This window comes from Aotus nancymaae, unplaced genomic scaffold (genome assembly GCF_030222135.1).
Source record: "Aotus nancymaae isolate 86718 unplaced genomic scaffold, 86718_ANA_hifiasm-v0.15.2.pri h1tg000018l, whole genome shotgun sequence".
NCBI lineage: Eukaryota > Metazoa > Chordata > Mammalia > Primates > Aotidae > Aotus > Aotus nancymaae.
The window spans coordinates 17,992,480-18,236,272 of record NW_026988430.1 but is presented as its reverse complement, the minus strand read 5'-3'; the positions used below and the strand labels follow the sequence as shown (position 1 = coordinate 18,236,272).

General features: G+C 51.0%; 12 protein-coding genes, 16 non-coding genes and 3 pseudogenes across 46 annotated transcripts; 12 read left to right on the top strand and 19 right to left on the bottom strand.

The window, feature by feature from the left end:
* Positions 1-11,569: 11,569 nt before the first annotated feature.
* LOC135275797 (small nucleolar RNA U13) lies at positions 11,570-11,662 on the bottom strand (annotated as a pseudogene).
* A 1,047-nt stretch (positions 11,663-12,709) lies between these two features.
* On the top strand, positions 12,710-13,496 carry LOC105720822 (large ribosomal subunit protein uL23-like; annotated as a pseudogene).
* Positions 13,497-15,983: 2,487 nt separating this feature from the next.
* ALOX15B (arachidonate 15-lipoxygenase type B) lies at positions 15,984-25,718 on the top strand. 3 transcript variants are annotated; one of them, XM_012457535.2, is made up of 14 exons: positions 15,984-16,130; positions 16,214-16,436; positions 16,723-16,804; positions 19,341-19,463; positions 19,752-19,855; positions 21,813-21,985; positions 22,223-22,369; positions 22,469-22,672; positions 23,915-24,001; positions 24,154-24,323; positions 24,499-24,620; positions 24,717-24,817; positions 24,898-25,068; positions 25,539-25,718. In XM_012457535.2, the coding sequence occupies exons 1-14, from the start codon at positions 15,984-15,986 to the stop codon at positions 25,716-25,718; spliced, it is 2,034 nt and encodes a 677-aa protein (XP_012312958.2). The 3 variants fall into 3 exon arrangements, with proteins under 3 accessions (XP_012312958.2, XP_012312959.2, XP_012312960.2); XM_012457536.2 differs by lacking the exon at positions 23,915-24,001; XM_012457537.2 differs by lacking the exons at positions 23,915-24,001; positions 24,499-24,620 and having other exon boundaries at positions 24,154-24,310.
* A 12,490-nt stretch (positions 25,719-38,208) lies between these two features.
* Positions 38,209-50,956, bottom strand: ALOX12B (arachidonate 12-lipoxygenase, 12R type). Its single transcript, XM_012457540.2, has 15 exons — positions 50,537-50,956; positions 49,301-49,505; positions 46,246-46,327; positions 46,026-46,118; positions 45,800-45,922; positions 45,393-45,496; positions 44,928-45,100; positions 44,591-44,734; positions 42,577-42,780; positions 42,279-42,365; positions 41,799-41,968; positions 41,222-41,343; positions 39,286-39,386; positions 38,742-38,912; positions 38,209-38,530 (listed from the first exon to the last, which is right to left on the bottom strand). Exons 1-15 carry the CDS (start codon positions 50,681-50,683, stop codon positions 38,351-38,353), a joined length of 2,106 nt encoding a protein of 701 aa, XP_012312963.2. The 5' UTR covers positions 50,684-50,956; the 3' UTR covers positions 38,209-38,350.
* A 7,383-nt stretch (positions 50,957-58,339) lies between these two features.
* On the bottom strand, positions 58,340-85,291 carry ALOXE3 (arachidonate lipoxygenase 3). Its single transcript, XM_012457539.2, is given in 17 exon segments — positions 58,340-59,226; positions 66,715-66,885; positions 67,464-67,564; positions 74,819-74,940; positions 75,518-75,687; positions 76,250-76,336; positions 76,426-76,629; positions 76,719-76,862; positions 77,687-77,859; positions 78,406-78,509; positions 80,698-80,823; positions 81,148-81,267; positions 81,816-81,897; positions 83,265-83,469; positions 84,346-84,516; positions 84,518-84,812; positions 85,209-85,291. Coding segments are annotated over 17 exon segments (2,538 nt in total). The 3' UTR covers positions 58,340-59,046.
* Positions 85,292-85,669: 378 nt separating this feature from the next.
* TRNAK-UUU (transfer RNA lysine (anticodon UUU)) lies at positions 85,670-85,742 on the top strand. The gene has a single exon. It is a non-coding gene; the product is annotated as a tRNA-Lys (tRNA).
* Positions 85,743-86,232: 490 nt separating this feature from the next.
* TRNAQ-CUG (transfer RNA glutamine (anticodon CUG)) lies at positions 86,233-86,304 on the top strand. Its single transcript has one exon. It is a non-coding gene; the product is annotated as a tRNA-Gln (tRNA).
* Positions 86,305-86,749: 445 nt separating this feature from the next.
* On the bottom strand, positions 86,750-86,831 carry TRNAL-UAG (transfer RNA leucine (anticodon UAG)). The gene has a single exon. It is a non-coding gene; the product is annotated as a tRNA-Leu (tRNA).
* A 185-nt stretch (positions 86,832-87,016) lies between these two features.
* On the bottom strand, positions 87,017-92,988 carry HES7 (hes family bHLH transcription factor 7). 2 transcript variants are annotated; one of them, XM_012457542.2, is made up of 6 exons: positions 92,603-92,988; positions 91,338-91,475; positions 90,475-91,021; positions 89,453-89,548; positions 88,765-88,852; positions 87,017-88,446 (listed from the first exon to the last, which is right to left on the bottom strand). In XM_012457542.2, exons 3-6 carry the CDS (start codon positions 90,514-90,516, stop codon positions 87,995-87,997), a joined length of 678 nt encoding a protein of 225 aa, XP_012312965.2. In that variant the 5' UTR covers positions 90,517-91,021; positions 91,338-91,475; positions 92,603-92,988; the 3' UTR covers positions 87,017-87,994. The 2 variants fall into 2 exon arrangements, 1 of the variants encoding a protein (XP_012312965.2); XR_010343278.1 differs by lacking the exons at positions 87,017-88,446; positions 88,765-88,852 and adding an exon at positions 88,869-89,307 and having other exon boundaries at positions 89,954-91,021; positions 92,740-92,988.
* Positions 87,354-87,441, top strand: TRNAR-UCU (transfer RNA arginine (anticodon UCU)). Its single transcript is given in 2 exon segments — positions 87,354-87,390; positions 87,406-87,441. It is a non-coding gene; the product is annotated as a tRNA-Arg (tRNA).
* TRNAG-GCC (transfer RNA glycine (anticodon GCC)) lies at positions 92,174-92,244 on the top strand. Its single transcript has one exon. It is a non-coding gene; the product is annotated as a tRNA-Gly (tRNA).
* A 10,144-nt stretch (positions 92,989-103,132) lies between the features above and the next one.
* On the bottom strand, positions 103,133-103,214 carry TRNAS-CGA (transfer RNA serine (anticodon CGA)). Its single transcript has one exon. It is a non-coding gene; the product is annotated as a tRNA-Ser (tRNA).
* Positions 103,215-104,380: 1,166 nt separating this feature from the next.
* On the bottom strand, positions 104,381-119,668 carry PER1 (period circadian regulator 1). 8 transcript variants are annotated; one of them, XM_064378332.1, is made up of 24 exons: positions 119,589-119,658; positions 115,713-119,366; positions 113,827-114,240; positions 113,616-113,714; positions 113,368-113,522; positions 113,153-113,274; positions 112,860-113,061; positions 112,661-112,712; positions 112,377-112,519; positions 111,910-111,988; positions 111,727-111,833; positions 111,407-111,560; positions 111,201-111,309; positions 110,981-111,112; positions 110,658-110,763; positions 110,354-110,525; positions 110,132-110,262; positions 109,725-109,904; positions 108,589-108,831; positions 107,138-107,748; positions 106,526-106,712; positions 106,143-106,332; positions 105,684-105,834; positions 104,381-105,249 (listed from the first exon to the last, which is right to left on the bottom strand). In XM_064378332.1, exons 3-24 carry the CDS (start codon positions 114,099-114,101, stop codon positions 104,971-104,973), a joined length of 3,879 nt encoding a protein of 1,292 aa, XP_064234402.1. In that variant the 5' UTR covers positions 114,102-114,240; positions 115,713-119,366; positions 119,589-119,658; the 3' UTR covers positions 104,381-104,970. The 8 variants fall into 8 exon arrangements, with proteins under 8 accessions (XP_064234402.1, XP_064234401.1, XP_021530386.2 ...); XM_064378331.1 differs by lacking the exon at positions 115,713-119,366 and having other exon boundaries at positions 119,589-119,668; XM_021674711.2 differs by lacking the exon at positions 119,589-119,658 and having other exon boundaries at positions 115,713-119,581.
* Positions 119,669-121,570: 1,902 nt separating this feature from the next.
* On the bottom strand, positions 121,571-125,404 carry VAMP2 (vesicle associated membrane protein 2). 2 transcript variants are annotated; one of them, XM_012457548.2, is made up of 5 exons: positions 125,334-125,404; positions 124,690-124,810; positions 124,047-124,205; positions 123,914-123,965; positions 121,571-123,269 (listed from the first exon to the last, which is right to left on the bottom strand). In XM_012457548.2, coding segments are annotated over exons 1-5 (351 nt in total). In that variant the 5' UTR covers positions 125,336-125,404; the 3' UTR covers positions 121,571-123,252. The 2 variants fall into 2 exon arrangements, with proteins under 2 accessions (XP_012312971.1, XP_012312970.1); XM_012457547.3 differs by lacking the exon at positions 125,334-125,404 and adding an exon at positions 124,885-125,332.
* A 17,952-nt stretch (positions 125,405-143,356) lies between these two features.
* On the bottom strand, positions 143,357-146,252 carry TMEM107 (transmembrane protein 107). 2 transcript variants are annotated; one of them, XM_012457550.3, is made up of 5 exons: positions 146,040-146,252; positions 145,797-145,864; positions 145,596-145,696; positions 144,395-144,491; positions 143,357-144,204 (listed from the first exon to the last, which is right to left on the bottom strand). In XM_012457550.3, exons 1-5 carry the CDS (start codon positions 146,124-146,126, stop codon positions 144,105-144,107), a joined length of 453 nt encoding a protein of 150 aa, XP_012312973.2. In that variant the 5' UTR covers positions 146,127-146,252; the 3' UTR covers positions 143,357-144,104. The 2 variants fall into 2 exon arrangements, with proteins under 2 accessions (XP_012312973.2, XP_012312974.1); XM_012457551.3 differs by having other exon boundaries at positions 143,357-144,174.
* LOC135275772 (U8 small nucleolar RNA) lies at positions 143,359-143,491 on the bottom strand. The gene has a single exon (XR_010343356.1). It is a non-coding gene; the product is annotated as a U8 small nucleolar RNA (small nucleolar RNA).
* Positions 146,253-150,214: 3,962 nt separating the features above from the next.
* TRNAW-CCA (transfer RNA tryptophan (anticodon CCA)) lies at positions 150,215-150,286 on the top strand. Its single transcript has one exon. It is a non-coding gene; the product is annotated as a tRNA-Trp (tRNA).
* A 425-nt stretch (positions 150,287-150,711) lies between these two features.
* Positions 150,712-150,793, top strand: TRNAS-GCU (transfer RNA serine (anticodon GCU)). Its single transcript has one exon. It is a non-coding gene; the product is annotated as a tRNA-Ser (tRNA).
* A 218-nt stretch (positions 150,794-151,011) lies between these two features.
* On the top strand, positions 151,012-151,085 carry TRNAT-AGU (transfer RNA threonine (anticodon AGU)). Its single transcript has one exon. It is a non-coding gene; the product is annotated as a tRNA-Thr (tRNA).
* Positions 151,086-151,448: 363 nt separating this feature from the next.
* Positions 151,449-151,522, top strand: TRNAI-AAU (transfer RNA isoleucine (anticodon AAU)). Its single transcript has one exon. It is a non-coding gene; the product is annotated as a tRNA-Ile (tRNA).
* Positions 151,523-152,179: 657 nt separating this feature from the next.
* Positions 152,180-154,015, bottom strand: BORCS6 (BLOC-1 related complex subunit 6). The gene has a single exon (XM_012457552.3). It carries the CDS (start codon positions 153,973-153,975, stop codon positions 152,902-152,904), a length of 1,074 nt encoding a protein of 357 aa, XP_012312975.1. The 5' UTR covers positions 153,976-154,015; the 3' UTR covers positions 152,180-152,901.
* An 8,921-nt stretch (positions 154,016-162,936) lies between these two features.
* On the bottom strand, positions 162,937-168,578 carry AURKB (aurora kinase B). Of its 2 annotated transcripts, none has more exons than XM_012457553.3 (9): positions 168,504-168,578; positions 168,154-168,226; positions 166,303-166,405; positions 166,136-166,190; positions 165,739-165,930; positions 165,318-165,456; positions 165,072-165,220; positions 163,429-163,603; positions 162,937-163,254 (listed from the first exon to the last, which is right to left on the bottom strand). In XM_012457553.3, exons 2-9 carry the CDS (start codon positions 168,199-168,201, stop codon positions 163,081-163,083), a joined length of 1,035 nt encoding a protein of 344 aa, XP_012312976.2. In that variant the 5' UTR covers positions 168,202-168,226; positions 168,504-168,578; the 3' UTR covers positions 162,937-163,080. The 2 variants fall into 2 exon arrangements, with proteins under 2 accessions (XP_012312976.2, XP_012312978.2); XM_012457555.2 differs by having other exon boundaries at positions 163,086-163,254; positions 163,467-163,603.
* Positions 168,579-179,398: 10,820 nt separating this feature from the next.
* On the bottom strand, positions 179,399-179,470 carry TRNAW-CCA (transfer RNA tryptophan (anticodon CCA)). The gene has a single exon. It is a non-coding gene; the product is annotated as a tRNA-Trp (tRNA).
* A 1,951-nt stretch (positions 179,471-181,421) lies between these two features.
* TRNAP-CGG (transfer RNA proline (anticodon CGG)) lies at positions 181,422-181,493 on the bottom strand. Its single transcript has one exon. It is a non-coding gene; the product is annotated as a tRNA-Pro (tRNA).
* A 4,015-nt stretch (positions 181,494-185,508) lies between these two features.
* Positions 185,509-185,582, bottom strand: TRNAT-AGU (transfer RNA threonine (anticodon AGU)). Its single transcript has one exon. It is a non-coding gene; the product is annotated as a tRNA-Thr (tRNA).
* Positions 185,583-185,883: 301 nt separating this feature from the next.
* Positions 185,884-185,965, bottom strand: TRNAS-AGA (transfer RNA serine (anticodon AGA)). The gene has a single exon. It is a non-coding gene; the product is annotated as a tRNA-Ser (tRNA).
* Positions 185,966-186,243: 278 nt separating this feature from the next.
* Positions 186,244-186,317, bottom strand: TRNAI-AAU (transfer RNA isoleucine (anticodon AAU)). The gene has a single exon. It is a non-coding gene; the product is annotated as a tRNA-Ile (tRNA).
* A 27-nt stretch (positions 186,318-186,344) lies between these two features.
* On the bottom strand, positions 186,345-209,529 carry CTC1 (CST telomere replication complex component 1). Of its 5 annotated transcripts, none has more exons than XM_064378328.1 (23): positions 209,481-209,529; positions 204,461-204,624; positions 198,858-199,095; positions 198,506-198,717; positions 197,890-198,034; positions 196,234-196,518; positions 196,008-196,136; positions 195,227-195,459; positions 194,924-195,101; positions 194,630-194,830; positions 192,753-192,879; positions 192,217-192,331; positions 191,759-192,083; positions 191,582-191,671; positions 191,133-191,326; positions 190,434-190,522; positions 190,165-190,339; positions 189,767-189,844; positions 189,173-189,317; positions 189,017-189,081; positions 188,594-188,759; positions 188,372-188,498; positions 186,345-188,203 (listed from the first exon to the last, which is right to left on the bottom strand). In XM_064378328.1, the coding sequence occupies exons 1-23, from the start codon at positions 209,511-209,513 to the stop codon at positions 188,064-188,066; spliced, it is 3,654 nt and encodes a 1,217-aa protein (XP_064234398.1). In that variant the 5' UTR covers positions 209,514-209,529; the 3' UTR covers positions 186,345-188,063. The 5 variants fall into 5 exon arrangements, 4 of the variants coding, with proteins under 4 accessions (XP_064234398.1, XP_021530388.2, XP_064234399.1 ...); XM_021674713.2 differs by lacking the exon at positions 209,481-209,529 and adding an exon at positions 208,656-209,182; XM_064378329.1 differs by lacking the exons at positions 188,594-188,759; positions 189,017-189,081.
* LOC135275692 (heterogeneous nuclear ribonucleoprotein A1-like) lies at positions 199,880-201,251 on the top strand. Its single transcript, XM_064378033.1, has one exon. The coding sequence runs from the start codon at positions 199,935-199,937 to the stop codon at positions 200,895-200,897; it is 963 nt and encodes a 320-aa protein (XP_064234103.1). The 5' UTR covers positions 199,880-199,934; the 3' UTR covers positions 200,898-201,251.
* Positions 209,530-210,674: 1,145 nt separating the features above from the next.
* Positions 210,675-230,684, top strand: PFAS (phosphoribosylformylglycinamidine synthase). Of its 2 annotated transcripts, none has more exons than XM_064378326.1 (28): positions 210,675-210,760; positions 215,774-215,972; positions 216,059-216,194; positions 216,600-216,705; positions 217,398-217,587; positions 217,706-217,811; positions 218,161-218,301; positions 218,419-218,543; positions 218,729-218,857; positions 219,802-219,933; positions 220,071-220,199; positions 222,430-222,503; positions 222,619-222,775; positions 223,088-223,149; positions 223,288-223,449; positions 223,673-223,798; positions 223,932-224,063; positions 224,356-224,586; positions 224,750-224,930; positions 225,015-225,098; positions 225,312-225,467; positions 225,660-225,779; positions 226,195-226,340; positions 226,474-226,681; positions 226,818-226,909; positions 226,993-227,107; positions 228,445-228,768; positions 228,866-230,684. In XM_064378326.1, the coding sequence occupies exons 2-28, from the start codon at positions 215,831-215,833 to the stop codon at positions 229,174-229,176; spliced, it is 4,017 nt and encodes a 1,338-aa protein (XP_064234396.1). In that variant the 5' UTR covers positions 210,675-210,760; positions 215,774-215,830; the 3' UTR covers positions 229,177-230,684. The 2 variants fall into 2 exon arrangements, with proteins under 2 accessions (XP_064234396.1, XP_064234397.1); XM_064378327.1 differs by having other exon boundaries at positions 210,733-210,760; positions 215,795-215,972.
* LOC105720751 (large ribosomal subunit protein eL36-like) lies at positions 214,237-214,551 on the bottom strand (annotated as a pseudogene).
* Positions 230,685-243,793: the final 13,109 nt, after the last annotated feature.

The following is a 243,793-nucleotide window of genomic DNA, read 5'->3' as shown; positions in this document are numbered from 1 at the left end:
GAGATTATTCTAAAATCACCAGTGGGTTTTGACTGGCCCCTAGTTTTCTGGGAGCCCAGCTGTTCCTGTGTCATTCCCAGACAGGACGATCTGTAATGGACATTGACTATTCTGCCTTCCTACATCCATCCTGCTGGGCAGTGGGCAGCCATCTGTGCCCCATTCTCAGTCCCCGTGAAACTGGCTAGAACTGACTGCTGACTCCCCAGCCCAAGCATTCCGCTCCTCTGGCCTCAAGGACAGACGGATGAGCTGGGCCAGGCTGATGAAGCTTGGCGCGAGGACGTTGTTCAAAGCCATGGGGAGAAGCTGTCTTCTTGGGGGTTGCTGAGAGGATGAGCGGTCCTTGCCACCACAAAGACAGCTGAACTGGCAGATAGAGAGAGACTAAGGCCTGATGGCTGCCATTTGAGCTGGGATACCTCTCTGGGCCTAAAGCCAAGTTCAGCTGTTTAAGTAACATGGGCCAGCAAATTATTTTCTTTGCTTAAGCCAGGTTGTGCTGGGTTTTCTCCCCTCCCTCCCTTCCATCCTTCCCTCCTTCCTTCCTCCCTTCCTCCCTCCTCCCTCTGTCTCTTTCTCCCTTTCTTTCTTTCTCTTTCTATTTTGTTCGCCTTTCTCCCTTTCTTCCCCTCCCTCCCTCCTCCTCCTCCTTCTTCTCTGCCTTCTCCTTTTCCTCCTTCTTTTTCTTCTTTCTCTATCTTTCGCTCTCCTTCCTTCCTTCCTCCCTCCCCATCTGTTTCTTTCTCTTTCTTTCTTTCTTCTTTCTCTTTCTATTTTATTCTCTCTTTCTCACTTTCTTCCCCTCCCTCCTTCCTCCTTTTCTCCTCCTCCTTCTTCTTTCTTTCTCTCTCTCCTTCCTTCCTTCCTTCCTTTCTTTCTTCCTTCCTTCCTTCCTTCCTTCCTTCTTTCCTCAAAACCCTCATGATGGCCGGGCACAGTGGCTCATGCCTGTAATCCCAGCACTTTGGTGGCTGAGGCAAGAGAATCACTAGAGCCTAGGAGTTCTATACCAGCCTGGGCAGCATAGAAAAACCTTGTCTCTACAAAACAATACAAAAATTAGCCAAGCATGGTGGTGCACACCTGTAGTCCCAGCTACTCGGGAGGCTGAGGCAGGAGGATTACTTGAGCACAGGAGATCGAGGTTGCAGTGAGCTGAGATCATGCTACTGCATTCCAGAGTGAGACTGTCTCAAATAAACAAACAAATAAAAACCCTTGTGATGTTTTCATGGTAATGAATGTTGGTCCGTTTGATTACAATGTGCCCATGACTGCAAGTTCAACAGGAAGTTTCCCATCTACTTCACCTCCTTACCCAAACCACTATGCCAAGCAGACACCTGTCCATAGCCATGCACTTTATGGCCTTGCCTCAATGTCACTTCCTTTGTCATTGGGCAGCATGGCATCTCCTAGGCCTCTCTCTCAGCCCTGATCACCCTCTCTGGAGCTGCATGCCACCATCGGCACATTCCTGTTAAACCATCAACATACTGTCCCACCAGGGGCCACTGAGGCCACAGGGGTTCTCCGGCATTGACTGGCTGGTCCTCGACCACAGTCCCTGGGGTCACCTCCCCCAGGGCTTAACCTTTATCTCATGATGGATGGGCACCCAGAGCTCCTGCCACATTCTCTTCCAGGGGTGGGTGAGGGTAGGGGAAATCGGGGCCCCAGTGGAAACAGACCCAAGGGACTGCATAGCCAGCATTGAAGGTCTGCACTGGAAGGCACCAGACTGCATCAGGCCCTGAAAGGGGGACGAGGAGGGTCCAGTGCTGAGCCCAGTGATGCCAAGAGGTGGAAGCCTTTCTGGCCCTTGGAGAAGCGCCCCAGATCCAGAAACCCATGGGGTGGCTGAAATGGATGATCTCAGATTATCTCAAGACCAGAGCTGGTCCCAGAAACAGGTCCTTCGCACAGTAAATGTTTCCTAGAGAAGGGCAGAGGACATGCCCTGTGATGCTGCAGCTCTACGAGATGCTCCTCCAGGAGTCGGAAGGGAGGCCAAACTCCGTCTTGAAGAAGGGAGTGGTTTAAGGCCATCAGCATGCTGAGCGGGGAAGCCAGTGCTGTGAGGGAGACACGGGATGGGGTGACAGGAACGAGGCTCCTGTGTCCAGTGGGGATACATCCAGGCACAGGGGAATGATTGCCTTGGATGGGAGAAAGGGAAGTCTCTGTAAGAGGATTAGAATAGGACAGCTTGGGCCTAGGAGCAGCTGCAGGTTCCAGGACTTTCCATCAAGGATTTCTGTTTTTTCAAGAAAGTGGAAGGTGAGGACCTCTGAGTGTGCGGGGGAGGGAGGAGCACTGTTGTGTTTGCTAAGTGCTAGAAACTGGGCTATGTACTTAATCTGATAAACCTCATTTGATACCATGAGACTCTCACAAGGCATATGTAGTTAGTCATTTGTATCCACAGATCCTACAGCCTCAGATTTTTTTTTTTTTTTTTTTTGAGACAGAGTCTCACTCTATCAGCAAGGCTGGAGTGCAGTGATGCAATCTCAGCTCTCTGCAACTTCCACCTCTTGGGCTCAAGCAATTCTCCTGCCTTAGCCTCCTAAGTAGCTAGGATTACAGGTGCCCACCACCACACCTGGCTATACATTCTCAGATTTAACCAACAGCAGACAGGCAATATCTAAAAAAAATAAATAAAAATAATACCATATAAGAACTATTTGCATAACATTTATATAGTTAATTAGGTCTTACAAGTAATCTAGAAATGATTTAAGGTACACAAGAGGTTGTACTTAGGTGACACGCAAATATTTCTGCACCATTTTATATCAGGAAGCTGAGCCTCCTCAGATTTTGGTATCCAAGGGGGTCCTGGAACCAATTCCCTAAGGATTCCAAGGACAGAACTGTCTATTACACTTCCATTTTATAGATGTTAATGTTGAGGCTTAGAAAGGTCATTTGGACTGCCCAAGGTCACAAAAGCTACTAAACAAGCGTCAGGACTCACTTTTCCAAGGTCTTATACTCTACACTAAATAAAGAGGCACAAACTGATGGAACCAAGTTCCTGAGGAAACAGGGTAGCTCTGGACGCAGAAGGCAAACCTCTTCCTCTGAGGCGGGAGCAGGAGTAGGAGAGATGGAGTCCACAAGTTTTGTTTGTTTGTTTGAGATGGAATCTTGCTCTGCCCCTGCCTCAGCTCACTGCAACTCCACCTCCCAGATTCAAGCAATTCTGCCTCAGCCTCTCAAGTAGCTGGGAATACAGGTGCGCTTGCACCACTGCAACTGGCTAATTTTTGTATTCTTAGTGGAGACGGGGTTTCGCCATGTTGGCCAGGCTGGTCTTGAACTCTGACCTCAGATGATCCTCCCACCTTGGCCTCCCAAAGTGTTGGGATTATAGGCATGAGCCATGGCACCCAGCATCCACCATCCATAAGTTTTTAATGGGAAGAAAAGGCTGCCATTGGGAGGCCAAGGTGGGTGGATCACCTGAAGTCAGGAGTTCAAGACCAGCCTGGCCAACATGGTGAAACCCCATTTTTATAAAAAAAAAAAAAAGAAAGAAAGAAAGAAAGAAAAGGCTGCCAAAGGGCTTCCTTTCTGGTGTCATCAGGGACAAGGATGTCTGGGTGTCTGCCATGAATTAGATAAATGGACAGGGAGTCAACTGAGAGTTTGAGGGGTCTTTGGTGAGGGTAGGGGACAGAGAGGGCACTCAGGAGGAAGGGGGCCTCTATGGAGTCACAGATCTCCCAGATCTTGAGCCTGCTGGGGCCCAGGACCCCTGAGTGTGAAGACCCTGAGGAAAGAGCCACTCTGGGGTGTCAGGTGTTCTCAGCTTCAAGGACCCAATCTGCAGCGTGAGAGGGCACTAAGAATCCAAATAGTACCACGCACAGGAGGGACATCACAGGGCTGGGGGAAGGGAGCGGATGCACGGGAATGCGAGGTGGGCCAGAGGCCTGGGTCCCATGGCAGTGCTGGAGCTCTTCAGCTATTGTCAGAAGCCAGGGTATCTTTCTGTGACCAGGGAAGAGCCTGCCACTAGCCAAAGCTGGCTGAAGTCTTGGACGCATTGGATATGCCTGTTTGGAAAATGTATAAGGGAATTGCCAGACAGCTTAAAGGGGGCAGCTATTCATCCAGGGCTGGGATCCTCACATTTGCAGAGGCCCACACTGCATGGTTCTTTTCTTTAGCATGGCTCAGCAGCCCCAGAGCAGGGTCCAGGGAGAGGAATGGGGCTTAACCAGGGGCATCTGGGACAAGACAGGGTGGCAGGAGAATTTAAGGGGTTAAGGAGAAAGTGGTGAAGTGACTCAGACACCAGTTTTAAACCTATCTCCTGCAAGAAGCCTTTCTCAAATCACATAGGGGATACTGATTGTGTTTTCTTTTCTTTTCTTTTTTTTTTTTTCTGAGACAGAGTCTTACTCTGTTGGCCAGGCTGGAGTGCAGTGATGCAATTTCATTTCAGCTCACTGCAACCTCTGTCGCCCAGGTTCAAGCAATTCTTCTGCCTCAGCCTCCTGAGTAGCTGGAATTACTGGCACCTGCCACCGCACCTGGCAATTTTTTTTTTTTTATAGTAGAGACTGGATTTCACCATCTTGGCCAGGCTGGTCTCAAACTACTGACCTCGTGATCCACTCGCCTCAGCCTCCCAATGTGCTGGGATTACAGGTGTGATCCATTCCCAGCCGTGTTTTCTATTCCCTGGAAATGGTATTCCCATTGCTTCTGAGAAATCCACATTACCCCACAGCTCATTGACATTGCCAACTTGCCTCCAGTGGGCACAGCCAGCCTGGCATCTTGTATTAACCCTCCCCAGTGGACACAGGAAATTGGACGAGGGGTGGGTTCCTGTCCCAAACTGGGTCAGTGAGAATCCTTTGCTGGGGAACTTGGAGTTGATGCAAAGACACTCCAAAACCTGTCTACCTCTTAGAGAATCCATAAACGTGATCTGTGATGGCACTCATTCTCTGCCATGTGAACTGGGAACAGAACAAACTGGAAAAGAGAGAGAGAACCGCTAAGACCAGCTTGGTCGTGGAGATCCCAACCCAGGCGGCGCCGAAGGAATTAAGAAACAGACACGAGGATAGAGTGCAAAAGTGGGATCAGAGTGGAACATCAAGGGACTCACGGCACTTCCCAGCTGAAAAGCCCAGAGCAGACGCTGACCCATGTAGTTATTCTTTGTGAACGACTGAGTAATAAGCAGGTGTTCAGTGTTTCTTCATAGAATAAAGACTACACAGGCAGCTAGTGCCTGTTCACTACTAAAATAGAAATAAGCTAGAAAGCATTCTTTGTGAGTCGGCAATGGGGACAAGGTCACGTAACCTGTGTTTTGGGAACTGGTTGTAACTAGTGCATGACCTGTGCGTGTTGCCTGCTATTCTATAACGCCCTGAGCAGTTTTCTTCCTGGAGATGGCTCAGTGTTCCTTGCCGTCGTTTCTCAGTAAACAATATACAATCCATCACACACACATCAAGACCTTTTCCCAGCATGTCCCCCTCTGTTCTTCTGCAATGCTAGGTAAGCAAGCACAGCTTTATCTTGGTGAGCTATTTCTCTGAGGATGCGGAATCTGCACCTGCAGACTACACAAAGAGAAATAAGACAAATTAGCCGGGCGCGGTGGTTCACACCTGTAATCCCAGCACTTTGGGAAGCTGAGACGGGTGGATCACGAGGTCAAGAGATCGAGACCATCCTGGTCAAGGTGAAACCCCGTCTCTACTAAAAATACAAAAATTAGCTGGGCATGGTGGCGCGTGCCTGTAGTCCCAGCTACTCGGGAGGCTGAGGCAGGAGAATTGCTTGAACCCAGGAAGCGGAGGTTGCGGTGAGCCAAGATTGCGCCATTGCACTCCAGCCTGAGTAACAAGAGCGAAACTCCGTCTCAAAAAAAAAAAAAAAAGAGAGAGAGAGAAATAAGACAAATTAAAAACACAATTATAACAGCAATCATAGATCCTCCAAGTGTTTTTACCCAGGTCACTGGATTTAGGGCTGCCCATCCATCAGCAGCTCCCTCAAGCACTTCTGTTCCTGGAATTGAAGTTCAATGTGCTTGGGAAGTCTGAAAAACTTGCTCTTTTAATTTAGCTATATCAAAAGATAAGTTTCCAGCATACCCTTCCAGGTGACGCTTTATTTTTTTCCCAATTTTGCTCAGCTTCGTTATAAGGATGAGGAGTAATACAATAATCAGAAGTATTCCAATCACACTGTAATTGAATTCTGTATTCTAAACTGACTCCCTGCTGCAGCAGGGAAAACAGTAAAAGGTGCTATGGATGCAACCAGCAGGGGATCAGAGATGGAGAAGTGCAACAGGTGGATCTTCTAAGTTATTATGGATAAAAGTGGAAGATTTAACACAAACGCTGACTTTGTCTCCCTCCACAATCCCATTCAAATGGTAGTGAAAGAAATTTTTTTTGAGACAGAGTTTCGCTCTTGTTGCCCAGGCTGGAGTGCAATGGGTCATCTCAGCTCACCCACAACCTCTGCCTCCCAGGTTCAAACGATTCTCCTGCCTCGGCCTCCCAAGTAGCTGGGATTACAGGCATACGCCACCACGCCAGGCTAATTTTTTGTATTTTCAGTAGAGACAGGGTTTCTCCATGTTGGTCAGGCTGGTCTCAAACTCAAACTCAGGTGATCTGCCCACCTCAGCTTCCCAAAGTGCTGGGATTACAGGTGTGAGCCACCGCACCCAGCAGATAATTTTTTTTTTAATGGTGTTGTGGGCCAGGTGTTGTGGCTCATGCTTGTAATCCTAGCACTTTGGGAAGCTGGGGCAAGAAGATTACTTGAGCCTAGGAGTTCAAGACCAGCCTGGGCTACTTAGGGACACCAGCCTGGGCAATGTAAGGAGACCCCAGTCTCTACCAAAAAATTTTAAAAATTAGCTAGGCATGGTAGCACGCACCTGTGGTCTCAGCTACTTGAAAGGCTGTGATGGGAGGACTGCTTGAGCCTGGGAGGTTGAGGCTGCAGTGAGCCATGATTATGCCACTGTACTCCAGCCTGGGTGACAGAGGAGACCCTGTCTCAAACACAAAAAAATGATGTGTTAGATTAAACATATACACTGATTCTTTCCTCCTCCTTCTATCAAGAGGTTGAGTCTATTCCCCTCCCATATGGACTCTAGGCTGGTCTGTGACTTGCTTTGACCCATGGGATGCATCAAAAGTGACACTGCACCAGCTCCTGGTCTGGGCTGCAACAGACCTTCGGGATCTGTGTACCATGTAGTGAAGCTCAGGCAGGATGATTGACTGATTGAAAGACCCAGCCAGCCCCCAGCCATTCTGGACGTGTGAGTGGAACCATTGTTGGATATTCCACTGCCAGCCTCTCTCCCAGGTGAATGTAGTTGCACGAAAGACGCCAGCTGACACTACATGGAGCCCTGTTCAAATTGCAAGATCATCAGCAAATACATGGTTATTGGTGTTTTAGGCTACTATGGTTTACAGTAGTTTATTCTGCAGCAATAGATAATAAGTACCTACCACAAATATCAGAAACAAACAGGCCGGGCGCGGTGGCTCACGCCTGTAATCCCAGCACTTGGATCACCCAAGGTCAGGAGTTCAAGACCAGCCTGGCCAACATAGCAAAACCCTGTTTCTAGTAAGAATACAAAAATTAGTGGGCATGGTGCCTCATGCCTGTAGTCCCAGCTACTCAGGAGGCTGAGACAGGAGAATCACTTGAATCCAGGAGGCAGAGGTTGCAGTGAGCCAAAATTGCACCATTGCACTCCAGCCTGGGTGACAGAGGGAGACTCCATCTCAAAACAAAAACAAACAAACAAAAGAAACAAACAAAAATTCAAAATACCCTATCACTAACATCCTCAGAGAAACAAGATCAAATGTTGCAACCATGAAACACAACCAGATTACTAGTAAAGCAAATATACACAACCTGGCCACGGTGGCCCATGTCTATAGTCCCAGCTACTCAGGAGGCTAAGGTAAGAAGGTCCCTTGATTCTAGCAGTTCAAGGCCAGTATGGACAACATAGCAAGACCCTACCTGTGAAAAAAATATGATAGGAGGAATAATAGCTCAATGGGACTAGAAGAGAAAGTTGAGAAAATCTACTGGAAAACAGAACAAAAGGCAAAGTCATGGAAAATTGGAAATAAAATAAAATGGAGAATCAATGAAATTGAGAATGGGAACTGGAGAACCAGTTTGGGAGGCCCAACATCTAAAGAATAGGAGTTCAAAAAAGAGAAGACACTGCCGGGTGCAGTGGCTAAAGCCTGTAATCTCAGCACTTTGGGAGGCTGAGGTGGGTGGATCACCTGACGTCAGGAGTTTGAGACCAGCCTGGCCAACATGGAGAAACGCTGTCTCTACTAAAAAGACAAAAAATTAGCCGGTGTGGTGGTACATGCCTGTAATTCCGGCTACTCGGGAGGCTGAGGCAGGAGAATCACTTGAACCCGAGGTGGAGGTTGCAGTGAGCTGAGATCGTGCCATTGCACTCCAGCTTAGGCAACAAGAGTGAAACTCCGTCTCAAAAAAAAAGAGAGACACTGATAAAACAAAAAGAAGGAATAATCAATGAAATAATTCAAGACATCTTCCCAACGCTGAGGATCATGAATTTTAAGACTGAGAGAACCTACTGAGAGCACTGCACAATTAATAAAAGTAGACTACACCTTGGCACATCATTGTGAAATTATGAAAGCTGGGCCAACGAGAGAATCCTCCAAGCTTCTGAAGAGAATATCACGTCATAGGAAAAGAATCAGGAATCCAAATGGCTTCAGGTTTCTTTATAGCAACAGGAGCAGTGCTTTCAAAATCTTCTCCCTCCTCCCACGTACCCTTTCTTACTTAGCCCATGAAATAAGTCAGGAAAGAACAAAACATGAGATCCAGAGTACAAAAGCTCCAGCACAGCAGAGAGGCGAAGGAAAGTGAAGGATGACGGTGAAGTAAGAGCCCGGGAGGACCAGAAAGGAGGCCGACGGTACAGACTGGAGAGACTCCTTCACAAAGCGGAACCAACTGAGAAATGAACTTGTCCGAACTGATCCAGAGGCGCTATGAACAAGTGGTGAGGTTTTGAACTAAATTAATGAAAAATATGCAGAAAACTAGACTAATAATATACTCATTACTATCTAGAGAAACGACAAAAGGTTTTGTATGGAAGAAAAAAATAATTGCAGTATACTATAAATGTCCCCTATGAATAGCATGTCCGTAACCAGCGTCAGTTTGCTCAGTCCTGATGAAACTGTAACAGAAGGGTGGAGAGTGAGAAAGGTTTGCCAATGGGAGCAAGACTAGGTAAGAGAATGAAATCCTGTCTTCTAGAGGGGGAAGCCAATACTTGCCTAAAGCTGAAAAATCACTAAACAATGCATACAGGCTATTTTAAGTTGTAGCGGTTTAGATTATCAAGAAAAGGAGTGAAAGTTGTCTTTCATGAGAGGGAAAGAACACAAGTGGAGCAGGAGGCAGTTGTTGGTGAGAGATTTGCAGAACTATTTGACTCTTTAAATCATACGCTTCTACAGCTTTGATCAGAATATTAGAATTTAAAAGAAAAAAGAGAAGGCAGGAAAGAGAAAGGAAGAAAGGAAGAAGGAAGGAGGGAGGGAGGGAGAGAGGAAAGGAGGGAGGGAGGGAAGAAAGGAAGGAAGGCCTGGCGCAGTGCACAGTGGCTCATGCCTGTAATCCCAGCACTTTGGGAGGCCAAGACAGGTGGATCACCTGAGGTCAGGAGTTCGAAACCAGCCTGGCCAACATGGAGAAACCCCGTCTCTAAAAATACAAAAAAAGTACAAGTGGAAGGCACCTGTAATCCCAGCTACTCGGGAGGCTGAGGCAGGAGAATCACTTAAACCCAGGAAGCAGAGGCTGCAGTGAGCCGAGATTGCACCATTGCACCCCAGTCTGGGCAACAGGTTGAGACTCCATCTCAAAAAAAAAAAAAAAAAAAAGAAAGGTAGACAGGAGCCAAATCATTCAGGGGTTTAAAGCTGGGGTGCATATGACTCAGCTGACATTTTTAAACATCAAGTAAAACCCTTTCCCAGCCAGGGCTCAGATTTCTTTATCTATATCTCGAGGGGTTGGACGACAATCTGTTGAACCTCTCTGAGATCATCATGTGTAGGGGGGAGATCCCATAAGCGCTGAAGCAGGAGCAAAAGACCTCAGCCTATTTCCATAAAAATAATGAAGAAGGAAGTAATTAGTAATATAACCGTAGTAGTTATTAGTTATTCATATGTGATCTTAGTTATTCATAGGTGATCTCAATTCTTTTACTAATGCTTCTCAGGTCGGAAGTGTGAACCTGGGGTGACACTGTGAAATTAATGACACCAAGGCAAGATGTCTAAGCCCTCTGTCACGTCCGCGTAAGGGCTACTGGAGGTCGCCTTGGCTGCGCAGCAGCGTCAGTGCTGGGAAAGCGCCCGCTGTTTAGCCAGCTAGAGAAGGAGATGTCGAAAATGGCTGAGACATCTCCTTCCTGCGGAAGTTGGAGAAAACTCGGCTTCTCCAAGCTCTTGTGGTAAGGTCTGACGGCTGTCAGGGACACCCGCAGACATCCGGGGGCTTAACTGTCTCTATGTGATGCTGTGCTTCAGTGGTCACGTTCCATGTCTACCCTTATGTTCTACTTCTGCACCTGGTTCCTTTTGTCTTAGAAAAGATAATAATAGTAATATAAATCTTAATGTTTTAGTTCTTTCCTGATAAGTGTGGAAAAGGTGCTGATGCATTATGCTCCTTACCTCACTTTGGGTGCCAGAAATTCCTGAGCCCCTACCTGAATGACTTGTGATGTTCTTGACCCCATCACTGCCACACCCTATCTACCCTGCCCCCAGTCACCGACCACCAAGGCCATGCCCTACCTACCCTGCCCCCAGATTTGCAACTCAATAAAAGAAAGATCCTGGCATTCAGGGCCACTGCTGGTCTCCGAGATCTGGGTAGCAGTGGACCCCTGGGCCCAAACTCTCTTTTCTCTATCTCTGTGTCTTGTGTCTTTTATTTCTACAATTTCTTGTCTCCCCACCAGCCGGGAGCAGCTCACAGAACCCTGTAGGGCTGGACCATACATCTGGAGCCCAACGTGGCAGTGGACCCTACAATCATGAGCTGTAGGACAGAATGTAATAAAATATTTACACGATGACATTGTGAAATATCACAATGACACAGCACTCTGGGAGGGATTTCAGAGTGCTGAAAATTTCATTTCACAATGTCGTTGTAAAATGAAATCCCTCGAGATCAAGACCATCCTGGTCAACATGGTGAAACCCCGTCTCTACTAAAAATACAAAAAATTAGCTGGGCACGGTGGCGCGTGCCTGTAATCCCAGCTACTCAGGAGGCTGAGGGAAGAGAATTGCCTGAACCCAGGAGGCGGAGGTTGCGGTGAGCCGAGATCGTGCCATTGCACTCCAGCCTGGGTAACAAGAGGGAAACTCCGTCTCAAAAAAAAAAAAAAAAAAAAAAAAAATGAAATCCCTCAAGGGCAGTGGGTTTTTTTTGTTTTGACCTTTTAAGTTGGAAGGAGAATGTGTCAAGGTTTGAGAGAGGCATGTCTCACATATGAACAGGAAAACTCAATCATCATGCTTACCAAGAACAAAGGGATCAAAGGCAGTGGTTCTAAAGAAGAATCACCCTACTGTAAAATGTAGATTCCCTGGCTAAACTTCCAGGGAGTCTGCCTACTTGGTGTGAGGCAGGGCTGGGGAACTGGCTTTTTTTTTTTTTTTTTTTTTAAGACAGAATCTCACTCTGCTCACTCTGTCACTCAGGATGGAGTGTAGTGGCGTGATGTCGGCTCACTGCAACCTCTGCCTCCTGGGTTCAAGCAATTCTCCTGCCTCACCCTCCTGAGTAGCTGGGACTATGGGTACGTGCCACCATGCCCAGCTAATTTTTGTATTTTATTAGAGATGGGGTTTTGCCACGTTGGCCAGGCTGGTCTCAAACTCCTGACCTCAAGTGATCCACCCACCTCAGCTTCCCAGAGTGCTGGGATTTCAGGCATGAGCCCCTGAACCCGACCCAGAACTGGCATTTTTAACAAGCATTCAAAGACATCTGATGCTAGCCCTCTGCTTGTCGTGCCTTGAGCAATGCTACTCTAGAACAAGTCCTTGGAGGTGCAGGACGACAGGTTTAATTGAGATAAAACCACAAATCAATTCCCCTTTTCCCCCTTGTCAGGGAGAAAGTATCAATTTGGTGTTGATATGTTTTTAGCACCCCTTTAGCATTAGATAATCTTCTGGAACAGGGAGCTGGCTGCAGGCAATAGAATCTACCTGGAATTGAATACACTGTTTGGTTCGGTTTTCATTGCAATCTCCTTTATTCTTACCTTCCACTATGGGAAATGAAAGGAATTTTCCATTTACAATAGTGATACAGCTTCCTTTAAAATAGAGTCACTTAAATTTATAAGTATCCAAGGAGGTATTTTAGGATGGAGAAACAATAAAGCATTTCCGCTTTTTCCTGGACTCACTGAATTTGGGCACAGGGATACTTGCAATATTGATTTGTATTATGAGAGTGATCTATAAATATTTGACCTATTTGAAAATGGGTGGGTCTTCCCTATGATTCGCATAAGTCTAAAATTCAACCTACTGATGGATAAGAATTAAGAATGGATGGTTTGGGACCCTTTTCACAAGATGGCGCCGAAAGCGAAGAAGGAAGCTCCTGCCCCTCCTAAAGCCGAAGCCAAAGCGAAGGCTTTAAAGGCCAAGAAGGCAGTATTGAAAGGTGTCCACAGCCACAAAAAAAAGAAGATCCGCAGGTCACCCACCTTCCGGCGGCCCAAGACACTGCGACTCCGGAGGCAGCCCAAATATCCTCGGAAGAGCGCCCCAAGGAGAAACAAACTTGACCACTATGCTGTCATCAAGTTTCCGCTGACCACTGAGTCTGCCATGAAAAAGATAGAAGACAACAACACACTTGTGTTCATTGTGGATGTTAAAGCCAACAAGCACCAGATCAAACAAGCTCTATGACATTGATGTGGCCAAGGTCAACACCCTGATTCGGCCTGATGGAGAGAAGAAGGCATATGTTCAACTGGCTCCTGATTACGATGCTTTGGATGTTGCCAACAAAATTGGGATCATCTAAACTGAGTCCAGCTGGCTAATTCTAAATATATGTATATCTTTTCACCATATACATGCCTCTCGTCAATTTCTGGTTGGGTGGGAGGCCATACATGGGAACTGTTGTTGTAACTTGCCCACTGCTTGGGCAAGACTCCTGTTCTGCTTATCCTTTTGAAACTCACCCTGCCACTCACTCCTCCATCCTTGATCACTCCAGAGATCTTTGTGACTAGCATTAGTGTCCTAGGAAAACCAGAACTCAGAGCTTGCCTCCATGGTTGAGGGTTACTAAAAGCTTTACAAGAACCCCTTTCATCCCTCGAAGAGGCTGTGGGTGAAACCAGTGCCCAGAGTTTGAAGCACATTCTCATCCATTTCAGGGGACTGTGGGTTGGCTGGCTTTCGAGTAGCATTTTGTCCTCACACACCCATCTACTATGTCCAACTGGTCTGTCTGCTTCCCTCACCCCTTGCCCAATAAAGGACAAGGACTTCAAAAAAAAAAGAATGGATGGTTTGGGCAAAGGACATTAACAGACATTGCTCCAAAGGTGATATATAAATGGCCAAGAAGCATATTGAAAGATGCTTAATATTACCAATTATTAGGGAAATGCAGATTAAAACCACAATAAGATACCATTTCAGGCCCATTAAAATGGCTACTATCAAATACATAGAAAATAACAAGCATTGGTGGACAAACTGGAACTCTCCTCCAGCACTGCTGATGGGAATGTAAAATGTTGCAACCATTGTGGAAAATAGTATGGCAGTCCCTGAAAAAATTTAACATCCAGGTGGGGTGCGGTGGCTCATACCTGTAATCCCAGCACTTGGGAGGCCAAGGCGGGTGGGTCACCTGAGGTCAGACTGACCAATATGGTGAATCCCCAGCTCTACTAAAAATTAGCTGGGCATGGTGGCAGGCACCTGTAATCCCAGCTACTTAGGAGGCTGAGGCAGGAGAATCACTTAAAGCTGGGAATCGGAAGTTGCAGTGAGCTCAGATCATGCCACTGCACTCCAGCCTGGGTGACAGAGTGAGACTTGGTCTCAAAAAAAAAAAAAAAATTAAACATACAGTTACCATATAATCCAGCAATTCTACTACTAGGTATATGCACTAAAGAATTGAAAGTAGGAACTGGAACGTGCAATATTTGGTTTTCGGTCCCCGCGTTAATTTACTAAGGATAATGGCTTTCAGCTCCATCCATGTTCCGGCAAAGGACATGATCTCGTTCTTTTTTAAGGCTGCACAGCATTCCATGGTGTATAAGTACCACATGATAAGTCACTCTCACTTCAGTTGGCATTCATGAAACACTGTGACAGACTACGATGGGACAAAGTGTCAGCATCGTGGGATACAATGTCTGTCAACCTAGTTCTCCTCCCTCCTATTGGCTGATCTTTGCTGTTTCCACTCCTTTGCATGACTTCAGAGGAGGACCTTGGGGCACAGCTTGCTCCTCTTCTCTTCTCCACTTAAAGGATATTCTCTGCCCAGCGATCTCCACCAGCATGCCGTGTAGATGCACCTGTGTGCTTGTGACTCGAGGACGCACACCCTGCACCCCTGAGCTCTATGCCTGGATGTAGGGTCTCCACTTGGCTGTCTAATGGCCACCTCTAACTTAGCATTTCCAGACCAGAAATCCTAAATCTGTTATTCCCCCAAAGCCAAAATCCGTAACTTCCCCTTGACGTCTCTCCCTCACATCCCTCCCTCACTGCGCTCCTGCGTTTCCCTCCTCCAACAAGCCAAGCTTTTCCTAACTGCAGGGCCTCTGCGAGAACAGCTTCCTCTGCACGAAACTCTCTTCCCCGATAGATCCCTTCACCTCCTCTGAGCCTCTGAGGGCCTCCCTTCCCACCTCTGCTTTTCACTCCTTCACATCAGTCTGTTTCATTTCCTTCATTGCACTTATTATTATCTGAAATTATGTATTTGTTTACTTATTTTCTCTCATACTTGATCATTTATTTATTTATTTATTTATTTATTTGAGATGGTGTTTCACTCTGTTGCCCAAGCTGGAGTGCAATGGCACAATTTCAACTCACTGCAACCTCCACCTCCTGAGTTCCAGCGATTCTCCTGCCTCAGCCCCCTGAGAGCCCGCCACCACGCCTGGCTAATTTTTTGTATTTTTAGTAGAGACAGGGTTTCACTATGTTGGCCAGGCTGGTCTCAAACTCCCGACCTCAGGTGATCCGCCCACCTTAGCCTCCCAAAGTGCTGCGATTACAGGTGTGAACAACTGTGCCTGGCCTCATGCTTGACTTTTAATCTCCATGGGAGCAAACACTAGGTCTTGCCCGAGTCTTTATCCACAGCAGTGAGCATAGCACCTGGCACAGAGGTAGTTCCGAACATTAATTATTGAATGAAATAAAATAATGAATGTATGCCCAAAAAGAGTTGTGGGAAGTGGGGTAATATTCCTGCACAGACTTCTAAGGCTAAGAAGGAAAACAAACAAACATAGGTGGTGGGCACAAATCAGAGGCTGGCACCCCAACTGGGTCCCAGCTCTGGCTCTCTCTCCTGGCACCATCACTGAAAGATCCAGTTCCCCAAACCTCAGGGTGTTCTTGGAAATCCCCCATCCCCCGCCGCCCCCACCTTAGTTCCAAGTTCCAGCCTCTCTGCCCCACCCCTTCCTTCCCTGAAGCAGGCGTGCTTTTCAGAGGAGTTCCTGGGCTCTATGAATACTTGGAGTCCGTGGGAGTAACCAGTGTTGGGGCAGGGTGTGTCCCAGGAGTGAGCCCAGCTCTGTGGTCCTGTGCGGAGTAGAGAGCTAGACTTGGGCTGGCACCATGGCTGAGTTCAGGGTCAGGGTGTCCACAGGGGAGGCATTCGGGGCTGGCACATGGAATAAAGTGTCTGTCAGCATCGTGGGGACCCAGGGAGAGAGCCCCCGGCTGCCCCTGGACCATCTTGGCAAGGAGTTCAACGCTGGCGCTGTGAGTGCATGGGAGTGGGTAGGGGTGGAGGTGAAGCGGGTGAGCAGGAGGGTCTGGCCTGTTGCATACTAAACCTCCCCCAGGAGGAGGACTTCCAGGTGATGCTCCCAGAGGACGTGGGTCCAGTGCTGCTGCTGCGCGTGCACAAGATGCCCCCAGCGATGTCCTGCCTGCTCAGGCCCCTGTCCCAGGATGCCTGGTTCTGCCGCTGGTTCCAGTTGACACCGCCGCAGGGCAGCCCCTTCCTCTTCCCCTGCTACCAGTGGCTGGAGGGGGCAGGGAGCCTGGTGCTGCGGGAGGGGACAGGTGAGGCGGGGCCTGGCTGAGGCTGCAGGGGGAGCACAGGAAGGGGCAGGGGACTGGGGTTGGGGAAGGCAGGTGAAGTGGAGAGGTGAGCTGGTGGAACCACAGAGTAGGGGGCGGAGGAGGGGGGTTGGCAGGACCTTGGGAGGGGGAGGTGGCAGCCTGGTGTAGGAGAAACTGTACTTATGAAAGGAGGGGACCTGGTAGAGCATGGCAATAGTGGAGAGGACGTGGCTGGGGGTAGTGATGGGGAATTTCTCTCCCCCAACCTACTCTGCTTCTCCCACAGCCAAGGTGTCCTGGGCAGACCACCACCCCCTCCTCCAGCAACAGCGCCAGGAGGAGCTGCAGGCCCGGCAGGAGATGTACCAGTGAGGAGGGGGTTGCTGTTGGAGGAGGGGGCGCCCAAGGGATGAGGGGCAGCTGGAGTGTCCTTGTCATGACACAGACTAAAGCCCCTGCCCCCACCTCTCCTATCAAAGCTGCTCCTAGGACAAGCAGCATCTGCAGGAATGTATTAGAAATACAAATTCCTGGCCAGGCGCGGGGGCTCACGCCTGTAATCCCAACATTTTGGGAGGCCGAGGTGGGTGGATCATGAGGTCAGGAGTTCGAGACCAGCCTGACCAACATGGTGAAACTTCGTCTGTACTAAAATTACAAAAAAATTATCTGGGCGTGGTGGCACATGCCTGTAATCCCAGCTATTCAGGAGGCTGAAGCAGGAGAATTGCCTGAACCTGGGAGGTGGAGGTTGCAGTGAGCCAAGATCGTGCCACTGCACTCCAGCCTGGGCGACAGAGTGAGACTTTGTCTCAAAAAAAAAAAAAAAAAAGAAATGCAAATTCCTGAGCCACCCCCAACTTGCTACAACACTGAGGTGGAGAGCTGTAATTTTTGTTTTGACAAGCCTTCCAGATGACTCTGGTGGCCAGGAGGATCACCTGAGGTCAGAAGTTCAAGATCACCTTGGCCAACAGGGTGAAACCCTGTCTCTACTAAAAATACAAAATTAGCTGGGCGTGGTGGCGCATGCCTGTAATCCCAGCTACTTGGGACGCTGAGGCACGAGAATAGCTTGAACCTGGGGGGGCGGAGGTTGCAGTGAGCCGAGATCATGCCACTGCACTCCAGCCTGGGTGACAAAGCAAAACTTCACCTCAAAAAAAAAAAAAAGAGAAAAGAAAAGAAAAATTGCTCTAAATGCCTTACCTTTGCTGCTGTCTTCCTTGCCCTGGGACTTTTTCATGCATCAGCTTATCATATCCTCCCAGAAATCTAGGTAGAGCCAGAAACGCACCTCTCAAGCCCCAGGAAACTCATCCTCCAGGGGCTAGCGAGGGGTGAGATGGGGGCTTTTTCTGTGCTGTTGGCTCAGCATTGGAGGTCATAGGCGAGAACTGGGCCTTGGAGACTGTAGAGAAGCCAGGGCCGCTAGTGAGGATTTCCTGGCACAAAGCCAGGAACTGCACTTGGGAGTAGATTTTCAAAAGATCTTGATCTGGCCAACTTGGCTGCTGTCTAAAGTCCAGGTTGCAGGCCTTTGCCCCTGGTCTCTGAGATCAGAGCAGTCACAGGCTCATTTGGCTCCTGGGGATTCTCCATGTGTCATGAATTCCACCCCTAAGAAAGCCATGGCACCAAATTTGCCAGCAACAGCCCCAAGAGAGGGAATAGACATTGAGGTCTACTGTGTCCATGGAGACCAAGGGCAGTCTAGGCCCTGCCAAAACGAGCTGTGAGATCTTAGACCAATCATTTCATCTCTTCAATTCTTATTTTCTTCTGTAAAAGAAACTAAGAAGACCAATCTCGTTTGGGTTAGAAGGAGGAACAGATGAGAAAATGCTCAAGAATGTAGCTAGGTAGATGCCAAGCCTTGCACAAATGCGTGCTGTTGCTGTTCCTGTCTCTCAGTTAACTCTGTTCCAACTCTCTAGGCTCTTATAATACGTACAGTGAGGTCTCAGATCCATAGCAACAGCATTGCCTGGGAGCTTGTTAGAAATCAGAATCTGCATGTAGCCAACATCCCTAGGTGAGAGGGATTAAAGTCTGAGAAGCGGGGTTTGGCCACCACCTGGTGGCAGTGCACTTTAACTGCAAATTTTTCTTTGAAATTGAAAGCTCAAACCTGGAAGCAAATGTTGAATGAATCAAAGAATGAATGAGTGAGAGGAGGGCTGGCTGGGGGTCCTCAGGTTTGCAGAGATGTGATTTTACCATTTCGCCGGAAAGTCTTCGGCTGTGTTGCTTGAGAATAGAATTTAGAGATGCCGTAGGCCAGGACAGAATAAAGTACTGCGGCTCCCCCTAAGCTGTGGAGGCTGAAGTGCCTCTGTATGGGATGCCTACCAAAGACAACTGAAATCTTCTGTGCAGACCCTGTCCTAAATAGTCTCCCCTCTACAAGATGCATCTGTGTTAGGTTAGCCAGGACTTCTCTAGTTGCAAGAACAAAGCCAACTCCAACTAGCAGGCAGAATAAAAGAGTTTGTCAACCAGACACAGAGGCACTTACAGAAGCACAGGCAAGAATTGTCCACCCAGAGGAAAATGGCCATGGCTAACAGTCTCTGTGTTTACTGCTATAATCTACATAATCAGAGAGAGACCACCTCAGCCCCAGTCTCAAATTCCTTGGAAAGGACTCTGATTGGCCCAGCACTAGGCAGGCGCTCACTTCTGGACCAATCACGCTTGACCAGGGGAGCCATCTCACAGTGGGAAAATGGCAGCTCTCTTGCAGCCTCGAGGGTAGAATGGAAGGGCAGATCCCAGGAGGGCCCTCGTTGGCTGAAGGGGTCTGGCTCTGAGCAAGGCCCCCAAGGGGTCTGCATTCCATCTGCCCTAGTGAAGGGGCTCCCTGAGGCCTCTTGCTGACCCTGTTCCCTCTCTACCCACCAGGTGGAAGGCTTACAACCCAGGCTGGCCTCACTGCCTAGATGAAAAGAGTGTGAAAGACTTGGACATCAACATCAAATACTCCACAGTCAAGAATGCCAACTTTTATCTACGGAGTGGCTCTGCGTGAGGATACCCACTTTGCCCTGCCCCTGGGCCTCAGATGCCCGATGACCCTGCCTTCTGCCCTCCCCTAGTCAGTTCCCCCACCCACTGTGATATGAGTCACATATTCCTACCCAGGAAACAGCCTCCTACCCACTACCAATCCCACAGGGCAACAGCTCCCTTAGGGGCTGTGACTACCTCGGGCCTGGAGGCTGGTTCAAGATCCCAAGAGACATAAGGCTGGCTGACAGGGAAGGGTCTCCCAGGGCCTCCTGCCCACTCCCCACCCCTCACATCCTCTGGCAGGTTTGTAGAGATGAAGATCAAGGGGCTGCTGGACCGCAAGGGGCCCTGGAGGAGCCTGAATGAGATGAAAAGGATCTTCAACTTCCGGAAGACCCCAGCAGCTGGTGAGGAGCTTCCTCTTTCCTGTGACATCAACTCCTGTGGCTCTCTGGAGTCTCAGAAAACCAAGCACCAATTTCCTATGTAACCCTGAGCAGGACCTTGCTAGACCTTACTTTTCCTCACAGAGACAAAAGAGAATATGGATGGAGGGGATCCCTGACCTTCTAACGCCTTCTAATCCAACAGTCATTTGTTGACCTGCTACATATCAGACACCGGGTTAGGGGCTACACAGTTCTTCATGGGGCTCGCAGTCGAGCAGCACAGTTGGTATTAATTATTCGTTTCACTGTGAAATATGCTCATTGGATCCAGTGACTGTGTAAAGAGGGCACCTGCCCTACCCTGGAGAGGGCCCCAGGAAAGCTCTCCCACGGGGGTGAACTATGCTGAGACCTGGAAACTGAGTAGGCCTTCACAGTGCCAAGGATGGGCTGTGGGGCAGAAAGCAGTTTGGAGAACAGAGAGTGTGAAGGCCCTGAAGACAGAAGGATCAGCTACATTTGAAGGAAAGAAAACATCACTGTGGTCAAAGCAAAATGAGCAAGAGAAAGGGCATGAGAAGGAGCGGGAAGGGACATGGGGGTCACACAGGACAGTGTCAGCCACAGCAGGACTTGGGTCTTTCCTTGGCCCAGTGCTTTGACTGGTTGCTAGCAGGGGAATACTACGGTCACTATACACTGCTGGGGGTGAGTTATTAGGGGACAAGAGGCTATGAGATCTGCTATGAGGCTCTGTCTCTGGTCGCCAGAGGATGGTGGCCTCAGCAAGGCAGTGGCAATGCAGGAGAATGGATGTGTGGACTGAGAGGTAGTCAGGATGGAGAATCAATGGGATTTGATATGTGGGGGTGCTGCCAGGAGAGGTCCCCAGGCTCTGGCCTGTGATCCCAGCACTTTGGAAGGCCAAGGTAGGTGGATTACTTGAAGTCAGGAGTTTGAGACCAGGCTGGCCAACATGGCAAAACTCCGTCTCTACTAAAAATACAAAACTCAGCCAGATGTGGTGGCACATGCCTGTAGTCCCAGCTACTCAGGAGGCTGAGGCATGAAAATTGCTTAAGCCTGGGAGACAGAGGTTGCAGTTAGCTGAGTTAGCCCCACCGCACTCCAGCCTGGGCAAGAGAGTGAGACCCTGTCAGGAAGGAAAGAAGGAAGGAAGGGATGGAGGGAGGGAGGGAAGAAGGAGGGGAGGGAGGGAGGGAGGGAGGGCAGAAGGAAGAAAGGAAGAGAGAGAAGGAGAGCAGGAGGAAGCCGAGGTAGACGGATCACTTGAGCCCAGGAGTTTGACACCAGCCTGAGCAACATGACAAAACCCCATCTCTACCAAAAATACAAAAATTAGCCAGATATGCTGGTTTGTGCCTATAATCCCAGCTACTCAGGAGGCTGAGGCAAGAGGATCACTTGAACCCAGGAGGCAGAGTTTGCAGTGAGCCAAGATCGCACCACTGGACTCCAGCCTGGGCGACAGAACAAGACTCTGGAAAGAAAGAAGAAAGAAAGAAAGAAAAAAAAAGAAAGAAAGGAGGGAGGGACGGAGGGAGGGAGGGAAGGAAGGAAGGAAGGAAGGAAGGAAGGAAGGAAGGAAGGAAGGAAGGAAGGAAGGAAAGGGAGAAAAATAGAAAAGGAAAAGGGAGGTCCCCAGGCTCCTCTGTAGGCACCTGGGTGGACGGAGCTGCCTCTTCCCAAATATCCGGCAATGGGACTGACTTGAGCTGTAGGAAGGGTCTTTATTTGGTCTCAAACATGCTGCACTGGAGGCTAGTGAGTTACTCAGGGCATCTGTCCAGCAGACACTGGGATGGATGGTCTGGGACTATGGTTTGCTGTTGGATAAAGAGGCAGTGACTGAAGACAAGGGGCAGGGGCAGCAACCCTGAGAACCCACCGTGAAGGTTAGGCAGAGACCTGTGGGAGCTGGGGTGACCCAGTCTGTGTGTCCCCACCCCCGCAGAGTACACTTTTGAGCACTGGCAGGAGGATGCCTTCTTCGCCTCCCAGTTCCTGAATGGTCTCAACCCTGTCCTGATCCGCCGCTGTCACTGCCTCCCAAAAAACTTCCCCGTCACTGATGCCATGGTGGCTTCAGTGTTGGGCCCTGGGACCAGCCTGCAGGCTGAGCTGGAGGTGAGGGGTGCAGGGATCCAGGCTCTGCACTGCCCATCTCAGTGCCTTCACACCCATCCCCTACTGGAGAGGGAGGGGCCCACTCACATTTGTCAGGGACCTACTGTGTGCTGTGTGCCTAGCACACTCTCTCCTGAAACACACTCCTCTCCCAGCCCTGAATCCTGTCCCTTCTACCACCCCACCCCCTTCCTTTAGAAAACCAGGTAGTAGCCCCAGCTCTTCTTTCTTCTGCAGAAGGGCTCCCTGTTCTTGGTGGATCACGGCATCCTCTCCAACATCCACACCAATGTCATTAATGGGAGGCCTCAGTTCTCTGCGGCCCCAATGACCCTGCTATACCAGCGCCCAGGTGGTGGGCCCCTACTGCCTCTCGCCATCCAGGTCTGCAGTCAGGCAGGGGCAGGGCAGGGGCGAGGAGGGTCAGACTGAATGGTTGGCAGATGCTCATGGCTGCCTCTCTCCCCACCTGCCTCCCCCAAGCTCAGCCAGACCCCCGGCCCCAACAGCCCCATCTTCCTGCCCAGTGATGACAAGTGGGACTGGTTGCTGGCCAAGACCTGGGTGCGAAATGCCGAGTTCTCCTTCCACGAGGCCCTCACGCATCTGCTGCACTCGCACCTGCTGCCCGAGGTCTTCACCCTGGCCACCCTGCGCCAGCTGCCCCACTGCCACCCTCTCTTCAAGGTCAGTGGCTTGACAAGGTGGCCCAGACTGTGCCCATGCCCTCTGTGCCTCTTCTAAGCAGCCTTTCCTCACATGGCCCTATCCATGCAAGCGGGGATGCAGAGCCCTGTCCGCTTCAGCAGCATCTCCCGGCACAACTCCCCCGGGAGCCTGCTCTCCAGCAGACCCTGAGTAAGATGAATGTGGTACCCCAAGAGGCCTCCTTCCTTTTTTTTTGAGACAGAGTCTCACTCTGTTGCCCAGGCTGGAGTGCAACTTCTGCCTCCTGGGTTCAAGCGATTCTCCTGCCTCAGCCTCCTGAGTAGCTGCAATTACAGGCGCATGCCACCACGCCCAGCTAATTTTTGTATTTTTAGTAGAGACGGGATTTCACCACATTGGCCCGGCTGGTCTCAAACTCCTGACCTCGTGATCTACCCGCCTCAGCCTCCCAAAGTGCTGGGATTACAGACATGAGCCACTGCGCCCAGCTGAGGCTCCCTTCTTAAGGGAGATCAGACGGCATCAGCAGCCATCATAGAAGCCCAAATCTTAGGAAGGGAAGGACCCGGGGCTGGCAGGTGCCAAAGTGTGAACATGGATGTGAGAGACCAAAAGGTTTTCTACAGATAGTCCTGGGATAGGGGAGGGCTGGCTGGGAGGCCCCTGTGCTCTCGGGTGGGTTCTGTTGGTTTACTAGACCCTGCTAGCTTTCAGACAGCTCAGATTCGAGGCACCTTCTCTGTGAAGGACAGGACTTCTCCCCAACAGGGTCCACCCCCAGCCACTCAGATTCTCTGATCCTTCTAGACGTCTCCTGGGTTCTGGATGTGAACCCTGCTCTGTGCTCTTCCGTCCTGGTCTGTTCTTTCTGACTAACTGCAGCTCCCGGGGCCTGGCTCTCAGAGGTGGGCTCTGGTGGACAACTCCACATTGTCAGGCCCACAGGTCCTGGTTTTCCTAGAGCTTTGCCTGCCCAGGGGTTAGGAAATCCACAGGATGCCAGAGCCGGAAGGCACGGGGCTCAGCCACATCAGCACTGTGTTTGACAAGATAACCTGAGGCTCAGGGAGAGGAAGGAGCGCGCCTGAGCTCCCAGCACAAGCTGCTGGGGGCACCCAGCAGGAACTCCAGGGCTCAGACCCCTGTCCCAGGCTGCCTCCTCTTGTAGGCATTGCCTCTTTCCTAGTGACTTGAAGGGCTGGAAGGTCTTGGGCCAGAAAGAGCCAGGCCTCCCCCAGCTCTGCCGTTCCTGCCACACAGCTGCTGATCCCACATACCCGGTACACCCTGCACATCAACACGCTTGCTCGGGAGCTGCTCATCGTGCCGGGGCAGGTCGTGGACAAGGTGAGAGCTGTGTTGGGGAGGGAGTGAACAGGCTGCTCCTTCAGTGTGAGGAATCTGGGATCCTGGGGTGGGAGTGACCCATCTCCCCCACACCCGTGCTACCTCCTGCTTCTGGAGCAAGGTCTGTAGGACCCAAGGGTCCTGTCTCTCAGTCCACAGGCCTCGGCATTGGAGGCTTCTCTGAGTTGATACAGAGGAGCATGAAGCAGCTAAACTATTCCGCCCTGTGTCTGCCTGAGGATATCCGGACCCGAGGAGTTGAAGACATCCCAGGCTACTACTACCGTGATGATGGCCTGCAGATCTGGGGTGCAGTGGAACGGTGAGGGTCTGTGCCTGGAGAGCTGAGGGCTCGAGGATGCGGGAAGACTGGAAAGGACGCTGAGGCCCCAGGGAGGCTCACATTGCGGAGGGCCGGACATTAATGACACGAAGCAGGGGCATTCCTCAGAGTGGGTCGGGGTTGGAGGCTGGGCCTGAACCTGGGTGCATTGCAGCTTTGTCTCTGAAATCATCGGTATCTACTACCCAAGCGATGAGTCTGTCCAAGATGACAGAGAGCTCCAGGCCTGGGTCGGAGAGATCTTCTCCAAGGGCTTCCTCAACCGGGAGAGCTCAGGTATGGGGACCTCCGCCCTCAGGCCTCACCCTCAAGCCTCCGTGGCAGGGTCCTCAGGCCCCTGGAAGCTCCAGCCCAGCCCAGCTCTCCTCGCAGGTATACCCTCCTCCCTGGAGACCCGGGAAGCCCTGGTGCGGTATGTCACGATGGTGATATTCACCTGCTCAGCGAGGCACTCGGCTGTCAGTGCCGGGCAGGTGAGGAAAAGCCAGTGCCTGGGGTGGCGGGCTAGAGTTGACCCAGCTCCTTGGCCTCATTCTGCCCTCTCGGCCTTCAGTTTGACTCCTGTGCTTGGATGCCCAACCTGCCACCCAGCATGCAGCTGCCACCACCCACCTCCAAAAGCCAAGCAACACCTGAGAGCTTCATCAACACCCTCCCACCTGTCAATGCCACATGTGATGTCATCCTTACTCTCTGGTTGCTGAGCAAGGAGCCTGGAGACCCAGTGAGTGTGGGGTTGAGGGCCAGGCCGGGCTGAACTGGGGTAAGGGAGGGTGTGATGTTTACCCTCCTGGCCCAGACCCAACTCTGCCATCAGGTAGTGGATCCCTTCACCCCACTGACCCTCCAGTGGGACACATGAGCCTTGGACATCCCACGGTGAAGGTCCAACAGCAAAATGCGATGATCCAGAGCCACTATCAGTGGCAAGGGCAACGTGTCATTGTGCTCCTTGGAAATTCCGAATTGAACTTTCAATCCCTGAAAGCTTCCTGCAGACAAGCTTTACGTGGATATCTGTTTAAGAGGAGGGATATGGATCAGGCCCCGTCAAGGACTGCTCCAGGTCCCAGGGTGGGGGGCTAGGGCCAGAGCTGGTTAAGGCAAGTTGCAGCTGCTCAGAGGGTGAGGACAGGGAGTCTGGGAGGCAAGACCTCAGCAGCCCCCTCACCCAAGCTTGTGTTCGGTCCCCAGAGGCCCCTGGGCACCTACCCAGATGAGCACTTCATCGAGGAGGCCCCACGGCGGAGTATCGCCACCTTCCAGAACCGCCTGGCCCAGATCTCAAGGGACATCCAGGAGCGGAACCGGGGCCTGGCACTGCCCTACACCTACCTGGACCCTCCTATCATTGAGAACAGCGTCTCCATCTAAACCCCGGGAACACAGCCCAGATGACGTCCTTTGACCACATCACTCTAGAATAACTGGCACCCAGAGTAAAGGACTTCTTGGAAAAACAGGCCCCCATGTGCCTCTCCTGGGACAACCAGACTCTGTGTAACTCACTCCCACCATCACACACACACACACACACACACACACACACACACACACACAAAACCAGAAACAAAATCAAAACAGAGAAACAAAAAACCCACCAAGAATAGTTTCCGGACAATACCACTGAGCCTTTTGGAGGCTCCAAGCCTTGAAGTACCTGCACAGCCCTCTTTGAGGGTTTTGCTAGTTGGTTTTGTTTTGTGTTATACAGCCATGGGGGGAGGTGCATATACCTGCCCACAGACCCACTAGCCTCAGACCCACAGACCCACTGATTGGACCTTATGGTCACCTGACTCAAGAACAGTCACTAAGAAGTGGCTGCCAAAGAGGCTGGGCACCGTGGCTCATGCCTGTAATCCCAGCACTTTGGAAGACGGAGCCAGGAGAATCACTTGAGGCCAGAAGTTCAAGGCCAGCCTGGGCAAGATGTGAGACTCCACCTCTACCAAAAAATTAAAATTTAAAAACTAATTGGGCCTGGTGTTGTATGGCTGTAGTCCTACTTGAGAGGCTGAGGCGGGAGGACTGGTTGAGCCCAGGAGTTTGAGGCTGCAGTGAGCTATGATTGTGCCACAGCACTCCAGCCCTAGTAACAGAGCAAGACCCTGTCTCTATTTAAAAAATAAAATTAATTAATTAAACAAGGCTAGGCACAGTGGCTCACGCTTATAATCCCAGCACTTTGGGAGGCCAAGGCAGGCAGATCACTTGAGGTCAGGAGTTCAAGACCAGCCTGGCCAATGTGGTGAAACCCTGTCTCTATCCAAAATACAAAAACTAACTAGGCATGGTGACACACACCTATAATCTCAGCTACTCGGGAGGCTGAGACAGGAGAATCGCTTGAACCTGGGAGGCAGAGGTTGCAGTGAGTCCAGACCATGCCACCGCACTCTAGCCTAGGTGACAAAGTGAGGTTTCGTCTCAAAAAAAAAAAAAAAAAAAATGCCCAAGAGGTTGATTGTGACCTAGTGTCTCAGCTTTAAAATGAACAAAACACTGAAAAGGGGTCATTGGGAGCCAGGCAGAACAGACAGAATGAGGACACACTGCCCAGGTCGGTGCAGGCAATGCCTGTGTATACAGTCTTAAAAATGTCCCCTAAAGTTAAAGACTTGTATCCTATAAAGTAGGTTCTGTTTCTAGAGAATCAGAAAACATTATCGTATCTCTAATCATACCTTGCTACTAGATTTCATCTTCACTGATGGAATCACAACATTTCATACACATTCTTAAATTCTATTTTTCCTTTTTTCTGGCTCATATTCAGTGACCATACATTAAGGTAAAAAAGTGTCTTTTTAAAAAAAAGTAACTCCAGTGGAGACACCTGGTAGATATCACCTCAATCAAATCATTCAGATGAGTTCGGGCACAGTGGCTCCTACCTGTAATCCCAGCACTTTGGGAGGCCCAGGTAGGCAGATCGCCTGAGGCCAGGAGTTCGAGACCAGCCTGGCCAACATGGTGAAATTCCATCTCTACTAAAAATACAAAAGTTAGTCAAGCATGGTGGCAGGCGCCTGTAATCCCAGCTACTTGTGAAGCTGAGGCAGGAGAATCACTTGAACCTGGAAGACGGAGGTTGCAGTAAGCCAAGATAATGCCACTGCACTTCAGCCTGGATGACAGAGCAAGACTTCATAAAAACAAAAACAAACAAACAAAAAAAACCAGCCTGGCCAACACGGCAAAACCCCATCTCTACTAAAAGTACAAAAATTAGCCAGGCATGGTGGTCGGCACTTGTAATCCTAGCTATTCAGGAGGCTGAGGCAGGAGAATTTCTTGAACCCAGCAGCCAGAGGTTGCAGTGAGCTGAGATCATGCCGCTGCACTCCAGCCTGGGTGGCAGAGAAAGACTCTCAAAAAAAAAAAAAAAAAGATCCAGATGAACTCGCTGATACCATGTCTCTTTGTTCTAAGGTTGTGAGAAGAGCACTTCACCTCTGTGGTTTCTTCTAGAAACTCCCAACTACAGTCCCATGATGAGAAAAATACAGACAAATCCAGATTGAGGGACATTCTACAAAATACCTGACCAGCACTCTCCAAATTTTAAAATCGCCTTTGCTTTTTTGGTGTAAAAACGAGACGTGTCCTTCATAATTCATCTAATGATTTCCATCACTATTTCACATTGCAGGCACGAGTGCTTTGGTTTTTCACTTTCACCGATTTTTATGAAACAATGTGGACAAAATGCAATTTATAAACTATAACTGCATAAACACTACCTGTGGGAAGAAAGTTGCCCAGGTGCCAAGGCAAGAGACTGAAGCCACAAGCTGTCCCGTATAATCAATAACTGATTACTTAGTTTTAGCAATGATACCAAATATATTTAGAAACAATCACATCATCAATTACATAATCCGTCCTATTAAATCATGATTCTTTATTAATCTTTGCTTTAGAGCATAGAATCATTTTAGTCTTACAGTACAGACATAATCGGGTGAAATATAATTCAGAACTGAAGGGCCATAGTGAGACTGATCAGGAGGCGAGAGTGAATGCCCTGGGAAGGCGCCCGTTACTTAGCAGGCAGGGCTTGCGGTAAGGCCAGTGCCTGGGAAGGTGCCAGTTACTCAGCAGGCCACGAAGGGGAGTTTCCCTTTCGCTGGGGACGTTCAGAGAACATCTGCTCTGCCCGGCCCGTGAGGAAGGCCTGACATTAGCCAGCCCGGCCGCAGACTCCAGGGGCTTAAATGCCTCTCTGCGGTGCTGTGCTCCGACGCCACCATCCTTGTCCACTGTCATGTTCTGCTTTCCACCGGGTGCTTTTTCTAAGTTCTTAGAAGTTGTGAGAAGTAAAGAATAGAGGAATCCTAAAAGCCTTTGATCTTTCTGAGAAGTGTATAGATAGATGCTGACGTATCTGCCTCCCCTCCCTGCAGCGGCTACCTGAAAGGGAGGAGCCCCCTGTACCGTAAGCACATGATCTGCTTGACCCTATCAGTCACGTCAGATGATTCACTTTCCTTACCCCGCCCCCTGCCTTGTATACAATAAATATCGGCGCGTCCAGGCATTCGGGGCCACTGCCGGACTCCACGTTGGTAGTAGCGGTGTCCCGGGCCCAGCTGAATTCTTCTCTCATCTCTGTGCCTTGTGTCTTTCTTTCCTGCGATCTATCACCTCCGCACACAAAAGAACACCCACTAGACACTGCGAGGCTGGACTCTGCGACTACCATTGGAAAAAAAAATGGAACAGGGCCTCGAGCAGGTAGGGCTGACTGGCAAGCAGCATTTGAGCTGTTCATTCCTCAGCGGCCGTGAGAATACCAAAAGTGATTTAGAGGTATACGATCCTGTCGAACTTCTTTCAATCAATTCCTGCTAACTTAAGCAATAACGAGTTAATGGAAAAGAAATTGAGTACCTTGAGAAGTTAAAGAGCTGACTATGCAGGTCAGATGCAGGGACTCACACCTGTAATCCCGGCACTTTGGAAGTCCAACGCAGGAGGATTGTTTGAGCCCAGGAGTTCAAGACAGCTTGGACAGTACAGTGAGACCCCATCTCTGCCAAAAATTTTAAAAAGTAGCAGGGCATGGTGGCTCACGCCTATAGTTCCAGCTATTCAGGAGGCTGAAGTGGAAGGATTGCTTCAGCCAGGGAGGCAGAGTTTGCAGTGAGCCTTGATCACACCACTGCATTCCAGCATTCCAGTCTGGGCAACAGAGTGAGATCTTGTTAAAAAAAAAAAAAAAAGCCAGGCGCGTTGGCTCAGGCCTGTAGTCCCAGTGCTTTGGGAGGCTAAGGTGGGTGTATTACCAGAAGTCAAGAGTTAGAGACCAGCCTGACCAACGTGGTGAAACTCTGTTTCTACTAAAAATACAAAAATTAGGCAGTCATGGTGGCACATGCATGTAATCTCAGCTACTCAGGAGAATCGTTTGAACCTGGGAGGTGGAAGTTGAGGTGAGCCAAGATCACACCACTGCACATCAGCCTGGGCAATAAGAGTGAAACTCAATCTCAAAAAAAACAAAACCAAAAATTAGCCAGGCATGGTGGGGCATGCCTGTAATCCCAGCTACTTGGGAGACTGAGGCAGGAGAATCACTTGAATCCCCGGGAGGTAGAGGTTGCAGTGAGCCGAGATCACACCATTGCACTCCAGCTTGGGCAACAAGAGCGAAATTCCATCTCAAAAAAAAAAAAAAAAAAAAAAGTTAATCATGTGGTTTCAGGAGAGAAACTGAAACCCAGAACCTAGGAAGCTCCAGGCATCTGGGGAACAAGGGACAAGAAGTGTTGGATGCTGTCCCCAGCCACCGCCAGGAGAATAATGAAGTTCCTATACTTTTTCATCCTTGAATTATTTGCCTCCATATTCAGTTCCATGAGAGAGACGCTGTTTCACTTAACCTGGAGCGGCAGAGACCACTGGTTGCTGTAGCAGAGTTTATGCTCACCTAATACCTCATGGACTTCCCGATGTTTCCCAGCCTGCCTTTCAGTTAGGTTGGGGCCACGTGGCTAATCCTGGCCAAAAGAGATGTGTGTCCTTTCCAAGATGAGACAATTACAAGCTGGTGTGCCTCCTTGGTCCTTCTATTGCCCCATTGCCTATCACTTGGAGGAATTTCCAGGTGACCTAGCCATCCTGACCTCTATTGCTGGACTGCCAGCTCAGGAGGATAAGGTTCACAACTGCCCATCACAGCGCTGGCACACTGCAGGTGCTCGGTAAGTACGTGCTAAATGGAGAAGTTAATGCACAAATAATTCCTAAAACCCTGTGGTGCCCTTCACTTACCTGTGTGTCTCCCCAACCAGACCATGAGCTTCTGGAATGCAGCAGCTGGGTCTCACTCAACTTGATAGGCCTCGTGCCCAGCACTGCACTGGCACAGAGTGATACCCAACAGATTTGTTTAATGTTGGATGAAGTGAAAATGACTGGATGGTTGCATGTGTAGATGTGCTGGTGAGTTGGAGGGCAGCTGTATCCCAGTCAATAAACTGCTGTTTGTTTCAGTGTATATCTTTTGAGATTCACTATAATTCCTCGGAGAAACTGCAGCATCCGAGGCAGCTCAGCCACAAAAATCCAAGCAGTCAGTCCCTAACCACCCTTGGAGAAGCCACCACTACCTCCTCTGCCCAGGGCCTGTGAGCTTGTGAGCCCTGTGAAGTCCCCTGCCACACACACCACACAACTGTGCTCTCAACTGGCTGCCCTGCATTGAGAAGAGAAGGCTGTTACAGAGAACATTCACCTCTAGGGATATCCAGTTAATTCTCCAGAGTGGTGGTCTCCTTGGGCTATGATGGATAGTAGATAGATAGATAGATAGATAGATGATTGTAGATGATGAACAGATAGATAGATAGATAGATAGATAGACAGTAAATAGATAATAGACATATAGTCATGTGTTACTTAACAATGGGGATATGTTCTGAGAATTGTGTTAGGTGATTTCTTCATGTGAACATCGTGGCGTGTGCTTGCACAATTTTAATTTCTTTTTCATAGAGACAGGATTTCACCATGTTGGACAGGCTGGTCTCAAACTCCTGACCTCTGGTGATCCACCTACCTCGGCCTCCCAAAGTGCTGGGACTACAGGCGTGAGCCACCACACCTGGCCAATGCTTCCACAATTTTAAATGGAAGAGCCTACTACACACCTAGGCTATATGGTCTAGCCTGCTGCTCCTAGGCTGCAAACCGGTGCAACACATCACCATGCTGAATACTATAAAGAATTGTAACACAATGGTAAGCATCTGTGCATCTAAACATAGCTACATATTGAAAAGGTACAACTAAAATATGGTGTTAAAGGTAAAAAGTGGTAAACCTAAATAAGGCGTCTACTGAAGGGCTTGGAACCAGGGATGCCGATGGTGTAATGAATGGAGCTTATAGGACCAGAAGTTGTTGTGGGTGAGTCAGTGAGTGAGTGGCAAGTGAATGTGAGGACCTAGGACATTACTGTAACATTTATGTGACTGGCAGCACATAATTTTACTTAGACCAGCAACACCACAAACATATGAGTAATGCATTGTGCATTACATTATGACAGTTATGATGTCACTAGGCCATAGGAATTTTTCAGCTTCATTATAATTTTGGGGGACCACCGTTGTATATGTGTTGGTCCCATCGTTGATCAAAATGTCATTATGTGGTTCGTGACTATAGACAGATATATAAGGAGAAATTAGGAGAATTGGTTCACGTGATTATGGAGACTGAGACACCCCACTATGGGCCATCTGCAAGCTGGAGACCCTGGGATGCCAGTAGCAGCATGGCTCAGTCCAAGTCGGAAGCCTTGGAACCAGGGATGTCAATGGTGTCATTCTCAGTCCAAGGCCAAAGTCCCGAGAATACTTCCACTGGTTGGGGGCACCACTGGTGTAGATCCTGGAGTCCCAAAGCCAGAGAGCCTGGGTTCTCATGTCCAAGGGCAGGAGAAGGAGAGCGTCCCAGCTCCAGGAGAGAGGGAAGGGGAGGAAATCTTTTTCTCCCCTTTTTCATTTCACCAGGACCCCCAGTGATTGGATGGTGTCTGCCCCCATTGAGGGTGGAGGTTTCCCACTCAGTCCACTGACTCGCACAGCAATCTCCTCTGGAAACACCCTCACAGACACACCCAGAAATAATGTTTTACCAGTTCTCTAGGTATTCTTCAATGCAGCTAAGTTGGCACTTGACTGCCTTGATGATGAAGTGTTATATAATACAGGTGGAAAACAAGTCACACAAAGGAGAAGCACATGATCCCTTTTGTGTGTGTGTTTTTTTTAAGTATGTAAATCAGTAGAACTGGCAAGGTAAAGGTCTGGAAGGAAGGATGCACACCTATCTAGCTGTCACTTGAGAAGGAGAGAAGGAGAGTGAGATTGTAAGGCAGGGCCACAGTGAGGAGGAAAGGAATGGGAGTCTAAGAAAGACAGAGAGAGAGCAAGAGAGGTGAAACCCTGAAAAGGAGATCTATTTGATTACTTGATGTACTCACAAGGAACAGCCTTGTTAAGAAAAACTATCCAAAATTGAGAAATAGTATCAAGAGGACAATTGCCTGTCCTTTTCTGTTTTTGTTTTTGTTTTTTGAAATGGAGTTTTGCTCTGTCACCCAGGCTGGAGTGCAAAGGTATGATCTTGGCTCACTGCAACCTCAGCCTCCTGGGTTCAAGCGATTCACCTGCCTCAGCCTCCTGAGTAGCTGGGATTGCAGGTGCACACCACCACGTCCAGCTAATTTTTGCATTTTTAGTGGAGATGGGGTTTCACCATGTTGGCCAGGATGGTCTTGATCTCTTGACCTCGGGCGCGTCGGCCTCCCAAAGTGCTGGGATTACAGGTGTGCGTCCCTGCGCCCAGCCTGCCTGTCCTTTTAAGGAAGTCTTTTCTTTTCTTTTCTTTTCTTTTCTTTTCTTTGTTGTTTTTTTGTTGTTCTTGTTTTTTAAGACAGAGTCTCACTGTGTAACCCAGGCTGGAGTGAAATGGTGTGATCTTGGCTTACTCCAACTCTGCCTCCCGGATTCAAGCGATCCTCCTGCCTCAGCCTCCCAAGTAGCTGGGATTACAGGCACCTGCCACCACACCTAGCTTGGAGATGGGGTTTCACCATATTGGCCAGGCTGGCCTCGAACTCCTGATCTCAAATGACCTGCCCGCCTTGGCCTCCCAAAGTTCTGGGAAGGATGTTTCACATTCTAGAACAGCATACCATTGTTTATTAATAATAAAGGCCTCAGTTTCTGTAAAGTTCATGGAAATGACTTCTGTTCAGTGTTTTTTTTTTTTAAGCAAATAAACCAAGGATGATAGTTTATTGCTCTGTAGGATGTTGGCTGGTTTCATATCTAACTCAACAATCATATCCCAACATTCCTTTATTAAATTGCCTATAAATCCCTGTCTCCTCAATTGTTCTTGGAACCAGCATGACCATCTGGCTGAGTCAAATACAATATTTGACTTGTGAATATTCTAATTTGTACGAACCGTGTTTTTAATTTGTTTGAAATCCCTCCCAGGCTGGAGGGAGAGGCCCGGATGCCACCCCAGAACAGTGCCTAGAGCCCCAGTCCCTTCTCCATTTCACTCCAGCCTGGGCAACAGAGTTAAACTCCATCTCAAAAAATAAATAAATAAATAAAATAAACCAAACTGGAGAATTCAGGAGTGCCTCCTCTCTGATATCCTGGTCTCTGCTGGGAGCACGATGCATTTAAACTATACAGGTCAAACTCTTGGTTCAGAAACCCTAGCACCAGTGTCACGCCCCAAAGCAATGCAACCTCTTATTGAATAATCACTCTGGTTTAACAAATCATCCACACTTCCTTGTGGCGTACTTTGCAGGAGAATAGGACGGGACTGGTGAGTTTTGACAGGGAATTGAAAGGGCCTCTGTGGAGCGGAAGACCAGAAGGACAGCCTGTGCTGGTATCCATTATTCTTTAGATTTCCAATTTTCTCAAATTCAACTCATCCGGCTGGGTGCGGTGGCTCATGCCTGTAATCCCAACACTTTGGGAGGCCGAGGTGGGCAGATCACCTGAAGTCGGGAGTTTGAGACCAGCCTGACCAACCTGGAGAAACCCCGTCTCTACTAAAAATACAAAAGTAGCCAGACGTAGTGGCACATACCTGAAATCCCAGCTACTCAGAAGGCTGAGGCAGGAGAATTGCTTGAACTTGGCGGAGGTTGTGGTGAGCCGAGATGGCACTGTTGCACTCCAGCCTGGGCAACAAGAGCAAGACTCCGTCTCAAAAGAAAAAAATCAAACTCATCCTAGGTAAGGTCTTAGTGTACATCACAGAGCATGTCAGGCTTCCCCTAAAACGGTGGGGTCAAGGGAGTTCAGGTGACTCCTCAGGCAGAACCCAAACCTGCAATCCTTTGTTTTCTAAAATAAACACTTGGAAAATTCAAGTAATCCAACCCGTTGGGGTAGGAAGGAGGGGAGCCCAGCCCAGCCATCAGCATCAGGAAGTGGCTATGCTGGGAAGTTGGAGATGGGTCTGAAAGTGGGGGCAGTGCTGCAGGCAGATGGTGACCCTCCCCGCACCTGCCCTCTGTAGAGTGTGCATTTGAGACTGGAAGGAGAACAGGGATGCCTCTTTCGCCTCCTCCACCTCCCAGTTCCTGAATGGCCTCAACTTCATCCTGATCCACCGCTGTCACTGCCTCCCAAAGAATTTCCTGGTCACCAATGCAATGATGGTCGCCGAACTGGACTCTGGGACCAGTCTGCAGGCTGAGCAGGCGCCAGTGGAGGCAGGGTCGTTGTTCTGAGATAGCAAGGACGGGGCTGAGTGAGAAATAGTGTTCTCTCCTGCTATTTAGCCAGGCGCCACGCATTTCAAGGTAGGGAGGAGCCCTCCTCTCAGTGCCCACAGCTGCGGGAGGCCCGGGCTGCCTGATCTGACCTCTGACTCCAGCTCCCCTCTGCTGCACCTTCCACATCAGCATCCAGCCCATACTGGGCTCTTTGTACCAGGGAAACTCATCTACCAGGTCAAGGCCCTGGAGCCCTGGGATCTTGGGGTGAGCAGAGAGGGCAAGGGGAGGCCTGAGATTTGGTCCAGAGCCCCTGCTCGCAGCAGGAGTGGGCTCTCTGCTCATTACAGGTGACATCACTGGGACAGGTGGGCTGCCTGGAGCTGATCACCAAAGGGCTGGCAGCTGCCACCTACCACTCCCTCTACCTGTCCCACCAGCTGGCTGACCTCAAGCTCCAGGACCTCGCCCACTACTATACTCCAGACCTGGGCAGCCATAGAAAGGGGACACTCCCCTGGGGCCTGAGGGCTCCAAGCCTCTCACCCTTGTCTATACCCCTGCTGGTTTCTTCAACCTTCCTCCAGCCTCCTGCCCAAACACACTGCTGCTGCCTCCAAGCCCTTCCTGCTTATACTATTCATCTTTCCCAGCTGTGTGACCTTGGGCAAGTTATTTAACCTCTCTGTGCCTGTTTCTTCATCTGACAATGGAGGTAATAAGAGCACCTGTGGTATAGTTTATTATTCTTATTAAATGCAAAGCCCTAAGTACAAACACCAGTGCACAGAAAGTGCTCTCTGAGCATTAGCTATTAAAATTATTATTCACCCCAGAAAGTCACTGTGTCTCCAGGTTTTTCCATGGTACTCTTCCTCATAGGAGAATTCCTTGGGGTGTAGCCGTGGCCTCCATGCCAATGGCCAGATCCTCTTGACATCTGGCCTCCTGTGGGTTCCCAGCTCCCGCCACCAGCCTGCATAATGGCCTCCCTCCAGCACTGTGATTGATGACGGGGCCACTGCCCATTAGCCTCCAGTGGCTCCCAGTTGCTCACCACATGCAATTTTGTCTCCCCTGCAGCAGCTCAGCCCCTCTGGAATCTGCCCCGATTTCCATTCCTCCACCTCAGCACATCCTCGGCCTAGGGAGACAAGGCACCCTAATTTCTCCCTCTCTCACAATTCAAACTCTGCCCCTGCTTCAAGCCCAACTTATGTCCCACCTCCCCCTTGAAGTCCTCGGGGACTCCTCCTATGTGAACATCCGCAGCAGGCACTCTTCCTCAGCAGGGGGTCTGCATGCCCTCCTACAGCTGGGGGTGAAGGACTCTTTGGGAACCAGTGGAGGAAATGAACCAATCAAACGGTCCCAACACAGATGGGCCTGGTGTCTCATCCTTCCCTGTGGTTTGGAATCCAAATGCCTGCAGGCCAGTGAGCAGAGAAAAGCTAAGGAAGAAGAGTGGGCAGGGACTGTGGCCAGTGGGGACCTCATGTGTGTCTGATGGGGACAGTGGTGACCTAGCTATCACTGTGACCAGATCTTCAGATTTTTCAGCAGAAACCAGATGTCTTCTAATATTTAAATGTTGGCAAGTGATTCGACTTGAAAAACAAACAGAGAAACCTTGCCAGCTGATCAAATCACATCTGCAGATCAATCATGGCCCTCGGGCCTCGGTTTGCACACCCTGGTAAAGATCGCAGCCTCCCAGTTTGAAACTTGCCTCTGCAGTTCACTCTGTGGTCGGCCACCTTCCTTCCTTGGCCTCAGTTTCCTCTTTTGTAAGCAGCTGGTCTCAGTGGCCCCTTCCAACCCACACCCCTGTGCAGTGTTGGCTCCCAAGTGTTAGTCACCATGTGTTCCCAAATCCCCAGCTTTGGGACCGATATTGTTAACATCTACTACGCGGATGACACACGGTGAACAGGGACTCAGAGCTCCAGGCCTGGGTCACGGAGATCTTCCGGGAGGGTTTTCCAAGCCGAATGCTCTCAGGGGATGTGTCCACTGCCCCAGGGCAGCAGCCCCTTGGGTCTCAGCTCTGTTCTCTCTACCCTACTCCCATCTAAGGGTCCCCTCCACCCTGGGCCACTGTGCTGTGTTCATTGGTGTTTGACCACGATCATCTTCACCTGCTCAGCCCAACATGCTACCATCAACAGTGGCCAGGTGAGCCAGTGCCAGACCCAGGGGACAAGAAGGATCACGAGAGGAGCAGACCTAGCAGCACTGGCAGCTCTGTACCGAGTTCACGGGGTCAGTCTGAATTCAGTGCCTGGATGCCCAATATTCCTACTACCATGTGGCTTGCCCTGCCCACCGCCAAGAGCCAGACAGAACTAGCAGGCCCACTCCCTGAGGTCAATGCCACATGCCACGCCCTGGTGCTCCTCTGAGGGGGCCAGCAATGAAACCAAGGACACTATAAGCAAGGCCCAGGTGTGGGTGGCTGGGGCCTCAGCTTCTAGAAGAGTGGGTACGATGGCTACTAGGAGGGCGCACTTAGCTTAGCAGGCTGAGCTCCTAGGTGGCAGGGCTTGCAGCCACTAGGTTTGCCGGTTGGGGTGGTGTGGATTCCTAGTAGGTGGAGCTTAGAGTGGTCTGGGCTTCAGAGTGAGCTGGGCTTGGGGTGGTCTGTGTTTCTTGTGGCCCACAGTCTTTTGTCTAGGTGGGGTGGTTTATGTCTCAAGTTGGATGGTTCTGGAGTGGTCCAGGACCCCTGGGTGGGCTGGGACTGGGTGGACTAAGTCTCCAGGTAGGGAGAGTTAAAATAGAACAGAATCGCTGTGGGCTGAAAATGCAGCCGGCGGAGGTCCCAGCCTTTCCTCCCGCCGGCCTGGACACCTACCCAGAGGAGGCCCCGCGACGGAGCATCGCCGCCTTCTAGAGTCGCCTGGCCCAGATCTCTGGGGACGTTCTGGAGTGGAACCAGGGCCTGGCGCTGCCCTACTCCTACCTGGACCCCGCAACTGCGGAGAACGGGCGGTGAGAGCACGTGGCGTGCACAGCCTGCATCGCACCCTGCGGCGCCAGCCCTACCGCCAGCGCTCCAGTAACTTGCCGTGCGCACTCACAGATAGACCCAGGGAAAGGAAAGATTTTTTTGTTTTGTGGGGTTTTTTTTTGTTTTTGTTTGTTTTTTGCGGGTATTTTGGTTTTTTCGTTTTTTGTAGTTATTTTGAAAATAGGAGGGCACAGAATGGGGAGAGGCGAGACGGGAAGGGCGCTCCTAAATGGAAATACTGTTCTCAATCAGCAGCGGGTCCAGGTAGTAGTAGGGGATGGGGAGGCACTTGTTGCGCTGGCGGATGGCGTTCGAGATCTGGTTCAGACGCTGGCGGAACGCCTCTATGCTCCTCCGCGGGGCCTCCTCCACGAAGTGGATGTCCGGGAAGTGGCCCAGGGGGCGCTGCGGGCAGAGAGCTCGGCGGCTGGGACCAGAGCCGGCCAGCACCCCCTCCTCCTGCTGGTGGCCCTGGTCCCTCCACCCTTTAGCTTCAGTGGCCTCTCACTCCGTGCTCCCCTCTTGACCCCACCCCCCCCCCGCAGTTATCCTGCCCTCTCCCTCCCCAGCTCCTGGCCCTCTCCCTGTGCTCAGAGTCCCCCACCCCATCTCGCACCCTGTCATCAGGCTCCCGGCTGAGCGTCCAGAGCACCAGCAGCGTGATGCACGTGGTCTTCACGTCCGGCAACGTGTCCAGGAAGGTCTCCAGAGTGGTCAGCCCCTTCGCCTGCATCGGTGGATTCCGCATGGATGCTGGGAAGTTGGGCATCCAAGCGGTGAACTCCATCTGGAGATAGGGTAGAGGCGGGGGTCTGGGTGGAAGAGCACCCCAGGAGTTTCCTTCTGCCAGGCCCTCACCACCCGCCCTCCTGTCGCTGCCTTGGACTCCCTGCCCTTGGTGCTGAGGCTGAGCTGGGTTGGTTAGACTGGGGCTGGGGCTGGGTGTGGGGCTGGGGTTTCCTTGAGATGAGGCCAGGGGCTGGGGCTGAGAGTTGGGTCTGAGGCTCGGTTTCCGTTGGGACTGGAGTTGAAGCTGCGCCTCGGGCTGAGACAAGTTGAGACTGGACCAGGGATTATGGCTGAGGCTGGGTTTGAGATTGGGGCACGGACTAGGAGGTCGGGATCTGGGGCTGGGCCTGGGCTGGCGAGAGCACCGGTACCTGGCCTGTGTTGACAGCAGCGTGCTTGGCAGAGCAGGTGTAGATGACTATGGTGACATATCGGATCAGCTCAGGCACGGTTCGCAGGCACGTGGGGAAGCCTGACAGGCGCGGGGAAGGCCAGGCGGTGTCAGTCCTGCCCTGGCCCTGGCTGCCCGGCAGAGGGCGCCACCATGCCCCACTCTCCTCGTTTTGCAAAAGCTCCAAGCTGCGGCATTCCTACCCTCATGGTGCCTGCGTGACCCTCCTGTGGCTGCAACCCCATCGCCCCTAATCCAGATCATAAGGCTGTGGACGGAGGGTGGCAGGCCCCGGCCAGAAGTACTCCAGGGCTGCTCCTGGCCCCTGCCTAACGTGTGGCCCTCAGATCTCTCTGTTTCCCTGGGGGTACCTCTCTGGTCCGAGGTCAGGGGCTGTTGGGAGAGGCAGGAGCCTTTCTTCCGTTCCTCAGTTTCTTCGGAAGAGTCCTGCCCTGAATCAATCCAGCCCACACCATCCACTCCCTCCCATCACTGCCTTTGGGACTCTGCCCACTCCAGATGGATTTCTCCATCTCACCTCTCTTGCCTACCAAGCTGCTGGTTTCTCTTTCCTGTTGCCCCACGTGAACCTCAGGTTGCTTCTCTTTCCTATTTGTACTGTGTGTCCTGGTTGCCATGGTGATCTCAGGTTCCAAAAGTCCCACATATTCAAACCAGATCCATCATCTTCCTCCCTAACTTCTCCTTTCAGCCCCCAGCTCAACAGATGACATACATCACTTATCCAGTTGCAAAAGCCCAAAACCCAGAGTCGCCCTCGGCCCCTCCCACCCCTCACCTGCCCCTCACCGCCAAACCCAAACCGTCACCCAGTCCCATCATTTCTAGCCCTGGAATTCTCTGTGGTGTCCCCACAGTCCTCGTCCTAGTCAGGTCCCCAGTCTTCCCTCCTGGACACCACAACAGCTTCCCTAACTGTTTGCTGGCTGCCAGCGCAGCCTGATATTCTGGCATACAAGTCTGATCTTGTAAAACCCTCGATGGCTCCCTCTGGCCCTTAACCAAGCCTGGCCGCTGCTCACAGCCTCAGCCTGAGCCCACTGGGAACCTCCTCCCCTCCCACCCTAAGCTCCAGTTGCAGAGAACCTGACTGCAGTAAGCAGCTCTCAGAACTCCCTATGCTCTCCAGCTTTCTCGACTTTCCACGTGCTGCTCCCATGCAGAACTCTCCATCCCCATTCTCTGTCATCTCAAGGCTAGCCTCTCATCCTGCAGATCTTAGCTAGATGTTAGCCAAGAAGTGAGATCTCAGCTAGATCTTAGCTTGCTCCTTCTGCCCTATCTTCTCTCCACTACCCTATCCCAAGAGGGGTTAGTCACCTTCCCTGGGCTTGCCCACAACTTACTTTAGGGAAATACCTGCCACCCTAGACTGTGAACTCCTTGAGGGCAGGCATCTTCACCGCCTGTCCTGTTCCCTTTTGCCTCCTCAGTAACCGGCACAGTGTTGGGTTGTGGAGGCTCACTGGATATTTGCCGGATGTGTACCCAGGCGGCGGGACCTCACCCCTCTCCTGGAGCTGCCAGCTCCCCCCTGCCAGCTCCCTGGCCTCCCACCCTTTCCTGTTGGAGCTCACACCCCATTTCACAATCCAAAAAGATTTGTTTCTGAGGTGGAGCTGGGACCCCTCCAGGTCTCTGCAGGGATGACCCACAGCCCTTAATCTCAGACAGGGACCCATGGCCAGCCATGTTTTCTTCCCCACCCTCTCTGAGGTGCCACTGCCCCAGAGGCCAGAGAAGAGCCCTGCCAAAATCCCAGGGCAGCAATTTGGTCTCCTTTAGTCTACAGTAAAATATGTGCTGATCCAGCCCAGGAGGGCCCTAGCCAACCTGCCTGGGGGCTGCCTCTCAGCCCCAGCTCCCCCCGGTTGCCCATATGCCCAGGCCCATACCTGAGCTCTCACGCCCTAGAAGGCACTCCTTAAATATCTCCTGCACCCAGCACTGCAATTCTGGGTCACCTTCCACGGCTGCATCACACGGGTAATAATAGGTGATCATCTCCGTCACATACCTGACCAGGGGACAGGGCCTCAGTTTGGATCCTCCCCTCCCACTCCTCAGCCAGGCTTCTCCCACCTCCCCCAGGGTGCCCTGGCCTCGGTTGGCCCCAGAGCTGCCCCAGGCCTGTGGGAGGGCAAGTCCTGTAGGGCAGAAGTGGAGAGGGTGGCTTGGCAAGACCAGAACACACCCAGAGCACTCCCTTATAAGGGCTGGGCAAAGCCTACAGGCAGCTCAGATCCCAGAAGGGGTCTGGGCAGCAGAGGTGGGCTGGGGACCCAAGCAACAAAGGGGCCCGCTGGGCTGAGTGTGCAGGTGTAATGGACACACAGCTCCCAGGCCCCTTCCCCAAGGACAAGCCTATGGATGACACCAGACCCATACTCAGGTCCCCAGAAGCTCCCTACACCCTCTCCAACAACCCAGGGTGTCCACCCTGAGGGCCACCCACTGGTGTCCCGAGCTCACCTCTCCAGCGCATTCCACACTGCCAAGCTGTCATCGCGGTAGTAATATCCAGGCAGGTCCTGGACCCCACGCTCCACAAAGTCATTGGGGAGGTAGAGGCTGTCATAGGTGAGCTCCGACAGAGCTCGCACCATCACCCCAGCGAAGCCCTCCACTCCCAGAGACATGCCCTGTGAGGGAGGAGGCAGATACTGGAGCCGGACGGGCATCCCTGGCACCCCCCTCAGGTCTTCTAGGATTCCAATAAGTGCCCCGTCATCCCCAAGCCAGCCAACCCCACCTCCAGGAACTCTCCTGCTCCGGGGCAGCACCCCAGCCCTGCCCTGCTCCTTTCTAGACAGGAGAACCCACTTCATCCAGTTCCCTCCCTCCATGCCCCCTCACAATGACCCAAAGGCAAGTGAAAGGTCCTGGTTTTTGTCCATCTGCAAAGGCCAGAGGAAAGCAAGTGTCTCGTTGGGGATGGGGGCGGAGTCTTACCTTGGCAGAGAGCCCCCCCTCATTGAGGAGAACAGCCCGGCCAATGCTGTTGATCTGGACAGTGTATCGGGTATGGGGGATGAGGAGCTGTGGGAAGGGAGGATGAAGAGAGAGGGCTGCAGTGGCGCCCAAAGGAGCTGAACACCCCACTTCCGCAACATCAGACCTGCTCACTCTGGGAAGTCCCCACGCCAAGCCCTCTCTGACTAGAGTCTGACTGCTCAGTGGGCTGGGGGCCTTTCTGAGGCCAGGTGAGGGCCATGATGCCTGGGGGAGGCCCCTCCCCCCAAGCCCATACCTTGTAGAGGGGGTGGCACATGGGCAGATTCCTCAGCATGGCCAGGCAGAAGGCCTCGGCAATGAGGTGGGTCTCCAGCAGGTGGGCGATGGCCTCGTGGCTGTAGAACTCCGCATAGCGCACCCACGTCTTGGCAAGCAGCCAGTCCCACTCAGAATCGCTGGGCAGGAAGATGGGGCAATCCGGCCCAGGGGTTTGGCTGAGCTAGGGGTGGTGAAAGAGGGAGGGTTTGGTGAGGGCAGGACCCACACACAGAAAGGCCCCACTGCAGGGAGGAGGCGGAAGAGAGTCTGAGAAGGTGAAAACCCTCCCACACTCCAGTCCCACTGGTCCCCTGAGTACCCCTGGCCCTTTCTTCCCTCCCCACATTTGATCTTGCTGTTCCCTCTGCCTGACTTCAGTACCTTCCCCTTGTCCCAGTCTCTACCTGGCAGCTCCCACTTATTCTTCCAGAACCATCTCACAAGCTGCCTCCTCTGGCAAGCCTTCCTTACTCCAACCCCACCTCCACCAAACTCAGGTGTGCAGGTTGCACACTGCACAAGGGTTCCCAGCCCCTCAAGGGGCAGGCAGATCACTGAAATCAGCCTACACTCTTACGCTAAGGAACCAGGACCATCAGGCTCTGGGGCTCTGGCCCATCCACCCAGAGGGAGCCTCTTTCTAACTTGTACATGACCCTTGGGGGACACCTGGGAAGGAAGCACCTAGTTCCTTCCTCTGCCAGACCAGATGCCCAAGGCAGCAGCTAGGTCTAATTAGCTCAGTATTTCCAGTAGGGACCTGGCCCCCTTCAGGGGTTGGTTTTCCAAGTGGATGGATAGATGAAGTCAAAGAGATGGGCACACTCCACAGACACACATACATGCTCACACTCACAGATGCACACACATAGGGTATACAAGTGCAGTCAGCCCTCCATATCCATGGGCTCCACACCGTGGATTCCACCACAACAGATGGAAAATACTCTGGGGAAATAAACTGTCTCTACTGAACATGTGCAGAGTTTTCCCCCTAAACAATACAGTATGACAACTACACATAGCATTTACATTGTATTATATTGGGTACTATAAGTAATCTAGAGAGGTTTTATTTTATTTTATTTTATTGAGACAGGATCTCATTCTGTCGCTCAGGCTGAAGTGCAGTGGCATGACTTCAGCTAACTGCAACCTCGGCCTCCTGGGTTCAAACGATTCTCCTGCCTTAGCCTCCCGAATAGCTGAGACCACAGGCACTCCCCACCACCCCTGGCTAATTTTTGTAGTTTTAGTAAAGATAGGGTCTCCCCATGTTGGCCAGGTCTAGAACTCCTGACCTCAAGTAATCCGCCTACCTCAGCCTCCCAAAGTGCTGGGATTAACAGGCATGAGCCACCGCACCCAGCTTAGAGAGGATTTAAAATACACACGAGGGCCGGTGGAGGTGGCTCACGCCTGTAGTCCCAGCACTTTGGGAGGCTGAGGTGGGAGCATCGCTTGAGCCCAGGAGTGCAAGATGGAAGAAAGCGTAGCGTTCCTTGTGTACACGCAGCAGCAAGAGCTCACCCAGCTCCGCTGAGCAGAGCACCTTGTACTTCTGTACCTGAGGGGACCAAGATAGCAAGTAGGTGAGAGGCGGGAAACTGCCAAGGCGGTCCTTGCACCTTGCAAAGTACATCTACACCTAAGCCTATTCGGACACACAAACCTGAGCTGCTGCCAGCCCACACCGGGCTTTTCTATGAATTAAAAAACGGTGCCCGGGTTGGGCGCGGTGGCTCACGCCTGTAACCCCAATACACAAGAAGATGTGTGTAAGTTATATGTAAATACTGGAACATTTTATATAAGAAACTTGAGTATCTGCAGATTTTGGCATGGGTGGGTGTCCTGGAACCCATCTCTCAAGGATACCGAGAGACGGCTGAATACACACAGGTCCACACGCTCACAGAAGCGCGCGCACACTCGGAGGAACATTTGCCCACACAGAGGCTCGGCGGCAGCGCCGCCTGCGGCTCAGGCACCTGGATGGCGATGGGCATCATCTTGCTCTCGGGTCCGAAGTGCAGCAGGCAGAGGGGGGCGCAGTGGTGCTGCTTCCGGCCGCTGAGCTCGACGGTGGGGAAGCCCTCCATGATGCGGTAGTCGGCCAGGTAAATGTTCCCCTTCTGGAGGGGAGCCGCTGTGGGTGGCTAGTAGGTACCCACACGGGGCGCCCAGGGGCAGGGGTGGGACGGGAAAGCGGGGTGCGGGGTGCGGGTGTGGCTGGGACTGGCGCAGGCGCCGGAGGTGGGGAGAGACCGGGATGCCCGCGAGGGAGGCCGGGAGGCGGGCCGGGGTTTCCGCCTGAGAGGGCCTCACCTCCAGCTCCGCTTGCAAGCACGTTCCCTCGCCCAGGAACGGGGCCACCATGTCGTCTGTGACGGGGAACTTGTCTGGGATCCGCGTGCAGCGGCGGATCAGGCCTGGGTTGACGCCGTTGAGGTACTGGTACCCAAAGAAGGTGTCCTCGGCCCAGTGCTCTGCCACGTACTCTGTGGGGACGTAACGAGGGCGTCACAAGGCGGCCCGGCCCCCCTCGGGGACGGAGAGGCATGGGACAGAAGAAGAGCACGGGCACCGAGAGGACTCGGGGAGGAAAAGGAATCCCCCCAGCCTCGCGCTGAACGTCCAGAGGAGCCCGGGGCGACGTTTTCCCAGAAGCCGCCAGAGGGCGCGCGCGCCTCGCTGCCTCTTGCGTCCCACTACCCCGACGTGGGGGGCCTGCCTAGCACGCCCGAGACCACCTGGCTACCCCTGCTCGATCCGGGACGCCCCATTCCGTACCGGCGACGACAGACTTCTTGCCAGGGAAAATTTTCTTAATATCCTTCAGTCTCTTCCACGAGTGTTTGCAGTCCAACAGGCCGCGGACTTTGAAAGCCAGTGCCCTAGGAGATGGGATTCCAGGGAAAGGTTGTCACCCAAGGGCCAGCTGAGGCTAGTGGCAGGGCCGCCCCACCCACTTAGGTCTCTGGGCCTCGGGGTCTGTGCATCTTAAAGTCTCTGGGTCCCAGGTCTCAAGATCTTTGCGTCTCTAGGTCTCCGGGATCATGTCTTGGGTTTTCTGGGTCTGCATGTCAGCTCCCTCTGCCTTCCTGGCCATTCCAACCTCTGGGACTGTCTTGGAGGACACCAAAGTGGGGGGAGAGGGACAGTCCTGGCAGGAGCCCTTGTCACTCACACACACTCACATGGGCCCCAGGCGGGTGAAGAAGGAGGCTGTCTTGAGGAAGGAGTAGCGGAGATTTAAGTTTAGGAACTTGGTGGCCTTAAAGTTGATAAGAATTGGAAATCCTGGAATATAGCCATTCCACCTGTGGGGAGAAGCGCATAACAGCTGGGATCCAGGGGGCAGGGAGGAGGCAGGTGCCCAGGGAGAAGCCATGGGAGGGGCCCAGCACAGCTTCAGGTCCTTACTCTGGCCGGTTTGGGTTGCGATGCCTTCGGACTGGAGGGCGGTAACTGGGAATGTGCACATAGTTGGGCAGGCCAGGAACAAAGACCCGCCAGCTGCAAGAGAAGCCGAGATGTGCCCCTGATGCCCATGCACCACCCAGGGCAGAGGGCCAGAGCCATCACTGCCCCCTACCTCCCTGGACCCCTGCAGGGCCCCAGACTCGGCCACCCGCCCCCTCACTGGTAGAAGTCCTGCTTGGCTCTGATCTCCTCTCGTCTGTGCTCCAGGAGGATGGGGAGTGAGTCGTCTGCTGTTGTTTTTCCTGTAGGGAGACCAAGGAGGCGACTCAAGGACTGACCTCTGCCCCAAGTGAGAACATTTGGTATTTGACTTTCTGGTCTGCCTTGTTTCACTTAAGATAATGACCTCCAGTTCCAACCATGTTGCTGCAAATGACATGATTTCATTTTTTCATGATTGAATAGTATTCCATTGCATACATATGACACATTTTCTTTATCCGGTCATCCATTAGGGCACTTAGAGTGATTCCGTATTTTTGCTAGTGTGAATAGTGCCGTGATAAGTAATGCATCTTTTTGATATATTGATTTCTTTTCCTTTGGGTAGATACCACTGAAATATTAATAACTGACAGTTGTTCAGCACTTACTAGGTCCCAGGTACTTTGTAGACAGTTTACTTTTTATTAATCTAAGCCTAAGAAACACCCCTGGCACCAACAGTTTCAGCTAAAGGACTGTATCACCATGCCCATTGCATAAGGAGAAACAGTCGTATTACGTGGGAAAAAGGCTGGATTTGTCCCGCAGCAGGCTGCTCCTGACCACAAACAGTTGTTAAGCCTTTTAAAACTCCCCTCAGGCCGGGTGCAGTGGCTCATGCCTGTAATCCCAGGACTTTGGGAGACTGAGGTGGGTGGATAACGAGGTCAGGAGTTCAAGACCAGCCTGATTAACATGGTGAAACCCCATCTCTACTAAAAATACAAAAATTAGCCGGGCATGGTGGCATGTGCCTGTAATCCCAGCTACTCAGGAGGCTGAGGCAGGAGAATCACATGAATCTGGGAGGCGGAGGTTGCAGTGAGCTAAGATCGCAGCACTGCACTCCAGCCTGGGGGACAGAGCAAGCCTGTGTCTCAAAAAAAAAAAAAAAAAGAAGAAGGCCGGGCGCGGTGGCTCACACCTGTAATCCTAGCACTTTGGGAGGCCAAGGTGGGTGGATCGCCTCAGGTCAGGAGTTCAAGACCAACCTGACCATCATGGTGAAACCCCATCTTTAAAAAAAAAAAAGAAAAGAAAGGAAAAACTCTGTTCAGATGTCATCTCATTGGATTCTCATATCCACCCTATGAAGTAGGTTCTGTTGTGAGCTCCATTTTACAGATGAGGGCACCGAGGCTTAGGAGAATTTGGAAATGTGCCCAGATGTCCAGCTAGTAGGTGGAAAAACTGAGACCCACATCCAGGTCCGTCCTTCTCCAGCACCCTGGCTGGTGGTCCCCAGGCTGGCCTGTGCTGCCACTGCAGCCCATCATTTCCCATCAAGGCCCTCATCTCACCCTCCTCCACCTCTCCCTCCTCCACCTGCCTCAGCTTACGTTGTATTCTGGATGAACAGTGTTCCCTGGAGTTGTGAAACCCAGAGACCCAGCTCGTTTCAATCCCCAGGGCGGGAACCTCACTCCTTTGAGGGCTCTGTGGGTGACTCAAGTCTCCCTGTCCTCCTGTTGCATGGCAATGGCTCACCCAACCCCATTCCTGCCTGGCCACCAGCATCACCCTGCCTGTCCCCTCTTCCACGTCACCCAGACCTGTCACTGTGGGAAGATGCTCAGTGTCCCCAGCAAGCCTCTCCCCTTGGCATGCCCACTGTCTCCCAGGCTTTCCTTGGCTCTCCTTTCCCCAGCTCAGGCCCTGGTCCCCACTCCAGCACAGGGCAATGAGAACTGGAAGAGAGGTAGTCAGCTGCAGGGAGGATGGGGCTTCTGGCCCTGGGTGTCCTCAGCTCTGCTTTCCCTCCCATCTGCCTCAAAGGAAGCCAACAGACACTCAAATGGTAGAATGGAGGGATAACAGAGGACAGGCCTCCAAGCCCCATGCAGTACTACAAATTAGGAAGCCGACCCCAGCCCCCCAACACAAGGGGCTCTGGCAGGGGTGGGTGCAAGGGGCTCAGCCACCCAGCTCCTGTTCTCACCAAACAACTGGAAAAACCACTGGGCAGCCTCAGCCAGCCACGACCTTGGAGAAACCCTGACAGTCTATCTGAATAATAGGGCCTCTATTGGATAGATCGTTACTGGATTAAAGGGGGTCTTTTGCTGTAACAGTGCATCCTATTAGAGAAATAAGGTGTCCTGTTTGGGATAATAGGGAACCCTTTGGAGCAACAGAACATCCCATCAGTCTAAAAAATGCTCTATTAGAAAACCAGGGCTCATGCCTGTAATCCCAGCACCTTGGGAGACCAAGGCGGGTAGATCACCTGAGGTCAGGAGTTCGAGACCAGCCTGGCTAACATGGTGAAACCTGTCTCTACTAAAAATACAAAAATTATCTGGGTGTGGTGGCACGTGCCTGTAGTCCCAGCTACTCGGGAGACTGAGGCAGGAGAATCGCTTGAACCTGGGAAGTGGAGATTGCAGTGAGCTGAGATCATGCCATTGCACTCCAGCCTGGGCAACAAGAGCGAAACTCTGTCTCAAAAAAAGAAAACCAGGGCATCATAATTATAAGACCACAGTACCATGGAGACCTGTGGAACTCAAAGGGCTTCTAAATGGGGTAGCAAGGTGCCAGTTGGAATAATGGGTCATCCTGTTATAGTAACAGAATCCTGCTGGAGTAACAGGGAGTCTTTTTGGAGTGCATATAGTTGGCATCATGAATAGGCCTCCTGTGAGAATCCTGAGCCTCTCCCTAGCATCACAGGGGTTCTTTTTAGAGTGGCTGGGGTTCTTGTAGGAGTCTGGGAGGACTGGAGAAGTAGCGGGGAGTGCACTCTGGGAATGCTGTCTGCTGCTGGATGGGGATGCTGAGGGTAGCTGCCAGGCCTCAGGCACCTCTATTCCTCCAGTGCGCAGCCTCAAGCTGAGCCCAGAGCAGCAGCACTGACTGAGGGAAATGTGTGAGCGTGGCAGGAGAGCCCAGAGTCCCTGGTGGGGCTGGCCCCCTGCTGGCTTGCTGGAAACCCAGGTGCCATGCCCAGGTAGCAGGCTGGAGTGAGGGGCCTCACGGCCATGGGATGGAGCAGGGTGATGAGGGCTTACCTGTGGCCTCCCGGAGTGACAGGGTCTCATAGCCATCCATCCACTGGTAGGCAGGGAAGTGGTAGATACGGCCGCTGGGGGCACAGATCTGCACATAGTTGCAGTACCAAGGGTCTTTGGGGAAGAAGGAGTAGCGCTCTTTGTGCAAGCGGATGACGATGAGTTCCCCCAGGTCCTGCGGGCACTGCACGGTGTACTGGTCCACCTAGGCAGGATGCAGGGCTGGCTGAGTGGGCAGGTTTCTACCTGGCTCCCAGGCTGCCCACCCCATCGGCCCCTCACCCAGGCCCTGCTCATGCTGTGCAATGCTCACCTCCCTGGACTGATGGAGAGGCAGGATATTGACCTGATTGTTGAGCTTCCTTCTGACTCCTCCAGCTTGGGGGTCTCATACTGGGTCCCTCTAACCGAGGCCGCCTGTGTAGGACTCCAGCCCCTCCCTCTCTCCATCCCCAGCTCCTGTCTTCTCCCATCCCCTCTCCAGGCACCCGAGGTTGCAGGAATCCTTCAGACCCCTGGGAACTTGGCTACCACGCTACAGTTTTTGAGTGGGGAGAGGTGGTGGTCCAGCCAGCCCCTTCTCCCATTCATCAGTGAAGATGCAGATATTCAGAATGGCCACATAGATAGAGTGATCTATTAAGGTCACATAGCAGCAGGTGGCTGGGCCTGACTCAAAATCACGTCTGAGGGCCTACAGAGCATGCCTTCCACGAGACAGGCTGGTTTGATGCCATTTTAAGTCACAGAGACTCCAATGCAAACATGAAACAGTTATGATGCAACTGAACTTAGGAAGATTGAGTAAGAATGGAAGAGAGACGGATGAGGGAGGGGGGAAAAGACAGAAGAAAGGGGAGGAGAGCGAAAACAGGTGGAAAGGATTGAGAGAAGAGGAATGAAGGATGGGCAGAGACAGGGAGAGAGGGCTGAGGGAGAGGGAGAGAGAAGAAAAGACAGGGAGGGAGGTGAGGAATGGCTGAAAGGGATAGTGAGGGAGCAGGATGGAAAAGGATGGCGCAGAGACCTGGGATGCGTGTGAGGGGCTGGGAGCCAGTTCTGGGCAAGGTGTCTAGAGCCACCCTGGGAGCCCACTGCCTTCAGAGCAGTGCCTCCGCTCTCCAGCCTCTTCTGACCAAGTTCAGCTCACCTGGTTCCCCCTGTGCACCTCCAGCCCTCTCAGGCCACACACACACACACACACACACACACACACACACACACACACGCACTTACCGCCCCAGTTGCAAAGTCTCTCCCAAAGTGGTTCAACAGCTGCTTATGGCTCTCTCCTTGGGTCCCCACAATGGTCAGTGAGATGGAGTCCAGTGTTCCTGACAGGAGGTCGGTGCCTGTGGCCACCTTGACTTTGTAGGTGGCCATGGCTGATCTTCAGGAGGCAAGAGGGACACTCAGTCCCGGACACCGTGGAGGGGCCACACAGAGACCCAAGGCAGGCAAGGGAAGCCAGGCACAGAGTGGAGTGGACAGGGCCAGCCTCCAAGGTAGAGTGGTGAGGTGGCGAGTTGGGGTGACTGGGCCTGCCGGCCAAATCCTGGAAAAGCTGCTGCCCTTGGCGGCCGGGATGCGTGCTGGGAAGGCCCGGGCGGGGCCCAGCTGGTGGCAAGTGGCAGGTTTCTGGGCTCTGAGCCCTCTGGGAGCTGGCGGGGAGGAAAAGCAGGCAGGGCACTGGGCCTGCCTCTGAAAGGGCGGATGGAAGACGCCGTGGATGAAGGCGCCTTCAGGGTGGGGGAGCCAGTCCAGCCTGAGCCAGGGCCCCAGGGAAGTTGGGGGAAGGGGTAGGGTGGGGCCCCCAGATCTTTATCAGACTAATAAGCTCTTTCCTCCTGCCAGTCCCCATTGACTGCAGTGCTGGGAACCCCTGCTAAGCAGGGCCCTGGGCAGTGTGACCTGCATTGGTTCTGAGGCTCCTGGTAGGCGGGGGAGAGAAGCGGGGAGGGGCACTAACTTGCTGCCCAGCCGGCCGCCTGCCTGGCCATTCCTCACTGGGAATGGGGCAGGTCGTGGTGGCAGTGAGAAAGCTGGCCCATCCTTCTGCCTCAGGGCCCAGAGTCCGTGACAGGAAGGGTGGGAGGTGTTGAAGCTAGGGCTCTGGGACCACATGGATGCAGAGAGACCTGGAGACACTACGGGGAGGAATGATCAGGGTAGGGGGAGGAATGATCAGGGTAGGAGGAGATTTGTTGCTTCCTGTGGGGCCAGATCCACTGGGGAGGGATTGGAGTTGGATACAAAATCAGAAGACAAAAGAAAATAAAAAATTAGAAGACAGAGTGAAATCTGGGGCATAAGAATTAAGTTAAATAGCTAGGTGCAGTGTCTCACGTCTGTAATCCCAGCACTTTGGGACCCAAGGCGGGCGGGTAACGAGGTCAAGAGATCGAGACCATCCTGACCAACATGGTGAAACCCCGTCTCTACTAAAAATACAAAAATTAGCCAGGCATGTAGTCCTAGCTACTCAGGAGGCTGAGGCAGGAGAATCACTTGAACTCAGAAGGCAGAGGTTGCAGTGAGCTGAGATTGTGCCACTCCACTCCAGCCTGGGTAAGAGAGCAAGACTCTATCTCAAAAAAAAAAAAAAAATGAAGTTAAATAATGGATCAATATGATCAATATTTTGTGGTATAATCATAAAATAGAATTCCACCCAGAAATTAAAAAAAAAAAAAAAAAGGCCGGGGACGGTGGCTCACACCTGTAATCCCAGCACTTTGGGAGGCTGAGGCGGGCGGATCACAAGGTCACGAGATCGAGACCATGGTGAAACCCCGTCTCTACTAAAAAATACAAAAATTAGCTGGGCATGGTGGCGCATACCTGTGGTCCCAGCTACTCAGGAGGCTGAGGCAGGAGAATTGCTTGAACCCGGGAGGCAGAGGTTGCAGTGAGCCAAGATTGCGCCATTGCACTCCAGCCTGGCGCCTGGCAACAGAGCAAGACTCTGTCTCAAAAAAACAAAAAAATTAACTGCAATGCAGATGAATCTCACAAAGGTTATATTGAGTGAAAAGACCTGGACATTAAAGAGGACACGTTCTGTTATTCCATTGATAGGAACTTCCAGAACCAGCAAAACTGAGCCATCCTTAGACAAGCCCCACTGGCAAGTATCTGGCAGAGAAGGAAGCCATATAGGCTGCTGGAAGTGTTCTTATCTTGATCTGAGGGGCTTATAGGGCACTTAGTTTTATAAAGTACATATCCTCACTTCCCTGCCCAAAAAAGAATGAAGCTAGGAAGAGGGCCAGAGTCCGGGCTGGGCTCCAGTGGAACTGGGTTTGCTGGGAACCAGGTCATTCATTCCTTCCCTCCCTCTCGCAGATGTGTAGTGAGCATGGTGCCCGGCGTTCTAGGCACTGCAGACACAGAGAAGAAATGAAACATACATGGAGCTTGCTGAATCGCTGGGAAAGAAGTGAAAGTAACAGTAAACGATAATTTGTTCACTGCAATTTTGGATACTAAGTGCTCTGAAGAAGATAAGCCTGGAGTCGGTGGGAGGTTGGGACTGGGAACTAGTTTCTGGTAGAATCACAGAAGCCAGAGAGCCTTGGGAAAGGGAGAAGGTTTTAGGAGTAAGACGAGGAGCAATGATGAGAGAGGGCCAGAGATATACTTTCCAAAGATAGGATTTGGGACCCGGAGAGTGAGGAGGCAGGCACGTTCCTAGTCCCTTTTTCTGGTCCTGCCCTCTTTCCTTCTGCCTCCCAGGAGCAGCTTCTGTCAACCAGGAAGCACAACCCTGGTTTCCTCCCTGGTGGCGTGCTTCCATCACCATCGAAGGAAGGTCACTCAGTGCCTGGGCCAAGTTAGGGCCAGAGGGGGCTGGGATTGTGAGGGGAAGAGAAGGTTCCAGTAGGTTCCTGATTGGATGTGGAATGGGGTTAAGACTGCAATTCAGGTTCAGCTTAGGGACATGGATGTGGCTGGAGTCGGGGATTGAAATTATCTTTTCCAGACCTAAATCTGTTCATATCACCCTCTATGCCACCTCCTCCCACCCCTGATCAAACCTGGCAGTGGCTCCTCTGCCTTTGGGACAGTGACACCATCCCCTCCCATGGCGCCCAAGGTCTGACTGATTGGCTTCGCCCCTCACATTCGCCTTTGCTCTCTTCTGTCTGGGACCACGTGCCTTGCGTTCATTCATTAGCAGACACTGGCTGATCCCCTACTGTGTGTTCAGCACTGTGTCAGGTCCTGGAAATACAACGTGACCGAAGCAAACCCCTGCACTCATGGAGCTTGCCTTCAAGTGGGGAAACAGACAATATTACCTAATAACCAAATACATTAAATAATATGTTAACTAGTGATAAGTGTTGAAGAGAAAAAAGAAAACAGGGAAGGACAAAAGAAGAGGAGTTCCCGGGCGCGGTGGCTCACGCCTGTAATCCCAGCACTTTGGGAGGCCGAGGCGGGCAGATCACCTGCGGTTGGGAGTTCGAGACTAGCCTGGCCAACTTGGAGAAACTCCATCCCTACTAAAAATACAAAATTACCTGGTGTGGTGGCGCATGCCTGTAATCCCAGCTATTTGGGAGGCTGAGGCAGGAGAATCACTTGAATCTGGGAGGCAGAGGTTTTAGTGAGCTAAGATCTCGCCACTACACTCCAGCCTGGGCAACAAGAGTGAAACTTTGTCTCAAAAACAAACAAACAAACAAAAAGAGGAGCAAATTGTAGATGCAGAGTGGCCAGGGAAGGGCTCCTGGGGAAGGGGACTTTCGAGTAAAGACCTGAAGGAAGTGAAGTCAGCTCCTTGCCACCCCAGGGCCTTGGTACATGCCGTTCCCTCTCTACCTCTCCAACCTGTCGTGTTTCCTCTTCTTCCTGACCTTAGCTCAATAATTGCTTTTTTGAGGAAGGCCAAATTTCACTATACATGGCTCTCACAGCACCGTAGCTAGCGCCTTTGACTGATGTCTGTTTTCCCTAATAAGTTAGGCCGTCCACAATTGTTTTCGGTTTTCTCCCCATCTCCTGGTGTCGTACTTGGTACCTGGGAGATGCTGGAAACATAGTTGAATGGTTTAGTGATAAGGACAAGGTCAGGGCTGGGGATTGCATCGATGATGGCTTTGGAGTTATGGTGAAGATCCGAGGAGAGCTGGCTTGGGCTAAAAGTGAGAGAAGGGGCAAGGGGTGGTGTGGGGGAGAGGAAGGGGTTGGGTGGGGAGGGAGGGAGGAGAGGAGAGAAGGCTGAGAGTTATGCCCAGCCCTGGGTGGCAGGGCTGGCTGTCCTGGGTTGCAGACAGAAGCTGTCCAGCTGGATTTCCATCCTGGGCTCTCCCTCCTCAACCACCTTGATGACTCTTGGAGGATGCTGGGAGCCTGAGGATGCAAATCTTAAGATGCAAATTCCATGCAAATTATCCCAGCCTCCTGCTTTCTAGTCTTTCCCCTTTGCCCTGTGTCCCCAGGGGGCTGCTGAGGCTTAGTGAGAAGCAGGGGAGTGGAGTGGGCAAACTGAGTCATAGCCCACTACCAAGAGGTGTCCCCTACCCAAATCCCAGGGTGACCCTGGGTTTGCTTAGAGCTCCAGTCTGGAGTGGAAATTAGGTTCCTGAGGGAGATGGAGATAAAAGCAGGGATGCTGAGGATGTGAATGTGGCTGGGGTGGGGACAGAAACGGGATGAGGCATGAGGATGTAGATGGGGCACTCCCCAGCTATAACCAAAACGTAGACGCATGACTCTTGGTAGGTGCTCATTGGGCTGAAGAACTGGTTTTCCTGGACCAGGGGAGGGACCCAGCGAGCAGGAGAGGTTCCTGGGAAGGATTCACACTTGCTGGGGTGGCTCACTAGGGTCCACCCACACAGGAAGCTGTGTTCTCACTGCTGGGGCAGCCCCCATCCCAAGCCCTGCAAGGCAAGGAGCCACTAACTCCTGGGGACCCACTCTCATAAGAGAAAAAATCAAATCAAGCTCAAGCGATTTCCTCCCCCTGCTTAAAGTTCACCAGAGCTTAAAATGATGTTGTCCTTAGAAACAAATCCAAGGGCCGGGTGTGGTGGCTCACGCCTATAATCTGAGCACTTTGGGAAGCCAAGGCCGGTGGATCACGAGGTCAGGAGTTTGAGACCAGCCTGACCAACATGGTGAAACCCCATCTCAACTAACAATACAAAAATTAGCCAGATGTGGTGGCTAATGCCTGTAACCTCAGCTGCTCAGGAGGCTGAGGCAGGAGAATCACTTGAACCCAGGAGGTGGAGATTGCAGTGAGCTGAGAGATCGCACCACTGCACTCCAGCCTGAACAGTAGAGTGAGACTCTGTCTCAAAACAAACAAACAAACAAGAAACAAATCCAAGGACTTATCATAGCTACAGGACCACGCATGCCCCAACACATTTTTCCAGCCACTCTGGCCTCCTCTTTGTACCCAGAACAAAGGTCCTTCAGGATCCTTGCATTTGCCCCTCCTGGGCATGTAACACCCTTCTCCCAAGCTGTTCAAGCTGTTTCAGGAGTGGTTTTGTTTGTTTGTTTGTTTGTTTTGAGACTGTCTCACTCTTGCCCAGGCTGCAACCTCCGCCTCTCTAGCTCAAGTGATCCTCCCACCTGGCCTTGTAACTGGGACCACAGGTGTACTCTGCCTGGCTCATTTTTTGTATCTTTTTGTAGAGATGGGATTTTACCATGTTGCTGGGGCTGGTCTCAAACTCCTGAGCTCAAGCAATTTGCCCATCTCAGCCTCCCAAACTGCTGGGATTACAGGTGCGAGCCACTGTGGCCAACCCGAAGAATGTATTGTTCATATCATCCAGCGTCACCCCCTCAGAGTCTCTCCCTGACCACCCTCGTGTTTCCCCACCCTCCGTCCTCCATCATGCTACCCTGCCATTGGTTGTATCTCCAACTGCACTTGCCACCGCCTGAAAGAATCTTTATCTGTTTATTGATGCGTGTATTGTGTCTCTCCACTACCCGTAAACTGTAAAAGAAGGGGTTGTGCCTGGGGAGCTCACAGCTGCTCCCCCAAAATCTAGAACAGCCTCTAGTTAGACAAGAGCCATGAAGCAAAGCGATCCTAGGAAGGGGCTTCTCAGGTCTTCCCACTCCTGGATCTGGCTGGGGAAGGAGGCTGGTGTGCTTCGCATTGGACCGGGTGGCCTTTCAGACTGACCAAAAAGCAGTGGAGGGCAGAGTGCAAGCTGTGGGGCACTCCCGACCTCACAGGCTCCAGCAGCTTGACGTGAGCCTCCTCCCCATGTCCTGTCACCAGAGTCAGCGCAGGACGACCTAAGCAGGTGTGTCTGCCCAATAAATCTCTCTTCAAGCTGCCTTTCTGGGAAACCAGATTCCAATGATCTGCCCTGGTCCCTCCCTCTCCGGCTCGGGGGCATTTTTTAGGATAGGTATGCCTTCTAATGCTACCTTTGTGGAGGCCCAGGGAGTGTTCATCCTCTTGGGGGACAGGGTGCCTGAGTATGCCCAGCCCCTTTTTGCTGCTGCTTCCAAGCTGGGTATCAAAGGGGCCTGCATTGCGCACCCAGCCTCAGTCTCACCCCTGGTGGCCACATGGGGGCACTGCTGGGTGTTTCTTAGTCCTTAGTCCTTAGTGCAGTGAACAAAACTCGTGATTTGGGATAATTCCTTAGGTTGCAATCTGCACATGAGATATCCCCAGACACACCTCTTTATGCGCAATGATATGAGGATCCTCTTCTCCCATGATCACAGGTGCAGAAAGTGAAAATCCAACAGCCAAAGTCAGCCTAACCCACCACACACACAAGGAGCAAAGGGAGAAGGGGTTTGGTTGAACAGGGAGAAGATTCTTGAGCTGGGATGTGGTGGGACAGTTGACTGCCCCCAAATTTCAATATACCAGGGCTTTGGGATGCCAGTTGAATTGGGGAGGAAATGCGGCTAGGTGTGGAGCTCTTTGTGCAGCTGCGGTTGTACTGCAGGCACGTGTTGTTTTCTTAGATGATGGCAGCCCCAGCCAGGGCGGCCTGTGGATCCCCACTGAGCGCAGTAACGAACACTGACCATGGTCTACACCGGGACTGAGACGCACTGCAGCCCTTCAAAGCCCCAAGCCACATGAAGCTCTGGGTGAGTCACTGGTTATGCTGACGCTAAAACCACCTGACTCCTCTGCCACTGACCCCACAGGGATGGGGGGACAGTTGCCCTGTCATTGCCCAAAGACACTGTGATCTGGCCAGAGAAAGGCTATGACCAGGATTGGGTCAGGCACAGAATTTGACTCAGGTGGCAGAGGAAGGAAGGAAGGTGGACTGGATCTGAGGTCTGGGGAAGCAGAAAACTCAAGTATTGGGTGGCTGTGGATTGAGAAGACCGGGAAGACTGATTTGAGGGCTACACAGGTCTCTATGTTTAAGGACTGTGGGGCTGAAAATCAGACACCCCAGATTACCAGCCATGTGCTCAGGATCGACTATACCACAGTAACAACCCCCAAATTCCAGTGGCTTCACCTGACAAGTTTATTTCTCGCTCAGTCCATGGCTGGCCCAGGCATGGGGGCCTCTTCTCCAGTCCCTTGGACACATGAACAAGTGCCATCACAACACGTGCTTCCGGAAGGGAGAGGCAGAGAGAAGGAAATCAGGGGTCTCTGTACCGGCCTGGAGATGACCCACATCCCTTCTGCTCCCAACTCAACCAAAATTCATGTCGTGACTCCACCCATCCACAAGAGGGCCAGAGGCTGAGCCTTCCAACTCCAGGAGGAGAGCTGGATTTCGGTGGCAACACTAACAATTACCCAGACTCTGAGGCTTTACAAAATACTTACTATTCCACTTCTCAGTTGCCTGAATCCAGACTTTCCTTCACCTCCCGATGACGCTCTCTGGGAGGTGAAGGCAGGAATATATGGCTTGACTGAATGGTGGGTTGAGCCGGGACCCTTCTGTCACCAGAGTGGATAATCCATGGATTACTGTCTCCAGAACAGATGACCCACGGATCCACTGCTGCCCCCCACTGCACCCCCCTACCCTTACCCACCCCTACACACACACACATCAAAGCAGCCAAATATTTTGGTTTTTATTGAATTCACTGGGCTCAAGGACAAAATGGAAAAAAAAAATGGAATGAAAGTGGAATAGAACAAAAGCTTGAGAGAGATTGATCCCCACAAACACCCCAGGCCAAGGAACCTGTCTCTAAGAATAGCAGTTAGAGGTCCAGGCAAGCTGCATTCCGATTCTTCCCCTCCCCTTAAAAGTGCTGGGGACAAAGGGAAGCACATGTCAGACTCATGCACACAGCCTTTCTGTGCCGTTTCATGGATTTTCCAGAGAAGGAAGCTGGGTTGACTGGCCCTAGGCTTGCAGGAAAGGGAAAGTAAAAAGGCGTGGTAGGAGAAGGAGTTTGGGGATGGGGGAGGATGAAGGAGAAAAGCTCAGAAACCCAAGCTGGGCATTCCAATAGTCTGGAACAAGAGGCTGCCCAAAGTAGAGCAAGAAGTGAAACAGTTCCTTTCGGAGGGGCTACTGTGCATTGGACTTTAGTCAGTGGCTCTTAACCCTGGACACTGCTGTCCTGGCCTCTCACAGCTCAGAGCACAGTTTGTATGATGTCAGAGCCATCTTGGCTGCAAAGGTCCCCACGTGCAGATGAGAAGGTTCAGGCGAACTGAGAACAGGGAGGATGGAAGGGTCTGGAGGACCCTAAGGAACTGTTCCTCCCCATGCTTGCACCTTTCTTTCTTCTTGGGTGGTATTTGGGGGTGGTTAGATGGAGACGCTGTTCTCGATGAGGGGAGGGTCCAGGTAGGTGTAGGGCAGCTCAAGGCCATGGTTCCGCTCCTGGATGTCCCTCGAGATCTGAGCCAGGCGGCTCTGGAAGGCGGCGATGCTTCGCCTTGGGGCCTCCTCTGTGAAGTGCTCATCCGGGTAGGTGCCCAGGGGCCTCTGGGAGGAAATCGGGCAAGAGGTCAGGATGACATTCAAGATGGGGTGGAGAATAATGAAGGACCACATGTAACAGCAAGTACCGTCAAGTTGCAGCCATTGTAAACACTTGCCCTTCAAACCAGGGCCCCAAACTACCACTTCACACATCCTGACACAAACAGCCCCCCAGGACCCAAACCCCAAACAGAGTAGGGGACACAATGTGACTTAGGAGCCAGCCAGCCCAAATTCAGTGCTGCCTCTGCTGACAAGCCTCTGCCTGTTACTTTGACTCTGAGATGCAATTCCTGCATCTGAAAATGGATGGGTTGAACTAGAAAAAATGTTTTTTGAGGCAGGGTCTCACTCTGTTGCCCAGTCTGGAGTAGTGGTGCGATCATAGCCACTACAGCCTCAAACTCCCAGGCTCAAGTGATCCTCCCACCTTGGCCTCCCAAAGCACTAGGATTACAGGTGTGAGCCACTGCGCCTGGCCTACAAAACCTTTAAAAGTCCCTTTCATACCTGATCCAGCTGCTCTGTGAACTTAAAGAATACAACCACATTTCTCATACAGCTGAGATCAACATAAACACCGTTCAGCAAATATACCAAGAATATACCTATTACCTCACAATTTCACAAAATTCAACTCCTGAAAACAACCAGCATCCTGGTTCTAAGGCATCTTCACAATCAACCATGGTGATGGAAATTTTGCCAACACAACCACCATCATCCCACACTGCCACACTTTATAGCTTGGGTAACCACAATCAAGAAATATCACAGTGAACTCCAGTCACTGCTATCCTGTGTACAGAACTGTCCCTCCCCCACGATCACATCATGCAACCAGCTCATCACAATGCAGAGGCCCAGCCTCCTAACCAGCACACACTTCCCACTTAATAGAACCTTCATATAATGTAACTGTTGCCAATACTACTGATCTTTAACAAATTCCTTTTCTTGTGTTATTGCATTGGTGAAGGTCTCTAAATCAATATTAAATAGCAGCAGTAACAGTGGGCATTATTTTCCTTTCTCTGACTTTAATGAATAGACATCTATGGTCTCACCATAAATACAATGTTTTCTGAAGTATACTTTTTTTTTTGAGATGGAGTCTCACTCCGTCACCCAGGCTGGAGTGCAATGACGTGATCTTTGCTCACTGCAACCTCTGCCTCCCAGGTTTAAGTGATTCTCCTGCTTCAGCTTCCCGAGTAGCTGGGATTATAGGCAGCTGCCACCATGCCTGGCTGCTTTTTGTATTTTTAGTAGACGGGGTTTCACCATGTTGGCCAGGCTGGTCTTGAACTCCCTCAGGTGATCCACCTGCCTTGGCCTCCCAAAGTGCTGGGATTACAGGCACGAGCCACCGTGTGCAGCCCGAAGTATACTTCTAATGAAAACTCCTTAAGGGGGTCTCATTTTATACTATTTATTAGTAATAGCTGTTCACATTCATCAAATGCTTTTACAGCATATAGTGAGATAATTATATGGTATGCCTCTTTATTGACATAATGAATTCTATTGCTAGATTTCATAAGGTTGAACCAACCTTTCATTCCTAGAATAAATTAGACTTTGTCGTGGTGTATTATTGTTTTATTATTCACTATTGGCCTTCATTGGCTGCTATATTTTTAAGATTGTTGTAGCTAACTGGAATGAGGTTACAATTTTTTTTTTTTCTTGAGACAGGGTCTCACTGTGTCACCCAGGCAGAAGTGTAGTGATGGAATCATGGCTCACAGCAGCCTTGAACTCCCAAGTTTAAGCAATCCTCCCACCTCAGCCTCCTGAGTAGCTGGGATCATAGACATATGCCATCATGCCTGGCTAGTTTTTTTTTTTTTTTTTTCATTTTCTTATTAGAGACAAGGCCTTACTATGTTACTCAGACTGGTCTTAAACTCCTGGGCTCAAGTGATCCTCTCTCCTCTGCTTCCCAAAGTGCTGGGATTACAGGCATGAGCCACCACACCCGGCCTTATAATTTCATTTTCTTAATAACAGCTAACATGTAAGCACTTTACATAAACCATTACAACCATACATCACCCCTTAAGACAGATACTCTTATCATTCTCACTTTAAAGATAAAGAAATTAGGGCTTAGAGAGGCCATTACATATCTAAAGTCATATAGGCGGTAGGTGTGGATCTGAGACTAGAACCTTCTAATGAGACACACTACCCTTCTTAAGAGTACTACCTTTGCTAGGTGCTGACTCTATAATTCAGTAGAAAGATTCAGGAAGCTTCCACCTTTTGCTGTGCTTTCAAGCAGTTTGAGTGACTTAGGAATCATTTGTCCCTTGGAGTTTAAAGGGATCAGATCTTTTAAAACTTTTTACATTTTTCTATGGTTTTTCATCTCTTCTGAAGTTTTAGGTGTCATATTTTCCTAGAAAAAGATTCATTTCATTTAGATTTTCAAATCTGTTTGCATGAAACTCTAAGCAGTATTTTATTATAATTTTATTATATTTTTTTAAATCGGCTGGGTGCAGTAGCTCACACCTGTTATCCCAACATTTTGGGAGGCTGAGGTGGGCGGATCACGAGGTCAGGAGTTTCAAAACCAGCCTGGCCAACATAGTGAAACCCCATCTGGGCATGGTGGCAGGCACTTGTAATCCCAGCTACTTGGGAGGCTGAGGCAGGAGAATCACTGGAACCCAGGAGGCGGAGGTTGCAGTGAGGTGAGACCGCACGACTGCTCTGGGTGACAAAGTGAGACTCTGGGTGACAAAGTGAGACTCTGTCTCAAAAAAAAAAAAGTAAAAAATCTTCTGTGCATTTTTGGTTATATGCCTTTCCCATTCCTAATGCTGTGTATTTATGTTCCCTTTCTCTCTCCTTTTTTTCCCCTTGATTTGAATTGTCCAGGCCAGATGCAGTGGTTCACTCCTATAATCCCAGCACTCTGGGAGGCTAAGGCAGGAGGATCACTTGACCCCAGGAGTTCAAGACCAGCCTGGGCAACATAACAAGACCCTGTCTCTACAAAAAATCAAAAAATTAGCTAGGCGTGGTGGTCTGTGCCTGTGGTCTCAGCTACATGAGAGGCTGAGGTGGGAGGATTTCTTGAGCCCAGGAGTTGAGGATGCAGTGAGCTATGATCACATCACTGCGCTCCAGCCTGAGTGACCATGTCTGGAGTTGCCCAGGCTTTTCTTGAGCCAGCCCGACCCTGTCGAAAGAAAGACAGAGAGAGAGAAAGAGAGAAAGTAAGAGAGAGAGAGAGAGGGAAAGACAGGAAAGGAAAGGAAAGACAGGGAAAGGAGAGGGGAAGGGAAGGGAGAGGAGGGGAGGGGAGAAGCTAAAAGCTAGTGCTGGAAGTGACAGTCTGCCACTTCTGGGCCTAGACTTGAAAAAATCCGAAAGCTTGTTTTCAATCTTGGAAGCCAGCCACTGTGCTATGAGGAAGTCCAGCTATCCTGCTGGAGAGAGACCTCTTAGAGATCCTGGGGGGTAAGACAGCATATGGAGAGAGAAAGAGGTCACACAGAGGAGCACTGAAGCCCCAGACATGTGAGCAAAGCCTTCTGGGAGCTTCCACCCCAGCCCAGTCACCAGCTGACTGTATGCAAGTATGCAAGTGTTTCACCCTACCCTGTAGACCGCCCAGCTTAGCCCTGACCACATTTCTGACTCAGAGAATCTTAAGAAAAAATAAATATGTCTAGAGTTTGTTTATTTTATTGTATTGTTCTTTTTCAAAGAAGAAGTTTTATGTTTTTAAAATCAGATTGACATCTAATTTCTTGTTTTCTTTTCTTACTTAAAGATGAGGTTTTGTTATGTGGCCCCGGCTGAAGTGCAGTGACTGTTCACAGGCGTGATCATAGCACACTGCATCCTTGAACTCCAGGCCTCCAGGAATCCTCTCACCGCAGCCTCCTGAGTAGCTCAGACTACAGGCCTGTGCCATTGCACCTGGCTTAATACTTGATTTCTAAAACTATGGTATAGTCATCAAGAAAAACAGAACACACACACCAAAGAAAGAAAGAGAAAACAAAACAGAACACAGAAATATTGCAGACCGGATTCAAAGCCTACTTACACCGGGCGCAGTGGCTAACGCCTGTAATCCCAACACTTTGGCAGGCTGAGGCAGGCGGATCACCTGAGGTTGGGAGTTCAAAACAAGCCTGACCAACATGGAGAAACCCCATCACTACTAAAAATACAAAATTAGCCAGATGTGGTGGTGCATGCCTGTAATCCCAGATTCTTGAGAGGCTGAGGCAGGAGAACCACTTGAACCCGGGAGGCAGAGGTTGTGGTGAGCCGAGATCATGCCATTGCACTCCAGCCTGGGCAACGGAGCAAAACTCCATCTCAAAAAAAAAAAAAAAAAAAAAAAAGCCTACTTACTAGCTCTGTTTTGTTGAGCAAATTGCTGAATCTCCCTGAACTTCAGTTTTTTTTTCCCCTGTAAAGTGGAACTACCATTTACTGAAAATAAAATGCCAGCACGGTGCCAAGCATTTTATTTTTATTTTATTATTTATTTATTTATTTTTAAATAAAAAAATAAAAAAAGGCACCCAACACGGGCTGCGAACTCACAATCCTGGGATTAAGAGTCTCATGCTCTACCGAGTGAGCTAGCTAGGCTTTTATTTATTTTGAGACAGTTCATTCTTGTTATCTAGGCTGGAGTGCAGGCAGTGGCACAATCTTGGCTCATTGCAACCCCCACCTCCTGGGTTTAAGCGATTCTCCTGCCTCAGCCTCCCGAGTAGCTGGGATTACAGGCACCCACCATCATGCCCATCTAATTTTTGTATTTTTAGTGGAGACGGGGTTTCACCATGTTGGCCAGTCTGGTCTCAAACTCCTGACCTCAGATGATCCACCCACCTCAGTCTCTCAAAGTGCTGGAATTATAGGTGTGAGCCACTGTGCCTGGCTGCCAAGCATTTTAAATAGAGCTATGTATTCATTTCATATTTTAAAATAGTATACACAAAGGATCTGATTTAATAACTGATAATGATATCTCCTCAGTGACAGCTGCCATTATTATTGTTGTTATGAGTTTCCAAGTTAAACTTTCTATGGTTTATAGGAGAGAGCCCTCCACCCTCATCCTGGTGCCTACTCTTCTGTCATCCCCCTGGGACCAGGTAGGGACTAGATCCAGAGTCCTATCATTCCCAGGAAGATCAAACAAAAGAAGATCCCAGAATCTTTCTTTTTTTATCACCCAGGCTGGGGTGCAATGGCATGAACACGGCTCACTGCATTTTTGACCTCCTTGGCTCAAGTGATCCTCCCACCTTAGCCCCCGCAAGCAGCTGGGACCACAGTCGCACACTACCACACCTGGCTAATTTTTGCATCTTGGGTAGAGACAGGGTTTCACCATGTTTCCTAGGCTGCTCTTGAATTCCTGGGCTCAAGCAATCTGCCGGCCTCAGCCTCCCAAAGTGCTGGGATTACAGGTGTGAGCCACTGCACCCAGCAACATCTGGAATCTTTCTAGCACCAAAGGGAGTCAAGCATGAGAAATAAGGATATTCACCTGTCAAAGGGCTTGTGCGCAGGATGGCTGTGTGAAAATGGAGATGATGGGCACTGGTGATAAAAGGCTACTTGCCTGGCCTAAACTGAGGTATTGCCTCCTCTCTAGCCCCCTGCTTCCAAAGTTGCCTGTTGCATCTGTTCACACAGCCACAAGAGCACCCTTGCTAAAGCAGATTAAACCACTGGGCCTCAGGCTTGATTGGCAGTCGGGCACGGCTCATGCCTGTAATCCCAGCACTTTGGGAGGCCAAAGTAGGCAGACCACAAGGTCAGGAGTTCGAGACCAGCCTGGCCAACATGTTGAAACCCAGGCTCTACTAAAAATACAAAAATTAGCTGGGTGTGATGGCAGATGCCTGTAATCCCAGCTACTCTCGAGGCTGAGGCAGGAGAATTGCTTGAACCCAGGAGGCGGAGGTTGCAGTGAGCCGAGATTGTATCATTGTACTTCAGCCTGTGTGACAGAGCAAGACTCCATCTGGGAAGGTGGGGGTGGGGGTGGGAAAGTCTTGATTGGCTCCCCTTTGCCTTCTAAATGAATACTGTGCAGACAAAGCCCTCCCTTCCTCTCCACTCTGCTATTTCCATTTGTGATCCTACAAACACGCCAGTGAATTCTCACCTTCCCTCCTTGAATTCTGTCCTTCTCCCTCCCTAAAAACACCCTGCTCCTCCTGTCTGTCCACCTCCTGCTTGTCCTGCAGGTTTCAGCTTAGATGTCACTTTCTCTAAGAAGCCTTCCTGGGTTCCCCCAGACCCAGTTAGGTTCCACAGGGCCCTGTCCTTACCTCTATCACTGCACTGTAAGCTCACAAGGATAAGGCTCACAGCTACCCCTAACAGTGTCTGGCTCACCACTGGTGCTCAGGAAGTGCATGTTGAATGGAGGAATTAATATATAAGTAATTCCTACAACACCTGGCACCCTTTTTCATTGATCAGTATGTCTCCTCAATGAGACCACAGGCTTCTTAAAGGCAGGAAGGTCTCATCCAACTTTATAGGCCTGCTGCCCAGTGCTGTGTGGACACATAGGAAGTATCCAACAAACGTTTGTTTTTTTGCTTTTAGTTTTTTGAGATGGAGTTCACTCTTGTCACCCAAGCTGGAGTGCTGTGGCGTGATTTCAGCTCACTGAAACCTCCGACTCCTGGGTTCACGTGATTTTCCTGCCTCAGCCTCCCTAGTAGGTGGTATTACAGGCACATACCACCATGCCTGGCTAATTTTGTATTTTTAGTGGAGACAGGGTTTCCCCATGTTGGTCAGGCTGGTCTCAAACTCCTGACCTCAAGTGATTAGCCCACCTTGGCCTCCCAAAGTGCTGGGATCACAGGCATCAGCCACCACGCCAAGCCTTGTTTTTTGGCTTTGTTTTGGTTTTGGTTTTGAGACAGAGTCTTGCCCTGTCACCCAGGCTGGAGCGCAGTGGCGTGATCTTGGCTCACTGTAACCTCCACCTCCCAGGTTCAAGCAATTTTCCTGCCTCTGCCTCCGGAGTAGCTAGGATTACAGGTACTCACTACCATGCCTGGCTAATTTTTTGTATTTTTATAGAGACAGCGTTTCCCCACGTTGGCCAGGCTGGTGTCGAACTCCTGACCTCAGGTGATCCACCCACCTCGGCCTCCCAAAGTGCTGGGATTGCAGGTGTGAGCCACGATGCCCAGTCCAACAAATGCTTGTTGAATGTTTGGATGAACACCTGAGTAGGTGACGGATGAACAGTCAGATAAATGGATGAATGGATACATTGGTAACTATACTGGTATTTGCTTCCATCTATGTCTTTTGGGATCAATTATCATTTTCTGAAGAAACTGAAGAACCCAAGGCAGCTCTGCAGTGAACATAAAACCCACCAGTCGGTCCTCAAGCCCCCAGACAAAGCCACCACCACCTCCACTGGTGGCCCTAAAAAACCCTACTCCCCTCAACACCCCATGTACACACCTGGTCCTTGGGCTCTTGGCTAACCAGCCAGAAGAGGAGGAGGTTGTTACAGCTGATGTTGACTTCAGGGAGGGTGTCTAGGTAAGTCTTCAGGGTGGTGGTCCCCTTGGTCTGGGGTGGGGGCTGCCTCATGGATGATGGAGCATTGGGCATCCAGGCCCCAAAGTCATGCTGTGGAGACCCCCATCCCAGTTGGGTCAGTGGGCCAGAAGGGAAGAAACAGCTACCTCTTCATCACCCCGATCCCACCTCTATCATCCAAGGGGTGATTGTTGGGAAATGAGGGGATCATGGAAAGAGAGGAAGGGGTAGGGAATGGAAAGTCTCAGAGGTGGGGCAGGAGGCCAGCCTACTCCTTGTACTCCCTACCCAGTGTTCCAGACTGGGTAGAGTGAGTCACTAGGGAAGGAGGTGGCCCCAGAGTGGAGATAATCCTAGAAAAGGGCCTTGGGCTGGCATGCCATACAGAGCAAGCTGATACTCCACCGGGCTGGGTTCTAACCATGGGAGGAGCCCCCACGTTCTACCCCCAAATTAACCTCAACTTGAGTCGCCGTTACGACCTTGAACCCAGCTCCACCCAGTTATCACTCAGTGCCAGCCCTTCACCCCACTCAGTTGCCACTCCAACCCCAAGCCTCATCATAAACCCACTGCAACCCTGACCCACCCATGCTCTCAACCCAAACACAGGCCTCAGGTCCACTGCTGACACGCGATGTCCCCAGGCCTGCCCTTTGCAGCCTCACCTGCCCACTGTTGACAGCAGTGTGCTGGGCAGAGCAATTGAAGATGATTGCAGTGAGGAACTTCACCAGCTCTCCTGGGGTGCACAGCCGGCTTGGGAAGCCTGGGTGTGGGGAGGAAGGGTAGAGGGTGTGGATGGAAGGTACTGGATTCCTAGGGCCAGCTCAGGGCTGGGGCTTACCACAGGGGGAAAGTGAGGAAGTAAGGAATTCCTAGCCATGACTGTCTTAAGACTCAGATTAGGGTTGGGCTGAAGTTAGGGATGGCCATTACTGATGGTTGGTCTCTGAAGTGGGTCAGGGTAGGAGATGGGGGCTGGGATCTGGCCAGAAAATCCTCGGCATGCAGGGCCAATGACAGAGCCAGGTTCAAGCCAAGTGCCGGGCTGCCTCTCCCTGACTTCCAAGGCACACCCACCTGCAGCCCCAGTTAGCATGCAATGATTTAATTCTACCCAATTCACCAAGATTTGTTCAAGCACCCAGTATCCAACCATCCTCTGCTGGGCTTAGCAGCAGAAACCAGTGACCACAGGGCGTGTTGCTCACAAGCTCACAGCAACAGAAGCAGAAGGAAGCTCCTAAGGCTAGAGCTTGGCTCATTGAGGAGAGAGCGGGCAGGACAGAAAGGGGCACCAGGAGCAGAGTGGTTAGTGGAGGCCCCCTGGAGGACAAGAGGGGCCTCGTGAGTTGAAAGAGGGGTCAGCCTTGAATGGAAAAAAAAAAAAGAAAAAACCAGAGAGAAGTATTTCAGCCTGGAGAGGGGAGAGCTCCAAGGCTCAGCCCTTGGTCCTCTTCACTCTGTGCCTCACTAATCTCGTCCAAGGCCATGGCTCTAACCACCTCTCACTCGCCAACTCCCAAATTCCCATCTCCGGCTGTGCCTGGCTCCTGAGCTCCAGACTCAGCCGTGGGCATTACCCTGCAGCGGCTTACCTGACGCCCCACCTGAGCATCTACATCACCTCACACTGCACAGCGGCGAGAACATACGCCCGTCAGATTATGTCACCCTTCGATAAAACCCCTGGAGGGCTTCCCATCTCACTCACCTTGCCACGGCCCTGCTGGATCTAGCCCCAGCCCCTTCTCTCACTTCTTTTCCTTCCTGGCTTTTCACTTATTCGACTCCAGCCACGCAGTCCTTCCTGATATTTCTCAAACGCACCAGCACATTCAGACCTCAGGGCCTGTACACTTACAATGTCTCTGCCCGCTACCCTTGCCCCCGTAATCCCCAGAAGTAGCACTGCATTACCTTCAGGTCTCCGCCCTGACCACCTCCCTGAAATAATCTCGCTACCTCGACACACTATATTCCGTGGTGGTCTCAGTTTTCCTCATCACATTCATAACCACCTGACATACTTGTTTGCTGATGATCTCTCTCTCTCCAAAACAATGTGAAGCTGCACTAAGGCTAGAATTTTTGTCTTTTTCACTACTAAACCTCAGCATCTAGAACAAGACTTAATCAATACCAAGAGCCTGGTAGTTACTGGCTGAATGAAGTGAATGCGTGAGAGGGTAAGAAGCCAGAGCATGGGAAGCAGAGGTGGGAAGATCGCTTGAGCCCAGGAGTTCGAGACCAGCCCGGGCAACATAGCAAGACCCTGTCTCTACAAAAAAAAAAAATTTTTTTTAATTAACTGAATGTGGTCATGTAGTGGTGTGTGCCTGGGTAGTCCCTGCTACCAAGGAGGCTGAGGTTGAGGATCACTTGAGCCTGGGAGGTCAAGGTTGCAGTGAACCATGATCATGCCACTGCACTCCAGTCTGAGTCACAGAGTAAGACCCTGTCTCCAAAAAAAAAAGCCAGAGTGGGAAGGCATGGGGCATCAGCAGGGTGAGGGAGCAGGGAGGGACCTAATTGGAGGTGGTGACGCTGCAGCGGCTTGCAGGGCCATGTGGTTTCTGGGCAGTATTCCAGAGGATTGGCAGGGTGGTGGCCCTGCAGGCTTGGCAGGCAAACAGCGAGTGGCTGGGGGAGGTTGAGAAGCAGCTGCTACAATTCAAGAGCACTGTAAGGAAGGCTACGATTAGGGCGGTGACAACAGAGATCAGCCACCTAACTGGATTTAGGAAGAGAGAGAGGGAAACATGAGTCAAAGAGAACTAAGGTTTGGAGTCAGGCGGACTGGGCAGAGGCTGATGAATAGAACAGAGAGGTTGGGAGGAAAGATCTGACATCTGCCTGGGAGTGTGTGGGAGTTTGCTGAATGCTCTGCTCTTGGATGAGTCTCTAAACTCGGAGGCTGAGAACAAAAAAACAAAGCAGGTGGACACACCTGTAGTGTCAGCTATTTGGAAGGCTGAGATGGAGGATTGATTGAACTCAGCAGTTTGAGACCAGCCTAAGCAACAGAGCAAGTCCCTGTCTCAAGAAAAAAATGAAAAGAAAAGCAAAAAAAAAAAACAACAACAACAACAAAGAAGAGGTCAGATTATCTAAGGAAATTTTTCTGTAGTTCATATTGCCTATTTTTCCCCCATTGGAATATGGAACCTGACCAACATAGTGAAAAAAAACCCATCTCTATTAAAAATACAAAAATTTTCCAGGCACGGTGGCACACGACTGTAGTCCCAGCTCCTAGGGAGGCTGAGACAGGAGAATCACTTGCACTGGGAGGTGGAGGCTAACGAGTGTGTTTTGCCTTTTGAAATGCTGTATGTGAATCTAGAATAGGTTTGTACTCGTTGGAAGAGCTGTTACCAATCTGAAGAGTGTTCTGATGCATTAAATCAGACACAAATGTAATAACGTAAGATAGAGGAGTTGAATTAACAGTAATTAGATCCCCCTTTGGGTCTTAAGTAGGAAACAAACACACCCAAATATACAACAACTGCCCAGGCCGGGCACGGTGGCTCAGGCCTGTAATCCCAGCACTTTGGGAGGCCGAGATGGGTGGATCATGAGGTCAAGAGATCGAGACCAGCCTGGTCAACATGGTGAAACCCCGTCTCTACTAAAAATACAAAAATTAGCTGGGCATGGTGGCGCACGCCTGTAGTCCCAGCTACTCAGGAGGCTGAGGCAGGAGAATTGCTTGAACCCAGGAGACGGAGGTTGCAGTGAGCCGAGATCGTGCCATTGCACTCCAGCCTGGGTAACAAGAGCGAAACTCAGTCTCAAAAAAAAAAAAAAAAACTGCCCAAGGAGGAGGAGCTGTCAGGATTAAGACTGCTCATGATTAACAGCAGGTTTGCAAAACACAGGGACGGGTCACCCTTTAAAAACTCAAAGGCCAGGTGCGGTGGCTCACGCCTATAATCCCAGCACTTTGGGAGGCCGAGGTGGGCAGATCACCTGAGGTCAGGAGTTCAAGACCAGCCTGGCCAACATGGTGAAACTGTGTCTCTACTAACAATACAAAAATTAGCCAGGTGTGGTGGCAGGTGCCTGTAATCTCAGCTACTTGGGAGACTGAGGCAACAGGATCACTTGAACCCAGGAGGCAGACGTTGCAGTGATCCAAGATCATGCTGCTGGACTCCAGCCTGGGTGACAAAGCAAGACTCTGTCTCAAAAAATAATAAGAAAAAAAAAAAAACTCCAAAAGAGTTCTGGCTGTCACCACCTTAACCCAGAAATCACTCTCAACATCACTAATAGTGAGACAACCTGACATTATATGCATCCCAATATGATGCAATGCAGAGGACACAGCATCACCTGAGAAATATTCTTGCCAGGCCGGGCGCGGTGGCTCACACCTATAATCCCAGCACTTTGGGAGGCCGAGGTGAGTGGATCACCAGGTCAAGAGATCAAGACCATCCTGGTCAACATGGTGAAACCCTGTCTCTACAAAAAAAAAAAAGAAATATTTTTGCCAAAAATATTAAACCTTCAGACATGACTTCTGTTTACAAAAAACACAGGAGACAGCCTGGCCAACATGGTGAAACCCTGTCTCTACTAAAAATACAAAAATCAGCTGGGTGTGGTGGCACACACCTGTAAATCCAGCTATTCAGGAGGTCGAGGCATGAGAATCACTTGAACCCAGGAGGTGGAGGTTGCTGTGAGCCAAGATAGCACCACTTAACTCCAGCCTGGGTGATGGAGTGAGACTCTGTCTCAAAAAAAACAAAAAACAGGAGACAGAGGAATAAGGTGAGTGACATCATGAGGAAGCAATTAGATAAATTCAGAAGGTGAAGCATTCTGCAGAACAGCTAGTCCCGGCTCTTCAATTAGTCTGTCATGTGATTTTAGGAAGCAGAGCAGGAAGAGGGGCTGTTCTAAGTTGAGAGACTCTGGAGTTGAAACCAAAACAAAACAGCATGTGGTCCTTGGTTGGCTCCTGAATCAATAGGGAACAGCTGAGAGGAAATGGGTCCAATGGGGGAATTTGTTTTTATTTATTTCTTTATTTGAGAGGGAGTCTCTCTTGCCCAGGCTGGAGTGCAGTGGGGCGATCTTGGCTCACTGCAACCTCTGCCTCCTGGGTTCAAGAGATTCTCCTGCCTCAGCCTCCCAAAAGTAGCTGAGATTACAGATGCCCAACACCATACTCGGCTAATTTTTGTATTTTTAGTAGAGACAGGCTTTCACCATGTTGGTCAGGCTGGTCTTGAACTCCTGACCTCAAATGATCTGCCCACCTCAGCATCCCAAAGTGCTGGGATTACAGATGTGAGCCACCATGCCCCGCCAAATGGGGAAATTTGAATATGGACTAGATGTGAAAGTGACATTGGAGAGTAGTGTCAATTTTGTTTCATGGGATGACAACATTGCAGTTATATAGAAAAATGTCAATTTCTGCCAGGTGTGGTAGCTCACACCTATAATCCCAGCACTTTGGGAGGCCAAGGAAGGTGGATCACCTGAGGTCAGGAGCTCAAGACCAGCCTGGCCAACATGGTAAACCCTGTCTCTACTAAAAATACAAAAGTTAGCTGGGCATGGTTGCATGAGCCTGTAATCCCAGCTACTCAGGAGGCTGAGGCATGAAAACTGCTTGAACCAGGGAGATGGAAGTTGCAGTGAGCCAAGATCACGCCACTGCACTCCAGCCTGGGTGGCAGAGTGAGACTCTGTCTAAAAAAAAAAAGAAAGAAAAAGAAAAATGTCTATTTTTAAGATGCATATTGAACAGGGGTGAAATAAGATGACTGTAACTTACTTTAAAGGGCTTCAGCAATAAACAAAAGCCACAGATTTGATATGGCAAAATGTTGGCAATTGCTGAATCTAGTGGTGGGTAAATGGGTGTTCATTACACTATACTCTGCTTTTCTGTATGTCTGAAAAAACTTTTGTTTAAAAAGAAAAGCCTCTAAGCCCATTACAGGGCTGCAATAGCTGTTCATTCTATTTGGAGGTGACTTGAGACCAATCCTTCTCTCTCGGGCTCCCCATACAGGAACTCCTCTAGGTGGCCTCTGGAAGGACTAAGTAAGCTTAAAAGCCACATTCCTGCTGAGAGAAGTCCCAGGCCAGGTCTGGAGGATGGACAACTGTGCCACTCTGAGATTTCCCTTTTCTTCCACTACCCCAACATAGACAGGCTTCTACTTTTTTTTTTTTTTTTTTTTTTTGAGACAGAGTCTCACTCTTGTCACCCAGGCTGGAGTGCAGTGGCACAATCCTGGCTCACTGCAACCTCCGCCTCCTGGGTTCAAGCAATTCTCCTGCCTCAGCCTCCTAGGTAACTGGGACTACAGTCACATGCCACTACACTCAAATTTTTAGTAGAGACGGGATTTCACCATATTTGTCAGGCTGGTCTCCAACTCCTGACACCTCAGGTGATCCACCCACCTCGGCCTCCCAAAGTGCTGGGATTACAGGCCTGAGCCACTGCATCTGGCTTCTACATTTTTGCGTGGCAGAATACAAACTGCAAAATACAGTGTCGCTAGGTAGGTAGCTACAAAAAGCAGCAATGGGCTGTGTAACCCAAGCATAGCCAGACCTCACTCTATGGAGGGGTGACCGTGCAGCTGTCATGTGCTGGGCTTAAGGGTGACAATGAGACATCAAAAAGAAAAATTCCGGCTGGGCATGATGGCTCATTCCCATAATCCTAGCACTTTGGCAGGCTGAGGCCAGAGGGTTGCTTGAAGCCAAAAGTTCAAAACCAGCCTGGGCAAAAAAGCAAGACCACCCCCGTCGTCTGTACCAAAAACAAAAGAAGAAAAGACTGACTTGGCATACTGCCTGCGAGTTAACACTGCTCCACAAGGCACAGTTTAAAAAAAAAAAATTTGGCTGGGCGCAGTGACTCATGCCTGTAATCCTAGCACTTTGGGAGGCCGAGGCGGGCAGATCACAAGGTCAGGAGTTGGAGACCAGCCTGGCCAATATGATGAAACCCTGTCTATACTAAAAATACAAAAACTAGCTGGACATGGTGGGGGCATCTATAATCCCGGCTACTCAGGAGGCTGAGGCAGGAGAATCACTTGAACCCAGGAGGCGGAGGTTACAGTGAGCTGAGATTGTGCCACTGCACTCCAGCCTGGGCGACAGAGAGAGACTCCATCACAAAAATAAATAAATAATTTTTAAAAAGTCTTTCGGAGAATGGGGAATACAGGCTTGGGAGATTTCTGAGTCTGGAAATCAGCTGCAGAGGAGAAACAGAAGAAATATTCCATGAGAGAGGGGTAGAGACGGGTAGAGAGGAGTCAGAGATTGAGGGCAAGGCAAGAGGTGGGATGGGGAGAAGCTGGGACCTGGGAAGAAGCAGGGAGTCAGAAGGACACACCCTTCCTGGAGCTAAGGGAAGACTGTAAAGAAAGGAGGGTGTGATCTGGGGTATCTGCTCCACTCAGGTTGAGGAAAATAAGGTCTAAGAGGGAGCCGCTGGTGGTGGTGGTGGGTCTGAGGCCTCTCAGGCAGTGTCAGAAGAGAAGGGAAAGTTAAGGTCTGGTGACAATCATAAATGAGGGGTCAGGCCACAGCAAGACCAACGCACTCCAAGAAGTTTGCAGCCAAAGGAATGAAGCGAGGTTGGTGGCTGGAGGGGCCATGTGGCAGGACAGGAATAGGGGTTTCAGAGAAGTTTCCCAGAATCCTCTGAAGTCAGAGATGGCTCCCACTGCATGTTCCAGCACATTGACAGAGCTCAGGAAGCGGAAATGAATGGATGGGCTTGTGAAAAGGTCATGGGACAGAGGGATACAGAGCAGTGGATGCAAGCAAGGGCTTTGGAGACAGTGGGAGTTGACTCAGAACCCGCCTTGCACGGCCTTCGTTGTGCCTCTTTCCTTATCTGCTAAGTGAGGATATTAACAGTATCTACTTCAAAGGCTGATCAATAAATGACTGATGGGAGTGGGGCGGGGCAAAGGGCTAGATCATCAGAGCCTATGCGGAAAGTGGAATAGAGAAGGGATACCTGAGCTTTCCCGGCCTAGGAACGCCTGAGCAAAAATTTCACCAACCCAGGCCTGCAGCTCCGAATCCTGCTGCACAGATGCATCACTGGGATAATAGTAGCACACGATTTCTGAGACAAAGCTGCAGGAAAGAGATAGTGCCACTGGAGTAAACATGGGCTCAGGCCTGGCCAGAAAACTGAGGCCCACAGCCACTCAGGTGGCAGAGAGGCAGAGAGCCATGGGGGTTCAGTGGGGACCCCCAGGTGCAGCTGGAATCTGAGTGGCTGGGCTTCCCTTAAGCCCCACTCACTCCTGAGTCATGGGTGCTCCACACCTCCTTCCTGCACAGGGGCCTAGGGGGTGGGCAGGGAGTGCATGGAGAGAGTCTGACTCATGCCACCACCCCCTCCCCACTCAGCACCCAGGAGGAAGACCTGCCTGCCCCGAGGCCCTAGCCCATGCTTAGCTGATGCATCAGCCCTGATACTGTGACTCCACTAGACACCCCCTCCTTCCCCTGCATCCACATATCCCCAGCCCCGCTCTGGACCGCAGCTACCTGCCATCTCAGAGGGGACCCCAAACCCCATTCATACCCTCAAGAATTCCCTATGCTGGGGTGTGAAAACACCTGGAATCCCCAGCCACCATGAGCACAGGGACCACAGTGCCCCAGGCCAGGAGACCCTGGTGGGACTCCCGGTCCTGCCCCGCACCTCTCAATGGCCGCCCAGATCTTCAAGCCGTCGTCTCGATAGTAGTAGTTGGGGATAGCCAGGACGCCCCGGGCCCGCAGGCTGTCCGGAAGGCAGAAATTGGTGTAGGTGAAGTGGGCCAGGCCCGTGCTCATGAGGTAGAGGAGGCCTTGCCTCCCGATGGAGGTGACCTGAGGACACAGCACAGCTCGGCTCCCGGGCGGTCCCAATCCCCACCCTAGTATCTGGGCACGAGATGGGGCCGGGGATTCGGCCCACAGAGGGCCTTCTTCGGTTCATCAAGCAATTTGCAACCACAGATCAATACCCACGAGGGTCTGCCTGACGCAGGCTGCGGAGCTTGAGGCTCGATTATGTGCATGAGAGGAGATCCTTAGGTATTTGGTAACTTAAAGAATGAACTGAATGCCAGGGAGCCTGGCTGGGCTCCGGATCAGCTGAAGGTAGTGCTGGGGCTCAGGATGAGGCTGCCCTGCCTGTGGACCCGTGGCCCGGAGAGGAGGGGGGACCCGTAGGGGGAGCTAGGGCCCGGGACAGGGCCTGTGAAGGGGGCAAGGAGGAGACCGGCGGAGTGGGCGGGGCTGGGGGAAGAGGAGGCAGGGGTTGTGCAGGTGTTTTCACACCCCAGGTGTCCTCACAAGGAGCTTGGGCGCCGAACAGGGCTTGGGGACGGGTAGCGGGGCAAAGCGTCCTCGGGGGCGCAGCCTCAGGGGCCCGGCGGGGAGGCCGCACCTGGTCCACGAGGCCCTCGGGATTGAGCAGCGTGGCCCTCGCGATGGTGTTCACCTGCAGCGTGTAGCGAGTGTGGGGGAGCAGGAGCTGCGAGGGGAGCGGGTCACGTGAGCCGAAGGCGGGGGACAAGGCCGCCCGGCCCCCGCCTCGTTGGGCCCCCGCCCGGGGTCGCGGACCTTGTAGATGGGGTGGCAGAGCGGCAGCTGGCGCAGCGTGGCCATGGCGAAGGCCTCGCACAGCAAATGCGTGCACAGAAAGTGCGTGTTGTTCTCGTGCACCAGGAACTCAGAGTTGCGCACCCACGTCTTGGCCAGCAGCCAGTCCCAGTCGGAGTCAGTGGGCAGGAAGATGGGGCTGTCGGGCCCGGGGGTCTGGCTGAGCTGTGTCCGAGAGGAACGAGGGATGATGGGGCTCCGGGCTGGCGGCTGGCCCCTTAGGCCCCACCCCGAGGCGGCGCCGCCGGGCTCACCTGGATGGCCAAGGGCACCAGCGCCCCCTGGGGGCTGAGCCACAGCAGGCACAGCGGGGCGGCCACGTACTGCGGGCGGTCGTTTAGGCAGTGGGTGGGGGCCTCCGCCAGGATCCAGTAGTCCGCTAGGAAGATGTTCCCCCTCTGCAGAAGGCGCGCAGAGGTTGAGTGTCCCTCCCGACCGGCGCTCCGCTTCCCTCCCGACCGGCGCTCCGCTTCCCTCCCGTTTCCCTGCCCACTTCTACCCTAGCTGAGGCCTCAGAAATTCTTGGTGGCTGAATTAATAGCCAACGTGGGGTACCCCGCCCTACCCAGAATGTCCGGAATGAAGTCCAGCTGAGTCCTTCCTTGTGCAAGCGCTAGCCTGCTGGGACAAGCCACTGTCCCCTCCTCCTCACCCATACCTAGTCCTTCCCACTCTCAACTCAGATGGAATCCCCTTCTGAGATCTGATCACTCTGTAACCAGCAACAGCTAAATCAGCAGGAGAGAACTGACCAACTACGTCTCTAGCTTTCTGGAGGAGAATGCCTGAGGGCTTAGCTGCCCCAAAGAGACTGGGTCAGCTGCTTCTCCTCTGAGCCCCTAGTTCTCTGTGATTTTCCCTGGTGTATCTGGTGGCCCTACCATTGACCTGTCCTAAAACAGCCTCCCTCGGGCCTCAGCACCTCCTCAGGAGGCCTCAAAACAAGAGCAAGTCCTCCTCTAAGCTGTCCCTGCAGCCACCCTGCCTGTTCACACCTTTTCACCAGGCCCCTTCTCAGGCCTCAAAGCCTCCCAAGCCCCATCTGACCCTCATCTGCATCTGCTCTACTTAAATTGTGCAGCATCACGGCTGCCCAGAGGATGAGGTCCACAGGTGAGATGCAGCCCGGGCCATTTCCGTACCCTACACACACATCGCTTGTCCATAATGGTCACACACCCACCTCCCGCCTATCAGGCCCACTGCCCAGGTCCTTACCCACCTCTAGCTCTGTCTGCAGGCATGTGCTCTGTCCCAGCAAGGGGGCCACCATATCATTGGTGACGGGCAGCTTGCTGGGCAAGCTGGAGATGCAGTGGAGCATGATGGGATTGACGCCATTCAGGTACTGGTACCCGAAGAAGTGATCCTTGCTCCAGTGCTCTGTGACATACTCTGGGGAGGGCAAGAGAGGGGAGCAGTTGGTCTGGATCCTTGGTCCTGCCAAGCCCTTTGCTTATCATTGTGGTTTAGGTTTTCTTCCCAAAAACTCTTATGAGGTAGGAATCATTATATCTTCAATTTAATACTAGACGCTAAGGGTCAGAGAGATGGAGTGACTTGCACAGCTGAGTGGCAGAGCAGGGATTTAAACCTAAGCCTTTCTGGACCCAAAGCCTGGAGCACTTGCTGTTTAGAGTAGGCAAAGACAGTCATGTGCCCCGATCAGGATCAAGATTCTCTAAATGACTGTCACCCTCTCCCAGGCAAGCAAAGTGTCTCTCTCTCCTGACTCCCCTATTTTTGTCCCCTCCTCAGAGGAGGTGACTTGTCCTCCAGAGGAATCTGAGAGATGCCACCAGTGAAGCCAGGAGTCCCTCCACTCAAATCCAGCAGAATCCCTGGGAGGGCTGGGAGAGGGCCCTTTCCCAGGAAGGGGAGGAAGGGGTCTGAGCCAGAGATAAGGTGAGGGCTAGACAACTCCTGCCTAGCTCTGCTCACTTGTCGTGAATGTCTTGTGGCACCAGAAGATGTTCCGCATGTCATCCAGCTTCTTCCAGGAGCCCTTGCGATCCAATAGCCCTCGAAGCTTCATTCCCAAGGACCTGATGGGAGAGGAAAAAGTGAGCGTGGGGTCTGGGGGCTGGAGTCTGCTGGGAACCACTGTGTGCCCCTCTGCCTGGAGGAACCAACAGGGTCCATCCCCAGAGTAGAGATGCCTAACAACCCACATGGAAGAAAAAGCCTAGTGCCCAGTGGAGGCTCTGTGGCCTCAGAAGACCCTGGTTCACATGCAACCATCCCTAAGACAGGGCATTGCGCGCTCACGTAAAGGTAGCACACACGGCCCTATGGTGCAGATGAGCCACCCTCGCTGGTGTCTTGGCCTGTGTTCTCCAAGCTGCCATCTTGTCATAGACCTCCACTGACTCTCTTCTGCCTACAGGACAGGCCTGACCAGCCCATGGAGATTCCCAGCAGCCAGTTTCTACAAACCTTTTTCCAGCATTTTCTCCCACCCTGGGCATTAGACAGGGCCAACCAAGACCCACTCTCCAAACATGATGAGAGACATGCTTTGTACACTGGGTGGTGGAAGTGGGGCTGGCACATGGAGGGACGCACACTCTTCACTTTGTGGATGTCTATACTGTTTGAGTTTTTACAGTGAGCGTTATTTTTTTTCCTTCTTTTTAAGATGGGGTCTCCCTGTGTTACCAACGCTGGAATGCAGTGGCTGTTCATAGACACAATCAGGCCGGGCACCATGGCTCACGCCTGTAATCCCAGCACTTTGGAAGGCCGAGGCAGGCGGATCACTAGGTCAGGAGATGGAAACCATCCTGACTGTCTCTACTAAAAGTACAAAAAATTAGCCAGGCATGGTGGCACGCGCCTATAATCCCAGCTACTCAGGATGCTGAGGCAGGAGAATCGCTTGAACCCAGGAGGTGGAGGTTGCTGTGATCCGAGATTGCACAACTACACTTCAGCGTGGGTGACAGAGCAAAACTCAGTCTCAAAAAAAAAAAAAAGAAGAAGAAAGAAAATAGGCACAATCATAGCTCACTGCAGCTTCAAACCTCTGGGTTCAAGCAATCCTCCTGTCTCAACCCCCCAAGTAGCAGGGACTACAGGTGTGCCCCATCATGCCCTGCAACATTATTTTATATTGAGGAGAAAAATGCTTGACATTCAATCAGCTTTCCCCTACTTCCAGGGCTTCATTTAAGCTGCGCCTCTGGTAGAAAGCCATCTACTACATCTCTATGATAAAAATCTATCTGTTCTGGGCACGGCTCAGAAGCAAAGTCCTTTATGGAGCATTGCCTGAACTCCCCAAAACACATGCCTTGGATCTTTCACACTCTTCAATCCTCAAATCATATTGTAAGCCCAGTGGGCATATATCATCCCATTATCCTATGAGCTCCTCAGGGCAAGGACTTGGCTGTGTCTGCCCCATCATACCCATCTCACAATAGGCACTCACTAAGTGGGCTGAATCAAAGGAAAGGGAATGGAGGCCAGGTGCGGTGGCTCACGCCTGTAATCCCAGCAGTTTGGGAGGCCAAGGTAGTCCTGAGGTCAGGCTCTACTAAAAATGCAAAAATTAGCCAGGTGTGGTGGCACATCCCTGTAATCCCAGCTACTCGGGAGGCTGAGGTGAGAGAATCGCTCGAACCCGGGAGGCAAAGACGGCAGTGAACCGAGATCGCACCACTGCACTCCAGCCTGAGTGACAGAGCAAGACTCCATCTCAAAAAAAAAAAAAAAAACCAAAAACAAAAACGGAAAGGGAATGGAACATGAAACAGGTAGGCCTTTGACAATTGGTCAATAACACAGGATGTACAAAGATGTGATGTGCCCTGAAAGTGTGGGCCCCTGGGGAAGGCAGGATGGCAAGGGGGAATTAGTGATCTGACAGGTCCAGGAACAATGTCACCTGGCTTCCTAAGCACTCATGCACTCACTGTACAAACACTTGCTGGGGGCCTGCCCAATCAACACCCAGTGGGTGGGAAAACCGTGAGGAGTTCAATCATGAAAGCAGAGGCTGAGGAGTCTGGGGGCAGGGAGAGGGGACTGGGGAGCAGAAGGGGGAGATGGGCAGGAAGGGAAGGAAAAAAGAGAAGGAAGACTGGGGGCAGGGAGAGGGAATGGGTCCTGAGAGGAGGGACTAGGGCATGGAGGAGGGATACTGGGGATAAGGAAGGGCAGTCTGGGGCAGGAGGAGGGGGATGAATGGGCAGAGATGTAAGGTGTTCATCAGAGGGGCAGTAGCCTCACGCAGGGATGGCATTGAAGAGCAGTGAGGCCATCTTGGTGGCTGAGTAGCGAATATTGGGCTCCATGTACAGCAGGGATGGGATGTCAATCTTCATGGGGAAGCCAGGCAGGTACCGATTCCCACTGCTGGGGGTCAGGGGAGTAAAAAGACAGAAACTAGTCAGTGGACCCTGCAGCCCATCCCCTTAATTCCTTCCCTCTTTCCTGCCTTCCGAGTCCCCAGGTCTCCCTTACTCCCGGCGCCACCCCTGCCCTTTCTGCTCCTGACCTAAAATAACCTCCTTACTCTCGTCCCTTCTGCCAGACCCTTTGGGGCGGTCTCCCATCCTGACACTTGAATGGAACTGCGCTATCATAGACCCTACCCCTCCTCAGGCTGTCAGGACCCTTCCTCCCAGCACACCCTCCACTTGACTTCCTTTTCCCTCCTTCCCAAGCTTTAGTCCTCACCTGTCATCCTGGTCTACACAAGTTGTTGTCTTTGTCAAGGCAAATTTCTTGTCTGTCTCCATCTCCTGAAAGCTGCTGACATCTACAATGCGGGGGAAGCCAGGGGCATAGATCTTCCAGCTTCCAAGGGAAAGAGGTCAGAGGTGGCAGGTCAGCTCGGGATAAACACAAGCCTTAGCTTTAAAGACATGACTTCAGATGAAAACTTCAGAAACCACCTGCTTTCTGGATAGGTGACAAGGAATTGGACATTTGTCCATGAAAGCACTGGGCTTCACATGAGGGTAGCATTTGAGGAAGGCATTAATGCCCACGCTGGTTTAGAGATGGGTTTGTGTTGAGATTAAAATCATGGCAGTTTAGCAGGGAGGCTGAGAAAGGACTGAGATTGGTGGGTACCTCAGATCACTTCTGCTATTGGGATCTGGGTTACATGAGGGACAGTTGAGGGCTGAGGATGGATTCATTGGTGGTGTTAGGACAATTGTTACTACTGGTGTTCTCAGTTCAGGTTCAGGGTCACTATTAAAGCAGGGTTAGGTCTAAATAAGAGTCCTGATCCAAGCTAGGCACCCAAGGTTGAGAATGAGGTTAGAGTTAGGAACAATCTGATGAAGGCTCAGGTCAGAATGAAGATGGGGAAAGAAGTCGAATTAGGCCACCCTCACCGGTAGCATTCTTGTCGGGCCCGGAGCTCCCGTGTCCTGTGATCCAGGAGGAGGGGAAGGGAGTCCTGACAAACAGTTCTTGCTGTGGAGAATGAAAATTACACTTGGCATAAGTGTCTTTTCAAACAACACCTTCCGCAAACCTTGCCTGAACCCCCTGACCCTTGGACCCAATCCAACAGCCACAGCCCTGGGAATCATGTGGCGATGCCCCCACGTCCTTTGTGTATCCATCAGTAGAAGGGATTCAAGACAGCCTCACCCCCAAATTAAAACAACCTTCTTAATCCTTGGCATGTTTATCTCCTCTCCAGACTATAAACTCCTTGAGGGCAGAAGTGGTCTTGTATTTTTTTTTCCTCTGTATTCCCAGCTTCTAGCATGGCATGTGGTACCACGTATATAACACGCATTTGGTAAATGACTGATGAACAAATATGTTTTGTGAAGCTATAGATGGATGTGCTGTGATGATGGATGGATGTGCTGAGGGCTTATTTATACTGAGGTCTATGGAAAGCTCATTATGGGCCATGGGGTAATGTTCACTTGCCTCACTTTGACCTAGAATGTCCATCCTTCATCCTGAGCCTCCTCCCAACACCCAGAGCAGCCCTACTGTTGGCTCTCCAGATCAGATAGCTCTGGAGACTGAAGAATCTCAAGCCCAGCATCGGAGGAAGGCCCCACAAATTCAAGAGGGAACCCTAACAGCACCTCACAGGGACTCATCCACACTAGAAAAGTCAGTAGTATGGGAGGGAACAGGGCCTCTCCAGTTAAACTCTCTAAGCAGTCAGGGCTTCTCTACCTGTTAAAATCAAATTACTCAGCTTGCAGTTTAGTTACTCTCTGGGCTCCAGAGGAACTGACTCTGGAGAAGAGCAGAGGGAGGCTGTGGAAAGCAAAGTGCTTCCTGTGTGTATGAGAGAAGGGCGCATGCCTACATGAGTGTGTGTGTGTGTGTGTGTGTGAGTCTCCAGAGGAGTCAATATCGTCTAGAAAGACCCCGCATTTCAGGGCTTGAAAGGCTCACTTTTTTTTTTTGAGATGGAGTTTTTGCTCTTGTTGCCCCAGGCTGGAGTGCAATGCTGTGATCTCGGCTCACTGCAGCCTCCAGCCTCCACCTCCCAGGTTCAAGCGATTATCTGGCCTCAGCCTCTCGAGTAGCTGGATTACAGGCAAACTCCACCATGCCTGGCTAATTCTGTATTTTTAGTAGAGATGGGGTTTCTCCATGTTGGTCAGGGTGGTCTCGAACTCCCGATTTCAGGTGATCCGATTTCAGGTGTTTTTTTGTTTTGTTTTGTTTTTTCAGAAAATATCTACTTGGGACCCCAGAGTTTCTGACCCCAATCTTATTCGCTTCACTCAGGGGCTCTGTGAGACCCCACTCCTAATCCCAAAAGACACCTTCTGCAGTACAGCGCAGCCCTTGTCCCTGCCCACCTGTTCCTGGCCGCAGCTCCACGGTGCAGTAGCCCTCAATCCACTGATAGCAGGGGAAATGGGACACCGTACCGTCCGGTTCGGTGACACAGATGTAGCTGCAGTACCAAGAGTCCTTGCGAAAGAAAGCGTAGCGTTCCTTGTGTACACGCAGCAGCAAGAGCTCACCCAGCTCCGCTGAGCAGCGCACCTTGTACTTCTGTACCTGAGGGGACCAAGATAGCAAGCAGGTGAGAGGCGGGAAACTGCCAAGGCGGTCCTTGCACCTTGCAAAGTGCATCTACACCTAAGCCTATTCGGACACACAAACCTGAGCTGCTGCCAGCCCACACCGGGCTTTTCTATGAATTAAAAAAAGGTGCCCGGGACATGGCACGGGTGGCTCCGCCTGTAATCCCAATACTTTGAGAGGCCGAGGCGGGAGGATCACCTGAGGTCAGGAGTTCGAGACCAGCCTGGCCGACATGATGAAACCCCATCTCTACTAAAAATACAAAAAAGTAGTCAGGCGTGGTGGGGGCACCTGAAATCCCAGCTACTCAGGAGGCGCCGGCAGAAGAACCGTTTGAACCTGAGAGGTGAAGGTTGTAGCAAGCTGAGATCACGCCACTGCACTCCAGCCTGGGCAACAAGAGGGAAACTCCATCTCAAAAAAAGAGAAAAAGGTGCCTGTGCACAATGGGTACTGCATTTCACTAGCTTCCTAGGAGGGCTGGGAACCCTTGTGACGGCCACCTGGGGCTGGCAGAGGCAGGCAGATCCCCTCCAGATAAGAGGAAATCCAGGCTCAGAGAGGAGAAGCAACTTGTCCAAAGCCCACTCTCAATTACGGGAGGAGTTTAGAAGCCAGAGAGTCTCTCTACTCTCCGCCCAACACTCCTTCCTCTCCACAGTCATTCCTGGATGGAGTTTATCATCTCCAGAAAAGACAGGGACCTCGATGGGGAAGGTCGGAAGGTCAGGGCCGATATCCCGAGTTCAGAGAATCGCACGAGTCCAGGAGGAATGCTTCTCCCGCCTCGGTTTCCCCTACGGGCCCTGCCCCTCAGAGGTCGCGCTTCCCTCTCTCCTTTGTACTCACCGATCCCGGGGCGAAGTCCCTGCCCATTCGATCTAGCCGCTGCTTGGGGCTCTCACCACACGTGCCCACCAGTGTGACAGAGATGTTGTCCAGTGTGCCGGCCTTCAGGTAGGGACCAGTGGTCACACACAGGCGGTACACTGCCATGATGGGAGGGAGGAAGTGCTGCCCCCGGCAACGCTGGCCACAGCAGCAGCCGGCCTGGAGGAGGAGAGCGGCAGGTCGGACAGGGCTGGGCTTCTGGGTGGAGGGCTAGGGGCTGCGGGGTAGGGTAGGGCTGAGAAAGGGCCCGGCTCTCTCCGGGATGTTCCTGGACTCTCTCCCTCTCTCTCCGAAACTCCCTGCTGGAGGCTCGGGCTCCCTCTCCCCGCCCACAGTCTTGCACTCTAATACTTGTTTGCTTGCCTCCGACACAGCCAGTCCTTCTGGCTGGCTCACCCAGATGGATATCAAGAGCCTGGGTTCCACTGTGGAGGGAGGACCCAGCTGCTGAGGCGGAGACAAGGAGGAGGTGACGCCTGTATAACTAGGACACTGCCCTCCGCCTGGTCAGTGGCCCGGATTGATGCCCTGGAGTGCTTGTCCGCCCACTCCCCAGTGTCCCCCAAGATCCGCTCCTCCCCTTTCCCAGGCGGAGCTGAGCACAGGGCACATGCATTCCTACCTGTGAATCATCCGTGTGAATCACTGAACAGTGGAGAGCTGCACTCGGTCATAAATCACACGCGACTACAGCCACATGCAGGTGAGTCGCACATGCATTCCAGCACATGTCAAATGGTCAGGAACAGCGTCCCTGTCACCCCATACACCGATCCCCCCCTCACTGGCCCTCTCTGTCCTCAGCCTTTGGCACGCCCGACCTCAGTCTCTGCTCTGGAGTAGGGCCAGTCAGGAAAACGAAATACAGCGCCTGCACACAGCATCTGAAGGTCCCACGTGGCATTGTTTCCGCTCCATACCGCCCTGAGCCTGCGGGACCCTGGGCAGGAGCCCGGGTGTCCGGGATCTGGGCCACAAGTGTCTAGGGATGAACCTCTAGGAGAGGGAAACCCATAGCCCGCGGCGGCCCCACGCGGCCAGTTCTGGAGCTGCACGGTTCCAGCCGCCACGATGCTCCAATCCCTGCGTCCCAGCCTCGGCCGGGGCTCTAAGGATGGGAGTCAGAGAAAGCACAATCAGCAGCAGGCGGGCTTCACTCGCTGACTCTGAATCTGTGCCAGAATATTCTGCTCAGATATACACAATCCTTTCTCAGTTCTACAAGCCTGGATTTTCATACAGAGAACTCTCTTATAAGCCAGGAGCAAACCTTAAAAGCAGAGCCCGGATAGCTCAGTCGGTAGAGCATCAGACTTTTAATCTGAGGGTCCAGGGTTCAAGTCCCTGTTCGGGCGTTTCCACTTTTGCTTTTGGATTACCGCACTTCGCATAAAACAATGGAAAACGGTAATAAAAACGGTTACTACTTTTTTAAATGAAATGAGACTGAAACTTGGTTTCCACAAAATACAGCAAATGACGGTGGAGGGTAATAAATATACTTTAAAGCTGTATTTTTGAATTTAATTTTTCTGTTAGCCACATTACAAGGAGTTAAAAGAAACAAAATTAATTTGACGGATCTATTTTACTTAATCTAATATAATCAACATTTTTAACTAATTAATGAAATTTTAAGTCTTTTTGTTCATACAAAGCCTTCCAAAGAAGATGTGTACTTAGAAACTGGCAATACATCTGAATGTATATATTTCAAATGCTAGATAACAGTGTCTATCATATCCAACAGCAGAATTTTTCTTTTCGTTTTAGGTGGAGGCTGTGGAAGACGCGCAGAATAGAAAGTCCAGTAATGTACGTAATCTTGAAAAGCCTGGGCAAAGAGGTTCCATGGTGTAATGGTTAGCACTCTGGACTCTGAATCCAGCGATCCGAGTTCAAATCTCGGTGGAACCTTAAAGTTTTTGAATACCAGTATGCTGCACGCTATTAGTTGATTTTCACACAGAAGATACGCCTATGACCCCAGAGAATTCGCGAAAAAAGAGTAAACTCGGACACTACCAATTCTTTGTGCTTTTCATACCAGGTAACTGGGCCCTATAGCACAGTGTTAGGAGAACATACAATAAAGTATTTAAATATGTTGTAAGTTGAGCTAACATTTGAAAACATGTTAAAATAGAGATGTTATGAAGAAAGGAAATGTTGCTTCAGCAGTTACTATCAGGTCTTAGCTTTAGGGATGGAAGCAGGCGTACATGTGTCTGGAAGACCAAACACGGAAGATGATGGTGAAACAATTTCCAGGGAAATTCATAAAATTACATGCTGCATGTAAATACTAGTAGAACCTAACGGGATTATATTAGGTGCTTGATCCACGAGAAAAACTCCAGCCTGGCAGCGGTGGGATTCGAACCCACGCCTCCGAAGAGACTGGAGCCTAAATCCAGCGCCTTAGACCGCTCGGCCACGCTACCTGCATGAAAGCCTAGTTTCCCCGTTGTCCTCCTAAGAGACTAGAAGTAAGGACTGGGGCAAAGTTGATACTGTCAAATTTGATCCATCTCCTTTTCCACATTTTTCAGACGGGGAACCCTCGAGACTCTGGATCGCGTAGCAGCAGATGCCAGAACAGATAAACAAGAAGAGACAGAAACACACAGAAATTTACAACAAAACTAATTTATTTGGGTGAGTCTATATTTGGGAGTGGGGTGCGCCTGAGCCGGAAGCACCCCCCAAGCGGGCAGCCGGAGCTCTACACTCGCTCGCTCACTCATTTTCGGGTGCTCTACCTCCCCATTTTTTCGACCTATATGCGCCCTCTCTCTCACCTGACTAACCTGCTTTGCGCTCGCTACCTCTACCTGGCTTGGCCTCTGAGATCCAAACCGCGCCCTCCTGGCACGTCCCACTCAAGTCCTTTACCCCCACTCCCCCACCCTGCCCCTTTCCTATTCTAGTACCCGTAAGCTACAAGACGCCGCTGCCTGCCGGGTGGCTCTGTGGCGCAATGGATAGCGCATTGGACTTCTAGTGACGAATGGAGCAATTCAAAGGTTGTGGGTTCGAATCCCACCAGAGTCGATTTTATTTCAATTTTTCCTTTTTTTCCGTTTTTTGCTCAAAGGCCCCCATCCCTTCTCCCCCTACCCTATCTGTCTCTGTTTCCACCTGGTTTCAATTTCGATCTCAGTCCCCGCCCTGCTCTCGTCTTTACTTACCTGTCTGCCCCGGGGCTTGGGCCATGGAGAGCAGGACTGAGGGTGGGAGACAGAAGGGAAGGGAAAGTGGGCGTGGACGTCGAGATAAAGGCAGGCCCCTGGCCCCGGGACACACGGGGATTTAATAACCACTTTATTCCATGCACTAGGGACTCGGGAAGGGACTGGGACTGGGCTGGGGGCAGAGAGAGTACAATCCTAGACGCAAGGGAGAAGTTGGAGCAGGGAAAAGGGACAGGAACCAGGGAAATATATATTTATATAGACACTCTAATATAGACCACATCTCACTCGCGCGCTCAGCCCGCGCGCCCCGCCGCCCTCCTGCTCTTCCGGACGCCCGGGTCCCTCTGCTGCCCTCGGGCTGGAGTCTCTACCCCACCCCTAGACCCCACCCCCACCCCCACCCCCAAGGCTCAGGGCCAAGGTCTCCAGAAAGCGGGCGGCGGGGGCGGCGGGGCCTTGGGCGCCCCGTCTTGTCTGTGAGGCGGCGGTGGCGGCGGCAGCAGTCCGGTGAGGGGCGCCGGCGCGCCAGAATCCCCGGCGCGGGGGGAGCAGAGGGATGGGGACCATGCGCAGCGCGGGCTAGGGGGGCCCTGATGCACTGGGGGGCGCTGGTGCAGCGCGGGGCCAAGGGCCGGTGCGGCGGGGTCCAGGGATGGGCGAGGCGCTGGAGGCCTCGGATCTACCGGCTCGGGCCGGGGCGGTTTGGGGCGCAGGTAGCCATGCAGCGCGGAGAAGAGCTGGGCGCGGGCTGCCGGGCTGGCGTCGTGCGCGAAGGCCGCCAAGCGAAGCAGGCATTCGCGGAAACCGGACAAGTAGCAGCTGGCGAGCGCCTCGGCGTCCTGGACTGGGGACCGGGGAACCCCTGGAGCCGCGGCGGCGGGTGCGGCCGACGGGAGCACAGGTGGGCAGGGCAGGGGCCCAGCAGGGGTGAGGGAAGGGACGGGGCGCAGAGATACCAAGGCCGGACAGGCGCACAGAGACAGGAAGCCAGATGGACCGAGAGAGGGAGAAAATGAGGGAGACAGAGACAGACACGCGCGGGTGTTATTAACCTCGCCTCGGAGCAGAACCGGCCACTCCCCAAGCCCACCATCCACCGTAGGGCCCGCCCGCTCTGCCCCGGCGCCAGCCTCCTGGCGTCCCCCCTCCCTCCCTCCGCTGCCCCACCCCCGCGCTGTACCCGGGGGCTCCACCCGGCTTCGCTCCCTCAAGTAGCCCACGGCGAACTCCAGTATCTCCGCTTTCTCCAGCTTCGGGTTCCGGAGGTTCTACAGACAGGAGGGGAGGGCGCAGAGACAGAAAGGGGTGGGGAGAAAGGGGGAAAGTGGCAGGGGGAAGAAGGGAGGGGCGGATGCAGGAGCTGGGGGGTGCCCCCGATCGCATTTGCGCACTGCCCACAGAACGCGAGGCCAAATGCGGAGTGGAGATGACCAAGGAAGGTTCTGGCCCCACCCTGAGACGAAACTGTCCAACCCGAGGGGATGGAACCAATGCCCAACGCGTGAAGAGGAAGATTTGAAACCGCAACCCAGGGAATGAAATTAACCACCCGACAGAACAGAAGCCGGCTGATCACGGGAGTGTGGGGGAAGGGGAAGCGGACATTTAGAGACCCACAGGGTGAAACTGACCGACCCCCGGAGCGAAATTTACAGAACCAGGTGTTAAACTTACAGACCCGAGGGGTGGCGAAGAAGATCGCGTTCTGAGAGCGAGTGGGGGTCTGGGATGGAATTCCAAAGGCGGGACTCGGGTGAGGATGCCTTGGGGCCAGGGTTGTCAACCAAGCATGTGTCCCCACCCCAGTGGGAAGCCCTGGGACGCGGAAACGGGAAGCTTGGGGACCCGTGGCTAGCGGAGGGACTGACCTGGTCCCGGGTCCGCTCCAGCAGCAGCAGCCTCAGCTCTTCCAGGCTGCGGTTGATGCGGTCCCGGCGCCGCTTCTCCACAAGCGGCTTCAGCATCTGGGACCAGTGGGAAAAGGAGAGCGGGCCGACCGGACCGAGACTCAGCGCAGCCGCGCCGGCGTCGGATCCCGCCGCTGGGAAAGCCCGGCTTCCACCCCACCCCAAGACCCCAGATTGCCTAGGGCCGGCTCCATTCGATCCCTCTCCGCTCCCCCTCCCAATGCCCCTAGATCAGATCAGTTTCTGTAGCTCGCCTCCCCGAGTCTTCGCATTCTCCTCTCTCAGTCTCGTCCTCCCTCCTTCCCTCTCTGTCTCTCTCCGCCTCTTTCCTCTCTACGTCTCGGTCTCGGGCAGTCTCTCTCTGTCTCAGTGGAGAACTTTGGGGACCCTCTGCGCGCAGGCACGTGGGCCGCACGATGCCGGGCTCAGAGCTGGTGGCCCTGAGTATAGAAAGGGAGATACCTAGCGCGACTGCGCCTCCTCTTCTCCCTCAAAACCGTCTAGGCCGTCATCCTTCTCGACTGGTTCTCCTAAAATCTTCCATCAGTCTGGGGCCTCTGGAACCAATGCCCTGGGGCCTTCTCTACAAGACGGCCTTGGGCCAGCCCCTCCTGGCTCACAGCCAGCGTAAAGCAAGTGCCTATCCTCTTCTCTTTTCATTCCCGCCCTCCTCCCTTGGCTCTGCCCTCTACTTGCTTTACTCCAACACCAGCCCCCTCCCACGCCCTCCAGGCCACAAGGTGCTGACCCCCATCACCGAGGCCCCTAGACCTCTGTTTCCGCCGCCCACTCAGGTCTGGCTCTGACCCCTGTCCCCTTCTTCATACTTTGCAGCTTTCTCTGCAGCTCCTGGCTCCTGGAGTCCTGGAGCACCGCTCCCCTTCCAGCCCTGCGTCCCCTGCCTCTCTCCACACCGATGGCGTCAGGGCTCCGGTCCCCTGGCCAAACCAGGGACCTCTGCTCCCTCCCCTCCCGCATCTCACCTTGGGGCCGTCCCTATTCTCAGCTCGATCCCGGGTGACCATTGCTCCTCCGGACCCTGGTGTGGACCGGGTCCCTGCTCGCCTGGAGTCTTATATTCCGCGGCGCCAGAGTAGGAGGGATAGGACCCGACCCCGCCCCCTTCGACACCCGGATTCTGCCCTTCTAGGACCCGGCACGAGGCTCCCGGAAAGAGGAGGAGTAAAGGGGGGAGGGGAAGGAGAGAAACTGGCCTGGGAGTGTGGGAAGTGAGAGGCGAATGGGGGCACTGGCTGGTTACGGACCATAAGGCTGTATAAGGAGGCGAGACCCAGCTGAAGATAGGAGGCTATTAGGGGCAGAGTTCGCTTGGGGATGATATTCAGAGTTCCTCCAGAATTGTAGCTTTCTTGGAGGCTTACTGTACCCTCACTAACCCTGAAACAGAAGTCAGTACCTGTCGGCCCCCAGGCTGAAGTTTATACATCTTCTCCGAAGTTCACTTCCTAGTCGAGACAGGGAGCAACCCGAGTGTGCTGGGTGAATCCGTCCGACTCAACCGAAGCTCTCCTGGGAGGTGGGAGAGGCGCTCTGTTCTAAGCTAGTTACATTCAAGTCCCCGTACATCTGCGCGCTCACTGTGCGGACAGGGCACTGGTCTAGGCTTGGGCGAGTCATAGTGAGTTATGCAGGAAAGACCCAGCTTATCCCTGCAGGATCCAGTGGAAAAGACCATGTGACATGAAGTAGCTATTACAGAAGCCCAGTGAAGTATGTGCTCCGGGAAAAGGTCTCCTTGAGGATGGCTGGACTAAGGGGAGAAGTTCAGGGCAGAGGGAGCAAGTCTTTGAAGCACAGGTAAGAGTAGAGAGGTCTTTCCACTTACAGTACAAGTATTTGATTCAAAACTAGTCGTAGGAGATTCAGGAGTCTGACTGATGGGACACCTCGCGCAAGTGTGCCCGCACTGCTTGCTGCTGGAGGTCCCTGGTGACTGGAGGGTAGCAGGGAGCAGGCAGTTTTACTAAAGGGAAAGCAAGAGATACAAAAAAGAGATCAACACCCACCTCAAACCAAGACATGGCCCTCCGTACTCGGGGGCTTCAGGACAAAGTGCCTGAGAAGATAAATCAGAAATTCAACAGGACAGCCAAGTTGCCAGGGACAAAGACGTGGAAAGACAGGGTTGCAGACCGAGACAGAAGATAGCCGTGCAGTCAGAGACCAGTGGGGTTTCCTCCAAGCCCTCCCAACGGCCCTCCGCACCTTGCTTTTGTCGCGGAGCCTTTCTTGCCAAAGCTCGAGCCGGGAGAGGCACAGACCTTGAGGAGGGGGCTCCCATTTGGGATCAGGGGCCCCAGCACATCCCACTTCTCCGTCCCTCAGCCAAATGGGAGCGCAAATGTGTGGCCCCAACAGCCCCCGCCGCCCCCCTCCTTGGGAACCTGGGCTCGGGCTGAATTTTTCTCACCTGCACGCGAGGCTGGGGGGCCCGGGCTGTTCACACCCGGGTGTGGGGCCGCCCCTGGCCATATGGGGCAGCTTTATGGCCCGGTGGCCGGATCCGGACGGGAGGAAGAATGACCTGGCGCTCCACCCACGTCAACCATTCGGGACCAGTTCCCTGGCCTCCGCCTCAACGGAAGCTAGGACCCTGCCTAGCCGGGTCCGCCTCAACCTCTTACAACTTTAGAAAGGTTGGTGATAAGTCTAGTTAGCCGAGCATTGGTGGTTCAGTGGTAGAATTCTCGCCTGCCACGCGGGAGGCCCGGGTTCGATTCCCGGCCAATGCAGCAATCTTATTTTCTTTCCCCTTCCCCAAAAAGGGAATAATACATTTGGTAGCATTTCTAAGAAGCATCTTCGTTTAAATATTTCTACCAAATATTACTCTTAGCCTTTTGACTATACCAGAGTTTGCAACCCCAGGCTTAGACCCTGTTTCCGCACGCCCTCATACTCCCCTCCTCCCAGCCTGGGGTTCCTGCAACCTCCACACCCCTCCCTCCGCCCCCAGCCCGCACCTCCACAGGCGTGACCCTGAGAAAGGACGCAGTGCTCGGATCCCTACCCCGGGGGTCCTCTCGGCCCCCCGCGGGGGAGGGGCCAGGTCTCCCCGCCCCCCACTCTAAATCCCTTGTTCTTAACCACCTCTCTTCCTCTGTTATTTTCCGTTCTCTCTGAAGTACGCTTCCTTTTCTTAAGTCTGTGGGTCTGGGTCTTTCTTAAGTCGCCGCCTTTCCGGGTCTCTGAGTGCCTCTTAGCCTCTCCATCTCTATATCACTCACGTTCTTTCAAGGTCTCCAGCGACTTCTGCCCTGGGTCTCTCTGGGTCTCAGTGGTCTCGTGTCTTCGCATCTCTGACTCTGTGTCTCTCCGGTCTCTTGGCGTCTGCATCTCCGCCTCTGGCTCTTTCGAGTCTCTGGTATCTCTCGTCGTCTCTCCGAGTCTCTGTCGCGTCCCGGGACTCTGCGCTCCCACGCTCCTGCCATTCCCTGGGAAGCTCGCTCACACCTCCAGGTTCCTGCCACCTCCCCTCCCCGCCCCTTCCCGGCCGCTTTGATCCCGCACGCGTCGGGCCCGAGGGCTGGTGGGCGGGCGCACCGCCACCTGCAGCGACCACTTGCGAGCGGGGCGGGGCGGGGCGGCGGGGCGGAGCGGCTCCTCGCGGGGTCCGCTCCCTTCCGGCGCGCTCCGCCTTCCTCCGCGCGCCTCCTCCTGGCTCTGTCCGCTGTCCCTGCCCGGGCCCTTGGGCTCCAGGCTCTGGTTCGCTGAGTGAATCTGGATCTCGACCTTAGTCTATCTGGGTCTCTCTGAAACTCACCCTGGAGCTGTCTCTCCCCTGTTTCTTTCAGCCTGTTTGATTTGCTCCAGGGTCTGGGTCTGTCTTCGGATTGTATCTCTTCTCAGCTCTAAGTAGTAACCGTGACCTCCAGAAGGAAACTGTAAAACAACCCGTGCATCTATCTATATGCCTGTGACCGCAGCTGCTGGATTCATTCAGTCAGCCCATATTTATGGGGTGCCTCCTGTGTGCCGAGTACTGTAAGGAATACATTGGGTCTGGGCCCTCCTGAAGCTTACATTACAGTGGGAAAGACAGTAACTACGAAAGCAGAACATAACATATGATAGCTTCAGATGATTATAAGTCTGTAAGAAAACAACAACAATAAAAGGGTCGTGGCGATGACTTGAAAGTGAAGGGCTACTTTACTCTGAGTGCCCAGAGACAGCCTCTATGAAGAGGGGATATTTGATGCCAGCACAATCAGCAGCCTTGAGTCTAGGCAAAAGGAACTGTAAGTACAGACAGACTCTGAGGCAGGAGAGCTATTTGCTGGTAGGAGCTGGAGAAAGAGGGCCAGGGAACCCTGGATGGAGAATTTGCAGAGTGGCAGAGATCAGATTGGAGAGTCAGGCATGGCCCATCCCATAGGATCTTGGAGAGCACTGAAGGAGTTTGGATTTTAGTCTAAGGGCAATTGGAAGCCAGTGGAGGATTTTCATCAGGAAAGTTGTATTATGTTTTAAAAAATCACTTTGGGCCACACATGGTGGCTCACGCCTGTAATCCCAGCACTTTGGGAGGCTGAGGCGGGAGGATCACTTAAGACCAGGAATCTGAGACCCGCCTAGCCAACATGGCGAAACCCCGTCTCTACTAAAAATACAAAAATTAGCTGGGCGTGGTGGCATGCACCTGTAGTCCCAGCTACTCTGGAGGTTGAGGCAGGAGAATCACTTGAACCTGGGAGGCGGAGGTTGCAGTGAGCCGAGATCACACCACTGCACTCCAGCCTGGGTGACAGAGCGAGACTCCATCGCTAATAATAATAACAATAATTAAAAGATCAGCTGAGAGCGATGGCTCAAGCCTGTAATCCCAGCACTTTGGGAGGCCGAGGCGAGTGGATCACCTGAGGTCAGGAGTTCGAGACCAGACTGGAAGTTCCACACCTGAGGTCAGGAGTTCCATGACCAACATGGAAAAACTCTGTCTCTACTAAAAAAAATACAAAATTAGCAGGGTGTCGTGGTGAATGCCTGCAATCCCAGCTACTCGGGAAGCTGAGGCCAGAGAATAGCTTGAACCCTGAAGGCGGAGGTTGAGGTTAGCTGAGATCGCGCCACTGCACTCCAGCCTGGGCAACAAGAGAAAAACTCCGTCTGTGGGGGGGAAAAATCACTTTAGGCCGGACACAGTGGCTCACGCCTGTAATCCCAGCACTTTGGGAGGCCGAGGTAGGCAGATCACTTGAGCCCAGGAGTTCCAGACCAGCCTGGCCAACATGGTGAAACCCAGTCTCTACAAAAAGTACAAAAGTTATCTGGGAGTGGTGGCATCCACCTGTAGTCCCAGCTACTTGGGAGGCCGAGGCAGGAGAATCACCTGGGAGGCGGACGTTGCAGTGAGCTGAGGTCTCGCCACCGCACTCCCAGCCTCGGTGACAGACCCAGACTCTGTCTCAATGAAAAAAAAAAAAAATAGCCGGGGGTGGTGGTGCGTGCCTGAGAGGTGGAGGTTGCAGTGAGCCAAGATCGTGCCACTGCACACCAGCCTGGGTGACAGAGCGAGACTCTAGATAGACAGATAGATACTGTCTAGATCGATCGATCGATCGATCAATAGGTAGATAAAATTAAAAGATCACTTTGGCTGACATTTGGAGAATGAAGACAGAGAGCACATTTTGGGGGCCGGAGCAGTTTTCTAGGCACTGACTGCCTTGAGGTGGTGGTGGGAAGCGAAAAAAACATGAAGGGGTTACTCCTAGATTATTATTGGCTTAGGTACAGTCATGCATTGCTTAACGTGTGGATATATTCAAAGAAATGCTTCGCTAGGCAATTTCATCATTCAAGCATCACAGAGCGTAGTGACGCAAACCTAGATGGTAGAGCCTTCTACACAACTAGGCTATACCATACAGCCTACTGTGCTCCTAGGCTACCAACCTGTACAGTTACAGCACGCTACTGTACTGAATACTGCAGGCAACTGTAACACAATAGTGTTTGTGTATCTAAACATAGAAAAGGTAATGGATGGCACAACAATGTTATGATAGCTATGCCATCTTTAGGTGATAGGAATTTTTCAACCCCGATATATATATATATATATATATATATTTATATATATATATATTTTATATATATATATATATATATATTTATATATATATATATTTTATATATATATATATTTATATATATATATATATATATACAGAGAGAGAGAGAGAGAGAGAGAGAGAGAGAGAGACAGAGTCTCACACTGTCACCCGGGCTGGAGTGCAATGGCCCCATCTTGGCTCACTGCAACCTCCGTGTCCTGGGTTCAAGCGATTCTCCTGTCTCAGCCTCCTGAGGAGCTGGGATTACAGGCATGTGCCACCATGCCCGGCTAATGTTTGTATTTTTAGTAGAGACCGGGTTTCACCATTTTGGTCAAGCTGGTCTCGAACTCCGAACTCCTAACCTCGTGGTCCGGCCACCTTGGCCTCCCTAAGTGTTGGGATTACAGGCGTGAGCCATCATGCCCGGCCTTTTAAAAATTCTCACTCTGTCCCAGGCTGGAATGCAGTGACGCAATCTCAGCTCACTGAAAACTCCACCTCCCCCCTCCCGGGTTCAAACAATTCTCCTGCCTCAGCTTACCGAGTAGCTGGGACTACAGGCGCACGCTGCCACCCCCGGCTAATTTTTTGTATTTTAATAGAGATGGGGTTTCACCGTGTTGCCCTGACTGGTGTCGAACTCCTAAGCTCAGGCAATCCACCCGCCTCAGTCTCCCAAAGTGCTAGGATTACAGGGGTAAGCCACTATGCCCGGCATATATATATAAATATATATATAAATATATATATATATATATATATATATATATGGAGTCTTGCTCTGTCGCCCAGGCTGGTGTGCAGTGATGAGACCTTGGCTCACTACAACCTCCGCCTCCTGGGTTCAACCGATTCTCCTGCCTCAGCCTCTCTAGTAGCTGGGACTACAGGTGCACGCCACCACACCCGGCTAATTTTTTATTTTATTTTTATTTCGTTTTATTATTTTATTAGATTTTATTGTTTTTTTGAGACGGAGTCTTAGTCTGTCGCCAGATTGGAGTGCAGTGGCGCCATCTTAGCTCACTGCAACCTCTGCCTCCCGGGTTCAAGTGATTCCCCTGTCTCAGCCTCCCCAGTAGCTGGGATTACAGGCGCTCTGCCCGAGCCTGGCTTTTTAAAAAAATGTATTTTAGTAGAGACTAGATTTCTCCATTTTGGCCAGGATGGTCTTGATCTCCTGAACTCAAGTGATCTGCCCACCTTGGCCTCCCAAAGTGCTGAGATTACAGGTGTGAGCCATTGCACTCCGCCATCCCCATTACAATCTTAGCAGACCACTGTGATATATGCAGTCCCTCATTGACCAAAACGGTGTTACGCAGTGCAAGACTGTATCTAGGTAGATGGTGGTGGTGGCTTTTAACTGGGATGGGAAACTCTGTGAGGTCGGGGAGAGGTTTAAGAAGAGAAATCAAGGCTGGGTGCAGTGGCTCACGCCTGTAATCCCAGCACTTTGGGAGGCCAACGTGGGTGGATCACGAGGTCAGTAGTTTGAGACCAGCTTAACCAACATAGTGAAACCCTATCTCTACCGAAAATACAAAAATGAGCTGGGGTTGGGGCATGCGCCTGTAATCCCAGCTACTCAGGAGCCTGAGGCAGGAGAATGGCCGGGAGGCGGAGGTTGCAGTGAGCGAAGATCCTGTCATTGCACTCCAGCCTGGGCAACAGAGCCAGACTCCATCTCAAAAAAAAAAAGGGAGAGAAATCAAGCATTATACTTTAGCCATATTAGTTAAGACATCCTTGCCGGGCATGATGGCTCACGTGTAATCCCAGCACTTTGGGAGGCTGAGGCAGGTGGATCACGAGGTCAGGGGTTTGAGACCAGCCTGGCCAATATGATGAAACCCCCTCTCTACCAAAAATACAAAAATTAGCTGAGCGTGGTGGCGTGCACCTGTAGTCCCAGCTAGCTACTTGTGAGAATAGCGTGAACCCAGGAGGCAGAGGTTGCATTGAGCCTAGACTGAGCCATTGCACTCCAGCCTGGGTGACAAAACAAGACTTCATCTCAAAAAAAAAAAAAAAAAATCAGAGTGGAGGTCACACATATGCTAGGGGTATACAAGTGTGGGAATCAGAACTGGAGGCTAAATATGCTGGAGTGATTGGGAGATGGATGCTTTTTAGTGCTACAAGACTGGAACACATAGAAAGTGTGGTGAGAAAAGGCAGCCTAGGTGACAGTGTGAGACTCCATCTTAAAGAAACAAAACAAAACAAAAAAACAGGCATTTAAAGTTTTAATGCAACTGGTAAAGACCAGTCTCTTTCTACTCCGGTTGATCCTGCTGCCCCTCCATCACATCGCCACTCACCTCCAGTGTTGGAGTGACTGTGAGCATTTTAGGGGGTCTAGCTGTGGAGGTGAGTTGGATTTGTGGAATACATTTAGATGATTGACTTGTAGTCACTTCCATATAGAGTTGGTTTTTTGTTTTTGGGTTTGGTGTTTTTTTGTTTTTTGTTTGATTTTTGTTTGAGACAGGGTGTCTTGATCTGTCTATCCCCCAGGCTGAAGTGCAGTGGTGAGACTGCAGCCTCAGCCTCCAGGGCTTAAGCAATCTCCTCACATCAGCCTCCAGAGTAGCTGGAACAACAGGTGTGCACCACCAATCCCAGCTATTTTATTTTTATTTTTATTTTTTGTAGAGATTGGGGTCTTACCAAGTTTTCCAGGCTGGTCTCAAGAGATCCTCCTATCCTGGCTTCCTAAAGTGCTAGGATTACAGGCATGAGCCACAATACTCAGCCAATATTGAGTTAAGTTAGCCTCCTCATCTAGGGTGGGAATGGTTTCCAGGGATACTCCCAACCCCTGTGCCCAATCAGTCGGCTTCAGGCTGTAAGTGTGCCAGGCCAGAGGGCACATGTGATATGAATATATCTGATGACTCTTGACATTATAAGTACATCGGCGGTAGAGGAGAAACAAGATTTGAATATAGAGAGTTAACAGCCAGTCTACGGAAAATGTTATAGCGGTGTGTGGGGAGCTAACTAATACAATTTGCTGCCTGGATACAGAGGCTCATGCCTGTAATCCCAGCACTTTGAGAGGTCAAGGCAGGTGGATTGCTTTGAGACCAGCCTGGGCAACATGATGAAACCCATCTCTGCTAAAAATACAAAAAAAAAAAAAAAAAAAAAAAAAAAAAGCCAGTTATGGTGCCTGCTCCTGTTTCAGCTACTTGGAAGGCTGAGGTGATAGAATCACTGGAGCCGGCAAAGTCGGGGCTGCAGGGAGCTGTAATTGTGCCACTGCACTCCAGCCTGGGCAACAGGAGTGAGACCTTGTCTCAAAAAAAAAAAAAAGAAAGAAAGAAAGAAAAAGAAAAGCTATGTTATTTTTCTGGACTTTGTGGCATTTGTCGTTTTTTTAAATTTGTAAATTGTTGGTTGGGCGCGGTGGCTCACGTATGTAATCCCAGCACTTTGGGAGGCCAAGGCAGGTGGATCACGAGATCAAGAGATTGAGACCATCGTAGCCAACATGATGAAACCCCGTCTCTACTAAAAATATAAAAATTAGCCAGGCCTGGCAGTGCGCCTATAGTCCCAGCTACTCGGGAGGCTGAGGCAGTAGAATCGCTTGAATGGGGAGGTGGAGGTTGCAGTGAGCCAAGATCGCACCACTGCACTCCATCCTGGAGACAGAGTGAAACTCTGCCTCAAGAAAAAAAAAAAGAAAAGAAAAAATAAAAAAAAAAAGAAGATAGAAAAAAAAAAGATTCAACCTGAGAAGGTGTAAAGAAAAAAACATTGTAAGTTGTTGCAATCTCTCATTTCACTTTAATATTACTTTTTGTACCTAATTTTGTACTTTTTTTTTTTCGTTTTTGAGATGAGGGTCTCGATCTATTGCCCAGGCTGGTCTCAAACTCCTGGCCTCAAGCAATCCTCTGTCCTTGGCTTCTCAAAGCGCTGGGATTATAGGCCTGTGCCACAACACCTGGCCATATTTTTCCTTAAACACTTAAACAGTTGTTTCCCTCCCCACCTCCCCTTCTAGATTATTTAAGCTTCAGACCCCCAAACCTAGGACTGGGTCATTTTCTGGAGCTTCTTGCTCCAGTGCAGATGTGGCCTATGATGTCCCCCACCCCATCCCCAGCGTGTCCGTGTCAGAGAGTGTCCGTGGGGGTCTCCGTGTGTTTGCGCACCTCTGTGTCAGCATGGGCCTGTGTCCGTGTACATTTGTGGCTGTGTCCATGCACACCATGGCCTAATGGCCTGTGTGTGGGGATCTGAGCCTCCAGCTTCTTCCCGGCTATTCTTTCAACAGTGGGCCACACTGGGGCTTCGGGGAGGGGAGGGCGCTCGGGTCCCACAGGCGCTGGCTGGGCTTAAGGAACTCAGGGTGTGGGGAAGGAATGGAGTACAGCCAGTAGAGTGACCCAGCGTCCCTTCCCACTTTGTGAAGTCTCCCCAGTCCTGGCTTCCAAGGCTCAGCTCCTCCCTCTTCAGTTCTTCCAAAGGAAGGCTGGCTTCCTGGGACCCCCTGGGCCCTGGATAGGGAGAGTTCCTGGAGGGTTGGGTCCTGGGGGATTGGGGGTTGGGAAGTAGGAGGACCAGGACCCTGGGCCTAGGAAAGACCAGAATAGATGCTCTCCAGGCCCACAAGGCAAACTTCGGGTCCGCCCCCCTCAGCTTGCCTTGGGTGGCAAAACCAAAGAAAAAAGAAGAGGCAGCCCAGACCCAGGCAGAGAAAATGGGGCAGTGAAACCACTTAAGGAACTGTAAAGCCTCTCAGACACAAAAGGCCTGGATCCCTGAACCTCCTTCATCCTTCAGCACACATTTACAGGGTACATACTGTGGGCCTCGGTCTGTCCTAGGCCCTGGGGATATAGCCCCAAAAGAAAAGGACTATAATCTCTGCCCAAATGAAACAAACAATGATCTCTGGCCTTATGAGTCATACATTCTTTTAGGGGAAACAGTCAATGTACATTATACAAAACATACCATTTGTTAGATGGTGCCGTAGAAAACAATTAAGCATGGGCCAGGCGCGGTGGCTCACGCCTATAATCCCAGAACTTCAGGAGGCTGAGACGGACAGATCACCTGAGGGCAGGATTTCGAGACCAGCCTGGCCAACATGGTGAAACCCCATCTCTACTAAAAATACAAAAGTTAGCTGGGCGTGGTGGCGCATGCTATAATCCCAGCTATTCCGGAGGCAGAGGTGAAGCAGGAGAATCGCTGGAACCCGGGAGGCGGAGGCTGCAGTGAGCTGAGATCGTGCCACTGCACTCCAGCCTGGGAGCAAAAAGAAAAAAAGGAATAGACTATAATGGAACTAGGAACAAGAATGGAAGCTAGGAAACAACTTAAGGGATATTGCAATAATATAGGTGAGAGATGAGGGCGGCTTGGACCATGGTGTAATGGTGAAGGTCATGGCAAATAGTCTAATGCTGGACTTTTTTCTTTCTTTTTTTTCAAGACAGAGTCTCACTCTATCACCCAGAATAGAGTGCAGTAGTGTGATCACTGCTCACTGCAACCTCAACCTCCTGGGTTCAAGTGATACTCCCTCCTCAGCCTCTCAAGTAGCTAGGACTGCAAGCATGCTCAGCTAATTTTTTTTTTTTTTTTTTTTAATTTTCACCAAGACTGGGGTCTTGTTATGTTGCTCAGACTGGTCCCGAACTCCTGGACTCAAGGGATCCTCCTGCCTTGGCCATCCAGAGTGCTGGATTACAGGTGTGAGCAACCACACCTGGCCCTAACATATTTTAAATAGAAATTGCTCATTTGATGTAGAGTGGGAGAGAAAGAGAACAATCAGGGATGATCCTAAGGTTTTTAGTCTAACCAACTGAAGGAATGGAATTTCCATTTACTGAGATGAAAGGGCCACAGGTGAAGGAGGTTTGGGGGAGAAGCCTAGGAGTTTCATTTGCACATTTTAAGTTCGTGGTCTGTATTAGGTTTCCAAGTGTAGATGATATGTGGGCAATAATATATAAGCATCTGTAATTCAGGGAAGAGTTCTGGAGCTGGAGATGAAAATCTGGGCTATATTAATGTATTACCTGATATTTAAAGGCATGAAACTGAAAATGATCAAGGTAGTGAGTACAGACAGAGAAGAGGTTGGAAAATTGAGCCTTGGGAAACAGTTCAACATTTAGAGACCCAGAGGTGAGAAACCAGCAAGGACGCTGAGAAAGAGCTGCTGATGAAGTAGAAGGAATATCAGAAGGGCGCAGTGTCCTAAAAGGCAAGCCAAGAGAGTTTTTGGGTTTTTTTCTACACACACACACACACACACACACACACACACACACACACACACACACACACACACAAAGGGAGTGCTTCTAAGGGAAGAGGGAGCATCAGTATCAAGTGCAGCTAAGTAGTGGTCAATAGAATTAGCAATGTGGTGATCATTCGGCAATCTTAACGAGGGCAGTTTTGATGGGGTGGGGGACGCCTGATTGGAAAGGGTCCAAAAGAGAATGGAAAGATGGAATTGGATAACTTGCTTTGCTTGCTGTAGAAGGGAGCAGAGAAATTGAGTGGTAGCTGGACGGGCATGTGGGGTCAAAATAGTTTTTGTTGTCTGGCTTCTAAATTGGGTGAAATTAGAGTTTGCAGGCTGATGAGAAAAATCAAGTAGAAAGGGATTTTTTTTTTTTTTTTTTTTTTTGAGATTAAGTTTTGCTCTTTTGCCCAGGCTGGAGTGCAATGGTGCAATCTCGGCTTACTGCAACCTCCGTCTCTCAGATTCAAGTGATTCTCCTGCCTTAGCCTCCCAAGTGGCTGGGATTACAGGCGTGTGCCAGCCACCATGCCCCACTAATTTCATATATATATATATATGTATGTATGTATTTTTTTTTTTTTTTAGTAGAGACGGGGTTTAACTGGTCTCGACTTCCGGCCTCAAGTGATCCACCTGCCAAGCCTCCTAAAATGCTGAGATTACAGGCGTGAGCTGCTAAGGGGGAAATTTTGATGATATAGGAAAAACAGCAGTGTCTTTGAGTGGGTCAGAGGGGATGGGAAATCTCGTAAAAGCAGGGGTTGGCTTTAGGTGGAAACAGACATCTACAGTCATGAGGGAAAAGAAGAGCATATGGTCACAGACTCAATTAGGTAGACAGTAGGTAGGTAGGTAGGTAGGTGCGATGTGAATGTTGATGGGAAACTCCGGAATGCTTTATTTTCTCAGTGATTCAGGAAGTAGAAGCTGAGGGACGATGAAGAAGGGATTCATTGTTTGAGGTAACAGTAGGAATGAAACAGTCGCATAGGGGATTAGGAGAGTAAATGAACTGGGGGAAAGTAGAGATTGCCGAGTAGCACCAAGGAGCCACCTGAGTGTGGTGGCGTTAGGAATTGAAATTGGCAATAAAAAGGTTTTTGCAGGTTAATGGTAGTATGAAGCTCGCAAGAGGGCGCTCGCGGCCTGTTCCCTGATGGCCTAGTCTCAGATATCCAGAAGAACGTAGGAGATTCTCTAAGGAAAGGACCAGAAAACAAACTGCTTTTTTCTTCTCCAGAGACAGAGATACCCTATTGCCAAAACTACTAGCGCTGTGAGCAGGATTCGAACCTGCGCGGGGAGACCCCATTGGATTTCGAGTCCAACGCCTTAACCACTCGGCCATCACAGCCGCGTGCGGCCTTTTGCCTGAGCAACTATAGCTGCCTATCAACACGTCCGCCTCCAGCCGACCCCACCCCGCCGCCTTGGGACGCCTGCGCGCCTGCGCTTTGGCTCGGTGGCGCAGAGCATGCCTTCCCTCCGGCCCCGTCTGCGGCCTGTTAGAAGGGCACCTATCCTATTCTCCTTCTCCTCCCCGAGCATAGGATGGAAACAAAAGGAGTCCAAATTCGAGCCCTGGCTTCCATACCTTTGAGGGCAGACCCTGAGATGCATACTTCGTGCTACTTAATGAAAGAGAAGTGAGAACCTCTAGCTTCCAGTATACACTAAAAGTGCACGGGAAAGGAGACCCAAAGATGGATTGGCTTGTAAGAATCTTGGAAGTAGAAGAAATAAATCTTTCTTCGAAAGAACCAGACAGAAAGGCCCTTTGAAAGTGGAGAAGTACACTTGCAGCAATAATATGCCACTCTCCAGTAACTCAGGCACTACTGGGATTACGAACCCAGAATCTCCTGTTTGCTAGACAGGCGCTTTAACCAGCTAAGCCACGGCACCAGCACCAAGGAGATATGCCTTATGATAAATCAACTGTTAATGAGTGACAGTAAGTGCAAATCACTAAACAGTGACTGCAGTGGCTCCTCAGTGATTCATCCCTTCCTGAGTTGCCTCTTCCCTTTCAGGTTCTGAGCCAGAGAGTTCAATACTCTGCTCCTTCATTCTTCCACACCTTTGGGGCCAACTCAACCATGAGTGAGCATGTGACTTCATGTGTTCCTGAGCTACCTAGCCTGACCTGCTGAAGGGCCCTCTGTGTGGTGACCAAGAAGCCAAGGAAGACAAACACCCTCAACTACCTCAGGGCACCACGGGGTTAAGTGGGCTTCCTCTGCCTCCGCCACCTGTGACTCAGGCTGGAGCCCACCCAAGCCCTTGGCCACACATGCCTTTCATCTCTCCTTCCTAGGGAAACCCAGCTGAGGCCATGCTAGAGAGGACAGTGGAGCCTGAGCTGGGTGTGGACTCAATGGGCTCAGCAAGGCCCTCACCTGGACAGGATGGGGGGAGAGAGGAATGGGGCTGGTCATGGGATGCAACTGTGACCCTCACTACAAACTTCCTGGAACGTGCTCCCCTCACCCCAACCCCACACTTCATTCCACAAAGTCCTGGGCTTTTTTATCTTTTTGTATTAAAAAAGTAGTAACAGACACAAATATCAAAAACACAAATGCCATCGGCAGAGGGTACAGCTGAGAACGCCTGGGTCCCACCTGAGGGGCAGCACCAGGGACTCCATGGTCCACCAACCTCCCCCACCCCGGAGCAGCTAGGGGCTGGAACCCCTGGGTCCTGCTTGGGCCTCAGGCTCTCCTCCCATCTGGGGAGGAGGTGGGAGAGAGCTGTCTCCCCCAATAAATAAGTACAGCCCCAACCCTCAGGAATCGGACTCAGGCTCAGCTGGGATATGGAGGCCACTTCAGCAGCTTGTCAGCAACTCTGTCCAGGAGAGGGAAGGGCTCCCCTCCAAAGGTGGGAGGGGACCCTCCTCTGGGTTGGGCTTCAGAGTTCTACTCTCTGCTCCCTAAGAGGCCAGAGGCAGCCCTTGGATCCTGGGCTGGTGATGGGGATCCAGCCCCCTATGGTGGGAGAAGCTGGGGCCGTTTCCCACTGGTTGGTCCAGCCACATCTGAGTTCTGAGAATTGGGACACAGAAGGAAGCTGCTCATGGGCTCCTGGAGATGGTCCCAAAATGGAGTCTAGCTGGCGCCATTTCCTGCTGTAGGTAAGGCTGGACTGGCTGAGCTCCTGCCTTCCTCCTCCTCCTCCATGGCCAAGTCCTGAGAGCTAGAGGCCTTGGCCCCAACTTGGGCCCGGGCCTCCTCGCAGCCCTCACCCTCACCACTGCCACCACCACTGCTGCCTTGCTCGCCTCCACCCTCCTCCATGGGCTCCAGCCCCAGTCCATCCAGCTCGGAGAAGAGTGGGTCATCAGGGTGACCAGGGTCTTGGGTGCTGCTCCCACAGTCCACACAGGCCTTGGTGAGAGAAACGGATACAAGGGAGTCAGATGGGGTCCTCACACTAACCTGCCTGCCTAGCTTCCCACCCCTAGCCCAACTGTGCTTCCTGAAATACACTCCCAAGAAGCAGCAGTCCACATAGATGCACCTGCAGGCCAACAAGGTTGGGAAGTGCCTTGTGCCCTCTACCCAGATGCCATTACAGTACAGTCACAATGCATGTTAATATAGAATAGGCTCAGGAAAGTTCTGCTAAGACTCATGAGGCTTAATATTCTATAATACACAGCAAATATGGAATCAACATTCTTCAGAATTAATGATCCAAGGCCATTGAGATCAGCTCTTAGCCTGGATCCCTTGAACTTGAGCTCAATTCTTTCTTCACCTCTGTCCCAGGCTTCTCCTCCATCCCAGGCTTCTCCTCCATCCCAGGCTTCTCCTCTCACCATCACATCAAGAGCCCGAGGCAGCTGGCCCTTCCGGACCCAGGAGTGCACAGCACCCAGTTCCCGTCGCTGGTCCTCTGAAAACCGAGGCTGCTGCTTCTGCATGGCTCGGAGCCGCTCCCGATCCTGCTTCAGCACAGAGGTCATATCCCTGGCCGAGAAGGGGTTCAGAAGGCAGAGGCTGGGATCCAGCACCCAGACCACGGCCCGTGAAACTGGCATCCTTCCTCCACTGCAACTCCTCACCTCATGCTCCTCCCCTAAACCCGGGCTATGGGAGTTCAAAGCTTCCAAGACCAGGAAACCTGCTCTCCTCCTGGGAGGAACTAGTAACAGGGCTTCAAGGGGCAGGGAGAATAGGAACCTTCTATCCTACCCAGGGCAGAGCCAGCCCCCAAAAAGAAAATGCCTCCTACTACCTCTGACAGGGAGGCCAAGGAGGCCTCTGAAATGCCTCACCTGGAGGGCACCTGGTAGGTCATCATGACGCGCTGATCAGCATTGGCCATGAGCAGCCAAATGGGATCCTGGAGCACGTACTTCATCACCTGGTCCCCGGGCTCAGCCTCCGCCCGAGCAGCCCCAGCCTCCGCCTCGGAAGAGTCGACACTGCCAAAGTACTTGCTTGTGTGGCTGCTCTGGCTGCTGCCTGTGAAGTGGGGGACCGACCAGTGGAGTCAGGCTGGCCGAGAGCCCACTCCTGGGGCCTCACAAGGCCTCCCTCAAAGGCCACATGTCCAACCCAGTGGCCTTAAGAAGCTCCGCCAAGATGAGGCCTGGCCTCCCTGCTCCCCAGTCACCCCCCACCCTACCCTGGGAGGTGCTGGAGGCGGGGCACTCACGAGTGATGCTGGCTGAGGTGCTGCACCCCTCGTGGGAGCCTGAACCAGACCCAGAGCCCAAGCCGGAGCCCAAGGAGCCCGAGGCTGCGGAGCCTGTGCCAGAGCGCGAGTCCTCTTGCAGCAGCAGCTCCAGCAGGTCACTGGAGCCGGAAAGCGCGTCCTGATTGGAGGACTCTGTGACCTCCACCTGGAAGGGAGGGGGGCAGGGAGGGATGGAGGGCTCAGCACCTAGGCCTCCCTTCACCTGCTCTCACTGATCGTGGGGAGAGGCACATCCAACCCAAGTGATCTCTGCTCCCCACTTCGTGATAGTAGGGCCAGGCTGAGAGAGAAGTGAGCTGGCAAAGGTCGGGATGTGAGGCCAGACCCTTTCCAAGTGGCAGATGCTCTCTCAGAAGTTATTGAGATGTCCTCACCACCTGTCAGACAGACAGGACTGTTCCTTCAAAGAGGAGGTAGCCAATTTCTGCCTCATTCAGAAATTCAGCTGGGGTCTCCCTCCACCTCCTGGAGGCTGAGACACCAGCCTGGCAGAGGCAGGAGGCAGTGCAAGGTGGCAGAGGGTGGGGCTGGCATGGTGGCTGGTGGGTGGATGCAGGGGTCAGTGCTCACCAGTCTGGCCTCTGGCTCAGCAGCCTTCTCACTGGGAGGTGGGGGCCCAGAACTACTCCCAGGGCCCCCTGCAACGGCAGCCCCCTCAGCACGGGGGGGCTCCTCAAGCTGCAGCAGATTGAGCTGGAGTGGAGAGCTGCATCTTGAGTTGAACAGTGGAGAGTCTGGGCGACGGGGAGGGCTTGGGGGGAGGGCGGGCAAGGATGGAGAAGGGGAGTGCGAGGCAGGAGTAGGGGGCCCTTCAGCAGGGGTCTGGGGAGCCCCATAAGGATAGCTGGATGGGGTTGGGAACAGATAGTTCGGGAGAACCAAGGCCACCATTGGGGTCACCAGAGGGGCGGGGAAAGCAGCCTGGGGCACAGATGTAGGAGTGGGGGGAAGAGGCTGGGGGCCTCCTCTCGGGGAAAACACTGGGAGAGGGTAGGGCTGGACAACCGCTGGGAAGGGGGTAGTGGCTGGTGGGGGGGGCCAGGGGGTGGAGGGTGGCACAGGTGAGGGGTGTGAGACATAGCAGGGGGTTTCAGCCCGGGGGTTCTGGTGGTGGCGTGAGCGCTTGGCTTTGGATCGGCAGTGGTGTCGGCGGCTGTGGGGTGCAGGGCTGTGGTGGCAGCCTGTGGGGAGAGACTAGGGTTAGCAAGGCCCTCAACCTGGGGTTAGTGTCCCTGCTACCCACACTGCCCTGACACTCTGACCAGGGAGAGGGCAGGCTAAAGCCCCAGAGAGCACAGCTCAGCCCACACAGAATACAGGGCTCAGGAGGTGGGGCACCTGCAGGGAAGAATCACAGGAGGCAGGGACAAGGGGATTTATTGAGAAAGGAACAAGGGCAGGAGAGGTTACATGAGGGGTCAAGCTGGGGCTGTGTGGAAGATGGAGGTATGCTGGCAGATGGAGGAGGCAGGGCGGGTCCATGGACGCATGGACAGGTGGCTCTGGTCCAACCACCAAGCTCCTGCAGGCACTGCCAGCTTAGGCGTTCCTCCTGCCAGTCGAGGCCATGTTCTGCCTAGCGTGCGATGGGGTGAATGGGGGGCTGGAAGGCCCGGTCCTGAGTCCCACATCTGCCTGCAGGGTGTCTCCCTCAGGCACCTGGAGGGCTGCCTTCCATCTGCCCTTGAAGCCCAGACCCCACCCAGAGTTGGCCGTCTCTTCATCAGTGACAAAAGCAGGCAGACTTCCTGCCCCTGCCCCCAGGCCTCAAGTGGTTTACCTGGAACACAGCACCTCCGCCTGCCTGTCCCAGTGCCATCCCCCCAGGCTGCCCTCCTCTGGCTGCAGCCCAAACCCCAGCCCAGTGAGGAGAAGCTAGCGAGGAGCCAGTCCCTAGGCAGGGTCAGAAGCAGCACCAGCCTGGGTCCCTGGAGCAGAAACACCTCCCTTAAGACCCACCCCCTGACAGTCCGGTCCTAAACTGGGCAGAAGGCAGGCTCCGGGAGTCCTCGAGTGGCTACCTCGCTCACCAGGGGCGGAGGGGGCTGTGGAAGAGCTGTCGAGTCCACGCAGCCTGCCCAGGTCTCGGAAGCGGCTGAGGAAGGCTTGCTCTTCCTTCTGTGTGTGCAGGGACAGCACGGCCTTCGTCAGCCCCACTGGACGGTAGGCATCTGGGGCTGGGTCAGGGGCTACTGTGGGGCTGGGGGCTGGGCTGGGGGCTGGGCCTGGGGCTAGGCCAGGCAGGTCCTCCATCATGATGATGTCTGAGGAAGATGAGACGGGGAAAGGTCATCAGAATCACCTCGGGGTCAACACATCCACACCATACCCTCCCTGGCCCATAGCCTAGCTAACCCCTGGCCCTGTCCCATAGCCTAGCCAACCCCTGGCCCTGCCCCATAGCCAAGTGTGGTCCCCATGTACATTTCTTGGTCTCCTCTCTGCCAAGGGCTGGCCCTGGGTCCTCCCTCCTCTCCATGCAAAGCTGTCCCAGAAGGAGAGCGATACTCAGTCCCCTCCACTGGCCACTCCCTGCCAGGAACTCCACTGGGATGACCCCTTCAAAGCTCTCAATGGAAGGGAAGCCCACCCCTTGGCCTTCCCTCACACATTTTCTTTTCTTTTTTTTTTTTTTAATGGAGTCTCTTTCTCCCAGGCTGGAGTGCAGTGGTGCGATCTCGCCTCACTGGGCCCTCTACCTCCTGGGTTCAAGCGATTCTCCACCACGCCCAGCCTTTCACCATGTTGCCCAGGCTGATGTTGAGCTTCTGACCTCAGGTGATCCTCCCACCTCAGTCTCTCAAACTGCTGAGATTACAGGCCTGAGCCACCATGCCCAGCCCCTCAAACATTTTCAGGGTCAATATCCAAAGACCCCTCAGGGGCCTTCAGTTTTCCTCACCTTCAGACCCTCTGTGGTCAGCACCTCAGGGCAAACCCCCTACCCTAGACTTTGTGTTTCAACTGACAGTAACGATACAAGAAGCAGATGAGGGGAAGGGCAAAGCCAAGAAGCCTGGCGGGGAGGGGAGAGCGAGAAGCCGTAGCCCCAAGCTCCAGGTCAAGGGAGGGGCTGGAGGGTAGGGAAAAGGCAGGAGGGAGCTCTAGCTGGGAGACCGGTGGAGCCCAACACTGCCCCGCAACTCCACGCCCATACCCGACTCCGGGAGCTTCTTGTCTCCCACATGGACGATGGTGGAGCTGAAGCTACACTGACTTGTGACGGACACCACGCTCTCCGCCTTATTGGCCAGGGTGAGCGGGCTCAGGGTGCCTCCCACCACTGGCTCCTTCTGTGGGGCGGCCCCCTCCCCAGACAGCACTGCTGACGGCGGATCTGTGTGGAGAGATGGTGCCAGTTACCATCCCCACCCCCACCAGGAGGTCAGGAAAGAGGAGCCCAGGGAAAAGGGGGAGGAGGGGTTGGTGGTAGGGAAGAGGCTAGAGACGAGGAGGCTGGGGAGGAGGGCAGGGCAGAGCAAGAGCCCTAGAAGCAGAAGGGAACAGACACAGGGCCACCAGGCCAGGACAGAGCAGTGGGAGCAGCGGGTACTGGGTCTTTACCTTTCTTGGTCCCCACAGGGACTGGGCCTGTCCTCTGCTTGTCGTCATCAGAGGCTGAGGAGGTGGTGTAGGAGGAGGAGGAGGCACATTTACGCTTGGTGGTGCTGGGGATGTTGCAGCTCTCCAGGTACCTGGTGATGGATGCAGCAGAGGGCATCAGGGTAGGGCTTGGGGTGGGCAGGGGTAGGGCCCGAGTTAGGGGAGATGCCTGGCAGGCCTTACCTGAGGATGCTGTCCAGGCAGTTGATCTGTTGGTAGGAGGAGCTGGAGGCCTCTTTCCTCTCGGCCTCCTCAGGGGCCAAGGCTAGTGGGGCCTGGATGGGAGCAGGACCTGTCTCCAGCTCTGGGTCTGGGGATTGGCAGGGAAGGGCCTTGGCCTTGAATGTGCCTGTAGCTGGGGCAAAGAGAGAAAGAGGAAGATGGTCTTCTTAAGCCCACATGGGAAAAAACAGCAAATGGGTTGGGGGTAAAGGTCAGGGGACCCCCCCAGGTCTGTCTCTCCACCCACACCTCCTCACCAACTCACCAGGGAGGCGGGTCTGGGGCTGAGGCCAGGCCCGAGACTCAATAAAGAGCTGCTGCCCCTGGTGCTTCACCAGATGCACATCCTTACAGATCTGCTGGAAAGTCACCTGTGGGACATGGCCAGTGTCAGGGGCCAAGGGCACAATAAAACAAGAAGGTACCAGTGGGGAGGCACAGATGCACTGATGGGGGCAAGACAAGAAGGAAAAGGCAGGAAGGAGAGGGAAAGTGGGGATCGAGCCAGGCTCCGGGACTGGCAATGCTGATTCCAAGAAGGAGAAGGGAGAGAGTGATCAGAGAGTGAAGTGAGAGCAGGTCACTCACTGGCGCAGGAGGCCCAGGTCCCTCTGCGTCACCCCCGTTGCTATCACTGGAGGAGCCAGGGCTGTGGAGAGGGCCTGGGGATGTCACGGGGCCAACTCCAGAGAGTCCTGTGGGGCTGGGGCTGTGCACGGGCTGCAGCAGGGAGAGGGCAGGTCAGACGGCTCCATGCTGCTTCCTGCCCCCTTTCTCACCTCCCAAGCTCTCTCTCCGATACTCTCACCTGCAGCAGCAGCCGGTGGATCTGCTCTGATAGCTCCTGGATATCAGTGTCCAGGGGCGGAACTGGGCTGGGGGCTGGAGGAGTGAACACGTCCTCATTGAGGGGAGCCCTGGAGGATGGGGAAGAGTAAGTCCAGCCCTGGCCCAGTCCTGCCCCGCACTGCACTGCCCTATCCCCAACGCCAGCTCAGGGGATGGCCCACTTACGTGCGGACTTTGTGGCGGCCCAACACGAAGGCTACCTTGCGGCTCCAGGGGTGAACAAAACCAGCCCAGCTAGTGTCCATGGTGACATACTCCCCGTTGCGGGCACAGAAGCGGATAGGGGAGTGGTCAAAGGGCTGGCCCGCCAACTGCAGGACTGATGGAGTGGGAAAGGAGGAGGGGTCAAAGGGAGGGAGAGCTGAGCAAGGGGAAGCCACACCACTGGAGATCCAGGAGACCAAGGCACCAAGAAACACAACCACAAGAGGAACCGTTCAAAAGCCTGGGACAGTGGGAAGGGCGACGGGGTGAGAGGAACTCACTCTTCTTGTGGATAGCCAGCATGAGAGGTCGGTCCTCAGGATGCAGGAACAGGAGCACGGGGGCCCCCAGGAGGTCCTGCGGCAGGTAGCCCAGCAGTGGGGCAGCCCTGGAAGCCAAGGGTGTATCAGAGTGGCCATGGCCTCAGCCCTGGCGCCCTCCTCTCCTCCAGGCCCTACCCTCACCTTTCATCCACATCCTGGAAGAGGCAGCTGGGTGTGTGCCTCGTAGTGAAAATCCTCTTGTCAGGAGGTATCCGGGGAGCTGAGGCACAGAGAGTGGAGAGTGTGGTCACTGGGTTTCGCTCAGAATGGCCCAACTCCTCAGCCCTCCACTCTGCTTGGGCCCAGGCTGGCTGACGATCTGTCACACAGCTCTGCCCTGGGCACTATGGGCCCAAAGATGGTCTGGGCTATTCCTGTGCCCTGTGCCAGTAATACAATGGAGAGCAAGCAAGGCATTCTCTGCCTCCTCTAGTTCAGGGATCTTATTCAACTCTCCCTCCAAAAGGAACGCAAATCCTTGTCCTTACAATAGCTTTTCTTGTTCCAAAGTTCAAAGGGTCAGGCTTATGCCTCCCACGTTCACATCTGGCCAGGAGGAAATGTCCTTTCTCCCAACCCCCACCAGACCAGGCCCCTGACCTGCCCACCTTCGTAACCCGAGTGGATGCGTTCTGCAATAAGCAGGCAGCACGGCTGTGCAGGCGCTCCATCTGAGACCCGGATCTTGGTCACATATGGGGTAAGGCGGAATGGCTGGTACCGAGGCCCTGGGTCCCGGTCAGGACCTCCCCTAGCAAGGGAGAGAAGAGCATTAGGGACTTTCAATAGATAGCCACCCACTCCTCCAACCTCCAGGTCCCAGCATACACAGCAAAGGCACTGGGGAGGGGTTAGGAGGCGGCAGAGGTCTGCTCCCGCTCCCCTCACCTACCTAATACGGCAGAAAACAGACTTCTCCTGGGTGAAGTCCCTGAGGCCTGAACCTGGGACAGACAGGAGAGCAGTGAGCCCCCTGCCCCTTCTTTAGGCTGTGAAGAACCCACTAAGGGAAAGTTTGGGTCCCCTGGCCCCTCACAGCAAGAACTTCCAGGGACTGCTCATACCACCCCGCAAGCGCTTGGGCACCTCACCTGCAGAGGCCCCAGTGCCCCAGGTGGGCAGGCGAGATGGAGCAGTGGAACCATAGAAAATTCCCACATCCTGGGGAGCCAGGAGCTCGGAGAAGCGGGTACCCCGGAACACGTCTCGCTTGCAACGCAGCAGGATGGCTGCCTGCTCCGAAATGTACACAATTCGGCCCGTCAGGAAGGAGACAGCCACCGAGAAGGTATCCTGGCAGGAGGGGGAGAGCAAGAGCAGATGCCAGAGCTGTGGGAGAAGGGACAAGGGTGCATGGGGATGGGGAAGCCAGGCTGCAGCTGACCTGGTTACGAAGTGTGTACTCTGACGTGATGTGCTCCAGCTCCTCCAGTGTGTAGGTGGACATGTCCATGGAGCAAGGCTCACCCTCCTCCAGGCTCCACTGCTGGTAGTATTCCTGGTTGGCTGCAGGTGGAGGCAGTGCGAGATTCAGGAAGGAGACTGCCTCAGCACAGGAGCCCAGGCCCTGGCTGTTCCTTCCTGGGCCGCACCACTTACCCTGCACCTGCTTGACACAGGCCAGTGCGTACTGCAGCGTGGCCAGGGTCCCAGAGCGGCCCTTGCCCCGGCGCTCTGGCGGGAGTCGAAGCTTGAGCTCTCGAAGTGCTGTCATGAGTTCCTTCTGGGTCCTCGCCCGGGCTGACTGTTCACTGCTACAGGACCCACAGGGAAGAACAAGATAAAGACATTAGCCCCAGAGTGTGGCCTGGGCCCCCAGACCTCTTCTCCAGCCTCACTCGACGTACCTGCAGCCACTGGTGGATGGGTTGTCCTGCTCTGAGCTGGCACTCAGGAGGCTGTAGGCGATGGAACTGCTGGGTGGGGATGGGCTCTGAGAGTTTGTGCTAGGAGACAGTAACAGGCAGTTACAGGCAGGGCCAGCAGCGTGAGGCCTGTCACCCAGCACTGCCTGCTCGCAAGACCACTCCTAGACCCAACATACACATCCATACACACCTCTTGCTGCTTTCAGTGGTCTCCAGCAGGGCTGAGTCCTTGCCATTGCCTGAGGAGGAGCTGTGTGAGCTCCGCTGAGACGCACCCCTGGACTCATGCCCGTTGGACTCATTGCCGCTTGAACCATTGCTGTTGGCATCGGTGTCATCGGCCAGGCTGGGGCCTGGGCAAGGCCGGTGCTGTGGTGGCCCAGGGGATGGGACCCCTCCAGGACAAAAGGATTCTCCAGGCCTGGGGTCCCCTCCCCCATCCGCCCCTTCTAGGGGGCCACTCATGTCTAGGCCATGGGGAGAACAGAACAGGGAAGGCGGAGAGGCCACCACGGATGCAGGAGGGGGCCTGGAGGCCTAGCTGCGGGAGTGAGGTGGAAGATCTAAGTCTCTGAGGGTTGAGGAGTTGGATCACAGCCAGTACCTGGAGAGGGAGATCAGGAAGCAGGGCTTGCAAAAGCTGGTTTGTTAACTCCAGAGCACCTGCTGGCTTCACTCAGACCTGCCTGGCCTGGCCTCATGAAGGACTGATGGGAGTGGGACTCAGGCCTGGGGCTTCCAATGGGGAGTCAAGTTGTTTCCTGTACCCTTAAGAGGGCTGCAAGTGGGAAAGGGTTCTCCGGGGCCTTCCTTCACATCCCCTGCCACCCTGACCTGAGCAGTCAATGACAGCTACGGCTGTGGGCAAAAACCTGGACACTTTCCATTCCCAAGTTCCCATTAGGCCTCTACTCTGCCTGGGCCTCCAAGGCCTTGGAGCAGGGGTGAGCTGCTCGCCTCCTATATTTAGGCCTCCAGGCTAATTTTATCCGGGGGCGGTGCCACCCCCGCTGCACATGCGCGCCGACGTGCTGGGGCCCCACCACGCGCTTCCGCCGCCGCCGCGGTCGCCAGGGAAACCGACGTCAGCTGCTGAGCTCAGCGGTTGCTGAAGGGACCACTGGAGGGCGGGAGGAACGACCCCTCCCCCATTTCCCGGCGGAAGTGGGGGAACGACCCTCTCTCACACTGGTGGGCGCGGCAGGGGGTCATGCATCCCTTACCTATTCCCAGTCCCAGGATGGCTCGGGGCCATACAAGGTGGGACAGTCTATTAGGATTCCAGGGTTGGTCCTGGCTTCTCTAGGACGACGGAAACACAACGGCCACCGCCCTCGGCGCAAAAGCCCCTCAACTTGACTCTCTCCTGGATTCCAGTCATTCTGGTCAAGACAACACAGCCTTTCCTTCTTTAGCCCCTGCCCAGCTTCCCGACCACGAGGACCGAAGCCGGCAACCTGCCATCGTCAAGGACCTGAGGATCCTCTCTCAGTCCCCTACTTTTCTAGCCAGATCCTCACCCCAAACCTTGGGCAGAAGACGCGCAAGAGCCAACAGATAGTTCTTCCCCTACTCCCCCGTCCAACCACACCCCCACTAGTGAGCATTTTCTGAGCGCCAGGGGAAAAGGGAAGGTTGTGGCCAACAGCAGGAACTAGTGCTGGGAACGGGATGTTCCAGTCCAAAGCGGGCTGACATCACAGGCGGCGCAGAGCCAGGGACTGGAGAGCAGAGAAGCGGGGAGCGCCGAAAGTCTAATGGGGTCCTGGTGCTGGGGCAAACCCGGGGCCTCTCTAGTAACATGCCCGCTGAGAGTCGGCTGTGGGGCCGGGAGGGCTGGGACGGGGAGGTGGGGACAAAGCTGGAGATAAGGTGAGCGAGTCCGGAGTGCGGACTCCCAGTGAAGGATTTTGAGAAGCACTTCGGTCGCCAGGGGCAGGGAGAGGGTGGGCAGCAGTTAAGGACGACGGTGTGCCCTCTGACTGCCTGGGCCCAAAGTAGCCCATCAGATTGGAAGTGGCAGCAGTCCGGCTCAGGGAAGGAGAACGGCCCCAGGACGGCCGCGGAGATGCCTACCTGGTCGTAGGAGTGTCCTCCGCCTGCCTGCCTGCCGCCGCTCCAGCCCGCAGCCGAGTGGAAGCTCCGCTGGGCGGGGAGGCGGGTTGCATAATGCCGGGCACTGCCCCCTCATTGGCCTCTTGCCGGCGAAGCCACAAGCCCCGCCCCCGATTGGCTGGGGATCTCTTCCCGGCGCCTGATTGGCTAGTGGTCTCCACTAAGGTCAGGGCTGTGTCACACACACGGGCGCACGTGGACCTGGGTGCTGGTGCTGGGCTGAAGAGCCCCAGACACCGCCCAGCCAATGGGCGCAGGACGCTTGCACAGTGAATAATGGAAGGGAGGAAAGGGGAGGTTCGCTGCCCCTCTTTAGGGAAAACGCCCGGGCCAGTGTAGGTGCTCAAGACGTGTCTACTTCCTGAACGCACTAGCCTTGCAGAACACAACATCTTGGCATCTTCGCCTTTCCAGGGGTGCGGAAAAGGAATGGCCCTGGGAGTTAGCCAAGCTGGATGAGATGGCTGGTCCTTGAGAGGAGGGGAAGAGACAGAAACCAGGCTTGGCCTTTCCTGGGTTCCTGTCCCAACCGGTGTTCCCTCCCAACCTTCATTCTACATAATGAAGCCCTTTAACTGAAGCACTTCCCTGACACTTCAAATCCTGGGAAAGGACAGTTAAGAGTCCACGTGTGATTGGTGGGTGAGTGTGGGTGGAGGAAGAATGCAGACAATGGAAGGGGCGGCCAGAACCAATACTGGTTGTGAAGGGAAACAATGGCAGGTGCTTCTATGGCCACTCAGAGAAAAGGTCTCCTGGCAGCCTACGTGGTGTCTAGTACTTCCCTCCAGAGGACGCGGCCACCCACAGTTAGGGCTGCTCCAAAAGTGGGGGCCAGGAAGCCAGGACTACAGAGGGACAAAGGGGATGGCAGAGAGAAGAGGCCAGCTGGGGCCCTAGACAGAGAAAGGTTGGATGCCAAGGGCTTCATATTCCCACTGCTTGGAAAAGAGAAAGCCAAGCACCAGGGGCCCAGCAGGAACGTCATCTGTCTCATTCACTGTACTCTCCAGAGCCCAGGACAGGACCTGACACATGGCAAGTGATCAATAAACATGATTTAAAAAAAAAAAAAAAAAACAAGGATAGGTTGGGGAGGTGGGGAAAGAGCATCAACAGGAGAAAGGGCACTGGGAATTCTAATTATTTTAAAGAGAGGAAAAAGCAGTCCTAGAAAGAGAACAGGGACACGATTTGTCGCCACCTAAAATGCTAGTCTGGGCCCAGAAGAGCTGCAGTTACACAGCCCCTCCATCCAGGATGGTGATGAGTAGTTCCTCGCAGGGCTCCCTGGAAACGTGGGTAGTAGATGAACAGACCTCCAAGCAGCTGCTGACATAATCATTGTGGGAGCACTCCCCTCACTGTCACGTGGCCTAAGCTTTCCTGAACAATGAGGGGAGGGTGAAGGGGAGGGCTCTGTGGAAAAGCTGGGACAAGAGTGTGTTATAAATTAACCCAGAAAAATCGAAACAGGAAAACAAAAAAGATTCAGGAACCTGGATTATCAGTCTCCTCTCCCTGAAAATGATCCTTCCCACCCTAACTCATACTGTGGCCTTGTCCTTGTCTCATTTGCAGACACCTCCTCCCTGGAAACATGTTTTTTCGGCCTCCTCAGGAATTTAGGTGTGATCTCCCCTGACCCAGGCAGTCCTTGCTCTCCCGCCTCCATCTGCCTGTCTTTTGCATAGACAAAAGGATCCAGCCCTCCAGCGGCTCCTGCTTGCTCCCAAAGCCCTTGTTGTCCTGCTTGTCCGTCCCCACAGTAACCAGACCCTGCTGCCGTCAACGGAGGCGAGGGGGCGGGAGACAGGGGTGACGTCAAAGCGGAAGAAGGGGGCGGGGCGAGGCTGCCGGGGAATGTGGGGCAGGCAGGCTGGAGAGACTGGAGAGGCAGCGGTTTTGGGAGGCGGCCAGCCCGAGAGGGCGGCGGCCAGCGCACTTGGGAACATCATGTTCTCTTGGCTGGTGGCCCAGGACATGCACACAGCCTGGGCGCCTCCCCCAACCAAACGACAGCCGTCCTGTCCCAAAGCCAGAGATTCCTGGAGAGAGGATTAGGAGGAAGGGGGCCCCTTCCCCACACACTCCCTCCCGCCCCACGCCTGGCCCTCTTTTCAGGACTCCCGTCTACCCACCCTTCAGCTTGTTCCTGCAGCTCTGGCTTTTCCTCTCTCCCAAACTGTACACATCTGCTGGCATGGTACCAAAGATCCAGGGCGGAGAAGTTGGAGACCCAGACTCTGGGAGAAAACACGCACCTTTGCTCCCTTCCAGAGGCCCCCTTCAGAGTCTGAATCTCTTGTTATTACGGCAGCCGAGAGAGAGGGAGGGGGGAAAGGGAGGAGAATGGGCCTAGGATGAGAAAATCAAACTGGAACAGAGCAAGTGGCCCAGCCTGGGGCCTGGGGCCTGGATCCTGGGAGAGGGCCAGAAGGGAGGAATGAGGGAATTTGGACTGCTGCCTGAAGACGAGAAGAGCTAGGAAGAGAAATGGGGCTCCATCAAAACTTGCAGAAAAACTTGAGAATGTGAAAATAGTTCCCAGCCACAGCATTCACATAACTCTCACCATGACCCAGGCGTTGTGCTAAGCACTTTATATTATCTTATTTCATCCCCACAACAACCCTGTGAGATAGGTATTATTATCCCCATTCCAAGGGGGATAACTAAGGCACAGAAGTTACTAAATTTGTCCAGTGCCTCATAACATGGTCTCAAGCTCTTAACAAATGGAGCCCAGGGTTGAAATCTGAACTCTAATAATGGCTTGGCATTCTGGTATCTTACCCTTCAGGAACCTGTGAGGTGTTAACCAACCTGTAAGCTGCATTCCAGCACTGGCAAACCTGGCCTCTCAAATATCCATCCAATTCTAAGTTGGGTGCCAGGAACACAGACTCCATCCAACCCCTTTCTCTGCCTTGGGCCTGATCTCAAGACACTGTTCGCACTCCCCACACACTTAACATCAGAGCCCGTTTTCCCAGGCTCACAAAGTGCTTCAGATCACCCTAGCAGCCGTCCCCATGGTTTCCTATGAAGCCCACTTCCTCTCTTTTCTACCTTACCTCAGGTCACTTTACCACACGCCTGACCTGGTCGTTTGTACAGACAGATACCAGAGCACTCAGTTGGTGCGTCCCCACCTCCAGGGACTCAGAAAGACTTGAACAGCCAAAATGCACAAACCCCAACCCTATCGTTCCTCTCAGGACTCAACAGTTGCTACCCCACGTCTATTCTTAAGGATGACTCTGAGGCCTAAACCCGTCCGTTTAACATGAGAAAGACACCCGGAGCCGTAATGTGACTGGCTCTGGGTCTCACAAATTATCACACCATCCTTTCTCAAATCAGCATGTCAACCCTTTGGTACGCTTCCCCTACCAAGGCCTCCCTCCAGCCTCAGAACCTCTGCCTTTTTCAAGTGTTTAAGGCGACCACCCAAACAGCAGTCACTGAAACATCTTCTCCCATCTCTCAAGGGTCCCGTTCCGTACCTCCCTAGGAGCAGGGGCTCCTTCAGTCCCGACCTGAGAGGGAACTCCCTCAGGTTGTTGAGGGTTTTCGAGCCCTTCTCCCCGGGCAGTCAGGAGTCCAGGGACTCTAGAGGGGCGAAGGATCTGATGTCACTAACTCCCACCCCATCTCTCTAGACCTGAGTTCGCGGTCCCTATTCTCCACAACCATCAGAGCTCCCACTGCGGCTACCACGTATTTGCATGATCCCCCTCACACACTCTATTTAACATCCTTCCCGACCGACCACACCACCCCGGAAAAGCCCACATCGACCGCCACCATCTCTCCCCATCCCCGGGCACTCACCGCTCGGTGCGCACCCAGACCCCAAATTTCTTCTAGGACTTCTAGCACTGCACGGGGCTCCTCCAGACCCGCCTAGCTGCCGGGCTGCCACGCCCCCCAAGCTTATTGGCTTAGGGGCGCCGACCCATGCCCCGCGCCGCGTGCAGCTGCCGGCCCCCGCACAGCCTCTATTGGTGCCTTCGGCCGCCGTCGTCTTCTCATTGGTCAGCAGGCCAACCGTCGGGGAGGAGATACACGTGCGAGGGGGACCGCCCCTACGTGGCGATTGGAAGTCTGACAGGAAGCCACGCCCTATGCACGTCCGAGATTTTTATTGGCTGAGGAAATAACCCCGACCTGCCAAGATTGGTGACGTAAATGACAGTCCCGCTCTCCAGGCTTTCTTATAGGCTAAGAGGTCTTGGAGCTGTAGGGTACACGTGCCGGCGGTCTCACGCGGCAACTTGTTTACCCAGAAGCTGGGGATTTTCCTTGACGACACACATACCCACGGCTTCTAAATCTGCGCAGGCGCAGCGAGCGTGACCTGCACGCAGGCGCAGATGTGAGCGGTGGCCTCGCATAAGGCCCACATCGTACAGAGACCCGGGCATGAGAAGGACACCTCCGGCCCTGCGTCCCTGAGGCTCCCCGAAGCTGGAAGGTGCGAGTATTAAGGTGAAGCGGTGTTCAGATTTCAGCACGGCATATTGATGACGATGAAGACGAGAGCCTCTTCCTGATTGTTCTCTGCAGGCCAGGCCAGGCGCTTGAGGAGGCCGCTCACATACTCCCCCTGCCTCACAAATGAGATCCACGGGCCTTACATAATCTGTTCCCCTGTAACACGCTGGTCAGTAACGGGGCTAAAACTTGAACCCAAGTCCCCGACACCGTAAACCAGGCGGGTCCTAGGGTCCATGGGAACTCTTAAATCTGGAAGGGATTTGAGTTGGAAGTGCGAAATCCTGAGCACTGCCTGGAATATAGTAAGACTTCTATCAAGTTGGACCTTCTGGTAATGATAGTGTACGTAAGAATCACCCGGACCCGAAGAACCTCTGCATCAGAAACTCCAGGGGAGGGGCCTAAAAAATTTTTATTATTTATTTATTTAGGAGTCTTGCTCTGTTACCCAGGCTGGAGTGCAGTGGCGTGATCTCAGCTCACTGCAACCACCACCGCCCAGGTTCAAGTAATTCACCTGCCGCAGCCTCCTGAGTAGCTGGGACTACAGGCGTGCACCACCATTCCCGGCTAATTTTTGTATTTTTAGTAAGAGATGGGCTTTCACTATGTTGGCCAGGCTGGTCTTGAACTCCTGACTTCGTGATCTGCTCACCTAATAGTGCTGGGATTACAGGCGTGAGCCACCGCGCCCGGCGGCACTCACTGTTGAAGCTCCTGGGGACAGGGATGCTAAGTTCAATGTGGGGTCTAAAGTCACAGTCATACAACAGAGTAGAGGGGTAGTAGGTCATCTACAGGCAGCTTCACGACATCAGCTATGTCTCTGCGAGCCAATTACTTAAACCAGTATTTGCTAACCCCGTCTGGGCGCTGACACTGGGTTAGGCGCAGGGGGAAGAGATGCTTCACAGAAGTGGCCAACTACTTCATCTACTGCCGCACGGGAGCGACTGCAGCGCATCTTGGAGTTAAATCCAGGAGTATAAGGAGTCCAACAGCAGGAACCTGCCCCAGGAAAGGGAACGGAAAGCTGGGAACCCCAAACCGTAGGGCTCACCGGGCTTAGAGACACAGGAGTTGGCTATGACACTTCCCATTACCAACGCCTAGTGCCCCCCTGTGGCCACTTTGGGAATCACACTTTGCCCGGCCCAAGGTCAGGACCTCTTGCAAAATCCAGTCCTTTACCAATGCATCTTCTCCACCTTCCTGGTATACCTTCGGATCCAATATTCTTCCCATTGGTTAAGAAAAGATCTTATTCTCCCCCCACAAAAAAGATAGGGAAAACAAAGATCTTAGAACAGACAACACCTGGTTACTCATTACACATTTATTGTACATTTTCACAATCTGGATGCGCCACAGAATTGGGGGAATGGGGTGGGGGAAGAGGGGGGCAGGGGACACTGGGATAATATGGGGGGTCTAGAACACAGCACCCCCACCCCCAGCATCTCTCCTACCCTTTCACACCACAGCTTAGATATCCCTGCTCCCCCTCCACACAAAAAATCTCGAGTGTGGGGGGAAGAAAGTTTGGGGGCCCCCTCCCGTGGCAGGTTAAGGGACTGTACCCTCAGACCCTTAAAATTGTGCCAGTTAAAAAGACAATAGACCCTTCCTCTATCACTTCACCCAATGAGAGGACAGCTCTCTCTGGGTTCAACAGCCCTGGAGAGGGGCGAGGATCCTCGTTTTCCAGCAAGTCCCATACACACATTGGCAGTGACTAGTACCCCCACCCTAAATTCAGGGCAGGGGCAGTCAGAGAAGCTGGGCAGTGATGGGGGCAACACCCCCCAAATTGGGGAGGAGGGTTTTCAGTCCAACCCCCAGCAGGGGTGAGGCCAGAGATTTCAGACAGGAATTGGGGGGATTCTCTGCCCTGCCCCACTCCTCCCCAAGGCAGTGATGACCCCCCACACACTGGTAGCCACCCCTCCCAAGAGATCAATTGTGGCCAACCCCCAACTCTCCTGGTGGGAGGAGGAGGTGAATCAGGCAGATGGGAGGGAGGGAAACCCCATGGGAATGTCAGTTGAGTGCCCCACATGAAAACTGGGGAGCAGGAATGTGGGGAGAGACCCCGAGTGGCAGAATTATTGGTCCATCATAACATACTGAACTCCAAGACACTTACATACCAGCTGGGGGAGGGAGAGGGGGTACAAGAGGTTTGGAAAATGAGGGTAAGGGAGGCAAACTGGACCAGAGGGCTAGAAGGAGGCAATGCTGGGGGCCAGAGCAGCCTGGTTCCCCAAAAGCCCAGGCTCCCACCAACTGCAAGTAATGTCGTGCAAATGAAAATGTAATACAAGTACTAACGGGGACTAACTCCTCAGTAAAAAAAAGAAACACAGGTTAAGAGAAGAGTGATGGAACAAAAAGAAATGGAAAGAGACTGCAGTATGCAATGATACACTAATTAACATGCTGGACGCTCCCAAAGACCTTGGGATTCTTAGGACCAAGTGGGGCCAGTCTCAGAGCCTCCTAATGGATGCAAAGAAGATGCACCTAAGGAAGCCCGGACAGGTGCTTTTCATTTTTTTTTTTTTTTGAGGGCGGAGCACAGGGAGCATGAAGGGGAGAGGAAGGAGGAAAGGAAGGCCAGGGAGGGAGGATCAGCTAAATCTGAGGGAAGAAGGAGGAGAGGAGAGGGACTATTGCATAGCAGATGCAAATGAAGGGACTCGGGGCTAGTCAGGAAGAAAGGGAAAGGAAAGGAAGGCAAGAGAGAGGAGGTGAAGGGAACCTCAGGAAGGTTAAGGACAACCGGAAAAATCTTCTAGTAATAAAACTACAAACAGACCAAATATATATAATATTATATATGTATAAATAACAGCTGGCTATTTACAGGGGGACACACACACGGACACACACACACGGATCCAGGGGAGGGGGACTAAAAGATATGGCTGAGAGGTGGAGGAACGGCTGAGGGTGGGGGGAGAGGCCCTTCTCTAGGCAGGGCAGACTCCTCGGGGATTTAAGTGCTGAAGTAAACTGTGGAGAGAGAGGAAGAATATAAGGAAGAGGGAGAGGGGAGGGAGGGGGGGAGAGGGGAGGGAGGGGGAGGGAGGGAGGGAGGGAGGGAGGGAGAGGAGAGGGGGAGAGGGGGAGAGGGAGAGAGGGAGAGAGGGAGAGAGGGAGAGAGGGAGGGAGAGGGAGAGAGGGAGAGGGAGAGAGAGGGAGAGAGGGGGAGAGAGAGAGAGAGAGAAAGAAAGCAGTGTGTCAGGCCTGGCCCTGCTCCAATCCTCCCCACTCCCCAGCTGGTTGACACCCCTTCCCCTCCCTTGGCCTCAGTTTCTCCATCTACAAAGCAAGGGGCTAGACAGGTAGGTTCTGAGGTCCCTTCAACTCCATGGTATGGCCGCCAGGGTTCTTGGACCGGGCTCTTAGGCCCAAAGGGTCCTTAATGGATACATCAGCTTTCCTTTTTCCAAATGTTAACAAAAACTGTCCAGAACCAGGCAAACTGCAAGCTAAATAACATCAAAGTTTTTGGCTCTAGATGAATCAGAATTGCCATTAGCAGCTATGAGTGTTTTTGGCTGAAGGGTAAAACTAGGTTAATGACCTTTAAAACCCAGAATTCACTGGGGGAACCTCTCCAGGAAAAGGGCCCCGGCCATTCCCACCCTACTCACCTATGATGATGATGAGGATGATGGCGCAAATCACTCCCAAGATGATCATCATCTGGGGGTGAGAGGGGAGGATCCGTGAGACAAATCATGATACCCATTCACCCGCCAATCCCCTACCTGTCCCCACCCTTACCTTGAGGTTTTTCCACCAGTACTTGCGCTTGAGCTTGGCTGCACTTGTTTCAAACTGGGAGGCCCCCGCCTGGAGCGCGTCCGCACGGTCATCCAGCTCAGATAGCTTCTGGTCTCGCTCCAGGACCTTGTCCACGTTGACCCTCATGATGTCCACCACCTGGGAGAGGGGCCCACGAGGCAGGGGGGTGTGCCAAGGCCCACCTCAGTGAGGGCAATCCTCAAACATGTGCCCACCGTGCCATGCATGGAACATGCACCCTGATGCTGCCAGGTTAACATGCCAAGGACACACACAGAACATGCCTAGCACACCTGGGGACATGCAAGGAGCACACATCAGGGGCATGCTGCTGACACCTCAGATGTCATAGCAACACGCTCTCTCTATGGAGCCCCAGGCACTCTGTCCATCACGAGAGCACACCTGCCCAGGCTGGCACACCCCAGGCTAGCAAAGCTGATTAACACCCCTAGTGCCCTTCCAAGTGCGTGCTGACAGGGAGACAGGGATGGGGCATGGTATCTTTGTCCGCAAACCCACAGGTGTGAAGTGTCGTCACTCCCAAACCAATATGGGCCCCTACACCTATATGCCAATCCCCAGGGTCCTTCCTGCTGCCTTTGACTCACCCCACACTCACCTCATCCACCTGGGCCTGGGTCTGCTGCAGTCTCCTGTTACTAGTGAGGTTTGGAGGGGGCGCAGGGGGGCCACCCTCTCCAGCCGGGGCGGCAGGGGGTGCCGTGGCAGCAGTAGCAGACCTGAGGAGCAGGGATGGATTAAGATCCAGGGCCTGGAGCCTCCCGGCCCCACAGCCAGGGCTCCGCCCATCCACCTGTCCATCCTCGTCCCTCCAGTCCTCGTTTTCGGGAGGAAGACCACCCGAGGGAAGCCCCGGTCTCGGTCCAGCCCTGCCGCCAATAAGCTGCGTGACCTTGAGCGAGCCCTCCTTCCCCCTGGCCTCAGTTTCCCCGCCTGTCAAATGAGGGCGACCTCACAGATGCGATAGGGGTCGACCCGAAAAGACAGGCGGCCGCGGTGACAGGGGCGGGGCGGGGCAGGAAGACACCGAGTCAGCTCCTTCCCGCGGCCATCGCCCGAGCCGGCCAGCCCGGGACGTGGGGCTCCTCGGCCGCCTGCGCGCAGTCACTGGCTTGGGCCTGGCCCGGGGTCGCGGGGAACGCCGGGGACGCGGGTGAGACCCCGGGCACTCCCCGAGGCCGGGTGCCAAGGGCGGCGGCCGGCGCGGAGAAGCGCGGCGGGGGTGGCGGGCAGCCGACTCACATGGCGGGGGCAGCGGGCGGAGGACTTGGCAGCAGCAGTGATGGCAGCGGCGGCTCGCGCTGGCTCCGACTGGCGCTGGCTGCCCGGGACGGGAAGATGGCGGCCGCGCGTCACCAGCATCCGGGCACTGCAGGCGGGGGCGGGGCTCCGCGGGCGACGCATCGGGAGCAGGGGCGGGGGCGGGGCGCTGCCGTGTAGGGGTCGTGTTGGGCGGGGCCGCGGGACTGGAGCCCCAGTGCTGGGGCAGCTCCTTCAGCACTCGAGGGACCCCAAGGTGGACTGTTGCGGCTTCCCCAAACCCACCGCCACCCCGCCTGTCTGACCACAGCCTTCCACAGCCGCCCCCAAACCCTCTGCTACCTGCTCCTTGGGGCACACCGCAGCCTGACCCCACACCTAAGCCCCAGACCACCCCTGTAATCGTGATCCCAGTAAACCAGCCTGCACCCCACACAGCCCAAGGTCTCTCCCCGCGCCCAGGCTCCAGCACCGAGCGACCCACCTTCAGCACTTGGAATGGGCTGGGGTTGGGAAATCAGAGGGAGCTAGTGCAGGTGCTGGGGCAATGCCAAGGGGGGAGACCCTGCTGATAGGGTGGAGGGGAGTGAGAGAGGTTAGTCCCACCCCATCATCCCGCTGGTGGATGTCTCAGAGGAAGCCTGGGGTCCCTAGCCACTGGATAAGAGGGTAGGAAGAAAAGATGAGGCAGGCTCTTCCCGCCCAAACTAGTCCGGGGAGCGGGGGACGGTGAGTGTCTACAGTGGGTGAGGAGGGGGCTGCCCCGCCTCACGATTGAAATTCAGACTAGGGGTACTTAGCTGCTGGAGCAGGGCCGACGGAGGTGGGCTGAGGACCCCGAGGAGGAGGAAACAAGGCTGCCGGGGATGGTGGGTTCGTGGGGGCTGCTTCGCGTGGTAGGCTGCTGGCTGGCCAAGACCTAGCTTTGTCCCAGGCTTGGGTCAGCGACCCCGACTGCAGGGAAGGGCTCAGGCTTTGGTCCCAGGCACGGGGCCTGGGCCAAACAAAAACAATAAAAAGCCTTTTTCTCATTTTCTCTCATTTTTTTATTTAGTAGTAGGCACAGGGGGAACAGGTTACAGGGTGCTGCTTTACATGCGTATTTACCTCGCAGGTGTGACCTTGGACAGTTGCCCTCCTCTCTCTGGACCCCAAATACATTGCACATGTAGGTACTAAATCCCTATTTGTTAAATGGCTTGATGTGGATAACATGGCAGGAGATTACCTACCGCTGGTCCATCTGGGGCTGGTCTCCATTAGGCCCTCTAAGCGCACCCAGCAGCTGTACACGCTCCCACCAGCTTGTCCGAGAAGATGAGACCAGGGAAGCTGTCGCTCTGGTAGTGTGCAGGGTGTCAAAAGCAAGCCTCAAGGGGGCAGGAGGCATTTTAGGAGAGGCCCTTTGGCCCTGGGGTGGGGGTGCTTACTACATCCCTGGAAGGGGCAGGGAGGCTGGTGGCCTTGATCTCTAAGATAAATAGGAGCCAGCTTCACCCCTCCCCCACTCCAGCTTCCCAGGGCCTCTGGGTGTGAGATCTTCCCCCACTGCAGTGCCCCACCCCCTCCCCGCAGAAGCCCAGGCACTGGCTCTGTCACCAGAGGTGTCATTTCCCAGCTGTCTGGGGGAGGTGAGTGAGGAGGGAATATGTGTGCTGGGTGTGGGAACTGAGCCCAATCTCAGGAAGATACTCTTGGCTTCCTCCTCCTCAGAGGAGCAGCCGAGTCCCTGGTCCTTGTGCAATGACGGTCCTCGGTGGCTCAGCCTATGTGATGAGAAAGAGAAGAGCAGCTTCCACGGGGGTCTCAGATCATGCTACGGGATGCTGGCTCCTGCTTTTTGGTCTTGAGACAATTCTGCTTTCTAGTCAGAGAACAAAGATGCCAAATTCCAGCCTTTTAAGTTCAAAAGCCTCACTGTCTGCCTGGGTATAAATAGGGAGGATTGGAAGAGGCAGGCACAGGATGCACCCCTGCCCCAAGTTGGACATGCTGCACTTACCCGGGAGGCTAGTGCAAGGCCAGACAAGGCATTTGACCCTGGTTTTGGGGTGATGTGGAAGGGACAGAGCCCAGATACATTGTCAAGGCCAGGGGGCGTGCTACTGCTGTTGGATCATGGGGGTGGCAGTAGCAGAATAGAAACGAGGGCACGTGTGACCCATGGAGATGAGGGAGCCAGGAGGATTCATCTCAGAGAGAGGACTCTCACCGAGCAGCCCCTCCCCAGCCCACCCCACCTAGGCTGTGGTTCAGAGGAACTGCCCAAATTTAGATCAATGGTGGAGGTGGGAGAAGGAGTGGGATGACTGAATTCACCTGGAAGTGAGTGAGAGAATGTTTTCTGCAGGCAGGTAGAATGGAGACCCAAATAGAGGTAAGGTGAATGATAGGAAAATAATGTATTTGTATAACTCAGATTTGGCTTCTATATGTACCAGCTGCGGGAATGGGTCGATGAATGTCTAGGGCACACCCCCAAGACTCATTCAAAGAATGTAGGAGGGGCTCAAGGTAATTGTGATGTAGGCAAGAGACCACACTTTCATAACGGCTTTCTTTTATTTTTATTTATTTATTTATTTATTTTTGAGATGGAGTTTCACTCTTGTCACCCCGGCTGGAGTGCAATGGCATGATCTCGGGCTCACTGCAACCTTCACCTCCCGGGTTCCAGCAATTCTCCTGCCTCAGCCTCTCCAGTAGTTGGGATTACAGGCTCCCACCACCATGCCCAGTTTTGTTTGTTTAGTAGAGGTGGGATTTCACCATGTTGGTCAGGCTGGTCTTCAACTCCTGACCTCAGGTGATCTGCCCACCTTGGCCTCCCAAAGTGCTGGGATTACAGGCGTGGACTACCACGCCCGGCCTATTTTTTATATTTTAATGTTTTTTCTCTTCAGACAATTACTGGTTTAGAAGTTGGGATGGGCCAGGCACGGTGGTTCATGCCTGTAATCCCAACACTTTGGGAGGCCGAGGTGGGTGGATCACGAGGTCAAGAGATCGAGACCATCCTGGTCAACATGGTGAAACCCCATCTCTACTAAAAATACAAAAAATTAGCTGGGCATACTGGCGTGTGCCTGTAATCCCAGCTACTCAGAAGGCTGAGGCAGGAGAATTGCCTGAACCCAGGAGGCGGAGGTTGCGGTGAGCCGAGATCGCGCCATTGCACTCCAGCCTGGGTAGCAAGAGCAAAACTCCGTCTCAAAAAAAAAAAAAAAAAAAAAAAAAAAAAAGAAGTTGGGATGAAAGGAGGCTGGGTCATTCCCACACTGACTCATGAACTAGCTCCATCCACATGAGTCAAACCTGACTGAACTTATAATTAATTTCAGAGGCCTTGTGTGTCCCTCAATGCAGCTTGTGAAGTAAAGTCCTTATAATGAAGAACAGAAAGACTAGTCCCCAGTATTGCAATCAGCTGTGACGTCTGCTGAGCGCCCCCTCCCTCCCCAGGCCAGAAGGTTCTCACAGCTGCCTGTCTAGCTCTGGGCTCCTGGAAGGAGGGGACACTCCAGGGACCCACAGTGTGCCAGATGCTTGGCATGGATTGCCATGCCTGTGCTCAATTCGTTTTTCGTTTATTTTTTTTCGAGACACAGTCTCACTCTGTCGCCCAGGCTGGAGTGCAGTGGCTCAATCTTGGCTGACTGCAACCACCTTCTCCCGTGTTCAAGAGATTCTCCTGCCTCAGCCTACCGAATCCCTGGGATTACAAGCATCCGCCACCATGGCTGGCTTTTTTTTTTTTTTTTTTTTTTTTTTTTTTTGAGACGGAGTTTCGCTCTTGTTACCCGGGCTGGAGTGCAATGGCGCGATCTCGGCTCACCGCAACCTCCGCCTCCTGGGTTCAGGCAATTCTCCTGCCTCAGCCTCCTGAGTAGCTGGGATTACAGGCACGCGCCACCATGCCCAGCTAATTTTTTGTATTTTTTAGTAGAGACGGGGTTTCACTATGTTGACCAGGATGGTCTCGATCTCTTGACCTCGTGATCCACCCACCTCGGCCTCCCAAAGTGCTGGGATTACAGGCGTGAGCCACCTGCCCGGCCGGCTTTTTTGTTTGTTTGTTTTTTGTTGTCCCACTTCCACACACCCCCCCCCCCCTTTTTTTTTGAGACGGAGTCTTGGCATGGTCTCAGCTCACTGCCACCTCTGCCTCCTGGGTTCAAGCGATTCTCCTGCCTCAGCTGGGATTACAGGCACCCGCCACCATGCCCAGCTAATTTTTTAATTTTTAGTAGAGACGGGGTTTCACCATGTTGGCCAGGTTGGTCTGGAACTCCTGACCTTGTGATCCACTCGCCTCGACCTCCCAAAGTGCTGGGATTACAGGTGTGAGCCACCACGTTCTTCTAGCTGGCTAATTTTGGTATGTTTAGTAGACACAGGGTTTCACCATGTTGGCCAGGCTGGTCTCCTGACCTCAGGTGATCTGCCCACCCTGGCCTCCCAAAGTCCTGGGGTTACAGGCCACCCCCTCACCCAGCCTTTTAATTATTTTTTTGAGATAGTCTCCCTCTGTCACCCAAGCTGGAATGCAGTGGAATGAGCTTGACTCCCTGCAGGCTCTGCCTTCTGGATTCCAGTGATTCTCATGACTCAGCCTACCAACTAGCTGGGATTACAGGCATGAGCCACCATGCCTGGCTAATTTTTGTATTTTTAGGGTTTCACTATGTTGGCCCATCTGGTCTCAAACTCCGGACCTCAGGTGATCCACTGGTTTTGGCATCCCAAAGTGCTGAGATTACAAGTGTGAGCCACTGCACCCAGCCTCAATTCATTTTTTTTTTTAATTTTTAATTTTTAATTTTTATTTTTTTTAAAGACGGGGGTTTCACCATATTGGTCAGGGTGGTCTTGAACTCCTGACCTCAGGTGATCCGCCTGCCTCAGCCTCCCAAAGTGCTAGGATTACAGGCATGAGCCACCTCGCCCGGCTCAATTCGTTTCTTAATCATGTAAACCTGGCTGCATGCTCCTCATAAAATGTTAAAACATTAAACATAGAGGCCAGGCACAGTGGCTCACTCCTGTAATCCCAGTACTTTGGAAGGCCAAAGCAGCAGATCACCTGAGGTCAGGAGTTTGGGACCAGCCTGGCCAACATGGAGAAACCCTGTCTCTATTAAAAATATAAAAATTAGCCGGGCTTGGTGGTGGGCACCTGTAATCCCAGTTACTCAGGAGGCTGAGGCATGAGAATCACTTGAACCCGGGAGATGGAGGTTGCAGTGAGCCGAGCCACTGCACTCCAGCCTGGGTGACAGAGCAAGACTCCATCTAAAAAAAAATAAACGAATAAAAATAAATAAGGTCAGGCAGGCCAGATGCGGTGGCTCACGCCTATAATCCCAGCACTTTGGGAGGCTGAGACAGGAGAATCACTTGAACCCAGGAGGTAGAGGTTGCAGTGAGCCAAGATCGCACCACTGCACTCCAGCCTGGCAAAAGAGTGAGACTCCGTCTCAAAAAAAAATAATGATAAATATAAGTAAATAAATAATAAAACATTAAATATAAAGCTAAAGTTCCTTTGACCACCTTTCAACTCATTTGTCTTTTTTTGTTTTGCCTGTTTTACTTTCCGGAAGGTTTCAAGTGCCCTCCTTTTTTAGGGGGGAAAAAGAGCTTTTTGTTATATTTATTTTGTTTTCAATCCAGAATGCAATATCTTCTCCATATATCTGAGAGTAATAATTATTAAAAATAGGTAATATTCATATTGAAAAATTCAAAAGGTATGAAAGAAGGGTCAGTGAGCCCTTGTTCTGAACTATCTAGTACCTCCACCTGTCATAGCTCCTGTCTCTAGTCTTGTAAATTCTCCAGACATAGTTGGTGCATACACAAACATATACATAGAGACTTCTTATTTTATTTATTTATTTATTTTGAGATGTAGTCTCGCTCTGGCCCAGGCTGGAGTGTGGTGGCGTGATCTCGGCTCACTGCATCCTCTGCCTCCCAGGTTCAAGCGATTCTCCTGCCTCAGCCTTGCAAGTAGCTGGGATTACAGGTGCATGCCACCATACCTGGCTAATTTTGTTGTTGTTATGGAATGTTGGTCTGTTGCCCAGGCTGGAGTGCAGTGGCATGATTTCGGCTCACTGCAACCTCTGCCTTCCAGAGTCAAGCGATTCTCCTGCCTCAACCTCCCGAGTAGCTGGGACTACAGGTGTGCACCACCACACACAGCTAATTTTTGCATTTTTAGTAGAGATGAAGTCTCACCATGTTGGCCAGGCTGTTTGTAAGCTCCTGACCTCAAGTGATCTGCCTGTCTAGGCTCCCAAAGTGCTGAGATTACAGGCATGAGCCAGTGTACCCAGCCAAGAATGTGTCTCTTTTTGTATTAAAGCATAATATAAACACGTAAAACACATAAAGTGGTATCTTTTTAATATGTGCAGTTCTCTCTGAAAAAGTACCAAGCACAGTGCCAGCAACAAGGCAGGCAAATGAATAATGAAGGAGGCAGATAGACTGCTAATGGGAAGGATGGGTTTGGGCAGGGCCTATGTGCCCAGTGTTCTGTAAGGACAGTCCTAGTTGCGCTGGTGAAGCACTGATCACTTGTTACTGGTTTGACCAGGGAACCAGCTCCTGTCACAGCAACAGAGCAGGCCCAGGCCCTGGCCACTGGAAAGCAGGGCAGTATGGGTGGTGGGGGTACCACATGACAGAGCCCTATATGGGTGGGAGAAGACAGGCAGATTAGAGTCTCCTGGGATTGGATGCCTGGAAGGACTCCTGGTTCCAGTCCCTCACTCTCCAACCCTCATTCATTAGAGATTCACTGTGTTTAACAAGCTCCTTTTGGCCGGGCGTGGTGGCTCATGCCTGTAATCCCAATACTTTGGGAGGCCAAGGTGGGCGGATCACCAGAGGTCGGGAATTCTAGACCACCCTGACCAAGACAGAGAAACCCAACCTCTACTAAAAATACAAAATTAGCCGGGCATGGTGGCACATGCCTGTAACCCCAGTTCCTCAGGAGGCTGAGGCAGGAGAATCACTTGAACTCGAGAGGCGGAGGTTGCAGTGAGCCGAGATTGTGCCATTGCAGTCCAGCCTGGGCAACAAGAGTGAAACTCTGTCTCAAAGAAATAAAAAACAAGCTCCTTTTGTTTTGAAAGGGGGAGGAATGCCCCTCCAGATAGACAGGTTGTCAAGAAGCCACATCTTCCTTTTTTTTTTTTTAGGACTGAGTCTCACTCTGGTGGGAGTGCAGTGGTGCAATCTCAGCTCACTGCAACTTCTACCTCCGAGTTCAAGCGATTCTCTTGCCTCAGCCTCCTGAGTAGCTGGGATTATGGGTGCCTGCCATTAAGCCCAGCTAATTTTTGTATTTTTAGTAGAGATGGGGTTTCACCATGTTGGCCAGGCTGGTATCAAACTCCTGGCCTCAGGTGATCCGCCCACCTCAGCCTCCCAAAGTGCCGGGATTACAGGTACTGCACCCACCTGACATCTTCCTTATTACCTTCCATATTACTTGCCAAGCCTAGAACCTGGCTCTGGTGTTCAATAAACATTTGTTAAACTGAGTCAACTGATTTGGCCTAACAGCCAGGAGACTTGGGTTCAAATCTAAGTCTGGTCAAGTCCAGAGCTCTCCCACTCTGCATGGTATCCTGGAGCAAATGCCTTTCTCCTGGGGCCTCATTTTTCTCATTTGTTAAGTGAGGGCTCTTTCATTCTACAATGCCAGGCATTGTGCCTATATCAGAAGCTACAATAATAAACACAAAAGGGATTGTTGAAACAGCATGATCTTTGCTGTGATGGACTTAATGACCAAGAGACTTGCCAACCCTCCTCAAACAGATTAAACCAAAAGGAAGAATCTTGTAACTAGAACATAGCTAGAATCAGCAGGATCTAGGTACTCAAAAGACGTCACCGGGAATCTGTTTCTCTATTCTTCAACTATGCTTGCCTCTGGCATAGCTTCATTTCCACACAAGCAACCGAAGCAGCTACAGGCTCACATTTGTTTAAAATGTTAGAGTTTTATATATATTTATATATATTTTATAGAGATGAGAGTCTCACCATGTTTCCCAGACTGTTCCCAAACTCCTGGCCTCAAGTGCTGGGATTACAGGTGTGAGCCACCATGTCTGGCCCCAAAAATGTTATAGTTTTTTTTTTTTTTTTTGAGACGGAGTTTCGCTCTCGTTACCCAGGCTGGAGTGCAATGGCGCGATCTCGGCTCACCGCAACCTCCGCCTCCTGGGTTCAGGCAATTCTCCTGCCTCAGCTTCCTGAGTAGCTGGGATTACAGGCATGCGCCACCATGCCCAGCTAATTTTTTGTATTTTTAGTAGAGACGGGGTTTCACCATGTTGACCAGGATGGTCTCGATCTCTTGACCTCGTGATCCACCCGCCTCGGCCTCCCAAAGTGCTGGGATTACAGGCTTGAGCCACCGCGCCCGGCCTTATAGTTTTAAAATTTTTATTTATTTTTCAGAGACATGGTCTCACTATGTCACCCAGGAGGGAGTGCAGTGGCACAATCAAAGCTCACTGCAGCCTTGAATTCCTGGGCTCAAGTGATCCTCCCACCTCAGCTTCTCAAGTAGCTGGAACCACAGGCACACACCACCAAATCCACATCCGGCTAATCTTTAAAATTTTATTGTAGAGATGGGGGTCTCACTATGTTGCCTAGGCTGGTCTCACACTCCTGGGCTCAAACAATCCTCCTGCCTTGGCTTCCCAAAGTTCTGGGATTATAAGTGTGAGCCACTACATCCAACCTTGTATATTTAAAAACACACATACACACTACTTATGTTCAAAATTTCAAAAGTTCAAAAGAGCATATGGAGAAAGTTTCTCCCCTACCCTGTAACCCAGCCACTCAGTCTGCTTTCTCACAACAGCCAATACTCCTGGTTGTCTATGCCCCCTTTCAGAGATGGTCCATGCATATGTAAGCAATCATCTGTGTAGTTACACCAATAGAAGCAAACTACATGCACTTTTTTGCACCTTGCTTTTGTCATTTAATGTATCTTGTACATTGTTCCATTATAATGCATAGAATCCACTTTCTTCTGGCTGCATAGTATTCCACAATATGGATGTATCATGATGTAACCAGTCCCCTACTGACAGACATTCAGGTTGTTTCTAGCCTTTTGCCAGTACAAGCAAAGCTGCAAAAAATAACCCACACATTCCCCTTTCACCTGTGTGCAAAAATATGTAGCGCTAATTCTTAGACAGGAAAATACTCTCCAGGTGTGGTGGCTCACACCTGTATTCCCAGCTACTTGGGAGGCTGAGGTGGGATGGTCATTTGAGCCCAGGATTTCTAAGGCTTCAGTGAGCCATGATTGTGTCACTGCACTCCAACCTGGGCGACAGAGTGAGACCCTGTCTCAAAAACAATAGAAATAACAAAAATAAATCCCAGGTCTAAGGAATAAGTGTTGCCGGGCGCAGTGGCTCACGCCTGTAATCCCAGCACTTTGGTAGGGCGAGACGGGTGGATCACGAGGTCAAGAGATCGAGACCATCCTGGTCAACATGGTGAAACCCCATCTCTACTAAAAATACAAAAAATTAGCTGGGCACGGTGGTGCGTGCCTGTAATCCCAGCTACTCAGGAGGCTGAGGCAGGAGAGTTGCCTGAACCCAGGAGGCGGAGGTTGCGGTGAGCCGAGATCGCGCCATTGCACTCCAGCCTGGGTAACAAGAGTGAAGCTCCATCTCAAAAAAAAATTAGCCCTTTCTCTGCTATATGAATTAAAAATATTTCCCCTTAGATTATCATCTATTGTTTGACATTTGCTTATGATTTTTAAACTATGAATAGTTTTTTTTTTTTTTTTTTTTTTTTTTTTTTTTTTTTTTGAGACGGAGTTTCGCTCTTGATACCCAGGCTGGAGTGCAATGGCGCGATCTCGGCTCACCGCAACCTCCGCCTCCTGGGTTCAGGCAATTCTCCTGCCTCAGCCTCCTGGGTAGCTGGGATTACAGGCACGAGCCACCATGCCCAGCTAATTTTTGGTATTAGTAGAGACGGGGTTTCACCATGTTGACCAGGATGGTCTCGATCCCTTGACCTCGTGATCCACCCGCCTCGGCCTCCCAAAGTGCTGGGATTACAGGCTTGAGCCACCGCGCCCGGCCACTATGAATAGTTTTAACATTTTAATATATATTTAAGTGTGTGAGTGTTTTCATTTATGCCTTCAGTGTTTTATTACCATACTCTGAGAATTTGAGACAAGTCTGAGTAACAAAGTGAGACCTTGTCTCTACAAAAAAGTTAAAAAATTAGCAGGGCATGTTTTCACCCGCCTGTGGTCCCAGCTACTCTGGAGGCAGAGGTGGGAGGATTGCTTCAGCCCAGGGTCAAGGCTGCAGTGAGCTGTGATGGCGACACTGCACTCCAACCTGGGTGACAGAGTAAGATCTTGCCTCAAAACAAAACAAAACAAATCAGGCCAGGCATGATGGCTCACGCCCATAATCCCACCACTTTGGGAGGCTAGGGCAGGCAGATCATGAGGTCAAGAGATCGAGACCATCCTGGCCAACCTGATAAAACCCTGTCTCTACTAAAAATACAAAAATTAGCTGGGTGTGGTGGCACGGGCCTGTAGTCCCAGCTACTCGGGAGGCTGAGGCAGGAGAATCACTTGATTAAACCCAGGAGGCGGAGGTTGCAGTCAGCTGAGATCACGTCAATGCACTCCAGCCTGGCAACAGAGCAAGACTCCATCTCAACAACAACAACAACAACAAAAAGCCATCAAAATTTAGCAGGTAGTTGTGGTGTATGCCTGTAGTCCCAGCTACTAGGGAGGCTGAGGTGGGAGGATTGCTTGAATCTGGGGCAGTTGAGGCTGCAGTGAACTATAATCATGAGTGATGGAGCAAGACACTGTCTCAAAAATAATAATAGGGCTAAGAAAGGTGGCTCACATTTGAAATCCCAGCACTTTGGGCGACTGAGGTGGGCAGATCATGTGAGGTCAGAAGTTCGAGACCAACCTGGCCAACATGGTGAAACCCCATCTCTTCTACAAATATAAAAATTAGCCAGGTATGGTAGTGTCTATCTAAAAAATAAATAAAACAAACAAATAAATAAATACATATAAAAATAATAAAAACTTTGAAAAAGTTTTTAAAAAGTATCTTCCCTATTCTAAATTTATTTATTTATTTATGTGTGTGTGTGTGTGTGTGTGTAATAGAGTTTCACTCTGTCACCAGGCTGGAGTGCAGTGGCACGATCTCAGCTCACTGCAACCTCCACCTCCTGGGTTCAAGGGATTCTCGTGCCTCAGCCTCTCAAGTAGCTGGGATTATAGGTGCCCACCATCACACCTGGCTAATGTCTGTATTTTTAGTACAGACAGAGTTTCACCATGTTGGCCAGGATGGTCTCGAATTCCTGATCTCATGATCCGCCTGCCTCGGACTCCCTAAGTGCTGGGATTACAAGTGGGAGCCCACTGCACCCAGCCCCAAATTTATTTTTAAAAGTTCCCCAAGAGGGCATATTACTTCTGTGGCATTCTTGGCAAAAATGCATAACTTCAATGTAATCATGAGAAAACACTGAACAAATAATCCAAATTGAAGGAAATTCTGCAAAATAACTCAATAATCCTCTTCAAGTGTGTCCAGATCACAAAAGGAAAAAAAAGACTGAGAAACTGTCTCAGATTGGAGAAGCCTAAGGAGATATGCCAACTAAAATGTGACAGGAGATCCCAGAGCAGATCCTAATCCAGAAAAAGGGCATTAGCAGGAAAATTGATAAAATCCAAATAAGAGATGTGGATTAGTAAATAGCATGGTATCAGTGCTAATTTCCTGGTTTCTATAATTATATCCTGGTTATGCAAGATGTTAACATTTTTGAAAGCTGTGTAAAGGGCAGGAACTTTCCACTATCCTTGCAACATTTTTGTAGGTCTAAAGTTATTCAAAGGCCAGGTGAAGTGGCTCACGCCTGTAATCCCACTACTTTGAGAGGCCAAGATGGGCAGATCACCTGAAGTCAAGATTTCAAGACCAGCCTGGCCAACATGGTGAAACCCTGTCTCTACTAAAAGTACAAGTATCAGCCGGGCACGGCAGTGTGTGTCTGTAGTCCCAGCTACTAGAGAGGCTGAGGCAGGGGAATCGCTGGAACCCGGGAGGAAGAGGTTGCAGTGTGCTGAGATCGAGCTACTGCACTCCAGTCTGGGTGACAAAAGCGAGATTTTGTTTTAAGAGAAGAAAGAAAAGAAAAAAAAATAAGTTGTTCAAAATATAATGTAAAGGTTAAAAGTTCCAAGATTTGTTTAAGTACTTTTATGCTTTCTTTTTTTTAATTTGAGACAGAGTCTCCCTCTGTCACCCAGGCTAAAGTGCAGTGGCATAATCTTGGCTCACTGCAACCTCCACCTCCTGAGTTCAAGTGATTCTCCTGCCTCAGCCTTCTGAGTAGCTGGGATCATAGCCACGCGCCACCACACCTGGCTAATTTTTATATTTTTAGTAGAGTCGGGGTTTCACCATGCTGACTAGGCTGGTGTTGAACTCCTGACCTCAGCTGATTTGCCGACTTGGGCCTCCCAAAGTGCTGAGATGACAGGTGTGAGCCACCATGACTAGCCTATTTTTTTTTTTTTTTTTTTTTTTGAGACAGAGTTTCACTCTTGTTTCTCAGGCTGGAGTGCAATGGTGCCTTTGTATTTTTTTTTAGTAGAGATAGGGTTTCTCCTTGTTGGTCAGGCTGGTCTCAAACTCTCAACCTCAGGTGTCACCCGGCCAATAATTTTATTTTATAGCATGCTTTTATTTCTAGGAAGAGTCCAGGCTTCTCTTTTCCTAAAAGTTCCAGCAATAGTCCTATGTTGTCAAGGTTTATGCTTCAATAAATCACTTTCCCCAGGAAAACAGTATGAGCCCAGAGAGGAACGGTAGGGAGGGAGTGGCTATTAGCCTCTTTCTCACCACATGGACTAAGTACAGGGAGGTGCCCGGGCTCACACCTGTAATCTCAGCACATTGGGAGGCCAAGGCAGGCAGATCATAAGGTCAGCAGTTTGAGACCATCCTAGCCAACATAGTGAAACTCTGTCTCTACTAAAAAAATACAAAAAATTAGCTGGGTGTGGTGTTGGGCGCCTGTAATCCCAGCCACTTGGGAGGCTGAGGCGGAGAATTGCTTGTACCCAGGAGGCAGAGGTTGCAGTAAGCTGAAATCATGCCACTGTACTCTAGCCCGTGCGACAGTGTGAGACTCCATCTCAAAAAAAAAAAAAAAGAACAAAAGAAAAATGGTGGTGCTATTAGCATAAAAGAAAAATGGCCGGGCATAGTGGCTCAAGCCTGTAATCCCAGCGCTTTGGGAGGCCGAGGCGGGTGGATCACGAGGTCAAGAGATCGAGACCATCCTGGTCAACATGGTGAAACCCCATCTCTACTAATACAAAAAAATTAGCTGGGCATGGTGGCGCGTGCCTGTAATCCCAGCTACTCAGGAGGCTGAGGCAGGAGAATTGCCTGAACCCAGGAGGTGGAGGTTGCGGTGAGCCGAGATCGCACCATTGCACTCCAGCCTGGGTAACGAGAGCGAAACTCCGTCTCAAAAAAAAAAAAAAAAAAAAAAAGTGAATGTGGCCAGATGCGGTGGATCATGCCTGTAATCCTAGCACTTTGGGAGGCCGATGGGGGTGAATCACAAGACCAGCCTGGCCAAGATGGTGAAACTCCATCTCTACTAAAAATACAAAAATTAGCAAGGCACAGTGGCAGGTGCCTGTAATCCCAGCTACTCGGTAGGATGAGGCAGGAGAATTGCTTGAACCTGGGAGGTGCAGTTTGCAGATCATGCCACTGCACTCCAGCCTCCATCTCTTGCTCCAGATGAGCAAGACTCCACCTCCAAAAAAAAAAAAGAGATCCAAGATGGCTGATCACTAGCAGCTCGGGATTGTAGCACCCAGTGAAAGCGTGGAGAACGAGAGGACACCACACTTTCAGACGAATTTTTGTTGCTCACGGACCAGGAGATTCCCAGAGGGGAGCCCCACAAGTTGCCAGCACGACTCTTGTGGCCGGCGCGGCAGTTCTTGGTGCAGAGTAAGTGGGACTGGGTCCCCTTTTGGCTGACATTTGCTCCGGGAAGGCAGAGTCACCTATTCAGCTGATTGAAGGATGGACTCAAGAAGGGAGCCAGACCGGAGATTCCCGGGCAGAAAAGCACCATCAATCTTAACACTGCTGTTTTGGCCGGCACAGTGAATTGCTTGGATTTCGGCGCTGGGAATCAACAAGTTGGATGTCCACTCAGAGACCTAACTAGAAAGTCGGTAATTACAAAGATGACAGATAAATGAAGGGAAGAAACCAGCCTAAAAAGGCAGAGAATACCCAAAATCAGAACGCCTCTCCCTCTACGGGGGATTACAGTTCCTCATCAGCAACGGAACAAGGCCTGATGGAGAACGAGTGCATTCCATTAACAGAAGTAGGCTTCAGAAGGTGGATGATAAGAAACTTCTGTGAATTAAAAGAACTTGTTCTAACCCAATGCAAAGAAACTAAGAACTTTGAAAAAAGGTTTGACAAAATGCTGACAAGAATAGACAATTTAGAGAGGAATATAAGGGAATTAATGGAGCTGAAAAACAACACGAGAACTTTGCGAAGTGTGCACAAGTTTTAACAGTCGAATTGATCAAGCAGAAGAAAGGATATCAGAGGTCGAAGACTAAATGAAATAAAACGAGAAGACAAGATTAGAGAAAAAAGGATAAAAAAGAATGAGCGAAGTCTCCAAGAAATATGGGACTATGTGAAAAGACCTAATCTACGTTTGATAGGTGTACCTGAATGTGACGAAGAGAATGAATCCAAGTTGGCAAATATTCTTTAGGATATTATTCAAGAAAACTTTCCCAACCTAGTAAGGCAGGACAATATTCAACTCCAGGTAATACAGAGAACACCACAAAGATATTCCTCAAGAAGACTAACCCCAAGGCACATAATCGTCAGATTCATTAGGGTTGAAACGAAGGAGAAAATACTAAGGGCAGCCAGAGAGAAAGGTCAGGTTACCCACAAAGGGAAGCCTATCAGACTTACAGCAGATCTCTCAGCAGAAACCCTACAAGCCAGAAGAGTGGGGGCCAATATTCAACATCCTTAAAGAAAAGAACTTTCAACCCAGAATTTCATATCCAGCCAAATTAAGCTTCAAAAGCGAAGGAAAAATAAATTTTTTTGTGAACAAGCAAGTACTTAGAGATTTCACCACCACCAGGCCTGCTTTACAAGAGCTTCTGAAAGAAGCACTACACATATAAAGGAACAACCAGAATCAGCTTTTCCAAAAATATACCAAAAAGTAAAGAGCATCAACATAATGAAGAATTTACATCAATTAATGGGCAAAACAGCCAGCTAGCATCAAATGGCAGTATTAAACTCACATATATTATTATTAATCCTAAATTTAAATCGACTACATCCCCCAATCAAAAGATACAGACAGGCAAATTGGATAATAAGCAAACCCATCGGTATGCTGCATCCAGACCCATCTCACATGCAATGATACACAAAGACTCAAAACAAAGGGATGGAGGAAGATTTACCAACCAAACGGAGAGCAAAAATAAATAAATAAATAAAAAGCAGGAGTTGCAATTCTTGCCTCTGATAAAATAGACTTTAAAGCAACAAAGATCAAAAGAGGCAAAGAAGGACATTACATAATGGTAAAAGGATCAATGCAACAAGAAGAGCTAACGATCCTAAATATATACACACCCGATACAGGAGCACCCAGATACATAAGACAAGTTCTTAATGACTTATAAAGAGACTTAGACTCCCACACAATAATAGTGGGAGACTGTAACATCACATTGTCAATATTAGACAGATCAACGAGACAGAAAATTAACAAGGATATCCAGGACTTGAACTCAGACCCAGAATAAGTAGTCTTAATAAACATTTATAGAACACTCCATTTCAAATACACAAAACATACATTCTTATCAGTACCACATCACACCTATTCCAAAAGTGACTACATAATTGGAAGTAAATCACTCCTCAGTAATTGCATAGCATTTCATAGGTTTGAGAAATATTGGTTGGCTGCTTGTTTGTTATTTTCTTCCCTTATTCCTTCCTGTCTCCATTGTTAAGCACAATTATTGGCATAAAAGAGGTTTTCAATACCCATTTTTAGACTGCATTCTAGCCTGGGCAATAAAGCAATACTCCTGTTCTCTCTCTCTCTTTCTCTTCCTTTTTCTTCCTCTCCTTCATTCTTTTTTTTTTCTTTTTTCCTTTTAAAAAAAAAAGTGTCTGCTCCCACCGGTAGCATCAATATGAAGAGAATGCTTCTTAGAAATGCTAGATCTCAGGTTCCAACCCAATCTACTGAATCAGCACTTACATTTTAGCAAGGTTTTAAAAAAAAGTGTGAGTGTGGATGAGAGAACTGAGGCAGAGAGAGGGAAAGTGACCTCCTGCCCATCACACAACCAAGAACAGAAAAAAACCGCACTTGGACCCGGCAGGCTGTCTGGCTGCAGAGCTTGTTCCTGTAGTCCTTGCCCTGAGCTAGGGCTCAAATGAGCCAGCTGGAGTCTGGAAACCAGCAGCATCTAGTTGATGTCTGAAAACAAGAGGTGGATGAAGTCACCCGAGGAGTAGTGATCACCGGCACTTATGGGGCAAGCAGAGGAGACAACCCAGTATTATGTCCCCAGTAACTGACATACTGCAGGTACTAAGTATTTATTGAAGGGAGTGGGCCAGGCGCAGTGGCTCATGCCTGTAATCCTAGCACTTTGGGAGGCCTAGCAGGGAGGATGGCTTGAGCCCAGGAGTTTGGGATCAGCCTGGGCAACACAGTGAGAACCTGTCTCTACAGAAAATTTTAGAACTTAACTGGTCGTGGTGGTGCTCACCTGTCATCCCAGCTACTTGGGAGGCTAAGGCAGGAAGATCATCTGAGCCTGGGAGTTCAAGGCTGCAGTGAACCATAATCCCACCACTGCACTCTATCCTGGGTAACAGAGTGGGAATGTCTAAAAAAAAAAAAAAAGGGAGGGCGGTCAACGTACCATATGCTGGAGAGGTCAAGCTCAAGTCTGAGAAGTGAGTGCGGATTTGGAAATGAGAAGTCACTGGTGACAAACAGTTCCTTGGGGGTGTACTGGTAGATATTTAACAACCGACTCTCCAAAAACAAATATATCTATGTATATACATAACTGTATGATAAATTGTACTGTTATAAAGTATGGATAGCAAAAAATTTACAAATAAAAAGGCCAGAAGCAGTGGCTCATGCCTGTAATCCCAGCACTTTGGGAGGCTGGGAGGGGCAGATCACCTGAGATCGGGAGTTCATGACCAGCCAGCCTGGCCAACGTGGTGAAACCCTGTCTCTACTAAAAACAAAAAATAAAAAAAATAGCCGGGCATCATGGCACCTGCCTGTAATCCAAGCTACCTGGGAGGCCGAGGCAGGCAAACCTGTTGAATTCGGGAGGCTGAGGTTTCATTGAGCGGTGCACTGCAGCCTTCACGGCAGAGCGAGACTCTGCCTCAGAAGCGGGGTGGAGAAGAGGAAAGTAAGCAAGTAAGGAAGCGAAACACAGTTCCTATTGAATGAGTATCGCTTTTGCACACCCTAAGGGGAACCACCCGTGTATGCACAACATTACAGTTACCGATGTGCAGTCTTTCCTGAGACGAGGTAAGTAAGCGTCAAAGGATAAAGAAAATTAAAAGTCCATTTTATATTGCTATAACTCCTTAATTCCGGGAAGGAAATTCCTAATAACAGAAAGCCAAATCACAATTTTCAAGCACAGATAAACCTCAACACCACCATGCAACTGAGAAACTTCTAGCTAGAACACAAAACAGGCTTGACAACCATCTATTACTAAGGTTCTAACATTCAACACAAAACGAGGAAAAGAAACTGATCGCCAGGAGAAATCAGATAGGAGCAATCAGGGTGTTGCAAGTCCTGATTACGCAGAGACGTTAATCACGTTTCATGCATCTCCAATCATCATGTTTTATCTGTCCTCCAAAGGAGGAACAGGTAAGGATTATCCCACCTGACGATAATACAAATACAAAGGACATTCCGCACTCGGTGAAAGAGATTTCGTTATAAGCTAGGGTGAGTATAAAACGCGTCGGTACGAGCAACCTTGTTATTTAGCATCCTTCCAATTGTATTGCTATATTTGCTTGTACCTCTTTTAAAATAATTTTTTTCATTCAGCTGCAGAAAAGGAATAAATTATTTCTTCCCAGAATGCTCCAATCACTTACGTGCTGGACGTTCTAACTGTACGCACTTTTATTTACATATCCCCGCCCACTCCCTGCCGTAAGACGTCTACCGTAATAACCAAAGTAGAAGCGATATCAAGTATCTTACGGTCTGCAGGACTAGAAAACGGCGTACGTAGTTTTGTTGTTTTTTTCTTCAATAGTTAAACCATCCCAATTGTCCCCTGAAAACTGTATACAACTCTTGATCTTACTACAAAACATATTTTATTACAAAACACTAAATACAATGCTGATAATCCCATACTCGGGAGGTAATTATTCCAACACATATCCTCCAGCAGAAGCAGTTTCCGAGGGGAAGACTGAAGCCTATGCCTTCCTTCTTCCAGGAATACGAAGCGGCCTCCCCTGTAGCCTTCGACCGTCAGGAAGGTGATCAGAAAGGTTTCTTTTTCAGCCCAAAGATGGCGATGAATAAAGCCATTTCAGTGACAGCTGGAAGGGCACTACCGAGGCAGATGGTAGATTCAGAAATCCTTTCAATATAAATACGCAAATCTCCAAACCAGAGACCCCACCCCTGAAAGTGTAGGGCAGGTGGTATGGGGATGGGGGATGAAAAAGACTACAGGATCTCAGCATGGAGGAAGGGGCCGGGTGGGGGAAAACTTCCAGATTTAGGGTAAACCTTCCTCCCTCATCCCCAAATATTGGGTGCTACCATACCTGCAGAAGACAAAAATGTACCAATACGTAGTGCACTCCCAACGCTCAAATATGAAGAAGGACAGGGCCACGGATGCACTACAGTGAGCCCCAATGGCTTGGGAAGGCACCAGAGTTAAGGAAAGTCTTTGGATCGACAGATAGTGATGGGTCAGAAAAGGTCAGTGGTGGGGTTGGCATCTGCACTCAGGTTCATCGCTTGCTCCCTCACCATATTGCAAGGGCTAGAGTCAGCAGCCCTGACTTCTGAATTGTAGGATGGTCATATGAGGAGAGACCAGAAGTAACTGCATAGATGGGACCTCAGGCTAGCCTACTCCACATCTAGAGGCCAGCCTGGACCCTTCAGATGAGAGGTAAGAGTAGGCTCTCCTACCATGCCACACAGGAGTGCTGACAGCGAATTGATATGCTCTGCTGGAATCAGCCTCCAGTGTCCTAGTACTCCTGGTCCACAGTTCTCTGACCCACGTGCCTCAATTCCTTTGCCATTTCTGAGTTCCCATTGTGCTTTCTACCTTTTTGTTTTTTGACGGAGTCTCACTCTGTTGCCCAGGCTGGAGTGCAGTGGCGCGATCTCGGCTCACTGCAACCTCTGCCTCCCAGGTTCAAGCAATTTTCCTGCCTCAGCCTCCCGAGTAGCTGGGGTTACAGGCGTGGGCCACCACGCACGGCTAATTTTTGTATTTTTAGTAGAGATGGGGTTTCACCATGTTGGTCAGTCTTGTCTCAAATTCCTGACTTCAAATGATCCACTTGTCTCGGCCTCCCAAAGTTGCTTGAAGTAAAGGCGTCAGCTACCGCGCCCACCCCTCTTTACACACTCCTATAGCACCGTGCTTATCACACTGAATTACAGATATGTGTCTGCCTCCTCCTCAGAGTAAAAAAAACAACGGTGGAGTTTTTATTATTACTATTATTTTTGTAGACATAAGGTCTCACTATGTTGCCTCAAGCTATCCTCCTGCCTGGGCCTCCCACACTGCTGGGAATACAGACATGAGCCAACGTGCCTGGCCGAAAACTTTTACTCTCATTTTGGGATTTTAAGTGCCTAGTAAACAGCAGGATTTAGCACATGTTTGAAGATCTCTGAACTGGAGAGATTGGTTACAGCAGACACTATGGTGTCAGGTGGCTGAAGGGAGTCCTGATGGAAATGGGTCGTGTGGGAAAGGTGGGCAGGCAGAAAGGATACAGATGAGGCTCTGGGTGCTGTTGAACATGGAGACTCCTAGAAGGAAACCAGCCAGCTCCACTGCAAAGAGGCCCAGAGTGACAGAGAGCGCGGCCACCAGCCTGCAGAAAGGAATTGGACAGCCTCAGGCCCTTGGACTTCTAAGAACCCTCCACTCCCACCACCTCTTCGTTCTGACCAGCCCATTCCGAGAGAGCTCACTGAATGTCTTGCTTCTCATACTCCTCGGGGGTGAACCTGAGAGGCAGGCAGGCCTGGATGTTGCTGTCCTGGGAGCAGGGCAGAGAGGAAGAGAAGTGAAAAAGGGGCGGGCGGCGAGGCAGGCCTGGAGGCGGCGGGGAACGAGAAGCCTTAAGTGGGTAAGACACTGGGAGGGGGCAAAGTGGGGCTGGGACCACTCCGAGATGGGAATAGGGGCGGACAGATGGCAGCCGTGGGTCTTACCCGGGACCAGAATAAGGTGATGACGACCACCAGATGCGCCAGGAGCGTCAGGAAGCGAGAAGGTACGAGCCCTGAGACCCGGCCCATGGCCCTCGGGGACAGGGGCGGCGGTCTCAGAGGCTGGAAGTTCAAAGAGATCGATTTCTGAAGTCTCCCTGCAAGCGGACAAAATCTAGACGAACGTCTCCTTCCCGCCCGCTCAGGCACCGCCCAGTTACCTTGGTAACCGCGTACGCGGGCGCGGCGCCGCGATCTCGGAAAACCTCGCGAGAGCAGTACATTCTCTAGCTGCTGCTGGCCTTTTCCAGCTTGCGCAGGTCGGGGGTTCCCCGAAGGCGATTCTAACCCAACTGATGGGTACCCGATCTGCCTGCGCAGGACCGACGAACGGAAACCGACCCTGGGTAGCCTGGGGGAACCTCGGCTTCCGCGGTTGCCCAAGCCGGGAGCGGCCCCCAGCCCCCGCTACACTGACAATTGTGGATCTCCTGAGGCCGCCGCCACCGCCATGCTGAGCTGAGGTCCCGGTCCCCGCCATGCCGAAGACTCAGACACGCTCCCCTTCCCCTGCTCCGCATGCCTTTAGCTTCCCACCAAGCTGGGCCTCAGAAACAAGGGTCCCGAACGTGGAGAGGCGGTGTCCCTAGACTGCTCAGCAGTCACAGATTGTCACGGAGCCCCTGGATGTCTGAGGACCCCAGGCCTGAACTTTCCTTGAGGAAGACTGATTTCTCTCAGACTAACTTTGCTCAGTTTGGTGAGGGATTTGCAGAGTGCAAAAAATGGCAGAGCAAGGGGGCCGGAAAGGGTGGGAGTGGATGAAGGGAATGGACAGTCCCTGCATCCCTGGGAGGCTTGGAGCTGACTGGAACGGAAACTCAAATCAGATTTTTTTATCTCTTGGAGGTGCTGGGCCTCCGACATTACCCAGCTACAGTCCAAGAAGCTCTTATCATCGGCGACTTCATGACCTTTGGGCCTCAGCTCAGGTCCCCGCTGATCCGAAAGCTCTTTCTTCTCGAAATACTCAGTAAAGTCCCATCCTCAAGGGTCCTCCCGGCCCATTTCCCAGGAGAACAATCGCTTCCTCTTCCTCACTCCCCATCTCAGTGCCTTTAGGCAGTCTAAACTATAAATAAGCCCGAGGCATTTCTCATTTCTTCAACAAATATTTTTTGTGTTTACTGATTACCTAGTAGGTGGATTCTAGTCAGGAAGATCAATAACAGACATGCAAACAAATCCGCAAGATACTACATGCTATGAAAAGGGAAACGCTACAATTGTAATTCTATAAAAATAATGGGGCATTTGTTCTTAAACTTTATTTTAGAAAATTTAGCGCGGTAGCTCATGCCCATAATCCCAGCACTTTGGGAGGCCAAGGCGGGCAGATCACCTGAGGTCAGGAGTTCTAGACCAGCCTGATCAACGTGGTGAAAACCCGTCTCTACTAAAAATATAAAAATTAGCTGGGCATGATGGCGAGCACCTGTAATTCCAGCTACTCGGGAGGCTGAGGCAGGAGAATCTCTTGAATCCTGGAGGCAGAGGTTGCAGTGAGGCGAGATCGCGCCACTGCACTCCAGCCTGGGCCACAGAGCGAGACTCCTTCTCAAAACAAAACAATAACAAAAAGAACAGGCCGGGTGCAGTGGCTCACGCCTGTAATCCCAGCACTGTGGAAGGTCAAGTCGGGAGGATCACGAGATCTGGAATTCGAGACCAGCGTGGGCAACATGGTGAATACTCGTCTCTACTAAAGATACAACGGGGAAAAAAATAGCCTGGTGTGGTGGTGGCGCGCCTGTAGTCCCAGCTACTCATGAGGCCGAGGCAGGAGAATCGCTTGAGCCCGGAAGGCAGAGGTTGCAGTGAGCCGAGATCAGGCCACTGCACCCCAACCTGGGTGACAAAACGAAACTCCGTCCCAAAAAAAAAAAAAAAAAAAAAAATGGTGATTCTCTGGCTATTACAGACCCAGGGAGATTAGAGAGGAGTCTGCTACAACAATCCAGCAAAAGAGGCTAAGGGGTTGTCAGTGGGATGGGGAAGGAGGGTCGGTCGACAAGGGGATTATTATTGAGAAAATAGAATTGACAGGATGTGGTGACTGGAAGTAAGACAGTAGGGGGAGGGAAGAGTCAAGGATGCATCTCCCAGTCTGGGCCTGGCCACTCTCTGGGAGTGCAGAAAGGCTGGAAGAAGTATGGCAGGGACAAGTGAAGGTATCAGCAGGCACTAGAAATCTGAGTCAAGAGGTGGGAGCCAGATTCAGGAGCCCTCATCACGCAGGAAATAGCTGAGTCCCTAGAACATGTGTAGCCTGAGGAGAGAAAATCTTACCAGAGGAAACACAGGATTTACAGGGAGAACCGAAAAAGAGACTGGAGCTGGGCGTGGTGGCTCACGCCTGTAATCCCAGCACTTTGAGAGTCTGAGGCAGGTGGATCACCTGAGGTCAGGTGTTCCAGACTAGCCTGTCCAACATGGTGAAACCCCGACTCTACTAAAAAAAAAAAAAAAAAAAAAAAAATTACCCAGGCGTGGTGGTGCACATCTTTAATCCCAGCTACTTGGGAGGTTGAGGCAAGAGAATCTCTTGAATCCAGGAGGCAGAGGTTGCAGTCATCCAAGAACGGGCCACTGCACTCCAGCCTAGGGAAGAGTGAGACTCTGTCACAAAAGAAAAAAAAGAAAGGGAGGGAGGAAAGGAAGGAAGGAAGGAAGGAAAAGAAAAAGAGACAGGAGAGAGGAGCCACTTGGGAAGGGCCAGCAGACTAGTGTCAAGGCAACCATGGGAAATGAAGGCTCTTGGAGAAGATGTTGCCTGAAGTTGGTTAAGGCCAGGCCTGAGAATGTCTGTGGCCTTTGACACCTCTGTAGTCCCTGATAACTTTCCAGAGAGCCACTGTGTACAAATTTGGCTTGGATGGGAAGGAATGAGATACAGCCATGATCTCTTGTGCCATCTCGGCCTGTTGAACTCCTTTCATTTTTCAAGAAACAAACGAGGCATCTTCCAGCTCCAGGCGTTTCCCTTCAGCAGTTCCCAATTTTGTCTCACCCAGGGACCTTTAAAAAATACCGATGTTTATGGTGGTCAAAATTAGAATAGAGGCCCGGTGCAGTGCCTCATGTCTGTCTGTAATACCAACAATTTGTGAGGTAGAGGCGGGCAGATCACGAGGTCAGGAGTTCGAGACCAGCCTGACCAACATGCTGAACACCACCACCAACACCCCACCACCCCCGTGTCCACTAAAAATACAAAAATTAGCCGGATGTGGTGGTGCGGGCTTGTAGTCCCAGCTATTCAGAGGACTGAAGCAGAAGAATAGCTTGAACCCAGGAGGCAGAGTTTGCAGTGAGCTGAGATCCCGCCACTGCACTGCAGCCTGGGTGACAGCAAGACTCCGACTCACAAAAACAGAAAAAATTAGAACAGAGATTGCTTCTGGGAAAGGAGGAGTGGGGATCCGTAGAGAAGGGACATGCAAGAACGTTGAGTGATGGAAATGTCATATATTTTTAAAGAATTGTGAGTTGTACAGGTTTATGTATTTATCAAAACTCATCAAAATATATACAAGATTTATGTGCTCTCAAACAGTTGAAATACCGATTTTTTCAAAATTTTACATACCGATGTCAGAGCTCTTCTTTGGACCGTTTAAATCGGAGTCGCTGAACCCGGGGGTTGTGCATGCGTACATTCGAAGGCTCCGCAGGCGATTGTAAAAGTGCAACCGGTGAGGAGACCTGCTGCTGAGGGAGCGAATCTCTCACCCCTTCAGGTGCTCTAGACTCTGACACTGCTCCATCACGTTCCGTCTGGTTCCTACCCTTCCATCCGTTTCTAGGCAGGTCCGTTACCGCTGGGCTGTGAGCTTTGGATTCCCCTGGTGATCAGTTCGGGACCCTCTTTCTGGGCGTTGGCAGAACACTGGGGGCCGGGCGGGACAGACCCCTGAGCCAGGATCCCATAGTCACTGCCCTGGGGTGCCACCCGCCCGACTCATCCTACAGGGCCGCTCGGCGAAAGCAGATACGACCCCGCAGGTGTTCAGAGGGGTAAAAATTCCCTAGGTGCCCATCCATGCCTCGATCACCAAACCCTGGTCTCCTGGCTGTACAGTGGTCATGAGGAGAACTGAGCAACGTTGTGGCTGACCGACCTCGTGGCGCAACGGTAGCGCGTCTGACTCCAGATCAGAAGGTTGCGTGTTCAAATCACGTCGGGGTCAGTGGGGAGTCTTTTCCTTCTCTTATTAACTTCCTTTATTTTAAACTACAGTCGACCTTCGGCGTTCAAGTCAGAGAAGGCGCAATCTCTTTGGTGCCTGAAGCGGAGGGGCTTCTGGCACGACTTTTCGAGACAGCCCCGACTGGGCAGCACAACCGTCTCGCGGAGATTTTTGCGATGGATCCAGGTACCTTAATTCTGGACGGATACCGTGGCTCCTGAGAACAGGAAGAGTTCCAGACCGCTCAGTAGAGGGAGGAGGGTCGGGCAATCACGCAGGGGAGAAGATCCGTCTCCGATTTGCGAGTCTTCTTTCCAGTGCTGAACGAGTTCCCCTAAAATGTACAGACTTCACGAGAGGCGAGCCCCACAGGCAGGAATAAGAGTTCAGGTCCCAGAGATGAGAGACCCAAGTGTCTGCCTGCAGACGAGGTGGCCGAGTGGTTAAGGCGATGGACTGCTAATCCATTGTGCTCTGCACGCGTGGGTTCGAATCCCATCCTCGTCGGCGGGAAATGCTGTGGTTTGAATTCAGTTTTGTAGCATAAAAACTAGGATTTCTCTTGTTACTCCCAGTGACTCCATTCAGTTTCCGTGTCTTTCCCAACTGCATCCGTGCATTCCGCTTTTCCCAATGCATCCGAGTGTTACGTGACACTTTTGTATTCATTCGCTGCAATTGAGCTGACCTGGCCAAGGAAATAAGATGCCACCTTCTCTTCCGGCGGCGCCGTGGCTTAGTTGGTTAAAGCGCCTGTCTAGTAAACAGGAGATCCTGGGTTCGAATCCCAGCGGTGCCTCTGTGTTTCTCCACGCTTTTGCCAACACTAAACTCTGCGAGGAGAGTTGCAGAGCCTCATAGCTTCCAGCCTATAAGATTTACTCACGTGACCACCTATCCTCTCTCGGTGCAGCTGCCGCATGCTGTTAGGTTTTTTGCCCTTCGTGCACATCGTACTTGAGCCTCGATCTGCAATTACACCAGTCGCATCATTTGTACTTGCCAGTACTATGGGTTGTCTGTTACTCTTCTAGGTGCTCAGCTAGTCAGTTTTCGTATTCTGTTTTCATTTATCGTAAAGCAGTCCTACAACTAAAGGTTTTTCCCTAGAGGACTGAACAAGAAGTTTTCATAGCTTCATTTTAAAACCTGCTTCTCAACTGGCCGGTTAGCTCAGTTGGTTAGAGCGTGGTGCTAATAACGCCAAGGTCGCGGGTTCGATCCCCGTACGGGCCAGGCTTCTGAAACTTTTCAGAAGTCTGAATCCTATCTCCCTTTTAGAGCCAGATAACGTTACTGGGTAACACTAGCGAAACATTTCCAATCCCAGAACAGGAAGCGTATTGGAGCTTATTCCAAAATGGGCGTGTCTCCAGAGGAAGGTATTTAGAGAAACGAGTTACTTCGTGATCTCTGCTTCTACATCTTATGGCCATAGTATGTGGCTCCTGAACTTACTGTGTGAATTGTAAACAAAAGGATGCTAGGGTTGGGACAAATCTATCTCAAAGCACGTGGCACTGATCTGCAGAGTGGGAATGATCAGGAATGGAGCTAACTAGTGTTCCCAGTCTTCCTCCGGAGCTAAGATGTTCAATCCATCCAGCCCCTGCCTATTCATCAGGATCTGAGAAGATAATTTTTTCCCCTCCTCTTCTAGAGCACCTTGCTTAGGTTTCTGTGGTTAGTGGATCTCTGGGCCCCTGTGAATGATCATCTGTCTTCACATTTCCCCTCAGACCAGATGCTTAAGAGCGGCAACCATATCCTTCCCAACCGAGCCCGAGACACCCCCACATCCACCCCAGTCCCAGCCCCAAGGGAGCTGCGTGAACAACACCGACCCTCATTCCCATTCCTTTGTCTTATTAATCATTGCAACCCCACACAGACTCAGCCTTCGCAGCAGCAGCACTTTAATTCCACAAAAACCCAGAAAGCCAAAACTGATTAGAACACTCCACAATAGGTGGGATTCAAAACCAGCAACATTCTACCTGAACCCTGAGCGCAGTGAGACGCCTCCCACCTCAACCCCTTGGAACACATTCCTCCTAGTTGCACCCCGGTTCTGGCTGAGCAAGTGGTATGGTAGATGGCCAGAGGGCAGAAGCAGAAGGCTACCCAAGCGCAGGGGTGCATCCGTGCCTGCGGGGGGTTTCGCCAAGGACGACTCAAGCTCCCACAGCCCTTGGCACCTGAGATGTGGCCACTGGAGTCAGGACAGCCACAGTGGAGGCTGGGGCTTCTTCTGTCCCTTTCCCCTGATTACATGTGGGAGTCACGTCCTCACCTTCAAGCAGACCTAAAGCCCTGTGTTCCCAGGGCTGGTGCTCTAGCTAGGGAGGAGAGTTGGGAAGAACAGGGTAGCTACAGATGACCAACCGAATAAAAGCAGAGCAACATCCCTTCCCACCAGGAGAGCTGTTATAACTTCCCCATGTACACCAGCCTAAGGCCCAGCGAGTGGGCGCCGGCCAGCTGAACGCATCTGGAAGAGCCTCCAAAACACAGGCCTCCCTTCAGCGAGCACTTCCCACCAGGACTCCTTGAAGAGTCCTTAGGGTCCTGCTGGGCCCTGCCCTGGCCAGGCCCGGCCTCTCCTGTCCTCCTGGTCACTTGCACAGGGCCTCCAACACCTCCAGAGTACGTCGGATATCCCGGACTTGGCGTGCCAGCCCCTGAACTGGCTGCAGAGCCCGCTCCAGCTCCTCGCAGCGCGCCAGCAGGGTGTACATGCCCTTGATGCTCATGTCCACGGCTTCACCTAAGGAGTCCACAGCGTCGCGGTAGGTCTGGATGCAGCCCACACTCAGTGCCGTCAGCTCCTGCACCGCGCCACCCAGTCCGCGAAGTAGACGGTCCACCCGGCTGCCCAGCTCACGACTCAACCGCTCTAGATCCCGCAGCACGTCAGGGTCGATGGGGGGGATGGCCGGTGTGGGTGTGGCTGCAGCAGCTGGGCAGGGCCGCGCAGGGGTAGAAGGCGGGGGTGGAGGGGCGCCGCTTAGACGGATCTTGAGTTGCAGGTTGTTGGCGACAAAGTGGGTGAGGTCGCCGTGGCGGCTCACTGTGCCCTCGAGCTCCAGGGGACTGGAGATGGTGGCGCGACGTCCGCCGCCCGCGCCGGACTCAGCACTCCCTAAGGACCCGGCGCCACCGCACGCCTCGCTGAGCCCGTCCAGGCTGCGGCTGTCCTGAAGGCGGCTGGAGAACGAGCGGCCGCCTCTGCCGCCCGCGGCCGCCTCTTCGTCGTTGTCTTCCTCCTCCTGCTGCTCAACATCCATCCCGCCGCCTGGTCCCCCTCGACGGCAGTCCCTCCCGGAGGCAGGCTTGCCCTCCGGCGGCGCCGGGTCCTTGTGCCGGGAGGACAGGGGCGGTTCGTGCTCGGCACCAGGAGCCCCTCTGCGGCTCCCGGCCCCAGACGGCGTCCCTTGAGGGCCGGGCTCCTTCTTCGGAGCCTCTCGTTCCGGCCGGTGGACGACGCTGCAGCTTGACGTCTTCGGGGCCGTCCTGGGGTGGCGGTTCGCGCCCCCAACGTTCTCGGCCTCTTCCTCCCCGGACACCCGGAGGCCTGAGGGCGACTCAGAGGACGTTCGGTCCGGCCTGCCGCCGAAGATTGCGGCCTGCTGTTCCGCTACAGCCAGAAGGTCCGACTCCGGCCCGGGCCGCCCCCGAGACGACTCCATACTGCAGGTGGGGGCCGCAACCGAGGAATTGGTTCGCCCCGGCTCCGGAGGCGGTGGCTGCGCCTTTAAGGGGCGTTGGTAGAGGCGCGCCGATTGGCAGCGGCTGACAATGGTAAGGACAGGAAGAGCAATTTGATTGGTCGCGGCGACCAAAAAGTCCCGGAAGAAGAGCTGTTACTGCACAGCGGAACACACGTGAACGCCGGCCGGGTGGAGAGAAGGAGGTGATAGCTGCTCCCGTCGCCCCGCCCTTTCTGAAAGCTGATGGGGCAGATCTTAAAGACCAAGGTCCTCAAATTCCGGAGTCTCGCGGGGCGGGGCGCAGACTCTTTCGGTGTAGAATTGTCCCGCCCACGATGTGCTTAACACACCTAGTGGAGATCCCTCTTGGGGTTCCTAGAGAGGTTCTTGGGATGGGAATGGCATATCCTGTTTGGACCATCGGGACTGAACCTAGTTGACTAAGAAGGAGGAAATCAGAAGCCCAGCATGAGCATGAATAGTCTGCTATGTCTTCCTGGGTTAACAGACCTAGCCGTTGAACTGCTCAGAGCGACCCATTCTGGTCAGCGCAGCGGGCCTTTGGGCTTTCCTATGCGTTTGCCACTCTTCTTCTGTGTCTCTTGCCCCTTCCACATTGAGAGCCGCTCCCCTTAGAGGATGGTGTGTGATTTTGCCACAAGGTAAAATATTAAACAAATGAGATTATCACAAATTTTGATATGTGCTATACAGGAAATAAAGTATTATGATTGAGAATATAAATAAGCGGGCATTAATTTAGATAAGGGTCAGGAAAAACCTCTTTAGTGAGACTTTTAACTAAAAAGAACCAAAAAGATCCAGCCACTCTCCAGGCAGAGGGAAGAAAACTTGAGCTACCTCTCAGAGCCAAAGAAGTCTTGACATAGTCAAGAAACTGAGGTGGGGGTGGGCAGGAGACATTGGAACCAAAACACAATCTGCAAGGGGTAAAATTTCGAGTCAAGGGGCTGAACAGGCAGGCAGGGGCCACCTCATACAGGGGGCCTTGTAGTTCCTGTTAGGGAATGGAAATTTCTTTTTCTTTTTTTTTTTTTTGAGATGTAGTCTCCCTCCGTCGCCCAGGCTGGAGTGCAATGCTGTCATCTCGGCTCACTGCAACCTCTGCCTCCCAGTTTCAAGCAATTCTCTTGCCTCAGGCTCCCGAGTAACTGGGATTACAGTACAGACAGTTTCACCATGTTGGCCAGGCTGGTCTCAAACTCCAGATCTCAGGTGATTCGCCCGCCTCAGCCTCCCAAAGTGCTGGGATTACAGGCGTGAGCCACTGCACCCGGCCCAGAGATTTCTTCTAAATACAGTGGTGCAGCAAACATTGGAAAGGCTGTAAATTGCAACACATAGCCAAAGCCATGAGACATTAGTATTTTTATTTATTTATTTAAAGACGGAGGCTTACTCTGTCACCCAGGCTGGAGTGCAGTGGCACAATCTCGGCTCACTGCAACCTCCGCCCCCTGGGTTCAAGCGATTCTCCTGCCTGAGCCTCCCAAGTACGTGGGATTACAAGCACCCGCCAACATACCTGTTGGGTACCAGCCCCAACCCCGTACGTGGGTGCCCTTAGTCCCGGCGGTGACTAGCAATTGAAAAAAGGAAATAAAGACAGAGACACAAGAGTAGAAGTTACAGCATGGGTCCAGGGGACCAACACAAGCCTAGGAAATGCATTGGCCCCGAGCTCTGGGCTCCAAACACTTATTATGTGCAAAATCTCTTTGATCTTATGATCACGGAAGGGGAGGGTGAAGGGGTAGGTAAGATGGGGGTAGAGAGAGAGCACGTGAGATCCTTCTAAGACATGCTGAACTAGTACTCTGAGTTTATCAACAGTGGTTACCAAGGTGCAAGTCTGACCACTCCCAGTGCATCAATGGGCTTTTATCTCCCAAGCATTGAGGACATAGAGCAATTAAAAATCACTCCTTATTCCGAGAACCTAAGCAGAGCCTGAGGCGTTCAGTGATCTCTGCCCTGCAAGGCTTTTCTCTTGCTTGCCAGCTCCCATCTGCAAAGACCCTCCTGGATTTTGTGAGCAGAGGTTGCCTCAGAGATCTTTGCATAAGCCCTCTTTACGAGGCCCTCATGCAATCCCCATGTTGAAAGGGCATTCGTGTAACCAGAGCAGTATTGCCTGCTCTGCAACCACCCCAAGGTGTTCCCTGGTGTTACTGCACTCTCGATGGTCTTTACCTTAGGCCTCCTGTTGCCGCTTGATTTCTAATTAACTGCACCAATAACATAGTTTAGTTCGGCGTATAAACTTCAATGTACTCTGAGCCAAGCAAGGCTTATAATTATTTAGCTAGAATTAACATAAGTCTCCCCCCGGCCATCTTGACCCACATATGCCCAGCTAATTTTGGTATTTTTAGTAGAGAAGGGGTTTCACCAGTTGGCCAGGCTGGTCTTGAACTCCTGACCACAAGTGATCCACCTGCCACAGTCCCCCCAAAGTGCTGGGATTACAGCACACCACCGTGCCTGGCCAGACACAGTATTTAATAAAAACAATTTGCTAACTCTCCTTAGCTGACAAAGGGTGTGGCTGTTTTTTCCATTTGGATAGAGAGATGACTTGAGGCAGTGTCATGCCAGCATTCAGAAGTGCAGCTCCCCGGAACGTGCCAGCACCACTATCCCTAGGTGCCTACCAGGGTCCTTCATCCTTCTGAAGGCAGATTGGCTCAGGGAAAAGCCAACCCTAATGATAGTAGCTCACTCACCACAGCTGAGAAGTCCACAATTGTCAGCTGTCTGTATCTTACAGTCACCTGCAGCTTGACAAAACCTGTCATTCCTTTGCTGTGGGGGGTGGGGGGAACTAAAAAGGCCGGGTGCAGTGGCTCATGCCTGTGATCCCAGCGCTTTGGGAGGCCGAGGCAGGCGGATCACTACATCAGGAGTTTGAGACCAGCCTGGCCAATATGGTGAAATCCTGTCTCTACTAAAAATACAAAAATTAGCCGGGTGTGGTGGCATGTGCCTGTAGTCCCAGCTACTTAGGAGGCTGAGGCAGAAGAATCGCTTGAACCTAGGCGGCAGAGGTTGCAGTGAACCGAGGTCGTGCCACTGCACTCCAGCCTGGGTAACAGATCGAGACTAAAACAACAACAACAACAACAAAAACATCATATATATTTGGGCTGGGTAGATATTCCTTAGAAGATAGGAAGACTTCCCTTGAGAATGGGAAGCTGAGCTCAGGAGAGTGATGTAATGGGATTCATGTTTAGGGATTACTGGCTGTTGTGGAAAATGTTTGCAAGGGAGACCATGGACCAGTGAGGAGGCGGTCCCAAGTACCAGGTGATAGTAGCTCAGCCTAGCACGATGTGGGTGAATGCATTCTAGATGTATCTTGAAGGTTTTATTGGAAAAATGGGCTACCCAACGTCTCTCTGTGGAGGGGAACCTCCTCACTCCCCAACTCCCCATTCCCTGGGGTGTTGGTGCAATGACAGCCAGGAACAGCACGTGACCCAAACCTGGCCAATTAGAGTACTTCATCCTTCTGATTGCAGATTGGCTCAGGGAAAAGCACATGACCCAAGGTATGACCAGTAAAAATCCTCCACAAGTGTTGTTTGTTTCTAGTTTTGTGGAGAGTGCGACTTGACTTTCTGTTCTCTTGAGAACTCAAGCTGGGTGTCAGCTTGTCCATCTTTCATGTCCAGGAGATCACTGTCTATAGAAGGAAAGAATGAGGCTGATAAAGAAGAGAACCAGAGACAGAAGATGAAGAGGCATGAGTTCTGAGAGCGTTTGAATTCCTGTGCCAGCCTGAAGATAGCCCCACCTTTATCTAACTTCGTGTGACTTGGTTCCTGCCCCACCCGCATCGCATCACCTCCCCCGCAAAACCTTGTTTCCTCCTACGGTAACTTCTGTCTCAGTAAATGGCAACTCCATCTTCCCAGCGGCTGAGGCCAAAAACCCTGGAGTTGTTCTTGACTCCTCTTTTTGTCATAATCCATGGCCAGTCCTTTAGGAAATCTTGTTGGTTCTCGAAAACACATCCAGAATCTGACCACTTCTCATCCTTACCATTGCTTCTGCCCTGTTCCAAGCCACCATCATTTTTTGCCTGGATAAATGAAGTTGCTTCCCAAATGGCCTCACTTCTACCCTCACCTCTCTACAGTCTATTCTCAATAGACAACCAGAATGATCCTTTAAAAATATGAATTAGTGGCTGGGAGGGGTGGCTCATGCCTGTAATCCCAGCACTTTGGGAGGCCGAAGCGGGAGGATCACGAGGTCAGGAAATAGAGACCATCCTGGCCAACGTGGTGAAACCTTGTCTTTACTTAAAAAAAAAAAAAAAAGGCCGGGCGTGGTGACTCACGTCTGTAATCCGAGCCCTTTGGAGGCCAAGGCGGGTGGATCACCTGAGTTTGGGAGTTTAAGACCAGTCTGACCAACATGGTGAAACCTTGTCTTTATTTAAAAAAAAAAAAAAAAAAGCCAGGCACAGTGGCGCGTGCCTGTAGTCCCAGCTGCTTGGGAGGTTGAGGCTGGAGGATCACTTGAGTCCAGGAGTTCTGGGCTGTAGTGAGCTATGCCGATGGGGTGTCGCACTAAGTTCAGCATCAATATGGTGACCTCCCGGGAGCGGTGGATCACCAGTTGCTTAAAGAGGAGTGAACCGGCCCAAGTCTGAAACGGAGCAGGTCAAAGCTCCGTGCTGATCATTAGTGGGATTGCGCCTGTGAATAGCCACTGCACTCCAGCCTGGGCTACATAGCGAGACCCCATCTCTTAAAAAGAAAAAAAATTTTTTAAATACAAAAAATTAGTTGGGTGTGGTGGCCCACAACTGTAATCCCAGCTACTTGGGAGGCTGAAGCAGAAGAATCGCTTGAACCCGAGATCGTGCTATTGCACTTAAGCCTGGGCAAAAAGAGTGAAACTCTGTCTCAAAAAAAAAAAAGTACCATGAGGCCAGTGGTCTGCTTGACGCTTCTTCCTCTCTCTCTCTCTGGGGCTGACATCTCGCTTGTCTTCCTTTCACCCCTCAGCAGGTGGATGTTTATCATATATAGCTCTGTAGCAAGTGACAGAAAACAAAACTTGAAACGACGAAAACAACAAGGAGAACTTACTATGTCATGCAGTAATGGTCTCAAGACAAAGTGAGCTTCAGAGAAGCCTGGATTCAGTAATCTAAGGCAATTTCAAGGACCTGGTTACTATCTGTGGGGGCAGCTTCATCCCGAGTGCGTTTCTTCATGGTGGTTAAAATGGTTATGTCATTTGTCATTCTTTTTGGCCTCCTATGATATGAATCCCAGTGTTTGAGCACTCTTCCACCTCATGAGGCAGAGCCCATCTCCCATTACAAAAGCTCAAATGCCTAATAGTCCTATTTGTTTGTTGGAGACAGAGTTTCGCTCTTGTTGCCCAGGCTGGAATGCAGTGGTGCAATCTTGGCTCACTGCAACCTCTGCCTCTCGGGTTCAAACAGTTCTCCTGCCTCACCTCTCAAGTAGCTGGGGTTAGAGGCATGTGCCACCACGCCTGGCTAATTTTGTATTTTTAGTAGAGACGGGGGTTTCACCATGTTGGTCAGGCTGGTCTTGAACTCCTGAGGTCAGGTAATCCACCAGCCTCACCCTCCTAAAGTGCTAGGATTAAAGGCATGAGCCACCCCAACCGGCTGTTTTTATATGTTTAAATGGTTGAAAAATAATCTAAAGAATATGAAAGTTGGCTGGGCACGGTGGCTCACGCCTGTAATCCCAGCACTTTGGGAGAAGGAGGCGGTTGGATCACTTGAGGCCAGGAGTTCAAGATCAGCCTGTCCAACATGGCAAAAACCCCATCTCTACAAAAAGTACAAAAATTAGCCGGGCATGGTGGTGTGTGCCTGTAGTCTCAGCTACTCGGGAGGCTGAGGCAGGGGAATCGCTTGAACCCGGGAGGTGGAGGAAATTTCGGTAAGCCGAGATTGCACCATTGCACTCCAGCCTCGGCAACAAGAGCAAAACTTCGTCTCAAAAAAAAACCTGTAGAGTCTATAAATTTTCCGTGTTTGAGACGACACACCCAGCTAATTTTGTATTTTTAGTAGACACGGTGTTTCTCCATTTTGGGCAGGCTGGTCTCGAACTCATTACTGGCGTGAGCCACCGCGCCCGGCCCCCGAGAAGTTTTTAAACAAGCGCAGTGAAAGGGCAAGATGGCTGAATTTGATCGGTATATGACCTTCCTGGCGGGTCGCTGGACCAGGAAGGGCGAATTGCCCCTAATGAGCATGCGCTGGACTTTGGTAGACACACTGCGCATGCAGTCCCTCCCAAACGCTGGCGGGTCACTGCGTCTGCGTTAATCTGAGCTTCAGCCGGCTCAGGAGAGAAATAAAGGGAAGAGGCAGCCGGGAAAGAGGTAGGGGGGTATTAAAAACTCTAAACAAAGCGGAGGGAGCGCTTGATTTTTCAAGTCGCCTGCTTGGTCCTTTTCTAAGTGTTCTGTCTTTTGTAATAAACTCTCACTTTGCTTAAAATCAGTTCTCCCTTCTGCCTGAAACCTTGTCTTTTTCTTATTTGAATTACTGCCTTCGAGAAAACAGGAGCTAGGTTGCTGCAGAGTTGCCACTCTGCAGCAGTTTCCCGGATAGCTGCAGACTTACCCGCAGGTAACAAGGAGTAGGAGTCAGCGTTAAGGGTGTGGGAAAATGGATGTCCTTCATTATTGCCTGTGGGAGTGTAAACCGTCCGCCACTTATAAGGGCATTTTTGGTGATATCTATACACCGTTTACCTGCGTGTACCCAGCATTAACCATCTTTCTCTAGATGCTTGTACCCAGCATTGCCATGTCTTTCTCTAGATGTCCCCTAGAGGACAACTAGAGACCATCACAAAGGTGCACAGAAGGCACGCAAAAGACACTGGCCACAGTGCAAAGCATTGCAAATAATCTGCATGTCCATCGAATAGAAGGGCTTAAAAAAAAACCCTAGGGATATCCATATTAAGGATTATAGGCCAGGCCTGGTGGCTCACGCCTGTAATCCCAACACTTTGGGAGGCCGAGATGGGCTGATCACTTGGGGTCAGGAGTTTAAGACCAGCCTGGCCAACATGATGAAGCCTAGTCTCTACTAAATATAAAAAAATTAGCCGGGCATGGTTGTGTTCGCCTGTAATCCCAGCTGCTTGGGAGACTAAGGCAGGAGAATTGCTTCAACCCAGGAGATGGAGGTCGCAGTGAGCTGAGATCACACCACTGCACTCCAGCTTGAGTGACAGAGCAAAACTCTGTCTCAAAAAATAAAAAAATACATTTAAAAGCACTCTGCCCATTTCTTTCTCCCTAGAGATAGCCAGTTTCAGGGCTTTTCACTGTTTTGGTTTTTTTGGGTATTTACATTTTAAAATCACATGCTTCTGTTGCTGCTTCTTACATTTCAATTTTAAGCATGACCTGTTTTTTTTCCTGCTATAAAATTTAAGGATTTCACTCTTCCACCCCACTGCCACCGTAATTTTGGTTAGAGTTATTCATTTGACAGTAGACAGTAGTTACTGAGTGTCCTGTACATTCCAGGCAGTGTTCTAGGGGCTTGGTGTAAAGCAATGAATTTAAAACAACAACAAAAAAAAACTATCTGGTTGGGCAAAGTGGCTCATGCCTGTAATCCCAGTACTTGAGGAGGCTGAGGTGGGCATCGCTTGAGGTCCGAAGTTCGAGACCATCCTGGCCAACATTGTGAAACCCCTACCGTCTCCACTTAAAAATACTAAAATTAGCCAGGCGTGGTGATGCACCACATAGTTGGTGGTGTAGTTAGTCTGTAACCCCAACTACTGGGGAGGCTGAGGTAAGAGAATCGCTTAAGCCCAGGAGGCAGAGGCTGCAGTGAGCTGAGATCATGCCACTGCACTCCAGGCTGGGTGACATCCGTCTCAAAAACAAAAAACAAACAAAAACAACTTGGCTGGGCGCAGTGGCTCACGCCTGTAATCCCAGCACTTTGGCAGACTGAGGCAAGTGGATAACCTGAGGTCAGGAGTTTGAGACCAGCCTGGCCCACATGGTGAAACCCCATCCCTACTAAAAATACAAAAATTACCCTGATGTGGTGGCGTGTGCCTGTAATCTTAGCTACTTGGGAGGCTGAGGCACGAGAATTGCTTGAATCCGAGAGGCAGAGGTTGCAGTGAGCCACTGCACTCTAGCCTGAGCAATAGAGCAAGACTCAGTCTCAAAAAGAAAAAAAAAAACTTTTTTTTTGCCAGGCACAGTGGCTCATGCCTGTAATTCCAGCACTTTGGGAGGCCGAGGTGGGCGGACCACCTGAGGTCAGAAGTTCGAGACCAGCCTGGCCAACATGGAGAAACCCCATCTCTTTAACAAAAAAAAAACCTTTTTTCTTTTCATACTCTTAGTAAACTAGTCCTAGAATAGGCCTTCTTTAACCTGATAAAGGATATCTATGAAAAACCTACAGCAAGCTTCATACGTAACAGTGAAACCTTGTGTCAGGAACAAGACCGAATCACTACTGCTTCTTTTGCTCCTGTACCAGAGCAGTAAAAGAAACAAGCAAAGACAACTTCTAGGGTACAGCATTGTTCAGTCGCTCCTACAATGGCAAAGGGGCAGAGGATGAACCAGAAAAAGAAAAACTAGAAGTCAGACAACCAAGGGAGAGGTGAAAGAAGGTGACCAGAGATGGCTGGTGTGCCAGGGTCCAGCGCCTCCAGGCTCTGGGAGAGAATAGACAGTGAGGGTAGAGGTGGAAGTGGGGGTGGGGTTGGCTGGGAGCTGACCAGCTGAGAGTCAGAGCTGAGAGGGTAGGGTGTTACCAGGGATAGCAAAGTAATGTTCATCCCAGCTCCTCAGGGTGGGCCAGCTCTCCTTCTAAGGAACAGCTTCCTCCACAGCAAAGCCTCCACCTAGAAACATCTACACTCATCAGTATACAAGAAGCTTCAGCCTTTATTAAACAAAGGAGGAGGTAGAAGACAGACAAGGGAACAGGTTAGGACCCCTTCTTTCCCCTGTACCTACACGGACATACAAACATAGACACACCCGAGTGAATGACAGGGACCATCAGGCAACAGATTGAAGGGCAGAGGGAGGCAGCACCCTCCGAGAGTTGGCCCGGACCCAAGGGTGGGCTGAGACCTGGGCCAGGGGCAGCCGTTCTGAGGGGTTATGCCTGAGCAGCTTGGAGATAAGGTCCTGGGCTCCCGTGGGCACAGAAGCGGGAAACTTTAGGTCCACCTGCAGATATGAAGAGATGGAAAGGCTGCATTAGTTTCATCCTGGCTACATCTTCCTTGACTACCCATTCTGTTTGGAGTTACTTAGGGCCATGCAAATACACTCTGCCCACACACCCTCAGCCCCCGAGCCCCGGCCTCTGCATCTGGCATGAAGCCCAGGCCACCCTCCCACCTTGACGATGCGCCGATAGGTCTCACTGTGTGACGCACTCTCAAAGGGTGGGTTCCCCACCAGCAGCTCGTAGCAAAGTACTCCAATGCACCACAGATCCACCTTCTCGTTGTGCGTGCGCCCCTCAATCATCTCAGGGGGCAGGTAGTCCAGGGTACCACACATTGTCTTCCTCCTGGGAGGGATAAGCGGTGTGGGCAGGGGTCCCAGTGACATACAATCTCTCCTTTCCCCGCTGCCTGACAGCAGCAAGCCAAAAGACCACAGGATGTACCACGGGAGAGGTCCAGCCAGGCAGGGTTACTGGGGTGGGGGTGGGATGATGATATATCCCAAAGCCCCAGAGGTGAGCCTGCACATCATAGCCCCAGCAACTCTACACTGAAGGATATATCTTTTTTTTTTTTTTTTTTCGAGACAGAGTTTCGCTCTTGTTACCCAGGCTGGAGTGCAATGGCGCGATCTCGGCTCACCGCAACCTCCGCCTCCTGGGTTCAGGCAATTCTCCTGCCTCAGCCTCCTGAGTAGCTGGGATTACAGGCACGCGCCACCATGCCCAGCTAATTCTTTGTATTTTTAGTAGAGACGGGGTTTCACCATGTTGACCAGGATGGTCTCAATCTCTTGACCTCGTGATCCGCCCTCCTCGGCCTCCCAAAGTGCTGGGATTACAGGCGTGAGCCACCGCGCTTGGCCCTGAAGGATATATTTTAACATAATCCGAGGCCAGGTGCGGTGGCTCACGCCTGTAATCCCAACATTTTGGGAGGCCAAGGCGGGCGGATCACGAGGTCAGGAGATGGAGACCATCCTGACTAACACAGTGAAACTCTCTACTAAAAATACAAAAAAAGCCAGATGATGTGTTGACACACGCCTGTAGTCCCAGCTACTCGAGAGGCTGAAGCAGGAGAGTCGCTTGAACCTGGGAGGCTGAGATTGCAGTGAGCCAAGATTATGCCACTGCACTCCAGCCTGGATGACAGAGCGAGACTCCATATCTTTCTGTTTTTGTTTTTTTGACTCCATCTCAAAAAAAAAACAAGATAATTTGATATGTGGGCAATGTTCATTTTGGAGTTAAAGGAAGAATTGGAGACATCTCTAATGCCCATCAGGCATGTTCTGCTTAAATAAATCAGGTTATATCTCTACCATGTGATACTATGAAACCATGAAAAAAAAGGTGTGGAAGAAAAAAAGGCCACTGCTCCTGGGCTTTTTTGAGACAAAGTCCAGACTGGAGTGCAGTGGAGCGATCTTGACTCACTAAAACCTGTACCTCCCGGGTTCAAGTGATTCTCATGTGCCAGCCTCCTGAACAGCTGGGATTACAAGTGTGCACCACCATGTCTATTTTTAGTAGAGAGGGGTTTTTGCCATGTTGGCCAGGTGGGTCCGCTGGTCTTGAACTTCTGGCCTCAAGTGATCCAACCGCCTTGGCTTCCCAAAGTGCTGGGATTACAGGCATGAGTCACTGTGCCTGGCCAAAGTTTTACCACTGGCCTGTACAGATACCAAACCTGCGGCCTTGGCATTATTAGCACCACACTCTAACCAACTGAGCTAACCTGAAACTTGTTCCTGGAGAGGTTTTAACAGCCCAGCCTCACACCTAGGGCTGGCCTCCCAGGCCACCATACCTCAGGGAGGGCGCGTGCACGGACCAGCCGAAGTCAGCAATCTTCAGCTCTCCCTTGAGCCCTAAAAGCAGATTCTCTGGCTTTATGTCTCTGTGAATCACCTTCTTCCCATGGCAGTACATTAGAGCATCTGCCAACTCCTCCATGATCTGGGAGGGCCAACGACAGGCAATCAGGCAAGGATGGACCTCCAGCTATAAGCAGCACAAGCCCCTACCGGCGCCCCAGGTGCCCATCCTCCCAGACCGTGGCTGTTCGCTGCTCGTCAAATGTGCGGTTCTTCTGCAGCTCCTTGTAGAGCTCCCCACGGGGAGCATACTCTAGAATCAAGTAGATCCTCCTCCGGTCATAAAAGTAGTTGTAGAGCCGCAGGATGTTGGGATGCCTGGGTGAAGAAACGAGGAGGACTCAGGCCAAAGGCATAAAAGAGCTGGGAAAGACGATAGGAGCAAACTGGGGTCAGATGTGGCCAGTGACACCAGGGCTGGAAGTGATAAGGGGAAACTGGAGGCAGATTTCTGGATTCAAGGCTCTGGCCGGGACTAAGAGCTACATGGGGCTCACTGGCCATAGTTACAGAGAGAGTAATCTGGATGAGGTGGGGCTGAATGAGGAGCTGGGGGTGAGGGAGCAGAGGGGCTTCGGCTCAGGGGGCATCAAGCCATACTGCAGGTGGGCCTGGATTTCGATCTCTCTGCGCAGCTGATGCTCCACGCCCTCCTTCTCTATCTGGGACTTGAAGAGGACCTTGAGTGCCACGATGAAATGGCTTTTCTTCTCCCGAGCCAAGTACACGTTTCCGAACTTGCCTTTGCCCAGAGGACGCCCAATCTCAAAGTCATCAATTGTGAAGGACCGCCTGCTTAGAAAGTAGGGGAAGGCAGCTCAGAACCAATTTTGGTTATCTAAGATGTTTGCTTTTTCCCTGCTTCCTCATCCCATCCTGTCCTCAGCCCCATTTTTCTTCATTCCTACTCCTCCTGCCCTTAGATTTTACCTCCCCGACTTCCTGCATGTTCACTGCCCTCCTCATCCCTGTCCACCCCAAGGCTTGGGGCACTTACATTAAGATGTTGGGTGTCCCACTGCTATTCTCCACCACCTTCTGGCCAGGGGCAGCTAAGGAGAGAACAGGTCAGTTGAATGAGAACAGGGATGACATTCTCCTCCCTACACCCTCCCATAGACTCTTATCTCCCCAAGTCAGTCCTCTCCCCCTTGCCCCAGTTACCTGTGGGCTGGACATTGGAGCGGCTCATGAGGACAAGTGCAGATGGGGTGGCAGGCTCTTTCCGGAGAACTCGCTGGGGCAGGGTGCTCAGGCCAGATGGAGTCTGAGAAGGAGCAGGGGGTAGCTCTGAGGGTGCCTTTGTCTGATGACCGGGGTGGAATGTGCTGCAAGCAGCATTTCAGCCCTCTGCTAAAAAGCCACCCACCTGCCCACCCCCAATTCAAATAGAAACATTGACATAACAGTTTTGCTTCCCAGGCTCTGTTCATAGTCCCATATTAAAATATATTATTAATAAACAACCTAAGTAGGCCTAAGATAAGGGGCAAAGGACTCACCCCAACACCTAACATTTCACCTCTTTGGCCCTGGCCCACACCACCTTCACAGGCATGTAGGTGTCCAATCTGTTTGAGTCCTGTCCATAACACCACAGTCATTCATCCAGCCCCTCACTCACAGCATAGTAGAGGGCTGGGTCAATAAACACCTATAATTCAAGGGGGTTAGCACAGAGGTATTCTCCAAGTTTCCTAAAAGTTTAGTTTATTAAGGCTTAGATAAGATCCTTGAGGCCTTGAATGTTATAGCAACAACCAGGATTTACAACTTTGCAAGAACAGGCTTTAGGGACACTAAGAGCTACTCTGATGGGCCTAGACCACTTCTCACTTTCAACTTCTTTTTTTTTTTTTTTTTTGAGACAGAGTCTCATTCTATTGCCCAGGCTGGAGTGCAGTGGTGCAATCTAAGCTCACTGCAACCTCCGCCTCCCAGGTTCAAGCAATTCTCCCACCTTAATCTTCCGAGTAGCTGGGACTACAGGTGCCCACTACCACGCCCAGCTAATTTTTGTATTTTTAGTAGAGACAGGGTTTCACCATGTTAGCCAGGATGGTCTCGATCTCTTGTTCTCGTGATCTGCCTGCCTTAGCCTCCCAAAGTGCTGGGATTACAGGCGTGAGCCACTGTGCCCAGCTTCAGTTTCAACTCTCAAAGTAATAGATGCACTTTCTTTTAGGAGTGACCAAGGTAAAAGTGACAATGGTTTCTCATCCAGACTCCATTCCTGACAGCCTCATTCAGTGCTCCATGAGGGAGGGAGCTGATGCACAAGGAAACAGATAGACTCTCCAGGAAGCCCGAGCTCCACAAACAGGGAGCAAAGCCTGTGCAGGGCCCCTTCCTTCTTCTTCAGCCAAGAGAAGAAAGCCCCAGTGCCCCTAAAAACCTGTTTCCCAAAGTGATATTGGTACCAGTCTACAAATAACCAAGTTGAATAAAATACAGTCCAGAAATAGACCCACATCTATGTGGGAATTTATATATAATAAAAAATCAGGGGAGACCCTTCGATGAAATCTGTCTGGACAATTGGGAAAGAAGTCCATTTAAATACTTACCTCACCTTAGTCATTAAAACAAATTCCAAATTATTAATTTAGAATTGCCCTGGACATTTTCAACAGTAATCTTATAGCCTTTTAGAGTCCATTTCTATTTGCTGCCTAGTTTTTTTTTTCAGCACATGGGTTGTGAATCATGGCCTGAAGGCCAGGCCCTGCCTGCTCAGTCCCAGATATCATTGGTATGTGATGAGCAGGCTCAGCCCCCGAGGTCCTCACCGGTTGGGAGTCACTGGCTGGTCAGATTCAAGTTGGCAGCACCTGACAGGATGTGGCTACAAATGACCAGACTGGGTTCTGTCACCAAATTCTTGGGACCCGTACTTTGGAGCAGAACGGGGAAGAAGGTGCTTAAAGGATTGCTCACTGCAGGATCTCAAGTCTCCCAGCAGGAACTCGCCGTACAGGGACAAGGTGGGGACAGGGATGGAAGGAAGGGCCTTACCGTCTGCCGGCCGTAGGGCCAGGGGTAGGTGTTCTCCTTTTGGGCCATCCTTAGAGGGAAAGTGGGAGGAGAGCTGGGTGGAGAAGGAAAACAGCAGTGAGAAGCAGAGAAAAAGAAAGAGAGGGAGGGGTTGGAGCGATCGGGCCGAAAGCGCTAGCCTTGGCTCGTAAAAAGGACCAGGTCAGCACACTAGCCCCAGTCCAGGCGCTGGTCTCACCGCCCCCACCCTGCTATCGTCCCTACCTCCTTCCAGCCCTGCGGAGTGCGCGCGGGCCAGCCCAGCGGACCTCCGACCTGCCCGATCATCTGCCCACTCCCAGTGCAAGGCCTGCGAAAGGAGGCCAGCTCACCTGGAGCCCAAGGCACTGCTCCTCTCCCGGCCTCCCGCAAACAACTGAATCAGTCACGCCGCGCCCTGATCCAGGACCTTTCAAATCTCCCGCCCCGACCCCATTGGTGAGCTCTTCGCCCGTGCCTAGTTCCCATTGGCTAGATATCCTGTGACGTAAGTCATGGGAACCCAATGGAAGAGGCGGAATGAGAAGGTCGCACGCTCGGCTACCAGCTTAGAAAGTTTCCCCAAGTTCCCCCAGTGAATTAGCTTTTTCTTTTCTTTTCCTTTTTTTAACTTCTCTCTCTCTCTTTTTTTTTTTTTTTTTTTTTTTGAGACGGAGTTTCGCTCTTGTTACCCAGGCTGGAGTGCAATGGTGCGATCTCGGCTCACCGCAACCTCCGTCTCCTGGGTTCAGGCAATTCTCCTGCCTCAGCCTCCTGAGTAGCTGGGATTACAGGCATGAGCCACCGTGCCCAGCTAATTTTTTGTATTTTTAGTAGAGACGGGGTTTCACCATGTTGACCAGGACGGTCTCGATCTCTTGACCTCGTGATCCACCTGCCTCAGCCTCCCAAAGTGCTGGGATTACAGGCGTGAGCCACCGCGCCCGGCAAAAAAATTAAATCTTTACTGTAACTGGAATTTATTCTTATGCATGTGTGAGCTGGGGTCTAACTTTTGCCCGATGGAGAGCCAGTATGTCAACAACATTTGTTAAACAAACTGCCCCAACAGAATTTAAATGCTGCCCTTGACATATAACGTTAGCATATTTACTTGTGTCTGTTTCTAGACTTTCTATTCTGTTGTTTGTTCATTTGCCTGTGTGTTTATTCTTGTGTCATTACGAGGTCGTTCTTAAAAGTCCTGACATTCCTGGGAGAAGTCTGGTTAAATAAATACATTTTGGCCGGGCGCGGTGGCTCACGCCTGTAATCCCAGCATTTTGGGAGGACGAGGCAGGCAGATCACGAGGTCAAGAGATCGAGACCATCCTGGCCAACATGGTGAAACCCCGTCTGTACTAAAAACACAAAAATTAGCTGAGCGTGGTGGTGCGGGCCTATAGTCCCAGCTACTCGGGAGGCTAAGGCAGGAGAATCGCCAGGAGGTTGCAGTGAGCGGAGATCACACGACTGCACTCCAGTCTGGTGACGGAGTGAGATTCCATTTTATAAATAAATAAATTTTGGGGCCTTCTATGAAATAACCAATGGATATTTGTTAAGTATGTATTGTCCAGCATTCTTCTCCTTTCTTCAAACACTCTATTTTTCCTTTAGGGGACTGCCTGTCTCTCCAGTCTATGCAGTCGGTTTCTTTAGTAGTTTCCGTTGTTGACAACCCCAAATCCCTAGCTTGATGAAGACCTATTTAAATGGCCATTGTGGTTATCTAGCCAGCATCATTCTCCCAGCTATTCCCACTTCCGAAAGCACTTAGAGTTTTGAGGATCTGAGAAGGAAACTGACTCCATTCCAGGTCCTGAAATGATCCCCAATTGACTTATACTAATCAACACCTTTTATTCTAGATCATGGTCATTGGATCAGGGATAAGCATGTGACTTAAGTGGGCCAGCTAGTGGGAATCAGGATTCTTGCTCAGAATGCTAGGCAACTCAAGGAAACATTTAACATTTACTGGTTTATCATAAAGTGTATTACAAAGGATATAGATGAAAAGATCTAAAGGGCAAGGTATGGAGGAAGGGATTTCTGGAAGTGAGCAAGGAAGCATGCACCCCTCATTGCTGCTTCTAGTGCCACTGAAGGTAGCAGCCTGACATTGAAGGCTAACGTAGCAGAAGGCAGAAGAGAGGCCTGGAAAGAGCTCTAGGACTTGATGACATTGCTGAGCCTCTGCATGCCTACATCAGCACTTTTCTTACACAAACAATAGAGCTCCTTCCCAAATGCATTCTAAATGCTATTTACTGTCAAAAGCATACTGTGCAGAAAAAACAAACTATGGCTGGGCATGGCAGCTGACACCTGTAATCCCACCACTTCAGGAGGCCAAGGCAGGTGTATCACTTGAGCCCAGGAGTTTAAGATCAGACTGGGCAAACCCAATCTCTACAGAAAATACAAAAAAATTGGTCCAGTATAGTAGTATGCACCTCTAGTACAAGCTACTTAGGAGGCTGAGGCAGGACGATCACCTGAGCTTGGAGGTCAAGGCTGTGGTGAGCCATGGCTGTGCACTCCAGCCCAGCATTAAAGTGACACCCTGTTTCAATAAAAACAAAACATGGGCTGGGCGCGATGGCTCATGCCCGTAATCCTAGCACTTCAAGAGCCAGAGCAACGTGGATTGCCTCAGCTCAGGAGTTCAAGAGCATCCTGGGCAACGTGGTGAATCCCCATCTCTACTAAAATACAAAAAAAATTAGCCAGTTGTGGTGGTGGGCGCCTATAATCCCAGCTACTCAGGAGGCTGAGACACAATAATTGATTGAACCTGGGAGTGTTGCAGTGAGCTGAGATCACACCACTACACTCCAGCCTGGGCAATACAGCAAGAGTCTGTCAAAACACACACACACACACACACACACACAGAAAACAAAAAAAGACCCAATTTTTCCTCTGCCCTAACACCACAGCAATCAACACAGAAGACTTCTGTGACCACATGTATGAGGATATTACCCCACCACCAAGCAAGCAATCAGTTCTGCAGCAGACATCAGCTGGGTGTCTTTCAATTCAATTCTGACACTATCTACCTGGAGAGAGCATCAGATCCCATAGGTTGAGGGCTCAGTCCCACAAGACTGCCCCGCACTTTGGATGCCGACCACAAGCATCAGTTTGTTTTACCTGTATTCATGACCAACCGGGTATAAATTGGGGTTCCTTCAACTATGTTCAATGAATTTGCTAAAGCGGCTCACAGAACTCAGGGAAACATATTTACTGGTTTATTATAAAGGATATTACAAATGATACATATGAAGAGATGCACAGGGCAAAGCATGTGGGAGGGACTCAGAGCTTCCATACCCTTCCGAGGTGTGCCGCCCTGCAGGATCCTCCACGGGTTCAGCTATCAGGAAGTTCTCCCTACCCCATCCTCTTGAGTCTTTTATGGAGACTTCATTGAACAGGTGTGATTGAAGCATGGACGACTGTGTAGAAATGTGATTGGACAAAAAGGGTATGATCTAGTACTAATAGGCTGAATGGCGAAACCCGGCAAGGCCTGTCTAGATTCTTCTTGGCTTCTCTGTGCAGTATTCTTCCCATCTTCTAAACTAGGGTCTGATGACCTATAATCAGACAAAATTGGTCAAAGAATTTCTTTATGGCCAGCTTCAGGACAGAAAGAAAAGAGGGAAGATAAGAGTGTGTGTGTGTATATATATATATTTTTAATGTTAAAGACAGGGTTTCACCATGTTAGTCACGCTGGTCTTGAACTCTCAACTTAAGGTGATCTGCATGCCTTGGCCTCCAAAGTGCTTGGCTTACAGGCGTGAGCCACCACGCCCGGCCTATATTTTTTTTTTTTGAGACAGACTCTCACTCTATTGCCCAGGCTGGAATGCAGTGGCACAATCTCGGCTCACGGCAAACTCTGCCTCCTGGGTTCAAGCAATTCTGCCTCTGCCTCCTGAGTAGCTGGGACTACAGGCGTGTGCCGTCACATTCAGCTAATTTTTGCATTTTTAGTAGAGTCTAGTTTTTGCCATGTTGACCAGGCTGGTACTGAACTCCTGACCTCAGGTAATCCACCTGCCTAGGCCTCCCAAAGTGCTGGAATTATAGGCATGAGCTATTGTGCCTAGCTTTCTTTTTAAAATTTTTTTGAGACGAGGTCTCTTTTGTCTGTGGCACACTCACTGCACAATCACTGCTCACTGCAGCCTCAGAACAAGTTTGGACTTGGTTACACCAATTTGCTTTTTTTCTGAGACAGAGTTTTGCTCTGTTGTCCAGGCTGGAGTGTAGTGGTGCAATCTGGGCTCACACAACCTCCACCTCCCAGGTTCCAGTGATTCTTCTGCCTCAGCATCTTGAGTAGCTGGGACTACAGGTGCACGCCACCATGCCCTGTAAAAATGTTTGTATTATTAGTAGAGACCGGGTTTCACTATGTTGGCCAGCCTGGTCTCAAACTCCTGACCTTGCAATCTGCCTGCCTCGGCCTCCCAAAGTGCTGGGATTACAGGCGGGAGCCACTGTGCCCAGCCAATTTACTTCTTTAATCTATCAATTTACCTTTCAGTACCCACACATCAACATAGTGAAATATATCTCATCTATTTGCATTGTTATAGTCTCTTGGATGGAGAAGAGGGAGCAGGCAGAGATGGGTGTTTGTCAAGGGGACTTAAGCTTTGCCTTTAATGTTCTAATTTTTTAGAAAGTGATGGAGTCTGGAACTTTTTTTCAGGATTAAATATTAATAACAAATAATCTCTAAAAAGATGATGTGGCAGCAGAAGGCACAAGCTTGTGCTAGGAAGCAGTCTTTTTTTTTTTCTTTTTGAGACAGAGTTTTGCTCTTGTTGCCCAGGCTGGAGTGCAATGGCATGATTTCGGCTCACCGCAACCTCCGCCTCCCAGGTTCAAGTGATTCTCCTGCCTCAGCCTCCTGGCTAATTTTTGTATTTTTAGTTGAGGCAGGGTTTCACCATCTTGGCCAGGGTGGTCTTGAACTCCTAACCTTGTGATCCACCTGCCTTGGCCTTCCAAAGTGCTGGGATTACAGGTGTAAGCCACTGCACTGGGCCTGATTATTTTTAATGAAATAAAAGGCACACAGGTGGAGCCCCATCCAGTGTAAAATTTCAAGAATTAGGTCTATGTATATTGTTTCTCTACCATTTTCTTGTATGGTTGTTATGGATGAAATTGTGTCCCTCCAAAATCCATATGATGAAGCCATAACACCTAATGTAAATGTATTTCCAGACAGAGCCTTTAGGGAGGTAGTTAAGGTTAAATAAAGCCATTTGAGCGAAGTCCTAATCCTACAGGGCTGGTATCCTTAGAAGAAGAGGAAGAGACTCCAGAGAGCTCTCTTTCCCTGTTGGCATAGAGGAAAGGCCATGTGAGGACACAGCAAAAAGGCAGCATCTAAAAGCCAGGAAAGGAGTCTCAGCAGACACCAACCCTGATAGCGTCTTGATCTTTGTGCTTCCAGAACGGTGAGAAAATAAATGTCTGTTGTTTAAGCCATCCAGTCTGCAGTATTTTGTTATGGTGGCCTGAGCAGACTAATACAGATTTTAAGGTCAGTGGAAAACTACAAGCACCCAATTCAGGTAGGATTATTAGTGACTTAGACCCTTCAGGAACAAGGTTTGGGTCTCTCTACCAGGGAAAGAACCAGGACCAATTGAGGACCTTGCTGAAGACAAAGGGAAGACAAAATGGGTAGTAGAAGAAGCTAGTTAGGCTGGGCACGGCGGCCCATGCCTGTATTCCCAGCACTGTAGGAGGCTGAGGCGGGTAGATCACCTGAGGTTAGGAGTTCGAGACCAGCCTGGTCAACATGATGAAACCCCTGTCTCTACTAAAAATATAAAAAAATTGGCCTGGCACGGTGGCCCATGCCTGTAATCCCAGTACTTTGGGAGGCCAAGGCAGCTGGATCACCTCCTCTCTGCTACACTCCAACCTGGGTGACAGAGTGAGACTTCTTCTCAAAATAAATAAATAAATAAAATAAAATAAAAAAGAAGCTAGTTATCAGCTATCACTACGTGGCCAGTTAGAGAAACAAGGACTGTAATTGTAGTTTTTTTTTTTTTTTGGAGACGGAGTTTTGCTCTTGTTACCCAGGCTGGAGTGCAATGGCATGATCTCGGCTCACCGCAACCTCCGCCTTCTGGGTTCAGGCAATTCTCCTGCCTCAGCCTCCTGGGTAGCTGGGATTACAGGCACGCACCACCATGCCCAACTAATTTTTTTTGTATTAGTAGAGATGGGGTTTCACCATGTTGACCAGGATGGTCTCGATCTCTTGACCTCGTGATCCACCCGCCTCGGCCTCCCAAAGTGCTGGGATTACAGGTGTGAGCCACCACGCCCGGCCTTGCAATTGTAATTCTTTTCTTTTCTTTTTTGGAGACAGAGTCTTGTTCTGTTGCCCAGCTGGAGGGCACTGGCACGGTCTCAGCTCATTGCAACCTTTGCCTCCCAGGATCAACTGATTCTCCTGCCTCAGCCTCCCGAGTAGCTGGGATTACAGGTGTGCACCACCTCACCGGGCTAATTTTTAGTAGAGATGGGGTTTCAGCATGTTGACCAGGATGGTCTCGAACTCCTGACCTCATGATCTGCCTGCCTCAGCCTCCAAAATTACTGGGATTACTTTTTGTATTTTTAGTAGAGATGCAATTTCACCATGTTGGCCAGGCTGGTCTCAAACTCCTGACCTCAGATGATCTGTGCGCCTCAGCATCCCAAAGTGCTGGGATTACAGGCTGAGCCACCACGCCAGGTTGTATTTCCTCCTTATTTTGTTATGAATATATTTGTGTGTGTGTTTCAGTTTATAAATGTAGACAAATGATAGAATTAGGAAGTGATCATTTTGCATCTCCTTATGAAATAACTAATGCAGGCAAGGTGTTCTGGTTTCCAGGGCAGTGAGAAATGGTGGTGGGACTGCTGGGTAGCCAGCCTCATAGCCAGCTCCACCTTAGGTCGCCAGAGTTTCTATGCTGCTTACATAGCATACCTTGCTCACGTCATCACCTATGCTTACGTCATAACATATACCTTGCTTACATCATCAGCAGTTCTTCAAGCTCTGTTTCTGCAAGGGCTGGTCCACCATCTGCCTCTGTCTTCGACATAGTGATACAGTGACACAGTGATGGCTACAGCAGAAGGCAGGCAGGAGCAAGGAAGGGGAAGGAAGTCAGGGCACAAACCGTAACCTGGGCAATGTCTGCTGTCTGGATGGTGGTGACATGGCCCAGATTCCTCCCAAGCAGCTCAAGCTGGTCAAACTCACAAAGGCATTGTTAGTGGGGGAGAGAGAGGTGAAGGGAATACATTTCCCTTTGAAAAAGACAAGGCCTGGGGGCAGGACGTTGGCTGTGTGGGGTCCCAGCATTGGCGGCGTGCGCACTCCCTTAAAAAAAAAAATGCTGGGCACAGTGGCTCACGCCTGTAATCCAAGCACTTTAGAGGTCAAGGCGGGTGGATCACCTGAGGTCAGGAGTTCAAGACCAGCCTGACCAACATGGTGAAACCCCGTCTTTAAAAAAAAGAAAGAAAGAAAGAAAAAGACAAGGCCCATAGGGTGGCTGGCTGGCCTGGATTTCTTTGTTTGGTTTTGATTTTCAACATACTAGAATCAGCCAGAATGCACGTGGTTCTGGACTTCTAGCAACTTCTGGGAAGGCTGGAGAAAGGTAATATATGTATTTAATATCCTTGTGTTCCATGTTAAGTGAACACACATAGAACAGCAGAGATGATTAAAAACATTTAAAAAGTCCAGGTGTGGTGGCTCATGCCTGTAATCCCAGCACTTTGGGAGGCCGAGGTGGGCAGATCATGAGGTCAGGAGATGCAGAACAGCCTGGCCAATATAGTGAAACCCCATCTCTACCAAAAATGCAAAAAGTAGCCAGGCGTGGTGGCACATGCCTGTAGTCCCAGCTACTCAGGAGGCTGAGGGAGGAGAATCGCTTGAACCCAGGAGGCAGAGGTTGCAGTGAGCCGAGGTTGTGCCACTGCACTCCAGTCTGAGTAATAGAGCGAGACTCCATCTAAAATAAATAAATAAATAAATAAATAAATAAATAAATAAATAAATAAAATTGGGCCGGGCGCGGTGGCTCACGCCTATAATCCCAGCACTTTGGGAGGCCGAGGTGAGTGGATCACGAGGTCAAGAGATTGAGACCATCCTGGTCAACATGGCGAAACCCCGTCTCTACTGAAAATACAAAAAATTAGCTGGGCATGGTGGCATGTGCCTGTAATCCCAGCTACTCAGGAAGCTGAGGCAGAAGAATCACTTGAACCCAGGAGGCAGATGTTGCAGTGAGACAAGATGGCACCACTGCACTCCAGCCTGGGTGACAGAAGTCTCCATCTAAAAAAAAACACAAAAAATCACTTTTGCTTGGAAAAGTCACACAGTTGTTGGGATGGTAGTATACAGTTAGTAATACAGGTAAGGAGAACCCTTGGCCTGGAACTAAAGACTCAGGAATTTATGCCACAGACCTAACTCAGTAGAGGAGGAAAAAAAAAAGTGCACAAAGATACTTATGGCAATATGTGTTTTTTTGTTTGTTTTTGAGACAGAGTCTCACTTTGTAACCCAGGCTAATGTGCAATGGTGCAATCTCAGCTCATTGCAACCTCTGCTTCCTGGGTTCAAGCAATTCTCCTGTCTCAGTCTCCCGAGTAGCTGGATTACTTTTTGTATTTTTAATAGAGATAGGGCTTCGCCATGTTGGCCAGGCTGGTCTTGAACTCCTGACCTCAAGTGATCCTCCTGCCTCTGCCTCCCAAACTGCTGGAATTACAGGTGTGAGCAAGCCACCACTCCTGACCTCATGGCAATTTTTTTTTTTTTTTTTTTTTTGAGACAGAGTTTCGCTCTTGTTACCCAGGTTGGAGTGCAATGGCGCGATCTCGGCTCACCTCAACCTCCACCTCCTGGGTTCAGGCAATTCTCCTGCCTCAGCCTCCTGAGTAGCTGGGATTACAGGCACGCGCCACCATGCCCAGCTAGTTTTTTTTTGTATTAGTAGAGACGGGGTTTCACCATGTTGACCAGGATGGTCTCGATCTCTTGACCTCGTGATCCACCCGCCTCAGCCTCCCAAAGTGCTGGGATTACAGGCTTGAGCCACCCCGCCCGGCTTTTTTTTTTTTTTTTTTTTGAGACGGAGTTTCGCTCTTGTTACCCGGGCTGGAGTGCAATGGCGCGATCTCGGCTCACCGCAACCTCCGCCTCCTGGGTTCAAGCAATTCTCCTGCCTCAGCCTCCCGAGTAGCTGGGACTACAGGCGTGCGCCACCATGCCCAGCTAATTTTTGTATTTTTTTTTAGTAGAGACGGGGTTTCACCATGTTGACCAGGATGGTCTCAATCTCTTGACCTCGTGATCCACCCGCCTTGGCCTCCCAAAGTGCTGGGATTATGGGCGTGAGCCACCGCGCCCAGCCGGCAATATTTTAAATACTTGGAAAAAATGCACATATAATTAGCCAAAATGTACAACTTTTTTTTTTTTTTTTTGAGACAGTCTTATTCTGTTGCCCAGGCTGGAATGTAGTGGCATGATCATGGCTCACTGCAGCCTCAATCTCTCAGATTCAAGCTATCCTCCCACCTCAGCCTCCCAAGTAGCTTGGACCATAGGAGGTGCCACCATGCTTGATTAATTTTTAAAATTTTCTGTAGAGATAGAGTCTCACTTTTTTGTCCAGGCTGATCTCTAACTCCTGGGCTCAAGTGACCCTCCCGAGTAGGACTCCTAAATCATCATATCCAAGTTGGATAACCAAGTTGTATAATGATAATTATCCTAAACCATTGTTTAATGATGATTATACATGATGATTTTTTTTTTCTCGAGACGGAGTCTTGCTCTGTCACCCAGGCTGGAGTGCAGTGGCGCGATCTTGGCTTACTGCAACCTCTGCCTCCCAGGTTCAAGCTATTCTCCTCAGCCTTCGGAGTAGCTGGGATTACAGGCGTGTGTCATCACTCCCAGCTAATATTTTTTGTATTTTTAGTAGGGATGGGGTTTCACTATGTTGGCCAGGCTGGTCTGGAACTCCTGATCTTGTGATCTACCTGCCTCTGCCTCCCAAAGTGCTGAGATTACAGGAGTGAGTCACCGCCTCTGGCCTATACATGTTGATTTTTAAACTTCTATTTATTTATTTATTCATTTATTTAGAGACAGAGTCTTACTCTGTCACCCAGGTTGGAATGCAGTGGTGCAATCTCACCTCACCTTTGCCTCTTGGGTTCATGCGATTCCTGTCTCATTTAGCCTCCGGAGTAGCTGGGATTAAAGGCATGTGCCCTCAGTACCGGCTCATTTTTATATTTTTGGTAGAGACAGGGGTCTCACCTTGTTGGCCAGGCTAGTCTCCAACTACTGACCGCCTTGGCCTCCCAAAGTGCTGGGATTACATGTGTGAGCCACCGCGCCCGGCGCAACTCTCTCTTGAGAAAGCCCGCACTCCATTTTCACAAGTATGTACTTTTCACTATACAATAAATCTCCATACTTTCACTTTAATTTTATTTCTTTATTTTTAATTCTCACTCTATTACAGGCGTGAACCGTCGCGCCCGGTCACCGCTCCTGACCCGTACTTTCACTTTTAAAATTCTTTAAAATAATTTTTGCAAAACTTTTTTTTTTTTTGAGACAGTCTCACTCTGTCGCCCAGGCTGTAGTGCAGTGGCGCCATCTCGGCTCACTGCAACCTCCGCCTCCTGGGTTCCAGCAATTCTTTGCCTCAACCTACCAAGTAGCTGGGACTACAGGCACCCGCCACCACGCCTGGCTAATTTTTTGCATTTTTAGTAAAGACGGTTTCACCATCTTGGTTAGGCTGGTCTGGAACTCCTGATCTCGTGATCTACCCGCCTCGGCCTCCCAAAGTGCTGGGATTACAGGCGTGAACCACCGCGCCTGGCCTAAAACAAAAATTCTTTAAACATTTTTCATACAACGGGGATATTTTTTAATTTTTAAATCATATTTACAGACTTTGGGGGTACATGTGCCGTTTTGCCACAGGGTCATAGTATGTAGTGTTGAAAGTCTAGGCTTTTTATTGTAGCCAACTTTTGAATAATGTACATATTTGTCTCATCCCCCCTCGTATCCTTTCACGGAGAACACTATTTTTGCTATCCTGAAAAATGTCATCATAAGCCTGCTTAGGGAAAACAGCATCTGGCTTGACCCCGACGTGATTTGAACACGCAACCTTCTGATCTGGAGTCAGACGCGCTACCGTTGCGCCACGAGGCCTGCCCGGCCATTCTCTTTGAGGGGTCTCTTGAACAGATCCACTGTCAGCAACAAGCGGGGGAGTTTTCTCTTGAGGCCCCACCTTTAAGATTTGTTAGTGCTTTTCTCCGAGACACCAGCGGGCGGGATGTAGGCGCACCTATATAGGAATTAAATTTATCCTCTGGATAAATAATGAAGGGAAGCAAATTGTATTTAGGCGCATTTAGCTTAAGATCCAGTTCCTTAACTTGAAACACATTGAGTTCATCGAGCCCACTCTGCAGATGATAAGTGAATTTTATGAGTAGGACTGTTTTTTCCTGGAGATGATAAATCATCATGATGTTGCTGCACTTCTCCCCCAACCCCCAGACAGATCTCAGACCTAATCCCAGCTTTGCTGGTGACTCAGCTTCTCTGGACCTTGGTTTCCTCGTCTGTAGACTGGGCATAACCCTACAGGCTCATGTGGGGTGGATGGCCAGCGCGCGGTGAAGGTCACTCACACGTGCGTGCTGGGCAGAGGACAGCAGCCTTTACTTTGCTGATGCTGGTTCCCTGGCCCAACTCAGGTCCAACCCGACTCATCACAATCAAACTGAGGTACGAAAGCCAGGAAGAAGGCTAGCGTCCGAGCGTTGGTGGTATAGTGGTGAGCATAGCTGCCTTCCAAGCAGTTGACCCGGGTTCGATTCCCGGCCAACGCAGGAGTGGTTTTTTTCTTCTCTTTTTTTCTCTTCCTTCTTGTGTTCTCTGGCCTCCTGCATCGTTGAAGGTTTTTGTGAGATTTTCCTAAGGAACCCTCCTCTCCGAAAGGACCCGCTCTCCGCTTCACCCGCGACCCCGGCCGGCAAGTGTCGGAATCTCAGCCCGGCGTTGCCTACTGTGCCCGGACCACGGTGCGAACCTACAATAAGCAGACAGGCGAAAGGAAAGAAAAACCCAGGCTCTGCACCCCGGACGGCTGGGGGCCAAAGCTGCTCGCCCAGGTTCAAGCGGAGACTGGAAATAAGCACTTCCGTCAAGGAGGGAGCAAGCTAGGAGGCCAACTCTGAGCGCAGATTACGCCGGCTGCCTGCTTTCTGCTGTTTCCCATCTGTGTTTTCTAAGCTATCATCAGCGAACACGTCTAATGAACATACTGAGCGCAGAAAATATTGGCCACTTTAGGCATACGTTTGAAATTCAAATTGCTTGAAGTAAAGTGGAAACTTTGAATGCGAGCTCAAAAGGCAGGACAAACTTTCCTCCCCTTCTCCTTTCCCTCTGTTTTATACCTCCATCCCAGGGACCAGGACGGATTTAATAGATTTAATGCAAAATGGTTGAAGTTTCAAAAGCTGCAAAGACTCTCCCCGTCGGGGAATCGAACCCCGGTCTCCCGCGTGACAGGCGGGGATACTCACCACTATACTAACGAGGAATAAGCTGTACAGCTGTCTTGCCGAATCCTTGATCTGGGACTTTATACTGGGCATGCTGACAGTAGGCTTCCTAGGGGTTCTTTTTTCCCCACCACGGAGAACTTGTATGTGTATTTCAGGCACCAAATCGTCAGATGGAGTGACCGAAAAAGACAGAATGCCTCCAGGGCTCCAGAGAACCAAGTTCTGACAATTCCTGGGCTCTCTCGAACACACCCGAATAGATTCGACCTGGGTCATTCTACCACCTGTCATCCACAACTATAGGTTGACGGGTGTCAATCAAACCGAAACCAGGTTGTGGTGGCCGAGTTGAGGCACCAAGCAGGAAGTCAGGAAATAGAAAGAAAGCGTCCTGCCCCAGTCTGGGCGTGCCTCCTCTCTTCCTTACATGCCAAGCGAGTCTGGGGACTGAGATTCTTTTTGCTACCCCGGTGCCACAAAAGAGCTTACTGCATACTAATGACTTCCAGTCAAGCCGTCCACAGCGCTGGTTAGGTAATACACACCTCGAAGACACTCTCGTTTCAGCAAAAAGGAAAGGAGGGCTCGTCCGGGATTTGAACCCGGGACCTCTCGCACCCGAAGCGAGAATCATACCCCTAGACCAACGAGCCGACGTGCAAACAGTGCCGCGGACCGCCTTAGAGGTCGTCCCAGGCTTGGTGTAGTCCCGGGCCCATTACGCATGGTAGAACGGTCCTGGCGCGCGCTCGGTGAACAGCCGCCCCCAGGCCGAGTACTCTTAAGCCATGGGTCTGGGAATGTCTTGGCTCCGGGACTTGAGCTACGACTCCTCCCAGGAAATAGCGTCGAGGAAGTGGGGGGGAGTGGCCTCGGCCTCGCCCCCGTGCCGCCTTGCAGGGCTGCCTTTAACACTCGGGTTCCTGCTTCCTTTGGTCACTGACTCGGTGCCATTCTGTAACCTGGGATCTGGACACTTCCGCCTCTGCTTGTGGTCCTGGGACCTAGCCCTTCGTTGCAGAGCTTTGTAGAGAAGCGGTGGAGTTGCTTGCTTTCCGGACGGGCCGGAGACAGTTAATGAGCCCTGAAATCACTAAGGGGAACAGCAGTCCCTGTGTCTGTCTATCCTCCTGGGCTGACGGGCAGGGCAAATCCCGGGCCAAACCCGTCGATAGCCCACGGGCTCCCCAGACCGTGTGGCAGTACCCGGACGAGGGACAGAGGGAGTGATTTCTGGGGTACAGAAGACCCACGGAGGGCGTTATTGAGCTGAGTCACTGGAGGGGGACAAGGTTTCCAACCTGCAGTGGGGCTGGGCGCCAGGCCAGGGTACTAGTCTCAGGGCTTCCAGATTGTAAGATCTGGTTACCACTACCCTCTCGTCTAACCTCTGCCCTCCAGTCCCCTCCTAGAATGGCCTAGAAGGAGACCCTCCTGCCAGCCTCCTAAGACCCCCAGAAGGCTCTGAGGCAAGTGGCCACATGAGTGTGGTCTAAGGCCTGTAGACCCTGCTTGGGGATTTAGCAGTGTCCCTGCGGCTGCCCAGTGAGCCTCTAGGCTCTTAATACACTCACCATGCTGCTCTTACTCGGTAGCTGCTCTAAGATCTGGTGGAGTCAGTAGCAGACCAGGTGACCTGCCTTCCCTCAGCTCAGTGCCTGTTCTGGGGAGTCCTCCCAGCGGGGCTCTGGCCTGCATCGGCCCTGGACCAGCCTGGTAGCATCTCTGGAACCATTTTGTTCTACACCCCAGTTGTGCGATTTGTGGGGCCAGGCTGTTCCTAATGCTCAACCCATAGATACGTTGCTGAGGCCTTGAGTGACGGATTCAACTCCTGTCTGTCCTTTCCTAGGCGTCCCTGGACAGACAGCGGGGAAGGGCAGCAGAAATCAACCCAGCCTTCCCATTAGTGTCCCAAGTCTTTGAGATGGCTAAAGAGGTTCTCAGGGCTGATCTGGTATCTCCTCCCCCATCCCTATCCTTTTCCACTTCCTGTCTCCCTCCCCTTGGACCCTAGCTTTCTCTGCAAAATAATCCAGTCACCTCTTTCTTACCTGGTCTCAGGCACTTAATCTCTGGAGAAGGGGAGGCCTAGATCCTTTATGACCCTTGTGAAAGCTATGGCCCCTCTTCCTAGACATGTATACAATCCAGGGAGTTCACAAATACCCTGAAATCTCATCAACACACCCCACTGTTATTTTTTCCTCAAAGAAGTGGCTGCATACATAGACCTCCCCTTCTTTGAGGAGAAGTAAGACAAAAACAGCTGATCATTTTTCTTTTTATTTTTTTTGAGATGGAGTTTCATTGTCACTGCCCATACTTGAATGCAATGGCACAATCTCGGCTCACTGCAACCTTTGCCTCCCAGGTTCAAGCTATTCTGCCTCAGCCTCCTGAGTAGCTGAGATTACAGACATGTGCCACCACACCCGGCTAATTTTGTATTTTCAGTAGAGACCAGGTTTCTATTATGTTGGTCAGGCTGGTCTCGAACTCCTGACCTCAGGTGATCCATCCATCTCAGCCTCCCAAAGTGCTGGGATTACAGGTGTGAGCCACCGCGCCCAGCCACTGATCATTGTTTAAACTTTAGTGGAACTATTTTCCTTTTTTGTCTTTTGAAAACGAAGCGGTAGCCCAGGCTGGGGTGCAGTGGTGCAATCTCAGTTCACTGCAGCCTCTGCCTCTTAGAGGCCTGGCCAATTTTTGTAGAGGTGGGGTTTCACCATGTTGGCCTGGCTGGTCTTGAACTACTGACCTCAAGTGATCCTCCCACCTTGGCTGGGATTACAGGCGTCAGTGCTGGGATTACAGGCATCAGTGCTGGGATTACAGGTGTCAGCCACCATGCCCGACACTACTTTACATTTTAACAGGAGTCAAAGCTCAACAGTGAAAGATTGAGTTCTGAGGTTTAACTTTGGACACTCACACTTTGATTGAAAGGGTAAGAAGATAAACTTGGTGAATTTGAGGTGGTGGCACTCACCCTAAAGGAGAATTCTGGTATCAACCCAAATTTTTCTCTCTTCAGACTCCACATCCTATCAGTTACTGAGTCCTATTTTTTTAAAAATCCTAAACATGTCTTGATCTCTTCCTGCAATTGCCCTGGTGCAAGCCTTTGACATTTCTATAACCAGCCCCTCTCCCCAACATGTCACTTCCTTCCCTCCACCAATATAAACCCCAGTGAGGCAGAACTTTTGTTTCCTGCTGTATTCTCAGAGCCCAGAACAAGACCTGTGACATAGTAGTTGTTTTAGTGGAACATATGGCAAGTTTCTTTCTTTGTTTTTGAGATGGAGTCTCATTCTGTGGCCCAGGCTAGAGTGCAGTGGTGCAATCTTGGCTCACTGCAACCTCTGCCTTCTGGGTTCAAGCAATTCTCCTGCCTCAGCCTCCCAAGTAGCTGGGACTACAGGCGTGTGCCACCATGCATCTGGCTAATTTTTTGTATTTTTAGTAGAGACGAGGTTTCACTAAGTTGGCCAGGCTGGTCTCAAACTCCTGACCTTGTGATCCAACCACCTCAGCCTCCCAAAGTGCTGGGATTACAGGGGTGAGCCACCGCACCCGGCCATATATAGCAAGTGTCTTCATGGTGTTTCAGACTTAGCTGATCACCCTCTACCCTCAGGCCAGATGAGATTCCACTTCTCCCTGTTCTTACAGTGCTCTTAGTGCTGGGAAGGGGACTGTGTCTTGTTCATTTGGTTCTACACGGGATCCAGCCCAGTGCTTGGCACAAGCATGGTCCCAGCAGTTCTGCATCAGTGGCTTGACCTGGAGGTAGCAATTCCTTCAAGCCATTTGCTCATCTTCCAAGGTGGTTCGTGGGCCAATGGATGGTGTCTAGAGCTTCCTATCTTCCAAGGAGGTTTAAGTCCAGCCAAGACCCCACAGATCCTATTTCTTGCCTTCTCTCCTCCATTTACTTCTACCTTAACCAGCCTGGCTTCGGTGCTCCAGAAATGCGCACTGCCCTTCCACACCAGGCTCCCTGGGGACTCCTGAATGATGCTTTCCTGGACTCTGTCCATATGGCCTCAGCCCTTCTGCACCCTCCTGCAGGAAACCTGGTGCCAGGCCAGGCCAGCTGGATCCTTGCTTACTCCTTACCCTAACATCCCCACTCATGGAGAAGGATGGAGGTGACTGCATGTGAAAAGACAGTTAGAAGACTGCACCTAGAAGCCGCACCAAATTTTACATACTGTATATATAAATACATATTATTTATATTATATACTATATGTATAATATAAAATTATGAGCCGCCAAACCCAAAGAAATATAATGAAGAGCCAAACAAAACAAAGTGGCTCAGGTTCTAGAGTACATCCTAGGGTGGGGAAAGAGGCCTGGAGGGTGGGTGGCCCCTTCCAAGGGTGGGCAGTGGCCGGACCCAGTCCACCTGCAACAATGGGGTGTGGCATCAGCTGGGCAAAGGACCCTTAGGCCTATGCAGCATTTCTGCCCCAGTTAGAGAACCAGCTTTTAGAGTGGTGATCTCATGGGAGTGGTGGCTCGACTCAGCAGGAAATATGGGTGCTCTGAGAGCAGAATGGAAACTCTTTTGTGTTCTGATACAAAAACAATCCATGACTCTATTAAAGGATGCAGATTTAACCACAAAATTATGCTGTTTCAGCTGAACAAAGGCACCGCTGGGATTCGAACCCAGGATCTCCTGTTTACTAGACAGGCGCTTTAACCAACTAAGCCACGGCGCCAAAGCTGCCCCAAAGGCTTCTGAAACTCATCTACAAGAATATAATGCTGTGAACCCAGCTTTTCCAGAACCTCCTAGAAATAATTTGGTATATCAACTGGGTCTTGCATCACTGCAAGTCCCAGGTTCATTCCTGGGACTTTTTTCAACGTTGAAAGAAGTGAATCATAGATTTCAAGCCTAAATCATAGACTTCAAATCAAATCCTCAATTTTAGAATTCCTAGATGAGAGATTTGGAGGGTGCCGAATGGATCATCCTGTCCTGGAGGAGATAAATATGGAAACTGAAGAAAAATGACACGTAGTCGGCAGGATTCGAACCTGCGCGGGGAGACCCCAATGGATTTCTAGTCCATCGCCTTAACCACTCGGCCACGACTACAAGCCCTCTCTTTGTACTTTCATCAGATGCCTTTCTTACTTCTCTTGACTGACAAACATTTGCCCCCAACAACGCACGTTCAGGGAGGAAAAGACGCGGGCACCGCACAGAACTTCCCTTTCACTCGGGTGCTCAGACTCCTCCCTTTCAAGCCTTCGGGAGCGCCAGTGATTCAGGCAATAGGAAGCAGTGGGTGTAATGTAATTGTTAGCAGAAAGCAACTGGCTCTGGGCAAAAACTTTTAACAGCAGGGGGTTAGAAAACAAAAATCTGCCTCTTGGCCCGTACGGGGATCGAACCCGCGACCTTGGCGTTATTAGCACCACGCTCTAACCAACTGAGCTAACCGGCCAGCTGTAAAGAAAAGCTCTTTCGAATCTTAATATATGGTATTTCCATTATAAAAATAGTATAAACACCCACAAACAGGTTTAACCATGATCCAAAGGCTTCCCAAACATAAAGGAACCCTAACAGCCAAGAAGAAATGCCCTCCCAGTAGCTCTGAAAGATGTACCTCAGCTCATCTTTCCACCTCTCCTCCTATCGAACAGCTCTCAGTAAAGAAATGCGGGAACACCAGCCAAATGCATCGGTATCTCCAAACAATTGCTCCTAGATCCCCTAACTCTTGTGATTGAGACTTCAGAGTACCTTCAGGTCTCATGTTATGTTGTTCAAGGATCCGCCTTAGGCCTGGCCCCTGGGAAACCTAGAGGGCTAACCCTTGCCTGGGGCCCTATAGCACAGGCACCAGGCTTCTTCACCTGCCATTCCTCGCGCTTGGCACTTCCCCCCCTCCGCCCCCCACCACACCATCTTTGTGCTCAGGAACACCTCTAGGCACTCACACTTGACTTCCTGCAAGGCCCAACCTTACTGACCGAGACCATCACAGCCATGTTCTCTACCTTGCCACCAACCCCCCATTTACTTCTTTTACAGACTTTGGTATCATTTCTTCTGCTGGACTGAGAGGGAGATACTCTCCCCATCCTCTCCTCCAAGGCCTCCACCTCCTCCCTCCAGACGAAAGGAGGGTAAAAAGAGATAAAATACAAAAGAGTTTGTATTGATGGTCAGACAACTTGCTGACGCCACTGACCAGGCCATAAAGAGGCCCAAGGACTGGGAAAATGACTCCCTTTTCTGTTTCCAGTGTTTCTGCTATCTATAAACCTTGAAAAAGTTGCAAAGAATGTATCACTACCGGCCAGAGCCGGGCACTGGGTCACGTCCTCCACGTTTGCACAACCCAGGCCCCTCCTGGAAATACCTCTGCCAACTAATAATTTACTTCTTTTGTCTTGTTTTCATAAGCTTTCTCCCCTGCCTGTTCCCGCTCACGCTGCGTATGAACTAGCACATCAATAAAGCCAAAGGTTGTGAGGTCAAACGTCCAGCCAATGGACAATAACACAGTTTCACCTCGGCTCCCCCTTTAGAGTTGTAAGCCCTTAAAAAGGGAAAGAAGCTGCTTCTCAGGGAGCTCAGTGAATAAGGCTGTAGCCCCTCAAAGCTCCTGGCCAAATAAAAAGCCACTTCCTTTCTCAGTTCGGTGTTTGAGAGGTTTGTTCCCCGCTGATCCTGCTACAGGACCAGAAGCTCTTCTCTTCCAAATCACTTTCCACCTTTGGCCCTGGTGGCAAAGGACTGAAATGATGGTGAGTGACTGGTGGACGACTAGGTGTCAGGAGGCCTGGGGCCCCAGAGATAAGAACCAGTGAGAAACGACACCAGAGAGCTTCATTGCAGGTCAATAGGCCTGTCAGCATCAACCCCATGGCGAGCAAGTCTTCTGTTCCCTCAGCTCCTGCCACAAAAGCAGAACCCAGGTGCTCAGGACTGCATGTGAGTGCGGGTGCCTTGTCCCCAGTCAGAGGAAATATCAACAATGCCATGATTTCCTGTTTCCACAATTTCATCAAGGCAGGCTGGCACCAGAATACCAAAGAAGGGAAACTGAAGTGGAGTAGTGGTTTGTGAATCAAGGGATCTGGAGTCCCGGTTCAATCACAGAGCAAGTAGGGGGAAGAGCCAGGACCTAGGCCTTCAGGTTTTCAGCAAGGAGTGAAGAACTCTCAGGCCATCCTTGCAGTTAACAGGAGGAGGCAAGGACCCCCAGAGAGCTGGAGTGCTCTGACTCTCGGATAGAAAGGCAGGACAATCGGAGCCTGGGGTGCACGTGAGTCAGGAAAGGGAGCTCTCCACACTGGAATCGCTGTAGCCGAGGAGGTTCTAAGGTAGAGAGAGGAAAAACGTGTCTCAGGCATGTGGCTTTTAGTTCCCACACACCGGTGGTTCACCTCCCTAACTCCGGAAATTCCCCATCCATCCCTCATCCCTCTTCCTCCCAGGGTCCCATCTATCTGTACCACCATGATCCACCCCCATCTCCAACCTTACCTAATGGGACGATCTTAGAGGGTTTCCTTTCCAGCTCAAAGGAAAGCACAATAGGACGGAGGACAGATGGGCTAGTACAAAGTGTCCAGAGGAAGACGGTCATGGGCTCATCAACCCTGGCTGAGGACTAGAAAGAGAAGCTCAAGGTTAACTAGCTCCTAAACCCTCTGCCAAAGCCCAGGATTCTGGGTTTTGAGCCCCTATCTCCCAGTCACATCACACCTCAAGTTGGGCTCCAGGCCCTGCAAACTGCAACAACACTTTGCCTGGCACTCGGACGCACTCTAGGAGGGAGGTCCACTCACTAGGACACAGCCCTAGTGCTGCTGCCACATGGTGATTCCTACAGGTCACCACGGCTTCAGCAGTCCCATCCTCCACCAGGAGCCTATGGGGAGCGGGAGGAAATAAAAACTCCTATAGCAACCCAGGTCGCCAACACCCCAGGCCCAACATGCCTCCCTCCCTGCTGTTTGCAGTCTTTGGTTCAAAGACCTAGGAGCTTACCCTCATTCATTCGTTCAAAACATATGTATTAATCAAGTCTCGTGAGCCAGGAGTTACGCTAATGTAGAAATCGCAGACAGACCAAGTGGTCTAATAAGGAAGTAAATGGCATCATGGGCACTCGCTTTGTGCTCTCACCTGATGATGGCCTGGCTTACAGATGTCTGTGTAGGGCAAGTGGAGCCCTGGCGAGTGCACTTTCCCTGGGATGAAGACAGTGGTTGAAAAAGTCCCCTTGGTCCCATCACATCCCTTTGGCACTCCATACCCAGGTCAGCCTGTTCCCTCCCTTACCTGGGGGCAGATGCTGGTACAATAAGCACACACCCAGAAGAGCTGAAGGCTGAAGACAGAGACAATATGGCAAGAGGTAGTGCCCTGGAATGGGGTCTGGCCACCCTGCAGAAGTTCAGCCAGGTAGATGTGGGGCAGGGGAACGCTAAATAAATAGACAGAGACAGAGGTCAAGAAACAGAACAGGCAAAGGGGTTCTGAAAGCAGGGTGGGTCTAGAAGGGCTCAGAAGGCATCAGGATGGGGACAGCAGTGGGTTCCATGCTCTCCTAGATGCCCCATCCCCCACCCCCATTTTGATTCCTGATCTCTGACAGTCATTGGTTATTTTTCAGGTTTGAACACCATGATGTTAGCCAAGAAATATTTCCACGTTAGACTGAAAAGCCTTCAAAAGCCTAGGACACTAAATGATTCTGGGGACAATGATAAGTATAGAGCATTTTTTATTCGGGGTAGAGGAACTCCTCGGACTCAACACATCTTGTTGGGATTGGAGAAGGCTGTAGTGACGGCAAAAGCTTCAGAACCAGGGATATGTGGGAGATGCAGATGTGAAGCCCAGAAGTTCAGGGGTTGGGGTCTGGGCACTGACCTGACGGTGGTCTCAGGGGGAAAACTCAGGACCTGCACATAAGTGGATGTCCGGAAACAACAATAAACATTGTGGGATCTGCAAGCAGAAGAGGAATAGCGAGTGACAAGGAAGATAAGTCAAATTGGGGTAGAAGCTGCGATGCAGAGATCAGGCACCACAGACTGGCCACTCCCAGTGAGGGGCATACCCTGGCCATGGCCCTACCAAAGCTAGAGGAAGACTAGGAGGAGGACTAGCCTGTAACACCTTGTGAGGATACTGGGCACAAACGGCAGACAGATATACGGAAAGCTGTATGAAAGAGAAGGGGCCACGCAGCACAGTGAAGCGGGGGTAAGCATTATAGAGAGCCACATCAGTAGTGAGAGGAGGCAGGTTACACTACACATCTTCACCTGGAAACTCTTTTCTCCAGCTGGCTGAAGTGGACCCGGGCTCCTGGAAGGAGTCCTAGTAAGGAAGGCAAGTGTGGGTCTTCGATATATATGTCCAGGTGAGGGGGGAATTCACAGTCAGAGGTCTCAAGAGCGACAGTTAGCTTCACACACCTTCTCACGGCCCCCGTGTTCCCTAGAGAAGGAAGGTGGGTGTCAGTGGGATCTGTGAAGTCCACAAGGTCCCATCACTCTATTTCATACCTTCCCCACAAAGGAAGGGTCTTTACCCGGCTTCATCCAGAGAGAGGCCGGAAGGGGTTCACACAGTGTCCGGAACAAAATCTCAGCAGAGAACGACACCAGGGAATCTGTGAAACTGAACGGTCAGGGCAATACACTGAGAATGGCGGCACAAGAAAGCATAGAGTGGAGAGTCTGATCAAAGGCAGAAAATGGAGCTAGAGTATCTGCTAGAACTTAATATATAAAGTCCTAAAAAACGCTGAGCTCTGCCAAATTGCACACTAAGAGTAACAGGGCCTATGGGAGAAATAGGATTGTGGCGGATCATTCAAAACCTGCACTAGGCGGCTCTCCCCCTAATCCCAGCACTTTGGGAGGCCGAGGTGGGCAGATCACTTAAGGTCAGGAGTTGGAGACCAGCCTGGCCAAGATGGCAAAACCCTGTCTCTACTCAAAATACAAAAACATTTGCTGGGTGTGGTGGCATGCGCCTATAATCCCAGCTACTTGGGAGGCTGAGACGGGAGAATCCTCGGCAGTGGTTTCAGTGAGCTGAGATCAGGCCACTGCACTCCAGCCTAGGCAACAGAATGAGACTCTGTCTCAAAAAACAAATAAACAAACACAACAACAAAAACAAAAGAAATACCTGCTGCAGCAGAGAATGAACTCTTCACCAAACCCAGCTAGCTTGGGAAAAGAGAGAGTGGCCAAATTAACCAGAGGGGCTGGTGGACATTTACTTGCCACTGAGCAGGTCGGTCAGTGAGGATTCAGGCAATGCCTTGTTTGTATCCAGTACATCTTGGATGTCCGGGGAGCTCTCAAGCTCCAGAATCCAATTGTCCTGGACAGTGAGGCCGGGTGCACAGCCAGCCAACTCCAGAGGACGCTGAGACATGTAGGATGACCCATCCTTCTCAAACAACATTGGCGTCTGCATGGAAATGGGAAGACGACTGCCTATGAGTGTGTACTAGTCTAAGGGGAGGTTCACAAAATATTGTGACCCAATTTTGTTCTTTCTGGAACACTGAGAAGGAAGTGTGTCGATACACACAGGCTTTTTGGTGTATCTAAATCCAGCCTTCTTCCAGAAGGCCTAGAGAATGACCAGGCACTGGCATACCCTCTTAGACCCCAACCTCAAAAAAGCTTTCTGGGGAAAGGTATGATGAAGTAGGGCACTCACAGCGGGGCCAGGAGCTATGAGTCGGTACACTTGCCCTGGGTGCAAGAACTCAAACCAGCGGACTGAAGAGCCAAAGAAACTGAGGCGAACCTGTGAGGATGGAGAGCAGAGTGCTGAGGTCCCAGCCAGAGGCTCAGGGCACAGGTCAGGTCCTGGGTCCCTAGAGTGCCAGTTTACCTTTTGATCCTTGTCGTCATTTCCCTGGGGCTCGGGCAGCCCCCATCCAGTCTCTTCCTTCCTCTGGGTGCCCCCAAGCCAGCTCCCTGACACATAGAAACTGAGGGTGGGCTTGGGCACCTCTGGACTTGCTCCTGGGGAGACACAAATATTCCGCTTCATGAGGGCCTCCTTGTGGCAGAGCAAGAATAGCCGGCTCTGTCCTAGGTGGGGTCCCTCTGAGCCGGTGGGATCTGTCTGAGGTGTTGAGGGTGTGGCTGAATGAAGGAAGGGTCTGGGCACAGGCAGGATCAGGGCATCAGCCAGACAGAACTGGACATAGACTCTGTGGGGAGAGAAAAGGAATAGATTTCTTAGTGATGCAGGCATTGGGTATTTTGGGCCCCAGTGTCCCACTCCTTTAGCCAGGCCCTTCCATCCCCCCAGACTCAGGACAACCATGACCCCAAGGAGCTGACCTGGCCTGTTGCTTCTGGATGAAGCCTGGCATGCTCAGCTCCTTCCAGGAAGGGAAGCTGCTTCTCACGTCCCTCTCTACGATCAACTGAAACCTCTCTGCCCGCACCAGGCAGCCTAGAGGAAGAAAGTTTTCCATTTGACAAAAGAGACCTGTGGTGTGGGTTGTGAGGCAGACCACCCTACAGGTCTCATTGCCCACCCCAGACCAGAGCTGCTGCCCTAACAGGGAAGCCCACACCTGACCCCCACCTTAGAGGGGTGACACTTTCTCTCCAAACTAAGAATATAGGAGACACAGTTGTAATCCTGCAGTGCATGTTAGGAGCTATGGTGGAGAAATGCATGCTGGCAATTCTGGCTGGGGGTGCTCTTGTCTCTGTTCTCTGCCTGCCATACCAGTCTCACAAAAGTTGTTGATCAACCTGTGTCACTCCAGCATCCCTAGTAAATCCCAGCAGATGTTTCCTCCCAGGCTCCCCTGGTTGTGAGAACCACCACCCCACCACCATCTTCTTTCCACATCTGAACTCCAAACCTATCAGCCGTGGGTCATTGAGGGGTTGAGAGTATTTGGCCAGGAGCAGGCAGGGCAGGGAACCACTTTGGTCCCGAAGTTGTAGACAACCTTTATGAGATGAAGCCACCAGAACCCCAAGTAAAACCTGCAAGAAGATGAAGGGTGAGTTAGCAAATGTTTATTCAGCAAATACTGAGCATCTACTATTTGCCAGATGCTGTATTACATGGTAAAGCTACAAAGTGAACAAAAAAGACACGTCTCTGACTTCAAAGAACTTATATTTGAGTGGGGAAGACAGACAATACACACACACACACACGCACACACACACACACATTCGCACATTTAGTGGGAGAAGAGAAAGGGCACGAATAGAGGTTACAGGTAATAGGCCATGTGGGATCTCACAGGACACAACGAGATGTTTGATTTTACTTTATATGCACTGAGAGAGCCATGCAAAGAATTTAAGCCGGGCATAGTGGCTCACGCCTGTAATTGTAGCAGTTTGGGAGGCCAAGGCAGAAGGATTGCTTGAGCTCAGGAGGTGGAGACCAGCCTGGCAACATAGTGAGACTCCATCTCTAAAAATTAAAAAATTAACCCAGGCCAGGTGCGGTGGCTCGTGCCTGTAATCCCAGCCCTTTGGAAGGCTGAGGCAAGCACATCACTCAAGTCCAGGAGTTTGAGACCAGCCTGGGAAACATGGCAAAATCCCATCTCTACAAAAGTACAAAAATTAGCTGGGTGTGGTGATGGATGCCTGTAGTCCCAGCTACTCAGGAGGCTGAAGTTGGAGGACTGATTGAGCCTGGGAGGCAAGGTTGCAGTGAGCCAAGATAGTGCCATCACACTCCAGCCTGGGTGACAGAGCAAGACTCTGTCCCAGAAAAAATTAAAAAAAAGAAAATTATCCAGGGATGATGGTGAACACTTGTAGTCTCAGCTACTTGGGAGGCTGAGGTGAGAGGATCACTTGAATCTGGGAGGTTGAGGCTGCAATGAGCCATGATCATACCAATGCATTCTAGCCTGGGCTACAGAACAAGATCCTGTCTCAAAAAAAAAAAAAAAAAAAGGATTTAAACAGAGTTCTGTAATACAAGTTTCACTTTTTTTTTTTTTTTTTTTTGAGACAGAGTCTTGCTCTGTTGCCCAGGCTGGAGTACAGTGGCACAATCTCAGCTCACTGCAACTGCTGCCTCCCAGGTTCAAGTGATTCTCCTGCCTCAGCCTCCCGAGTAGCTGGGACTACAGGTATGTGTCATCACCTCCAACTAATTTTTTGTATTTTTAGTAGAGACAGGGTTTCACCGTGTTAACCAGTATGGTCTTGATCTCCTGACCTCATGATCCACCTGCCTTGCCTCCCAAAGTGCTGGGATTACAGGCATGAGCCACCTCACCCGACCAGTTTCACTTTTTTTTTAACTTTCTTTTTTTTTTCTGAGTCTTGCTCTGTTGCCCAGGCTGCAGTGCAGTGGTGTGATCTTGGCTCACTGTACCCTTGATCTCTCAGGCTCAAGCGATCCTACCTCAGCCTTCTGAGTAGCTGGGACCACAGGCACATGCCACCACACCTGACTAATTAAAAAACATTTTTTGTAGTGACAAGTTCTCTCTATATTACCCAGGCTGGTCTCAAACTCCTGGGCTCCAGTGATCCTCCTGCCTTCAGGCATGAGCCACTGTGCCTGGCATATCCCCCCTTCTCTAGTTGCTGCAGGGAGAATGAATTGGTGGGGGCCAAGAACAGATGAAGTAGTCTACCTAGAAGGCTAGCGTAGTCAAAATGACAAAACAAAAACAAAGACAATAACCTAGACTAGGGTAGTGGTAGTAAGGATGACAAAAAAAGGAAGTCCCCTTAGCCCTGCTGGCGTCCCCCTTACCTGGGGTGGGTAGAAGGCAGAGGGTAGCAGACAGAGCCAGGACCAAGCCAGGCGGTGATTGAGTTGGCAGCTGGACAGGTGGGAGGCCTCTGGGAGGGGCAGAAGGGTTTCAGGGTCAAAGGAAGCCCAGGCCTTACGCTGTCCTTCCTCCTTCAAGGTGGCCAGAGTGGGGAAGGAGGAGGGAGTCTGCAGCCGAGTGTACTGTCAGGGAGGGAAGAGAAATCAGGTGTGTGTCCCATGGGCCCCAGGTGTCCTCTAGTGCTCTGCCACCATCTTTCCCCCACATCCTCATACTTTCTGGAGGGGACAGTGATGTGGCTCTTCAAGGATCTCATTGTGTGGATTCCGAACGGGGCTGCGTGGTGGAGCTAGAAGATCCAGGGTGGGAGCCAGGAGTTGCAGTCCCAGGCTGGGGCTCCCAGGAGAGGAATGCTGCAGGAACTGGTGGTGTCTCAGCACATGGGGACACAGCCTTGACCAGGAAAAGCAGTGCAGTCACTTCCCCGGAAGACCCTGTCTCTTCAAGAATCCTGCTCTCCTTGCCAAGGAAGGGTGCTACTCCCACTGCCTCCCCACCCTGGCCCTCAGCCTCCTCACTTGCAGGCCAGCTCTTCTAGGGCCTTGGTAGCCCACAGGTAGAGGGGAAGTCCTAACTGACGTTCCCACACCAGCTGCTCATACAGGGAGGCCCCGTAGGCTTGGCGAGATGAGTGAGTCCCAGGCTTCTGACGAGAGAAGCGCTGAAGCAGAACGGCGCCACGGAGGCAGGGGGCGAGCACTGGCCTTCTTGTCCCCCCACCCACTGACTGGAGCAGGTGAACATCCTGGAGCTGGGGAAAAGCAGAAAAAGTGAAAAGCAGAGATGAAGCCCCCAACTCAATGACCCCAGGCAAAGTTAACTGCACTTCGGCACTGCCTGGGTTCCAGGAAGAAGGAAAACCATTTCTCCCACGTGGGCTGGCCTCGCTTTCCATTAAAACCCACTCCCACTGTGGTCAGCCTTCATCTCCCATGAGCTCCACTCAGTCTTGCTGTGGGCTGGGTGGCTACTGGATGAACAGATATGGCTGAGGCTTCTCACCAGGCCGCCTGAGATCAGCCAGGCCCCACACCTGTACTTCAGCCATCTCCTCCTCCAGGTGGAAGGCCCTTCTGTGAAGGAGATGCTCTGGCCACAACCCCTCCTCACAGGGCCCAAGACTCTACTCCTTTTTGATTTAAACTTCTGTCCATTTATCCTTAACAAAAGTGCCCCCCAAACACACTTTTTATTTCTGTACTTTCTGCAGAAGTAACCACCCTGCTGCAGAAAAGGAGCTCATGAAGGTAAGAGAAGCTGCAGAGGTATCTTTTTGTTATCATCCCTGATCTCACATACCTCCAGACACACTCCTGGTCGCATCACCCGCCTGAGGCCACGGAACTGCTGGTAGGCAAGGCAGAGCTCCAGCTGCCCATCCAGCTCATAGAGGCCAGCGGGCTCATTCAACACACCAGTGACTGCTCCCTGCAAACAGGCCGAGGTCCAGTTGACCACTACTTCTTCCTCTTTGGAGACCCCTGTTTCCAGCCCCTCAGGCTCTAGGATCTCTCCCTGTGCTCACCGAATACGACAGGAGTCTAGAATCCCGGACAAGACCTTTTGGATCCTTCCTGTCCTGGGAGTTGCTGGGCATGGTGAGTGGCTTGGGGTCAGCCTCTAAGAGGGGTCCTTCCAGCTCTGGTTCCAGCTCCTGCACACATTCTGGTTTCAGCAGCAACAGACGGGAGGAGGGACTGGTCATCCAAACACGGTGATGACGACCACGGATCTTGGACACTCGCAGCTCTGTCAGCACATAGGCTGTACCAGGCCGAAGGACTTTGTGCCACACCAGCTGGGCAGGGACCTGGCTTGTGCAGAGACAGGCAATGTGGCACATGAGACCCCAACACTGCCTCTCTGCCAGAGTTCCTTCCCCTCACGATTTAAACTCAAAGATCTGCTCCCTGTGAGTCTTTCCTCACCTCTCCATCTTCCCTATGTCTGCCAACTAAATCTTAGGGTACAAAACTTTCAGAGTCTCTCCTCTCTCACAAGAGACGCCAAATATTTCCTAACCCCATCCCCAAGATACAAACCATCCCTAAAACTTCCTTCAAAATACATAAATATTCCATTGAGAAAAGTATGCCCTATCCCATCCCATAACACACAAACAACATTCATTCCTGTAATCAATATGTATTGAGTACATACATACCCAGTATTGGGACTGATGTCAACAGAAGAACAATAAACTTTTCCAACATAGTGAGACCCTGTTTCTACAAAATACGTATTTTTAATTTAATTTAATTTTTTTATTTTTGAGACAGAGTTTCGCTCTGTTGCCTAGGCTGGAGTGCAGCGGTGTGATCTCGGCTCACTGCAACCTCCACCTCCTGGGTTCAAGCAATTCTCTGCCTCAGCCTCCTGAGTGGCTGGGATTACAGGCGCCCGCCACCACGACCAGCTATTTTTTTTGTATTTTTCGTAAAGATAGGGTTTCACCATCTTGGCCACGCTGGTCTTGAACTCCTGACCTCAGGTGTTTATCCACCTTGGCCTCCCAAAGTGCTGGGATTACAAGCATAAGCCACCACGCCCAGCCTATTTTTTAAAATTTTACAAAAAGGAAAAGAAAAAGAAACATTAGTCAGATACTTATATGTCATGAAACAATGGTTAGAATAAAAATAAATGATTTACAATTTTTACCTTGGGTACTATGCTCAGTACCTGGGTAAAGGGATCAATCATACCCCAAACCTCAGCATCACAAAATATACCCAGCTAATAAACTTGCACATGTACCCCAGGAATCTAAAATAAAAGTTGAAATTAAAAAAATAAAATAAAATTGTACCAGTTGATGCAAAAAGAGTCAACGGTAAGTACCAAGTTTGTTTTTTTTTAATGCCTGTATTCAATGAAGATGACTGATTTGTTTGGTCATCTTCCTAATGCAGGGGAAACACAAGTGAGGGTGGCAGTTTTTTAAAAGGTTACATACAATCTAAAAGCTGTGTGCTCAAGTGAGCTGCATAGCGGGGAAGTCTGTTCCCTACCTCTATGCACAAACATTTACTGGAATCTTCTCCCCACGCGCCGTTCCAGAAAACAGCTCTCCCCAGCTGTCCTCCTTTCCTACGTGGTTCTTCCTAGGATGTTATCTTTCCTATTGAAAGTTCCAACACCCCTGCCGCACTTCCATGGCTGAAATGACCCTAATCCTCACCTGCACAATGATGGACACGCGGGTGACAGCTGAGTGTGAACTACCAAGAGACAGGATGAAGTAAGCTTTCTCTTTACTTTTCACCAGGGAACTCAATTGAACCAGATTCCCAGCCAGGTTTCGCTGCACACCTCTGAGCTTGTTTCTAAAAAGGAAGAAAAAGCCCTGTAATCCCAGCTACTTGGGAGGCTGAGGCAGAAGAATCACTTGAACCTGGAAGGCAGAGGTTGCAGTGAGCTGAGATTGTGCCATGCACTCCAGCCGGGGCAACAAGAGCAAAACTCCATCTCAAAAAACAAGAAAGAAGAAAAAGTCATCTTTGTATCTCTTCTTTTTCCTTATAAATGCTGTCCCTTCCACAGTAAAGAATAACCTGGTAATGATACAAAATGTCCATAGCCCAAAGCAATTATGCTAAAAACCTCCAAATTCTCTTGACGTTAGATAAGGCACAGATCCCTTGAGACACTCCTCTTTACATTCAAAGCCCACCATTCCCGTGATTCAGAACATTCCATCTATATTGCTATCAATGCCATTCTTTCTCTCCCTCCACTGACTCACCATCATCCTCCAATTTCACAGTGCTCCTGCCACGCCTAGAGGGGGAAATTACCTGAGGCTGAGCAGGCGAGAAGCACTCTCTGGGTAGAGGACAGGGATAGGCGTGAGGTGGGCAGGACTGATGGTCAAAGGAAATACTGGCACAGGGGCATCCCACAGCTCCAAATGCCCCTCCTCAGAGGAATTCCACCTGGCAGGAGGGAGGTAACTCCAACTAGGGAACAGAAAAAGATGGCCCAACCAAGAAAGGTCCAGATCTATGACCTAGAAAAGATGAAGAGCAAAGGTTAACCAGGATCCTATCCACCCACCTCCCCCTTTGTTTCATCAGAGACTTAATTGCCTTGGCCTTGGACACCATTCTTGTGAGGATCTGAGGCATCTGACCTCCACCTTCCACTTACCTCACAGCTCAGGATGCCAGTGTTATCCCTCACATAGAGGCTTCCGTTCCTGCACTCTTGCTCCAAGTCCCCCGATAGGTCTGTTAGTGTCCCTAAAAGTAGCAGCTGTTCTCGGGGGAGGGGGTTCCCATTTGGTCCAGCCTCTTGGACCCAGGCCTGGTATGCACTACTGCTCCAGGACAGGTGGCTGCAGCATGGGAGACGCTGGTGAGTCTTGAGGTCCTGTACTGAGGTGAAGCTGTAGAAGGAAGGGAACAGAGGTCCCACAAAGCCAGATCCAAGCCTAGGAGGTAAACCTCAACCCTGACAAATACTCAAAAGCCCAAGGAAAGGTTGCAGGGGTACATGGACTAAGAGGTGAGTTTGTCTGATTGATTAAAGGGGTAAAACCTGGGGATAAAGGACTAAGAAAATAAGGATGGAGGCCAGGCATGGTGGCCTAGCACTTTGGGAGGCCAAGGCGGGTGGATCACCTGAGGTCAGGAGTTCGAGACCAGCCTGGCCAACATGGCAAAACTCCATCTCTACTAAAAATACAACAAAATTAAGGCTGAGCGTGGTGGCTCACGTCTGTAATCCCAGCACTTTGGGAGGCGGAGGCAGGCAGATCATGAGGTCAGGAGATTGAGACCATCCTGGCCAACATGGTGAAACTCTGTCTCTACTAAAAACACAAAAAAATTAGCTGGGTGTGGTGGTGCACGACTGTAGTCCCAGCTACTTGGAAGGCTGAGGCAGGAGAACTGCTTGAACGCAGGAGGCAGAGATGGCAGTGACCCGAGATCGGGTCACTACACTACAGCCTGGGCAACAGTGTGAGACTACACTAAAAAAAAAAAAAAAAATTAGCCAGTCATGGTGGCATGTGCCTGTAATCCCAGCTACTTGGGAGGCTGAGGCAGGAGAATGGTTTGAACCCGGGAGATGGAGGTTGCAGTGAGCCGAGATCGTGCCATTGCACTCCAGCCTGGGCAACAGAGAGACTCTGTCTCAAAAAAAAAAAAAAAAAAAAAAAGCCTTTCTGCCCGTGGACGCCGCCGAAGCAGCATCGTTAAAGTCTCTCTTCTCCCTGCGATCATGTCTAAGTCAGAGTCTCCTAAAGAGCCGGAACAGCTGAGGAAGCTCTTCATTGGAGGGTTGAGCTTTGAAACAACCGATGAGAGCCTGAGGAGCCATTCTGAGCAATGGGGAACGCTCACAGACTGTGTGGTAATGAGAGATCCAAACACTAAGCGATCCAGGGGCTTTGGGTTCGTCACGTATGCAACTGTGGAGGAGGTGGATGCAGCCATGAATGCAAGGCCACACAAAGTGGATGGAAGAGTTGTGGAACCAAAGAGAGCGGTCTCAAGAGAAGATTCTCAAAGACCAGGTGCCCACCTAACTGTGAAAAAAATATTCGTTGGTGGCATTAAAGAAGACACTGAAGAACATCACCTAAGGGATTATTTTGAACAGTATGGAAAAATTGAAGTGACTGAAATCATGACTGACAGAGGCAGTGGCAAGAAAAGGGGCTTTGCCTTTGTAACCTTTGACGACCATGACTCTGTGGATAAGATTGTCATTCAGAAATACCATACTGTGAATGGCCACAACTGTGAAGTTAGGAAAGCCCTGTCAAAGCAAGAGATGGCTAGTGCTTCATCCAGCCAAAGAGGTCGAAGTGGTTCTGGAAACTTTGGTGGTGGTCGTGGAGGTGGTTTCGGTGGGAACGACAACTTTGGTCGTGGAGGAAACTTCAGTGGTCGTGGTGGCTTTGGTGGCAGCCGTGGTGGTGGTGGATATGGTGGCAGTGGGGATGGCTATAATGGATTTGGTAATGATGGAGGCAATTTTGGAGGTGGTGGAAGCTACAATGATTTTGGCAGTTACAACAATCAGTCTTCAAATTTTGGACCCATGAAGGGAGGAAACTTTGGAGGCAGAAGCTCTGGCCCCTATGGTGGTGGCGGCCAATACTTTGCCAAACCACGAAACCAAGGTGGCTATGGCAGTTCCAGTAGCAGCAGTAGCTATGGCAGTGGCAGAAGATTTTAATTAGGAAACAAAGCTTAGCAGGAGAGGAGAGCCAGAGAAGTGACACGGAAGCTACAGGTTACAACAGATTTGTGAACTCAGCCAAGCACAGTGGTGGCAGGGCCTAGCTGCTACAAAGAAGACATGATTTAGACAAATACTCATGTGTATGGGCAAAAAACTCGAAGACTGTATTTGTGACTAATTGTATAACAGGTTATTTTAGTTTCTGTTCTGTGGAAAGTGTAAAGCATTCCAACAAAGGGTTTTAATGTAGATTTTTTCTTTTTCTTTTTCTTTTTTTTTTTTGCACCCATGCTGTTGATTGCTAAATGTAATAGTCTGATCGTGACGCTGAATAAATGTCTTTTTTTAAATAAAAAAAAAAAAAAAAAAAGGAAAAAGAAAATAAGGATGGGATCTGAGTCCAATTCTGTGTTGAATAATATCTTCAACAAGATGGTGCCAGGGAGGGGACCCATAGAAATGAAGTAGGAATGCATGAGGAGCCTGAGGAAATGAATGTGTGGGGAAAACACTTTGTAAATAACAGGCAATTCTCTTAAAAACATCTCAGCTCTTAGCTCCAGAGAGAACTTAATGGAACCTCTTAGGCATCTAACTGTCGACCTACAATGACCCCAGCCAAGATCCTTTCTAGTCTAGCATAGCACAATTCTAGAGACTTAGGGGGAAGCTGAGGCTGAGATGGTGGGTGTTGGATGTGATACAAATAATAGTTATATTATCAAAGTTGTGATAAATTCACCTTTTTGTAATATCATTATGCTCACTTGCTTGCATTCCCATAATTTTTTATTGTGAGATGGAGTCTCGCTCTGTCGCCCAGGCTGGAGTGCAGTGGTGCGATCTCAGCTCACTACAACCTCCGCCTGCCAGGTTCAAGCAATTCTCCTGCCTCAGCCTCCTGAGTAGCTGGGACTACAGGTGTGTGCCACCATGTCCGGCTAATTTTTTGTATTTTTAGTAGAGACGGGATTTTACCATGTTGGCCAGGCTGGTCTCGAACTCCTGACCTCAAGTGATCTGGCTGCCTCAGCCTCCCAAAGTGCTGGGATTACAGGCGTGAGCCACCACACCCAGGCACATTTATACTTCTTATAACAAAGAACTGAAGCAAATACAGCAAAATGTAAAGGTTTTCAATGGTTGAACAATAAGAACATGGCTAAGCACATTGTTTAGCTCAGCTAACACTTTTTTGCAAGCAAGACATTCTCAATGAAGAAAGATGTGTATTGATTTACAATCTGGCAGATGAGCATTTTAAGAACTATTGGTTTATGATAAAGTCCACAGATGAGAAAATTACAGAATTATAAAAATAATGTTTTAGATAAGAAGATCTCTTGCTTTGACTGACTGACACAGATAACCAAGCTGAGTGAAGTATTTCCCAAACTGTCATAAGCAGGCTAAGGGAGTGCCAAGGAAAAAGCATCTTATACTAAACATATCTCTACCTTTCTTATTTTAAAAAGATAAAGAGTGATATATATATTCACATAATAGAATACCATAGACCAGTTAAAACAAATGAGTGGGGGCTGGGTGCAGTGGCTCACACCTGTAATCTCAGCACTTTGAAAGGCTGAGGCGGGTGGATCATCAGGGGTCAGGAGTTTGAGACCAGCCTGGCCAACATGGCGAAACCCCATCCCTACAAAAATACAAAAATTAGCCAGGTGTGGTGGCAGGCACCTGTAATCTCAGCTTCTTAGAAGGCTGAGGCAGGAGAATTGCTTGAACATGGGAGGCAGAGTTTGCAGTGAGCTAAGATCATGCCACTGTACTCCAGCCTGGGTGACAGAGTGAGACTCCGTCTCAACAACAACAACAACAACAAAACCCACAAGCAAAAAAAAAAAGAAGTATAACGTTACGCAAGAAAAGCAGGCAGGGGCTGGGTGTGGTGATTCCTACCTGTAATCCCAGCACTCTGGAAGGCTGAGGTGGGGGATCACCTGAGGTCAGGAATTCAAGTAGCATGGCCAATGTGGTGAAACCCTGTCTCTACTAAAAAATACAAAAATTAGCTGGTGTGGTGGCATGTGCCTGTAACCCTAGCTACTCAAGAGGCAGGAGAATTGCTTGAACCCAGGAGGCGGAGGTTGTAGTGAGCTAAGATCGTGCCACTGCAATCCAGCCTGAGCAACAGAGTGAGACTTTTGTAAGTCTCTATCTCAAAAAAAAAGCAGGCGAGGCACGGTGGCTCATGCCTATAATGCCAACACCTTGGGAGGCCACTGTAGGAGGACTCTTGACCCTTGGAGTTTGATACCAGTGTGGGCAAAAAAGTGAGATACCCCATATCTACAAAAAAATAAAATAAAGTAGCTAGGTGCAGTGGCATGCACCTGTGGTCCTAGCTATGTGGGAGGCTGAGGCAGGAGAAATGCTCGAGCCCTGGAGGTAAAGGCTGTGAGAAGTGTTTGTACCACTGCACTTGAGCCTGGGGGACAGAGCGAGACCCTGTTTCAAAAAAAAGAGGCAAATTGTAGAGGGTATGTAAGGTATGGCACCATTTATTTAAAGTCTAAAGGTATGCATAACTCTACATTATATTGCTTAAGAATAGATGTATGTGTAGTAAAAATATTAAAATATTTATTGGAATAATATATCCCATCTGCAAGATAGTGACAGTGTCTATGAGGAGGTAAATAGGTTTCTTTTGCGGGACTTGTCAGAGCCTCTAATACATTAATAAACCTTATGACTCTCCCAGAGAAGTTTATATTCAGTGTCCCTCACTCTCATTTAGCCATGAACCCCTTTTCTTATGGTGCTTTACTAACATTGCCTAAAACACTTCTGGAAAGGATAGTGTAGTAAAAAATGTATATATACAGAAAAACACACTCGGAAGCCCTGAAACACACATTTTAAACACAATGATCTGCACTTGGTAAAGTCACACAGCCCTCTGTATCTTTGTTTCCTAATACACAAAATAAATATAATATTAGCCTCTTTCCCCACTTTGAGAGCTCTTTTTCCAAATTTTCTCTCTCTCTTCCCCTGTTCCTCTCCTTTTCTTTAATCTTAAGCCAATTCAGGAGAACTTTAGGAAAAGGAAAGCTTGATTGTGTTAGAACAGCAAAGCTCTGCAGAAGGGGATACGTTGACTAACTTGTCCTCTGTTCACTCTCTCACTTGCCCTTTTCCTTCTTCTTCTTTTTTTTTTTGAGATGGAGTTTAGCTCTTGCCCAGGCTGGAGTGCAATGGCACGATCTCGGCTCACTGCAACCTCTACCTCCAGGGTTCAAGGGATTCTCCTGCCTCAGCCTCCTGAGTAGCTGGGATTACAGGCATGCACCACCATACTCAGCTGATTTTGTATTTTTTGTAGAGGCGGGGTTTCTCCATGTTGGTCAGGCTGGTCTTGAACTCCCAACCTCAGGTGATCCGCCTGCTTTGGCTTCCCAAAGTGCTGGGATTACAGGTGTGAGCCACCAAACCCAGCCTCGCTTGCCCTTTTTCTAACTATAGGACCTACTTTTCAATCCTGAATTCAGGATACCCGCCCCCACCCAGCCCCTGCAACCGCCACCTCTCCTTACCTGTAGCTGAGGGGCAGTGTAGAACCTTGGTTCCTTCCCTGGGACAACCAGACAGTCTTTACACAATCAATTACCAATGGAGTCAACTGGACATTAGGCTCCTTGACAGCTGGACACAGGGTCTTTTGAATGAAGACCTGAGCATCCTCAAGCCAGGCTTGTTCCTGAGGAAAGTGAATTTAGTTCAAATATCCTGATTATCCTGCCTACCAAGGAAACTTGGGAAGAATAAAGGACTACAAAACAAACAAACAAACAAACAAACAAAACCCAGGCCAGCGTGGTGGCTCATGCCTGTAATCCCAGCACTGGACGAGGTTGAGGCAGACAGATCACCTGAGATAGGGAGTTTGAGACCAGCCTGACCAACATGGTGAAAACCCATCTCTATTAAAAATACAAAATTAGCTGGGTGTGGTGTTGCACACCTGTAATCCCAGCTACTTGGGAGGCCAAGGCAGGAGAATCGCTTAAACCTAGGAAGTGGAGGTTGCAGTGAGCTGAGATCATGCCATTGCACTCCAGCACGGGCAACAAGAGCAAAACTCCATCTCAAAAAAAAAAAAAAAAAAAAAGAAAAAAAAGAAAGAAAAGAAAGAAAAAGAAAAAATATCCAGAGTGCACATGAAATGAAGATCAAACGTAAAGGAGTTTAGGACCTGAAGAAACCTTAAAAGTCTTAGTCCAGCCATACTGTACACAGCTGGCCATCTAGCTTTGGTCTTGCCCCTTTCTCTAACAAACTTGTACTCATCCTTAAAGTGCTTAACTGGAATGTATGTTCTGGAGACTCTTCTCTGACCATCCCAGGCTGAATGCTGCTCTTTCCTTGAAGCTCCCACAGGAACTTGCACATAACTCTATTAAGAGCAATGAGCACCGTGTTTAGTGGTGTCCCATCTTACATGGAGTCTGGTTCTAATGTCAGTATGGTGAAAAGCAAGAATGGACAAAAACATTGTTGAAAAATCCTTTAAATTGCTCATAAAGAATAGGACAGGCAGGGTGCAGCGGTTCATGCTTATAATTCCAGCACTTTGGGAGGCCAAGGCAGGTGGATTGCTTGAGTCCAGGAGTTCAAGACCAGCCTGGGCAACATGGCAAAATCATGTCTCTACAAAAATACAAAAAGCCACGTGTGGTGGCACATGCCTGTGGTTCCAGCTGCTAGGGGGCCTGAGGTGGGAAGATCACCTGATTCTGGGGCAGTTGAAACTTCAGTTAACTAGGATGGCGACACTGCACTCTGGCCTGAGTGACAGAGTGAAACACTGTCTCAAAAAAAATTGGGCCGGGCGCAGTGGCTCACACCTATAATCTCAGCACTTTGGGAGGCCGAGGCAGGTGGGATAATCTGAGGTGAGGAGTTCGAGACTAGTTCGGCTAACATGGTGAAACCTTGTTTCTATTAAAAATATAAAAAATTAGCCAGGTGTGGTGGCTTATGCCTATAATCCCAGCTACTCAGGAGGCTGAGGCAAGAGAATTGCTTGAACCCGGGAGGCGGAGGTTGCAGTGAGCTGAGATCACACCATTGCACTCCAGCCTGGCCAACGAAAGCAAAATTCCGACTCAAAAAAAACCGCAAAACCAAAAATGAATAGGACATAGTGCTGTACTATGTGTAAGTGCCTAATGGTGGATAGTACATAAAAAGGATGTAGGCAGATTATAATTTTTAATCATTTCCTTTTTTTATTCAAATGTATGCATTTCCCACAAGTTAAATATATACAAGATTCAACCTTAATTTCTTTCCTATTGCTTTTCAGCTAAGATATGGGCTCCCTGAAGAGGATATGGACTATCTTTGTATATCTGACACAGATTCTGGACACATAGTTGCCATTATATGTAGATAACTTTAGGGAAAAGGACCAGTTTGGCCTACTCCCAGTACTAGGCAGCTTTTTTCTTTTTTTTTTTTTGAGATGGAGTTTTGCTCTTTTTGCCCAGGCTGGAGTTCAATGGGGTGATCTCCACCTCCCGGGTTCGAGCGATTCTCCTGCCTCAGTCTCCCAAGTAGCTAGGATTACAGGCACCCACTACCACACCCAGCTATTTTTGTATTTTTAGTAGAGATGGGGATTTCTCCATGTTGGCCAGGCTGGTCTCGAACCCCCGACCTCAGGTGATCCGCCTGCCTCAGGCTCCCAAAGTGCTGGGATTACAGGCAAGAGCCACTGCACTCTGCTAGTGCTAGGCAGCTTTGACAGACTTAGCAGTAGAGCCTTTATCCTTCTTCCTTAATGCTACTTCTAGACATTACAGCTCCTTCCTGGACTTCCAAGGCTCATGTACTAACATTCTGGTCAATCTCATATTCTTTTTTCTTTTTCCTTTTTGAGATGGACTCTCGCCTAGGCAATGGTGTGATCTCGGCTGGCTGCAACCTCTGTCTCCCAGGTTCAAGCAATTCTCCTGTCTCAGCCTCCCAAGTAGCTGAGATTAACGCGCCCAGCTAATTTTTCTATACTTTTAGTTGAGATGAGGTTTCACAGTGTTGGCCAGGCTGGTTTCAAACTCCTGAGCTCAAGTGATCCCCCCTCTTCGGCCCCCCAAAGTGCTAGGATGACAGGCAGGAGCCATCGTGCCCAGCCTATCTTTCACATTCTTCTAATCTTAAGGAGCTTGAAAAGAGCTCAAAAAGACAGTCTTCCATGGAATCAACCTAAATGCCCATCAACAGTAGATTGGATAAAGAAAATGTGGTACATATACACCATGGAATACTATGCAGCCATAGAAAAGAATGAGATCATGTCCTCTGCTACAACATGGATGAAGCTGGAGACCACTATCCTTAACAAACTAACCCAAGAACAGAAAACCAAATACTGCACGTTTGTTCCCACTTATAAGTGGGAGCTCAATAACAAGAACACATGAACACAAAGAGAGAAACAACAGACACTGGGGCCTACTTGAAGGTGGGAAGAGGGAGAAGATCCGAAAAAATACCAATCAAGTACTATGCTTAGTACAGGGGTGATGAAATAATCTCTATATCAAAACCCCATGACATGAGGTTACCTACATAATAAACCTGCACATCTACCCCTGAATTTAAAATCAAAATTAAGCCGGGCGCAGTGGCTCACGCCTGTAATCTCAGCACTTTGGGAGGCCGAGGCTGGTAGATCACGAGGTCAAGAGATCGAGACCATCCTGGTCAACATGGTGAAACCCCGTCTCTACTAAAAAATACAAAAAATTAGCTGGGCATGGTGGCACATGCCTGTAATCCCAGCTACTCAGGAGGCTGAGGCAGGAGAATTGCCTGAACCCAGGAGGCAGAGGTTGCGGTGAGCTGAGATCGCGCCATTGCACTCCAGCCTGGGTAACAAGAGCGAAACTCCGTCTCAAAAATAAATAAATAAATAAATAAATAAAAGTTAAAAGAAAAAAAACCCAGTCTTCAAGTCCTGGACGTCTTCAGCATCCTTATGGACAGCCCTACCACTGACCTCCAACCTGCCTCAGCCAAAAATTCATTCATGGTCAGAGTTGTGGAAACTGGACCAAATCACCATTCAGAGTTGCCCCACCAGCACAATCAAAACTCCAACTCTCACACTTTTCGTCTTCCTCTCCCAGTATTCTTTTGTAGCTCCTATTTCTCTGATGGCCTATCCTTTGCTCGGTGCACTAAATACTACTGTCTCTCAAAGTGATCCCACGGCCTCAACGTGAAATTACCTAAGTTTTGTTAACAAGGCAAATTCATGTTTTCATCTACTGAGTAAAAAAACCCACTGCATGGGTTTAACAGCCATGGCCAGATGATGATTGTCTCTATATACCTACTTTAGCTGAGATCTCATTCTTGAGCTTTACTCCTATCCATCTGTCAGTCTATCCACGACCAACCTACAGGCAGCACACATGCCCAATATTGAACTTTTCACAAAACTCTCTCCTTTTCTAGACTCCTTCTAGTGTTATGTTCATTAACTCAGCTAATAGTACCCTTAACCAAATAGTTGTTCATCCTGAAACCTAGATGTCCTCCTTAACTCCTTCCTTTCCCTACCTAAGAGCCAGTCCTTTAGATTGTATGATTGTATTTTCTTAACATCTTTTTCTTTTCTTTTTTTCTTTTCAGACGGAGTCGGCTCTGTCGCCCAGGCTGAAGTGCAACGTCCCGAACCATGCCTGGCTAATTTTTGTATTTTTAGTAGAGATGGGATCTTACCATGTTGGCCAGGCTGGTCTCAAACTTCTGACCTCTGGTGATCGGATCACCTCCGGCTCGAAAAGTGTTGGGATTACAGGCGTGAGCCACCGGGCCCGGCCAACATCTTTTTTTTTTTTTTTCCTATGATCACTTCTGGAAACTCAACATTGCTGCAGTGGTCCAGGTCACCATCCTCTCTCACTGCATTTCAACCACAGCCGTCTAACGGTTCTCTCTAGTCCACTCTCCATACTGCCACCTTAGGAAACCAAAACCCTTATTTCATCTGATCACTCTTCTACGCTCAAGTTAAAGTCGCTGCTCAGCAAGAGGTACAAGACTGTCAGCTCTGACCCTTCCACCACCACCTAACTGAACTTCTTGAGTTTTTCAGACACCTGCTCTAGCCTCCTGCCTTTGAAATCGTGTCTGCCTCCGCCGTGAAACCCCTTTCAGCGCTTTTTGCCTACTACGCGCACTTCAGGTCTCAGACGCTTTTCCTCATTACAGTTGCCCTTTTCCCCTACAGCTCCGTCAAGGGTCTTCTCCAGGAACCCACAGCCCCTAGTTCCCCCATTAACCTGTTCCTGGTTTTCCACCGGGCTTAAATCCTAGAGAGTGAACGGAGACCAGTTTAAGGCTCGCAGTGGGTGCCGCGTGAAACGAGGGAATAAAAACATTCGCAGAATCAGTAAGAGGTAGGATTGGACCAACTCACAACCCCCTCACTCATGGGCCGGGCGCGGCCAGAGAGCCCACAGAGACAAGGCAGAGGAAACAGGAAGAGAAAGAAAATCTGTGACAAACAAAAAAAGGTAGACGAGACGGAAAAGTAGCACTCACGGTGGAAGGGACGTGAGCCCAGCCAGCCGCCATGATGCGCCGGAGCTCCGCCCCCGGGAGGTGCGGGTGCTAGCGGGGGCGGAGGGCGCTTGGTGGCGTCACCGGTGGGCGGGTCTCCTCGCCACCTCCAACTCCTTCCCGCTGTTCACCCTCTAGCATCCTGGAGACTTAGCGCGGCTCCTCGGTGCAACTATCCCAACTCCTGACACCCCTATCTCCTTTCTCTGATTTTTTTTTTTCGAGATGAATCTGGCTTTGTCGCCTAGACTGGAGTGCAGTGGCGCGATCTCTGCTGACTGCAACCTCCGCCTCCCGGGTTCAAGCGATTCTCCTGCCTCAGCCTCCCGAGTAGCTGGTATTACAGGCGCCTGGCTAATTTTTTGTACTTTTAATAGAGACGGGGGTTCACCATATTGGTCAGGCTGGTCTCGAACCCTGACCTCAAATGATCACCACCCCCCCCCCCGCCCCTTGGCCTCCCGAAGTTCTGAAATTACAGGCGTGAGCCACGGCGACCGGCCCTCTCTTTTTTTGAGACTGGGTCTCGCTCTGTCGCCCAGGCTGGAGTGCAGTGGCGCCATCTCGGTTCACTGCAGCCTCGACCTCCCGGGCTTAAGCGATCCTCCCACCTCAGCCCACCGAGTAGCTGGGATCACAGGCGTGCACCACCACACTCGGCTAATTTTTGTATTTTTCTGTAGAGACAGGGTTTCGCCATGTTGCCCAGACTGGTCTCGAACTCCTGGGCTCAAGCGATCAGCCCGCCTCGGCCTCTCAAAGTGTTCGGATTACAGACGGGAGCCGCCGCGCCCGGCCTCGGTCACCTATCTCAGTCACCCATCCCGCAGGTCTTCACATGGGATGGGGTGGGAGAGCTCAGGAGCTCAAACACAGCCCACCTAGTGGATGACTTCTAAGCATCTTTCCGTCTCCCTGATCTTGCCAGAGAAGCGCTTCCTCGTAATGCCGCTAAAGCACAACTTTCACATGCTTGTGTTATGGCCTTAACTCACTGATGTCATTATTTAATTGTCCCCGCGGGGACGGGGAACTCAATATATTTTCACAAACATCAATTCCAGACAGACTTGTGGGAGAAACCACCTGGGGATAATCTTCTCACCAAGAACTTAGAACTCTGCGTAGCCGCGGGAAAAAGCGGGCGGAGCATAGTCGCACCGGCACTGGCAGGTCCAGTCTCTGCCCGCGGCGCACGCAGATGACGTAACAAGCGCGCGCGACGAGTCGAGGTGATCTGTGGCCGCGAGTGCATCTTCCACGTGAGTATAGTCACCGCGTGCGGACCTGGAGCCTCTTTCAGGTGCAGCGTTTCGTCATCCGGCCCAAGCCTGGTCTGGCCGCTTCAGTATCCCCACCAGGCCGAGCAGTGTTCACTTGGGGCCCGCGCATTTGCTTTAGTGGAGGCGTCCATTCGTTCTATCTTGCTTGCGTTCAGCAGACCCCGGGCATGGCTGACCCCATGTCAACTTAGCCGCGTTGTCCCATTCATGGATTCAACTAACAGAAAGTCTGCCGGCCTCCTACTTTATATCAGGCACCATGCTGGTCGTTGGGCATACAGCCCTCATACAAGCAAACCCAGTCCCTGAGCTCTTGAAACTTAAATTTCACTGGGAATAATGGAAGGAAATCAAGCGGCTTAATAAACAAAATACTTCAGGAATACTGTCCTGAAAGTGTGCATGTGTAGGGGGGACCTGAAGAGTGGTGAGAATCAAGAGTTCATTTGATCAGTCCACAAGTTTTTCTTTGAGACAGAGTCTCGCTCTGTCACCCAGGCTGGAGTGCAGTCCCTTGAACCCTCCGCCTCCCGGGTTCAAGGGATTCTCCTGCCTCAGCCTCCTGAGTAGCTGGGATTACAGGCGCTCGCCACCTCGCCCGGCTAATTTTTGTATTTTTAGTAGAGACGTGGTTTCACCATGTTGGTCAGGCTGGTCTGGAACTCCTAATCTTGTTGTGATAACACCCGCCTCAACCTCCCAAAGTGCTGGATTACAGGCGTGAGCCACCGTGCCAGCCAAGTCCACAAGTTTTAGAATTTTTTTCCTTTTCAAGCCCTGGTATTGTTCTAAGCCTTGGTAATTCAATGGAAATGAAGCAGCAACAGCCCATGCCCACGTAGAGATTTTTTTCTAGTGGGGAATATAGAGTGAAAAATAAAAATATCCGATTGTGATAAGTGCTATATAGGAAATTAAAATAGGGTCATCTGATACTAACTACTTGAGTGGCTAATGAAGCCCTTTCCAGAAAAGCGAATCACCAGAAATCTAAATAAAAAGAAAGAGCTGCTGGGCGCAGTGGCTCACGCCTGTAATCTCAGCACTTTGGGAGGCCGAGGCGGGTGGATCATGAGGTCAAGAGATCGAGACCATCCTAGTCAACATGGTGAAACCCCGTCTCTACTAAAAATACAAAAAATTAGCTGGGCATGGTGGCACGTGCCTGTAATCCCAGCTACTCAGGAGGCTGAGGCAGGAGAATTGCCTGAACCCAGGAGGCGGAGGTTGCGGTGAGCCAAAATCACACCATTGCACTCCAACCTGGGTAACGAGCGAAACGCCGTCTCAAAAAAAAAAAAAAAAGAAGGAAAGAGCCAGCCATGCATATGTCAGGGTGAAAATATGCCTTCCAGGACTGAGCTTGGCAAGTTAGAGAAATAGGAAAGAAGCTAATGTGGTTGGTGTATTGTGAGTGAAAAAGGATGGCATGAGATAGGGTTGGAGAGGCAGGCCAGAGAGTGGACAGACTTGGTAAACCAGGATGCTGAGTTGGAATTTATACTATGTGTAATGGGAAGCCATAATCCACTTTATGCTGATATGTGATAAATGAATTGTGATTATGCAGTGGTCAGGAGGTTAATGCATTGGTCCAAGTGAGTGATGGTGGTGGCTTACTTGAACTAGAGTGAGGTAGTAGAGATGAAGAGACGAGAGATTCGAGATATGTTTGGAAATAGATTACCTGGTGGATTGGATTTAGCGAGTCTGAGGGAAAGAAGAATTAAGGTTGTTTTTGTCTTGAGCAACAAATTGGATGATGGTAGTGTTTACTGAGATGGCAAGACTACAGCAGGGTTTGGTGGATAAAGCCAGGGTCCTGCTGAGAGGCAGTGGGACTAGAAATTGGATAGGTAGTTTGGGATAGATGTGGAGGGCCTTTGTATGTTAGGCTAAAGGTATAAGTAATAGTTCTATTGCCTGCTGCATGCTGGAAGTCAATACGCCAAGACACCGGGTTGCAGCAGAGAAAGATGTTTAATCATAGGGCAGGAGGAAACCTCAAATCCATCTCCCAGAGTACTCTGGGGCTAGGGTTTTTAAGGGTTTGGAGTAGGATTGGGATGAAGTGTGAAAATCATTGATTGAAGAGTGCAGGATGAAGTCATGAAACAGGGAGATGAAGAAACTGATTCTTGTGCTCACTTAGTTCCACTATGGGAGTCTATTTTATTTTATTTTACTTTGAGAGATGGAGGTTTTGCTCTGTTGCCCAGGCTAGAGTGCAGTGGCACAGTCATAGCTCACTGCAGCCTCAAACTCATGGGCTCAAGTGATCTTCTTGCCTCAGCCTCTTGAGTAGCTGGGACCACAGGTACACGCCACCACACCCGGCTAATTAAAAAAAATTTTTTTTGAGACAGAGTCTCAATCTGACGCTCAGCCTGAAATGCAGGGGCACGATCTTGGCTCACTGTAACCTCTGCCTCCCATGTTCAAGCGATTCTCCTGCCTCAGCCTTCTGAGTAGCTGGGACTACAGAAGTGTGCCACCAAGCCTGGCTAATTTTTTTGTATTTTTAGTAGAGATGGGGTTTCACCACGTTAGTCAGGATGGTCTTGATCTCCTGACCTCGTGATCTGCCTTTTTTTTTTTTTAAGAGACAGGGTCTTGCTATGTTGCCTAGGCAGGAGTGCAGTGGTTATTCACAGGCGCGATCCCACTACTGATCAGCATAGGAGTTTTGACCTGCTCCGTTTCCAACCTGGGCCGGTTCACCCCTCCTTAGGCAACCTGGTGGTCCCCTCCTCCCAGGAGGTCACCATATTGATGCCAAACTTGGTGCAAACACTCGATCAGCATAGCACACTGTAGCCCAGAACTCCTGGGCTCAAGTGATCCTCCCACCTCAGCCTCCCAAGTAGCTGGGGCCACAGGTACACGCCACTGCACCCAGCTAATTTTTAAATTTTTATGAAGACAGGGTCTGACCATGTTGCCAGGGCTGTTCTCAAACTCCTAGACTCAAGCAGTCCACTTCCTTAGCCTCTCAAAGTGTTGGGATTATAGGTGTGAGCCACTGCACCTGGTTTCTGTGGGAGTCTTTGAACTGAGTGAAGTCATCTGTTCTGGAATTCAGGATCTGCTTAAGCAATTTTTTTTTTTTTTTTTTTGGAGGCAAAGTCTCTCTCTGTCGCCAAACTGGGGTGCAGTGGCATCATCTTGGCTCACTACAACCTCTGCCTCTAGGGTTCAAGCAATTCTTCTGCCTCAGCCTCCCGAGTAGCTGGGACTACAGGCGTCCACCACCAAGCCTGATTAATTTTTATATTTTTAGTAGTGACAGGGTTTCACCATGTTGGCCAGGATGGTCTTGATCTTTTGACTTTGTGATCCACCTGCCTTGGCCTCCCAAAGTGCTGTGATTACAGCCATGATCCACTGTGCCTGGCCTGTATTTTTTTTTCTATCGAGCTGTTTTTTTATTTCAGGGAGAGGGCAGGGGAGGGGGCTCAGTCTTTCTTGGTAGCGGCTTTCCTCATGGTGGCCAGAATGTTGCTCAGCTCCTGCTGCTTCCTCTTGGCGCGGATGTGCGTTCCTAACATTTTCTTGATGAATTTGAGGGCCCATTTGTCCTTGGAGACCTTCAATAACTCAGTGGCATGCTGCTTGTAAGGGGCGAAGCCTCACATCTCCCAGATCTTGTCCCGCACTAACTTGGTACGTTTGCTCAGACGCCTGTGGCGGCTGTGCCTGGGCTTGCTCATGTTCTTAGTCACCTTGTGGCCTTTGTTGAGTCCCATGGCTATAGGGTAGCAAAGAGCCATGGCTGCTACTCTCCAATGGCGACTCTGGGAGAAGCCCTGGCCTGTGTTTTTAATAGAGATGGGATTTTGCCATGTTGGCCAGGCTGGTCTCGAACTCCTGACCTCAAGTGATCCGCCCACCTTAGCCTCTCAAAGTGCTGGGATTACAGACATGAGCCACCTTGCTGGCCCTGCTTAAGCAATTCTTTTTTTTTCTTTTTTAAATCATTTGTGGGTCGGGTGTGGTGGCTCACTCGTATAATCCTAGCACTTTGGGAGGCCCAGTTGGTTGGATCACTTGAGGTCAGGAGTTCAAGACCAGCCTGGCAAAAATGGTGAAACCCTGTCTCTACTAATAAAACAAAAATTAGCTGGGCATGGTGGCACATGCCTGTAATCCCAGCTACTCAGGAGGCTAAGGCAAGAGAATTGCTTGAACCAGGAGGCAGAATTTGCAGTGAGTTGAGATCATGCCACAGTACTCCAGCCTGGGTGACAGAGTGACTCCGTCTCAAAAAAAAAAAAATAAATAAAAATAAGTAAAGAAATCAATCAATTCTTTTTTTGTTTTTAGACAGAGTTTTGCTCTTGTTGCCCAGGCTGGAGTGCAATGGTGTGATCTCAGCTCACCGCAACCTCTGCCTGCCAGGTTCAAGCCATTCTCCTGGCTCAGTCTCCCGAGTAGCTGGGATTACAGGTGCCTGCCTGCCACTATGTCTGGCTAATTTTTTTAATTTTTTATAGAGACAGGGTTTCTCCATGTTGGTCAGGCTGGTCTTGAACTCTGTCTGCCTCAGCCTCCCAAAGTGCTGGGATTACAGGCATGAGCCACCGTGCTCAACCCCCTATTTTTTTTTTTTTTTGAGATGGAGTCTCTCTCTCTGTTGCCAGGCTGGAGTGCAGTGGTGCGACCTTGGCTCACTGCAACCTTCACCTCCTGGATTCAAGCAATTCTCCTGCCTCAGCCTACAGGCACCTGCCATCACACTCAGCTAATTTTTTTGTATTTTTAGTAGAGACCGGGGTTTTACCATGTTGGCCAAGATGGTCTTGATCTCTTGACCTTGTGATCTGCCTGCCTCAGCCTCCCAAAGTGCTGTGGTTATAGGCATCAGCCACTACACCTGCCTTACCTTGTTTCTCTAAATGTCCCTATTACTTTTCCCTTCCCTATCCTTGATGTGTCAACTTCCCTTGAAATCTGACATCAGTTCAACAGGCCATAGTTAATGTTATTTTTTAGGAACTTAATTCATCTCTCCAGCAAAGGACACATCTCCAGCAAAGGACACCTGCAGAGATGTCCCCAGTCCTTCACTTCTATGTCCGTCCCTCTGGACATGAAGGGGCAGCCTCTGGACACACTCGACGGAAACTGCAAGGGAAACTGCCAGAGCTGCAGGGCGTCGAGACTGAACTGTGCTACAATGTGAACTGGACAGGTTGGGCCCACGTATTGGACTCTTGTGGGACATGCCTCAGTGCCGGGGGCAGTGTCTCAAGGTGTCCTTGCCCTGTCTCCCTGCAGCTGAGGCCCTCCCCAGTGCTGAGGAGACAAAGAAGCTCATGTGGCTGTTTGGTTGCCCCTTGTTGCTGGATGATGTTGCTCGGCAGTCCTGGCTCCTTCCTGGCTCCAATGACCTGCTGCTGGAGGTCGGGCCCAGGTAAGTATCTTATCCTGCCCACCCCTTTCTCCTGCCTTCCTCTGCTTCCTCTTGTGATCCTTGGGAGATTTGTTTTTCCTTTGCTCTGTCCACCTAGGAAACCATGCAGGTGCTTTCCCCATTTGGGTAGATGCCTCTGAAAATTTAGCCTCCTCCAAAACATGTTCTTGAAGCAAAATAAATTGGATTCCAAGTTAAATTCAAACAGTTTTGATGCTAGAGGACAGTTATGGTTTGGCTTGAGTGAACTTTGAAAGCAGGTTTCTTTTGCCCAGCCTGAGGCTGAAAGCCAGTGGTGAGGTGATAGTGGTGAGAGGTTGTCCAGACAGCAGTGGGCAGGATCCACTCTCCCAGCTGAGGCCTGCCAGGGGCTCTCCAGTCCTAACCATCAGGCCCATTGCTCAGGCTGCACTTCTCCACCCCAACATCTACCAACATCGTGTCAGTGTGCCACGCCGCTGGACTAGGGCCTGTGGATCGTGTGGAGACCACCCGGCGCTATCGGCTCTCGGTGAGGAGATGGGGAATCAGGAGGAGGAGATGGGCCAGAGATGCAAGATTAGATCCGAAGCACTAGAGCAAAGCAGAGACAGGTGCTCCTGGCTTTAGGCCTGCTTTATATGGTTGTGCAGGTCGTTCACTGCCTGAAGGTACCTGGTTGAGGGTAAATGGGGCAGAAATCCAGCCTATGCTTCTCTTACCTGGCATGGATTCATACCTGGAAAGGGTGTCTTTTTGTAATCTGAACAAAAGTGCCATATGGGGTGGCAGTGGGCTGGCCTTGCATGACTGAGAGGATAGGAGGGTAGGAGGGTGTAGCTGGGCATGGTGGCGCGTGCCTGTAATCCCAGCTACTCGAGAGGCTGAGGCAGGAGAATTGCTTGAACCCAGGAGGCGGAGGTTGCGGTGAGCCGAGATCGCGCCATTGCACTCCAGCCTGGGTAACAAGAGCAAAACTCCGTCTCAAAAAAAAAAAAAGAGGGTAGGAGAGTGGACCATTTCTCTCCATTCTTTTTTTTTTTTAAGAAATGGGATTTCACCATGTTGGCCAGGTTGGTTTCAAATTCCTGACCTCAAATCATTTGCCCACCTTGGCCTCCCAAAGTGCTAGGACTACAGGCATGAGCCATCGTACCTGGCCCATTTCTCTCCATTCTTAAAGTCTTCACCCTTTGCCCTCTGTGTGTCTGTCTGCACTCCTAGTTTGCCCACCCGCCTTCGGCTGAGATGGAAGCGATTGCTCTGGCTACCCTGCATGACCGGATGACAGAGCAGCACTTCCCCCATCCCATCCAGAGTTTCTCCCCTGAGAGCATCCCAGCACCCCTCAATGGCCCTATCAATATACTAGGCGAAGGCCGGCTTGCACTGGAGAAGGCCAACCAGGAGCTAGGTGAGTAGTTGGAGAGGGAGGTGTAGGGCCCAGGATAGGCCAGGACAGGAGGGGTGCTGACATCTGGAATGTGGCTGCCTGACTTCCACAGTCACCTCTTCATGGATTCGTCTCCTAGGTCTGGCTTTAGACTCTTGGGACCTAGACTTCTACACCAGGCGCTTCCAGGAGCTACAGCGGAACCCGAGCACTGTGGAGGCCTTTGACTTGGCGCAGTCCAATAGGTGGGGCGGAATGGGATTGTTCTGATATCTGAGCCCATGGATGTTGGAAGGGACCACAGGGACTCACCTTCATGGCTCTCCTTGGCTTAGGGACCTCCCTGAGTCTCTGAGGGCGTGGGCTCCCCTCATCCATCAAGCAGTCTACATTCAAATCTTGGTTTTATCTTCACTTTGGCTCTGTACAATCCAAAATGATTGAATACTTGAAGATTATGGCTTTTTGGAATATATTTTGATCAATTATTTAAGTATGAATTTGGCTCTGCTGTTAATGCTGGTGAGAAGACATAGCATTAAGAAATGACCCCGTTTCCATCCTGCCTTCCCCTCCCTGCATCACCTCCTGCAGTGAGCACAGCCGACACTGGTTCTTCAAGGGCCAGCTCCACGTGGATGGGCAGAAGCTGGTGCACTCCCTGTTTGAGTCCATCATGAGCACCCAGGCATCCTCGAACCCCAACAATGTCCTCAAATTCTGTGACAACAGCAGGTGGGCTGTGCCCTAGACTGGGGCGGCATCAGGACCCAGGGAGGGGAGGCCCCAGGCCCTGGTTGGGTTAGTGCAGGTTCCAGAAAGGAAGCAGGTCCAGGACGGATATGTCCACAGTGCAATCCAGGGAAAGCAAGTCCGATTCCTACGGCCTGAGGACCCCACACAGCCAAGCCGCTTCCGGCAACAGCAGGGGCTGAGACATGTTGTCTTTACAGCAGAGACTCACAACTTTCCCACAGGTGAGCTGGGTTCCCTGGAGAAATAGGTGGGATCACAGAATAGGGTAGGAAAAAGGTCCCAGGCCCCTGGGCTGGGCCTGGGGAAAATAATCAGGGAAGCTAGTTGTCCTTATTTTCAGTGGAGGTGGTCAGAGATGGGGTTTGTCTCTGAGGCACACAGACCTCTTCCTACTCTCTCTTTGCAGGAATATGCCCCTTTAGTGGTGCGACCACTGGCACAGGGGGCCGGATTCGAGATGTCCAGTGTACAGGCCGTGGGGCCCACGTGGTGGCTGGCACTGCCGGCTATTGCTTTGGAAATCTCCATATCCCAGGTTCCATCTCCTTCCCCTCTACCTACCTTCCCTTCCAGATTCCTTGTCCTGGCAGGCACCAAACTTTTATCTGTTAGGTCATAGGGTCATCCTGGGTGCCTTTTCTTGGGAGGGAGGGCTGTAGGATAGCTGGCCTTTCAACTATGGTCATAAGTATAGACCTGGGGAGATGAGCTGACCAGACTGGCTTTGCAGGTCCACAATTTTCCTTAGAAACTAGCATTCATGGCCAGGCGCAGTGGCTCACACCTGTAAACCCAGCAGCACTTTGGGAGGCCGAGGCAGGTGGATCATGAGGTCAGGAGTTCAAGACCAACCTGGCCAACATGGTGAAACCCCATCTCTACTAAAAATATAAAAATTAGCTGGGCATGGTGGTGCACACCTGTAATCCCAGCCACTCAGCATAATCCCAGCTATTTGGGAGGTTGAGGCAGGAGAATCAGTTGAATCTGGGAGGTGGCGGCTGCAGTGAGCCGAGATTGCACCATTGCACTCCAGCCTGGGCAACAGAGTTAGACTCCATCTCAAAAAAAGAAAGAAAAGAAAAAGGAAACTAGCAATCATTTAGCCAGAAAGCATGATACTGGGTTGGTCTTATGATCGCCACCTGTGCCTCAAATCTGGTTTCTTAGAAAGCCTGAGAAACTCTGATCCTGAGATTCAGAGGGAAGGCTGGTGTGGGTGGTGGAGAGCAAGACCAGCGCTTCACTGCAGGCTCTATGGCTTCCTAAAGCCATAGTATCCTATGGCATGTATCCTATGCCATGTATAGGATATACATTCCTATGCCGTACATTCCTATGCCATGTATCCTAAAATGGAACATTCCAACCTTGCAGGTGGTTCTTGGTGGCCTTGACTCTTCCTGAAGGATGCGACTGCTTCATCCTCTGTCTTCACAGTTCATTCAGTTCATCCAGTTCTCTCTCCTTCTCTCCCAGGTTACAATCTGCCCTGGGAGGATCCGAGCTTCCAGTATCCTGGGAACTTTGCCCGGCCCCTGGAGGTTGCCATTGAAGCCAGTAATGGAGCTTCTGACTATGGCAACAAGTTTGGGGAACCAGTGCTGGCTGGTGAGGCTCAGGGTGTGGAGGGACAATGACACCCAGAGGGGCTTGTGGGTGGGGTGTGCGACCCAGGGGCTATGGTATTGAGCAACCACTGTGGGGACCGAGTGACTGTCTGGCTCCCTCTGATGTTCACACTCCAGGCTTTGCCCGCTCCTTGGGCCTCCATCTCCCAGACGGCCAGCGGCGTGAGTGGATCAAGCCCATCATGTTTAGTGGGGGCATTGGGACCATGGAAGCTGAGCATGTGAGCAAGGAGCCCCCAGAGCCAGGTAAGAGCCTGCCATCTTTCTCTGGATCCAGCCAGCCTTCTCCCCAGCACAGGATGGCTGCAGGGAAGGAATTTAGCAGACACTTGAGTGGTTAGTTTTTAATGTGTTGGCTTATGTTATGCGTCACATAATGATGGAAAACTCATTCTGAGAAATGTGGTTATTAGGTGATTTCATTATTGTGCCCACTTCATAGAGTGTACATACACAAACCTAGATGGCATAGCCTACTATACAAATACTCCACCCGGCCTCTTACTGGCAACATTATTCAGGAATTTTGTACGCTTAGGAGCCATGATGAACAAAACATGAGAATAAATCAAGCACAAGAGAACATAATGCAATCAAGACATGGTAGGCTGAGTAGGGTGGCTCATGCCTGTAATCCCAGCACTTTGGGAGAATGAATCAGGTGGATCACCTGAGATCAGGAGTTCAAGACCAGCCTGGCCAACATGGTAAAACCCCGTCTCTACTAAAAATACAGAAATTAGCTGGGTGTCATGGTATGCGCCTGTAGTCCCAGCCCCTCAGGAGGCTGAGGCAAAAGAATCATTTGAACCCGGAAGGTGGAGGTTGCAGTGAGTAGAGATTGTACCACTGTACTCCAAACTGGAAACAGAGCAAGACCCTGTCAAAAAAAAAAAAAAGACATGGCAAATATGAGATATATAAAGCTGCTGTCAATGTAACATGATATACTGTTTTTAAATAAACTTAAAATCTTTTTTGTTAATTATTATTATTTTTAATCTGCATTTTCTTTCTCAAGTGGGATTTTTTTTCTCTTTTTAGAACAGGGTCTTTCTGTGTCACCCAGGCTGGAAAACAGTGGTTCTTTTTAATTTTTTTAGAGACAGGGTTGCACCATATTGGTCAGGCTGATCTCGAACTCCTGACCTTGTGATCTGCCCACCTCAGCCTCCCAAAGTGCTGGGATTACAGTGTGAGCCACCACTCCTGGCCTCAAGAACAGTGGTTCTATCCTAGCTTACTGCAGCCTTGAGCTCCTAGGCTCAAGCAGGCCTCCTGCCTCAGCCTCCCAAACCACTGGGATTACAGGTGTGAGCCATGGTGCCCAGCCAAATAAACTTGTTTTATATAAGTAGAATGAATACATTCTGCAACAACAGTAAAAAGTATGGTTGGTCTGCCTGCCTCGGCCTCCCAAAGTGCTGGGATTACAGGCGTGAGCCACCGCACCTGGCCCAATAAATAAATTTTTTTAAAAGTATAGTAAATATATGAACTAGCAATAGTCATTTCTTGTCGTTATGAAGTATTATGTAGTGTACATACAATAATGATATACAGTATACTGTTGTATGAGTGGCAGCGCAGTAGGTTTATTTATAATAGCTTCACGACCAGCATGGTTACGATGTCACTAGGCAATAGGAATTTTTCAGCACCATTTTAATCTTAAGAGATTACTGTTGTATATATGGTCTGTTGTTAAGCAAAATGTCATTAATCAGCCCATGACCATATGGAGTCATACAATATGTGGCCTTTTGTGTCAGCCTTCTTCTGCCTTAGCCTCCTGAGTAGCTGGGACTACAGGCACACAGCACCACACCGAGTTAATTTTTATATTTTTAGTAGAGATGGGATTTCAACATGTTGGCTGGGTTGGTCACAATCTCCCCGGCCTATTTTTTCTTTTACTGCTTTTTGTTTTGATGTTGTAACTACACAATGATAAATGAGCCTATGGTTGAGTTTGCATGTGGTGTGAAGTAAGGGGTCTCAATTTATTCTTTCACATGTAGGTATCCCACTGTTCTAATGCCACCTTTTGAAAAGACTATTCTTGGCTGGGCGTGGTGGCTCAAGCCTGTAATCCTAGCACTTTGGGAGGCCAAGGTGGGCGGATCACCTGAGGTCAGGAGTTTGAGACCAGCCTGGCCAACATGGTAAAACCCTATCTTTAAAAAAATAAAAATGAAATAAAATAAAAAAATAAAAGACTATTCTTTCTCTATTGAAGATCATGACACTGTACTCCAGCCTGTCTCAGAAAAAAAAAGACTATACATTTGTCATTTTGGTTGATGTTGCCAAATCATCCTCTGTAGTTTATACCAGTTTACTCTCCTTTCACCCCAGTCAAGTGGTAATGCTCCTCCCATGATGTCAGCTTCCTTTGTCCTCGCACTGCCTTGCTTTCAAGGCCTGTTCTGGTAGTTTCCCCGATGTTCTGATTCTGCCTTCTCTTCTCTCACAGGTATGGAAGTTGTAAAGGTTGGGGGTCCTGTCTATAGGATTGGAGTTGGAGGTGGAGCTGCTTCATCTGTGCAGGTGAGTGCGAATTGCTAACGGTGCAAAATCCATGATATAACTGGGCCCCAGGCATAGGGGAGCGTACCAGAGATTCCAGCCGCACTGAGCTGAGCTATGCCATATATTCCCCTAGGTGCAGGGAGTTAACACCAGTGACCTGGACTTTGGGGCTGTGCAGCGGGGTGACCCGGAGATGGAACAGAAGATGAACCGTGTGATCAGGGCTTGTGTGGAGGCCCCCGATGGAAACCCCATCTGCAGCCTCCATGACCAGGGCGCTGGTGGGAATGGTGAGGAATGGAGTTGGAACAAGGGACTGGGCCTGCCTGGTTTCCTGCCAGGTTTGGTTCAGGGAAAGGCTTCAGGAATCTCCAACCAACCACCCAGCTCTGGGTTCCGTTCTCCATCCTGTGTACATTCTAGACAGGTTCAGGGTTGGAAGGGTAGAAGCCTGCTGCCATGGGTTGATTGGTGGTGAGGATGCGGCAGCAGTTCACACAGGAACACACACAATCAGGGGCTCCTGTGGAGGCCAGGGACTGCCCTTTGTTGCCTGGTCACCACTACTAGGTCACTACTTCTCCTTGCAATCCTCTCACCAGGCAACGTCCTAAAGGAGCTGAGTGACCCAGCTGGAGCCATCATTTACACCAGCCGCTTCCAGGTGGGTCTTATCCTCTGAAGCCTGGCATTTCCCCACCCCTGCCAGCCCCAGCCAGCCTCCAGCCATCTCTCTTGCAACAAGATGAGACTCGGGAGTGCCCACTGACCCTTCTCTTTCCTCCCCGCCATGGCTGTGCAGCTAGGGGACCCGACCCTAAATGCCCTGGAAATCTGGGGGGCCGAGTACCAGGAATCAAATGCACTTCTGCTGAGGCCCCCCCACCGGAACTTCCTGACTCATGTCAGTGCCCGGGAGCGTTGCCCGGCTTGTTTCGTGGGCACCATCACTGGAGACCGGAGAGTGAGTTGGCCCAGGGAGTTGGGGGCAGACACTGAGGGCAGACTTGAACCACCTGGGTATGGGCTAGAGGGAGAGTCAGGGGAGAGAGCCAAGAGGAAGTTGGGAGGTGGTGGCAAACAAGGTGTGGGGAATGTAGGAGCCAAGGAGGGGCAGGGATTCTAGAACATTCCCTGCTAGTGCTCATAGTCTTATCCCCTCTGGGTGGGGTCCCCGTGGTCTCTAGATAGTGCTGATAGACGATCGAGAGTGTCCTGTGGGAAGAAATGGCCAGGGGGATGCCCCCCAAACATCCCCACCAACCCCTGTGGACCTGGAGCTCGAATGGGTTCTGGGCAAGATGCCTCGGAAGGTATGTGGGGTTCGGGGATGGATTTCCCTGTGGCCCTCCTCTCCACACCACCCTTTACCCTACATGCACTTTGTCACCTGTGTGCCCAGCCCGCCCCAGGTGCTCACACTCCCTGTCATTGTCTGTGTTGCAGGAGTTCTTCCTCCAGAGGAGCCCCCCTGTGCTAAAGCCTCTGGCCTTGCCCGTAGGGCTGAGTGTGCACCAGGCTCTGGAGAGGGTTCTGAGGCTGCCCGCCGTGGCCAGCAAGCGCTACCTCACCAATAAGGTCCTCCCTGCACCCCTCCTCTGCCCCTTGCATGCTTCCTCCGCTCACCCTCCCCTGCCCTCTTGCTCTTAGAAACTGCTCTGGGGGTTGTGCCTGGCACTGGGGGGAAGTAACAGGGGCAGGCAGCTACCCTGACAGCCTGGTCTCCTTGCTGCCCACCCTCTGAGTCGAGCTCTTACCTGCATTGAGGGAAAGCCAGGCCTCCCATTGCCCTGGGTCCCTCTGGGGCAGGTGCAGGAGCACAGACTCTCCCTGTCCCTTGCTCTCTTGTGAACCCCACCGGTTTCCACAGGTGGACCGCTCCGTGGGCGGCCTGGTGGCCCAGCAGCAGTGTGTGGGGCCCCTGCAGACTCCTCTGGCAGATGTAGCCGTTGTGGCACTGAGCCATGAGGAGCTCGTAGGGGCTGCCACAGCCTTGGGAGAGCAGCCAGTCAAGAGCCTGCTGGACCCCAAGGTCGCTGCCCGGCTGGCCGTGGCTGAAGCGCTCACCAACCTGGTGTTTGCTCTGGTCACCGACCTCCGGGTGAGTTCTCCCATGGCTTCTCCCCTGGAGCCCCCGGGGTTTCAGGACACTTCCATGTCCCTCTGTCACCGTGCATTTCACGTTTGCAAGCTTCAGTCCCACTGCACCCCTGGCCTCTCCACATCTCTCTTCCCCTCTAATGGCATGCCTCTCCCACCCTCAGGACGTTAAGTGTAGCGGGAACTGGATGTGGGCAGCCAAGCTCCCAGGGGAGGGTGCAGCTTTGGCAGATGCCTGCGAGGCTATGGTGGCAGTGATGGCAGCCCTGGGTGTGGCAGTGGACGGCGGCAAGGACTCCCTCAGTATGGCTGCTCGGGTTGGCACGGAGACTGTGCGGGCTCCTGGTGAGGTGTAGGGGCCCCAGGGAGGGGAGGAGGAACTACAGGGCTGGGCTGGCAACTCATTCTTTCAGACTCCTTGCTCTGCAGGGTCACTGGTCATCTCAGCCTATGCTGTCTGTCCAGACATTACAGCCACCGTGACCCCAGACCTCAAGCATCCTGAAGGGAGAGGTATGGGTGTGGCCCCATCCCATTGGCTTGTGTGTTCTTTGCTTGGCCCCTGCTTTGTGAGTGCTGGGCCCCTACCATCTCAACACTGAGCTGTGTGTTTTCTGGGACTGATTGGGTGTCTCACCATATGCTGGGAACAGCAGTGCTGTGAACACCTCAGGGATGGGTCCTCCTGAGCCATCCCCCTCTCCTCACCCCTCTCCGTCTCCCCAGGCCATCTGCTCTACGTGCCTCTGAGCCCCGGGCGGCACCGGCTGGGGGGCACAGCTTTGGCCCAATGCTTCTCCCAGCTCGGAGAGCACCCTCCCGACCTGGATCTTCCTGAGAACTTGGTGTGTGCCTTCAGCATCACCCAGGGGCTACTGAAAGGTGAGTGAGGCCCCCAGGGGAGACGGCACTCGGGGTCCCAGGCGTGCTGCGGGTAGGGCACGAGGGACTCCGATGGAGGATGTACCCTGGTTCCCCCGACATGCTCGCACACTCTTGATGGACTGACTCTAGAAGGTGGGGCGGGCTATCAGGTTTGGGCCCTGAGGTTGCTGAGCTTTCTTCTTCCTCCAGACCGCCTTCTCTGCTCAGGCCATGATGTCAGTGACGGAGGCCTCGTCACATGCCTGCTGGAGATGGCCTTTGCTGGAAATTGTGGGCTCTGGGTGGACGTGTCTGTCCCTGGGGTTGATGGTAAGGAACCTGGGGTCTAGTCTCAAACCTGGGCTGCCTTCTCCACCCTGCAGACCCCATCTCCAATATATTAAAGAGTGGAGTGCCCTCCAACCCCCTTTCCCTGAGTCTTCCCCAACTAGCTCTTCTGTGCTGTCTCTCTGACAGCTAAACTGGATGGAACTGGCTGGCACCCACCATGTTCCTGACTGCACCCCTCTGAGTCCTCCCATCCCTGAGATGTTTGTGATGAAACATCCTCAGTCCCACCCTCCCAGCCCTCACCCTCCCTGACCCCACCCCAACTCCCTCAGCCCCTCCCGCATCCTCCTGACCCCCACCCTGACTTCCTTGGCCCTTCCTGCACCCCCCTGACCCCCACCTCAACTCCCTTGGCCCCTCCTGCATCCCCCTGATTCCCCCGTTGCTCTCCCAGTGCTGTCTGTGCTGTTTGCTGAGGAGCCAGGCCTGGTGCTGGAGGTGCAGGAGCCGGACCTGGCCCAAGTGCTGAAGCGTTATCAGGACGCTGGCCTCCACTGCCTGGAGCTGGGCCACACAGGCCAGGCTGGGCCCTACGCCATGGTGAGGAAGTGAGGGAGAGAGCAGTGTGCAGTGGATGGACAGTCAGAGTGAGGGAGCTGTGGTCCCTCCCTCTCCCACTGTGGAGGGGGCCATCCTTTCTCTTAGCCCTTGAGAGATTTGTTCCTCTCCCTAGGTCCGGGTGTCAGTGAATGGGGCTGTGGTTCTGGAGGAGCCTGTTGGGGAGCTTCGAGCCCTCTGGGAGGAGACAAGTTTCCAGCTGGATCGGCTGCAGGCAGAGCCTCACTGTGTGACGGAGGAGGAACAGGGCCTGAGGAAGCGGATGGGGCCCAGCTATTGCCTGCCCCCCACCTTTCCCAAAGCCTCAGTGCCCCGTGAGCCTGGTGAGGGAGTGTGTGCAGAGGCTCCACATCCTGGGTGCATTCAGCCTGGATGCCTGGGCCTGCCCTGGAAAAGGGGTCTGGGGAGTAGGGGTGGGGAAGTACCTTTCTGGCTCAAAGACACTTATTTTCCCCCAAGGTGGTCCCAGCCCCCGAGTCGCCATCTTGCGAGAGGAGGGCAGTAATGGAGACCGGGAGATGGCCGATGCCTTCCACTTGGCTGGTTTTGAGGTGAGCAGGGAAGGGGGCAGGCGGGGGTGGTGATCCAGCTTCAGCTGCATGTCCTCCCACGCTTCCCGTCCCCATCTTCGCAGGTGTGGGATGTGACCATGCAGGACCTCTGCTCTGGGGCAATTGGGCTGGACACCTTCCGAGGCGTGGCCTTCGTGGGTGGTTTCAGCTACGCAGACGTCCTGGGCTCTGCCAAAGGTCAGTGTGCAGGCATCTGCCTGCTCCCTTCCCCCACATTTCCAAAGAGGTGCCTTCAGCCCCCTCTTTCTGGGCTGGGGATTGGCCTCTCACTTCACTAAGCTAGGAGAGAGTGAGCACATTCATTTTGGATCACATGCCAACAGAAGGCTGTTAATAAATTTTTTCATTAAAAAAAAATATATATATATACACGTGTATATATATATATATGTGTATAGATATATGTATATATGTGTATAGATATATGTATATATATGTGTGTGTGTGTATATATATACGTATATATATATAGAGAGAGAGAGAGAGTGTGTGAGTTTCACTCTTGTTGCTGAGGCTGGAGTGCAATGGTGTGATCTCAGCTCACTGTAACCTCTGCCTCCTGAGTTCAAGCAATTCTCCTGCCTCAGCCTCCTGAAAGCTGGGATTGCAGGCATGTGCCACTGCACCTGGCTAATTTTGTATTTTTAGTAGAGATGGGGTTTCTTCAGGTTGGTCAGGCTGGTCTCAAACTCCCCATCTCAGGTGATCCGCCCGCCTTGCCCTCCTAAAGTGCTAGGATTACAGATGTGAGCCACCTTGATTTTCTCGATTTTGGCCAGACGCAGTGGTTCACGTCTGTAATCCCAGCACTTTGGGAGGCCAAGGCAGGAGTATTGCTTGAGGTAAGGAGTTCGAGACCACCCTGGCCAACGTGGCGAAACCTTGTCTCTACTAAAAATACAAAATTAGCCGGATGTGGTGTTTCACACCTGTAATCCCAGCTACTCTGGAGGCTGAGGCATGAGAATCACTTGAACTCAGGAGACAGAGGTTGCAGTGAGCTGAGATTGTGCCACCGCACTCTAGCCTGGGCAACAGAGCAAAACTGTGTTTCATTTATATATGTTTAAATTTTGGGGGCTGGGTGTGGTGGCTCATGTCTGTAATCCCAGCACTTTGGGAGGCCAAGGCGGGTGGATCACTTGAGGTCAGGAGTTTGAGACCAGCTGGGCCAACATAATGAGACCCTGTCTCTACGAAAAATACAAAAATTACCTGGGCCTGGTGGCAGGTGCCTATAATTTCAGCTACTTGGGAGGCTGAGGCAGGAGAATCACTTGAACCCTGGAGGCAGAGGTTGCAGTGAGCCGAGATCCTGCTACTTCACTCCAGCCTGGGCAAAAGAGTGAAATTCCATATCAAGAAAAAAAAAAAAAGGAAAGAAGGAAGGAGGGAAGGAGAGAAAAGGAAGAAAGAAAAAGGAAAATAAACAGAAGAGCAGTTGTGCCCCTTCATTCCCAATTCCCTTTTCTGAGGTCTTCATGTCTCACCCTGACTTCCCTATTCTCTACTAGGGTGGGCAGCTGCCGTGACCTTTCATCCCCGGGCTGGGGCTGAGCTAAGGCGCTTCCAGAAGCGGCCAGACACCTTCAGCCTGGGCGTGTGTAATGGCTGTCAACTGCTGGCTCTGCTGGGCTGGGTGGGAGGCGACCCCAATGAGGATGCCACGGAGATGGGCCCTGACTCCGAGCCAGCCCGGCCAGGCCTTCTGCTACGCCACAACCTGTCTGGGCGCTTTGAGTCTCGCTGGGCCAGCGTGCGTGTGGGGCCTGGGCCAGCTCTGATGCTGCGAGGGATGGAGGGTGCCGTACTGCCTGTGTGGAGCGCCCATGGGGAAGGTCAGGCCCGAGGAAGGCTGGGGGAGGACCTGAGGGTTGGGGCTGAGGGTGGGCGTAAAGGACCTTGGCTCTCACCTCCCTCCTTTTTCTGTCCCAGGTTACATGGCGTTTTCTTCTCCAGAACTCCAAGCTCAGATTGAGGCCAGGGGCTTGGCCCCACTGCACTGGGCAGATGATGACGGGAACCCCACAGAGCAGTACCCCCTGAATCCCAATGGGTCCCCAGGGGGTGTGGCTGGCATCTGCTCCCGTGATGGCCGCCACCTGGCTCTTATGCCTCACCCTGAGCGGGCTGTGAGGCCTTGGCAGTGGGCATGGCGACCCCCTCCATTTGATACCCTGACCACCTCCCCCTGGCTCCAGCTCTTTATCAATGCCCGAAACTGGACCCGGGAAGGGAGCTGCTGACTGGCCACAGGGGCTCACCTGGGCCTTATGAGTTTTCCTCTGAGTATGTGCTGCCCTCTCCCTCATGACCTTCAGGAGCACCCCATGTTGTTTCCAAAAATACCTTGGATAGGCAAGGACCAAAGTGCCAGAATCTCAGCTGACTCGATGATCTGCTGCTGATGTTCCTTCTGTGGCTGTGTCTGTTTTCAGTTCTGCTCTAACACGGCCTGCCCCTTCTCAGCCCCGGAAGCAGCATGTGGCTCAGAGAAAACAGCGACAAGGACAAGTCGGATGCCTGAGGCCGGAACAAGGGCTTCTGTTCCCCACTTCACAGCACCCAGTGATCACCCAAGTACCTCAGTTGCCTCCTCGGCTCTGAGAGATGGTTTACGCTCCCTTTTCTTATCATTGGGGTTTAGGGGTGCAGACAGATTCAGCAATAGTGTGCGGATCAGCTCCTTACCACCTCATTGTTCTCATCTGGACCAAAACTTTCTAGATTTCTCCCTAAGTTCTACACTGTGCTGAATGTAAAGAATTGTTGCTTGTGGAAGTTTCTTAGCATTTCTGGCTGTCTCAGGGCTGGCCTGGTGCTGGCCTCAGAACTCAGCATTCCTGATATTTGCTTCTAAATTAGCAGCTCTTTCTTTTTTGAGACAGTCTCACTGTTGCCCAGTCTGGAGTACAATGGCACAATCTCAGCTCACTGCAACCTCCACCTCCCGGGTTCAAGCGATTCTCCTCCCTCAGCCTCCTGTGGTGGAATATAGGTACACACCACCACACCCAGCTAATTTTTATATTTTTAGTAGAAACTGGGTTTTATCATGTCGCCCAGGCTGGTCTCAGCCTCCTGACCTCAAGTGATCTGCCTGCCTTGGCCTTCCAAAGTGCTGGGATTACAGGCATGAGCCACTGCACCCAGCCCAGCAGCTCTCCTCTGACAGAGGTGGTTGGTGCTCTCACCCCTAGATCCTAGACATTTAGTATGCTGGAATTCTACTCTTCACTTATTCTATTGACTGTTGTTGATCAGTTATTATTGCAAAGCACTGTCACCAGCCCCAGGGAGTTGATATCTAATAGAATTAAAAATAATAGCTGTGGACAGCTGTGGTGGCTCATGCCTATAATCCCAGCACTTTGGGAGGCCAAGGCAGGTGGATCACCTGAGGTCAGGAGTTGAAGACCAGCCTGACCAACATGGTGAAACCCCATCTGTACTAAAAATACAAGAATAGCTGGGCATGGTGGCACACGCCTATAATCCCAGCTACTCAGGAGGCGGAGGCAGGAGAATCGCTTGAACCTGGGAGGCAGATGTTGCTGTGAGCCAAAATTGTGCCAGTGCACTCTAACCCGGGTGACAGAGACTCCATTTCGAAAAAAAAAAAAAGCTGTGTATAACACTTCCCTCAAGCCAAGCATGTATGAGGCATATGTATCTGAATTAATTCTCACTAAAATTCACCAAAGTACTTGATAGCTCCTCCCTGCCTTTTTAATAAAGGATGAATTAAGGTTGACTGAATTGCCTGGGATCACACAGATGAGGGAGGTTTTGCCCATCCATACTAAATCTGCTTCCCAGCATCCTGCAGTCTCACTTCCTGGAGGCGGTGTATCTGGACTTCCTGCTGGCAGCTGTCTGCTTCCTTTGCTGTCCAGTGCTTCCTTTGCTCACGGGACTGTGTATAGAGGTCCCTTCCTCATGACTGTTCTGTTGTACAGCTTAAGTTGGTTGGTCTTCTAGAATGTTCACATCTTGATGAAAGGAGTTTCCCTGGGAATGGAGACTATAATCTCAGATCCCTGAGAGCATGAGGACCTGGAGAGCTGGGCGGGGAGGCTGAGCACTTCTGTGTGCTGCTGGTAGAGTAGCCACCCTAAGAAGAAACTGAAAATAATGAAGCAATGTTAAATGATGGGTATGGGAAAAACTATTTCAGGTATTTTTCTCATTGATTTGCAAAATGAGCTACCCTGAGCAGTATGGGACTCCTCAGGATCTTTTTTGACAGTTGAATGTTCTTTCCTGACCCTTGGAAAAGGTATGTGTGTCTTTAAAGTGTTGAATGTACAATTTGGGGACTGGTGCCAAGGCTTAGATATCAAGTTTTTTAAGTGCTTGATGGCAAAATTCAAAGGATGATGTGTGAGGTAACCTCCTGGTTGGCTGTGATGGTAAATTCATGGATTTTGAAGGGGGAGCAGTTTCTGATTTGGGTCCCAATGCCCAAGTAAGAGTCACCCTCCTCAGGCACTATCAAGACCAAATCCACTGGCTTTTCATCCAGTAGCCATATAACCCTGTCCTTGCTGACCCTAACCCAGCTCCATTCCCACCTACCCACTCCCACGGGCCCTCTGGTGAACCCTCCAGGCTAGCTCTCTGCCCCTCGAAAACCAGCTATCCTCAGAGCCACTTCTGCAGCCCTTATTCTCAAACCTCAACTTCATGTATCATGTTCCCCAGGCTAGGGAGTCAGGATCCTTGTACTACTGCCAGACTGTTCACCCAGTTCAAAGAAAACCTTGGCCATTGTAGGCGCATGCCATTCACTATATCCCTTTCGCCCACTTTGTGTTCTGCTAACTTCCCCAGCAGTCCCTGTGGGAGAGGCTGCCAGTTGTTCTTCAATAATTGATTCCTCTCTAGAAACAATGTTCTGGCAAGGCGCGTTGGCACCCGCCTGTAATCCCAAAACTTTGGGAGGCCAAGGCTGGTGGATCACCCAAGTTTGAGACCAGCCTGGCCAACACAGTGAAACCCCATCTTCAACAAAAAATGTAGCTGGGTGTGGTGGTGTGCACCTGTAATCCTAGTTACTCAGGAGGCTGAGGCAGGAGAATCGCTTGAATACGGGAGGCAGAGGTTGCAGTGAGCTGAGATTGCGCCACTGCAGTCTGGCCTGGGTGACAGCAAGACTGTCTCAAAAAAAAAAAAGAAAGAAAGAAAGAAAGAATGGTCGGTTGTGTGGTGGCTCACACCTGTAATCCCAGCACTTTGGGAGACTGAGGCGAGTGGATCACAAGGTCAAGAGATCAAGACCATCCTGGCCAACATGGTGAAACTCTCTGTCTCTACTAAAAATACAAAAAATTAGCTGGGTGTGGTGAAGTGCACTTGTAATCCCAGCTACTTGGGAGGCTGAGGCAGGAGAATCGCTTGAACCTGTGAGGCGGAGGTTGCAGTGAGCCGAGGTTATACCAATGCATACCAGCCTGGCGACAGAGCAAGAGTCCATCTCAGAAAAAAAAAAAAAGAGGCCGGACGTGGTGGCTCACGCCTGTAATCCAAGCACTTTGGAGGCCAAGATGGGTGGATTACCTGAGGTTGGAAGTTCAAGACCAGCCTGACCAACATGGTGAAACCCCGTCTTTAATTAAAAAAAAAAAAAGAATGTTCCAGTATTTTAGCTGGGGTTGTGGCTGCTGAATATAAAGATGACATCTCCCAGCTTCCCTCCCAGTTATGATTAAATTATGGCCAATGGGAGATAAAATGCCGTATACAATTTCCAAGTGTTCTTACAAGAAGGATGCATTTTTCTCTGTATCCATTCTTGCTTCCTGTTGTCTGGAATGTAGACATTGCAGTTGGAAGTCCAGCAGCCATACTGAAGTAGCTTTGGGAATTGGCACCATACAGAGCAACAAGATAAGAGGAAACAACTTGGGAGGGTGAGGTGGGAGGATCCCTTGAGCCCAGGTGGTTGAAGCTGCAGTTATTGTACCACTGCACTCCAGCCTGGGCAACAGAGCAAGACCCTGTCTCAGGAAAAAAAGATAAAAGGAGGCCGAGTGCAGTAGGTAGCTCACGCCTGTAATCCCAGCACCTTAGGAGACCGAGGCAGGTAGATCGCAAGGTCAGGAGTTCCAGACCAGCCTGGCCAATATGGTCAAACCCTGTCTCTACTAAAAATACAAAAATTAGCCAGGCATGGCGGTGTGCGCCTGTAGTCCCAGCTCCTCGGGAAGCCGAGGCAGAAGAATCACTTAAACCCAGGAGGCAGAGGTTGCAGTGAGCCCAGATTGCACCACTGCATTCCAGCCTGGGCAACAGAATGAGACTCCCTCTCAAAAAACAAAAAAAGAAAGATAAAAGGAGACTGGTTCTTCCAGCACTGAGGAGTGCCATGAAGACAAGATAACACTGAATGTCTTGAGTGTAGGAAATGAACTTCTGTGTTTTTTTTGTTTGTTTCTTGAAATGGAGTCGCACTCTGTCACCCAGGCTAGGGTACAGTGGCGCCATCTCGGCTCACTGCAGCCTCCACCTCCCGGGTTCAAGCAATCCTCCCACCTCAGCCTTCTGAGTAGCTGGGACTAGAGGCACAAGCCACCATGCCCAGCTAATTTTTGTAATTTTAGCAGAGACAGAGTTTCACCATGTTGGCCAGGCTGGTCTCAAACTCCTGACCTGAAGTGATTTGCCTGCCTCGGCCTCAAACAGTGCTCGGATTATAGGCGTGAGCCACCGTGCCCGGCCAAGCATTTTCCCTTTCTACCTCATTTGTCCAGTCATTCAAAGTCACAAATTCTTGTTATCAGGTCAAATGAAGGAGATTGGCCCTGTGTAAGGGGAAAGGCAGGGAGAATCAGCAAATGTATTTTCTTTCTTAATTTAACATCTGCCTAGCAGCCAACAGGGCCCTTCAGTTGCACAGAAAAAGACACAACACTGAACTAAGCATACGTTACTGTCATCCTCAGTTGCTGGAAGGAGCATTACTGGCCGGGGAGGCAGCAGGCAGGGGCTAAGCACAGAGAAGCAGTGTGAGTGAGTGCGTCCAGATGGGATCACCTGGTGGGGGCCACCTGCTTTAGAGAGGCTCCCAGCCAGGGCACCCTCTGCTCTCCAATAGGCCGGCCCACCAATGGGCTTCCCTCTGAACTGTGTCTGGGACACTGCCCAAACCAGAACATAGATAATGGAGAAGGCTGGAAAGAAGCGGGGTGGGCATCAGTCAGTGGTGAGCCTGGTGAAGGAATGTCTCCCACGGCAGCAGGGCAGTCAGTATCCTGGGGCCTGGCTCGCAGCGCGCTCCCAGCACCTGCTGTATGTACGGCCCCGTGGTGGTGGAAACCAAATAAACCTTCTGTCATTGGACACTTGGGGGCAGCAAACAGCAAGACGGTAGAGACCTGAGACCAGCTGCAGTGGGGCCCAGGTCTTGGCATCCTGTGGGGCTTCAGGAAACCTTTCCATGTGGGCAGCCCACTGAGAGTGCCTGTGACTTTGGGCCATCCTCCCGCAAGCAGGAAGGGATTTGTGCAGCTCCCTCTGACTGGTCAGGCTGGAGGGGCAGCCTGCGACTACAGAATGAGACAAAGCACTGTGAAACAGCCCTGCCCATACTGTCACTCAGGGAACGACACTGTCAAGGACCTCCTCCTGGAGGGCACACATGAGGAATATAGACTTGGAACAAGGACTTCAATCGAGGGGAAGCTCAGGGTGCCATGGAGCGCATAGCAAGGGATGTGGCCCAGACTTTTGGGATCAAGGAAGAATTCTCGGAGTGGGCTGAGACCTGAAGGATGAGTAGCTGTTTGTTACATAAAGGTGGGCGGCACGCTAGAAAAACAACGATCTTTGCAAAGCCACAAAGGCGAGAGGCTTGGTAAGGAACTAAACAGAGGGGAGTGAGTCTGTCTGGAACATCAAGCATAATACAAATGGGAAACGGGACAGGCAAAATCAAAGGCCTAACAGAACAGGAATCTGGACTCGATTCTAAGAGCAGTGGAAACCATTTGGATGCGTTTATACAGCAGATAGACATGAGCAACTCTGCAGTTCTGAGAAATCACTCTGCAGAGGTGGGAGGCAGGAGAGGACATGGGAGTCCGAGGAGAAAGCTACACAGTCTTCAGGCAGAAACAATGCTAGCCCGGACTAGGGTAATGGCAGTGGAGATGGTGAGAAGTGGAAGAATTCGGGGGCTATTAGGAGATAGAATCACCACGAACAGCCAGGCACGGTAGCTCACGCCTGTAATCCCAGCACTTTGGGAGGCTGAGGCGGGCAGATCAGGAGGTCAGAGTTTAAGACCAGCCTGGCCAACATGGTGAAACCCCTAAAAATACAAAATACATTTTAGTCTCTACTAAAAATACAAAATTAGCTGGATGTGGTGGCACGTACCTGTAATACCAGCTACTCAGGAGGCTGAGACAGGAGAATTGCTTGAACCCAGGAGCTGGAGGTTGCAGTGAGCCGAGATCGCACCACTGCACTCCAGCCTGGGTGACAGAGCAAGACTCTGTCTCAAACAAACAAAATCAACAAGAACTGGGTGTTGGGAAAGAGGGATGGGGAGAGAGGAGCCAATGACGATGCCCATGCTTCTTGCTTGAACCACTGGGTAGATAATAATGTCATTACCTGTGATAGGGACATGTTTGGGAGGAAGATAATGTGCTTTGCTTAGGATGTGTTGTTTGAAATGTCAACGAGACATGTAAGTGGAGGTATCCAGAAGGGAGTCAGAAGAGATCTGGGATGGGCCGGGCGCGGTGCCTCACGCCTGTAATCCCAGCACTTTGGGAGGCTGAGGCAGGCAGATCATGAGGTCAGGAGTTCGAGACCAGGCTGACCAACATGGTGAAACCCTGTCTTTAATAAAAATATAAAAAAATTAGCCAGGTGTGGTGGCGCATGCCTGTAATCCCAGCTACTCAGGAGGCTGAGGCAGAAGAATCAATCACTTGAACTAGGGAGGCAGAGGTTGCAGTGAGCTGAAATTGGGCCATTGCACTCCAGTCTGTGTGACAGAGCAAGACTCTGTCTCAAAAAAAAAAAAACAAAACAAAAAAAAACGAAGAGGTCTGGGATGGAGATGAATATTTGGGAAGCACTGGTATGTGGATGGGTAAGGTTATCTAGGGGGAGTGTGCAGGGCCTGGTAGCCCAACATTTAAGGGGTCGATAGAAAAAGAGGAGGCTGAGAAGGAATGGCCAAGACTAACCCAACAGTCTAACCGGTTAAGCAGCTTCCCACTGCCCACGGATCCGAGGCAACAGAAGGGATTAGGAAGCAGACCTGTTCACCACAGCTCCTCTCTCCCCTAGATCATTGCCAAATGTAGTACAGCAACCCTTCCCACTCCCAAACATCTCACCTGTGGAAAGTTACAAGGAAGTGGTCTTGGCTAAATAAAGCAGATGAAAAGAGCTAAATTATGTGGTGCTTTGGAGGCTGGGACCTCATGGACTCCCAAGAGGGATGGCACCTTCTAGGAGGTTCCAAGGGATGAAGCAAGGGGCAGTTCCACTGGGTTTCAGAACAGGGATCCTGGCCTGGCTTGTTGTGGAGGATGAAGCCGCTCCGTCTTGGATGCTAATCTGCCATGTTATCCTCTGGTTAACCCCTGTTCTGGGAATGCCTCTAAGATTGACACTTTATCTACTGTGGCCTTAAATCCTGCTCTTGGGTAGATTCACATAGCATTCTGCGTCTTTCCCTGAGGAGTTGACTTCAGTAGTGCCCTGGGACTCAGGGGTGACTGACTGGCAGCCGCTTGTCTGTCTTCTGTTTCTAAGTCACTATTAAATGTTTCTTTCTGAGAAACTGGATATGTCAGTCTCTCTCTCTCTCTCTCTTTTTGAGATGGAGTCTCACTCTGTTTCCCAGGTTGGAGTGCAGTGGTACAATCTCAGCTTACTGCAACCTCTGCTTCCTGGGTTCAAATGATTCTCCTGCCTTGGCCTCCCAAGTAGCTGGGATTATAAGCGCCCACCACCACACCCAGCTAATTTGTATTTTTAGTAGGGACGGGGTTTCTCCATGTTGGTCAGGCTGATCTCGCACTCCCGACCTCAGGTGATCCACCCACCTCAGCCTCCCAAGGTGCTGGGATTACAGGCATGAGCCACCGCGCCTGGCCTAACTTTGTATTTTTAGTAGAGATGACGTTTCACCACGTTGGCCAGGCTGGCTTCGAACTCCTGACCTCAGGTAATCTGTCCACCTCAGCATCCTAAACTGCTAGGATTACAGGCATGAGCCACCATGCCTGGCCGTCTCTTTCTGCAGTGTCTCAGTTCCCTTGGCCTTTGGGTAGGTTTGCATAGACCAGTGATAGATGAGGAAAGTCCTCCTCCCTTTGTCTATGTCATGCCTCTGTCTCTGCAGGGGGCCCATAGGATTCTGAAGAGCTGTGATGGGAGCCCCACCTTGGCTCTCCCCCAGACTCAGGACAGGCCACCAGGGTTGCTATCCATCACCACACACCACCTCTCCCATTTGACAGTGTCCAAATTGCCTCCTCCTCCCGCTTCTAGAATATGTGTTGAGAGATAGGCATGAGACGCAGGAGGGCGTGTGTCTGTGGAGAAGTAAAAACTAAAGGTCGCCAGAATCCAGTTGGAGGAATGTGTCACTCGTCGGGAGGGTGGTGGGTCCGTGTGCCTTTAGCTGGCTCCGGGCATGGGGTCCTTAGGGAGAAATGTTACGGAGCACTGGCATGTGGACGGTGGTCCCCGCTGCACTGGCACTGATGATCCTATGCTGAAAAGGATGAATGATAGAATCAGAGGAATTGGACTCCATTGTTGTGAGCTAGGGGACAGAGGGTAAAGTGCCCAATCTTGTGACTTAGCAGCAAAGAACAAAGGCCCTCTCTCCTCTTTGCCCTAATTACAGCCAAACCCTCCAACTCCCTCTTTCTGTCATTGGTGTCTCCATTCTTCTTGGTCAGGCTTCCATCTTGGAACCCACTCTTCATCTTTCCCCTCCACCTTGTGCATTGCCCCCATATTATTGTTTCCCTTCCACGTTGCTCATCTGGCTTCATCTCTCCCTTTCCTAACTGCAACAGCTTGGCGCAGACTCATCCCTCCACACGCACTGTACAGGTTTGGTGCTGACCACCAGAGTTAGTGTCAGACCCCACAAGTAAAGGTCTGAGTCTTCCACAGACTGCCACAGTCTTCACTTCAGACACTAGCCACAAATCTTAGGGGTCCCAGGGTCAGCCACACTGGCTGACTGGCTATATATTCAGAAGTTCCCACAATCCCCACAGGTTCAAGAATTCACTAGAAGGGCTCACAGAACTCAGAGAAGCACTAGACTTATGATTGTGGTATTGTGTGTGTTTTTTTTTTTTTTTTTTTTTTGAGACGGAGTCTCGCTCTTGTTACCCAGGCTGGAGTGCAATGGCGCGATCTCGGCTCACCGCAACCTCCGCCTCCTGGGTTCAGGGAATTCTCCTGCCTCAGCCTCCTGAGTAGCTGGGATTACAGGCACGTGCCACCGTGCCCAGCTAATTTTTTTTTGTATTAGTAGAGACGGGGTTTCACAATGTTGACCAGGATGGTCTCGATCTCTCGACCTCGTGATCCACCCGCCTCGGCCTCCCAAAGTGCTGGGATTACAGGCTTGAGCCACCGCGCCCGGCTGTGTGTTTTTTTTAAAGACAGAGTCTCGCTCTGTTGCCCAGGCTGGAGTGCAGTAGCATGATCTCGGCTCACTGCAACCTCCGTCTCTTGGGTTCAAGTGATTCTCCTGCCTCAGCCTCCTGTGTAGCTGGGACTACAGGTGCACGCCGCCATGCCCAGCTAATTTTTTGTATTTTAGTAGAGACAGAGTTTCACCATGTTGCCCAGGCTGGTCTTGAACTCCTGACCTCAGGAGTTACCGCCTAAGGTAGTTCAGTACCTCCTACCTTAACCTCCCGAAGTGTTGGGATTACTCCTGACCTCAAATGATCTGCCTGCCTTGGCCTCCCAAAGTGCTGGGATTACAGGTGTGAGCCACCAAGCCCAGCCAGTATTGTGGTTTTATTATAAAGAATATGAATAGGTGGCTGGGCATGGTGGCTCATGCCTGTAATCCCAGGACTTTGGGAGGCCGAGGCAGGCAGATCACTTGAGGTCAGGAGTTTGAGACCAGCTTGGGCAAACATGGCAAAACTGTGTCTCTACTAAAAATACAAAAATTAGCTGGACATAGTGGTGTGTGCCTGTAATCCCAGCTACTCAGGAGACTGAGGCAAGAGAATCACTTGCACCCAGGAGGTGGAGGCTGCAGTGAACCGAGATCGCACCATTGCACTCCAGCCTGAGCAATGGAGTAAGACTCCGTATCAAAAAAAAAAAAAAAAAAAAAAAAAAGAATATGCATAGGCAAGGTTGAAATAGGTCCCAGAATCTAAACTTCTGTGGGGACTCCTGGGGAGTCAGGGCACAGCACCCACTGGCACATCAGTGTGTTCAGCAAGCCCCACTGAACTTCAGCGTCCAGAATTCCTACTGGGGTTTTATTGGGCTGATATCAACTGGGCCAAAGCTCCAATCCTCTAATCATGGTTGTTCTTTCTGGCATGGCCCTCCCCCATCCTGATTCATGTACTTAGCATAAACTATGTAGGGGCCCACCACCAGTCACATCATTAGTATAAACTATTAGGGCCTATCATGAATAATAAAGAACTCCAACAAGGGGAAATTCCACAGATTTAGAGTTTTTCAGGAAAAAGGTACAAAGGCCAATTAGGTTTTTTTGTTTGTTTTTTTGAGACGGAGTCTTGCTCTGTCACCCAGGCTGGAGTGCAGTGGCAAGATCTCGGCTCACTGCAACTTCCGCCTCCTGGGTCCGGGTTCAAGGGATTCTTCTGCCACAGCCTCCCGAGTAGCTGGGATTACAGGCACGTACCACGATGCTCAGCTAATTTTTGTATTTTTAGTAGAGACGGGGTTTCACCATATTGGCCAGGCTGGTCTTGAACTCCTGACCTCAGGTGATCCACCAGCCTAGACCTCCCAAAGTGCTGGGATTACAGGCTTGAGCCCACCGTGCCCTGCCTTTCTGTTTTTTTTTAAGAGATAGCGTCTTGCCTGTGAGGCCCTGCCTAGTTCTGTCTAGTGTGGCGGCATGTGGCACTAAAAATAAAAAATAATAATAAAATAAAATAAAAAGAGATGGAGTCTTGTTCTGTCACCCAGGCTGGAGTGCAGTGGTGTAATCATAGTTCATCCTGGACTGAAGCGATCCTCCTGCTTCAGCCTCCCTGGGACTACAGGTGTGCATACCACCATGCCCAGCTAATTGTTTAAATTTTTTGTTGAGATGGAGTGTGGCGACATTGCCCAGGCTGGTCTCGAATTCCTGGGCTCAAGTGATTCTCCCACCTTAATCTCCCAAAGTGTTGCAATTACAGGCTGATCCACTGTGCCTGGCCCAGTCAAGTTCTTTATTGTACAACATCTTGTAACAGGGCCTAATTGCTAAATAACCTATCTCTTAACTAATACAGGTCAGGGAAGGCCTGTACAAGTCAGTGGGAAGTTGATGGTGAAAAGATGAACATGGATCCCTCCCTCCTGGTGCTTAGTGCATTATACCGAGGTGCCTGCAGTGGTGACAGGAGCATAGCCGCACAGGAGCCAGCAGTTAATCCAGAAATGTTTTCTGGAGATCTGAGGATAAACTAGCCAGGGAAGAAGAGGGAAAGAAGGTTCTAGGCAGAGGGCAACTCATGTGCAAATGCCCAGAGGCATGAAAGAGGTTGACTCAGTCAACAGACTGAAAAAAAAGTTCAGAGTGCCTAGCACACAGACCATAAGGGGAAAACGGCAGGGCACAGTGGCTCATGCCTGTAATCCCAGCATTTGGGAGGTTAAGGCAGGTGGATCACCTGAAGTCAGGAGTTCGAGACCAACCTGGCCAACATGGTGAAACCCCATCTCTGCTAAAAATACAAAAATTAGCCAGGAGTGGTGGAACATGCCTGTATCCCAGCTACTCAGGAGGCTGAGTCAGAAGAATCCCTTGAACCTGGAGGGTGGAGCTTGCAGTGAACCAAGATCGCACCAATGCACTCCAGCCTGGGTGACAGAGCAAGACTCTGTCTCGAAAAAGAAAAAAAAAGACTGTTAGGGGAAAATAATGGGATATGGGGCTGCAAATTTCCAGGGAAAGGACTGGGTGACAGGCACAGAATTGTCCCAAACACAAGAACACACTGGTCTTCCTCAGACACTAACTTCATTATAGCAGGCCTTTGTGTGTTAATCTACTGTGGCTACCACTGATTGCCACACAATCCTGAGCATCTCCCCAAGACAGGTTTCTCAGCTGGTGACTAAGTAGGGCCACCAACTAGACCTCCTTAGAAGAAATGAACTGTAGCATGCCCTAGCTCTCCCTGCTCAGGCTGAAGGCCCAGAAAGAAGCGCCATGTCTTACCATTTTTAGACCCTCCCCTAGAGCCTAGTGCAGGGCTAAATATACAAAATACCATCATGCCTGATTTCATCTTTCTTTTCTGTCTTTTTTTATTGAGATGGAGTTTTGCTCTTGTCGCCCAGGCTGGAGTGCAATGGCGCGATCTCGGCTCACTGCAACCTCTGCCTCTTGGTTCAAGCGATTCTCCTGCTTCAGCCTCCCAGGTAGCTGGGATTACAGGTGCATGCCACCATACCCAGCTAAATTTTGTATTTTTAGTAGAGACAGAGTTTCTTCATGTTGGTCAGGCTGGTCTCAAACTTCTGACCTCAAGTGATCCACCCACCTCAGCCTCCCAAAGTGCTAGGATTACAGCTGTGAGCCACTGCACCCAGCCCATCTTTCTTTTCTTTTCCTTTTTTTTTGAGATGGAGTCTCACCCTGTCACCCAGGCTGGATGAAGTGCAATGGTGTGATCTAGGCTCACTGCAACCTTCCCCTCCTGGGTTTAAGTGATTCTCTGCCTCAGCCTCCCAAGTAGCTGGGATTACTGGTGTGCACCACCACATTCGGCTAATTTTTTGTATCTTTAGTAGAGATGGGGTTTCACCATGTTGGCCAGGCTGGTCTCGAACTTCTTCTTTTTTTTTTTTTTTTTTTTTGAGGCGGAGTTTCGCTCGTTACCCAGGCTGGAGTGCAATGGCGCGATCTCGGCTCACCCCAACCTCCGCCTCCTGGGTTCAGGCAATTCTCCTGCCTCAGCCTCCTGAGTAGCTGGGATTACAGGCACGCGCCACCGTGCCCAGCTAATTTTTTGTATTAGTAGAGACAGGGTTTCACCATGTTGACCAGGATGGTCTCGATCTCTTGACCTTGTGATCCACCCGCCTCGGCCTCCCAAAGTGCTGGGATTACAGGCTTGAGCCACCGCGCCCGGCCCTGGTCTCGAACTTCTAACCTCATGATCTGCCTGCCTTGGCCTCCCAAAGTGCTGGAATTACAGGCATGAGCCACCAAACCCGGCCTTATTTTCAATATGTATATATATTTTGAGAAAGGGTCTCCCACCAGGCACAGCCTCAATCTTCCAGCTCAAGCCATCCTTCTACCTCAGCCTCCCAAGTAGCTGATACCACAGGTTTATATCACCATTACTGGCTTTTTTTTTTTTTTTTTTTTTTTGAGACAGGGTCTCCCTCTGTCACCCAGGAGGCTGGAGTGCAGTGGCATGATGCTGACTCACTGCAGCCTCAAGTTCCCAGGCTGAAGCAATCCTCCTACCTCAGCCTCCCCGGTAGCTGGGAGGTGTGAGTCACCATGCTCAACTAATTTTTATATATTTTTTTAGAGATGGGGTTCTGTCATGTTGTCCAGCCTGGTCTCAAACTCCTGGGCTCAAGCAGTCCTCCCTCCTGGGCCTCCCATAGTATTGGGATTACAGGGGTGAGCCACTGCATAGAGCCATGTTTTCCATAACCTCTTAACTGAAATTTAGCATTTCCCTTCACTGTGAATTTAGGTAACAAACCATAGTAGTGTTAGCAGTACCTATTGTTTCATCACAATAGCAGTTACAGATATGCTCACTTTAGAATGGCTGTGGATCTCTTGAACGATAATTGGTGTGCATCACTAGTTTACATTTATTAGACTTGCTGCTGCTAGATCTAGTTAATATGATAACAAAGCAGTAGACTTGTACTCTATCAAATATCTGGGCTTAATTTTCTTCTCTTTTTTTTCTTTTTTTTTTTTTTGAGATGGAGTCTCACTCGGTCACCCAGGCTACAGTGCAGTAGCACAATCTTGGCTTACTGCAACCTCCACCTCCCCGGTTCAAGCAATTCTCTGCCTCAGCCTCCGGAGTAACTGGGATTACAGGTGCCCGCCACCACACCTGGCTATTTTAAAAATATTTTTAGTAGAGACAGGTTTTCACCATCTTGTCCAGGCTGGTCTTGAACTCCTGACTTCGTGATCCACCCGCCTCGGCCTCCCAAAGTGCTGGGATTATAGGTGTCAGCCACCACGCCCAGCCTGGGTTTAATTTTCTTTTTAAATTTATATTTATTTATTTATTTATTAAGATGGAGTCTTGCTCTTGTCACCCAGGCTGGAGTGCAACGGCACGATCTCGGCTCACCACAACATCCACCTCCCAGGGTCAAGCGATTCTCCTGCTTCAGCCTCCCCAGTAGCTGGGATTACAGGCATGCACCATCGTGCCTGGCTAATTTTGTATTTTTAGTAGAGACGGGGTTTCACCATGTTGGTCAGGCTGGTCTTGAACTCCTGGCCTCAGGTGATCTGTCCGCCTCAGCCTCCCAAAGTGCTGGGATTATAGGCTGAGCCACCATGCTTGGCCTTAATTTTCTTTTTTTTTTTTCTTTTTTCTTTTTTTTGCCTCACCTCCTCCTCCCTCAATTTTCTTTTTTGTTTTTTGAGAAAGAGTCTGGCTC

Excerpts from the sequence above, each read along its gene's own strand:
- ALOX15B (XM_012457535.2), top strand. The coding sequence starts at position 15,984 with ATGGCTGAGTTCAGGGTCAGGGTGTCCACAGGGGAGGCATTCGGGGCT. Across the intron at positions 19,464-19,751 it reads TATCTACGGAGTGGCTCTGC|GTTTGTAGAGATGAAGATCA; the intron begins GTGAGGATACCC and ends ATCCTCTGGCAG. Across the intron at positions 24,324-24,498 it reads ATCTGGGGTGCAGTGGAACG|CTTTGTCTCTGAAATCATCG; the intron begins GTGAGGGTCTGT and ends GGTGCATTGCAG.
- ALOX12B (XM_012457540.2), bottom strand. The coding sequence starts at position 50,683 with ATGGCCACCTACAAAGTCAAGGTGGCCACAGGCACCGACCTCCTGTCA. Across the intron at positions 45,497-45,799 it reads TTCACCCGCCTGGGGCCCAT|GGCACTGGCTTTCAAAGTCC; the intron begins GTGAGTGTGTGT and ends CCCATCTCCTAG. Across the intron at positions 38,531-38,741 it reads GCCGGGAGCCTGATGACAGG|CGCCCCCTGGGCCACTTCCC; the intron begins GTGCGAGATGGG and ends CTCTGCCCGCAG.
- HES7 (XM_012457542.2), bottom strand. The coding sequence starts at position 90,516 with ATGGTCACCCGGGATCGAGCTGAGAATAGGGACGGCCCCAAG. Across the intron at positions 89,549-90,474 it reads AGAATAGGGACGGCCCCAAG|ATGCTGAAGCCGCTTGTGGA; the intron begins GTGAGATGCGGG and ends CACTGGTCCCAG. Across the intron at positions 88,447-88,764 it reads AAGCCGGGTGGAGCCCCCGG|GGGTTCCCCGGTCCCCAGTC; the intron begins GTACAGCGCGGG and ends CCGCGGCTCCAG.
- PER1 (XM_064378331.1), bottom strand. The coding sequence starts at position 114,101 with ATGAGTGGCCCCCTAGAAGGGGCGGATGGGGGAGGGGACCCCAGGCCT. Across the intron at positions 110,764-110,980 it reads GACCTGGGCCTCCTGCGCCA|GTGACTTTCCAGCAGATCTG; the intron begins GTGAGTGACCTG and ends CATGTCCCACAG. Across the intron at positions 105,250-105,683 it reads CTCGGGCTCTTGATGTGATG|GCCTGTGTGGACTGTGGGAG; the intron begins GTGAGAGGAGAA and ends TCTCTCACCAAG.
- VAMP2 (XM_012457547.3), bottom strand. Across the intron at positions 124,206-124,689 it reads CCCAGGCCCAGGTGGATGAG|GTGGTGGACATCATGAGGGT; the intron begins GTGAGTGTGGGG and ends CCCCTCTCCCAG. Across the intron at positions 123,966-124,046 it reads ACTGGTGGAAAAACCTCAAG|ATGATGATCATCTTGGGAGT; the intron begins GTAAGGGTGGGG and ends TCTCACCCCCAG.
- TMEM107 (XM_012457550.3), bottom strand. The coding sequence starts at position 146,126 with ATGGGCCGGGTCTCAGGGCTCGTACCTTCTCGCTTCCTGACGCTCCTG. Across the intron at positions 145,865-146,039 it reads TCACCTTATTCTGGTCCCGG|GACAGCAACATCCAGGCCTG; the intron begins GTAAGACCCACG and ends CCCTGCTCCCAG. Across the intron at positions 144,492-145,595 it reads CAGCACCCAGAGCCTCATCT|CCATTGGGGCTCACTGTAGT; the intron begins GTATCCTTTCTG and ends TGCCTTCCCAAG.
- BORCS6 (XM_012457552.3), bottom strand. The coding sequence starts at position 153,975 with ATGGAGTCGTCTCGGGGGCGGCCCGGGCCGGAGTCGGACCTTCTGGCT.
- AURKB (XM_012457553.3), bottom strand. The coding sequence starts at position 168,201 with ATGGCCCAAAAGGAGAACACCTACCCCTGGCCCTACGGCCGGCAGACG. Across the intron at positions 166,406-168,153 it reads GGCCCTACGGCCGGCAGACG|ACTCCATCTGGCCTGAGCAC; the intron begins GTAAGGCCCTTC and ends GCTCCTTCTCAG. Across the intron at positions 165,221-165,317 it reads ACGAGCAGCGAACAGCCACG|ATCATGGAGGAGTTGGCAGA; the intron begins GTCTGGGAGGAT and ends TGGCCCTCCCAG.
- LOC135275692 (XM_064378033.1), top strand. The coding sequence starts at position 199,935 with ATGTCTAAGTCAGAGTCTCCTAAAGAGCCGGAACAGCTGAGGAAGCTC.
- CTC1 (XM_064378328.1), bottom strand. The coding sequence starts at position 209,513 with ATGGCGGCTGGCTGGGCTCACGTCCCTTCCACC. Across the intron at positions 195,460-196,007 it reads GACCAGGAGTGTGTCTGGAG|CTCCAGGATGTTCACCTGCT; the intron begins GTATGTGAGATC and ends GCTTTTCCCCAG. Across the intron at positions 192,332-192,752 it reads CAATGACCCACGGCTGATAG|GCTGCCTGGTGCGGGCAGAG; the intron begins GTTTGGAGTTCA and ends TTCTTCCTCTAG.
- PFAS (XM_064378326.1), top strand. The coding sequence starts at position 215,831 with ATGTCCCCAGTCCTTCACTTCTATGTCCGTCCCTCTGGACATGAAGGG. Across the intron at positions 218,302-218,418 it reads AAATTCTGTGACAACAGCAG|TGCAATCCAGGGAAAGCAAG; the intron begins GTGGGCTGTGCC and ends ATATGTCCACAG. Across the intron at positions 222,504-222,618 it reads GAGCTGCTTCATCTGTGCAG|GTGCAGGGAGTTAACACCAG; the intron begins GTGAGTGCGAAT and ends ATATTCCCCTAG.